This window comes from Mytilus trossulus, chromosome 3 (assembly GCF_036588685.1).
Source record: "Mytilus trossulus isolate FHL-02 chromosome 3, PNRI_Mtr1.1.1.hap1, whole genome shotgun sequence".
Lineage (NCBI taxonomy): Eukaryota > Metazoa > Mollusca > Bivalvia > Mytilida > Mytilidae > Mytilus > Mytilus trossulus.
This window is the reverse complement of record NC_086375.1, coordinates 3,962,397-4,208,290: the sequence shown is the minus strand read 5'-3', so window position 1 is coordinate 4,208,290 and position 245,894 is coordinate 3,962,397. Positions and strand designations below refer to the sequence as shown.

Genomic DNA, 245,894 nt, shown 5'->3' with positions numbered 1-245,894 from the left:
AAATAATAATAGATGACAGACGTCGGCAGATGAATGAAACTCAACGTCGAGACACTCAAGTGACGAGGACAGCTAGCTCACTTGATCTATTTCACAAGTGCTGGGACATGCAGTGCTGGAAATTCACAAAACTTATTTTCAATTACATCCCGTATTTTAGTCTGTACGTCCTCTAGTCAATCACATTTAATAAATAATACCCGTGGATAATTCCATTTTGGACGTTACATGTCTTTTGGTAGCTGAAAGTATTTTTGTCTTTCCGCTCATAGACATAATTTTGTCATGTAACCGTGACTCAGTAAATCAACGTCTTCAAGTTTTTCATGATTTACCTGTTTTTTTGGGGAGGGTCAACTTCTGTCCCGAGAAAGATGATGAAAGCGTCTGTGGTGTCCGCTTAAATTGTATATACTTTCAAGATTTTGATAGTGTCTCGATTTGAATATACTGACATGATTATTTAACAACAAAATGCAAATACGTTCATAAGTAGATTGGAAATTGCTCTATCAAAGTACTAACTGCCAAAAGCTCAGGAAATGCTATCAGTCAAACCAACTAGAAAAAATGGAAAACAACTGTCAAGTGTGCAATTCAAGATTAACGGGCAGAGAAATGGGAGATGGAAAAATCGGAAAAATCTACAATGCATTAACATTAAAGCAAGACAACTCCGAAATCCTCACCAAATATGGAAATTCGCCTAAAATAATACCTTAGAATTAAAAAAAAAGCAGAAATAAAAGCAAAGCTTATACATGTAACAAAGACTTATACACTCCATGTAGATAGAGCCAAGTTTAGTAGAAATGTGGAGCAGGATATGTGCCAATTATGTAATTCAGGTACAGAAGATACAGAACACTTTATGCTGGAATGCAATGCACTGAAAACCAAAAAAGATAAACATTTAACAACACTAAAATCATATGTGAAAAAAAAATATATGCAACAAGATATTCGAAAAAAATTGCGAATGAAGGACAAATGGTGCAGTTTATTCTGGACACGTCATCTGAAAAAATCAAGCAAATAGTTAACATCAAATATCAAAATATGAGAGACATTGAGAATATCACACGAACTTTATGCTATGGTATACATACAAAACGAACAACCCTGTTGAACAAGAGTTAAATTTGCCCAAATGAACTATATCAGTCTATCAAGTGAAAGTAGGAGTTTCTTGGTTTATGGTGTTAGTGTACAGGTATTATTACTTTAAAAGTTTAAATGTACATCAGCTAGTTCTCAAAAGCGCTCTAGTCAAGGAGTTTGTGTTACACCCCAGGGTACCGCGATTTTTTTTGATAGAATTCAACTTCATTATCTTATTGATAAAATACAAGGTGTTAGACTAAAAAAAAAGTGTCAAGGATTAAAAACGTCCCTTCCAATGGTCCCCTCATTTAGCAATCACGACTAAGTAATTTGTTATTATTTTTTTTAATATAAAGCGATTAAAAAAAAATAAAGTATAGGTTTTAACAACTAAAAGAGGTATCATATTAAATGTAACTCGGAAGATTTTTTGTTTAAAATGATTTTTTTTTTACATTACAAACAATCCGAATTTTTGGATTCAAATTAAGGCATAATTTCACCTTTCATAAAGAAATTCGTTATACAATTACCCGTTTTAGCTAATTAAACTTGAGAATTAATCATTATGCAATGTTTAAATCATTTGAAGTATCTATATATCGTCTAAAATATGAATTATTTAATAAAATATATGTACGTGCAATTAATACTCGTGAAATACCGGAAATCATCAAATTACCGTCTTTGATTCAGTATACAACATGTACAATGTATCACACATAAGCATTATCAATTTGCAAATGAAATCAAACATTTAATTGTCGATTTATGATGTTTTTGTGAGACAAATTATTTTATAAAGTGAATGTGTAACGAAATATTTATGAAAAAATACAAATTAAGGTGATTTTGTTTGCGTTCAGAAAAGGTGCACTCTATCGAACTCAATAAAAGAGGGACGAAAGATACCAAAGGGACAGTCAAACTCATAAATCTAAAACAAACTGACAACGCCATGGCTAAAAATGAAAAATACAAACAGAAAAACAATAGTACACATGACACAACATAGAAAACTAAAGAATAAACAACACGAACCCCATCAAAAACCAGGGGTGATCTCAGGTGCTCCGGAAGGGTAAGCAGATCCTGCACATGCGGCACCCGTCGTGTTGCTTATGTGATTACAAATCCGGTAAATAGTCTAATTCGGTAGGTCAAATTCATGAAAGGGAAGGGGATTGTAGTTACGACGTAAGGAACATATCCCATATCATTTGTCAAATGGTTATTCCATAACGGTCAACCAACTCGTGATGGCGTCCGTAAAATTTACGAAGGGATGATTTCAACTTCACCATTTGGAACTCTTGATTTAATAGCTTCCTTGTGAGCAGTAACCCTCTATCAAGAAAATCATGATAGGAAATGCAAGCACGGGAATATCGTATCAATTGAGAGATATATACCCCGTATGCAGGTGCTGCTGGAATGTTGCTACTTAGAAATGGAAAGTTCACAATTGGAAAGCTGAAATCATCTCTTTTGTCGTAAAGTTTTGTCTTCAATCGACCCTCATTGTCAATTTCTAGATGTAAGTCAAGATATGAAGCTGACTTAACTGTATCTGTAGTATCCTTTATCTCCAATTCGATGGGATAGATGCGTTCCACATAGTCACCAAATTTTGAATTTTAGCACATTGAATAATCCGCGAAGTTTTATGGTTCAATAAAATCAAAATAAATCATTGCCATTCATTATAAATAAATTTCTATCAAAAATAGGGCTCAAAGAACTTTTTATATTATTTATATTAACAATAACAAGCGTACACACATGTTGGCGTATGAATACTCAAAGTCAGAGTGGGCGTGTCGCCATCAAAATTGACAACATTGAAAATAAAACTAATAATTTTAACCAATCAGAAGACAGTAAAAACACCAAATTTATTTATTTTCTGTTGTAGCTATGAAGTGATTGACTTAAGATTGTTAAGTTATTCAATCGACAACGATTTGAACGAACGTCAAATAGTCAGTTGTGGGGTTTGGCAATACTTTTTACTGTCTAAGGTTTCTTAGAGATACAAAAAAAATTGGCTTTGTTGGTTTCGGTTAAAATGAAGATTCTGATAAACGTTGGTTGCTAAATGCACATGAAAGAGCTTCAATATCATTAAAATGTCGAGACTTGGTAGGGATGGTTAACACTGAAACATCCGCCCAAAAAGAACTCAGAAAAACTCGAATGAAGCGAGACGAATCTGATGTTTTGAAATTGTTTCAGACACTGCAGAGCTGGCCAATTCCATTATAACATCTGAGCAGTTAAATGGCTTGTTCTCGGGTTCTATTGCTTCTTCGGAATTAATGTGCGACCTTCTTAACGCGTATGAAAAGGGAAAATTTGCTTCAGAAATTTTCATTACGGAACGGCTTATTCAAAAGTCAACCGATATCTTCAAAACACTCAAAAGAAAATCAATGCTTACATTTTTAAAAAAGGAAATAAAAGGCAAGCAGTCAATGGCTGATAAGAACAACAAAACATTTAAAGCAAATGAAAAAAAATGTCGCCTGCTTGTCATAGCCCAGACAAGATAGTTGGTTATGCGATAGGTTCTCCAGTTTGATTTAAGTCCTCTTCCAATGTCTCTTGCAAACTTTGATTGTACACGTGTAATGAAAAATTAAAACCTGTTCAGAGATGTCTTTTAGAAAAGGCTCATTGATTAGGAAAGCATGTGGATATTTGATGACATGACAGTTTTTCAAACAATTACTAGGATACCAAGCACTTTTTTCGATTTGGCAATTGTTATTTTAAAAACCATCCATTTAGTTTCAAAAAGTGGTCCTGCATTGATTTTGTCACTGAGTAGTATCGCTCAATATTCATAACGAAATTAAAACGGCAGGTCTTGGGAGGGCAAATCATTACGATAAGTTCTAAACCATCAGTCACAATCGTGTTCTTGGGAATGGAAGAAATTTTTGTTAGTTGGGGGAAACAAAGTTGCTTTTCTTGAATTCTTTTGTTTTAAAAGAGTAAAAAATCCTATAGAATTACACTTGAATGTATTGGTTTATTTGTATCACATGGAAGTATGTGCGACAAAATATGAAATAGCGTAAAATGGTTTTAGCTTATAATCAGACAGGAAGAAGCCGATAAAAAAATGTTTCTTAATAAAATGCAAAAACATGCAGCTGACAAAGGTTACGACTTCATTGTTATTAAACCTTCTGACACTGTTGTGGAAGTATTGGCTTACTATTTTCACAGTTGCATATCGATTCTAACATTGTAAGTCTGACATATACATCCTCCAAATGCAGATTATTAAATGTGCAATCAATGTGTGCAAACTTGGTGAGAATTTTTGTAGAAAACTGCCAGGATTTCGCGCCAATACAGGTTGTGATTCAGTAAGTGTTTTGTCTGGTAAAGAAAAAAAGCAAAGCATACGGCTTTTTGACACGTTATGTCACGGGCAATCTTATTAAAATATTGATCTCTGATTACGTTATACTACATATGAAATTAGATTGTGTCACGGGAGTTTTCAGAAGGTCTATTCCATCTTGGTGAAACCTTGGAAGAGGTTGGGGAAGAGTTGTCAAAACACTCGAGAGGTTTTCATGTTCTATATATGGCTATGAAATTAAAAATATCGATAAATAAAGATCAGAACGTTTTGAAATGTAAAAAAAAGCTATGTTAAAGCAAATTAAACAAGCCAACTTTCAGATGAAGATTTGGAAATCTGCTCTTAAACACAACACTGGTCTGTTGCCAAACAACTATGATTGGATTGTTTAGAGCGCTATGATCAGTATCAATTTGCTAGACCAACCACCAGCGTTAGATGCTTTGGTAATTCTGATGTGCTGTTCGTGTAAAGCTGGTTGTGCCAAAAAAAAAGATGTTCATGTGTTCAACAAGGTTTATCCTGAACAGATAGCTGTATGTTAATGCTCGAAAGCTTGTAGATATAAGCATTATCAAATCGTTGATATTGCTACGATGACGACGAAGATGATGGAAAAGATGATAATTCGGTAAATGCAGGTGACCAAACTGATGATGATTCTATTGATTGACCTTCTGTGTGACCTTAAAATGTGGTGATGCGGTTGTTAAATTAAAACACAAAAAAAAAAAAAGAAACTTAGAAACCCTGACAGTTTTGTGTGTTTTAATATGGGAGTTAATTCATGAATGTGATGTACAAATTTGTGACAGAATAGTACATTTCTGGTTGCTTATGTTTGTGTTTGTCGTTGATTCTCGTTGTTTTTGTTTCTTATCTTTAATTTATTTTTCAACAGCCTTTATATACTTTATGCTGTATGTTTCAATGTGAAACAATATACCATTTTATCAAGAAAATTAGTACGTATGCTTCTTTTCATTCAAAATCATGACTTTTGGAAATTGACCCTTCCCCTTTTTTTCTTGGTCCTCTACGATTAAAAAAATAATTAAAATTTAGCCTGCGTTTTAATAAGATATGATGTGTTCCATTTAATAAAAAGTAAAGTACTGAATACTTGGTTATTTTTACATTTTTCTGTAATAGTGTGCAAAACAAAATTTTGGATATACCCTGAAATAAGTCCCCTTTTAACCCCTTTTGGACACCTTTTCAAAAGTCTAACACCTCTTAAAATATTCTTTAGATATTACTCTTTAAATTTATACAAAAAACTTGCGGTATATGGGGTGTAACACAGAACTGATGTTTTGCCCTACCAGCTGATGGACTAAACTGTAAACAATGTACATATTTAATACTGAAGGCTAAATAAATTCCATGGGGAATGACCCTTAGAAAGAACGAACCTACCAGACAGGTAACAGGTAACATCATGCTATTATTGAAGAAGGATATCTGTATCTGTTATCCAAAATATATAATATTTGTTCATTTTAGAGTTATTTAGGGGACGACCATTTGATATTCGGGGAGGGGGGGATGGGAGCATGATGATTTTTTTTTGATCGGTTATTTATTTTTGTAAACTAAGATGACAGATTATTTTCTGCATTATTGAGGCAAGATTTTTCATTTTCATTAAAGCTAGGGACTGATTATTCATTTTACAACTATATTTGTTTTTTTTTAAATAATACATATAGTATAGTCAAGTCATTATGTACTAGTTAATAAGATTAACCACCCCCCTCTGCAGAAATGAATCTCTTTTTAATTCCCAACTGCATATACATGTATTGCATACATTCAATCAATATGCATTAACATGATAAATATCAAATAAAATGATGAAAATATTTTTACATTTCAATATTCTTTTCCTCTTGTTTGATTTCAGTTCTTTGTATTACACAATTTGTGTCTGTATTTTCAGGACAATGATGCACAAATAATTAATTTTGCGAGCTTGTACGAAAAGAGTTTTAAAAATAAAATTATAAGATAAATAGTATTGTAGCGATTTTAGTTTGACAGTATATATATACATATATTTTTATTAATACATTAGGGTTAAATTACATTTCTATAGGGCTCTGTCCGGTATTTTATGTATTTGAACGGTGTCTTAAGAACCGTCCTGTATCCCATCTTTGGAACCGTCGGGGTACCGTCCGGTAACCCCATCAGATCTTTGAAACTGTCAGGGTACCGCCCGTTATAGCCAATCTTATGAACCGTTGAGGTACCGCCCGGTATCTACAGGACCGCCCGGTACTAAATATGTGGAAACGTCGGAGTACCGCCTGTAATTATGTATATATATTAAGGGAATACGAGAGAGATCAGAGTATGTAGAGATAGAATAGAGATAAAGAAGAGAATAGATAGATTGTTAGTTAGAAGTGTTGAGAGATATATTATGTTAGTGAAAAAGGATTATTGTTCAACTGCATGTTTTATTATATCAAACCAAGGAGGTTATATTAGATTTTCTCTAATTCTATGGAAATTTATCCCTTTTCGAACCCATTGTATAAAAAACTTTAATCAACGTGTGGTTGCTGGTGATCTCAGAAGATCATTGGATGATTTTAAGGGTCATGACCTTTTTGGCTGACTGGATGAACCAAAATATGATAACAGGTGTTAATGAAATTGACAACTTCGTGCAATGTGAAAGGCACTCGAAGGGGATTTTCGGTAAACAAAAAAGAAAATGTCTTTTTAATCATTAGAGAAACAGATTCTTACATAGTTACTCGTGGATTATCCGATTTATCCAATCTCGATAGTTAAATTATAAATTTTAAAGTACTCGCCGAGGCGGCTCGAACTTTAAAATTGATAATTTAACTATCTCGATTGGATAAATCCGATAATCCACTGGTATCAATGTAAGAATCTATATTTCTCTAATTCTATGGAAATTTATCCCTTTTCGAACCCATTGTATAAAAAAAATTAATCAACGTGTGGTTGCTGGTGATCTCAAAAGATCATTGGATGAATTTAAGGGTCATGACCTTTTTGGCTGACTGGATGAACCAAAATATGATAACAGGTGTTAATGAAATTAATGTGAAAGGCCCTCGAAGGGGATTTTCGGTAAACAAAAAAAAGAAAATGTCTTTTTAATCATTAGAGAAACAGATTCTTACATAGTTACTCGTGGATTATCGGATTTATCCTATCTCGATAGTTAAATTATGAATTTTAAAGTACTCGCCGAGGCGGCTCGAACTTTAAAATTGATAATTTAACTATCTCGATTGGATAAATCCGATAATCCACTGGTATCAATGTAAGAATCTATATTAATATAACTTCCTTGCATGGTCTAACTGATATACACTTAACAGATTACATACTTATTTGATTTGAAACTTTGTGTTGTGGATTGTTTTCTTTGTGCCATTTGAGTATGGATTTTACGTAATTTACGCTACCAAAATAACACATCGACAAGCACGAATCCATACAAAAACGACAACGCTACACTAGATATGTTCTAAAACACAAGGAAAAGTAATCTCATAATACAACAGGGTAAACGTAATACTGGCTGTTATACATAATAAATGATAAAATATTATGTAAATAAATGTTTCATTTTTTTCTATCAATATTAACTTTCTTGTCGCTAAAAAGTTTTCCTTTGCATATTCTTTTAATATTTATTGGAATAAGTAATTCTAATTAAAAAAAATATGTTTTTTTGTCGCTTAATTAAGGAGGCTCGCGGGTATAAAATTTTAAGAAAAAAATTAAAAACATTTATTTTTCATTACAAATTTTATTAACCCTTACCATGCGGAATTGTTTTTAGAAAATGTCTAATTTTCGTTTATTTGCAAAAATATGCAAATTATATGCAAATGAGCTTAGCCCTGTTGCTGTAGCATATTGAATTCTTTAAATCTAATATAGGTGATCACGGGGTGGGGTGGTCGGGGTCAGGAGGCGGAATTTTTTTGGCGGAAATTTGCCCCAAAGAGGGTCATCAGGTGCAAAAAACGTCAATTTTGCTGATTTTTCACCCCTTCTCTTGACCCAGAAGACCCAGGGTTGCTGGTTCATGTATCCAGCTGTAGCCTGCGTGTAGAGTAGACCCTAGTGAACAAATTGACCCCAACAGTTGTTAGATCGGAGTGAATCTGATCTTGATTCATCAGTCTACAGAAGGTCATTTGGACCCAAAATACCGAATTTCACGATTTTTGCCGATTTTTGACTTCGAATGGACCCAAAACCGGAAGTAGTTGTTTCCTATGCGTATTTCATTAATAATAATGATCAGTAGTTATATGGCCGTGGGTTTGCACTATCTTTGCCAGTTTTATGCCTCTGAACTTCCTGTGTAAGATACAGATGTGAAGCCTACCCCTCCAGAAAACCGAGTTTTAGCCAATTTCAATTTTCCAAGTCCGTATTTGTGCTCAAAATGCTACTTATACATGACAAACGTGAATATGGATAGCCTCAGGTTGACGGGACATACATAAATTTTAAAATAAGTATCATAAAGCGGACTTCTAAAAGTATTGAACGCCATTGGAGCCAAATAACGGTTATTAGGGTCCGCCCGTCAAAAGACGGTCACCGCATGGTAAGGGTTAATTACCTTTAGTAGTTGTTACTTGATCATATGGTACAAAAATCATTCCAAAAAATCAATTAGTGTTGATCCCTGGTGACTTTTAAAATGTAGATATCGTTGAAAAAGCTCCAAATTATCTCCCTTTGGTACAAAAATGCCATATTTTTGCATTAAAATTGAAATATCTTTTTTAAATCATCGGTGACCTATATTTATTGTTTTCGAATAAGCTGTACATTAACTAAATAATTGTAAAATTTAAGCGATTTCTGTAATTTAGTTCTTTTTTTTATATCGATATTACCGCTATTTCTCCTATCAGATCAACAGAAAAAAGGGACATTATCAAAAATGTATACCTCTTTTCAAGGCAGATTGTGAGCGTAAATGAACGGTGACCCCATTTTTTTTATTTCATTTTTCCATTAGGTATAAGATAAAGTTCATTTATAGAAAAATATAGCGAAATCCTATATTAAATAAAAAAAAATCATTTATACCCGCAAGCCCCCTTAATAGTTTCTTGTCGCTAAAATACATCTTCTTGTCGCTTCCTGTCGCTTCTTGTCGCTAAAATTCTTCTTGTCGCTAATTAGTGAGACCGTTAAATCCTTATTGGATGTGCTCCTCATTAGTAGGATGAAGTTACAGAAAAGAAGAAGAAGTCACTCAAAAAACGAAAGTAGAAGAGGAGTCGGCGAGTACTGAATGAATATTCATGTAACAACATATTCCAGTCAGTCAACATGTTCAAATGAATATATCTATTGGAAAAATTTATATGCAGGTAAAATACTCAACCACTAAAATCAAGGGATGAACTTGTCTTGTCTTGTCTCCGTATGAGCCTCCTATATTTAGGTGGCAAAACATTCCAGTCCGAAATTCAGTTTTTACTCTACTTTAACAGTTTTTGACAAGTCCAATACTATAAAATTTATAACGTCTTGCAAGGATATTTTATTTTTTTCTTGGACGCCAACATCTACATCTACATGGGTAATCCGTAAAGACACAGGCACTTGTTTCTATCCATTGGAAGAACCACTATCAACGTATACGTACTTGTTTCTATCCATTGGAAGAACCACTATCAACGTATACGTTGATAGTGGCGTTGATAGTGGTTCTTCCAAAGGATAGAAACCACAGGTGCTTGAGGACAGGATCCTGTATGAGCCCCATATAGTCCCTCCCCCCTTTTTTTATATTTTTTTTTTATCATAAATCTCAGATTTTTCAATATATATCACTTATTTGTACCATATATATACACTAATATACCATATTTATATTCTCGCTTCGCTCTATAGTCGAGATTCACGTTGATAGTAAACATGCATATTTAGAGTATACATATGGTATGTTAGTATATATATGGTACAAATAAGTGATATATATTGAAAAATCTGAGATTTTTGATAAAAAAAAAAAATATAAAAAAAAGGGGGGAGGGACTATATGGGGCTCATACAGGATCCTGTCCTCAAGCACCTGTGATAGAAACAAGTGCCTGTGCGTAAAGAGTCGGTCGACTCATCAGACGAATGTATTAAAATTAAAGTTGTGTCATCCAAAATGTGCTCTTTTAAAATCATATAAACAGTGCCAGTGCAGATACAAATTTGAGTGTGCTGATTTACGGATATCTGTGTGCTTACTGCTATGAGGTTGGTTTTGAATGCCTCAGTCATCAATGTCCAATAAGATAGGCAATAGTTCATTCAAGTTTGTGATGGTACTTACGAAGAAGCCTGAATCTATGTTTTCTTTGTGTTCAGAAGTTGATCCTAATCTGACAAATCATCATTGATGGAACTGATGCATCATTCTTGCTGGTGTCATCAAGTATTCTGGAATCGGAATAGCAATAAGTTGGTGGATTACTTTGTCAAACAGAAGTAAACGTGATGTTTTTCGTCTCTCCTGTAATTGTGGTAGTTTAAGGTCCTCTAATAAAGATGTTACTATGCCTGGGTCTCGGGAATACTCATGCCTGATGAATCTGGCTGCTCTCCTTTGGACCATTTCTAGCTGTTGTATGTGTTTTTGGAGATGCAGGTCCCAGACACTACTAGCATATTCTAGTGTTGGTCGTACAAGGGTTATGTATGCCTGACGCCTTCCTACTATAATAGGGTATCAGGATTGTTCGCCCTGATTACATCTTCACCCTAGGTTTTGTTCGCACTGAGTTTGTTTGCCCTGATAATTCAAACGAGAAAACTAACGGCCTTATTTTTATATAAAAAATGAATGAAAAACAAATATTTAACACGTAAACAAATGACAACCACTGAATTACAGGCTCATGACTTGGGACAGGCACAGAACATAAATAATGAGGCGGGGTTAAACTTGTTAGCGGCATCCCAACCCTCCCCCTAACCTGGGACAGTGGTATAACAGTACAACATAAGAACGAACTATAAAAATCAGTTGAAAAAGGCTTAACTCATCAGATGGTTACTATAATATCCAGTCTGTGCCAAACTGTGAAAGGATTTGTCTGACCAAAAAAGGAATTTGAATTTTTCTTCTATATTTTCAACTACCGGTAAAAGTTCTAAAAAATACTGTCTGTCTGAATAAATTTTGTTTGACATTTTGTCGGTCAGACAGAGTTTGGGATACACTGTATACCCCTTCTAATAAGAATTTTTAAAGCTTTGATTAGCTTCTCAAAACGTCTATTAGTAAATCTTGCCATTGGGTTGCTGTCTCTTTGACATATCCAACATCTCTTTTTATTTTATTCACATAATAATTGTGCTTTATAAGAACCAGGCAGTGTGCCATATACATGTGATACATGGGGGGTTTCATATTTGATCTATATTTGGCATAGTAGAAATAACAAATGAATCCTGCTCAGTAAATAATTTTGAGTGGCACAATATGAGTGGTTGCCATGGTAACGGACACACAATTTTTTGGTTGTTAAGCGTTGTAAAATCTTTCAAAAATCAGCTAAACACCACATTTCAGAGCCTGATTATGAATAGAATCATGCATTTTTCATTAATTTTCATATGTAACATTGATAGAACTTGGTTTAAGCTTCATTTTAGAGAAGATTGCATGCCAAACAAATTTGCAATTGTTTTGTAAAATTTTGTGAAAAAATGCATATTTTCAACTTTTCTGAAATTGGGATTTTTGCTGAATTACCACATTTTCTCCGGGGTTTTTCAGAAAAGTGCAAATGTAGTTATGAAGTTTGGATACTACTTTACCAAATTTAATAGAAAAATGTGTGGGATTTTTTTTAGTTTTATCACCATAGCAACCGACTTTTTCCTTGGAAACTTGAGTTTTCATTTGCAGAATATTGCAGTTTAAGAGCTTAAATGTCCTGAATTTTTTCATAACCGATAAGAACAATACATAAAAGCTAACACAAACTTTAAATTACAATCCCCAAGTGTTGTTGACTTCAATTGTTACCACGGTAAGACATATTATTCATAGCAACATCCACTAAAAAACTGCATAAATAGAAATTTATGTAAAAAGATATATAAATAAAGGGTTCAAATTGGAATATGCTTTCATTCTTTGCTTCACTAACAGTCTTGTCTGGAATTTTTTCTTCAGATTGTTCAATAAATGTAATATGTCATGAAACATAAGGGTGGGGCTTGGAAAAAGGGGGAAGGGGTAAGTTGATTTTTTTAAATGTTGCATTCAAGTAGATACTTGAAAAGGTAATTGCGTTTCGTTGTCCGAAGAAACATTGGTTTTCGCACTTTAACTTTAGTTATGAAATTTAAACACACGGTTATTTACCACAAAAAGAAGGTTGGGATTGATTTTGAGAGTTTTGGTCCCAATAGTTTAGGAATTAGGGGCCAAAAAAGGGCCCATTTAGACATTTTTTTTGGTTTTCGCACCATAACTTAAGTATAAGTAAATAGAAATCTATGAAATTTTAACACAAGGTTTATGACCATAAAGGAAGGCTTGGATTGATTTTGGGAGTTTTTGGTCCCAATAGTTAGGTAATTAGGGACCAAAAGGGTCAAAATTTAATTTTGTTTGATTTCATCAAAAATTGAATAATTGGGGTTCTTTAATATGCCAAATCTTAACTGTGAATGTAGATTCTTAATTTTTGGTCCTGTTTTCAAATTGGTCTACATTAAGGTCAAAAGGGTCCAAAATTAAACTTACTTTGATTTTAACAAAAAATGAATTCTTGGGATTCTTAGATATGCTGAATCTAACCATGTATTTAGATTTGGGATATTGGACCATAATAGGTAAGTTTAAGTTCTAGACCACATTCATTCTGTGTCAGAAAACTATGCAATAGCAATCCAAATTCAGAGCTGTATCAAGCTTGAATGTTGTGTCCATACTTGCTCCAACTGTTCAGGGTTCGAACTCTGCGGTTGTATAAAGCTGTGCCCTGTGGAGCATCTGGTTTAAGGTTGACAGATGATGAACTTCATGGGATTGCAATAGCCGAGCCAACCTGGCTTATGGAAAGGCAAGATATATATGGCCCTAACAAATGTAAAAAAAATCTTAATTTCTTATGGCACACATCCGTCTGAGATGTTATTCCACCAGCATAAATCACAAAATTGATCCGTAACATAATATTAACAAACCAATAATAGAATCATTTGGTCAAAGCATTTCTAAATTGAAACTGAAGTGTGATGGACGGGTGGATATAGACAGACAGGCAAATTGAACACATTTTAAGTTGGTGGTGATTTTAAAAATAATAATAGGCAATGGGTGATAGCTAATATCGGAAGTCCAGTATAATGGAATCCTCTTAATATATACATGTAGCTTTTAACATATCATAAATAACTGCTTTGTTGTACTACTATCCCGCAAATGAAATTCCGGATCTCCGAGATAGAACAATAGAATACATCTGCTAAGTTGGAATTGTGCTAATCCTGGTCAAATAATTACGGTATTACCGGCAAAACTATCAAATCAGAATTATCAAGCAATATAATTGTATCAATCATTCCTTACTATGCGTCGTTCTACATATATCTCACAAGTTCTAGATTCTAATAACATAATATCTTGTTGTGTGTGTGCATGTGTGTGTTGGGGAGGGGGATTCAGCTGAAGCACACTTCTTATCCTTCTGAAATCCCCCTCCTCTCCTTTAAGATAGTTAACCGGTAGATAGAGGTATCATTTTTTTATGATGAATCTTCAAAAAAAATGTTTTGCTATTCTCAACGTTTTTTTTAACCTTTACATAAATTACGCCCTTATTTTCTGTATCTGTCTCTGTAACCTTTACAAAAGACTGCATTAATCCCGAGATTTGGAATGGAACCACTAAGCTGGAAATGTCTGCATAAATACAAGATTAATAACAGTAATAATTTGAATACAAATTCCACACATTCAATTAACTGATTTTTTTCTTTTTTTTTTGTAATTATCAATGTTTTCTAGTCCCAACAAGTTGTAAACATTCATGAATACAAGACTTATGTGTCCCATGTGAAATAAAAAAAAGTAAACACTTTCGTGTCACATTTTTTTTATTTTTTGGGGGCGGGGGGGGGGGGGGGGGGGGGGGGGGGGGAGTTGTAGTAGGTTTAACCCATGTTCGTCAGTACATTGACATTAGTTGTCACAAAGTTGGTTTCTATTTTATAATTTGTGTTTGCCTCAATCATATCTTATGAAACATGTATACACAGAGATCAAGTTTGAATTTTATTGGTGTCACTGTTAACTGTATAATTTGCCTTATATGGTAATATAGTAGTGTATGTATGACGAAAAGATAGGCTCCAGAAAGGTTCTCCTAGGATCAAATGGTAACTTTTAGAAATTTCTTTTGTTAACCAGGCCATATAGGTTACATCCCATTACTCCGACAGCCCATTGGTCCGACATCCCATCAGTCCGAAAACGTATTGGTCCGACATCCCATCAGTCCGAAAACGTATTGGTCCGACAGCACATTAGTCCGACAGCAAGTTAGTCAGACATCCCTTAGTACAACAACCCAATAGTCCGACAATCCATTGCTCCGACAGCCCAATACTCCGACAATCCATAAGTCCAACACTTATCAAGTCAAGCAAGGGTAACAGGATAAAACAAATTGTCTGTCTGGTTTTTACGTTAAGATATAAAAACATGTTTTAAAGAAATAACTCTGTATATATAACATCAGGCTTAGGTAGTTCAAATCTGTTTATAGAATAAAACAGGACAGAAAATTTCATTTTTCTAAATTAAAGGGTCTATATATATTTCGTTGTTGAGTTTTGAATCTGAAAAAGCATCACACAGTATAGCTGACTAATATAAACCCCGAAACCATCTTTCAGAAATCATTGTATTTAATTGTAGTTCTTCAGAAAAATATGACGATTTTTTTTTAACTTGGCTGTCATGTGAAAAGTGTTCGGTAAACAGGAAGTGGTTGAGTGATGAATATGAAAACTTATCACATGATATAGCCGACTTCAATAAACCTTTCAGAAATCATTGTAATGTAGTACATGAAAAAAATCAACGAAAATATTCATGGGTCGGAGGGATGAACTGGGCGGTTGGAAAGACGGACAGACAGACAGAGGCAAAACAGTATACCCCACTTTTTTGAAGCGGCGGTATAATGATTGGAACAACATAAAGACTTTACAACAATAATAATATGATATAATTATCTTTATAGCACCATAAGCCTCAGTCACAATCGGAGCCAAAAAAAAAATAGAAAAAAAACCAACTATATTTATCAAATAACAGTCAGTATCAAGACATGTACTACATAATTCCAAATAACTTTTTCTTAACAATACAATCGTCAGTATCCCCCATAATAGTCAAGTTTTCTTGTGTTAACATCGAGATGTGCTAGAAATGTGCTGAAAGAGTTCCTCCCTCAAATTGTTATGAAGTGAGCATTCGATTAAAAAATGACACTCATCCTCAACTCTATCAGCTGTACATTACGATTTTTCAATTCTTAATGTAATGGGTGAGCACTGATTTTTAACTAACATATGCACTACCTTTAAAATCTACGGAAGCGTATTAGCGCCACACATTTTAAAATTTTGTCTTCCAATGTTTGTACTACAACACAAACCTTTGCGTAATAATGCAAACCTTTGTTTTATCTTATTTCTTATTTAAGATTCAAAGGAAACAGTTATCTTTAATAGAGGAGGCTGTATATATTAAAATGTATCACTATTGTAGTCATTGCAAAGTAAAATCCTTGAATTATTAGATCATATAATTGACTTCAACAATGAGCAGAATAATATAAGAAAATGTGGTATGAATGCCAATAAGAAAACTCTTTATCTAAGTCACTACTCCTAAAAGTAAACCATCATAGGCCAAAGTACGGTTTTCAACACGGAGCATTAGCCTACACTGCATGAACAACAAACTATAAATGCCCCCCAGAAACGATATCCCTGTTACTACTAGTATATATATATTACAAAGAAAATAGAGTAAATTGCGGTTATACGGAAAAACAAAAATCAACCCTTCTAATATAGCTTTAGTCGAATATAAATATACTACCAAAGTAAGCTCTCCTTTGTGTAAAGTAGGTTGGCAAGAAATATATCATGTATATATAGAATGAAGATGTTTTATTAATAAAATTATGTTCTCTCTATTTAAATTGCTATCCAAGCATCTTAAAAATACTTCATTATATCGAAATGAAAATTCAATGACTTTCTATCAAAGAATCTTGATCATATTCTGAGATTTAAAAAAAAAGTTTCCTTATTAAAAATTCATTTTTAGCAGAAAGATAAATTTGTCCATTTTACTTGGAGTTTCACAATTGTATGACATTATTTTGAGTCTTTTAATTTAGATATAAGTGAATATTGATGGGGGATTAATAAGGGAATCAAAAGAGTAAAAAAAATATACAGATCAATGTGCTTGATTTCGAGATATTAGCCATTGAAATTTTGGCGGGAAAATATTTTCTCTTGACTTCTCATAGCTATTTCATTGACAAGTTTACATTCTCAAAACTATCAAAGAATAATTTGAATTTTAAGACTTTTACAGATAGCTCATCATTATACATGTAAAAGATTTGTTAAAAGATAAATGGGGGTCAATGCCATTTTTTTGAGGCATTCAAATGAATAAAACCTGAGGTTTCCGAAATATGACTAAAAAAAATCGATCTTATATATATATAAAATGTCTGGAAAAAAAAATGATTCTATCTATAATCAGGCTCTCCGACCAAACATAATCCTTTCAAGAATCTACATGTATGATATCTTTAAAAAATTAACCTACCCCCCCCCCCCCCCCCCCCCCCCCTTTTCTAACCTTCCAACCATAATATATCATTATATAATACATTTGTTGAACCTAATGAAATAAACAGAATAGACTGTAAGTGAAGCAATGCAGTTATATTCTAATTAGAAAATAAACACCCTCTATTTATGTATTTTTTTACATAAATTTCTATTTATGCAATTTCAGAGTGGATTTTGCTAAGGATAATATGTGTTTTTGTAGTAACAATTGTAGTCAACAACACTTGACGATTGTAATTTAAAGTTTGCGTTAGCTTTTGTGTATTTTTACTATCGGTTATGAAAAAATCAGGACATTTAAGCTCTTAAACTGCAATATTCTGCAAATGAAAACTCCGTTTCCATGGAAAAAATCGGTTGCTATGGTGATAAAACTAAAAAAAAATCCCACACATTTTTCTATTAAATTTGGTAAAGTAGTATCCAAACTTCATAACTACAGTGCTAACTATTCTGTACACATTTGCACTTTTCTGAAAAACACTGGAGAAAATGTGGTAATTCAGCAAAAATCCCAATTTCAGAAAAGTTGAAAATATGCATTTTTTCACAAAATTTTACAAAAAAATTACAAATTTGGTTGACATGCAATCTTCACTAAAATAAAGCTTAAAACAAGTTCTATCAATGTAACATATGAAAATTAATGAAAAATGCACGATTTTATTCATAATTAGGCTCTGAATTGTGGTGATTTAGCTGATTTTTGAAAGATTTTACCATGCTTAACAACCAAAAAATAGAGTGTCCGTTACCATGGCAACCACTCATATTGTGCCACTCAAAATTATTTTTTGAGCAGTATTCATTTATTGCTTCTACTAGACCAATTATAGTAAAAATCTGAAACCTTCATGTATCACACTCTGCCTGGTTCTTACAAAGAGCTGTACTTAAATACAAAAGTTTTAAAGGTCAGTTAAAGGGGAACCACTCATCTCATTTCCATGGAGATTATTTGGCATCACCTCTCTTTATGTGTATTTAAAGTGCTTTATATCCTTCTTGTGTTTCACTTTGAGGCAAAGAGATAATCCTGATGAAAATGATGAAGGAAAATCAAGAAAAGTTATTTGGACTTTCATTTAATAGGATGTTTTTGCCCTTATGTTCAGGTTTTAACCAATTAAGCTTTAATCTAATCTTTGAAAATCATGAAACAAATGTATAGACATACTAGTATACCGGTATATACTGTGAACAGGAACAAGTTATAATCAATAAAAGATATATATATACAGTCAGGATTCTACTTCGTCAAAATTATCTCCCCATTACGCCAGTTAATTTTCAGTATCGTAGAAATGGAAGCCATTGTAAGGATGACGCACTGCCAATTTTGCTCATGGAAACTGATAAATTTATCCACATTCCACCATTACGATCCTTATATGTCAGTTATATCTTAAAAGACAAATGTATCAACTAGCTAACGAGCATCAGTTAATGATCTTGTCTGCATTGATTCAACTTAAAACTATTGTCTGATTGGTTGTCAGGTGGAATTTTCGAAAATTCATAAATATTTAAAAAAAATCTAATTAAATATTTCGTGGAAGGGCAGACTAAATTTTTTTAGTGGTTGAAGACTATAAACCATAGTTATCACACACAAAAAAATAGAATTTTTCGAAGATATGCATTTTCATCATCCAACGTGTAAGACTGTCGTCAAGTACTTTCAGTAAAATAATAGCTATTCGACCACACCTTCTCTGTTTTTGTGACTCATAAGTTAGGTATTTCACTTGACCCATATATTTCATCTTTTAGTACTGTTATTTTTTTGTGTTATAAAGTCAACCCGTAGCTTTAATATATAAAAATGATAGAATCTGAACCGAGACAATGTATGAAATATTCTTACTTTGTACGATATCAAGACAAAATACTCAACTCAAACACACCCTTACATAAAAAGGTGCACTCGATTTTTTCTTTTCGATACAATTGTTACCTATTTTTTGGATTTTTTTCTTCAGTCACCTAATGGAAGGGCAGACACGAAAATTACTGAACTAATAGATTGATATGTTTTCCGTCCGTGGTAATTTTTTCAAAAAAATCGGAGGTTATGCATTTTCTTCATCCAACTTGAAAGATACCCACATTGTGGACTTGATATCTAATTATTCTGTTTAACTATGTACTACATAAATTAAAAATTTATGCAAATGGTGTTTCTAAAATAAAATACCTCGTAATTTAGAAGAAAATTGCAATTTTGTTTGTTTTTATTAACTTTTAAAAAATGTATTACTATAGTAAACAATACAGTAAACATTTATCGCCTTCTCTAATAAAGAGCTTCGATTCTTTTGTTCTATTTCAACCTTGTTTCCGACTGTATAAATGCCAAACTGACCAAGATGACTGAAACAATAAACTATTGTTTATTATCTTGAATACCAATAAAAGATACAATGTTTATCTACCAATAATATATAAATGTAACTGAACCATCAGTTGGCTTCATATTTGGAGTTATTGCCATGTTATGATAATTATCATGAACTTCTAATGTGTTTTTGAAATTATCTAAATGCAAAAAGTCCTATAAAATAGAATAAAAGAAAGTGTCCCCAGTACACGGATGCTCCATCCGCACTATCATTTTCTATGTTCAGTGGACAGTGAAAATGGCAGAAAATCTCTTTGGCATTAAAATTAGAAAGATCATATCATAGGGAACATGTGTACTAAGTTTCAAGTAGTTGATTAAACATCAACTTCATCAAAAACTACCTCGACCAAAAACTTTAACATGAAGCGGGACAGATAAACGAATGAACGGACAGACAGACGAACAGACTGATGAAAGGACACACATACTAGAAAACATAATGCCCATAAATGGGGCATACAAAAAATACTAGAAATATCCAAAAGACGTGCATTTAAACTATACATTTAAGTTCCTGTTCAGACATTCATGACATTCAAAAGATTAATTTATTAATAAATGTCTTATTTTTCAGGCTATTTACCAGATAACATAGTGGTTTTCATAAAAGGGACGACAACCAAGATTTATACCAGTTTAAAAGTCATGAATTTTGCCACATCTGTTTGACTTTACACTGTCTATAACTTGCAAAGGATTAAAATTATTAAAAAAAATTAAAAAGATTTAAATATGGAGTTTATGTCGGCAGAGGAAGAAAACTATGTTCGAATGAATATGTTATTACTTGGAATTGCTCGACGTGCAGTAAGAACTTTCTTTGATCGTGAATTTGATCCAGCATGTTTAGATGCCTCACTGAAGAAAGAATATAACAAATTGCATGACTTGAAGAAGAAACACAGAATCACCCAATCAAAGTGGAACCTCCTCTTTCCAAGATTTCCTGGTAAGTGCTTAATTAAAAAAAAAATCATATGTTATTCGGGTACACGACAACTCGTACTTTCGGCAAGTCGTACTCAACCAACTCGCACCCTATTTTTACCAACTCGTAACCATGTTTTATTTGATATTATTTATCTAGTTTATATGCATAGTTATTGTAACTTTCTTTCGTATTCATTAGTATTCCTTAGAATTGATTGTTTGAAATTGTTTGGACGGCAATATATTTGATATGCACATTAAAATAATTATGAGTACACAAAATGCTAATCAGTGGTCATTAGTGGATAACATACCTACAAAAATAGATTGGATTTGTTAAAAGTAGAATAAACAGAGAGAAGTAAATGTTGTGGGACCAGTATAGAGACGGGGATTTAACCGCAAGTCAACTTGTCCGAATGTGTGGTTTGTTGAACGGTCCGTCGGCGGATTAAAAGACATTTCGTTTTCTGAATGAAAACCGCTCAGTGGTTAATTATGTGATTGAACAGTATTGAACATTTATTGAACATGTAAACATTTTGAGATGAACAGTTATATGAAATGAATTTGATTCAGATAAATCAAATTATTTAATGTATTGTTATTCTTATCTGTTATTGATTATAGTATCTAATAAAAAATATATAAATCTTTTGCAATTTGCTTTATACATGCATGTGCTTTATGGTTTCAAAACTATTAGAAATGCATTCATTATATATATATATACATAAAATATACGAAATAAGACATATAAAATAAGAGATCTTGTATGATTGCTTATGAGACAACTCTTCACAAGAGACCAAAAATGACACAGAAATGAACAACTATAGGTAATCGTACAGTCTTCAACCATGAGCAAAGCCCGCCCATACCACTTAGTCAGCTATAAAATGACCATGTAAAAGAATTCAAACTGACTGCCATAGATATAGGAAGATGTGGTGTGAGTGCCAATGAGACAACTCTCCATACTTACATTAAAAAAAAGAACAAAAAACAAAGTGTTAACACATCAACAAACAACGTGTTTATCGCAATATTCAGTAAAAAATCTCTTCAAATATTCTAAGGATTGAGCACACTTTGACACTTGAGGATTTTTGTTTAGATATAAATCCTATCAGCAGATAAATTAGTAGGTGAATAATAAAATATGAAGCATTATAATGTTAAAAATGTTCTCTACTAACACGAAAAAACTAAGACATGTTCAACGCAATGTTCACTAAAAAATATACCCTTTTCATATTCTATGGATCTACCTCAGGGTGCACTGGGATACTTCAGGGAGTTAAAATATCCATATCTACGGATATAAACGTAGAAAACTTATATTATAATGCTAAAAAAATGTTGGGTACGACTTAGTAGAAGTACGAGTTGGTAGAAGAACGAGTTGCCAAAAGTACGAGTTGGCTGAGTACGAGTTGCCGAAAGTACGAGTTGACATACATGTTATTCAGGTCGCAGACAGGGTATATAATGTCACATTATGTTATTGTACCCTGTCTGCAACCTGAATAATACATATATTACGGATTACCCTTTCATGCATTTTCAAGTAATGCTTTAATTTGTTGAATTACGGACATACAAGTTTGTGTACTCCTCTATGGTTCATTTTTATGCCCCACCTACGATAGTAGAGTAAAGATTTTGGTCAAGGTAGTTTTTGATGAAGTTGAAGTTCAATCAACTTGAAACTTCGTACACATGTTCCTTATGATATGATCATTCAAACTTTAAAGCCAAATTAAACTTTTGACCCCAATTTCACAGTCCACTGAACATAGAAAATAAAAGTGCTTGTTTCAGGTTAAAGTTTTTGGTCAAGGTAGTTTTTGATGAAGGTGCAGTCCAGTCAACTTGAAACTTAGTACACATGTTCCCTATGATATTATCTTTCTAATTTTAATGCCTAATTATATTTTTTTTCCAATTTCACGGTCCATTGAACATGGAAAATGATAGTGCGAGTGGGGCATCCGTGTACTTTAGACACATTCTTGTTAGTGTGTATCTCGATGAATAAATTTTTTAACGTCAAATATAGTGTTGAAAACAGTATTTTCCATACAGATTTACTGTGTGGGAACAAGAAGTTTTTCTTATGTACTAGTACAGTTATGTACTTTGACCACATGAAATATTGATAAACCCAACCTTATATATTTCCGTTTACGATATGTAAATACTTTTTTATGCCCCACTTACGATAGTAGAGGGGCATTATGTTTTCTGGTCTGTGCCTCCGTTCGTTCGTCCGTCTGTGCGTCCGTTCGCTTCAGGATAAAGTTTTTGGTCAAGGTAGTTTTTGATGAAGTTGAAGTCCAATCAACTTGAAACTTAGTACACATGTACCCCATGATACGATTTTTCTAATTTTAATGCGAAATTATAGTTTTGACCCCAATTTCATGGTCCACTGAACATAGTAAATGATAGTACGAAATTCAGGTTAAAGATTTGGTCTAGGTAGTTTTTGATGAAGTTAAAGTTACATCAACTTAAAACTTAGTACACATGTACCCTATGATATGATATTTCTAATTTTAATTCCAAATTAAAGTTTTGACATCAATTTCACGGTCCACTGAACATAGAAAATGATAGTGCAAGTGGGGCATCCGTGTACTATGGACACATTCTTGTTTGGTTAAAGTATACATTGTACTTGATAATAAAAATAAGATTCAGTCATATATTTGGTATTTGCTTTTCAAATAGCGTTATTTTGAATAAAAACCATATCATGGTAGAATACCCATCGTTGTATACCCTGTTGGAGCCTCTGAAATTACTTTACTGTGATGAAATTACGTCATGTGACATTGTGTATTGTGTAGTGTATTTGGAGAAAGGTGGAAAAAATTATAACATAGTGTATACATGTATTATCAACAACAAATTGTAAATGTAAATAGAAGCTTCTAAATGAAAGGAATAAACAGTTAATATTATCTATAACATCTGTAAAATCCCTTTAGAACCCAACATCAGAAAAGTTTTCCTGGCGCAAAAATTTAAGTATTGTTGATGGTAATGTTCAAGTTTGTTATTGTGCATCCCTAGATCCTTAAAGCTTGTAGAAAAGGTCTAGGATTGCTGACTGTAGTAAGTGCGTGATATTCACAGAACAAGTCATTGACGTTGACACCTTCAAGGTCTTGAATTATAGGGAAAGTTGTGGAAGTTGAAACAAGATCGTTTGAAGAAGTTGACACCGGCATAAGTGCTGCAGTTTTTGTAGCTGGCATAACTGAAAGGGAAGAAGGTTGTTGGCCACGAACAGAGTTTGTGATAATTTTACCCATTACTTGTTTCTCTCTGTTTGAAACACGTTGGTATACTGCAACAGAGGATGCGGATTTATGGCCTGTCACAGACATTATCTGTACCATTGAACAATTTCTTCCAATAATGGTTGCGCCTGTTGCTCTTATAGAGTGATTTGTGTATGTTGTGGACAGGCCTACTTTATTACTAAGTGTCGACAAGAAAGATGATAATGTGTCTTTTCCTATGGGACGTTTTGTGTACCAGCATTCATCACTAGAGTTGAAACTTTCTTTTGGATATTGCCAAAGTCTATCAGAATCTGGATGCAACTATGAAAGGTAGGTTTCAAAATGTTTCACATGACGATATTCAGGCATTTCAGGATCTTCAGGCATATGCCCAGACACTTTCTCATGATTGGATTCTCTCTGATTTTTTGTCATTTCATCTACCTTTTTAAGAATATACTTTCGGCCAGTATTTGCGTAAGTTTTGACAACGAACGTTTCCTTTGTCATGGATTCCATATTTTCATTTGCTCTGCGGCAAAAATATAAACAAATGTTTATTTGAACACGGTTTGCTAGGCCAAATGGTGTACTTGGGTCCAAATAAATGCTATTATATATAGCTTGGTAAGATCCTCAGATTCTATTCCAGGGTATTGAACAATTTACCCTTTCCCAAATGATTTTATTTCTGCTTTGGCTGTTTTGAAACACTCATTTGCATCTGTAACTCCATGTTTTTGATTAAATCAAATTTTTTCAAGAAGGGTGGACTTTCAGATATCGATTTAATGCATGCCTTGTATTAATCAAAGTGGTAGATATGTACATTTCCCCTTCTTTTGTGCGGACATCCATAAAAAAATGAGAAAAGTGTTTCAGCAAGTCTGTGAAGTTTGTGTCCATGATTTTTCCCGTAAATATCAGTGAAGTAAATTTTCTGCACCCTTATTTGCCCTGACTGTGTTTACAGAAACGAAATTCTGTTTTTTTGCAATAAATAACATCTTCTTCAGAATGAGAAGCAAACCGCTGCATGTTGCCTTGTTTGATCTTGTTTTGCCTTCTGTGTTTGTTTTCTTTTGCAGACGATATTATGAGTGCGCGTAAAGGGAAATGATTAGTTTTCAGGTTTTGTTATTCTTTTTAGAAATAATTTTAATATGATTTTTTTTTCTGAAGTAGCTGATGCATAGATATAACTTAAATTTATATTTATTACAATGTAATTGACATGTTTATCGCTGACCGTAAATTATCAGCCATCTTTTTTATATTTCTATTGAAAATGTATGGGGTGCCAATTGGGGCAAAACACGTCGTATATAACCTGGTGTCATATGGTATTTTGAACCCCATGGTAAAATGACCCTGGGGTCAAAATACCGCTATGGTAAATTAAACCCCCCCCCATGGTAAATTGACCCCCCCCCTGTATGGAAAATTGAACCCCATGGTAAATTGAACCCCCCTGTTTTTTTCATTCTAGATGATTAATAAAACATTTAACATTATATAAAAGCTAATTAAAAATTAGAAATCATTAATACAAGAAGGGGAGGTCAATTTTCAATGATTGGTTAAAAGAAAAATATTTGCTTGGTATAAGTGCTCTGAATTCTTAACCAACACAATTTCATTCAAAAAACTTCTTAAAGCATTATAACTAGACCATGTAGCTTGGACGCTTTAATTCTTTGAAATTTAAAATATTTATATAGAATGGTAGACTTCAGTTTTAATTCTCCATGGTAAAAAAGGGGGAGGGGGTCAAATTACCATGGCTCAGTTAATCTAAAAAGTAAAATTTTCAAAACATCTTTTCAAGTTAATAAAATAAATGCAAACTCCTTATTGGAGTAAAATAAATATGTAAAGGAGTTACAGTAGCAAGATATTTTAACATTAAAGGTCTTAGGATGTATAGTAGGGGGTTCAATATACCATGGTAGGTGGGTCAAAATGACATGGCTAAGTAAAATTTTCAAAATATATTTTCCAGAATGTTAAATACATACACACGACTTATTGGAGTATTGAAACTATGTAAAGGAGTTAGAAAAACTTGGATTTTTAAAATTCAAGGTCTATAGGAGGGGGTTCAATATACCATGGAAAAGGGGGGGGGTCAAAATACAATGTAATTTTTTCCTTTCTTCAAAATATCTTTTCAAACATGTTAAATGCATTCAAACTACAAATTGGAGTATAATAACTATGTTACGGAGTTAGAATAGCTAGAATTTTTGAAATTGAAGGTCTATGGTAGGGGGTTCAATATACCGCAGGGGGTCAAAATACCTTGGCTAAGTAAAATTATCAAAATATATTTTCCAGTATTTTAAATACATACAAACTACTTATTAGAGTATTATAACTATGTTAAGGAGTTAGATTAGCTTCAATTTTTGAAATTCTAGGTCTAAAGGAGGGGGTTTACTGTACCATAGGGGGGTCAAATACCATGGAAATTATTTTTTTTCCAAATATCTTTTACAGTATGTCAAATACATACAAACTACTAATTGAAGTATTATTACTTTGTTCAGGATAGATAATAGCTGGAATTTTTGAAATTGAAGGTCTATGGTAGGAGTTCAAAATACCGCAGGGGGTCAAAATACCATGGCTAAATAAAATTTTCAAAATATTTTTTCCAGAAAGTTAAATACATACACACAACTTATTGGAGTATTATAACTATGTTGAGGAGTTAGAATAGCAAGATTTAAAAAAAATTGAAGGTCTATAGTAGAGGGTTCAATATACCGCAGGGGGGTCAAAATACCATGGAAATCATTTTTTTTCTTATATCTTTTCCAGAATGTTAAACACATACAAACTACTTATTGGAGTATTATTACTATGTTAAGGAGTTAGAATAGCAAGAATTTTTTAAATTTAAGGTCTATGGTAGGGGGTTCAATATACAGCAGGGGGGTCAAGATACCATGGCTAAGTAAAATTTTCAAAATACCTTTTCCAGTATGTTGAATAAATACAAACTACGAATTGGAGTATTATTACTATGTAAACCATTAATTTATCAATTAACTTTTACCCCCAAAAAACAAAATAAAAAATTGAGTTGATTAATTATCAGACATATATATCCTAAATGGAAGCCTAAGAGTAAACTTAAATGGACAATGTAACACAAAAAGAGGAATATTCCATATTTAAGTTTTTAAAAGGCCTTAACTGGTAATGATTCAGATCAAATATTTTAGATTTTATAAAAGTTTTATGATTCCATATAATCAACCTCTATTTTAACTGTAGAACAACTAGTTAAATGGAAATAAACTGATATAAATTCTGCATATTATGTACAGTAACATAACAGTTAATTTTAATTTTAGTGGTTTAAATAGTAATGCTAAATCCCAGACCATTAATAGCAATCTATATTTTTTATCTTTTTATTTTTTTCTGTCAAGAAATAAATAAATAAACTATGTCCTTTTACCTCTCAACAGTAAATCTATTTCACTCCTTTTTAATCTGTGCGTTTTAAGATATTATGACTACATTATTATATGCTTAATGTACATAGAATAGTAGGTGTAAATATTTTTATGTTAGCTTTTACATTAATAAACGGTTTTAGGACAACGATAATCTTTTAAGGATTGTATATATTTTAACCTAGTCTGCTCCATATTTTTAAACAGTAATATAGAAATAAGGGATTTCTTTTTACCGTGTGACACGGGTGCTCCGTTGCGGAAGAATTTACTTAGAGAAGAAGAAGTAAAGGATTTAGAATAGCTGGAATTTTTAAAATTGAAGGTCTATAGTGGTTCAATATACCGCAGGGGGGTCAAAATACCATGGAAATTATTTTTTTTCTAATATCATTTCCAGAAAATTAAATACATACAAACTACTTATTGGAGTATTATTGCTATGTTAAGGAGTAAGAATAGCTTGTATTTTTGAAATTCAAGGTCTATAGTAGGGGGTTCAATATACCATGGAAGGGGGGGTCAAAATACCATGAAAATATTTTTTTCTTCAAAGTATCTTTTCAAGCATGTTAAATGCATACAAATTACTTATTGGAGTATTATAACTATGTTCAGGATTAAGAATAGCTAAAATTTTTGAAATTGAAGGTCTATGGTAGGGGGTTCAATATACCGCAGGGGGTCAAAATACCATGGCTAAGTAAAATTTTCAAAATATCATTTCCAGTATGTTAAATACATACAAACTACTTATTGAAGTATTATTACTATGTTAAGGAGTTAGAATAGCTTGGATTTTTGAAATACAAGGTCTTAAGTAGGGGTTCAATATACCATGGCAGGGGGTCAAAGTACTGTGAAAATATTGTTTTCTTCAAAATATCATTTCCAGTATGTTAAATACATACACACTACTAATTGGAGTATTATAACTATATTAAAGAGTTAGAAAAGCAAGATTTTTTTTAAATTGAAGGTCTATAGAAGGGGGTTTATATACCGCAGGGGGTCAAAATACCTTGGCTAAGTAAAATTATCAAAATATATTTTCCAGTATTTTAAATACATACAAACTTCTTATTAGAGTATTATAACTATGTTAAGGAGTTAGATAAGCTTCAATTTTTGAAATTCAAGGTCTAAAGTAGGGGGTTTACTATACCGCAGGGAGGTCAAAATTCCATGGAAATTTTCTTTTCTTCAAAATATCTTTTCCAGCATGTTTAATGCATACAAACTACTTATAGGAATATTATTACTATGTAAAGGATTAAGAAAAGCTGGATTTTTTTAAAATTGAAGGTCTATAGAGGGGGGTTCAATATACCATAGGGGGGTCAAAATACCATGGAAATTATTTTTTTTCCAAATATCTTTTACAGTATGTCAAATACATACAAACTACTAATTGAAGTATTATTACTTTGTTCAGGATAGATAATAGCTGGAATTTTTTAAATTGAAGGTCTATGGTAGGGGTTCAAAATACCGCAGGGGGTCAAAATACCATGGCTAAATAAAATTTTCAAAATATTTTTTCCAGAAAGTTAAATACATACACACGACTTATTGGAGTATTATAACTATGTTGAGGAGTTAGAATAGCAAGATTTAAAAAAAATTGAAGGTCTATAGTAGAGGGTTCAATATACCGCAGGGGGGTCAAAATACCATGGAAATCATTTTTTTTCTTATATCTTTTCCAGAATGTTAAATACATACAAACTATTTATTGGAGTATAATAACTATGTTGAGGAGTTTGAATAGCAAGATTTAAAAAAAATTGAAGGTCTATGGTAGAGGGTTCAATATACCGCAGGGGGGTCAAAATACCATGGAAATAATTTTTTTTCTTATATCTTTTCCAGAATGTTAAATACATACAAACTACTTATTGAAGTTACTATTACTATGTTAAGGAGTTTGAATAGCTAGAACTTTTGAAATTTAAGGTCTATAGTAGGGGTTCAATATACTGCAGGGGGGGGTCAAAATACCATGGAAATTATTTTTTTTTCAAAATATCTTTTCCAGCATGTTAAATGCATACAAACTACTTGTTGGAGTATTATTGCTATGTTAAGGAGTAAGAATAGCTAGAATTTTTGAAATTTAAGGTATATGGTAGGGGGTTCAAGATATACCGCAGGAGGGTCAAAATACCATGGCTAAGTAAAATTTTCAAAATATCTTTTCCAGCATGTTATATACATTCAAACTACTTGTTGGAGTATTATAACTATGTTAAGGAGTTAGAATAGGTTGAATTTTTGAAATTGAAGGTCTAAGGGAAGTGGTTCAATATACCGTAAGGGGAGGGGTCAAAATACCATGGCTAACTAAAATTTGCAAAATATCTTTTCCAGTATGTTAAATACATACAAACTACTTGTTGGAGTATTATAACTGTTATTCTAACTCCAAATCTTTATGGTATTTTGACCTCCCTGCGGTATATAGAACCCCCTACTATAGACCTTCAATTTAAAAAAAATCTTGCTTTTCTTACTCCTTAATATAGTTATAATACTCCAATTAGTAGTGTGTATGTATTTAACATACTGGAAATGATATTTTGAAGAAAACAATATTTTCACAGTACTTTGACCCCTGCCATGGTATATTGAACCCCCTACTAAAGACCTTGTATTTCAAAAATCCAAGCTATTCTAACTCCTTAACATAGTAATAATACTCCAATAAGTAGTTTGTATGTATTTAACATACTGAAAATGATATTTTGAAAATTTTACTTAGCCATGGTATTTTGACCCCCTGCGGTATATTGAAACCCCTACCATAGACCTTCAATTTCAAAAATTTTAGCTATTCTTAATCCTGAACATAGTAATAATACTCCAATAAGTAATTTGTATGCATTTAACATGCTTGAAAAGATACTTTGAAGAAAAAAAAATATTTTCATGGTATTTTGACCCCCCCTTCCATGGTATATTGAACCCCCTACTATAGACCTTGAATTTCAAAAATACAAGCTATTCCAACTCCTTAACATAGTAATAATACTCCAATAAGTAGTTTGTATGTATTTAATTTTCTGGAAAAGATATTAGAAAAAAATTAATTTCCATGGTATTTTGACCCCCCTGCAGTATATTGAACCCCTGCAGTATATAGAACCCCCTACTATAGACCTTCAATTAAAAAAATTCCAGCTATTCTAAATCCTTTACATAGTAATAATACTCCAATTCGTAGTTTGTATTTATTCAACATACTGGAAAAGGTATTTTGAAAATTTAACTTTTAAAGTCACTTATTTGGATTAAAACATTTTAATAGTTATCAAGCAAACCCTACAAGTAATTAATATGCTTTATGTTAATTGAATTAAAGTGGTGATCAATTTAAAATTTTCATATCTATTACTAAAAATTAAATTGGATAATATATTAACTGAGATGAGCAAATTCTCTCATTTTGTATAATCTCAGTAGCCTGTTAACTGAAATATGACTTAATAGTACATTTTATTTGTTTGTACATGCATTTATAAATTCTTTGTCTTTGTGTGACTGGTATTTTCTCATAAACTTTTTCAAATTCAAATTTTTCAAATTCTTTATTAACTTTGAGCCTTACGGCTCATCAGTATAATCAAGTACATATACAGTGTATACATATGGCATATTACAAACAATATAAACAATATGCATAATAAACAATAGATGAAGTCAGAAGTTTCATCAATACAAAATATCTTTTATTACAATAAACTGTTTCTTAATTTAAAAGAGAAATGTATATACTTTCCTAAGTTACAAAGCTGTTTTGTGTTTTCACCTGATAATAATTCTATTAATTTAAAAGTTGATGGCCTAGACCAGTAATATTTTTTTATATATTTTTTTCGCAAATCAGTATATCTTCTACATTGAAGAATAAAATGAAATTCATCCTCTATTACTCCTAAATCACAAAAAATACAATTTCTTTCATTTCTATTAGTACCAACATAACGTCCAGTTTCAATACAAAGATTATGTGAAGACAAACGAATTCTTGTTATACATTTACGAAAAAGTACAGGAATGCATGTCTGTAAATAAAATTGCAAAACTACATTTGTTACAACATACTTATATAATCTACACTTTGAAGAAGAATCTAATAAAAATTGTAACTCTTGGTTAGCTTGATCAAACAAACGCTGTCTTATCAAAGGCAAATATGAGCTGTCTACATTTAACAACCACTGATTATCCCACAAATTATTCATACCAAGACTATATATCAATCTTTTTACATATGTTGCCCAATTCATACATTTTGAACAATTCAACACAAGTTCTTTATAACAAGACCTTAATATACAATTGTCACTATTTAAAATTTTGAACCAAAACTTAAGCATTCTATAATTACGCTCATACTGCAGTGGAAATCTACCTAATTCAAAATAGACCATCACATTTGAGTTCGTTCTTTTGACACCCAATAACATTTTGCAGTAGTCCAAATGGACCTTTTCTATCATAAGAGATTTGTGTACTCCCCATATTTCACACCCATACATTAATATGCTACTAACATAAGTATCAAAAAGACTAAGCATTGTAAATACATTTAAACATAATGATGATGTAGTTCTTCTCATACTGAACATAGCTTTTCTACATTGTTCTGCACAATGTTTCTGTGTATTAAGAAATTTACAATTATACGGTATTAATACACCTAAATAACAAAATTGTTCCACAATATCCATTGTTTGACCGTTATAGACCCATGTCTCATTAGGCCGTACAATTACACCCTTCCTGAAAACAACAATTTTTTTTTGTATTAACAGACAAGCCCCATTTTTCTGTGTAAATTGACAAAGTATTCAACATTTCCTGTAAACCTTCTACTGTTTCAGACATCAAAATCATGTCATCAGCATACATTAACAAAAATAATGTTAGATCTTGAAACTCTCTAAGGCACAAATGCCATTAGCAATAAATTCATTTTCAAAATCATTCACATAGAAAGAAAATAAAATTGGAGAAAGAACTTCCCCTTGCATTAAACCAAGGTTGTTACAAAAGTAATCAGAATTTAGCCCATTGAATCTAATACAGGTTCTAACATTATTATACATAGATTTTAAAACAGTTAATAGTCTTCCCCGAATACCTAATCTGGAAATTTTGTACCATAAACATAAGCGATCAATTGAATCAAAAGCTTTCAAGTAGTCTACAAAGCAACAATATAATCTTTTATTTTTACAGAGTGTATTTTGAATAACAGAATATAAACAAAAAACAGCATCAACTGTACTATAACCGTTTCGAAAACCAAACTGTGCATCAGATAAAATATCATTAACAGTTGCCCAATTTAACAATCTTTTTTTAAGAATTGTGGTGAAAAGTTTACCTAGATTGCTGACAAGGCTTATGCCACGATAGTTTGCTGCATCATTAGCATCACCAGATTTGAAAATTGGTACCAGGATAGCATCTGACCATGATGACGGGAAATATCTACTATTCAATACGGCGTTAAAAATAGTACATAAATGCGGTATAATAAAATCCTTGTATTCAATAAAAAAAATCATTCAGCAAACAGTCTGGACCATGGCCTTTATAATCTCATCAGCTGTAATATCTGCATCTAGTTCATCAAAAACACATTCATTATTAATCACTTCAGGTCTCTTATTGTTATTCGGCGCACTTGATACAAGTTCTTTGAAATATTCAAAAAAGTCAGTAATGTTTAAATCACATTTCCTCTGATTTTTTTTCCTAAATAATGAATAAAATTTTCTTGGATTGTCTTTCTTAAGTTTACACAACATATAACCTTCCTGTCTTTTGTAACTACGTTTGAGCTTGCATTCATACTTCTTGTAAGCTTTTTTGGCACTGTTCAAATCTATATGACTATTTAATGTTTTTTTACCATTAAAAATATGTAATTTTTTACAATAATTGGCATATAGCTCTTTACACTTCTGGTCAAACCATGGTTTATCAGTATTTACTCTCTGATTTAGGGTTTTTCGCTTTAATTTTGCTTTTACTTTTGGCATTTGTTTGAAAAAAAGAGCTGTCACATTTGCTAAGCACTGAGTGAAGTTATTTATGCACAAGTCCATACCATCCTTAAACGCTATGTCCATATTAGCTATCGTTGAACTTAAATCATCAGCATTAACTAGTAGGGCATTATAGCACAAGTCTCTAAATTCTTTATTCCATTTAAAAAATTGAGATTCTTCACAATCCACTTATTTTGTATTTATATCATTGCACTGCATAGTAAAGTCAGTTTTAAATTGAACATGTATGGGAGCATGGTCACTGTATGTTGTAAAATTACTTGTGATAAATTTTAAAACTTTTTCAATGTTGGTTGGCTTAGCTAACAAGTAGAAAACAACTTAGAAATGACAATGGATATATAAATACTATTTGTGAAACAAATCCAAGTTTTATATTTATAAAATTCATGCTTAAAAAACAATGAAAAACAAAAATAATTCTGAATTGAAACAATGTCGTTCTCTGTTTAACAAGTAAAAACAGCAACACTGTTCATTTGTGTGGATGGTGTATAAAACAATAATCAAAGCGCTGTAAGCACTGTAGGCAGTTAACCAAAAACCAAGGCAAACATGAAAACTGTGGCAATGTTGCTTCAATTTTTTTTTAAAGATTTAAAAGAACAAACATTAAACATTCGTATATAATTTTACATTTTTGTTCATTTAATGAATTAATCATTAAGGCAAATAATTCATATTTTATCAAGGTTTTCAATAGCAACGCACATGACCACGAATGGTCATGAATCTTTCATGAGTCAGCAGTGGTACAAATTTGCAATGATTGCAGTTCTTCTAGTTGATCTTAATTGATCGTATCAGTTGACTGTTAGTAGTTCAAGTTGACTTCAGTACAAGCTTGTAAAAGTATGAATGGACTTGCTTCCCTGGAAAGAAAACTAAGTTTGTGTTGTACAGTACAAAAGTTATGAGACACAAATCAGACAAATGTTTACTACTACAGGGATCAACCGTGAGGTCTGACTGACCTGTCCATAGTAAATGTAAACGACTCCCACCTTAATCCTGAGTCCATAATGTCTAAGTTTGGAATAAAATGACAGGTGTTAGGGTTTATCAAAGTGATATGCATATGAGATTGACCTTGTTTGTCATTCAATCTTGTTTTAAATGACAAACAGGAATGAATATAGTTTCGGCGTTGGTATCTCAATCTTTTACAAGTTCTCAAAACACACACAAGAGGATGTGGGGTGACCCTAGGGACTACACCTATTTTTCTTTTGATTTTTTTATATTGTCCTATACATGAATATATATGGGTGGGGATCTCGACTGTTATCAAGTTTTCAAAAAGGAGGGGGTGGGGGCCCCAGTGACACCCCTCTATTTCATCTGATTTGTTATACATGTTATATTGTCCAATACATGAATATATATGGTTGAGGGGTGGGGATCTCATATGTTTCTAAGTTATAAAACAGGAGTGGTTAGGGTGATCCTAAGGACTCTCCCTATATTTCATTTGATTAGTTCTCATACATGAATATATATGGTTTAATTTAAAGGTGGGAGCTCGACAGTTTCCAATTTCTCAATCAGGAGGGGTAGGGTGACCATAGGGACCCCTTATAATTCATTTGATGTGTTATAATTTCCCATACATAAATATATATTGTTTAAGATTGTGGATCTAGACCATTATAAATTCTCCCACGACCTCCACCTATATTTCATATGATTTCTTGTATTGTCCCATACGTGAATATATATGGTTTAGGGTTGGGAATCTTGATCGTTACCAAGTTTTGGTCATTTTGGTTTCTTGTGGATAGTTGTCTCATTGGCAATCATACCACATCTTTTTTATATAAGAAACTTCCAGCTATTAACAGACCTATCAAAATTGAGAAGAAAAAAATACCCCTTGAAATTGCAAAAATATGTTTAACTTGAAAAGCATTTAAACATGCATTACTAACATTTATCACTGATAAAGAAATTTTATACTGTTACCAGGAACATATATATTGTTAGATAAACTGTTCCCAACTGTCACATTGTATTGGATTTTGACATTAAAATTGGTGTACAAAATATTTTCTGTTTTTTTCTTTCTATTAGTTTTCAAAACCCGGGATTACCCTTATCCGCTTCCGGAATCGGACCCGATATTGTATTGTGTTCTCGCGGCAGCGATTTTATTTTCAATGTTGTTTTTGACAGATAGTGAGATACGATTTTGCCCGGATTTACACATTACTCATCGGCGATTTTCTGTATAAAGCTAGCGGCTGAACAAATTGAACATCGCTGTCATGAATAGTAATGATGAAAATAAGTTAGAGATCGTTTATTAGTAAACTTTGGTAAAAATGTTTGCAAAGATATTTTTTTTTCTTCCAAGGTCCGTCGGGCATGTCGAGCGTAGCTAGTAACTTGGGCAAGTAGAAAGTCTGACTGCTTTATGGAAGGTCGCAGATATCGGACCACCTCTAATTTGAACCCCTGCGTCCAAATTGAAAACATACGAAAATTTCGTCTTCTAATTCAAAATTGCCGCCAACAGCGTAATCAGTTGAACTTATACTGACGTATATATACGTAGTTGACTACGTATTGACGACAAACAATATTCCTACAACTTTTGCAATTGGGGAAATCTAAACTACTTGTCTTTAGAGATTTTCGGCGATTAAATATTTCATACATTTGTTCTTTGACAGCTTAGCCAAAAGCTCAGGGGATAATAAACTACATAAGGATTCCTAATGTGCTCTACTTCCTATGTGCAACCAAGGATTTGTATCTGATGATAATGAGTGTGACGTGACAAGCTAATCATTGACGATGATGAATCTTAGTTTTTGGCGTTTTTCTTACTTAAAACTGTAAGTGTTCAAGGGAACAATGGTCATGTATAAAGACATTGTTAATGTCGCAATGCTCTTGTCGAAAAACAACAAGTTGATAAATCTTTGACCTCGGTGTAGCCAAAAAATAACCACTCCATAGCAAATTCTGCCAACGTCCGATTTAGGGCTATTGGTACTTTACGGAACGGAACGGAACGGAACGGAACGGAACGGAACAGATTTCATTTAGGGTATCCAAAGGGGGCATTTATCAAAATTTCGAAAAATCTTTAAAACAAAACAAACTTTAAAATTTCTGTGTTTTACGGTTTTCCATATACAAATAACACAAATGTATACTTAATTACATCTTCACAGGTGAAATGTGTAATAATGTATAACATCGGGAAATATTCTGTAGATGAATATGTCGGATTGTCCTGATAAATTATCATGAAATTAACGCATTTGCAAGTCATGCATTATGATATCTAGACTGACCTCACGTCGTCCTTTCCGACGATGATTAGAAACATTGGTTCTGATTTTAACTTTTTAAATTTATTATTCCGTTCCGTTCCGTTCCGCAAAGTACCAATTGCTCTGAGGAATTGGTATTTAACGGAATCGAACGGAAACAGACATCTTTAATGTAATTAAAGCAGTATGATAAAAAAAAAATTGTCTGACCCCTCTTTTTGCATGAGTGGTATGTGTTTTAGATAGCATTTTCGACTTGATCAATAATAAAAAATTTAACACAAAGGCAGGTTACACAAAAAGTCTTTCTCCTTCCATCGGTAATTATATTCTAAAAAAGAGGCCTTCAACAGCCCGTTCCGACGATGATTAGAGACAGTGATCAAGTTGAATCTGATTTAAACTTTTTAATTTATTATTCCGTTCCGTTCCGTTCCGCAAAGTACCAATTGCTCTGAGGAATTGGTATTTAACGGAATCGAACGGAAACAGACATTTATAATGTAATAAAAGCAGTATGATAAAAAAAAATGTGTCTGACACCCCTTTTTGCACGAGAACTAAGTGTTTTAGATAGCATTCCCGACCTGAAAAATAATTAAGAATTTAAAACAAAGGCAGCTTAGACAAAAAGTCTTACTCCTTCCATTGGTAATTATATTTTTTAAAAGAGGCCTTCCACCTCTCGTGCCGACGAGGATTAGAAACAGTAATCAAGTTGAATCTGATTTAAACTTTTTAAATATTATTCCGTTCCGTTCCGTTCCGCAAAGTACCAATTCCTCAGAGCAATTGGTATTTAACGGAATTGAACGGAACCAGACATTTATAATGTAATAAAAGCAGTATGATTAAAAAAATGTGTCTGACACCCCTTTTTGCAGAAGAAATAAGTGTTTTAGATAGCATTCCCGACCAGATAAATAATTAAGAATTTAACACAAAGGCCGGATAGACAAAAAGTCTTACTTCTTCCATTGGTAATTATATTTTTTAAAAGAGGCCTTCCACCTCGGGTTCCGACGAGGATTAGAAACAGTGATCAAGTTGAATCTGATTTAAACTTTTTAATTTATTTTTCCGTTCCGTTCCGTTCCGCAAAGTACCAATTGCTCTGAGGAATTGGTATTTAACGGAATTGAACGGAAACAGACATCTATAATGTAATAAAAGCAGTATGATAAAAAAATTGTCTGACACCTCTTTTTGCATGAGTGGTATGTGTTTTAGATAGCATTTTCGACTTGATCAATAATAAAAAATTTAACACAAAGGCAGGTTACACAAAAAGTCTTTCTCCTTCCATCGGTAATAATATTTTTTAAAAGAGGCCTTCCACCTCTCGTTCCGACGATGATTAGAAACAGTAATTAAGTTGAATCTGATTTAAACTTTTTAATTTATTATTCCGTTCCGTTCCGTTCCGCAAAGTACCAATTGCTCTGAGGAATTGGTATTTAACGGAATCGAACGGAAACAGACATTTATAATGTAATAAAAGCAGTATGATAAAAAAAAATGTGTCTGACACCTCTTTTTGCAGAAGAAATAAGTGTTTTAGATAGCATTCCCGACCAGATAAATAATTAAGAATTTAACACAAGGCCGGATAGACAAAAAGTCTTACTTCTTCCATTGGTAATTATATTTTTTAAAAAGGCCTCCCACCTCTCGTTCCGACGAGGATTAGAAACAGTGATCAAGTTGAATCTGATTTAAACTTTTTAATTTATTATTCCGTTCCGTTCCGTTCCGCAAAGTACCAATTGCTCTGAGGAATTGGTATTTAACGGAATCGAACGGAAACAGACATTTATAATGTAATAAAAGCAGTATGATAAAAAAAATGTGTCTGACACCTCTTTTTGCAGAAGAAATAAGTGTTTTAGATAGCATTCCCGACCAGATAAATAATTAAGAATTTAACACAAAGGCCGGATAGACAAAAAGTCTTACTTCTTCCATTGGTAATTATATTTTTTAAAAGAGGCCTCCCACCTCTCGTTCCGACGAGGATTAGAAACAGTGATCAAGTTGAATCTGATTTAAACTTTTTAATTTATTATTCCGTTCCGTTCCGTTCCGCAAAGTACCAATTGCTCTGAGGAATTGGTATTTAACGGAATCGAACGGAAACAGACAATTATAATGTAATAAAAGCAGTATGATAAAAAAAATGTGTCTGACACCTCTTTTTGCAGAAGAAATAAGTGTTTTAGATAGCATTCCCGACCAGATAAATAATTAAGAATTTAACACAAAGGCCGGATAGACAAAAAGTCTTACTTCTTCCATTGGTAATTATATTTTTTAAAAGAGGCCTCCCACCTCTCGTTCCGACGAGGATTAGAAACAGTGATCAAGTTGAATCTGATTTAAACTTTTTAATTTATTATTCCGTTCCGTTCCGTTCCGCAAAGTACCAATTGCTCTGAGGAATTGGTATTTAACGGAATCGAACGGAAACAGACATTTATAATGTAATAAAAGCAGTATGATAAAAAAAATGTGTCTGACACCTCTTTTTGCAGAAGAAATAAGTGTTTTAGATAGCATTCCCGACCAGATAAATAATTAAGAATTTAACACAAAGGCCGGATAGACAAAAAGTCTTACTTCTTCCATTGGTAATTATATTTTTTAAAAGAGGCCTCCCACCTCTCGTTCCGACGAGGATTAGAAACAGTGATCAAGTTGAATCTGATTTAAACTTTTTAATTTATTATTCCGTTCCGTTCCGTTCCGCAAAGTACCAATTGCTCTGAGGAATTGGTATTTAACGGAATCGAACGGAAACAGACATTTATAATGTAATAAAAGCAGTATGATAAAAAAAAATGTGTCTGACACCCCTTTTTGCACGAGAACTAAGTGTTTTAGATAGCATTCCCGACCTGAAAAATAATTAAGAATTTAAAACAAAGGCAGCTTAGACAAAAAGTCTTACTCCTTCCATTGGTAATTATATTTTTTAAAAGAGGCCTTCCACCTCTCGTGCCGACGAGGATTAGAAACAGTAATCAAGTTGAATCTGATTTAAACTTTTTAAATATTATTCCGTTCCGTTCCGTTCCGCAAAGTACCAATTCCTCAGAGCAATTGGTATTTAACGGAATTGAACGGAACCAGACATTTATAATGTAATAAAAGCAGTATGATAAAAAAAAATGTGTCTGACACCCCTTTTGCAGAAGAAATAAGTGTTTTAGATAGCATTCCCGACCAGATAAATAATTAAGAATTTAACACAAAGGCCGGATAGACAAAAAGTCTTACTTCTTCCATTGGTAATTATATTTTTTAAAAGAGGCCTTCCACCTCGGGTTCCGACGAGGATTAGAAACAGTGATCAAGTTGAATCTGATTTAAACTTTTTAATTTATTATTCCGTTCCGTTCCGTTCCGCAAAGTACCAATTGCTCTGAGGAATTGGTATTTAACGGAATTGAACGGAAACAGACATCTATAATGTAATAAAAGCAGTATGATAAAAAAATTGTCTGACACCTCTTTTTGCATGAGTGGTATGTGTTTTAGATAGCATTTTCGACTTGATCAATAATAAAAAATTTAACACAAAGGCAGGTTACACAAAAAGTCTTTCTCCTTCCATCGGTAATAATATTTTTTAAAAGAGGCCTTCCACCTCTCGTTCCGACGATGATTAGAAACAGTAATTAAGTTGAATCTGATTTAAACTTTTTAATTTATTATTCCGTTCCGTTCCGTTCCGCAAAGTACCAATTGCTCTGAGGAATTGGTATTTAACGGAATCGAACGGAAACAGACATTTATAATGTAATAAAAGCAGTATGATAAAAAAAAAATGTGTCTGACACCTCTTTTTGCAGAAGAAATAAGTGTTTTAGATAGCATTCCCGACCAGATAAATAATTAAGAATTTAACACAAGGCCGGATAGACAAAAAGTCTTACTTCTTCCATTGGTAATTATATTTTTTAAAAGAGGCCTCCCACCTCTCGTTCCGACGAGGATTAGAAACAGTGATCAAGTTGAATCTGATTTAAACTTTTTAATTTATTATTCCGTTCCGTTCCGTTCCGCAAAGTACCAATTGCTCTGAGGAATTGGTATTTAACGGAATCGAACGGAAACAGACATTTATAATGTAATAAAAGCAGTATGATAAAAAAAAATGTGTCTGACACCCCTTTTTGCACGAGAACTAAGTGTTTTAGATAGCATTCCCGACCTGAAAAATAATTAAGAATTTAAAACAAAGGCAGCTTAGACAAAAAGTCTTACTCCTTCCATTGGTAATTATATTTTTTAAAAGAGGCCTTCCACCTCTCGTGCCGACGAGGATTAGAAACAGTAATCAAGTTGAATCTGATTTAAACTTTTTAAATATTATTCCGTTCCGTTCCGTTCCGCAAAGTACCAATTCCTCAGAGCAATTGGTATTTAACGGAATTGAACGGAACCAGACATTTATAATGTAATAAAAGCAGTATGATAAAAAAAAATGTGTCTGACACCCCTTTTGCAGAAGAAATAAGTGTTTTAGATAGCATTCCCGACCAGATAAATAATTAAGAATTTAACACAAAGGCCGGATAGACAAAAAGTCTTACTTCTTCCATTGGTAATTATATTTTTTAAAAGAGGCCTTCCACCTCGGGTTCCGACGAGGATTAGAAACAGTGATCAAGTTGAATCTGATTTAAACTTTTTAATTTATTATTCCGTTCCGTTCCGTTCCGCAAAGTACCAATTGCTCTGAGGAATTGGTATTTAACGGAATTGAACGGAAACAGACATCTATAATGTAATAAAAGCAGTATGATAAAAAAATTGTCTGACACCTCTTTTTGCATGAGTGGTATGTGTTTTAGATAGCATTTTCGACTTGATCAATAATAAAAAATTTAACACAAAGGCAGGTTACACAAAAAGTCTTTCTCCTTCCATCGGTAATAATATTTTTTAAAAGAGGCCTTCCACCTCTCGTTCCGACGATGATTAGAAACAGTAATTAAGTTGAATCTGATTTAAACTTTTTAATTTATTATTCCGTTCCGTTCCGTTCCGCAAAGTACCAATTGCTCTGAGGAATTGGTATTTAACGGAATCGAACGGAAACAGACATTTATAATGTAATAAAAGCAGTATGATAAAAAAAAAATGTGTCTGACACCTCTTTTTGCAGAAGAAATAAGTGTTTTAGATAGCATTCCCGACCAGATAAATAATTAAGAATTTAACACAAGGCCGGATAGACAAAAAGTCTTACTTCTTCCATTGGTAATTATATTTTTTAAAAAGGCCTCCCACCTCTCGTTCCGACGAGGATTAGAAACAGTGATCAAGTTGAATCTGATTTAAACTTTTTAATTTATTATTCCGTTCCGTTCCGTTCCGCAAAGTACCAATTGCTCTGAGGAATTGGTATTTAACGGAATCGAACGGAAACAGACATTTATAATGTAATAAAAGCAGTATGATAAAAAAAATGTGTCTGACACCTCTTTTTGCAGAAGAAATAAGTGTTTTAGATAGCATTCCCGACCAGATAAATAATTAAGAATTTAACACAAAGGCCGGATAGACAAAAAGTCTTACTTCTTCCATTGGTAATTATATTTTTTAAAAGAGGCCTCCCACCTCTCGTTCCGACGAGGATTAGAAACAGTGATCAAGTTGAATCTGATTTAAACTTTTTAATTTATTATTCCGTTCCGTTCCGTTCCGCAAAGTACCAATTGCTCTGAGGAATTGGTATTTAACGGAATCGAACGGAAACAGACATTTATAATGTAATAAAAGCAGTATGATAAAAAAAATGTGTCTGACACCTCTTTTTGCAGAAGAAATAAGTGTTTTAGATAGCATTCCCGACCAGATAAATAATTAAGAATTTAACACAAAGGCCGGATAGACAAAAAGTCTTACTTCTTCCATTGGTAATTATATTTTTTAAAAGAGGCCTCCCACCTCTCGTTCCGACGAGGATTAGAAACAGTGATCAAGTTGAATCTGATTTAAACTTTTTAATTTATTATTCCGTTCCGTTCCGTTCCGCAAAGTACCAATTGCTCTGAGGAATTGGTATTTAACGGAATCGAACGGAAACAGACATTTATAATGTAATAAAAGCAGTATGATAAAAAAAATGTGTCTGACACCTCTTTTTGCAGAAGAAATAAGTGTTTTAGATAGCATTCCCGACCAGATAAATAATTAAGAATTTAACACAAAGGCCGGATAGACAAAAAGTCTTACTTCTTCCATTGGTAATTATATTTTTTAAAAGAGGCCTCCCACCTCTCGTTCCGACGAGGATTAGAAACAGTGATCAAGTTGAATCTGATTTAAACTTTTTAATTTATTATTCCGTTCCGTTCCGTTCCGCAAAGTACCAATTGCTCTGAGGAATTGGTATTTAACGGAATCGAACGGAAACAGACATTTATAATGTAATAAAAGCAGTATGATAAAAAAAAATGTGTCTGACACCTCTTTGTGCAGAAGAAATAAGTGTTTTAGATAGCATTCCCGACCAGATAAATAATTAAGAATTTAACACAAAGGCCGGATAGACAAAAAGTCTTACTTCTTCCATTGGTAATTATATTTTTTAAAAGAGGCCTCCCACCTGTCGTTCCGACGAGGATTAGAAACAGTGATCAAGTTGAATCTGATTTAAACTTTTTAATTTATTATTCCGTTCCGTTCGGTTCCGCAAAGTACCAATTGCTCTGAGGAATTGATATTTAACGGAATCGAACGGAAACAGACATCTATAATGTAATAAAAGCAGTATGATAAAAAAAAAAATGTCTGACACCTCTTTTTGCATGAGTGGTATGTGTTTTAGATAGCATTTTCGACTTGATCAATAATAAAAAATTTAACACAAAGGCAGGTTACACAAAAAGTCTTTCTCCTTCCATCGGTACTTATATTTTTTAAAAGAGGCCTTCCACCTCTCGTTCCGACGATGATTAGAAACAGTAATCAAGTTGAATCTGATTTAAACTTTTAATTTATTATTCCGTTCCGTTCCGCAAAGTACCAATTGCTCTGAGGAATTGGTATTTAACGGAATCGAACGGAAACAGACATCTATAATGTAATAAAAACCTGTTCTTTATATTCCTTATTAATTTTCTATTTGTAGACTGCCTACGGATTTATATTGCTCTTATGGGACCCGAGATTAAGGGGGCCAATGGGGGGGGGGGGGCCTGAACAAATATATATTTGTTTTTTATTTCAAGTCCATTACATTAAATTCCTGATAAAAAGCCATGCCTGCCGGCCATTTTTCACATTGCACGTTCCGCAAAGTACCAATTGGTCTGAGGAATTGGTATTTAACGGAATCGAACGGAAACAGACATCTACAAATGTAATAAAATCAGTGTGATAAAAAAAGGCTGACACTTCTTTTTTTGAATGAGTGGTAATTTTTTTGGATAGCATTCTCGACCTGATCATTAATAAATAATTTAACACAAATGCAGGTTACCCAAAATCCATCCATTCCTTACTATATTTTAAAATTTTCGGGAAAAAAAAATGATGAAATGGGCAAAAAAAAGTTGTCGTTAATTATTAAATTTCGGAATGAGTTGCTACATTTGTATGTCTAAAGTAATGTTGATCCTCTTGGAATTCATTTGAATGTACTTTTTAAATTGTGCTAATGAATATCATGCATGTGTATTTAAGTTAAAAAAAAAATTAAAAAAAATGTCTTGAATAAAAACAAAGCTCTCGTCAATTATACCCGGCGTCACTACAGTGGTTACAAATGAAAATATCAAAATCAACCTTTTATTAAATTAGAAGTCCGCAACTTTGACAATATACAGTGCGAATGACAAGCTTTTGATGTAGAAATACAAGTGTACTTAAACTATGACAGTGTCAATTTTTTAATTACTGTAACGGTTATTGGGTTCGGGATTGTGTACTTGTTTTTATGTTGTTCGTTCTATAAATAAAGTTTGAGTACTGCAAACGTCTCTTTGTCACAGCCAAGCTTTTTGTAGATCTCTGGTATTTGTGGTGCCAAATAGGACCCACGTTGCTTGAGAAGTGTTTCAGGCATCACATTACATTGTGTCAAACTTGCACGTCAATCTTTTGTCTGTCAAGTTTTGATCACTGTTTCTAATCATCTTCGGAAGGCCCCTTTTTTAATTTATAATTACCAATGGAAGTAGAAAGACCTTTTGTCTAACCTGTCTTTGTGTTATTTTTTATACGTCCGTCAATTTTGACGGGACGTATTATGGTATACAAATGTCCAGTGTCCGTCCGTCCGTCCGTCCGTCTGTGCGGTGTAAACAGGTCGCACCGTAACTTGAGAACGACTTATCCAAATTTCACGAAACTTAACATAGTTGTTTCTTATGATGGTCAAATGATCTGTATACTTTTTTGTGAAAATTAGATTACAACTTTATGAGTTACGGCACTTTGTAACTAAAACAGGGGTGTGTTTTTTTCACATGTCGCACCGTATCTCAAAAAGGATTCTTGATTATGGCTTAAAACTTTAAATACTTCTTATTTATATTAATCTTAATATCTGTATACTTTTTGGTGATGATTCAAAATTTAATTTTTGAGTTATTGAGTATTTTGTAAAAAAGGGGGAGGTTTTTTTTACATGTCGCACCATATCTCAAAAACGATTTATGATTATTACTTAAAACTTTACACATGTCTTTGTTATATTAATCTTAAGATCTGTATACGTTTTGGTGATGATTCAAAATTTCATTTTTGAGTTATTGAGTATTTTGTTAAAAAAAAAAGGGGGGGGGGTTTACATGTCGCACCATATCTCAATAACGATTTATGATTATTGCTTAAAACTTTACAAATGTCTTTGTTATATTAATCTTAAGATCTGTATACGTTTTGGTGATGATTCAAAATTTCATTTTTGAGTTATTGAGTATTTTGTAAAAAAAAGGGGGGGGGGGTTACATGTCGCACCATATCTCAAAAACGATTTATGATTATTGCTTAAAACTTTACACACTTCTTTGTAATATTAATCTAAAGATCTGTATACTTTTTGGTGATAATTCATTTTTATATTTTCGAGTTATTGAGTTTTTTGTAAAAAAAGAGGGTTTTTTTCACATGTTGCGCTGTATCTCTATTGCTTAAAACTTAACAGGCTAATGTTGCGTCGGGTTTCCAAATACATCTTGTACAATCTTCCTATTGAGCAGGAATAAGGAAGGAGTCCGGATATACTAAGCATGACATCCTGTACAACCCTGTGTTATTCAAAAAAGATTTATGTTTTTTCACAAGACGACGGGCGTATCATGCGCTCATGGCGCAGCTGTTTATTTAAATATTGATCAAGTCGAAATGCTATCTAAAACACTTACCACTCATTCCAAAAATAAGGGTCTGACTTGTTTTTATCATACTGCTTTTATTACATTATAGATGTTTAAATCAGATTCAACTTGATCACTGTTTCTAATCCTCGTCGGAACGAGAGGTGGGAGGCCTCTTTTAAAAAATATAATTACCAATGGAAGAAGTAAGACTTTTTGTCTATCCGGCCTTTGTGTTAAATTCTTAATTATTTATATGGTCGGGAATGCTATCTAAAACACTTATTTCTTCTGCAAAAAGGGGTGTCAGACACAATTTTTTTATCATACTGCTTTTATTACATTATAAATGTCTGGTTCCGTTCGATTCCGTTAAATACCAATTCCTCAGAGCAATTGGTACTTTGCGGAACGGAACGGAACGGAATAATAAATTAAAAAGTTTAAATCAGATTCAACTTGATTACTGTTTCTAATCCTCGTCGGCACGAGAGGTGGAAGGCCTTTTTTAAAAAATATAATTACCAATGGAAGGAGTAAGACTTTTTGTCTAAGCTGCCTTTGTTTTAAATTCTTAATTATTTATCAGGTCGGGAATGCTATCTAAAACACTTATTTCTCGTGCAAAAAGGGGTGTCAGACACATTTTTTTTTTTATCATACTGCTTTTATTACATTATAAATGTCTGTTTCCTTTCGATTCCGTTAAATAACAATTCCTCAGAGCAATTGGTACTTTGCGGAACGGAACGGAATAATAAATTAAAAAGTTTAAATCAGATTCAACTTGATCACTGTCTCTAATCATCGTCGGAACAGGCTGTTGAAGGCCTCTTTTTTAAAAGATAATTACCGATGGAAGGAGAAAGACTTTTTGTGTAACCTGCCTTTGTGTTAAATTTTTTATTATTGATCAAGTCGAAAATGCTATCTAAAACACATACCACTCATGCAAAAAGAGGTGTCAGACAATTTTTTTTTATCATACTGCTTTTATTACATTAAAGATGTCTGTTTCCGTTCGATTCCGTTAAATACCAATTCCTCAGAGCAATTGGTACTTTGCGGAACGGAACGGAACGGAATAATAAATTTAAAAAGTTAAAATCAGATTCAACTTGATCACTGTCTCTAATCATCGTCGGAACCGGCTGTTGAAGGGCTCTTTTTTAAAATATAATTACCGATGGAAGGAGAAAGACTTTTTGTGTAACCTGCCTTTGTGTTAAATTTTTTATTATTGATCAAGTCGAAAATGCTATCTAAAACACATACCACTCATGCAAAAAAAGGTGTCAGAATTTTTTTTTTATCATACTGCTTTAATTACATTAAAGATGTCTGTTTCCGTTCGATTCCGTTAAATACCAATTCCTCAGAGCAATTGGTACTTTGCGGAACGGAACGGAATAATAAATTTAAAAAGTTAAAATCAGAACCAATGTTTCTAATCATCGCCGGAAAGGACGACGTGAGGTCAGTCTAGATATCATAATGCATGACTTGCAAATGCGTTAATTTCATGATAATTTATCAGGACAATCCGACATATTCATCTACAGAATAGTTCCCGATGTTATACATTATTACACATTTCACCTGTGAAGATGAGATTAAGTATACATTTGTGTTATTTGTATATGGAAAACCGTAAAACACAGAAATTTTAAAGTTTGTTTTGTTTTAAAGATTTTTCGAAATTTTGATAAATGCCCCCTTTGGATACCTTAAATGAAATTCTGTTCCGTTCCGTTCCGTTCCGTAAAATACCAATAGCCCGATTTAGCCAATCAAAATTCGTATAGTTTCGAAAATGACGTAATAGATGAGATTTCAATGCAATCACCAAAACTCTTCAAAAATGATTTGAAATTGCATAAACCTATCCGCGTTGGGGGTTATGGCTCAAAATTTTTTATAATTAGTGGTAAAAAAGTGGAAAACTAGGTTTTTCTGGTCAATGGACAATTAAAAAGTTAAAGGCAGTGTAAGGGAGGTAAGTCTAAAACATTTAAAATTTAATTGGTATGTTTCGGATTTACCTCCCTTACACTACTTGTAAATTATGTATAAAAAAATGTCAGGTTTTGGACTAATTGCATGAAAAGTGAGTGGTAGATGTTTTCAATAAAAAAGAAAATCCAAATTTTCAAAAGATCTTGACAATTGTTTTGTTTCTGAAATAAAACAGCTTGACACAGCTCTGATTTTCGATTGGGATCCAATTTTTGACAAAATCAGAGCTGTGTCAAGCTTGATTATTCTGTTCATATTTTTGAGTTCGTATAAAGCTGCATGCTGCTGAGCACCTGGTTGACTGAAACTAAAGCAAGAGTATAACAGCTGCATTATTTCATCCGTCAATTGTACATAAAAATATCAGGTGAGCAACACAGCTCCTTGGAGCCTCTAGTTTGCTTTAACATGAAGGATATAGGAAATTAAGATATGGATGTCAGAATTTACCAAACGAAAGACTGACTGTAATGAGCTTTTCCTTTATGGTATCCTTATGTGTTATCTGGCCAATATACAGTCAGAATAGTTATTATTTAAAAAAAATGCACAAATTAATATCACATTTTACTGATTACAATTGTTCAATAACATAGGAGAATCTTTTCAAATGGGTTCATCCTGTCCCAAGTCATGATCAGGAGCTGAGTGAGTGGTTGCCATTTGTTTGCGATACAATTTTTTTTTCGTACCTTATTTTTTGTGTAGGCTGTTAGTTTTATTGTTTCTCATTTGAATTGTTAACATTTGTCATTTCACAGCCTCTTATAGCTGACAGTGCTGTATGGCCTTTGCTCATTGTTGAAAGCTGTGTGGTGACCTAGCTATGGTTGTTAATTTCTGTATCTTTGGTCTCTTAATCATACCACATTTTCTTGTTTACATGGGCGTATGACATTTGCTCCGATTTTGAAAATTTTCATTCTTTCATTTGCGCCGATTTCATTTTTAGCTCACCGGGACCGAAGTCCCGAGTGAGCTTTTCTCATCACTTGGCGTCCGTCGTCCGTCGTCCGTCGTCCGTCGTCCGTCGTCCGTCGTTAACTTTTACAAAAATCTTCTTCTCTGAAACTACTTGGCCAAATTAAACCAAACTTGGCAACAATCATCATTGATGTATCTAGTTTAAAATTTGTGTTTTTTTACTCGGCCAACCAATCAAGATGGCCGCCATGGTTAAAAATAGAACATAGGGGTAAAATGCAGTTTTTGGCTTATAATTCAAAAACCAAAGCAGATCTGACAAGGGGTAAAATTGTTTATCAGGTCAAGATCTATCTGCCCTACAATTTTCAGATGAATCAGACAACCCATTGTTGGGTTGCTGCCCCTAAATTGGTAATTTTAAGGAAATTTTACTGTTTTTGGTTATTATCTTGAATATTACTATAGATGGAGATAAACTGTAAACAGCAATAATGTTCAGCAAAGTAAGATTTATAAATAAGTCAACATGACTAAAATGGTCAGTTGACCCCTTAAGGAGTTATTGCCCTTTATAGTCAATTTTTAACCATTTTTCGTAAATCTTAGTTAACTTTTTCAAAAATCTTCTACTCTGAACATACTGGGCCAAATTTTACCAAACATAGCCAGAATCATTATTAGGCTATATAGTTTATAAAATGGTGTTTTGTGACCGGGCAAACCAACCAAGATGACTGCTATTGCTAAAAATAGAGCTTAGGGGTAAACTGCAGTTTTTGGCTCATAACTCAAAAACCAAAGCATTTAGAGCAAATCTGACATGGGGTAAAATTGTTTATCTGGTCAAGATCTATCTGCCCTGAAATTTTTAGATGTTTTGGGTTATTATCTTGAATATTATTATAGATAGAGATAAACTGTAAACAGCAATAATGTACAGCAATTTAAGACTCAAAAATAAGTCAAAATGACCAAAATGGTCAGTTGACCCCTTAAGGAGTTATTGCCCTTTATAGTCAATTTTTAACCATTTTTCGTAAATCTTAGTTAACTTTTCAAAAATCTTCTATTCTAAACATACTGGGCCAAATTTTACCAAGCATAGCCAGAATCATTATTAGGCTATCTAGTTTATAAAATGGTGTTTTGTGACCGGGCAAACCAACCAAGATGACTGCTATTGCTAAAAATAGAGCTTAGGGGTAAACTGCAGTTTTTGGCTCATAACTCAAAAACCAAAGCATTTAGAGCAAATCTGACATGGGGTAAAATTGTTTATCTGGTCAAGATCTATCTGCCCTGAAATTTTTAGATGTTTTGGGTTATTATCTTGAATATTATTATAGATAGAGATAAACTGTAAACAGCAATAATGTACAGCAATTTAAGACTCAAAAATAAGTCGAAATGACCAAAATAGTCAATTGACCCCCTAAGAAGTTATTGTCCTTTATAATCATGATAATCAATTTTTAACAATTTTTATAAAATTTGTAAATTTTTACTAAAATTTTCCACTGAAACTACACAGACAAGTTCATTATAGATAGAGATAATTGTAAGCAGCAAGGATGTTCAGTAAAGTAAGATGTACAAACACATCACAATCACCTAAACACAATTTTGTCATGAACTGTCTGCTTCCTTTGTTCACATATACCAAGATGAGCGACACAGGCTCTTTAGAGCCTCTAGTTTCATTTGCGCCGATTTTTCATTTGCTCCTAATTAGATTTACAGGTAAATTAATACTTGTACATGTACTGTACCATTGGTAAAATTTGGTTCTAAATGTTTTTCGTTTATGTTTAAGATAATTTTGATTCATATTAACTTCATTGTAACATGATAGACATATTGCACACTGAAACGAGCAGAGGAGACAATTCTTTAATCATCAAGGGCCATACATATCGGAAGATAAATGTCCTGAAATATAACAACATATCTTACTAATGTACTATAAAACTGAGTAAAGCCAGAGTCACCACGGATTTTATTGTCAAAAGACAGATCAAGCATAAATATGTGGCAGATGTCCTAAAGACAGAGGCTAAAGAACTACGGTTACGGTCAGGGAAAATGTCTGGAGATGTATCTTTTAGGCCTTCTTCCACCTCCCCACTGTGAGCAGGGGACAACAGTTATATACATGTTATGATTGACAATTCATAAATTAATACAAGTGGCTAATGGAAGAGGTCTATAATATTAAATGCAAAATAACATGACTTGGATGGAGAGTTCTCTCATTGGCACTCAAATAACATCTTATTATATCTATTTACCTGTAATTTACCTGTAAAAAAATCGGTGCAAATGAAAGAAAATATCGGCGCAAATGAAAGAAAAATTGGCGCAAATGATGAGCAGATCGGCGCAAATGCAAAACGCCGGTTTACATCAGTAATGACCAAACTCAATAGCTCAATTATATAATATGAAATTAAATTTGACGATGAAATGTGTATAATGTACATAAAATAAACCAAACAAAATAACAGATATCGTTGTTGATAGACATTTATATATAAGATGGTCACAACTCTAGTCTTATCTCCATCTCTAAGTCCATTTTACAGTGTCAATCAATTTAAAACTTGTACATTGATTAATTGTCAATTGTGTGTACCCTTATGACATTGAGTATCTGATTTATTTCCAGATGTTCCAGATTCTAGAACATTCGATGTGAATTTGATGATACTTTTACTAAGGCACTTGAATGTAATCACCCCTCCTCTTAGTGGATTTGACAGTCTTCCTTCAGCAAAAGACGTGACTCCAGCTGCAGATTTGGCAAGGATTAAACACTACAGAAATCAACAGTCTCATCTAGATGATGACAAAAGAGACACAGGGTTCTTCAATACTGCTTGGAATGATATAACTAATGTATGTATTTAGGTTCATTTAACTGATTTTAGGTGAAATTAGCAATTCATATTTTAAAACACAAAGACAGAAAATGTTGAAAGCAAAACTTCTCAATTTTAATTTTAATTGTGGTTAATATATATATTGTCTGCTCTTTGGTTATGTTGTTGTCTCGTTGATACATTCCCCATTTCCATTTTCAATTTTATGTTGTGTGCAACATATACAAGTTATCATTTCATACAAATTAAAATATATAAAAAAAAATGTTCAAATTATAATTTGTATTTTGATTCGACTTTACAAATTACAATTTGTACAAAATTTGATTAAAATTCACTTAAATGTACAATTAATAATTTTAGATACGGATTTTGTTATAAAAAAGCATTGATACGCTCTTGAGCAAAAACAAAAAAAAAGAAGAGAGAAACTAAAACATACTAAAAGATCAATAATACAAGATCAACACTCACACTGATGAATTGAAATAATGAATTACTACCTTCAACATTCTGATAATTTCCATTCTGTTTTTGTTGTTAGATTATATAATAATTTGGTTTTGATCTAGAGGACAGACAGCTTGCTTCCTTGTTGTGTGTTCCTGGCACTTATGATTGGTGTTTAAAATCAATACACTTAATCGCTATTTATTCCATTCCGGATAAGTTCTAAAATAACACAACTTTTTCATCCAGTTGAAGCTATCTGGAACCCTGTTTGAACAATTCACCATGCATGATACTTTTTAATGAGACCTGTTTAAACTACCGTAAATACTTCAAACAAAATATTTTCTTACTTCAATTTTATTTTCGAAAAAAGTGGATCATACTTTATCAAAGTTTCTTGATGATCACTTTCTAAAGTTTTACCTCCCTCAGCTCACTGCTGATGACCTCCATTTTTGGCCCGCGTGACCTAAACAATGGACTCAATAACGATAAGGTGTATTGATGTTCTCAATGTCACTGAGGTTAATTTCTAAATCACTATAAAAGTTGTCACTGAGGCCGATTTCTAATATATTCAGAATTGTACCTTGGGCCAATTTTTATTTACATAATAATGTGTTTAACATGGACCACGCGAAAATAGTAGCCAGGGTGAGAGACAATAGTGCACGACCCTGGCTACTATTTTCCATAGTCAATGTTAAACACAACATTATAATATTATTATATTGTTTGGCTTTATAAATGTTTTGATATGAGCGTCACTGATGAGTCTTGTGTAGACGAAACGCGCGTCTGGCGTACTAAATTATAATCCTGGTACTTTTGATTACTAATTATACTGACTTTTAACTATTTTGAATAGTGACAGTAGTGTATTTCAATGTAAAAAAATGTAACTCTGCATATACTTGTATTTATACTGCAACTAGTTGTGTTTTAATAAGTTCCTATTAAATATAGAAGCAAAGCTATATTTTGGATAATGTCAATTTCATCATGAAACACTTTTTCCACATTCAGAGGTCCAATAAGGGAAAAAAAGGTTTGACGTTTGTGTTACTATTAAAAAAGCTATCATTTTATTTATATAAGTTGCAGTATAGAACAATACTCATATAACTCAATTACTTACAAAAAAAACCAATGATATCGGATCATAACTATTTATGTGTAAACAAATGACTTCTAAAGTTTTCAAACAACGTTGGCTTCAACTACAGTAAGCAGAAGTACACAAAGAACAAAAAAAGTTCTAACAGAAACTACAGTATTTAAAAGTCTCTTAAAATGTTAGAAAAATTAAAATAAATATATGGAAAGCCTCAGCTGTCATATATTAGAGATTTACAAAACGTTATGCTGAAGCTTAAAATGTAAAGTTATGACAACGTGGTGTTGAACTGAGTCATCAAAATGCTAACTCTGAATTACAATATGCTCAGTTGAATTTGCGCAATGTTGACTTGCAATGAAAAGTGCTGTAGTCGTGATAGTATAATGCTAAGTCACGATGTTGTGATGATAAGCTGAACACACGTTACGTTGAGTTAAAAGTAAATGATGTGAAGTTGACGTTGCATGATGTTAGCTTACAGATTGATAATGCTCTGTCATCCACTTCGATTGCTATGATAACAAATAAATTGAACAGCTACAATGTATGGTGCTGACTTGTTATTAATAAATGTTTAGCTGAAATAGTATACATTATCATATACTTGTATAAAATATTACTAAAATTTTACAGTTCGATAACATTTGAAAATATCAAAAGGCTATAAAAGGATTGCTAGGTTTATTAACCAGATTCCTAAGAATTTCCATAGCGGGCTGATAAAGGTACCTTTATTGACTGCTTCCGGAATGTTATCGCATGCCTTTCCGTTAATTTCCGTGACGTTTATCACATGCAACTTCGTGCATTTCCGGAAATTGTTTGAAATCGACAACAGAACGCGGAAAACGGCAAGTGACTTTTCACAAAATTGTCGCGGAGCAAAAATGAATTTAGTTAAACATGTTTTGAAAGACATAATTGAGGTGGCAATATTATTGAAGAACATGATAGTTGTTGTGTCAAAACAAATTAAATGCTTACTATATTAATAAAACAATTAAAAAAAAAAGTAAAGAATTTGTTTTGGTTGTCTGTAAATATTTTCTGAAAGTGCAAAGACAAACAAAATTAAATTTTAATAGTTCTTGTCTGTATATCTTCTGCTGAAGTATATGATAAAAAGATAATTACATGTCATTTTTCATATCAGACCCTTTATCGGCCCTCGTTCATGATATCAGCCCTCGAGCCTGTGGCTCTTGGGCTGATATCACAACCTTGGGCCGATAAAGGGTTTGATATGAAAAATGCCATGTAATAATCTATACTTATCTCATTGTGATATTGCGATAGGTCTATCATGTAATCTGTTGAATACACCATGATGTACAGTTGAAAGTACATGATGTTAAGTTAAGATAAAACGATGCTACACCACTATATTGAAACGAAAGGCCCATCATACAATGTGTTGACTTAAAACAACGCGATGCAACGTTGAAAGTACATGATGTTAAGCTAAGATATCACGGTGGTTTATCAGTATAATGTCAAGATGGGCTTACAATACAATATGCTCACTCGAAACTACAAGACGTACAGTTGAAATTTTGTAATGTTAAGCTATGATACTGATAGCATGATGTTATATCAATTTAATGTCACGATGGGCTTACCATACAATATGCTCACTCGAAACTAAAAGACGTACAGTTGAAATTTTGTAATGTTTAGCTAAGATTGCATGCTATTATATCAATATAATGTCACGATAGGCTTACCACTGACACGATATGTTCACTTAAAACTACACAATGTTTAATTGAAAACATGGGTTGTTAAGCTATGATAGTATGTTATTATATTATTTGAATGCCACGATAGGCTTACCATACACTATGCTCATTTAAAACTACACAGCGTACAGTTAAAAGTATGTGATATTGAGCTATGATAGCACGATGTTATATCAGAATAGTGTCACGATGGGCTGGCCATACAATATGCTCATTTAAAACTTCACGACGTACAGTCGGAAGTACGTGTTGCTGAGCTAAGACAGCACGATGTTATATCATTATGACGTCAAGAGAGGCTTATCATAAAATGTGTTGACTTTGAACTACACGATGTAAATTTGAAGTAGTTTGGTCTTGACTTGGAACAGTAAAATGTTAAGTACGTGAAGTCGAAATAAAACAATGATAGGATGACATTTTTAGTGTTGACTTCGAATATAGTACAAATGTTAGATCGTTTTTATGTTAAATTGAAAGACAATAATGATGCGTAAAACATTACAGAATTATGTGAATTGAAACTGCAATTTTATGGAAAAGAATGAGCGACAAATCCCAGGATTTTTCTTCTTCACTTGCAAGTTGATGAATATTAATGAAATTTAACTCAAGAGGCAAAATGATATACAAAGAACGTTTTCAATAAATGTATAAGTACCCATCGCTTTATATTACACTTGGATACAGTTTTGCAGTATATTTTACATGTTTTCTTTGGATTTTTTTCATGATTTAAACCCAGAGTTTTTTTTATGAACAATATTTAACTTGAGAATATATTTATTTATGTTGTGTGTTAATATATACAACAAAGTTTTGTGGCTTTATATAAGACTTATGACTGTAAGGGTAAAATTTTTACTCATATAAAATCACATCTATGTAAAGCCTCGGTCACACCTTACTGGATACGACGAACGGACGCCTAACGGATGAAAATAAAAGTTGTCCGTTGACAAAATTGTTATCCGTTGTGAGTCTGTTGCTGTTCTGACCAACTAAAACTGAGACGTACCGGACAGAACGGATGCCGATGTACATCCAACGGACGAGTATTGCATAAAACGGACACCTAACGGAAGCGTACTGGATAAAACGGATAAACAAGATATAAGAAAAAATTAAAGGCGACAATATTAATACATGTAAACGCATTAATATTGAAAACGTTTTGTGTAACTGCATGGTTTTGGTTTGTTCTTCAAAATGCTGCTAAAGGGCAGTGTCTGGCCTGAATACATGTAACAGCTGCTTGATTGTGAAAATGTGCCCTTACTTTAAGATCGATTATGAATAATAAGAATTCACAAATCTTAAGAAATCTAATTGGCATTTCTGGTGAGAAATTTTCAATTGGCATTTATCCGTTTACCGTGCGTTTTATCCATTTTGTAGTCCGGTAGAAGTCCGTTTCACATTCGTTCAACATCCGTTTTATCCGTTAGAAGTCGGTTGGTGAATTTATCTGCCAGACCTCCAACGGATGTATAACGGACACGTAACGGATACAAAACGAACACGAAAAGGACAAGTACCGTACAAAACGTACATTTCATCCGTTGGACGTCCGTTCAAAGTTTTGAACATGCTCAAAGTTTTCCACCCGACAGAACGGACGTCGACGGATATGGACGGACGCATAACGGACATGAACGGATTAAAAAAAGCTATCCGTCAGGCGTCCGTTCAAGCTATCCGGTCAGATGTGACCAAGGCTTAAGAGTTATCAGAGCATTTGTTATTACCACTCCTCTTCCGCGAAATAAAATATAAGAATCTGGAGTCCTAATCTAAAAAAAACAAAGATCAACTGATATGACAAATAATACACTAAAACGAAGGACTGAGAGGGTCAGAGCTATATGAGAATGTGTCCCTCCCCCAGGCCTTGTTAGAGGTATCTGAATGTTTTTTTCCAAGAAATAAAACAAAAGAATCTGGACTTAATCAAAACAATTTCCATAAATCCGTAAAAGACGGTTTGTTGACTAGTGTGTTAAAAATTCGGCTTAGCAAGCAAAATATGTCTTGTACAGATCCAAGATTTATTCATATTCATATCACACTTACATTCTCTCGTCCTCATATGCATGTAATATTTGCCACTGTACATAACCACAAATACTTTATCATCTCTTTTTTTTTTATGAAAAGGAGCCTATTACTCCTATTTACTTTTATAAATTGTTATTTGGATGGAGAGATGTCTCATTGATCCCCATACTACATCTACCTATATCAACTTTGAGCACGTTTACAGATTTGACACCCTGTAATTCATGTTTTCTGGAGTTCCTTGAAAATTATAACACATTCCTTCTTTAGTTGCAAAATCGCCAAGTGACGGGTGCCACGTACAAAATAGGATCTGCTTACCCTTCTGGAGCACCTTAGATGACCCCTTTATTAGGGTTTACGGTGTTGCTTAGTCTTTGGTTTTCTATGTTGCGCCTAATATACTGTTGTTTGGTTTTTGATGTTTTTTTCTGTCGTTTATTTCGGCTGATGAGTTTTTGTCAGTTTGGGTAAGAGTTTTACTATCCCTTTTGTATCTTTCGCCTTCTTATATCCATTTTTGTGTATTTTGATTCATTTCATTTTCAATTCTTCTCTCCCCCTGAACAGTATAATAGATAGCTAATTGAAAACAGAAACCCTTTTCAACAAAGGAAATCTACAAGTAACTCGACGTGACCGAAATTGAGAGAAATTGCCCTTAGGGTAGATCGGGTGTCTTCCACCATCTTATATTCTTTATTTATAACTTATAAATATTAATATTTTTGCATTGGTGATGATTTTTTGTTGTTTTTTTTAAAAAATATATTGGCATTTTAAGGGGAGGTAACTCTAAAACAGTGCATTTTCTGAAGGACATGGAAGTTTCATATTTTGTTTTTTAGCCTGGAAAAACGTACGGTGACGCTATCTTTTCTTTTGATATTCTGAAAGCATTTTCCTTCAGTATTTAACAATTCTATCATTATGCTTAGTTTCTAATCCCAAAATGGTGTTTTTTCCTGTATAATCCATACAAAATGTGTCATTTTGTCATGTCCTGTAGCTTGAGAAAATGCGCGGTGACCTATCATTTTTATTATATTTTTCAACATTTATCAATAGATACTATACCATCTTATATTCTCATATAGCACAACAGTATCGATCTAGATCTAAAAAAAATATACAAATTTTGAGAGAGGAATCATGGTTACTCATATCTAGCACTTTTCATCGTGATGAACGGAAAATTATGTGATTTATCTTATTAAGGAGGTATGGGTGTCTTCCTCCATCTTGGATTGTAAAAAATAGAGAACCAAAGGTTCAGATTTTCTATTAAGTCAGCAAAATTTGATGCAGGAATGCAGATATTTAATGTGAATTTTCATTTAAAAGAACCAATTTATAAGACTATAACTTATAAATATTAATATACGTTTTGGCAAAGTATGAAAAAATTCTATAATTTTTATTTTAGCCTCCCATACCACCTTAAAACGACTATTTGTTGTTGAATACAGAACGTTTTTTGCATATTTTAAAACTTTTCCATATAAGGGGAGATAACTCGGATAACATTATGTTTTTGTCGGATTTTTTTTTTTTTTTTTGCCATGGCATTGTCACTCAGTCTATTTTCGACTTGTGAGTTTGAAATCCCTTTGGCTTATTTCGTCTCTAATGATGGAATGTGAACTAGGTTCATGTACTTTATCTATTTTGTTTTGTAAACAGAAAACAAGTCTCGTGATCCCAATTTTTATTTTTATAGTTAATACAAAATTTGACAATACATGTATAACCTGTAGCTTGCAAAACGCTCTGTGGCCCAAACTTTTTATTACGTTTTTCAAAAAAGAATAAACTACATTTTGGCATATGATTAAAAAATCTACTGATTTTGATTTAGACCACACTCATGAAAACTATAAGAGAAAGATAGAGAGAGAGAAACTGTTGACATAAAATCCACAAATTAATCAAAGCAATACCAAAATGATTCATATATAAAAAAAAGAAGATGTGATATAATTGCCAATGAGACAACTGTCCACAAGAGACCAAAATGACACAGACATTAACAACTATAGGTCACCGTACGGCCTTCAACAATGAGCAAAGCCCATACCGCATAGTCATGCACTTTATCAAATTTAACAGGTTTTCTTTCTTTTTCTTTGAAAACACATATAGATAGAGAGAAGCTGTAAAAAACCAAGAAAATCACTATAGTCAAAACAATAAGTGACGGAAATCATTAATTGTCTTCTTATTATAAGTTATAGAGGTCATTGTCCATTAATTATTTTACCAATTTAAAAAAAATAGATATTCCCCGAGTGGATATACAGATAAAACTGGGCACTATCTTACTTGGTGCTGGAAAATTTTTTGGCACTGCTTTAAATGATTTTTTTTTAGAAAGCTGACGATTTATACTGGAGGCTCTAGGTCAAATTTAATTAGGTTTCATAGACTGCATGTATGAGCGAAAGGTATACAACATAATCTACCATACTGTTTATGGTTGGGTTGGTCCCATACAGTAGCTAGATTCTCCCACCTATCAATTCATCCATAGTGATACATTAGAATTTCATAGATTATTATTCAACTAATAATTTCATTATATTGTTTGGTGGTGTTGTTGGTTTTTTTTTTTGGAGTGGGTGAGGTCACATTCTGTTTTACAGTTATATTCTTTAGCATATCATTTATCAGATCTGTTGGGTTTGATTTTATAAAATAAGTCCATATTAATTTCTTTTATTTTGGGGAAAAGGGGGTAGTATTAAATTAAAATTATCTGATAACTCTGACACGGATGTGGTGTTATAAGCTTTAACCTTAATAGATCATTTCTCAGAACATTTGAATTTTCTGAGAGGGCATAAGACTTTGTATTCCCTGTCAGTAGTATATATTTTTTATCGTGTAAAAGGAATTTATACGAGAAAAAAAAACCTAATCACATGAGGATTATTAAAAAAAGTCGTTTAGTCTTTACACTGAAAAATTAACAGTTAAAAAGCTTATTATGTAAACACTGTATGAATAAACGGGAATGTGGGTTATGCATAACTGGAACAGCAATCCAATGACGAAAAAATATCAAAACACAAAGTGAGGGTAACAAATTAAACAGATTTCTTCAAAAAATTGTTATTAAAATCGAATTCTTAAAAATAACGAAAAACATTAAGTTATGACAATTACCGACGAGGTTCCTGACGTGGAACAGATACACTGAAGTATGATTGCCACAATATTATGTTGTATATGTATATATATATATATTAACACACAGCAAAGATAAATATTTTCTTAAATATTGTTCATAAAAAAAAAGTCTGGGTAAAAATCATAAAAAAAAAAAATCCAAAGAAAACATGTAAAATATTTGGCAAAACTGTATTCAAGTGTAATATATAACGTAAGGGTACCCAAATTGCACCGAGTACCCACATTGCACCTATTTAGAAAAAAATAGCAACAAAAATCTTACAAGATTTCCTAGAGACTAAACAATTTGTATTTTTATGATTTGATACTATGCACATCTTTCAACATAGATAAACAAATTTAGATATACACAAAACGTTCATAGTTTTTATCAACAGATGGACTGTTTACTGAAAAAGCAAAATGTACGAAAACGTCACCATGCGACGTCATCAAAACGTCATCTTTTTAAAATTAGCAAATACAATATATTATAAGTATCCATTTCGTAAAATATGAAGAGTAAGCATGGACAAATATCCAATTGTTAAGAATATTTGAAGAAATTAAACAAAAGCCCGGTTATTAGACTTTTGACGATGTGAATCTAAGCATGGATGCAATTTGGGTACTCCTCATTACAGAATCATGGATAGTTTGGAGGTTGATTCAAACCCATTTTTCAATGACTCAATATGGATTAAAATTTAAATTGGTGTACCTATACAATCAAGAAGGATATGGCTACAAAATAAACACAGTATGGACATTTTTTTCTTGATCATAAAAAAACGTAGGTGAAAAAACTGTCAAAATAGGTGCAATTTGGGTACCGTCACGTTAGAGATGGGTAATTCTTTTGCTTTATGTATTTATGGAAAACTTTCTTTGTATATCATTTTGCCTCTTGAGTTAAATTTCATTAATATTCATCAACTTGCAAGTGAAAAAGCATTTTCGCTCATTCTTTTCCTTAGAATTGCACTTTCAATTCACATAATTCTGTAATGTTTTACGCATCATTATTGTCTTTCAATAAAACATAAAAACGATCTAACATTTGTACTATATTCGTAGTCAACACCAAAAATGTCATCCTATCATTGTTTTTTTTCGACTTCACGTACTTAACATTTTACTGTTCCAAGTCAAGACCAAACTACTTCAAATTTACATCGTGTAGTCCAAAGTCAACACATTTTATGATAAGCCTCTCGTGACGTCATAATGATATAACATAGCTATCTTAGCTCAACAACACGTACTTTCAACTGCACGTCGTGAAGTTTTGAATGAGCATATTGTATGGCCAGCCCATCATGCATTATTATAATATAACATCGTGATATCATAGATCAACATCACATACTCTCAACTGTACGTCATGTAGTTTTGAATGATCATATTGTATGGCAAGCCTATCGTGATATTATTATGATATGACATCCTGCTATCATAGCTCAACAACACATACGTTTAACTGTACGTTGTGTAGTTTTAAATGAGCATAGTGTATGGTAAGCTTATCACGAAATTCAAATGATATAATAACATGCTATCATAGCTTAACATCACATACTTTCAACTGTACGTTGTGTAGTTTTAAATGAGCATAGTGTATGGTAAGCCTATCATGAAATTCAAATGATATAACAAAATGCTATCATAGCTTAACATCACATACTTTCAACTGAACGTTGTGTAGTTTTAAATGAGCATATCGTGTGGTAAGCCAATCGTGACATTATATTGATATAACAGAATGCTATCTTAGCTTAACATTACAAAATTTCAATTGTACGTCTTGTAGTTTCGAGTGAGCATAGTGTATTGTTAGCCCATCGTGAAATTTTAATGATAAACCATCGTGATATCTTAGCTTAACATCATGTACTTTTAACGTTGCATCGTGTTGCTTTAATTAAACACATTGTATGGTGGGCCTTTCGTTTCAATATAGTGGTGTAGCATCGTGTTGTCTTAACTTAACATCATGTACTTTCAACTGAACATCATGGTGTTTTAAATCAACAGATTGCATGATAGACCTATCGCAATATCAAAATGAGATAACATCGTACTATTTCAGCTAAACATTTATTAATAACAAGTCAGCACCATACACTGTAGCAGTTCAATTTATTTGTTATCATAGCAATCGAAGTAAATGTCTGAGCATTATCCATCTGCAAGCTAACATCATTTACTTTAAACTCAACGTAAGGTGTGTTCTGCATATCATCACAACATCGTGACTTATCATTATACAATCACGACTACAGCCCTTGTCATTGCAAGTCAACATTGCACAGATTCAACTAAGCATATCATACTTCAGAGTTAGCATTTTGATGACTCGATTCAACATCACGCTGTCTTAACTTTACACTTTAAGCTTCAGCATAACGTTTCGTAAACGTCTAATATATGACAGCTGAGGCTTTCCATATACATATATAATCTATTTTCCCCTTATTGTTCAATTGTAATAGTTTATTAATTGTCTGGCTTATAAATCCAACCCACTTGTCTGTCAAAGCATTTAAGCTCCGCCTTTGCACATGAAATTGACAAATGCAATGATTGACATAAAAAAAAAACAATGGTCTGTTGCAACAGCAAGGCATACTATTTTCGCATATTGCAGTTTACGCTATATATTTCTTTAACAAACTATGCAAAAATAGAGCAACTTTACTATAGAAGAAAATTCTTACTGGGGCAAATTTCTAGTATGCTATCAGAAATAACTGGCATGCATGTGTGACTTATATATATTTCCTCTCTTCCTCTTAGTATTTTTGTATTTTGTAAATGAGGTTTGTTGTGTTAACAAAGAATAGAAATTCTATAGTGTGTATCGATGCTTTTTTTATAGCAATATCCATACTTCAAATTATTGTACAAGTTATAAGTGAAATTTTGTACAAGCACTTTTTGTACAAATTACAATTTGTACAAAGTCAAAATACAAATTATAATTTGTACATTTTTTTTGTACAAAATGATAACTTGTATACAGCATATACATACCCGTAGCCAAGGGGGTTCCGGGGGTTCGGACGAACCCCCCTTATTGTGACTGTTAAAGTCGAGTTCATGAGTCCAAATACTCCCCTTCCTTGGAAATATCTGGCTACGGGCTTGATATATATCATGTATGAAATGCTTATTATTAATATTAACAGGTAATAAATATGTACATAAACTCATCATAGATATCAGGACTAAATTTTGTTTATATGCCAGACGCATGTTTCGTCTACAAAAGACTCATCAGTGCCGCTCGAAACCAAAAAAGTTAAAAAGGCCAAATAAAGTACGAAGTTGAAGAGCATTGAGGACCAAAATTCCTAAAAGTTTTGCAAAATCCAGGTACGGTTATCTAAGCCTGAGGTAGGAAAGCCTTAGTATTTAAAAAATTCAAAATTTTGTAAACAGTTAATTTATAAATATAACACAGGACTCTACAGTGCGATAGTCTACTCTGAAGTGTAATGGTCATGCTAAAGTGTGATGCTGTCTCACGCTAAAGTGTGGTGATATTTTGTTGGCTAATGCACCATAGTGTATCATGCTAAAATGCAATGGACCAATAGTATAGGTTTGGGGGATTTAAACGTTAAAGTACATGGATTTAAAAAAAATAGTCTTTTTGCAATAGCTAGTATACATGGTATATACATATGCTAAGGTATAACATATGAAATAGGTTTAGTTATAATTTACCAATAGGCTTTAAAAGTGATTGTTTCTAAATTTAGAAGACCAACCATGTACTTATTGCTAAAAAATATTTTAGGTGTCTCAAAATACTGTATGTCCTGTCATATGGTTTTTTTTTCACAATTTGGGCGTATTAAATATTTGGATACTTAGTGTGACTTGTTTTTAACACAGTCTATCAATAATGTGAACACCCTCCTTACAGTCGTCACTGTAAGTTACAAATATCTTTATTTTACAGACATTAATTTTCAATAAAATCAACATTAATTTAATGGGACCCCTAAGTAGACTGCAACATAAACACAGATTATAATGTATCTATTCATTCCAATAGAAGCAGGATACAGGTAACCTATGTATATACTATTTTGTATCTATATAGGAATTTGGTCAACTGCAGGACACAAGTCCTTCTTTCAGCACCTGAAAAAATAAACACATTGGTTTCAGCAGGCAAAGCTTGTTTAGGTTTGAAATCAAGTCATGGATATATTGGTTTAAGAGTAGTTAATCAAATATTTCCAGACAATAACTTGTGTATAACTGTATGGATCTCTCTGACATTGTAAAAGCAAACATTTTTTTTTTAATATAAAAAAGAAGATGTGGTATGATTGCCAATGAGACAACTATCCACAAAAGATCAAAATGACACAGACATTAATAACTATAGGGCACTGTACGGCCTTCAACAATGAGCAAAGACCATACCGCATAGTCAGCTATAAAAGGCCCCGATAAGACAATGTAAAACAATAAAAACGAGAAAACTAACAGCCTAATTTATGTAAAAAAATGAACGAAAAACAAATATGTAACACATAAACAAACGACAACGACTAAATTTACAGGCTCCTGACTTGGGACAGGCACATACATAAATAATATGGCGGGGTTAAACATGTTAGCAGGATCCCAACTATCTCCCTATCCTGGGACAGTGGTATAACAGTACTACATAAGAACAAACTATAAAAATCAGTTGAAAAAGGCTTTACTCATCAGATGGACCATAATAGATATAGGAAGATGTGGTGTGAGTGCCAATGAGACAACTCTCCATCCAAGTAGCAATTTAAAAAGTAAACCATTATAGGTTAAAGTACGGCCTTCAACACAGAGCCTTGGCTCACACCGAACAACAAGCTATAAAGGGCCCCAAAATTACTAGTTTAAGACCATAAGACCATATTCATTCCGTGTCAGAAACCCATGCTCTGTCAATTTTTTAATCACAATCCAAATTCAGAGCTAAATCCAGCTTGGATCTTGTGTCCATACTTGCCCCAACTGTACAGGGTTCGACCTCTCGGGTCGTCAAAAGCTGCACCCTGCCGAGCATCTGGTTGGTTAATATAAACGACTGTAAGGGTAAACGTCATAATCCAACTATGTTTCTATGTCTATACTATTGCGGACCATCTTCAAAATACTAATACCTCTAAAGTAGGGTTGGGATTGATTTTGTGGGTTATGGTACCAACAGATTATCAATAAGGATCCAAAAGAGGCGCAAATAAGCATTTTTGTAGTTTCCAGACAATAACGTGTAAGTTAAGTATATGAAACACTCTGAAATTGTACTACTTTAGCGTTCTGGTATGTTATAGGCATCATACTTTAGTGTAGACCATCACAGTTTAGCGTGACTATCATAATATTTTAGAGTCATACTGTACAAATATATAACTTAGGGGTGTCAAATTATTATCCAGGATGAGCAATACTCCAGGAAATCGGTTCACAACAAACATAAGTACTGATATAAAAGAGGGACGAAAGATACCAAAGGGACAGTCAAACCCATATAAGAGTAGAACTGTACTGAACTAATATAATTAAAACCAAAGAAATAATTCTGTTAAATATTCAAATGAATGGTTTTCTCCTTTTTAGCTCACCTGGCCCAAAGGGCCAAGTGAGCTTTTCCCATCACTTGGCGTCCGGCGTCCGGCGTCTGGCGTCATCCGGCGTCGTTAGCTTTAACACAAATCTTCTCCACTGAAACTACTAGGCCAAATTGAACCAAACTATCTTGTTTAAAAATGTCCGATGGCCCTGTCAACCAACCAAGATGGCCGCCATGGCTAAAAATAGAACATAGGGGTAAAATACAGTTTTTGGCTTATAACTCAAAAACCAAAGCATTTAGGAGCAAATCTGACAGTGGATAAATTTGTTCATCAGGTCAACATCTATCTGCCCTGAAATTTTCAGATGAATTGGACAACCCGTTTTTGGGTTGCTGCCCCTGAATCGGTAATTTTAAGGAAATTTTGCTGTTTTAAGCTCACCTGGCCTAAAAGGCCATGTGACCTTTTCTCATCACTTGGCGTGCGTCGTCGTCTGTCGTCGTTAACAATTTTTCAAACATCTTCTCCTCTGAAGCTACTGAATGGATTTGAATGAAACTTAGCATGACTGTTCCTTAGATTATCTTGCACAAAGTGTGTGCTTCAATTTTTGATCCGTCAAAAACATGGCCGCCGTTACTTAAAATAGAACATAGGGGTCAAATGCAGTTTTTGGCTTATATCTCGAAAACGAAAGCATTTAGAGCAAATCTGACATGGGGTAAAAATTTTCATTAGGTCAAGATCTATCAGCCCTGTAATTTTCAGATGAATCAAACAAACCATTGTTGGGTTGCTTCCACTTAAATGGTAATTTTAAGGAAATTTTGAAGTTTTTGGTCATTATCTTGAATATAGTTATAGATAAAGATAAACTGTAAACAGCAAAAATGATCAGCAAAGTAAGATCTACAAATAAGTTAATTTGACCAAAATTGTCACTTGACCCCTTAAGGGGTTATTGTCCTTTAATGACAATTTTTCACAATTTGTTCATCATATTTGCTTACTTTAAAAAATCTTCTCCTCTAAAGCTACTCATCCAAATTCAACCAAACTTCAACTGAATGATCAGTACGGTGTATAAAATAAAGTTTGTGCTTTATTTTTTATTTCGTCAAAAAACATGGCCATTATGGCTAAAAATAGAACACAGGGTAAAATGCAGTTTTTGACTTATATCTCAAAAACTCCAGCATTTAGAGCAAATAAGACAAGAAGTTAAAGTATTTATTAGGTCAAAGTCTACCTGTCCTGAAATTTTCAGCCGAATTGGGTAACTGGTTTTTCAGGTATAATGCCCCTGAATTGATGTTTTAAAGAAATTTTGCAGTTTTTATCTTGAATATTATTATAGATACAGATATAAAACTGTTAATAGCAAAAATGCTAAGCAAAGTAAGATCTACAAATAAGTCAATTTAACCAAAATTGTCAATTGACCCCTTACGGAGTTATTGCCCTTTAAAGACTTTTTTCACAATTTGTTCATCATGTTGACTTACTTTAAAAAACTTCTCCTTGAAACTGCTGTATCAATTTCAGCCAAACTTAGGCGAAATGAGTTTCAGAGTATCTAGTATAAATTTTATGTTTCATTTCCTTGTATGTCAAGAAACATAGCTCCTATGGCTAAAATAGAACATAGGAGAAAATGATTTTTATTTGCTTTTGAAGAAAATAGGACGTTTCAAAGAACATTTAAATAAATTGAAAAGCCAAAATAATCATTGATGAGAGATTTAACCAAAAAAATTAGGGTGAGCGATTCAGGCTCTTGAGAGCCTCTTGTTTGTTATTATCTTGAATATAATTATAGATAGAGATAAACTGTAAACAGCAATAATGTTCAGCAAAGTAAGATTTACAAATAAGTCAACGTGACTGAAATGGTCAATTGACCTCCTATGGAGTTATTGTCCTTTATAGTCAATTTTTAACAATTTTCATAAAATTTGTAAATTTTTTCACTGAAACTATTGGGCCAATTTCATTATAGATAGAGATAATTTTAAGCAGCAAGAATGATCAGTAAAGTAAGATGTACAAACACATCACCATCACCTAAACACAATTTTGTCATGAATCCTTCTGCGTCCTTTGTTTAATATTCACATAGACCAAGGAGAGCGACACAGGCTCTTTAGAGCCTCTAGTTTGAATCAATAAGAACTACACAATAATAACTTCCTCTTAAAAAAAGAAAGCTATACATCATTGACTTAAAAAACACCTGGCCCAAAGGGGTAAATCTTAGTTATCTTTTACAAAAATCTTCTCTTCTGAAACTACTTGGCCAAATCAATCCAAACTTGGCCACAACCATCTTTGGGGTATGTAGTTTCAAAAATGTGTGCGGTGACCCGGCCATCCAATCAATATTATGGCTGCCATGGCTAAAAATAGAATATGGGGTAAAATGCAGTTTTTGGCTTATAACTCAAAAACCAAAGCATTTATAGTAAATCTGACAGGGGTCAAATTGTTTAACAGGTCAAGATCTACCTGCCCTGAAATTTTCTGATGAATCTGACAACTCAGTTTTGGGATGCCGCCCCAGAATTAGTAATTTTAACGAAATTTTGCTGTTTTTGGTTATTATCTTGAATATTATTATAGATAGAGATAAACTGTACACAGCAATAATGGTCAAGATCTACCTGCCCTGAAATTTTCTGATGAATCTGACAACCCAGTTTTGGGATGCCGCCCCAGAATTAGTAATTTTAACGAAATTTTGCTGTTTTTGGTTATTATCTTGAATAATATTATAGATAGAGATAAACTGTAAACAGCAATAATGTTCAGCAAAATAAGAGATACAAATAAGTCAAATGACCACAATGGTCAGTTGACCCGTTTAGGAGTTATTGCCCTTTATATATAGTCAATTTTTAACCATTTTTTCGTAAATCTTAGTAATTCTTTTACAAAAATCTTCTCCTCTAAAACTGCTTGGCCAAATCAATCCAAACTTGGCCACAACCATCTTTGGGGTATGTAGTTTCAAAAATGTGTGCGGTGACCCGGCCATCCAATCAATATTATGGCTGCCATGGCTAAAAATAGAATCTGGGGTAAAATGCAGTTTTTGGCTTATAACTCAAAATCAAAGCATTTATAGTAAATCTGACAAGGGTCAAATTGTTTATCAGGTCAAGATCTACCTGCCCTGAAATTTTCTGATGAATCTGACAACTCAGTTTTGGGATGCCGCCCCAGAATTAGTAATTTTAACGAAATTTTGCTGTTTTTTGGTTATTATCTTGAATATTATTATAGATAGAGATAAACTGTACACAGTAATAATGGTCACGATCTACCTGCCCTAAAATTTTCTGATGAATCTGACAACCCAGTTTTGGGATGCCGCCCCAGAATAAGTAATTATAACGAAATTTTGCTGTTTTTGGTTATTATCTTGAATATTATTATAGATAGAGATAAACTGTACACAGCAATAATGTTCAGCAAAATAAGATTTACAAATAAGCCAAATGACCACAATGGTCAGTTGACCCGTGTAGGAGTTATTGCCCTTTATAGTCAAAAATCTTCTCCTCTAAAACTGCTTGGCCAAATCAATCCAAACTTGGCCACAACCATCTTTGGGGTATGTAGTTTCAAAAATGTGTGCGGTGACCCGGCAACCAACCAAAATGGCCGCCATCGCTAAAATTGAACATAGGGGTAAAATGCAGTTTTTGGCTTAAAACATAAAAACCAAAGCATTTAGAGCAAATCTTGAGTAAAGGTGTTTATCAGGTCTAGATTTATCTGCTCTGAAATTTTGGGATGAATCGGACAACCCGTTGTTTGGTTGCTGCTCCTGTTCAGCAAAGTAAGATTTACAAATAAGTCAACGTTACTGAAATGGTCAATTGACCCCCTATGGAGTTACCGATGACATCAACTAACTGGAGCTGAATGGTAAGTATAACTTTTTATTTCACTGCAATCATTTCACTTTAACAACCTGTCACAGGAGCAATCTGTTAAAAATCTTTTACCAGTTGATCAGATTATGGCAGAGGAATAAAACTGCAATTTGGTTAAACTGTTTTAGACATAAACATGTACATTGTTATTGTGATACCGCAAAGTCAATCTACTTATATGGGGATGGATGTCTATATAGATAACAATTTTGTGAAATGTAAGATGGATGCCTGGATTGCTATGGATTGTTAGTTCTTTTTGATGCCAAGAGTAGGGCAGACTAAATTTGAACTTGTAAGTTTTATGTAAGTTATCAAGCATGGCAAAAAGTGTATACTTTAAAAGTGAGAGATATATAATTCTATATTTGCAGGCTGTTGATAGATTAGGTGGGCAACAGATGAAACAGGAGTGTGATCTTCTGAAAACCAAACCTTTTGATCAAATCAACCAAGAAATAATGATAGACATTAAACATTCCAATAATGAAAACTGGGAACTAAAAGAATCATTTGAAAGTTTTAAAAAATCTCATGCTGAAGTAGAAAAAACGTTGAGGGGTATGTTAATTTATTAAGAAGTCAGATTGTAGTTGATGTATTGAAATGTGATTTACCATCACTTTATTAATAATAACTTATCGACAAATTAATATCATGTGGTTAATTTGATTTGATAAATTTTGTATGGCTTTGACCATATTGACTTTTTATTCGACCGCAAATGTTTGTGTGTTCTTATACCATGGCTATATCAGCACCTATCAGTCGGAAACCAGGTTGGAATAGAACAAACCAATCGACGCTCTTTGTTAGAGAAGGCGATAAATGTTTACTGTATTGTTTACTATAGTGACAAAGGAGTAGGTTCGATAAGGACCGATTTTGGCCTCAAATTTCAGGTTCATCTAACAAAAGATTTTGACATCTTTTCAAACACTTAAGTGTCTATTTCATTTGAATCAATTAGTTTATGTGAAAGATTTGAACTGATTTAGTCATTAAAGACGATCTGATTCAAGCTCAAATATGAAAAATCATCAAAATATGCCGAAAAATGTCACTTTTCGGATGGTTTTTGTCAAAAATGAAAGTGGCCGCATCCGTGTTCATCCTCAACCTTTATATATGTTATGTATTATCATAAAATACAACTTCCATTTCAATATTAAGGATGAACACGAATGCGGCCACTTTTGTTTTACACGAAAACCGTCTAAAATTTAACTAAAATGCTAGAATTTTGTAGAATTCAGTAATTTAGCATGACTTTAAGGTACCAGTACCCGAAATATGTTCATTGTATAGTCAAAAATAGCCCATATTTATGAAGCAGAAGCACTCTACTGTTCAATAAATAACTAAAAGTTAACATTTTAACAATTTTGTAAAACTGCTATATTTTGAGGCCAAAAAGGGCTCTTACCGGACCTACTGCTTTTAAAAAGTTAATAGAAACAAACAAAATTGCAATTTTCTTCTAAATTACGGAGTGTTAAATTTAAAAACACCATTTGCATTTAAGTTTCCAATTTATCTACCTTCCCTAGATCTTCTATCAATTTCTTCATTTTCCATCAGCACTTGATGGACAATTGATGGAAATTTGATGGTACTTGATGGAATTCCATCCCAAACCAAAAAAAATCATGAAAGGATGATGGAAATTAGGAATATTTTTTCCATCAGCCTTCTTTTGATGGAAAATTTGATGGCATCTATAACCCCTGATGGAAAATTGGATGGCATTTTTACCATTTGATGGAAAATTGGATGGAATTTTTACCCCCTGATGGAAAATATGATGGCACTTATTCCATCTGATGTTAAATAGGATGGAAATGAAAAAAGTTTGATGGAAATTGGACTTAAACACTTTTTTTTTATGGAAAGAGGGATGGAATTTAGACTCTGTCATTTTTGTTGATGGAAAAAAACTTTGAAATTTTTCCATCACAGGTGTCAGTTGCCAATTTGTTTTTCTTTAACCTTTGTGTAAAGGATGTGACATCATTAATGAACACAGAGTTTGAGGTCCAATGAGAATAGCACATGTTTTTATGCATTTTTCTGCAATATCTCTAACTTATAACATAAAGATAAACTATAAACAATAAATAAATATTTTTTATATAATTTATAGCAATTATGCAAGATTTAGATAATTAAACAGTATATATAAGGGGCACATTTCAAAGGAATCAAATTGTCACAAGACCCTACATAACCTCAATAAATCAACAAATTCAAATTTGAACTTTTATGAACATGCAGACAAGAAGCAAAGATGTCTTCTGTCATTAACAAATTATGAATTTTACAATGGATTTAGATCAAAATATTCTTATTAATTGACTGGGATTGAAAAGTGCAGATGTATTCTTCTGATGACATTGTTTCTTGGATTAAGGAAGATTAGTGTGAACACATGTTCTGGATTAAATCTTTTGGTAAGTACAGTGTATTAGAATTTCCACCATTTTGAATATATGTGCATGCTATTTTAAATCAAAGTTAAGTGACATTTAAAATGTTTTATTAGCTTTTCAGAGTCAAGAGAAAAAACTAGACCAAAGATTTACAAAAATTTATTTATCAAGAAGATGTGGTATACATGGTATAATTGCCATTGAGACAACTATCAACAAGAGACCAAATGACACAAAAAATGTGCTTAACATATAAAATTGTGTACGACAGGAATCATATTTTGTATCATTTTAAAACAATATTTGTTTTATAAAATTATTTAGTACTTAATTCCAATGAAATAATTTTGCTATAAAATTAGAGATCTGTGGTATGACTGACAATTATACATTTAATATATCCACAGATGACAAGTAACTAATAACCTTACTTTATGTCTTTACAATGTTAACTTATTCTAATTTATCATGTTTATAATATGCTAGATTCTTTTACTTTTATTTTGCAGAATTTGCCATCAACTAATTCAACTTTAAGGACAGAGATTCCAATGGGACACTGAACAAAAAGATACACACATGTAACTGGACTACATATAGACAACAGAGAACAAATATTGTTTTATGACATCACAGAAAATGCCATATATATATGGAAAGATTTTCAAATTCAATCTGATGGTCAATTCTCCATCAAGTTTCCATGCACTTTACAAGTAATGGAAAATATTCCATCAATTATCCATCAGATGGCAAAAATACCATCAATTATCCATCAGATGGAAATTATGCCGTCAATTTTCCACCATTATGAACACAAATTCCATCAAAAAATTTCCATCAACCATTTTCCATCATTGATGGAAAGGTGTTCCAATACTCCATCAACATGATGGAATTTGATGGCATTTGTTCCATCACAAAAATCCATCATGTTTGATGGAAAGTCTAGTAGTACATAATTAAGCAGAACAATTAGATATCAAGTCGACGACATGGGTATCTTTCCAGTTGGATGAAAAAATACATAACCTCCGATTTTTTTGAAAAAAATTACCACGTACAAAAAACATATCAATCTATTAGTTCAGTAATTTTCGTGTCTGCCCTTCCATTATGTTGCTGAAGAAAAAATTCCAAAAAATGGGTAACAATTGTATCGAAAAGAGAAAATCGAGTGCACCCTTTTATGTTAGGGCGTGTTTGAGTTGAGTATTTTGTCTTGATATCGTACAAAGTAAGAATATTTTATCTCTTCAGATTCTATCATTTTTAACCAAGTGAGCTTTTCTTATCACTTGGCATCCGGCCTCTGTCGTCGTCGTCGTCGTCCGTCGTCGTTAACTTTTACAAAAATCTTCTCCTCTGAAACAACTGGGCCAAATTAAACCAAACTTGGCCACAATCATCATTGGGGTATCAAGTTTAAAAAATGTGTGGCGTGACCTACCAAACCAACCAAGATGGCCGCCATGGCTTAAAATAGAACATAGGGGTAAAATGCAGTTTTTGGCTTATAACTCAAAAACCAAAGCATTTAGAGCAAATCTGACACGGTTTTAATTGTTTATCAGGTCAAGATCTATCTGCCCTAAAATTTTCAGTAGAATCGGACAACCCCGTTGTTGGGTTGCTGCCCCTGAATTGGTAATTTTAGGAAAATTTTGCTGTTTTTATACGACCGCAAATTTTGAAAAAAATTTCGTCGTATATTGCTATCACGTTGGCGTCGTCGTCGTCGTCGTCGTCGTCGTCGTCGTCGTCGTCCTCGTCGTCCTCGTCGTCGTCGTCGTCGTCCGAATACTTTTAGTTTTCGCACTCTAACTTTAGTAAAAGTGAATATAAATCTATAAAATTTTATTACAAGTTTTATGACCACAAAAGGAAGGTTGGTATTGATTTTGGGAGTTTTGGTCCCAACATTTTAGGAATTAGGGGCCAAAAAGGGCCCAAATAAGCATTTTCTTGGTTTTCGCACTATAACTTTAGTTCAAGTTAATAGAAATCTATGAAATTTTGACACAAGGTTTATGACCACAAAAGAAAGGTTGGGATTGATTTTGGGAGTTTTGGTTTCAACAGTGTAGGAATTAGGGGCCAAAAAAGGGCCCAAATAAGCATTATTCTTGGTTTTCGCACAATAACTTTAGTTTAAGTAATTAGAAAATTATGAAATTTAAACACAATGTTTATGACCACAAAAGGAAGGTTGGTATTGATTTTGGGAGTTTAGGTCCAAACAGTTTAGGAATTAGGGGCCAAAAAGGGACCCAAATAAGCATTTTTCTTGGTTTTTCGCACCATAACTTTAGTATAAGTAAATAGAAATCTATGAAATTTAAACACAAGGTTTATGACCATAAAAGGAAGGTTGGTAATGATTTTGGGAGTTTTGGTCCCAACAGTTTAGGAATAAGGGGGCCAACGGGTCCAAAATTAAACTTTGTTTGATTTCATCAAAATTGAATAATTGGGGTTCTTTGATATGCCGAATCTAACTGTGTATGTAGATTTTTAACTTTTGGTCCCGTTTTCAAATTGGTCTACATTAAGGTCCAAAGGGTCCAAAATTAAACTTAGTTTGATTTTGACAAAAAATTAATCGGTTGGGTTCTTTGATATGCTGAATCTAAAAATGTACTTAGATTCTTGATTATTGGCCCAGTTTTCAAGTTGGTCCAAATCGGGGTCCAAAATTAAACTTTGTTTGATTTCATCAAAAATTGAATAAATGGGGTTCTTTGATATGCCAAATCTAACTGTGTATGTAGATTCCTCATTTTTGGTCTTGTTTTCAAATTGGTCTACATTAAAGTCCAAAGGGTCCAAAATTAAACTTAGTTTGATTTTAACAAAAATTGAAATCTTGGGGTTCTTTGATATGCTGAATCCAAACATGTACTTAGATTTTTGATTATGGGCCCAGTTTTCAAGTTGGTCCAAATATGGATCTCAAATTATTATATTAAGTTTTGTGCAATAGCAAGTCTTTTCAATTGCACAGTATTGCACAATGGCAAGAAATATCTTATTGCAAAATATTGTGAAATACAATTTTGTTTTTAATTAGAGTTATCTTTCTTTGTCCAGAAAAGTAAGCAAGAAATATTTAATTGTAAGAATTTTTTTTATTTGGAGTTATCTTTCTTTGTCCAGAATAGAAAGCAAGAAATATCTAATTGTAAGATTTTTTTTTATTTGGAGTTATCTTTCTTTGTCCAGAATCAACTTAAATCTTTGTTATATATACAATATACAATGTATATTCACTTTTTACTACCAACTGATAAATTAAAATAATCTTTACCATTCAGTGATAACAAGCAGTTTTTTTTACATCTTAATATTTTATGATGTATTTAAATGAGTAGTAATTGTTGCAAACTCCATTAGAAATTTTAATTGAGATTAGTTTTGGAATAAGGGAATGGGGGATGTGATTAAAAAAATTGGGTTCAATTTTCTCATTTGAAATTTCATAAATAAAAAGAAAATTTCTTCAAACCTTTTTTTGAGAGGAATAATATTCAACAGCATAGTGAATTGCTCTAAGAGAAAACAAAAATTTTAATTTCATTAGAACACATTCATTCTGTGTCAGAAACCTATGCTGTGTCAACTATTTAATCACAATCCAAATTTAGAGCTGAATCCAGCTTGAATGTTGTGTCCATACTTGCCCCAACCGTTCAGGGTTCAACCTCTGCGGTCGTATAAAGCTACGCCCTGCGGATCATCTGGTTGGTTATTATCTTGAATATTATTAAAGATAGAGATAAACTGTTGACAGCAATAATGTTCAGCAAAGTAAGATTTACAAATAAGTCAACATGACCAAAATGATTAGTCGACCCCTTTAGGAGTTATTGCCCTGTAAAGTCAATTTTTAATCATTTTTCGTAAATTTTATGTATCTTTTACAAAAATCTTCTCCTCTGAAACTGCTGGACCAAATTAATCCAAACTTGGCCACAATCATCTTTGGGGTATCTTGTTTAAAAAATGTGTGGCGTGACTCGCCAAACCAACCAAGATTGCTGCCATGGCTAAAAATAAAACATAGGGGTAAAACCCAGTTTTTGGCTTATAACTCAAAAACCAAAGCATTTAGAGAAAATCTGACAAGAGGTAAAATTGTTTATCAGGTCAAGATCTATCTGCCCTGAAATTTGCAGATGAATCAGAGAACCTGTTGTTGGGTTGCTGCCCTTGAATTGGTAATTTTAAGGAAATTTTGCTGTTTTTGGTTATTATCTTGAATACTATTATAGATAGGGATAAACTGTAAACAGCAATAATGTTCAGCAAAGTAAGATTTACAAATAAGTCAACATGACCAAAATGGTCAGTTGACCCCTTTAGGAGTTATTGCCCTTTAAAGTCAATTTTTAAGCATTTTTCGTAAATTTTATATATCTTTTACAAAAATCTCCTCTGAAACTGCTGGGCCAAATTAATCCAAACTTAGCCACGATCATATCTGGGGTATTTAGTTTTAAAAATGTGTGGCGTGACCCGCCAGACCAACCAAGATGGCCGCCATGGCTAAAAATAGAACATAGGGGTGAAATGCTGTTTTTGGCTTATAACTCAAAAACCAAAGCATTTAGAGCAAATCTAACATGGATAAAAAAAAATTATCAGGTCAAGATCTATCTGCCCTGAAATTTTCAGATGAATCAGAGAACCCTTTGTTGGGTTGCTGTCCCTGAATTGGTAATTTTAAGGAAATTTTGCTGTTTTTGGTTATTATCTTGAATACTATTATAGATAGAGATAAACTGTAAACAGCAATAATGTTCAGCAAAGTAAGATTTACAAATAAGTCAATATGACCAAAATGGTCAATTGCCCCCCATAGGAGTTATTGTCCTTTAATGTCAATTTCAAACAATTTTCATAAAATTTTTAATTTTTTACTACCGGTAACATTTTCCACAGAAACTACTGAGCCAAGTTCATTATAGATAGTGATAATTGTAAGCAGCAAGAATGTTCAGTAAAGTAAGATGTACAAACATCACCATCACCAAAACCCAATTTTGTCATGAATCCATCTGGTTCCTTTGTTTAATATTCACATAGACCAAGGTGAGCGACACAGGCTTTTTAGAGCCTCTAGTTATATATTAAAGCTACATGTTGACTTTATAACACAAAAAAATTCACAGTACTAAAAGATGAAATATATGGGTCAAGTTGGATGATGAAAATGTTCTAATCGAAAAATTCTGATTTTTTGTTTGTGGTAACTAGAGTTTATAGTTTTCATACACTAAAAAAATCTAGTCTGCCATTCCACTAAATATTTAATTAGAATTTTATTTTTTAACTGTTTATGAATTTTCGAAAATTCCACCTGACAACCGATCAGACAATAGTTTTAAGTTGAACCAATGCAGACAAGATTATTAACTGATGGACATTAACTAGTTGATACATTTGTCTTTAAAAATACAACTGACATATAAGGATCGTAATGGTGCAATATGGATAAATTTATCAGTTTCCATGATTAAAATGGGTAGCGCGTCATCCGTACAATGGATTCCGTTTCTACGATTGTGAAACTGAACTGGCGTAATGGGGAGATAATTTTGTTGAAGTAGAATCCTTACTGCTTTCTCTGCAGACATTTTGATTTACAGACAATAACTTAAGTATAAGTGTTTGGATCTCTATGAAAATTTACCACAAGGTTCTATACCTATAAAAGGAAAATGTTGTAATACTTTGTATAAATTGATTATTTCTTTAGGAAGTTTAATGGGGTTTATTTCAATGTTCTTTAATATGCTGAATCTAATTGATTATTAAGAATTTGGATTTTGGGTGCTTTTTTTAATTGATTTATATTATGGTCCAAAGGTCTCTAAAAATCAAATTATTGGTGTTCCTTCATATACTGAATCTAATTGTGTATTTAAATATTTTTATTTCTGGGCCATTATTGTCTTCAAATTGGCCCACAAAAAGGTCCAGAGGTTACAAAGTTAAAAAAAGATTAAAAAAAAGAGCAATGCTTTATATATAAGCATTAAAATTAAATTATATCTTAATTAGCAAAATTCTTAGTGACATTTAGAAATAAAAGGATAGCTTCTCATTTCCATAACATCTCAGAGATAAAAAATAAATCAAAAGCTAAAACTTTGTAAGTGACTTTATTCTGGTCAACCGTGGTTTGTGGCAGTGGTAATGAACCATGGGTGACCATGGTTAACCATGATTTATTGCAGTGGTAATTTTAAAATCATGATTGACCATTCAAACCTAGCGAATAAAATTGTGTCCTTATTTTACCCATAACCTGTTCAGGGTTGGACCTCTGCGGTCGTATACATCTGCCCACAGCGAAGTAAAGATTACCTTTCAAACAAAAGAATGATGTATTCTTGATTATTTTTACATTGGAATTATAAATTGACAAACTTTTTATCTTATACTATTTTATCAGTTAAACCTGGAATTCAAAACAATTAATTTATCATAAATATAATGTTTATGCGGACATGGATCACTGACACTGACAGGACAGTCAAATTTCTACCCCTTTTTTCTTCTGACATTTTCAGAAAACCATCAACATACTGATGTTTACATTCTGATGTGTTAAATTAAAGATAGCCATTTCAAATACCGTAATAATTTGGATATTTTTTAAGCAAATTATCAAACCAATTTCTGGTAAATAAACTTATCTGATGATAAAAATCTGCTTAAAGTGACAATTCTAGAGATCAATCTCTTCAGTTGAACTTTAAGCGCGAAATAACATTAGGTCACATCACGTGACGTTTGTTCCAAGTCATTTAAATATTTCACTCTGAGAGATTCCTAGTTAAGAGTTGGTGATAATAATTGACAGGGCATGCATCATGCTCTGAAAAAAAACCAACATACCATCAACATTATTAATCTGAAATGTTTTTAGGTTCTTAAATTATGCCGTAAAATTATAAAGATTGGCAGATTTAGGAACTTGGAGAGAGAGTAAGTAATTACATCTATGGAAGAAACAAAATATTTATGACAGTGTTCACGAGAATGAAAGTAAATCTGAATGACACGTACTTTGCTGCAGATCTAGACTGTCAAACAAATATATATGGATAGACATTCTGTTATCAAATGATTTCCAATTTGGTGGGATAATCATGTGTTAAATATAATAATCCATGGCACATTTGAGAACTTTTTAGCTCACCTTTCCAAAAAGGAAATGTGAGCTTTTCTCATCACTTAGCGTCCGTCGTCGTCGTCGTCTGTAGACATTAACAATTTTTCAAACATCTTCTCCTCTGAAACTACTGAATGGATTTGGATGAAACTTGGCATGATTGTTCCTTAGATTATCCTGCACAAAGATTGTTGTTCGATTTTTGATCCGTCAAAAAAAATGGCCGCCGTTACTTAAAATAGAACATAGGGGTCAAACAACATTTTTTGTCTTATATCTCAAAAACGAAAGCATTTAGAGCAAATCTGACATGGGGTATAAATGTTCGTTAGGTCAAGATCTATCAACCCTGTAATTTTCAGATAAATCAAACAACCCACTGGGTTGCTGCCACTTAATTGGTAATTTTAAGAAAATTTGTAGTTTTTGGTCATTATCTTGAATATTATTATAGATAAAGATAAACTGTAAACAGCACAAATGATCAGCAAAGTAAGATCTACAAATAAGTTAGTATGACCAAAATTGCCAATCGACCCCTTAAGGGGTTATTGTCCTTTAATGACAATTTTTCACAATTTGTTCATCATATTTGCTAACTTTAAAAAATCTTCTCCTCTAAAACTACTAATCCAAATTCAACCAAACTTCAACTTAATGATCAGTAGGGTGTATAAAATAAAGTTTGTGTTTTTTTTTTTATTTCGTCAAAAAACATGGCTGTCATGGCTAAAAAAAGAACACAGGGTAAAATGCAGTTTTTGGCTTATATCTCAAAAACTCCAGCATTTAGAGCAAATAAGACAAGAAGTTAAAGTATTTATTAGGTCAAGGTCTACCTCCCCTGAAATTTTCAGCCGAATTGGGTTACTGGTTTTTCAGGTATAATGCCCCTGAATTGTTGATTTTAAATTTTGCAGTTTTTGGTTATTATCTTGAATATTATTATAGATACAGATAAACTGTTAACAGCAAAAATGCTGAGCAAAGTAAGATCTACAAATAAGTCAATTTGACCAAAATTGTCAATTGACTCCTTAAGGAGTTATTGCCCTATAAAGACTTTTTTCACAATTTGTTCATCATGTTGACTTACTTTTAAAAATCTTCTCCTTTGAAACTGCTGTATCGGTTTCAGCCAAACTTAGGCTAAATGAGTTTAAGAGTATCTAGTAAAAAAAAAAAAATTTATGTCCTGGTATGTCAAGAAACATAGCTCCTATGGCTAATATAGAAGATAGGCGAAAATTATTTTTTTTGCTTTTGAAGAAAATAGGACGATCCAAAGAACATTTAAATAAATTGAAAAGCCAATTTTCTTCTAAAGCAAAAACAAATATCATTTTACATTAGGAATCCTTATGTAGTTATTTCACCCCTGAGCTTTTGGCTAAGATGTCAAAGAACAAATGTATGAAATATTTAATCGCCGAAAATCTCTAAAGACAAGTAGTTAAGATTTCCCAAATAGTCGATGAATATAAGTTCACCTGATCACGCTGTTGGCGGCAATTTTGAATTAAAAGACGAATTTTTCGTATCTTTTCAGTTTGGACGCAGGGGTTCAAATAAGCGGTGGTTCGAGGTCTGCGACCTTCCACTTATGCAGTCGGACTTTCTACTTGGTTACTAGCTACGGGCGACATGCCCAACGGACCTTGAAAGAAAAATAAAAAAGTAACTTTGCAAACATTTTTACCAAAGTTTCCTAATAAACGATCTCAAACTTATTTTCATCATTGCTATCCATGACAGCGATGTTAAATTTGTTAAATCGCTAGCTTTATACAGTAAATCCCGGACAAATGATGTGTAGATCCGAGTAAAATTGGAACTCACTATCTGTCAAAAACAACATTGAAAAAAAATGGCTGCCGCGATATCGGATCCTATTCCGGAAGCGGATAAGGGTAATCCCGGGTTTGGGATATTAATTAAAAAAATCCAGACAGGTGATAAAATACATCTATGCATCGTTAGAAAGAATTGAAAACCAAAAGATATATGTAAATGAAAGAAAAAGCAGAAAATATTTTGTACACCAATTTTAATGTGAGAAGCCATTACAATGTGACAGCTGGGAACAGTTTATCTAACAATATATATGTACCTGGTAACAGTATAAACTTTCTTTATCAGTGATAAATGTTGGGTATGCATGTTAAATGCTTTTCAAGTTAAACATATTACTGCAATTTCAAGGGGTATTATTTTCTTCTCAATTTTAATAGGTCAGTTAAAATAGCTTGAAAGTTTTTTATATTTAAAAAAAGATGTGGTATGATTGCCAATGAGACAACTATCCACAAGAGACCAAAATGAAACAGACATTAACAACAATAGGTCATTGTACACCCTTCAACAATGAGCAAAGCCCATACCGTATAGTCAGCTATAAAAGACCCCGATAAGACAATGTAAAACAATTCAAACGAGAAAATTAACGGCCCTATTTATATAGAAAAATTAACAAAAAACAAATATGTAACACAAAAAACAAACGACAACCACTGAATTACAGGCTCCTGACTAGGGACAGGAACAAATAGTGCAACTATATTATATGATACCTGAATGTAAGCAAATCATTTGATATATAGGTGGAGTCCATTGGGCCAATCTTCCTCCTCCTGTTTGATAACTTTGAAACCGTTGAGATCCAACCCCTCAACCATATACATTCATGTATGAGACTAAATAACTAATCAAATGAAAAATAGGGGAAGTCCCTAGGGTCACCCCACCCCCTCATTTTTTAGAACTTGATAATGGTCGAGATTCCCACCCCTAAACCAAATATCTTCATGTAAGGGACAATATAACAAATCAAATGTAATATGTAAGGGGAGTCCCTGGGGGATCACCCCACCCCTCATATTTGAGAACTTGGAAACGGTCGAGATCTCCACCCCTTAACCATATATATTCATGTATGGGACAATATAACAAATCATATGAAATATAGGTGGACTTCGTGGGGGCACTCTTCCCCCTTTAAGTTTGAGAATTTGAAAACGGTTGAGATCCCTAATCTTAAACCATATATATTCATGTATGGGACAATATTGCAAATCAAAGGAATAATAAGGGGGTCCCTAGGGTCACTCTAAACCCTCCTGTTTGAGAACTTGGAAACATTCGAGATCCACAACCCTAAACCATATTTATTCATGTATGGAACAATAAAACTAATCAAATGAAATATAGGGGGAGTCCCTGTGGGTCAACCCACCCCTCCTGTTTGCGAACTTGTTAACAGTCAAGATCTACACCCCTAAACCATATATATTCATGTGCGGGACAATATAACAAATCATAAGAAATATAGGTTCTTGGGGCCACTCTACCCCTTTCTGTTTCAGAATCACAATCTTAAACAATATATATTTATGTACGGGAAAATATTACAAATCAAATGAATTATAAGGGGTCCCTATGGTCACTGTACACCCTGTTTAAGAACTTTCGAGATCATCACCCCTTAACCATATATATATACTCATGTATAAGATTACATAACAAATCAAATGAAATATAGGGGAAGTCCCTGTGGTCACCCTACCCCTCGTGTTTAAGAACTTGGAAACAATTGGGATCCCCAACTCTAAATGGAATGAAGTATAGGGGGAGTCCCTGCAGTCAACCCACCCCTCCTGATTGAGAAATTGGAAACAGTCGAGATTCCCACCTTTAAATTAAACCATATATATTTATGTAATCAAATGAAATATAGGGAGAGTTCTTAAGTTCACCCTACCCACTCCTGTTTGATGAATTAGAAACAGATGAGATCCTCACCCCTCAACCATATATATTCATGTATTGGACAATATAACATCAAATGAAATATAGCGGAAGTCACTGGGGTCCCCAACCCCCTCCTGTTTGAAAACTTGATGACCGTCGAGATCCCCACCCATAAACCATCTATATTCATGTATGGGACAATATAAAAAATCAAATGAAAAATAGGGGTAGTCTCTAGGGACACCCCTCACCCTCTTGTGTGTGTTTTGAGAACCTGTAAAAGATTAAGATACCAACGTCTAAACCATATAGATTCATTCCTGTTTGTCATTTCAAAAAAGATTGAATGACATACAAGGTCAATCTCATAGGCGACACATATACATATCACTTTGCTAGACCCTAACACCTGTCATTTTATTCCAAACATAGACATCATGGACTTAGGGTGAAGGTGGGAGTCATTTACATTTACTATGAACAGGTCAGTCAGACGGTCTGACTCAGACCTCACCATTGATCCCTGTTGTAGTAAACATTTGTCTGATTTGTGTCTCATAAATGTTGTACTGTACAACACAAACTCAGTTTTCTTTCCAGCTGGAAGCAAGTCCATTCATACTTTTACAAGCTCTAAAGTCAACTTGAACTACTAACAGTGAACTAATATAAACAATTACAATCAACTAGAAGATCTGCAATCATTGCAAATTTGTACCACTGCTGACTCATGAAAGACTCATGACCATTTTTGGTCATGTGCATTGCTATTGAAAACCTTGATAACATATGAATTATTTGCCTTAATGATTAATTAATTAAATGACCATACATGTACAATTATGTATTAATGTTTGATGTTTGTTTTTTTAAATCTTTAAAAAAAATGTTGTAGCAATATTGTCACAGTTTTCATAATTATGTTTGCCTCGGTTTTTGGTTAACTGCCTACAGTGCTTACAGCGCTTTGATTCTTTAGAATGAGCAGCTTCATAAAGATCCTTATTGTCAAGTATACATCTTACTGAAATACCTCCTTCTGTAGTACATTTATTGAAAACCAGTTCATTATATAAAGTAGCTAGTGATGTAGCACAATCTATACCATAGGCTAAAGCTAAAGCTTCACTAGCCAGTGTACTTCGAACAACCCTTCTTATTTTCTTTGATTGCCATGTAATTGGATTGATTTTTCCATTTTCTCCTAGTAGCATAAAAACAAACCCTCCTTGACTTCCCCCATCAGGAAGATTACCAAAAGAAGCATCAGTATATAATAAAAGTTCTACATGTTCTCCAAGCTCCTTGAAATCATTTCTAACTATCCTTAAAAGCTTGTTCACTCTTTTGAAGTCTTCAATAGTACTTGTTTTTAACTTTGATGCTATCATAGCAATGTCAAAAGCAATATCAGGACGAGTTTGTTTTGTGATCCACAACAGTTGTCCAACTTTGGATCTAAGAACAGTTTGTTCGACTGATAAAAGTTGAGAATCATTTGGCCTTTTTCTATCAATTGAGACTGTCTTTAACACTTCGACATAATCTGTCTGACTCAATATTATTTTATCATCTGCATGACTTAGATAGTTATCAAAAGTACCAGGGTTATAATTTTATACGCCAGACGCGCGTTTCGTCTACATAAGACTCATCAGTGACGCTCAGATCGAAATAGTTAAAAAGCCAAACAAATACAAAGTTGAAGAGCATTGAGGATCCAAATTTCCAAAAAGTTGTGCCAAATACGGCTAACTAAAGGTAATCTATGCCTGGGGTAAGAAACTCCTTAGTTTTTTGAAAAATTCAAAGTTTTGTAAACAGAAAATTTATAAAAATGACCATATAATTGATATTCATGTCAACACCGAAGTGCTGACTACTGGGCTGGTGATACCCTCGGGGACGAAAAGTCCACCAGCAGTGGCATCGACCCAGTGGTGTAACCAGTCCTAAATATTTGAACGATTCTGAAGCTTCTTTTCCAACACTGAATTTCTCTCTTATTTTCGACATAATCTCAGTTTCAAAGAAATTGGTTCCTGCCCACAAGAAATCATCAGCATGAACTGCAAGAACACCAGCCAGACCATTTGAATTATACCAGTAAGATACTGCTGAATCAACTTTAGATTCAGTACCTCCACATTCATTTAGGGTTTTCTTAACCTTTTCATACTATTTCAAAGAAGCATTTGCAAGACCATACACACATATCCAGAGTTTTCCATTAGCATTGGCTTCTTTAGGTGGGCAAATACGAACTTTTTTTTGCATTTTCTCCCCTTGCAGAAAGGAAGTTTTAATGTCTATTGAATTGATGGACCATTTCTTTTGCATTATGATTGAAAGAATGAGTCTAAGAGATTGTTTGTCACATGTAGGAGAGTTCTTCTGTTTTTTATCCAAATAATCTTCTTCAAAACCTTTTGCAACGAGTCTTACTTTCCTGTGTATTTCATTATCAGCTTCTTCTATATTAGATACCCATCTATTGGATACATATGACTGACCATAGTCTTCAACTTCTTGATAAACATGATGTCTCTTCCAATTTTCAAGTTCAGGTTTACGAGCATCACAAAAGTCAATCTCATTGATTCTATGTCCATCCTCTGTATCCTGATCTGTGTCAGACTTTACAACTTGCAATTCATCAACTGTACTCAAGTCTATTGATAACTTGTTACCTTTAAGGCTGTCATGTTTCGTATATTCTACATTGTACCAATTCGTTTTACTTGATGATGCTTTACCAGCTCTACTCGTGGAGTATCATCACCTGGCATTTTAAAGTTCACTTTTTGATCCTTTTTTAATAGTAATGCTTACTGGCGTTTAGAACCAACACTTCTACTGTGTGCTACAGAAGTTGCTTGCTCATTACTCTGTTCTCTCACTGGAGTATCTTCATAAAGACCCAATTGTGGCAGGTAACTTCACAGACTGATAAGAATGTACTGTTTTACCATCACCAAATTTGAAAGGTGTATTACTTTCCTTTCATTTTAGTTCTTCATTAGCAGAGTCAAAAGTGTCTAAAAACTGATGTAACCATTTTGTCCCACAAACTGTTTTGGTACGTGCTCTATCTACAACTGCAGCATTAAATGCCTCGGCTACAAATATTTCTTGAGGTGTAATGTTTTGTTGAGAAGTTGTAATTAGAGTTATGTTTCCAGTTTCAGATGTGTCTGTTTGTTCCTCTGTAAGTTTAACATCATAAGTTTTATGTGGACAATCCCTGAACCAGTAATATTTTGAATCACAACAGCTGCAACGAAATGTGTTTCCATTTATAGTTGGATTAAGTCGGGATTGAGTATTTCTTTGATCAAATGATCGATTCATGCGATTGCGAGCACCAAATCTCCTTGAACTACGCCCTCTATCAAAACGATGTTCTCCTACAAATGCAGATTCTTCTTTCACAGTAACTATATCATTATCACTCTGTGATTTGGATGCATACTTCCTATTAAGGGCTGCCTTCATGATTTCAAAAATCAGAAAATGCAGTCAAAGTTAAATGTAAATCACTTTCACCAATCCTGCATTATCTAGGAGTTTAAATGCTAATATTGCATCAGGAAGTGGCATGTCATATTTCTTGCATTTGTTATACTTCTGCTCAAACTCAATTATATAGTCACACATTTTAATCGATGACTCCCTGTATATATGCTGCATAAGCTTGATCTGTCTTGTCCTTTCAAACAATTTATCTAATTCTATTATCAATTTGTCAATTCCTTCATCAACATTCAAATCATCTGGTGTTATTTCTAAAGCTTCTTCTCTTGGCCTCCCTTGTAACGATAGAGCAAGTGCTAGGTCGCTCTTCTTTTTGTCCAATTCTGTAACCAGTTACCACATCTTCACTTCATTCTTCCATTGCTGATATGATTTCTCCTTTGTCAAGCTTGGTGGGTTATTATAACTCAGAGCCGTCACCGTCTCCCTCAGTAAGGTCTAGATCACTCACCTGCTAATAGAGCACCTGCTGATATAGCACCATCAGCTGGCGATACGGCACCTTTTTGGGAAAATTTGATTTGCCTCCCTTTGCACAGTGTCTTAAGTTTTCAGAGAAAAACTCTTGATATAATTTAACTAATTGCCCAAAAAAAACATTGTGTTCTTCCACAACCATTTTTAAACTTAATAACATATATCCACAAATGTGTATTTTCACAAACAGATCTAATTTACAACTATTTTCTTCTCATTTTGTGATAATTTAATTATTTTGTCGGAATTTATTTGAATAAATACTTTGAAAATATAAGTATTTTTTTAATTAAGTATTTTTTTAATTGGCTTGTAGTATCTCCTTTAGATTTAAATAATATATAAACTATAAGCTAAAAGAATAAGATTTAATTTTCGTTCTTAATATTTTTCATATAACTCACCAATAACGATGCCTGACCTGTCATATATATGAATGAAGTTCTGGAAGGGATGTTTAATATATATTAGGGAATAATAGACAAAGACAACAGAATGGACACAAAAAAAAGGGAATAAAAACAAATAGGATAGCAATAGAGAATAATATATGTAAACAACAACTTTAAAAAGACTAAAATGTAAATCTCGTTCTTATTAGACAAACAATGATGCCTGTCATACACATGAATGAGGGTCTGGATGGGTTGTTGATATAACAGAAAATAATGGAAATAGAAGACAGAATGGACAAAAATGAATAGATAATAATATGGGGGGTAAAGAAGAGAATAATGGGATAAAATATAAGGAACTTATAGATAGAACAGGAGCATTTTTTTCTATTTGAATTTAAAACACAATGAAATAACTGCCTCGAAAGCTAGATTGTTCAACAAATACACACTTGGATATGCACAAATATTCTAATAAGAAGACAATCGAAAATAAATCAAGACCACTTAGAAAAAACACTTGGTTTTTTTTTCACGGTATCTTATACAATTTTACTAACTGGGTTAAAAGGTCTATTCAGGCAAAAACTACAGTTACCTTCCTCCGTTTGTCAACAGTTAAACTGTAGACGCATTTTTCGCGAATTTATAGTTTGTAAGGGTTAATGCAAACTTTGCAAACGTATTTTAGGAATAAAGAATATAAACGTGTGCTCGCTGAACCGTTTAATCGTTTTTGTTCGAAAGAAATGCACTCTAAATACGGAACAACTTCAGTTTTTTTGTGGGGTTCGTGTTGATCAGTCTTAAGTTTTATATGTGTGTGTTTTGTGTACTTTTATTTGTTGGTCATTTTTTCTTTTCTCCATGGTGTTGTCAGTTTATTTTCGACTTGTTAGTTTGAATTTCCCTATGATACCTTTTGCATCTGATTTGTTTTCAATTAAAGTAAAACAGCTTGCTGAATGAGTGACGATATTTTCAATTCTTTCTGTTATAAAAAAAAAAATAATCCACGACTAAAAGATTGAATTTTCAGAGAAGAATTAAGCGCGTTACATTCTAAACTCTGTGGACAAAGTTAATTTTGAGAAACCGTAGGACTTGACTACAGCTAGCCTAACTTGAAAAGAGCATTGTTCGAATCGTATATCCATATATGCTCCAGATTTTCCGCCAGTTTTATCACATCAACTTTGAATTTGTATTTATTATTATCAAAGTCTAGTAGAGCATATATAATAATGCTTTTCTTACGTTAATACCAACAATGTCCGTCAGGATTGTAATCAGACGAGAAAGACATTGTAAAGTGTGGGCTTTGGTCATTTTTACATAAAAATAAAGTGTATCCAAGTTTCTATGTACGGAAGCGTATTAGCGCCACACATTTTTTAAAGAAAATGTCTTCCTATGTTTGCGTTACAACGCAAACATTTATTTTATCTTATTTCTTATTTAAGATTCAAAAGAAACAGTAGTTAATATTTATAGTCATTGCAAAGTAAAATGCTTGAATAATTAGATCATATCAATGACTAATAATAAGCAGAATAATATAAGAATGTGTGGTATGAGTGCCAATAAGAAAACTCTCCATCTAAGTCACTATTCGTAAAAGAATTTGATATTATCTATTCATTTTTATTTTTGTCATTCTTTGACTAACATCTCAAATATCGTTTGTCATGTCTGGTTGATACATTAATTTAAAAAAAAATATACTGAATAGATTATCAGTTGGTGTTTCAACTATTTTGGATTTTTTCCATTTCTTTACAAAAAACGTTTTGTATGAATAAACGGTCATACTTCATTATTATTTTACTAACATCATATTAAAATAATACGCGCCTGGAATATTATTTATTTTTTTACCCTGATGTATGGATTGGATATAGACGTTTTATAAACAGTTATTCTATTAGAGGGAAAACTATTGGAGAATAGTCTTAACATGATGGGATAACGTTAACTTCACTGAGGGTTAATCTGTTAAGTTTCTCAATAATAAAGCAATCAAATGTAAATAAAATGCAATTTAATGTCCAATATTATACATATCAAGATGTAATAAAGATGTCATAGAAGTAATTAATAATGTCTTCATTAGCTGACAACTGTAACAGATGCTCAACTCTGACCACTATGATAAGCACCATGTATGTAACCGAATACAAAATAATCATACTTGTTTCCATTGCATATAATTGGGGTCTGATTTAAATTTTGTAGATTTTTTGGCTGTTATCAAAGAAGCTACGTGATTGTGCAACAGATATATATATAAAAAAAAGAAGTGATATGATTGCTAATAAGACAACTGTCCCCAAAGAGACCAAATGACATAGTGAAAAGACTATATAGATTTATAATTTTATATTTAAACTTTAAACGAGAACTCGTACAGTTATACCTACAAAGTTATATGGTAATGACGTGTGTTTAACCCGCTTTCAAATCCAAATTTAGGAATGCTTGTTGTCCTTTTACCGAATTTATGACACATGTCCTCCTGAAAAATACTGCATTTGAAATTTTGTAAATATATTCTTGGTTCCTCTCCAAAGCAACATACCGTATAGCGGGTTATTTACACGGATGTGAAATTTCTCGATTTCCATAAAGGTATACGAAATATTTCGGCGGATGTAAAACTTTTATCAATACCCTAGCATGTACACATTAAATTGGCGAAATTTATTTTGGCGATTTTGTTATATCCGCGTAAATAAGCGAAAATAACCCGCTATACGGTATACATGTATAGCTATTTGAATAAATTGGTGGAAAATTGCTGTATATTTCAATATTGTGAAAGATACGAGTATACTGTACATCATTTAAGATGAATATCAATTTAATTTTTTCTACAATAACCAGTCGATGGAAGAAGCGTATCGATAAAAACTTTTCTTATATCAATGAGCGATATTGTCTAATATCAATTGTAAATATGCAGACATTCAATGCGGAAAATGTTGTTTTCGGCAACGAAAAATTAAGAAAATACTAACTTTAAAACTTATTGTTCAAATATAAACAACAATTGAGTCTAAATATACATTCAGAAGTTAGTTAGAAGCTAAAGTTTATGTCCGTGTAAAATTTGAAGTGCTGTGTTTTTCTTATATACATAAATAAACAATGCGATGCTTTTAAAATATCATTGCGATACTTTTAAAATATCAATGCGATACTTTTAAAATATCAATTCGATACTTTTAAAATATCATAGCGGTGTTTTTGTAATATCGATATTAGTAATTATTAGTATTAATATTTGACTGCTGTATCCATATTTTGACCATTTTACCTATCATGTCTGTTTTGTTCATGCATCGTTGTAAATATGACAGAATTTGATGATACTGTCATGCACGTGACAGGTTTAGCGCAATATAACCAGGTTCAATCAACCATTTTCAAAATTTGAAAATGCCAGTACCGATGGGGTTTAATAAACAATGTCGTAATCAAATAGCTAAGTAACAAAATCATTGTTCACATATATATAACATTTAGCAAATTTATAATGAACGCACCGAAATAATATATATCAGATATGCTCGCAACATGGAAGACTTTCTTTTTTGAAAACAATGAAACTAACTTTTGACAAAGATGAATCATAATGTCCTCGTTCAGATTGATTCGACAAAATTTGGCCTGTGCATTTTTGAATCTCTTTTTTTATACAAATTAGACTGTTGGTTTTCCTGTTTGAGTGGTTTAACACTAGTAATTTTTTGGTTCCTATAGCGTGGTGTTCGCTGAGAGTCAAGGCTCCGTGTTTAAGGCCCTACTTTGATCTATACTGGTATACTTAAAACAAACTTTTACTTCTTAATATATCTATAATCTTATATCAGATAAACCTCTTATAAATAACTGCTTTCCTGTCCTTCAAAACGTCATTTGGGTGCTGAATCTTTTGTTAAGTGCAATATGAACAAACACACTTCTAAAGCTTTAAAGGTAATGACAGTTATGTTGTTACAAGAACGATTACGTCAATAAAAATACCAAATAAACAGTACTGAACGATCTAAATGTATAAATATAGAAAAAATATTTACACATTTCTAACGTCAACAGACATTTATTCATTTGTTTTCTAAACATTTTTTTGTTAGTATTCATTAAAGAAATGAATTATATACTTTGGTTACATCTTCTGACATCAGACTCGGACTTCTCTTGAACTGAATTTTAATGTGCGTATTGTTATGCGTTTACTTTTCTACATTGGTTAGAGGTATAGGGGGAAACCTAGTAAAGAGGGAGGGTTGAGATCTCACAAACATGTTTAACCCCGCCGCATTTTTGCGCCTGTCCCAAGTCAGGAGCCTCTGGCCTTTGTTAGTCTTGTATTATTTTAATTTTAGTTTCTTGTGTACAATTTGGAAATTAGTATGGCGTTCATTATCACTCAGTCGGAAACCAGGTTGAAATAGAACAAAAGAATCGAAGCTCTTTTTTAGAGAAGGCGATAAATGTTTACTGTATTGTTGACTATAATGACAAATTACCCCCTGCTCACATGGGAAGAGGGGCTATTGGTACTTTACGGAACGGAACGGAACGGAACGGAACGGAACGGAATTTCATTTAAGGTATCCAAAGGGGGCATTTATCAAAATTTTGAAAAATCTTTAAAACAAAACAAACTTTAAAATTTCTGTGTTTTACGGTTTTCCATATACAAATAACACAAATGTATACTTAATCTCATCTTCACAGGTGAAATGTGTAATAATGTATAACATCGGGAAATATTCTGTAGATGAATATGTCGGATTGTCCTGATAAATTATCATGAAATTACCGCATTTGCAAGTCATTCATTATGACATCTAGACTGACCTCATGTCGTCCTTGATTAGAGACAGTGATCAAGTTGAATCTGATTTAAACTTTTTAATTTATTTTTCCGTTCCGTTCCGTTCCGCAAAGTACCAATTGCTCTGAAGAATTGGTATTTAACGGAAAAAAACGGAAACAGACATCTTTAATGTAATTAAAGCAGTATGATAAAAAAAATTGTCTGACACCTCTTTTTGCATGAGTGGTGTGTGTTTTAGATAGCATTTTCGACTTGATCAGTAATAAAAAAAATTTAACACAAAGGCAGGTTACACAAAAAGTCTTTCTCCTTCCATCGGTAATTATATTTTAAAAAAGAGGCCTTCAACAGCCCGTTCCGACGATGATTAGAGACAGTGATCAAGTTGAATCTGATTTAAACTTTTTAATTTATTTTTCTGTTCCGTTCCGTTCCGCAAAGTACCAATTGCTCTGAGGAATTGGTATTTAACGGAAAAAACGGAAACAGACATCTTTAATGTAATTAAAGCAGTATGATAAAAAAAATTGTCTGACACCTCTTTTTGCATGAGTGGTATGTGTTTTTGATAGCATTTTCGACATGATCAATAATAAAAAAATTAACACAAAGGCAGGTTACACAAAAAGTCTTTCTCCTTCCATCGGTAATTATATTTTAAAAAAGAAGCCTTCAACAGCCCGTTCCAACGATGATAAGAGACAGTGATCAAGTTGAATCTGATTTAAACTTTTTAATTTATTTTTCCGTTCCGTTCCGTTCCGCAAAGTACCAATTGCTCTGAGGAATTGGTATTTAACGGAAAAAACGGAAACAGACATCTTTAATGTAATTAAAGCAGTATGATAAAAAAAATTGTCTGACACCTCTTTTTGCATGAGTGGTACTAGTATGTGTTTTAGATAGCATTTTCGACTTGATCAATAATAAAAAAATTAACACAAAGGCAGGTTACACAAAAAGTATTTCTCCTTCCATCGGTAATTATATTTTAAAAAAGAGGCCTTCAACAGCCCGTTCCGACGATGATTAGAGACAGTGATCAAGTTGAATCTGATTTAAACTTTTTAATTTATTTTTCCGTTCCGTTCCGTTCCGCAAAGTACCAATTGCTCTGAGGAATTGGTATTTAACGGAATCAACGGAAACAGACATCTATAATGTAATAAAAGCAGAAAGATAAAAACAAGTCAGACCCTTCTTTTTTGAATGAGTGGTAAGTGTTTTAGATAGCATTTCGACTTGATCAATATTTAAATAAACAGCTGCGCCATGAGCGCATGATACGCCCGTCGTCTTGTGAAAAAACATAAATCTTTTTTGAATAACACAGGGTTGTACAGGATGTCATGCTTAGTATAACCTGACTCGTTCCTTATTCCCGCTCAATAGGAAGATTGTACAAGATGTATTTGGAAACCCGACGCAACATTAGCCTGTTAAGTTTTAAGCAATAGAGATACAGCGCAACATGTGAAAAAAACCTCTGTTTTTACAAAAAACTCAATAACTCGAAAATATAAAAATGAATCATCACCAAAAAGTATACAGATCTTTAGATTAATATAACAAAGAAGTGTGTAAAGTTTTAAGCAATAATCATAAATCGTTTTTGAGATATGGTGTGACATATAAACCCCCCCCTTTTTTTTTTTACAAAATACTCAATAACTCAAAAATGAAATTTTGAATCATCACCAAAAAGTATACAGATATTAAGATTAATATAACTAAGAAGTATTTAAAGTTTTAAGCCATAATCAAGAATCGTTTTTGAGATACGGTGCGACATGTGAAAAAAACACACCCCTGTTTTAGTTACAAAGTGCCGTAACTCAAAAAGTTGTAATCTTATTTTCACAAAAAAGTATACAGATCATTTGACAATCATAAGAAACAACTATGTTAAGTTTCATGAAATTTGGATAAGTCGTTCTCAAGTTACGGTGCGACATGTTTACACCGGACAGACGGACAGACGGACGGACGGACGGACGGACACTGGACATTTGTATACCATGATACGTCCCGTCAAAATTGACGGACGTATAAAAAATAACACAAAGACAGGTTAGACAAAAGGTCTTTCTACTTCCATTGGTAATTATAAATTAAAAAAGGGGCCTTCCGAAGATGATTAGAAACAGTGATCCCCATTTCCATTCTCAATTTTATATTAGAAACAAGGTCTCATAAATATTAAAACATATGTTTAAAATATATCTTCATAAAAATATGAGCACTAAACACTGGTTTACACTATAATAAAAAAATGTTTGCAAATTGTTAAAACATTTTCGGATTTATCAAAGCACTATAAAAAATGGTAACTCCTTAAAAGTCATAAAACCACAATAATAACTGCTGTTAATCAAAGTATTTATTAAAACTAAAAGTCTGTTCTGTTACAAAACCTATAGGCAAAGGTCTTACTATAATATCAGCGGGAAATTTCGGTTCTAGGGGTGCATTCCGTATTTAATCTGTTTTTTTTCTCCTATCTCCTGACGACAGCTGGTGTGTCCGTAGATATTGTTTAAATTTTCTATATTTTCCCTTTTTAATTAGTTTACCTGCACAATGGCGCAGAAGCGATATTTATTTTTTGGCGCAAATGAAAAACTACAACTTTTAAGAATTGGCGCAAAAGCAATGCGTACTTAAATATCAATCAAACTTGACCGTGCCCACAGAATGATTGTTCAAATTACGAATAGTTTCAGCTTAAAATCCATGGCACTCTAAAATGCAGATTTTTTAAATCACATAAATTCTATATCGATATACGTATATTTGGATCTATGCAATATGTTTATCTGGACATCAGCATGCTAGCTTAGTTCCGTCATTTCAATACCATGGATGTTTTACACTAGTTATTTTGGGGCCCTTTATAGCTTGTTGTTCGGTGTGAGCCAAGGCTCCGTGTTGAAGGCCGTACTTTAACCTATAATGGTTTAATTTTTGAATTGTTGTTTGGATGGAGAGTTGTCTCATTGGCACTCACACCACATCTTCCTATATCTATGGCAATATGTTTGATTGATCTAACCATACGTTAACCAGTGTCCTTTGAATACAGTGATCATGCATGAAGTGAAATTTTTTTCTATAGACATAGGTAGAATTGATTAATCCAAGTAATATAGGTATAAAGCATACCGGTGTCCATGCAATTCATAATACAAAACAACAATATATAGAAATAAATTATGTTTTTTTTTATGAAATGTATGTGCTAATGCAACATTATCAAACTGCTGTAATGCATTAGTTATAAACTTTGAAAGAACCGATGACTTTTCATTCGTTTTTAAACTCAAAACTACTTAAATAGCACATTTTAAACCGTAAGAAATTGGTTTATCTCTCGAAAAAACCTGAACTGTTCTCGAAAAAAACCCGAACTGCTCTCGAAAAAACTTGGACAGATGGAAATGAATATACCCTTAAAATTGCCTTTTAATTCAATAACTAAAACTTTTGTTATAGCATATGTAAATGTAAGGATATAAAGACATCATGTGTGCATGCTCTTTGCAATTTGCATTGGTATGTGTATAGAAATTGCTTTTTTCTATATTTTGGCATAAAAGCATTATTAGGCCAAATCAAACTTTTTTAACTGCAAAGTATGTATGGTTGGCAACATCCTTTCATCACAAATACTTACTTAACTTGTTTGATCTTGTAAATTTAGTTTAAGCATTTATTTTACGTGTTAAAGGAAAACATGTCTGTTTGTATACATTTTTAGTCATAATCTCTCGAAAAACCTGGACGCTCTCGAAAAAAACCGATCAAATCACTCGAAAAAACACGATCTCAACCGGACACTATACCTACGGTGGTAATACTGATACGTATTATTACATATCAGTAAAAAAAATCTACAAACAGTATGTTAATAAAGAGTTATGAAGTAAAATGTACATGGGACAAAATCACAAAAAATACATAGAATAATACAAATTATCAATGAACAGGTGTTATATGTCAGTTTGGTATGGTCAAGACGTTTGGTAAAGATAACATCCTTTTAAGAGAGTTATAACATCAACTGCTGATATGACCCCTCGATAAAGACAACATAGAAAGTGTCTCAATTGATCCTTTTTTTACTTATAACATTACCTGCTGATATGACCCCTCGATATAAACAACATAGAAAGTGTTTCTATTGATCCTTTCTTTACTTATAACATCACCTACTGATATGACCCCTTCATAAAGACATCATAGAAAGTGTCTCTATTGATCCTTTCTTTACTTATAACATCACCTGCTGATATGACCCCTTCATAAAGACATCATATATAGTGTCTCTATTGATCCTTTCTTTACTTATACCATCACCTGCTGATATGACCCCTTCATATAGACACCATTGAAAGTGTCTCTATTGATTCTTTCTTTACTTATAACATCACCTGCTGATATGACCACTTCCTATAGACATCATATATAGTGTCTCTATTGATCCTTTCTTTACTTATAACATCACCTGCTGATATGACCCCTTCATAAAGACATCATATATAGTGTCTCTATTGATCCTTTCTTTACTTATAACATCACCTGCTGATATGACCCCTTCATATAGACACCATTGAAAGTGTCTCTATTGATTCTTTCTTTACTTATAACATCACCTGCTGATATGACCACTTCATAAAGAAATCATAGAAAGTGTCCCTATTGATTCTTTGTTTACTTATAACATCACCTGCTGATATGACCCCTTCATATAGACACCATAGAAAGTGTCTCTATTGATCCTTTATTTACTTATAACATCACCTGCTGATATGACCCCTTCATTAACTCACCATAGAAAGTGTCTCTATTGAGAAGATTCTTGAAATAGTTTACGACGACGACAACAGACGACGACGACGACAGACGACGACGGACGCCAACTGATGGCATAAGCTCACTTGGCTATGCCAGCTAATAGTGTCTATATGAAGGGTCATATCAGCAGATGATGTTATAAGTAAAAAAAGGATCAATAGGGACACTTTCTATGGTGTCTATAGGAAGGGGTCATATCAGCAGGTGATAATATAAGTAAAGAAAGGATCAATAGAGACACTTTCTATGATGTCTTTATGACGGGGTCATATCATCAGGTGATGTTATAAGTAAAGAAAGGATCAATAGAGACACTTTCTATGATGTCTTTATGAGGGGGTCATATCAGCAGGTGATGTTATAAGTAAAGAAAGGACCAATAGAGACACTTTCTATGGTGTCTTTATGAAGGGGTCATAACAGCAGGTGATGTTATAAGTACAGAAAGGATCAATAGAGACACTTTCTATGATGTCTATATGAAGGGATCATATCAGCAGGTGATATTATAAGTAAAGAAAGGATCAATAGAGACACTTTCTATGGTGAGTTAATGAAGGGGTCATATCAGCAGGTGTTGTTATAAGTAAAGAAAGGATAAATAGAGACACTTTCTATGATGTCTATATCGAGGGATCATATCAGCAGGTGATGTTATAAGTAAAGAAAGGATCAATAGAGACACTTTATATGGTGAGTTAATGAAGGGGTCATATCAGCAGGTGATGTTATAAGTAAAGAAAGGATCAATAGAGACACTTTCTATGATGTCTTTATGAAGGGTCATATCAGCAGGTGATGTTATAAGTAAAGAAAGGATCAATAGAGACACTTTCTATGATGTCTTTATGAAGGGGTCATATCAGCAGGTGATGTTATAAGTAAAGAAAGGATCAATAGAGACACTTTCTATGATGTCTTTATGAAGGGTCATATCAGCAGGTGATGTTATAAGTAAAGAAAGGATCAATAGAGACACTATATATGATGTCTTTATGAAGGGGTCATATCAGCAGGTGATGTTATAAGTAAAGAAAGGATCAATAGAGACACTTTCTATGATGTCTTTGTGAAGGGGTCATATCAGCAGGTGATGTTATAAGTAAAGAAAGGATCAATAGAGACACTATATATGATGTCTTTATGAAGGGGTCATATCAGCAGGTGATGTTATAAGTAAAGAACGGATCAATAGAGACACTATATATGATGTCTTTATGAAGTGGTCATATCAGCAGGTGATGTTATAAGTAAAGAAAGGATCAATAGAGACACTATATATGATGTCTATAGGAAAGGGTCATATCAGCAGGTGATGTTATAAGTAAAGAAAGGATCAATAGAGACACTATATATGATGTCTATAGGAAGGGGTCTTATCAGCAGGTGATGTTATAAGTAAAGAAAGGATCAATAGAGACACTTTCTATGGTGTCTTAATGAAGGGGTCATATCAGCAGGTGATGTTATAAGTAAAGAAAGAATCAATAGAGACACTTTCTATGGTGTCTATAGGAAGGGGTCTTATCAGCAGGTGATGTTATAAGTAAAGAAAGGATCAATAGAGACACTTTCTATGATGTCTTTATGAAGTGGTCATATCAGCAGGTGATGTTATAAGTAAAGAAAGAATCAATAGAGACACTTTCTATGGTGTCTATAGGAAGGGGTCTTATCAGCAGGTGATGTTATAAGTAAAGAAAGGATCAATAGGGACACTTTCTATGATGTCTATATCGAGGGATCATATCAGCAGGTGATGTTATAAGTAAAGAAAGGATCAATAGAGACACTTTCTATGATGTCTTTATGAAGGGGTCATATCAGCAGGTGATGTTATAAGTAAAGAAAGGATCAATAGAGACACTTTCTATGATGTCTTTATGAAGTGGTCATATCAGCAGGTGATGTTATAAGTAAAGAAAGGATCAATAGAGACACTTTATATGGTGAGTTAATGAAGGGGTCATATCAGCAGGTGATGTTATAAGTAAAGAAAGGATCAATAGAGACACTTTCTATGATGTCTTTATGAAGGGTCATATCAGCAGGTGATGTTATAAGTAAAGAAAGGATCAATAGAGACACTTTCTATGATGTCTTTATGAAGGGGTCATACCAGCAGGTGATGTTATAAGTAAAGAAAGGATCAATAGAGACACTTTCTATGATGTCTTTATGAAGGGTCATATCAGCAGGTGATGTTATAAGTAAAGAAAGGATCAATAGAGACACTATATATGATGTCTTTATGAAGGGGTCATATCAGCAGGTGATGTTATAAGTAAAGAAAGGATCAATAGAGACACTTTCTATGATGTCTTTGTGAAGGGGTCATATCAGCAGGTGATGTTATAAGTAAAGAAAGGATCAATAGAGACACTATATATGATGTCTTTATGAAGGGGTCATATCAGCAGGTGATGTTATAAGTAAAGAACGGATCAATAGAGACACTATATATGATGTCTATATGAAGTGGTCATATCAGCAGGTGATGTTATAAGTAAAGAAAGGATCAATAGAGACACTATATATGATGTCTATAGGAAGGGGTCATATCAGCAGGTGATGTTATAAGTAAAGAAAGGATCAATAGAGACACTATATATGATGTCTATAGGAAGGGGTCATATCATCAGGTGATGTTATAAGTAAAGAAAGGATCAATAGAGACACTTTCTATGGTGTCTATAGGAAGGGGTCATATCAGCAGGTGATGTTATAAGTAAAGAAAGGATCAATAGAGACACTATATATGATGTCTTTATGAAGGGGTCATATCAGCAGGTAATGTTATAAGTAAAGAAAGGATCAATAGAGACACTATATATGATGTCTTTATGAAGGGGTCATATCAGCAGGTGATGGTATAAGTAAAGAAAGGATCAATAGAGACACTATATATGATGTCTTTATGAAGGGGTCATATCAGCAGGTGATGTTATAAGTAAAGAAAGGATCAATAGAGACACTTTCTATGATGTCTTTATGAAGGGGTCATATCAGCAGGTGATGTTATAAGTAAAGAAACTTTAAGGATCAATAGAGACACTTTCTATGGTGTCTATATGAAGTGATCATATCAGCAGGTGGTGTTATAAGTAAAGAAAGAATCAATAGAGACACTTTATATGGTGTCTATATTAAGGGATCATATCAGCAGGTGGTGTTATAAGTAAAGAAAGGATCAATAGAGACACTTTCTATGGTGTCTATATGAAGTGATCATATCAGCAGGTGATGTTATAAGTACAGAAAGGATCAATAGAGACACTTTCTATGGTGTCTATATTAAGGGATCATATCAGCAGGTGGTGTTATAAGTATAGAGACACTTTCTACGGTGTCTATATAAAGGGATCATATCAACAGGTGATGTTATAAGTAAAGAAAGGATCAAAAGAGACACTTTCTATGGTGTCTACAGAAAGGGGTTTTATCAGCCTGGGATGTTTTAAGTAAAGAAAGGGTCAATAGGGACACTGTCTATAGTACCTATAAAAAGTTGTCATATCAGCAGGTGATGTTATAAGTACAGAAAGGATCAACAGAGACACTTTCTATAGTGTCTTTATGAATGGATCATGTCAGCAGGTGATGTTTTAGGTAAATAAAGGATCAATAGAGACACTGTCTTTGGTGTCTTCACGAAGAGATCATATGCAATATATTCTTATAAGTAAAGAAAGGGTTCACAGGGACACTTTTTATGGTGTCTATATGAAGGGGTCATATCAGCAGGTGATGTTATAAATAAAGAAAGGATCAATTGAGACACTTTCAGAATTGTTTATAGGAAGAAGTCGTATCAGCCGATGAGGTTAGAAGTAATTTAAAGAAAGGGCCAAAAGAGACACTTTATATATATATTATGGTTCATCTTTCACAAAAAAATATCGAAGAATTTAGTATAATTTTACAAAACATTCATCATGTCTTGTGCAGAAAATATTTAACCACATGTACATCATAGTGTCATCTTTTATCCCAATTTAATATTGTTACATGGGAATTAATGTTTAAGTGTAATGGCAACTTAAGGATGTCTGCTTGCCATGATTTGTATTTTTTGTAAGATTTTCAGAATCCTCTGGTTTTATCCATTTTAATGCCTTAAAAAAAATCCCCATGGACCCCCATTTTTCTTTTTATAAATCTTTTACATGTATAATAATAAGTCATTTGTGAAAGTCTTATAAAATTTTATTTATTTTTTAATAGTATTTGAGCACTTGAACTGGTCAATGATAAAGCTATGAAAAATCAAGAGAGAACATTTTCCCGCTAAAATTCCAATGGCTAATATCTCGAAAACAAGCGCATGTACCACTATATTTTTTTTGCTATTTTGATTCCTTAATTTATTCCCTATAAATACATACTAGTTTATGAAAAGTTATTTATTTTGAAACTGAGCAGCGAACATCCTTAAATTAAGGGGTATCCCTAACAATGGAAAAAGCTAGGAAAGCATGTTTTAAGATTAAGAAAACAATTTGATTGGATAATCCTTGTAAACTTTTAGAAAAATTATTTGATTCATTAGTAAGTCCGATATTGCTGTATTGAAGTGAGATTTGTGGTGTTTTTGATAATTCGGGAGACAATTCCATTTTGGAAAAAACCCATATGAAATCATAAAAGAAATTCTAGTTGTTCATTGCAAAGCGATTAATGCTGCTTTATTGTAGAGCCGAACTTTGCACGCTACCGTTGTGGTAAAACATCTCATTTTATTTATTAAGTTTTTTTAACATATGTTTAGGTCTGAAAACACACTTGTATCCAAATGTGTCTGGCAACTGAAAAGAAAGAACCCGTGCACAAATAAATGCATTCTATTACACAATCTAGAATTTTCAAACCTACCTGGTTGGGGGGGGGGGGGGACTTGACTATATTAAACAATGTTTAACAAGTATTAAACAACGATTATTTGATCAGTGCACACAGGATCAATCATCAAAAATGCACGATTCATCCAAATTAAAAAACTTTATCAACAATTTCATAATTCAAGTCAGCGTAGTTCTTATGCCAGTTGATGTTCTAAGTAATACATTAGAAAGGTAATCTCTGTGTAAAATGAGATTAAGTGCACACAATCTTGCTATTGAAAAGGGCGTCTTTTAGTTTACCCAGGCACCGATGAACGAGTTTGTAATGTATGTAAATCGGGTGAGGTAGAAGATGAAAATATAAACTTTAAAACTGTTATATTAAATATACTTCCGACATGTTGTTGTGAAAATCAGCTTAATATTAAAAGCTGCATTAATAGTAATTCTTTACAAGTCCTAAAAGTGACAAGTTCTTATCTACATAAATATCTGGTATATATAGAAATGTGAATTTGGCTTCTTTTAAAACTATAACATATTTAATTATGTTGTTTAATGGAACCTAAACGGTGACATCTCATTAGTCCGACAACCATTATTTCGACAGCCCATTATTCCGACAGCCCATTACTCCGACAGCCCAATATTCAGACAGCCCATTACTCCGACAGCCAATTATTCCGACAACCCATTATTCCGACAACCCATTATTCCGACAATGCGTTTTTCTAATGTGTAAATTTTCTCTAAAAGGACCAACTCCGTTCTCTATGATATGTGTGGTTGTCCGTCTTGATTATAATTATTCTTGCCATGCGGGATATTTTAAAGTATCAGTAAATTGGAGTTGATACACATGCCTATAACAACTGCTAAGTCCTTACCCTCTTCCAATATTCGTTTTACGTGTCAATGTACTTTATCTATCTTTATATTTAGTTGTCTGTGTGTCCAATATCGGTCTGTGCTGTTCTATTTCGCTATTTTCTGCATGTGTGTCTTGATCTTACCTTCTTTAAAAAAAGAAGATGTGGTATGATTGCCAATGACACAACTATCCACAAGAGACATACATCACACATACATTAACAACTATATATAGGTTACCGTACGGCCTTCATCAATGAGCAAAGCTAATACCGCATAGTCAGCTATAAAAGAAAACTTACGGCCTTATTTGTATAAATATATGAACGAAAATCAAATATGTAACACATAAACAATCGCCAACCATTTAATTACGGGCTCCAGACTTGGGACAGGCACATACATAAATAATATGGCGGGGTTTAACATGTTAGCGGGATCCCAACCCTCCTATAACCTGCGACAGTGGTATAACAGTACAAAATAAGAACGAACTATAAAAATCAGTTGAAAAATGCTTTAACAAAAATACAAGTGGACGTGGCCGGGTACTTGTACATCCCGTCAACAAAAAGACACTAGGAACAGATCTGAGAGTATTCGCAGTTATCTGAAAGCCAGTTCAAAGCCACTAACAACTAATTAAAAAATCATGCATCTAAGACTTAACTAGATCTTCGGTTCTCCCTTTTCGCGTATCAGGGGAGTGAGGTTTTCCCCTACTATTAACTACATAAATAAATTTATCGGAGTTGGATAACACTACCCACCCTCTTTGGTCGCAACACTTTCTCTCCTTGTATCACTCATCTGAGTTTTATTTAAATTAATTTTGTCGCAGAAATATACAGTCAACGCATTTTGACTGTTCACATAGAATGAGTGCAGTATGAAAGCCAAACTAGTAAAAAATATAAGACAATGTGTGACATTCTTGCCCTGCTTGTGCATGTCTTTGTCAAATTGTCTAATTTTAAAAACATGGTACATTAGGGGTTTTGTTTGAAACTTGACACTTATTTTTCATTTAAAGATTGTCTTCAAGAAGAAGAAAAATATTTAAATTTAATTGATTTTAAGAAAGGTGGTTCATTGAAAATGCTATAGATACTTAAAAAATCGTATTGTACAGCTGATAAAATTGAGGATGAGAGTCATTTTTCAATCGAATGCTCACTTCATAATAATTTGAGAGAGGAACTCTTTCACCATATTTCGAGCACATGTAAAAACTTTAAAAAATAAGACAAATTGGATAATTTTTCGATGTTAACACAATTTTTTTACTATTATGGGGGGGGGGGGGAATGATGATTACATTGTTAGTTCTTTTGAATTATGTAGTACATGTCTTGATACCGACTGTTATTTGATATCAATGTGTTAGGTTTTTTTTTTTTGTATTTTGTCTTGGTGACTGAGGCTTATAGGGCTTTAAAGATAATTATATCGTAATAGTATAATTGATAATGTCTTAATGGATATAGGAAGATGTGGTGTGAGTGCCAATGAGACAACTCTCCATCCAAATAACAATTTAAAAATTAAACCATTATAGGTTAAAGTACGGCCTTCAACACGGAGCCTTGGCTCACACCGAACAACAAGCTATAAAGGGCCCCAAAATTACTAGTGTAAAACCATTCAAACGGGAAAACCAACGGTCTAATCTATAATGGCATGAATGTTGACCCAATCATTAGACCGCCGCTTTAAAAAAAAAAAAGTTGGGGTATACTGTTTTATCTCTGTCTGTCCGTCCGTCTAACCGTCCATCCATCAGTTCGTCCGTCCGTCCCATAAATATTTTCTTTGCATCATTTTCATAAACTACATAACAAGGATTTCTGAAAGGTTTAGTGAAGTCGGCTATGTCGTGTGATGCGTTTTCAAATTTATTACTCATTACATGACAGCCAAGTGGAAAATTGTCGGCACATTTTTCCCAGGAACTACAATACAATGATTTCTCAAATTTGATTTCAAGATTTATAGAAGTCAGTTATACTGTGTGGTGCTTTTTTAGATTCATAACTCAAACGCTTCCTGTCTACCAAAATGTTTGGGCGTTATGTTATCATCAGTAGCTCGTACTATCAATGGTTGTTCTTGATTTATATGCTCTTTAAAGATCCTTTAATTTGGAAAATGACATATTCTTTTCTGTTATATTCTATATACAGATTTTGAATTGAGTATATAATGAGTATATAGAAAGTATTCGAACAACCTTAGCCTTATGTTATATATATACGGAGTTATTTCTTAAAATATGTTATTAACTTATTACATATCTAAACGTAATAATACAGACAGACACATTTTATTTTACCCTGATACCCTGGTACTTGACTTGATAAGTGTCGGACTTATGGGTTGTCGGAGTATTGGGCTGTCGGAGCAATGGGTTGTCGAACTATTGGGTTGTCGGACTAATGGGTTGTCGGTCCAATGGGATGTCGGACTAATGGGCTGTCGGAATAATGGCGTGTAACTTAATGTACAGAAATATGGGCCTTTGCCAATTATTGTAATTGTGTTTGTGCCAATAAAGTATTTGGTTTTGAATTTATTCTGATATAAGAGCAAAGTCCCGCAAGACCCCTTTTAATATTTCACAGAATGATGATTATATTTGTGTTAAACCCCAAAAATGACTCAGGAACTGCAGAAATATGATCACTTTTTTCTTTGAACCGACAGTAAAGTCACTGATGATGTTGGGCGTTCTTTGGATGAATAAATACGCACCCACGTCTAGTCAGAAAGGAGATTTTGCATCCTTTGTCTCGTGATGATATAAAGTGCCAGGCTCTCTGTACGTTAATAGCCCTTGCAAGAACTTCTCCTTGCAGGGTTTGGAGATGGCTGTTGTAAGGCTAAATTTCAATGTCTCTATCCAATATACCCTCATTTTCAAGTATAATTTCAAATTTTCGACATTGATTTCGATTAAAGACCTTCGGTTGTATTAATGATCATTGATTTGATATCATCATGGGCATGCATGAAATATTTGATGCTGAACGTAAAACAAACCACAATCAATTAATTTGATATAACTGTATCAGGGTAAATTAAATATACTTCTTCTGCTAGTGTTGTGGGAGTATACAATACAATAATATTTTATTAACGTCTCACCATCAATAAAATTGAGAATGGAATAATAATATAGTATACACAATTCACATTATAAAAGGAAACTTTAAAATTATTACTGCCATTCTAAAAAGAACTACTTTAACCTATAATGGTTTAATTTTTAAATTGTTATTTCAATTTTGGATGGAGAGTTGTCTCATTGGCACTCACACCACATCTTCCTATATCTATATATGAGAGACGGATTAAAAATGAATTATAGTATTTACATATTTCCAAAAAGCTATTATAAAACAAAAGTTAAATATTAAAACATATTTACATCAATTATAGGTATAAAAACCTGTCTCCTACGATCTTATAAGTTTGCAGGTTTTGACACATTTTTGTATCACATTAATATTTTCACTCGCTAAAATAAATGAAAGTTTCAAGGAATTCGGCAATAAACAAAAATTTTCGTTTTCAAAGTATAAAATCTTATACAGTACGTCTCTAAGATCGTCGTACAACGGACATACAGTCGATACATGCTCCTCCGTTTCAATTATATCGTCACAAACAAAACAATTTCTTTGATCTATTGGAAGACTCTCGTAGCGTCCTGTCTCCACCCGTATTGGGACAATCCCACAGCGAAACTGAGAGTCAGTTTTAATATGTTGAATAATTGAAAAGTGATTATCCAAATCTTGGAACACAAGAAAAAAAGATAAAGCAAATTAACGCTAGTGATATCAAGGTTCCTCTATAAAAATATATGTGAATAAAATGCATAATGATTGTATGTATTGATACAAATTATAAAATACGTTTACACCATGATTACATTGAAAGTGTAAAGATATCCTACATTTATCATGATAATCATGTTCATTGCGAACGAAGTCAAATTTTAGAATGACTATCCTCCCCCTTTTTACATCTTGTAAATTACTCAAATCATCGTTTTGCATTCATTATAAAATCATAGATAAAATTATATTAATTGTGTGGCAAACTTCTTTTAGTGGTGTTCAAACAATAAAATTTTAAGAAAAAACATAACCCATTTCCTCCTTTTACTTTAAATACTTTCATTTCACTTGTTGTATTTTTTATCGTTGCAAGATTAATACAATGTATTGTTTCCCAAATGATTTATCAATATTTTATGTACTGTAAAAAAGACAAAACTCTTAAAAGTAAATTCAAATTTAAACAAACCATTTAAATCATACTTTCCTGCAATCTAACATAACTAATGCTAGCTGTTATTTAACTTAATTAATAAAGTAACATGACATTAATTTTTAATTTACAACCCATTAGTGTACAAAGGGAAGCAACTTTAGTTGTTCTACGTAGGGGTAAAATTGGCAGGTTTATGGTGCAAAATCAGCAGGTGCCATATCAGCAGATGAGTGATCTAGACCCGTCTCGTCTCCCTGGATGTTGTGAGCTCTGCTACTACTGTTAATTGGCTATAGATGACTGAAGTGTTCTTTGTACAACTTTAATCTAAACCCACCAAGTCACTGTAAATACAAAGATACATACAAATAAAACTAAAGACTATATAGACTAAATTCAATAGTTAACAGATCAGGCTGCCGTTTCATAAAGCAATCGCTAATAACGACTAACGTAGATTTTAGCGTGTAACTAACGACTACATAACAATTACGTTTACGTGCGTTTCATAAAGCATACGTTGACGAATCGTTAGAGTTTTCGATCGCTATACAATCGCTATTTATTTTTAGAACGGGAATCCCAGGATTTCGCACTTTCTATCATTGGAGAAAAAAATGCTTGTAAACGACGGATAGTAAGTGTCTTAATCCAAGAAAGCCAGAGTAATAATTGTTTCTCCAAAAAGGTAGACTTACTGAAATTGTTTCTAATATAAGTAAAAGAATAATATCCATGCAAGTCCTATATAAAGTAGTAGATAAGTTGAAAGTCTATTGCATGTATTGTCACATCTCCGTTGAATGGTCTATTTTAAACAAACACACATTTTTGAAATAAATTCCCATTTAATTTTAGTACAACTTTTATCTTCAGTTATGTTATATCTTAGATGAATGAACAAATGTAACCTCCGTGGAATGTAATCACCGTTGACGTTTTGGTAAAGAGTGCTTTCTTTCACGTCCGCAATTTTATCGAGTATGGCATGCCAAATAAACATTTATAAGTTAATTATTATGAACGGCAAATATAAATAAATTACAGAAAAAAATACATAAATTGTAATTCAGGCGACGTAAGAAGACATCATGTAACAGTTTTTAAACTCCATAAAGGGTACTATTTGTCAATGTTGATAGCATCTGAAAAACTTAAACAGGGAAAACTATTTTACTTTCTTCGTTTTAATTTAAATATCACGGATAATGAAACAGAAGTTAAGATGGCATAAGGTATATTTGATCATATTTGATTTGTGATATGAGGTACTAGTACTGAGAAGCTGAACGTTCAGTTTTATAACAGAGATAGTCCTGTTGGTTAGACGACATAATACAAATATGATATCTGATAGAATGAAAATTCGATCACTAGAATTAGGTTGTATTCGCGAGTACCCAAATATTCTACGCTGAACGTAAATAGTGAAAATAATTCCAAATAAGCGGTTCATACGCATGAAATTTATCACTAGGCTTTTTTATCATTTTTTTCTCACTATTACTGTAACCAGAGACATATATACACAGAGATTGGCAACTCCGTGAAATCCCGTTAAAGTTCGCGGCCCAGAATGAGATTCTCGTCGATAAAATTTAGAACATGCAATCAAGTCGGGGATGAATAACCTCGATAGATAATCAAGAAAGGCAATGGGAAAATTATATCAGATCATATTATAATTTCTTTTCTAATAAAAAATACTTGAATGTTATATTTATCTTTCAGCATTTATTGAGAAAAATATTGTTATATGATATGCATTTCATAATTAAAATTTCAAATCTGGTAATGCTCAATTGTTACAGAGACATACATATGATATGTCTCTGGTCTGACCTCTGTCATGAATTGTTTTATCAGTGGTATAAAATGTTATCATTGCTGAATAATTAAAATACATGTATTATTCAGAAGAATCCGTTATTTTCTATTCTTTTTTTATTGCCATTTTTTTTTGGTACTTTTTTTTAGGGGGGGGGGGGGGAGGTAATTATTTTCTATTCTATAAACCATATGATATATCTTGGTTTGTTTCAAATAAATATCTGATATTCAAACAGAAAAGAATGGATAATATTAATAGTATAAGATCATCAACAAGGAGATTCTATTTAGTAAGTCGATTTTAGTGGTCTCCTTTAAAACTACAAAGTCGGTGAGATCAACATGCTACAACCAACCAAAAAAGAGGGTTGCCTAATATGAATAAAAAATCTATGGAAAATATTTTTATATTTGGTATAAATCTTTTTTGTTTTTTTTTGTTGTCGTCTCTCTCTCTCTCTCTCTCTTGTCCTGGTTTTGTTAACATGTATTTATTTTAGACTTTTGAAAATTCATTTCAACAACAAAGCATGCTGTCTATGCAGCATCAAAATTATTGTTTGAAAGTTATTCTCTCTGTCGTTATTCAGCATGAAATATTACCACTGAACATTCAGAAAACAACAAGCAATCAATCATAAAGCTAGGTTCACACTGCCGATCAGCCCAACTCGATCAAGACAAACTACGGGAAAGGATCGTGTAGAGATCGAGTTCAATCGGAATACAAAAGTTTTACCGGTCAGTACTCGATCATTTCGACCTTTGCTCGACTAATGTCCGATCATATCCAGATTAACTTGACCAATGCTCGATCGCTTCAAGATCACTGCGACTTCTATATTTATTTTATCCCAGACCAACTCGACCAATACCCGATCCCTTCGCGACCACATTCGACCACTCTTCGATCTCTACTTCACCGTACACGAGGACACATGACTGCTACACGATTCTCTAAAAGTGTGTGAATATCTGATTAACTTTCATAACTCTGCTTCTGCTAAAATATATTGGCAACATTTTTTTAACTGCACAAAAATTCCTCCATGTACAGTACGTGTCTTAACTTTTGCCAGTTGAGGTAACAGCTTGGTATAGTCGTGATGGAAGCGTAGTTGGTTCGTGGTGAAAACGAGATGGTCACAGTGAGGTCGTAGCGCAGTCTCTCCAAATAGAAACACGCTTTCGCTACGCTCTCGCTACGCTCTCGCTACGATGTTACAGCGACCTTTGCGATCCGTTACTAGGCTCTTACTACACTTCTACTACGACCTGATTTTATCACGACCGCACCACGATTGTTTTGAACATGTTTAAAGTTGGACACGCTCATCTCGATCTTGAAGACCTCACCACGACCGTGATACCACCTTACTATTACAAACTTCTCCGTGTAAAAAATTATAAGAAGTTAAAATTGACAGCACACTTAACTGGAGAAATCAGTTTGTGTTGCTGCCACTAAATTGGTAATTTTAAGGGAATGTTGTAGTTTTTATACGCTGCAAACAATTTTTTGCGTTGTATAATGCCTTCATGTTGTCATGGTTGTTGTCTGCGTCACCTTCTTAAGGAAGGTTGGGATTGATTTTTGGAGTTATGGTCCCAATAGTTTTGGAATTAGGGGCCAAAGAGGGGGCTCTAAATAAACAATTTGGTAGTTTTCAAATATTAACTTGTGTTTAAGTATATGAATCTCTCTGAAATTATACGACAAGTTTTCATATAATGAAGGGATAGTTAGTATTGGTTTTGGGGGTTATGGTCCCAATAGTTAGAAATGAGGGGCAAAAAAAAAGGGCCCAAAATAAGCATTTTTGTAGTTCTCAAACAATAACTTGTGTTTAAGTGTATGAATAAGTCTCTGAAAATGTACCACAAGTTTCCATACAATTAAGGGATACTTAGTACTGACTTTGGGGGGTTATGGCTCAAAAAAAGGGGGAAACTAGGTTTTTCTGGACAATTAAGACAATTTAAAGCAGTGTAAGGGAGGTAATTCAAAAAAAAATTAACATACAATGTTGTGTATGTTCATATTTAACTCCCTTATACTACTTGTAAATGATGTATAAAGAAATGTCAGGTTTTGGAGTAATTGTAAAAAAAAATGGGGGGATGTGTGGTAGTTTTCAAATTTTCCCCCCAATTTTTTTCAAATTTCAAATTTTTGAAAAGTTTGAAGAAGAAATCTTTAATTGCACAATATTGTGCAATAGATTTGTAAGATCTTGACATTTGTTTTGTGTTATAAACTCATATTATGTCAAAAAATTTATCACAATCCAATTCAGAACTGTATCAAGCTTGAATGTTTTGTCCATACTTGCCCCTACTGTTCAGGGTTCAACCTCTGTGGTCGTTAAAAGGTGAGCCCGGCGGAGCATCTGGTTGGTTATTATTTTGAATATTATTAATAATAGAGAACTGTAAACAACAAACATGTTCAGTATAGTTAGATCGACAAATAATTAAATTTATTCCACCGAAATTGTCAATTGACCCCCTAAGGAGTTATTGTGGTGAACCGTTCAATCTATCTGTTGTCAATATGTTGGACAATAACTGAAAAACACTTTTAACAAATTTGCATGAAACTTTGGTGAATTGTTTATATTTATTGACATGAGCTCCCTTTCAATTTTTTGTCCAGTTTTCTGACAATAACTCAATTTGCAAGAAACTTTGGTGAATTGTTTATATCTTTTGACTTGAGCTTTTGATTTTTATAAATTTAGATTTTTCGTTCCCTAGTTACAGGTTTTTTTTATTAAAATTTACAGCTGTGCCACGAGCGCATGATACGTCTTGTGTGTGAAGTTTTATGCAATAATCATCTGAGACACAGGGCAAAATGTGAAAATCCTTTTTTTTTTACCAAAAAATCAATAACTATCACCATACAGTGACCTATAGTAGTTAATGTTTGTGTCATTTTGGTCTTTTGTGGATAGTTGTCTCATTGGCAATCATACCACATCTTCTTTTTTATAATTAGAAGTGTGTTAAGTTTTAAGCAATAATCATAAATGGTTTTGAGATACAGTGCGACATGTGAAATCCCCCTTCCTTTTTAGCTCACCTGGCCCAAAGGGCAAAGTGAGCTTTTCTCATCACTTGGCGTCCGTCGTCCTTCGTCATCAGTCGTCCGGCGTTAACTTTTACAAATATCTTCTCCTCTGAAACTACTGGGTCAAAATAATCCAAACTTGGCCACAATCATCATTTGGGTATCTTGTTTTAAAAATATGTCCAGTGACCCGGTCAATTAACCAAGATGGCCGCCACAGCTAAAAATAGAACATAGGGGTAAAATGCAGTTTTTGGCTTATAACTCAAAAACCAAAGCCGTAAGCGCAAATCTGACAAGAGGGTAAATTGATCATCAGGTCAAGATCTATCTGCCCTGCAATTTTCAGATGAATCGGACAACCCGTTGTTGGGTTGCTGCCCCTGAATTGGTAATTTTATGGAAATTTTACTGTTTTTGTTTATTATCTTGAATATTATTATAGATAGAGATAAACTGTAAACAGCAATAATGTTCAGAAAAGTAAGATTTACAAATAAGGCAACATGATGGAAATGGTCATTTGACCCCCTTTGTCAATTTTTAACAATTATCATAAAATTTGTTAACTTTTACTAACATTTTCCTCTGAAAATACTGGGCCAAGTTCATTATAAATAGAGATAATTGTAAGCAGCAAGACTATTCAGTAAAGTAAGATGAACAAACACATCACAATCACCAAAACACAATTTTGTCATGAATCTATCTGCTTCTTGTGTTTAATATTCACATATACCTAGGTGAGCGACACAGGCTCTTAAGAGCCTCTAGTTTAGCTCACCTGACCCTAAAGGTTCCATATCACAAAGGGAAGGCTGGAATTGAGTTTGGGGCTATAATTACCCTAAATGTTTAGGAATATGGGGCCCAAAAGCATTTTTTTAGTTTCTAGACAATAACTTGTGCTCAAGCGTATGGATCTCTCTGAAATTTTACTACAAGGTACAATACCACAAATTGAAGGCTGGGATTTATTTTGGGGGTAATTGCCACAAAGTTTAGGAATAAGGGGCAAAAAGTGGGCAAAAGTCAAGCATTTTTTAGCTCAGCTGGCCCAAAGGGCCAAGTGAGCTTTTCTCATCACTTTGCGTCCGTCGTCGTCATCCTGCGTCTGTCGTCCGTTGTCGTCCTGCGTCCATCGTCGTTAACTTTTACAAAAATCTTCTTCTCTGAAACTACTGGGCCTAACAAAACCAAACTTGGCCAAAATCATCATTAGGGTATCGTGTTTAAAAAATGTGTGGCGTGACCCGGTCGACCAACCAAGATGGCCACCACGGCTAAAAATAGAACATAGCGGTAAAATGCTGTTTTTGGCTTATAACTCAAAAACCAAAACATTTAGAGCAAATCTGACATGGGGCAAAATTGTTTATCAGGTCAAGATCTATCTGCCCTGAAATTTTCAGATGAATCGGACAACCCATTGTTGGGTTGCTGCCCCTGAATTGGTAATTTTAAGAAAATTTTGCTGTTATTGGTTATTATCTTGAATATTATTATAGATAGAGATAAACTGTAAACAGCAATAATGTTTAGCAAAGTGAGATTTACAAATAAGTCAACATGACCGGAATGGTCAGTTGACCCCTTTAGAAGTTATTGCCCTTTGAAGTCAATCTTTAACCATTTTTCGTAAATCTTAGTAGTCTTTTACAAAAATCTTCTGCTCTGAAACTACCGGGCCAAATTAATCCAAACTTGACCACAATCATCTTAAGGGTATCTAGTTCAGAATATGTGTCCGGTGACCTGGCCATCAAATAAAAATGGCTGCCACGGCTAAAAATAGAACATAGGGGTAAAATGCAGTTTTTGGCTTATAACTTAAAACCCAAAGCATTTAGAGCAAATCTGACAGGGGTTAAAATTGTTAACAAGGTCAGGATATATCTGCCTTTAAATTTTCAGATGAATTAGACAACCACATATCTACAATTAAGTCAACAAGACCGAAATGGTCATTTGACCCCTTTAGAAGTTATTGCCAATTATAGTCAATTTTTAACCATTTTTCGTATATCTTAGAAGTCTTTTACAAACATTTTTTCCTCTGAAACTACTAAGCCAAATTAATTCAAACTTGGCCACAGTCATCTTTGAGGTATGTTATTTAAAAAATGTGTCCGATGACCCGCCCATCAAATCAAGATGGCTGCCACGGCTAAAAATAGAACATAGGGGTAAAATGCAGTTTTTGCTTATAACTTAAAAACTCAAGCATTTAGAGCAAATCTGATAGGGTTTAAATTTGTTTGTCAGTTTAAGATCTATCTGCCCTGAAATTAACAGATGAATCAGACAACCCGTTGTTGGGTTGCTGCCTCTGAATTGGTAATTTTAAGGAAATTTTGCTGTTTTTGGTTTTTATCTTGAATATTATTATAGATAAAAATAAACTGTAAATAGCAATAATGTACAGTAAGTAAAGTAAGACCTAAAAATATGTCAACATGACCCGAATGGTCAATTGACCCCCTTAGGAGTTATTGCCCTTTATAGTCTACTTTTACCAATTTCCATCAAATTTGTTAATTTTTACTAACATTTTTCACTGTAATTACTGGGCCAAGTTCATTATAGATAGAGAAAATTGTAAGAAGCAAGAATGTTCAGTAAAGTAATATCTCCAAACACATCACCATCACAAAACCACAATTTTGTCGTGAATCCATCGATGTCCTTAGTTGAATATTCACATTGACCAAGGTGAGTGACACAGGCTCATTAGAGCCTCTAGTTTTTTTGTTTTTTTTTTACAAAAACCCAATAACTCTTAAATAAAATTTTGAATCATCACCAAAAAATAAACAGATCTTTTGATTTATTTTGATTTATATAACTATGAAGTGTGTAAAGTTTTTAGCAATAATCATAAATGGTTTTTGAGATAAGCAGGCCTCTACAATAACTTTTTTTCCATCTTGTTCAGTAGGACAAGTACATACCAAAACTTACTTGTCTGAATGAAATTGTAACTTAATGTCCAAACAGATCACAACACAACATTAAAATGTAACACACACAGAAACAAGCTATAATATAACAATAGCCATTTCCTGACTGGGTACAGAACAAAATGGTGGATTGAACCTAGTTTTGTGGCTAGCCAAACCTCGCACTTTTATGGCAATATTACATATAACACTAAAATGACACTATTACATGACAGGAATGAAAAACGGGACTAGGGTTCTAGTTTTCATTAATGCAAAAGTCTCACCAGACTCTGCACATGAGGCACCGTCTGATAGGCCTGCCAATGTGCACTAATTGGATTTGTATCCGTTTTTATACGACTGCAAAATTTGAAAAAAATTTCGTCGTATATTGCTATCACGTTGGCGTCTTCGTCTTTGTCGTCGTCGTCCGAATACTTTTTGTTTTCGCACTCTAACTTTTAGGATTTTAGGAATTAGGGGCCAAAAAGGGCCAAAATAAGCATTTTCTTGTTTTTTGCACAGTAACTTAAGTTGAAGTATACAGAAATGTATGAAATTTGACACAAGGTTTATGACCACAAAAGGAAGGTTGGGACTGATTTTTGAAATTTTTGTTATAACAGTTAAGGAATTAGGGGCCAAAAAGGGGTCCAAATAAGCATTTTTCTTGGTTTTCGCATCATAACTTTAATATAAGTAAAAAGAAATCTATGAAATTTAAACACAATGTTTATGACCATAAAAGGAAGGTCAGTATTGATTTTGGGAGTTTTGGTCCTAACAGTTTAGGAATAAGGGGCCCAAAGGGTCCAAAATTGAACTTTGTTTAGTTTCATCAAAAACTGAATTATTGGGGTTCTTTGATATGCAGAATCTAACTGTGTATGTAGATTCTTAATTTTTGGTCCCGTTTTCAAATTGGTCTACATTAAAGTCCAAAGGGTCCAACATTAAACTTAGTTTAATTTTGACAAAAATTGAATCCTTGGGGTTCTGTGATATGCTGAATCTAAAAATGTACTTAGATTTTTGATTATTGGCCTAGTTTTCAAGTTGGTCCAAATCAGGGTTCCAAAATAAAACTTTGTTTGATTCATCAAAAACTGAATAAATGGGGTTCTTTGATATGCCAAACCTAACTGTGTATGTAGATTCTTAATTTTTGGTCCTGTGTTCAAATTGGTCGACATTAAAGTCCAAAGGGTCCAAAATTAAACTTAGTTTAATTTTAACAAACATTGAATTCTTGGGTTTCTTTGATATGCTGAATCCAAACATGTACTTAAATTTTTGATTATGGGCCCAGTTTTCACGTTGGTCCAAATCAGGATCTAAAATTATTATATTAAGAATTGTGCAATAGCAAGACATTGTCAATTGCACAGTACTCAGCAATAACAAGAAATCTTCAATTGCGCAGTATTGTGCAATTGCAAGAAATTTTCAATTGCACAGTATTGCGCAATAGCAAAAAATCTTCAATTGCACAGTATTGTGAAATAGCAAATATTTTCAATTGCACATAATTGCGCAATAGCAAGAAATATCTAATTGCAAATTTCAATTGGAGTTATCTTTATTTGTCCAGTATAGTAGTTGAATAAACTTAAATCATTGTTTAATACAATATACAATGTATATTCACTTTTACGTAACCAACTGATAAATTAAAACAATCTTTACCATTAAGTGATAACAATAAATATTTGATGATGTATTTAAATGAGTAATTATTGTTTCATTTCATTTGAAATTTCATAAATAAAAAGAAAATTTCTTCAAACATTATTTTGAGAGGATTAATATTCAACAGTATAGTGAATTGCTCAAAGGCAAAAAAAAAAGTTCATTAGACCAAATTCACACTGTGTCAGAAACATATGCTGTGTCAACTATTTAATCACAATCCAAGTTACTTTATCTACAAAGTGCATCGCTGATTCCGATCAGTAAGACTGGTTTCCAAGAATAGTATGCCTTTTACCTGTTACAAAGTACCTGACAATGAACCAGTTTTAAATTATTGATTGCAACTTGATATAGCATTTATTTGTCCAACCTTTTTTCCTCTGGTACCAGACAATCAGACACATTATTGTTAAGCCCTGGATAAGGCGCAACATGTAGACCCCTGTTTTAGTTAAATTTAAAAAAAATCTTCTCTTTTGAAACTGCTAAATTAATTTCGGCCAAACTTTGGCTGAATGAGTTTCAGAGTATCAAGTATATTTTTTTTATTTTAATTAAAAGAGAGCCACAATAGCTAAAATGGAACAGAGGGATGAAATGCATTTTTTTGTCTTTTGAAGACAATATGACAGCCACAAAGAATGCTTTAATCGGATTTTTGAGTCTCTCATAAATATATATAAAAAAGCAAAAATAATCATTGATCAAGATTTATGCAAAAAATGGAACAATTTGTTCCCAAGTTGAGATTTTTAATAATAGAGTTATACCTACCAGTGAAAATTGACATTTATTAAATAAGAATATAATTCGTGTTAAATAGTTCTCATCGCAAACATCTAGGTGATCTAGAAATAAAAACATCCCTAGGATGTCCGATTACCTTACCTGTGTAATACATCCCACTACAGGTAAATTAATATACAGGTATTCTCATCAGTTTTGATTTTTGTCATGTTCCTTCAATCTACACTTACATGTATCTCGAAATTCATCTTGGGGATGGTGGTGGCCCCTTCACTTGAGGTATAACTCTATTATTAAAAATCTCAACTTGGGAACAAATTGTTCCATTTTTAGCTCACCTGGCCCAAAGGGCCAAGTGAGCTTTTCCCATCACTTGGCGTCCGGCGTCGTTAGCTTTTAGAAAAATCTTCTCCTCTGAAACTACTGGGCCAAATTAATCCAAACTTGGCCACAACCATCATTGGGGTATCTAGTTTAAACAATGTGTGGCGTGACCCGGTCAACCAACCAAGATGGCCGCCACGGCTAAAAATAGAACATAAGGGTAAAATGCTGTTTTTGGCTAATAACTCAAAAACCAAAGCATTTAGAGCAAATCTGACATTGGGTAAAATTGTTTATAAGGTGAAGATCTATCTGTCCTGAAATTTTCAGACGAATCGAACAACCCGTTGTTGGGTTGCTGCCCCTGAATTTGTAATTTTAAGGAAATTTTGATGTTTTTGGTTATTATCTTGAATATTATTATAGATAGAGATAAACTGTAAACAGCAATAATGTTCAGCAAAGTAAGATTTACAAATAAGTCGACATGACCAAAATGGTCAGTTGCCTCCTTCAGGAGTTATTGCCCTTTATAGTCAATTTTTAACCATTTTTCGTAAATCTTAGTTATCTTAATGATCTTATACAAAAATCTTCTCCTATGAAACTACTTGGCCAAATTAATCTAAACTTGGCAACAATCATCTTTGGGTTATCTAGTTTATGAAATGTGTGGCGTGACCCAGTCAACCAACCAAGTTGGCCCCCGTGGCTTAAAATAAAACATAGGGGTAAAATGCAGTATTTGGCTTATAACTCAAAAACCAAAGCATTTAGAGCAAATCTGACAAAGGGTAAAAATCTTTATCAGATTAAGATCTATCTGCCCTGTAATTTTCAGACAAATCGGACAAATTGTTGTTGGGTTGCTGCCACTGAATTGGTAATCTTAAGGAAATTTTGCTGTTTTTGGTTATTTTGAATACTATTATCGATAAAGATAAACTGTAAACAGCAATAATGTTCAGCAAAGTAAGATTTACAAATACGCCAACATGACCGAAATGGTCAATTGACCCCCCATGGAGTTATTGTCCTTTATAGCCAATTTTTAAATTTTTATTAACATATTCCACTGAAACTACTGGGCCAAGTTCATTATAGATAGAGATAATTGTAAGCAGCAAGACTGTTAAGTAAAGTAAGATGTACAAACACATCACCATCACAAAACCACAATTTTGTCGTGAATCCATCGATGTCCTTAGTTGAATATTCACATTGACCAAGGTGAGTGACACAGGCTCATTAGAGCCTCTAGTTTTTTTTTTTTTTACAAAAACCCAATAACTCTTAAATAAAATTTTGAATCATCACCAAAAAATAAACAGATCTTTTGATTTATTTTGATTTATATAACTATGAAGTGTGTAAAGTTTTTAGCAATAATCATAAATGGTTTTTGAGATAAGCAGGCCTCTACAATAACTTTTTTTCCATCTTGTCCAGTAGGACAAGTACATACCAAAACTTACTTGTCTGAATGAAATTGTAACTTAATGTCCAAACAGATCACAACACAACATTAAAATGTAACACACACAGAAACAAGCTATAATATAACAATAGCCATTTCCTGACTGGGTACAGAACAAAATGGTGGATTGAACCTAGTTTTGTGGCTAGCCAAACCTCGCACTTTTATGGCAATATTACATATAACACTAAAATGACACTATTACATGACAGGAATGAAAAACGGGACTAGGGTTCTAGTTTTCATTAATGCAAAGGTCTCACCAGACTCTGCACATGAGGCACCGTCTGATAGGCCTGCCAATGTGCACTAATTGGATTTGTATCCGTTTTTATACGACTGCAAAATTTGAAAAAAATTTCGTCGTATATTGCTATCACGTTGGCGTCTTCGTCTTTGTCGTCGTCGTCCGAATACTTTTTGTTTTCGCACTCTAACTTTTAGGATTTTAGGAATTAGGGGCCAAAAAGGGCCAAAATAAGCATTTTCTTGTTTTTTGCACAGTAACTTAAGTTGAAGTATACAGAAATGTATGAAATTTGACACAAGGTTTATGACCACAAAAGGAAGGTTGGGACTGATTTTTGAAATTTTTGTTATAACAGTTAAGGAATTAGGGGCCAAAAAGGGGTCCAAATAAGCATTTTTCTTGGTTTTCGCATCATAACTTTAATATAAGTAAAAAGAAATCTATGAAATTTAAACACAAGGTTTATGACCACAAAAGGAAAGTTGGTATTGATTTTGGGAGTTTTGGTTCTAACAGTTTCGGAATTAGGGGCCAAAAAGGGGTCCAAATAAGCATTTTTCTTGGTTTTCGCACCATAACTTTAGTATAAGTAAAAAGAAATCTATGAAATTTAAACACAATGTTTATGACCATAAAAGGAAGGTCAGTATTGATTTTGGGAGTTTTGGTCCTAACAGTTTAGGAATAAGGGGCCCAAAGGGTCCAAAATTGAACTTTGTTTAATTTCATCAAAAACTGAATTATTGGGGTTCTTTGATATGCAGAATCTAACTGTGTATGTAGATTCTTAATTTTTGGTCCCGTTTTCAAATTGGTCTACATTAAAGTCCAAAGGGTCCAACATTAAACTTAGTTTAATTTTGACAAAAATTGAATCCTTGGGGTTCTGTGATATGCTGAATCTAAAAATGTACTTAGATTTTTGATTATTGGCCTAGTTTTCAAGTTGGTCCAAATCAGGGTTCCAAAATAAAACTTTGTTTGATTCATCAAAAACTGAAAAAATGGGGTTCTTTGATATGCCAAACCTAACTGTGTATGTAGATTCTTAATTGTTGGTCCTGTGTTCAAATTGGTCTACATTAAAGTCCAAAGGGTCCAAAATTAAACTTAGTTTAATTTTAACAAACATTGAATTCTTGGGTTTCTTTGATATGCTGAATCCAAACATGTACTTAAATTTTTGATAATGGGCCCAGTTTTCACGTTGGTCCAAATCAGGATCTAAAATTATTATATTAAGAATTGTGCAATAGCAAGACATTGTCAATTGCACAGTACTCAGCAATAACAAGAAATCTTCAATTGCGCAGTATTGTGCAATTGCAAGAAATTTTCAATTGCACAGTATTGCGCAATAGCAAAAAATCTTCAATTGCACAGTATTGTGAAATAGCAAATATTTTCAATTGCACATAATTGCGCAATAGCAAGAAATATCTAATTGCAAATTTCAATTGGAGTTATCTTTATTTGTCCAGTATAGTAGTTGAATAAACTTAAATCATTGTTTAATACAATATACAATGTATATTCACTTTTACGTAACCAACTGATAAATTAAAACAATCTTTACCATTAAGTGATAACAATAAATATTTGATGATGTATTTAAATGAGTAATTATTGTTTCATTTCATTTGAAATTTCATAAATAAAAAGAAAATTTCTTCAAACATTATTTTGAGAGGATTAATATTCAACAGTATAGTGAATTGCTCAAAGGCCAAAAAAAAAAGTTCATTAGACCAAATTCACACTGTGTCAGAAACATATGCTGTGTCAACTATTTAATCACAATCCAAGTTACTTTATCTACAAAGTGCATCGCTGATTCCGATCAGTAAGACTGGTTTCCAAGAATAGTATGCCTTTTACCTTTTACAAAGTACCTGACAATGAACCAGTTTTAAATTATTGATTGCAACTTGATATAGCATTTATTTGTCCAACCTTTTTTCCTCTGGTACCAGACAATTAGACACATTATTGTTAAGCCCTGGATAAGGCGCAACATGTAGACCCCTGTTTTAGTTAAATTTAAAAAAAATCTTCTCTTTTGAAACTGCTAAATTAATTTCGGCCAAACTTTGGCTGAATGAGTTTCAGAGTATCAAGTATATTTTTTTTATTTTAATTAAAAGAGAGCCACAATAGCTAAAATGGAACAGAGGGATGAAATGCATTTTTTGGCTTTTGAAGACAATATGACAGACACAAAGAATGCTTTAATCGGATTTTTGAGTCTCTCATAAATATATATAAAAAAGCAAAAATAATCATTGATCAAGATTTATGCAAAAAATGGAACAATTTGTTCCCAAGTTGAGATTTTTAATAATAGAGTTATACCTACCAGTGAAAATTGACATTTATTAAATAAGAATATAATTCGTGTTAAATAGTTCTCATCGCAAACATCTAGGTGATCTAGAAAAAAAAACATCCCTAGGATGTCCGATTACCTTACCTGTGTAATACATCCCACTACAGGTAAATTAATATACAGGTATTCTCATCAGTTTTGATTTTTGTCATGTTCCTTCAATCTACACTTACATGTATCTCGAAATTCATCTTGTGGATGGTGGTGGCCCCTTCACTTGAGGTATAACTCTATTATTAAAAATCTCAACTTGGGAACAAATTGTTCCATTTTTAGCTCACCTGGCCCAAAGGGCCAAGTGAGCTTTTCCCATCACTTGGCGTCCGGCGTCGTTAGCTTTTAGAAAAATCTTCTCCTCTGAAACTACTGGGCCAAATTAATCCAAACTTGGCCACAACCATCATTGGGGTATCTAGTTTAAACAATGTGTGGCGTGACCCGGTCAACCAACCAAGATGGCCGCCACGGCTAAAAATAGAACATAGGGGTAAAACGCTGTTTTTGGCTAATAACTCAAAAACCAAAGCATTTAGAGCAAATCTGACATGGGTAAAATTGTTTATAAGGTGAAGATCTATCTGTCCTGAAATTTTCAGACGAATCGAACAACCCGTTGTTGGGTTGCTGCCCCTGAATTTGTAATTTCAAGGAAATTTTGATGTTTTTGGTTATTATCTTGAATATTATTATAGATAGAGATAAACTGTAAACAGCAATAATGTTCAGCAAAGTAAGATTTACAAATAAGTCGACATGACCAAAATGGTCAGTTGCCTCCTTCAGGAGTTATTGCCCTTTATAGTCAATTTTTAACCATTTTTCGTAAATCTTAGTTATCTTAATGATCTTATACAAAAATCTTCTCCTATGAAACTACTTGGTCAAATTAATCTAAACTTGGCAACAATCATCTTTGGGTTATCTAGTTTATGAAATGTGTGGCGTGACCCAGTCAACCAACCAAGTTGGCCCCCATGGCTTAAAATAAAACATAGGGGTAAAATGCAGTTTTTGGCTTATAACTCAAAAACCAAAGCATTTAGAGCAAATCTGACAAAGGGTTAAAATCTTTATCAGATTAAGATCTATCTGCCCTGTAATTTTCAGACAAATCGGACAAATTTTTGTTGGGTTGCTGCCACTGAATTGGTAATTTTAAGGAAATTTTGCTGTTTTTGGTTATTTTGAATACTATTATCGATAAAGATAAACTGTAAACAGCAATAATGTTCAGCAAAGTAAGATTTACAAATACGTCAACATGACCGAAATGGTCAATTGACCCCCTATGGAGTTATTGTCCTTTATAGCCAATTTTTAAATTTTTATTAACATATTCCACTGAAACTACTGGGCCAAGTTCATTATAGATAGAGATAATTGTAAGCAGCAAGACTGTTAAGTAAAGTAAGATGTACAAACACATCGCCATCACCAAAACACAATTTTGTCATGAATCCATCTGCTTCCTTTGTTTAATATTCACATAGACCAAGGTGAGGGACACAGGCTCTTTAGAGCCTCTAGTTAATAATATTCATTATACCTACCAGTGAAAATTGACATTTATTAAATTAGAATACTCACTGATTCCAAAGCAGTGTTGAATTCATTCAACGGTGGTGGATGAATTTCCTTCTCTTCAAGAAAAATCCACAAACAAATATCTTTCCAACAGGATAAAATACTACCACCATAACAAAAAACCCACTATTTACATCTATATACAGCTACATGTTATACTGCAAATACAAATAAAATATCATACAAATAAATGAATTTGTATGCTTATATCCTATTCTAAAAACTTTAGTGGTATCAAAATCTCGCAAATAAAACTTTGCGAATGTTGATTCAACTGCCCAGTCGGCAGAATCTAGAATTGATTTCAAAGAAGCTCCCTTGTACAAAGCCCAACTTGGAGCTATATCACGTGTGGAATGTGCATTTACTTTCATATTGTCATCATTATAAGCTATTCTAATAGCCTGTACAATCCAACTTGAAATAGTTGCTGTTGATACCGGTTTGTGCGGTTCATTTATTCCCAGAAAAAGCTTAATTCTTTCTGATTCACTCAACTTTCCCCGAAAATTCTTAGTTTTATCCAAATAAACTGAAAGAGCTCTTTTTGGATCTATTAAAGTTTTCTCTGGAAAACTGGGAACAAATAATTTTTCTCCAAAATGTTTTTGTCTATCTTGCTTGGCTAAGCCATGTCTTACAAAAGTAATACCCTTACTTTGAACTCTCATTGACTTGTCATCAATACGGAGACTTTGCAAATCACTACGTCTTCTGAATGTAGTTATGGCAACTAAAAACACTGTTTTTAAAGTTACATGCTTTAAATCAACTTCTTGCATAGGCTCAAAAGGTTTCTTCTCAAGAGCCAGTAACAATAATTCTAAGTTCCATTCAGGCAGAATTTTAACCTTTGGAGGTCTAGAATTAAGAACACCTTTGATAATTCTAACTATGTTAGGGTGTTGGCCGACAGGAAAATTTTGCACTGGAGGTAACACTGCAGATAACATAGATCGATAACCTGCTATTGTCCTATATTGCAAACCAGAATGAAATAAATAAGGCAAAAAATCGGCAATCTGATTTAAATTTGCTGAATATGGATCAATTTGTCTCTCACCACACCAGCTATTAAACTTTTCGAATTTTGAGGAATAGTCCTTTTTTGTACCATCGCGCCATGAAGCTGAGAGCAATGTTCTTGCTGATTCAGAAAATCCCTGTTTTAAAACGTCTGTCGAAAGAAGCCATGCTGTCAGATTTAATATTTCTGGATTTGGATGAAACATTTTCATTTTGGACTGAGACAACAAATTGTCCATTACTGGTAGTCTTATTGGGCAAGCTATCAGTAACTGTAAAATCTCTGTGTACCAGTGTCTCCTTGGCCACTGGGGCGCAATCAAGATAATCTGACAGTGGAACTGCCTCATATATGGGCAGGAATTCGCTAATGCTACTTTAGTGTGACATTGTAAGCAAAAAAGAAAAATCATTATAAGCTTCTAAATTTTTTACAAATGATTGCTACAAATGGTGTCCTTCTATTTGTAACCAAAAAAATCATTTTTAAACTTGCGTCAGTTTGGAACCAAAGCAAATAATGAATTTGGAGCATGTAACATGGACACTTTTTCCAAATTGAAATTAATGATTCCTTAACTTATTCAACATTCAATATCATATATATTGATCACAAAACATTGTCTATCATCAAAACTCTAAAATGTATATTTTCATTTCTTTCAGAAAATTTGTGAAAACAAGTTTCCTCTACTTTTCTGTCAATGTTACATTCAATGTTTAAGAGATAAAAAAAAATTCTGAACATGTAAAGGCTCTTTTTCATTGTGTTACCCTCACATTAAAAAATTGTATTAATATTTTTGCAATTATCTCATTTCTGTCATAAAATAGTGACTTAAATGTTGCATGTAACGTGGACACAAAAAATATGAATAATGAACCATGCCAGAATTGACCTTTAAAGGTATAAAAAGCCTCCAAACAACCATCTGAATGTAAATTATACAATTATACTGCCACATTTCTCATATATGATATTATTTAAATAGTGGTTAATACCAAAACTATTCACCTAAATTTCAGACAGCAGACATATTTTTTAACTATACCAGTAGTTATGCTTGTTCATGGTGGTACACTATGGAAGGCTAAATTAAAAGATGTCAAAATAACCAGAAAAATAAAATTAAGACCAAAGATAGATCAATTGATGAAGGAGTCATCCAAAATTTCCACAACATGAAACATTTTTATATCAGTAGGTAAGCAACCGGTTTTTTTATGCACAGGGATGAGATTGATAAGAAGACAACCACACAACCATCAGCATCCACAATTTTCTCACTCAATAACTAATACTGTCAAAGTAAGGGTACAAAATGATTACATGTATCCCTCATTCATGTGACACAGCCAACTTAAAACTAATAGTATGAAAAACCAAGACAAAATATGGACAAATCTACGAGAGGTTGATACAGCTGCACTTATTGAGAATCTTATTTTCAATCATTTACATAACTTCTATAAAGAACAATTTGGGTTTCATCTTTGAGGTAGTTGTCTGATAGACATATTACCCCATATCTCGTTTTATTTCTGCTGGTTAATCTTACATTTATGATAACTTTTTAAGGTTTAAACAATAAATTTTATTTCAAACATTCAAAACAAGTTTCTTGTTTCTTGTTTTCTGTCTCCAACAACTTCAACTATCTATCTGAAAAAAAACCAAAAAAACAAAACAACAATTAATCTACCCTCAGTCAGAACCAAAATCCATGTATAGATTATAAAATTTACAATAATATAGAAACTCTCAAATATCTTGTTTCGATTTTTCAATGCCATTTCATCTTGAAAACTTGTTACCTAAACTACAGGAAGCCACAATTTAAAGGGCCCCATAATGACCAGTGTAAAACATTTCAGAAGAGAAAACCAACACCCACTAGACCATAGTCCTGTTTTCAACTTTATTTGGCCTTCTTTTACTTTTTTGTTTCATTAGCGTCACTGAAGAGTCTTTTGTAAACGAAAAGCGTTTCTGGCCTACAAAATTTCAATTCTGGTATCCATGATGAGTTTATTATTATTATTTTGAAATCAGAAGGAGCCTGAACCTCTTAAAATGCAAAAGATATTCAGGAATGTCAATTATTGGCATAACAATTAAAAAAAAATGTTACAAATTGAATTCCTCATGATTTCTAAAATGATCATCAGTAAATACACATGATACATGTGTTGACTGGTGATTGAAAAGAGAAAAATAAACAAGATTTTGAAATAACTATCTTCTACACTGCTGTAGAATGGTCAAATTGGAGATCACTAGTATGTTTGCATACACAGTCACCATCATCTGGTTTTCTAACACAGACAAACACTACTATCTGACTGGCTGAAAGGACCGTCACCACCTGACTCACTAATAGGGACCTTATCAGACTGGTTAACACAGACATCACAATCTGCCAGGCTGATAGGGTTATCACCATCTGACAGGCTGAAAGGGATATCACCATCTGACTGGCTGACAGGGACATCACCATCTGACTGGCTGACAGGGACATCACCATCTGACTGGCTGACAGGGACATCACCATCTGACTGACTGACAGGAACATCACCAACTGACTGACTAATATGAACATCACCATCTGCCAGGCTGACTAGGACATTACCATCTGTTGGCTGACAGGGACATTACCCTCTGAGTGGCTTACAAGAACATCACAGACTGACTGACTGACAGGAACATCACCAACTAACTGATTGACTGATATGTACATCACCATCTTCCAGGCTGACAGGGACATCACCGTCTGTCTGGCTGCCAGGGACATCACCATCTGACTGGTTGACAGGGACAGTATCTTTTTGCAGCATCTTCCTGAGAGTTTTCTTCATCACATTTATTGCTGATCATCTTTTTCTTTCTTAGGTTTATATTGCCTGTAGATTTTTTTTATTAAAAATTGCATGTAAATTTTCAAGACCGACACCAATTTTGTTGTCAATGAAGGAAATACACTTCTAAAAAGAATATCTATATTTAGAAATAAAGATGAAGTTTGATGGTGGTAAAACAAGTTAAATTATCAATAATCTCTTTATAGAGCAAAGGAGTTAGTAAATGTTATCAATTCTGTTCATGCGTGTAACATTGACAGAAAGTACATCACATCACCATCTGCCAGGAAAATATATACACAAAATATTGTTGTCAATGTTACTAACTAGTGTTAAAAGACAAATTAAACAGGAAAACATGAAAACGCTTTAATTTTGTAAAATAAAAATAAGATAATAGCTCCATATGGCAGTAAGTTTTGTTTACGCATGTAACACTGGCCTGAACATGTACAAGTCTAATTAATAAACTCTGTCAATGTTACATACACAATTTTTTGATGAAAAAAAAGTTTAATTTGGGTTTACTTTATACATTATTTTTTAAAATAAATATCATAATGATAACTTTGAATATTAAAAATTAGATTAACTGTTGATTTCAACACAGTAAAATCTTCTCATGTAACACAAAAATGACCTGATACAAAAATCGTAGTCCATGTTACATGTGTTACTCATAAAGTTATCATAGGAGCATCAAAGAAATTGTGTGATGACAATATTTCATATGTTAGTCATTTATAAACACAGATAAACTCATTTTAAAGCTCATAACAGAGGTTTGGAAATCAATGCTTTTAAACATTATAATTCTGGGTTATGTATGTAACATTGACAGGAACACCAACAAATGATGAGGAAAAGTTGCTAGTCAATCAGGAAAAAAATAAACACAAATAATTAAAACTCATTTATTTCTTTAATATCATTTTAATGAAGCAAATTTAAATTTCAACAAGATTTTATTGATTGAATAATTGTATGCACATTTATTAGGTTGTAGCATGTAACCTGGACGCAGAAGATGTGTCAATGTTACATGCCTTTAAACAATAAGAATAACAAATAAATATTGTAAAGTCTAGAAATCAAGAAAGATCAATAACTTCTCTGTTAAGAATTCAGCAAAAATTTATATTTGATTTAATATCATGCACTGGCCAACTATGCATTAAGTGTAATAAAGTAATATTGTTTTTATTCTGGTGTCAATGTTACATTTTATATTTTCAAATTAAGTGGCCAGTTATCTTTATAATGCTGAGAATGAATACAAGTACTAGTTAATCAAATTGGCAATTAATCTGTGGTATTTCATGTAATAAATAAATTGATAAGGCAAACCGTACAAAAAAAAGCTTTTGCATGTATCATAGACACCTTTCATTGGTAAATATTTTCATGTTAATGTTATGTACAGAAATCTCTCCAGCAATAAAATGAATATCGTAAGGGTCAAACCTGTTTAAATACAAGATAAACTTATATTTTTTGACAAAATTACAACTGTTATAAAAAGATGAGTATTATTGGACAGTATTGACACGAAAATGAAATAAATTTTCTTACCTTCTATATTTTTCAAACTTCAGTTGATTGATAAAAATCATGAAATCCAAATTGTACCCATTGTTGACACCTTTCAAAATTTGCCATGCTGGACCAATAACTTGTTTCCAAAGCTAATCAGCTAATGAAAAGGTGCATGGAACATTTGTTGACGGGAAAAGTTACATGCACTTGTCCATTTTCAAACGTATTTTATTTGCAGCAATAATCGGATTCTGTACAAAATGGAGTTTCTAAATGATAGACCGATCATTTTGCAGTTGATTTTCAACTATTATAGTAGAAAAATTCTTCAGGCATATTCTAAATATGGCTAGGGGTTTTGCCACTGCAGAAATGTCACACTTTTTGTCTACAGTTTTCAACTGCCAGCACATAACAAGTGCTGATTTTTTGTTGATTTTTTTAATTGGATCCATTTTTTTTGCATTTGGCAATAAAGACTAACCCACTTTGATATTTAAACAATGTTTATTCTCCATATTTGCATGATTCCTTTATTTTTTAATTGGATAAACACTTTTGACCCTTAAATTTCACTAGCGAATTCCTGCCCTATATTGCAATACAGTGGCGGATTTAGAAATTTTCATAAGTGGGGGCCCACTGACTGACCTAAGAAGGGGCCCGCTCCAGTCACGCATCAGTGATTCCCTGTATAAACAACCAAATTTTTTCCTGCCCCCCCCCTAAATCCGCCTCTACAATATCCTTGGAATCAGACAAATTGGGGGAAACACATACGCGTACATGTTCTCCCAAGGAATTGTCAGAGCATCCAAGGCCAAAGCATTGGGATGAGGAGTCCAAGTGCAAAAGATTTTTGTCTGGCGATTTTCCCATGACGCAAACAAATCTATCAAAGGAGTTCCCCATATCTGAAAAATCTGCTGCACTATTGACTTGTTCAGAGACCATTCTGTCGGACAAACCTTTTCCAGACTCAAATGATCTGCTAAAACATTCTTCCTGCCCATAATATGGGCTGCTTTCAATACTATGTTGTCTTGAATTGCTATCTGCCATAGCTCCCAAGTCGAGTAATATAAATTTGGTGACTTCGTCCCCCCTTGACAATTTATGTATTGCACTACGCTTGTGTTGTCGCTCCTTATCAGAACACATTTTCCCTTCAAAATTTTCAGAAAATGCTGAACTGTCAAAGTTACAGCTTTCATTTCCAAACAATTTATATGCCAAAGTTTCTGTTCTGAGTTCCAAACTCCCAGAAAAATCTGTTTTCCCATATGACCCCCATAACCTTTCATTGAAGCATCTGTCGTTATGGTCACATTGATTTTCGGCAATTGCAAATATCGGCCTTTCAGCGTGTTGGCTGAATTTTTCCACCATAAAAGATGGGATTTCAGATGTTGTGTCAATGGAACATGTGCCAACATATTTTTGCTGACTGGTCTCCAAAAACTTAACATATGAAGTTGGATGTGTCTCATAAAGAGACGAGCATTGGGAATCAATTCGATGCATGATGCCATCATCCCCAAAATTTTCAAAAAATCTAGAGCCAAATTTTGACCTGAAAGCATCTTTTCTAGTAATATCTGTAATTTTTCTATCCTTTCCATTGTTGGATAAACTAGGCCCTTGTCTAAATGAAAAAATCCCCCTAAGTAAGTTATCACTTGACTTGGAACTAGGCTCGATTTGTCTATGTTTATCATAAAGCCTAGTGAAACCAACAGATTGAGACATTTCAGACGATCCTGAACTAATTGCTGTTGGTTTTGATTGACTATCAACCAATCGTCTAAATATACTGACATTCTGATATTTTGAGTTCTCAGATATGCAGCTACTACTGACACCAGTTTTGTGAAACTTCGAGGAGCACATGTTGGTCCAAAGCACATTGCTTTCCATTGATTTGCTATGCAAAACCTCATGTACGGACGATGTTTCTGAAAAATTGGTACATGGAAATATGCATCGCTCAGATCTATTGAAATTGCCCAATCTTTTGGTTTCACTAGATTTATGACTTTGCTCATTGTGTGCATCTTGAAATGGACTTTCTTTAGATGTGCATTTAATGGTTTTAAATTTGTCACAGGTCTCATTTTCCCGTTTTTCTTTGGCACCAGAAATAGTGTACTGTAAAAACCTGTGAGAGATTCCGGAAAAAATACTTTTTCTATAGCATCTTTTTCTAATAAAGAATTTATTTCTGCCAAAAATATATCTGCGTTTTTGTGAGATAGTATTGTTTTCTTGATGCCTGTCCATGCAGGTCTTTGAAGAAATTCCAGTTTGTAACCTTCCTTTATTATAGAAAGTACCCACTGATCTGTTGTTATCATTTTCCAATTTTGAAGAAAATATTTTAGACACCCCCCTACCGGAATCTCTGTACACATCATTAAACATGAGCCTACCTTTGAGTCAACTGTTGTTCTTTCTGGGGGTCCGAAAAGACCCCCAGCTACTCTGACCAGTCTTGTTGGTCTTGTCCTTATTTGACTCTTTTGCAGGACCCTTATAGCCTTGATTGTCTCTTTGTGGCTGTCTCCCACTATTTGATGTCTTAGGCACATTGAACCTATTGTTATTTGAGCCTCTAGTCTTATTGGCATTAACATTTATGCTCAACATTGAACTTGGGAGTTTTATTTTGCCAATCTCGGTCAAAATCTGCCCTTCTCTTCCTACCCTGACCTAGTTCAGGTAATAAATCATTCAATTGATCTTTTTGTTCCTTGCGCTTTTCAAGGCATGTCTTAAGACCATTCCCCAAAACACCTTCTCCTGATAGAGGCAAATATTGAGTTTTGTCTTTTATATCAGACACATTCACAAGACCTGATTCATATGATGCAGTCTGACTAAATGAAAGAATGTACCAGTCCTACCCGACTGGTCCAAAGACTTAGTTGACATTGAGAACAAATCTTTCACAATTTGACAACATGATTCTTTCTCCTCATGCTCTAAAGACAGAGAATTTTCAAGCTTCCCAAGTAGAGTACCCATTGTCTGTTGCATATACATGCCTGAAATCACATTCATTCGAGACGCCATTTGTCCTTGATATGAAAGTTTTTCAATTTGTTTTAAAGGCTGTGTATATAATTGCCTATGGCCAGTATCCCATGACTTTACTGCCTTTGGCCCATGGTTCTTTCTCATCATTGGCTCTAGCAAGTCGTCCAGACTAGGAACTTGCAAGAACTCTACAGCACTATCATGCACAGGAAAACAACTCCTGTATTCCTCTCTATAAGCGGAAAGTTTCTCTGGGTGCTGACACCGCCAGGAGTTTTCCAAAATAGTGACTTGAGCCTGATCCATAATCAACCCAACACTACCTTTATCATTGTTTGAGGCAATATCCTCACTAAACAATTCTGACAAAACATTATGTCTAGTTATATTGTCTGAGCTTAACTCAACATCTTTGTTTACATCATTTGAATTAAACAGATTTTAATTGTACATGTTTCATAAACCTTTCACCTTTTCTAGCAACACTACCTGTTGACTGCTCAAATCTAATTTCGCTCTCATTTTCTGACTCATTGTCAGAGCGAATATCACCAAGTATATCCCTTTCTGTCGGATTAACATGAATAAAAATTTCCGACCTTGCGTCGAAATCTATATTCCTAGAAATTCTAGCAGAACCCAAATCCTCGTCTAGATTCGAAACTAGTGGAATAATGGGTCTAAGAGTGTCAGATCTGAGCAAACCTTGTGTTTCTCTATTCTGACCCCTTGAATCTGGATTAGTTTCAGATCTCGGCATACCTTGCGTATCCCTATTCTAAACTATACTATCGTTATTTGCCTCTCTAACATTGGCTAACGATTGCATCATGCTAAATAATGTATCAAATTTACTATCAAAATTATCTTGCAAACCTTTGATTTTCTTGTCATATTCCTGCTGCAATGCAGTTGACTTTGACGGCTTTTTCTTAGCCTTACCAGTGGTTTTGGTTCTGGACATATCTTTACTTGCCGGTAAAAATGATGGCGTATCTTTGTTTACCTCCTCCGAATCCTCGTGCACCTCGAGATCGGATTCCATACTCAAATATATTTAAATTTTCAATTTTAACGATATATTATTAAAACTTTGTTATTTAAAGAAGTCTTCAATGGAACAAAAACTAAATTTCTAATTTTGTTGAAAACTTTGCAGCGACGAGAACATCTGTTCGCTTGCTCGCAAAAATAAAAACTGATGAGAATACCTGTATATTTACATGTAGTGGGGTGTATTACACAGGTAAGGTGATCGGACATCCTGTTTTTATTTCTAGATCACCTAGATGTTTGCAATGAGAACTAGACAACACGTATTATATTCTAATTTAAAAAATGTCAATTTTCACTGGTAGGTATAATGAATATTATTAAAAATTACAGGTGAGCGATCCAAACTCTTGAGAGCCTCTTGTTGTGAATTTGTTATAACAGGCAAACATGACCAATAATTGTAAATCTGCATGAACCAACAAAAGGTTTAATCACTTGATTTATATACATGTATTAAAACTGTACATTTTCAAAATTTTTATGAAAAAAAATCAAATTTAAGCAAATCTTGATTTTGTTGGTAAATCTTAAAAAGAAGATGCCAGAATTTCCCGGTTTACTATAAATTAAATTGAATAATGGTGTATGAGAGAACAATTAAAAATTAATTTTTCCTCCAGAATTGTTAAAGTTAGATGTTTTTGAAACCAATAACAATAAATTGCTTCGCGCAGCTGGATACAACAGCAGAGGCCCAACCCTGAATAGTTAGGGCAAATATGGACACAATATTAACATTTGATACAGGTATGAATTTGGATTGTAATTTTAAAAATATTTGACTGATAATAGGTTTCTGACACAGAATAACTGTAGTCAAAGAACATAGAATTGGTTATTATACCCCCGCTTTAAAAAAGGGGGTATACTGTTTTACCTCTGTCTGTCAGTCCGTTCGTCCGTCTGTCCGTCCGTCCCATGAATATTTTTCGACGCATTTTTCTCAGGAACTACAATACAAGGATTTCTGAAATTTGGTTTCAGGGTCGTCTGGCGTACTTAATTATAATCCTGGTACCTTTGATAACTATTTATCTAAGTCAGCTATACCGTGTGATGTGTTTTCAGATTGATCACTTGACAACCCCCTGTTTACCGAACACTTGTATGATTTTACACATGATAGCCAAGTTGAAAATTTTCGTCACATTTTTCTCAGGAACTACAATACAAGGATTTCTGAAATTTGGTTTCAGGATTTATATAAGTCAGCTATACCGTGTGATGCGTTTTCAGATACATCACTCGACAACTTTCTGTTTACCGAACACTTGCATATTTTTACACTATTAATATTATCCACTTGCGGCGGGGGTATCATCAGTGAGCAGTAGCTCGCAGTTTCACTTGTTTGATTTGAATTTATATTAAATTTTTAGCTTTTGTGCAATATACTTTTGCTGTTGCAAATTGACCCCCCTCCCCCTTTTTTTACCCTACCCCTTTTCCCAAAAAAAATTCTTTCCCTTAAGGTATGGTCATAATCTCAATTCAAATTTCTAATGGAGTTTGATCCATAATTATACAACCACAAACATTCTTATTGATCATATAATGGTATGATGTCGTAGTTGTCTGCTTGAACGTCTGCGTCATAGTCTTAAGACACATTTGGTTTCCGGACAATAACTTTAGTTAAAGTGAAAAGATCTCTATGATTTTTTTGTCGAGCCTGCAACTTTTGTTGCAGAAAGCTGGACATAGGGATAGTGATCCGGCGGCGGTGTTAGCTCACTTCTTAAAAGCTTTATATTTTAGTAGGTGGAAGACCTGGATGCTTCATACTTTGTATATAGATGTCTCATGTTACGAAGTTTCCGTCAGTCACATGGCCAATGTCCTTGACCTCATTTTCATGGTTCAGTGACTACTTGAAAAAAAAGTTAAGAATTTTTGTAATGTTAAATTCTCTCTTATTAGTAGTAAAAGGATAATTATATTTGGTATGTGCGTACCTTGCAAGGTCCTCATGCCCGTCAGACAGTTTTCACTTGACCTCGACCTCATTTCATGGATCAGTGAACAAGGTTATGTGTTGGTGGTCAAGTCCATAACTCAGATACTATAAGCAATAGGTCTTGTATATTTGGTGTATGGAAGGACTGTATGGTGTACATGTCCAACTGGCAGGTGTCATCTGACCTTGACCTCATTTTCATGGTTCAGTGGTTATAGTTAAGTTTTTGTGTTTTCGTCTGTTTTTCTTATACTGTATGCAATAGGTCTACTATATTTGGTATATGGAATGATTGTAAGGTGTACATGTCCAACAGGCAGGTGTCATCTGACCTTGACCTCATTTTCATGGTTCAGTGGTCAAAGTTAATTTTTTCAGTTTTGGTCTTTTTATCAAATACTTTACGCCATAGGTACCCGGTCAACTATAAAAAGTGTATGGAAATATTTTATGATCTATATATTAGTCGCACAGGTTTTATTTGACCTTGACCTCATTTTCACAGTTCATTGCTCAGTGTTAAGTTTTTGTGATTTGGTCTATTTTTATTAAACTATAAGTATTAGGTCAACTATATTTGTTTTATGGAAGCATTGTTAGCTGTACATGTCAGCCTGGCATGGTTCATCTGACCTTGACACCATTTTCATGTTTCATTGGTCTTTGTTTAGTTATCTTGGTTAATGTAACGTTTATGTGACAGTTGTAATAAAGCTTTATACTTAGGACTATCAAAATAATATCAATGATTAGTAAAGAAGGCGAGACATTTCAGTGTGTGCACTCTTGTTTAAAGAAGGTTCAATACCACAAAAGGAAGGTTAGGATCGATTTTGGAGATGATCATCATGGTCCCAACCGTTTTGATATATAAGGGACTCAAAACAAGTATTTTTCTAGTTTCAGGATAATAACTTGAATGTGTATTAGTAGTTTGATTGCTCTGTTAAATACTACAAGTAGAATGTTGGGATTTATTTTAGTAATTAAGGGCCAAAAAGGGTTAAAAAGCAAGCATTTATGTAGTTTTCGGACAAATACTTGTGGTATAATTTCAGATAGATTCATACACTTAAAAATTAAACACAGTTAAATTATTGTATGAAACTAAAATGTACTAAGGTGCTTATTTGAGCCATTTTTTTTGGCCCCTAATTCTTAACTGTTGGGACCTCAACCCTAAAAATCAATCTCAACCTTTCTTTGAGGTTATAAATCTTGTGCATTAATTTCATGTATTTCTATTTACTTATACTAAAGTTATTGTCTGGAAACCAACTGTCTTCAGTCGATGCGGACAACAACGTGATACCAATATACGACCGCAAAAACTTTGCGGCCGTTTAAAAACTACAAAGTTTACTCAGTATTTTTAGAGTTGACACATATGTATTAATGAAAAAATATTTACAAATTTTTGCAGATAGGCATAGTCTTTTGGAAAGGATTAGCAGTCCAACTGAATTCAAGGCGCTGCTATCAAAGGGAACATATGCCTCATATGAAAACCGAGTTTATTTAGCAGGATCAGTTAAAACAGGCAAGAGCACTTTAGCCAGTGTATTGATAGGTGAACAAATTCCTACAGATTGGAAGTCCACGGATGGCCTTATTATACATTTTGGAAAAAATGGGATTGACATAAAGGAAAGGAAAATGATTCCATTAAAGAAAGGTATGTATAAAGTTTGTTTGGACTGAATAATAATTTGGTAAGAATTGTTTACAATCCTTGTATGCCCCTGCCATAGTGAAGGGGCATTAAATTTTACCCTTGTCAGTCTAGTCAGTGGTTGTCTTTTGTTTATGTGTTATATATTTGTTTTTCGTTCATATTTAGGCAGTTAAGCTGCCTTATGCGAGCAATTAAGATTTTTGTTCTACCCAATAAATGCCGAAATATGTGCCATTGTTATTATCTAGCTGGATGTTATTTTATTTTTAACTAATTGGACAGTTTTTTCATCATATAGTGTAATAATTCTTGATTTAAATATGATCAGAAAACCCTTAAATGATCGTCGATTTATCCAAAAGTTTTGAAGTTGCACATAGGAAGTAGGGCACATTAGGAATCTTTATGTAGTTTATTATCTCCTGAGATTTTGGCTAAGCTGTCAAAGAACAAATGTATGAAATGTTTAATCGCCGAAAATCTCTAAAGACAAGAAGTTTAAATTTCCCAAATGGCAAAAGTCGTAGGAATATTGTTTGTCGTCAATACTTAGTCAACTACGTCAGAAGTCTTACAATAAGTTTCACTGTTCATGCTGTTGGCGGCAATTTTAAATTATAAGACGAAATTTTTGTATCTTTTCAATTGGAAGTCAGCTAGGGGTTCAAATGAGCGGTTGTCCGAGGTCTGTGACCTTCCACCTTCGCAGTCGAACTTTCGACTTGGTTACTAGCTTAGTAACGCTCGACATGCCCGACTTGAGAGGAAATAAAAAAATAACTTTTGCAAACCTTTTTACCAAAGTCTCCTAACTTGTTTTTAGCATTATCATTCATAACAGCGATGTTCATTTTTTTCAACCGCTAGCTTTATACAGAAATCGCCGACAAATAATGTGTAAGTTCGAGTAAAATCGTATCTGACAAAAACAACATTGAAAACAAAATGGCTGACATGAGAATAAAATTACAATATCGGATACCGATGCCGGAAGCGGATATGGATTTGGCGATCTTTGATTATTTAAAAAAATCAGACAGATGACAAAATACATCTTTGCATGGTAAAATAAATATAAACACTAGAATTAAAAACCAAAAGATAAATGAAAAAGAATAAAAAAAATATATTTGAGGACAGTCGAGATCCCCACCCCTAAACCATGTATATCCATGTATGGGACAATATAATAAATCAAATGAAATATAGGGGAGTCCATGTTGGTCATCCCACCCCTCCTGTTTGAGAACTTGGAAACTGTTGAGATCCCCACCCATAAACCATATATATTCATGTATTGGACAATATAACAAATCAAATCGATTATAAGGGGAGTCCCTAGTGTCACTGCACCCACCTGTTTGAGAACTTGAAAACAGTCGAGATCCTCACCCCTTAACCATATACATGTATATTCATATATGGGACTAAATAACAAATCAAATAAAATAAAGGGGGAGTCTCTGCGGTGACCTAACCCCTCTTGTTGTTTGGGAACGAGATCCCCATTTTAAATTAAACCATATATTTTCATGTAGGGGACAAAAGAACTAATCAAATGAAATACAGGGAAAGTCCTAAGGGTCAACCTACCCAATCCTGTTTGATCCCCACCCCTCAACCATATATATTCATGTAATGGACAATATAACAAATCAAATGAAATATAGGGGAAGTCACTGGGGTCTGCACCCCCTCCTGTTTGAAAACTTGATAATGGTCGAGATCCCCACCCCTAAACCATATATATTCATGTATGGGACAATATATAAAAAAATCAAATAAAAAATAGTGGTAGTCACTAGGGTCACCCCTCACTCTCTTGTGTGTGTTTTGAGAACTTGTAAAAGATTGAGATACCAACTCCTAAACCATATCCATTCCTGTTTGTCATTTTAAAAAGATTGAATGACATACAAGGTCAATCTCATAGGCGTCACATATGTATATCACTTTGCTAGACCTAACACAGGTGTCATTTTATTCCAAACTTCATAATGGACTTGAGGTGAAGATGGGAGTCATTTACATTTACTATGGACAGGTCAATCGGACCTCACCATCGATCCCTGTAGTAGTAAACATTTTTCTGATTTGTGTCTCATAACTTTTGTACTGTAGAACACAAACTCAGTCTTCTTTCCAGGGAAGCAAGTCCATTCATACTTTTACAAGCTGGTACTAAAGTCAACTAATATGAACAATTACAATCAACTATACGAACTGCAAGCATTGCAAATTTGTACCACTGCTTACTCCAGCAGACTCATGACCATGAAAAAAAAATATACTTGATATATACGTTGCTTTTGAAAACCTTAATAAAATATGAATTATTTGCCGTAATGATTAAATGATTAATTCATTAAATGAACATAAATGTAATTATATGACTGTTTAATGTTTGTACTTTTAAATCTTTTTAAAAAAAAATGAAGCAACATTGCTACAGTTTTCATAATTATGTTTTTGGTTAACTGCCTACTGTGCTTACAGCGCTTCGATTTTATATAAATAAGGCCGTTAGTTTTCTTGTTTGAATTATATACAATATCATATCAGGGCCTTTTATTGCTGACTATGCAGTGTTGGCTTTGCTCATTGTTGAAGGCCGTATGGTGACCTATAGTTGTTAATTTCTATGTTTTTTTGGTTTCTTATGGACATTTGTCTCATTGGCAATCATACCACATCTTCTTTTTTATATATACATCCTGGTATTGGTTTCCATTCTTTAACTACAGTTTGCTTTATCCAAATGTTATAAATCTTATACGTAATGCTTACTACCACTAAACACAGATCAAGTTTGAAAAAAAATCAACACTTTTACCATTTTAGAGTGATTCCCCTTCACAAATGACAAAAAATACTGAATTTTGAAATAATTACAACCAAACTTCAAAACCAAATCTTTATATCTAGTGGGGGGGGGGGAGGGGAAACATGCATGTAATGGACTGTGAAACTCAGATCAGGATTTTTCTTATCGACATAAATTTTCTCGAATGTAACCGTATGATGTAGAAATTGTCTTTGAAAGTGTTTTTTTTTTCAATTTTCCATCAAAATGTAATATGTTTACAGTACCCGTGTTGTCTCTCTATTTGAATGAAATCACATATATAAAAAAAAATGGAAGAATCTGTTTCTTGATTTGATTTGTTTTGTTTTGTTTTGTTTTTGATAAATAGTTATCAAAGGTACCAGGATTATAATTTAGTAGCCAGATGCGCGTTTCGTCTACATACGACTCATCAGTGACGCTCAAATAAAAAATATTTATAAACCCAAACAAGTACAAAGTTGAAGAGCATTGAGGATCTAAAATTCCAAAAAAGTTGTGCCAAATACGGCTAAGGTAATCTATGCCTGGGATAAGAAAATCCTTAGTTTATAATTGTTCACTGCTTGCATATGAATTATAAATCATTATGACCTTTTCTTCGTGCATATATATGTATCCATGTCTCCATCTCCTTATCATTGGTAACAGTATAATCAAATAAGAAAGAAATATGCTATACATGTATATTTATAACATGATAGATAAATTAAAAAAATATCAAACAATAACAATACTATTGCATGGTTTTCAAATATTATGAAGGTCATATTTCCAGGAAACTTAACACTCTATATATATATAACATTGTAAAATGTTTTGCTATTTTATGTTATTCTTTAATCAGCCATCTATTGTACAAATGATAAGTTTACAAATTTTTGCTTTATTTGTACATGTACACATAAAGTCTCCAGTTATCCTGCTTCTATGTTTAGCACGGGGTTTTTGGGTCCCCTTAGCGGTCCAAGTTTAAACTGATTTCTTTGAAAAATTAGAGAAAATGATTTACATTTGACAACGATAGTTTCGAGTGTTGGGTGAAAATTTGTGTCCTGTTTTTAAAGTTCATACAATCAATTTTATTATATTTTCCGACAATTGAGATCCTCAAATAGGCGAGTGACTTATTTCAAAAAGACGCTTAGTTAACGACTTTAATGCACCCACCTAACACACGGCTGTATTATATATCATTCGAAAGCTGATAATTTGTACTTTCTGTTTTGCCCGGTCGTAAAAAAATCGTACGGTGCTTTTTCTGTTAAATCAAGGTCAAAGGTCATGAAAAAAAAAATATTTTGCGATTATTAAATAAAACGCTTTTTTCTAATTCTTGTTCCCTAATATTTTTCAAAAGATCATATGAACTTTATGGAACATGATACATAATTTCCAAATCAAATAAAAATAAAAAATTCGATGCGCAAAATTTCCCAAAAATTGAAATTTATCACAAATCCTAAAAAAATGGAAAAAAAAATTAAAAAGCTAAATGTAGCTTGGGTAATCGATGTTTGTATGCTAAAAAAATAGATAAATGTATATATTTTAGGTCAAGGAATATTTGTTTTGTAATTTTAAGATATTATTATTTATTTTTGTTCATGGAACAGCCTTTTATTTAAGTGTTTGCAGTTGCCCACAAATGTACCATCTTCAAATAGCGATCATTTTGTTAATTTATGTTAAAATAGCACATCGCTAATTGTGAATATCAGGGAGGAGAATGAGATTTCATAATAAAAGAAGGCATATTTAAAGTTAGAACATAATATATGCGTGGTAATTGAGGTTAAACTGTTTTTTACTAAGTCAAACTTTTTTACTTTTTGTAATTATGTTTAAATGCAAACATGACTTTGCAACTAAATCGTAGGCAACATTGAAATAAGTAACCTTGGTTAGAAACACTTGGTTGTCTAGAGCGGGATGTAAACGAACTAAATAAAATGCGGCTGTTTCTTATTTAGTTTAAAGTTGTGTTAAATTAAATCATATTAAATGTGTTTAGAAGTTTAATCGCTTTAATTATTTGAATAAAAGATGCTTCGAGAAATTTCTAAAGAAGCTTTTAAAATACAAAAGCATGTCATTGTGGATGTAAAACACTGTAAGCAGTGTATAATAACAAAATGACAAAGTTAAATACCCTTCTTTATTTTATAAGATCATTCGCTGTTTTAGGAGTGATCGTTTTCATTGTAAGCTGTGTTTTGTGGACTGTTGTTCGTCTCTTGGACTTTAATTTTATTTTGTTCATGGTTTTAATTAACTTTATTTGAATTCATGGTTTAGATGTTGATTGTCCCTTTCGTATTTTTTTTACTTTAAAGACATTAGGTTGCATTAATGAAAATCGGCCAAAATTCACCTCTTTATACCTATAACTTTCAGAACAATAGAAGTCTCCTTGAACACTGAAAAGTCTAATATACCATACCAATAAAACAGTAGATGTCTTCTAAAGCACATTAACAAGTTTCCTATACCCTACCACAAGGAACAATAGATGTCTCCTAATAAATGCTACTAATTCTTATATACCATACCACATACAAATGTAAATGTCTTTAAGTACATAAATAAGTCTCAAGAACCATACCACATAGAACAAGTAGAAATTTCCGCCTAAAACCTAACAAGTCTCATACATATATACCATACAACAAGAACAGTTGATGTGTCCTTATAGACAATAACTAGTCTCATGCATCATACCACATTTATCTATAGTTCTATAGATGCTTAGAGTAGAAAAGGAAATGTTCAACTAGGATGGAACATATATCTTGCCGTACTGGATACTGATATCATACGCAAAACTTTATAATAACTATTCTAATTTTATTAACAAACTAATATACTAAAACACTTTTGTATACACAGTATACTAAAATCATATTCACAATCATTTCTACATCTTTTATAGTAAATACATATGAAAATAATAATAAATGTATCATTTGGCTTTCTAGGGGGCTACTCGTTAAAACTTACAATAAGAATAAAAATAACCATATGAAAAACACTACCTACTCAAAACAATTTTTAAATTGATTAAAAAGTAAATTGTCTAAATTATGCAATTTAAGAACCTGCAGTAGAGCCCTGACAGGTGAAAAATTAATTTAAGAAACCTGACTGGTAGAGCCCAAACAGGTATAAATTTGAAAAATGAGAATGTCTGCGGTAGATCCAAGCAGTTACTTTTAGAACCTGAGTGGTAGAGCCCTAACAAGTATGAATTTTGAAAACTGCGAATTCCTGCGGTAGATCCCAACAGGTACTTTTATAACCTGAGTGGTAGAGCCCAGACAAGTATGAATTTTGAAAACTGAGAATTCCTGCGGTAGATCCCAACAGGTACTATTCGAACCTGACTGGTAGAGCCCAGACAAGTATAAATTTGAAAAATGAGAATTCCTGTGGTAGATTCCAACAGGTACAAAAAAATAACTTAATTATCACACTTAAATAAAACAAAGCCTAAATAAATAATAAAATGTATTAATGAATTGGGGGAAAATAATTTCCCTGAAATTAAGTAGGCCAAATTGAAACGAGTAGCATGAGTGAACGCCCCCAATGCAAGAAATGATACATATACATATAAAAAAAAAAAAATAAAAAAAAATATAATAATGACAATACAAAATTTTCCGTATACCATAAAGAGAATAGTACTTGAATGGAATTTATATATGAAAATGAAAACGCATAAAATAAAAAACCATACTATATAGATTTAACAAAATGTAGTTTTTATAACTCTTTGATATAGTACTGAACATGTATCAAAAATTTAGGAACAACACATTCTGCTTTGTGCGTTGCAAACAGTTTTTGGGTCAGTTCTAATGTAACGTATATAACAATCGGATGACCATCTTCCTAAAGTCTGAATAATATGGTCCTCGACCCCATGCCGCTGCAGCTGATGTAGCAGCACCAATTCGAAAAGAATGACCACACAATTTACTATCATTATACCCTAATCTGAACAGGGACTCTCGAAGCCGAGTTATAAATGTATCTCTAGACAAAGGAGCGTTATTATACTCATCGTTAACAAAAAAATAAGAATCTGGCCTAGCTCCATGATTTTTTCTTACTTGTATATATCTTCTCATCAAATCAACTGGGCTGAGAATATCATTTTCGAAAATAGTAATGTTAATACCTTCTCGAAATGGGTCACATTTGGAGGAATTCAGATGTACTGTGAAATTTTGAAAGTTTAAATCGAAATCAATGTTTTGAATTAAAAGTGTGTCCTGTCTGGCAATTTTACTACTATACGTAAATTCACCACATCGGAGAAATCCAAAAAAAGCTAGATTAAAAGAGCACTGTAACATTAAGTCGACGAATGGAGAAAAAACTCCTTGCTGTAACATACAACACAATTGTTTCAAAACTTGAGATGTAATAGGTAATCTCTTTTGTTTAACATTGTTCTGAGACTTTTTAATACCTCTTAATATACACTCTAAGCGTTGCACAATTTGACAAAGGGTCAGGATGTCCTATTCTTAAATAATTATGCCTCATTCCTGCTAAATACAATTTAATTGTAGCATGGGCTAGCTTAAGAGAATTCTTGCAATAGGTTACAAAATAAATTAAGCAATCTTCATCTATTATAGGCACACTATTTATATGATGCTGATTAGTCATAGCCATAAATGTTTTAAAACATAGAAATCCAGAATTATAAGTCTTTCTAGTACTTATACATAAGGATGCCTCCCATAGTTCTTCAACTTGTTTAATTATACCATCATCAAATGAGCTGGAGCTAGGCAAGGTGTGGGTATCTGATCTGCTTTTGGTGACAGCTTTCGAAATTTCTCCATCTGATAACGAGAAATTGAATCTGCTATTGAATTTTGTGTACCAGGAATATGTCGTACATGAACCACATAATTATGCATGGCGGAATGAAAAGTTAGCTTCCTCATTAACTTCATTATACTTGGAACCTTTGAACGACCTTTAGTAATAATTTCAACCACACTTAGATTATCACAATAGAAAAGAATACGTTTTCTAGGCCAATAATGCCCCCAAAGTACTCAAGCCATAACGATGGGGTAAAGTTCGAAAAATGCAATGGTATCAGGTCCGTTCGCGCCCAACACAATTTCGCACCCTACACGTTCGCACCTCGCACGTTCGCACCCAAGGTCCGTTCGCACTCTACACGTTTGCGCCTAATTTCAAATTCCAGTTGAATAATTGGAAGATTATGATTGTTGTTTTAAATTGATTTGGTGTAAATACTGAATGTATTTAGCTTGGTATGAGAAAAACATTGAAGATTTTAAATGAAAAAAAAAAATATTGCAATACATTATTAATGTATAACCAAAACATGATAAAATTAAATTATTCAGCACGTAGTCAGAATCTCACTTTATTTTGAAACAAGTCAATGAAACAAAGTTATAGCAATACACTAACCAAAACATGATTAAGAGTTATTCAACACAAAACAAAACGTTGACAGAATCCCACTTTATTTAATGGATAGAAGGTTTTTTTTAACAATACACTATCAAAAACATGATTAATATTTATTCTCACAAAAAAATGCTGTCTCACTATATTTTGAGACAATAACAACAAATATACTTATTGGAATACACTTGCCAAAACTTGATTACAAAATTATTAAACACAAAACAAGTTAAAATTTGGCGCGAATATGTAGGGTGCGAAGGTGAAAGGGGGCGAACATGAGTGGGTGCGAACGTGAAGGGGCGCGAACGGACCCGGATTCAAATGCAATAGAGGATTCTTCTGTTAAAATCAAATCTTCCGGAAAATTGCCTTGAAACCAATGATTTTGGTAGAATCCACCAAAAGAAGTTAATGTTGCATCTGTAAATAGTTGCATGTCTGCAGCCTTAACTATGTTGTCATTCAGAAAAAATGAAACTCCATTCCAATTATTCAGAAACTTTGACCACATAACTAGATCGGGTCTGCAAGCTTTGATATGCACGTGATGAGATAGTTTTTTTAACCCTAGTGGACAACTTAATCAGATGTGATACGAAAGACCTCCCAGGTACAATTACTCTGCAAGCAAAGTTCAAATGCCCTAAAAGGCTCAATAGTTTTCGTTTTGTGCATTTGTTTCGCCTACTAAAACTGTCAATTATCTCTTTAATTCTAACAATTTTCTCTCTAGGTAGACGAGCTTCCATTTTATTTGTGTCTAAGGATATACCCAAATACTCTAAGACTACGCAAGGACCTTCTGTTTTCTTAGCTGACAATGGTATACCCAATTCTTTGAACATATTTAACAATATGGTCATAGTTGCTTGTGCATTTGCTTCTAGAGGTTCAATAACCAGGAAATCATCTAGCAGATGTAGTATATTTTTTATACCATATTTATTTTGTGCAATCCAACATATAGCTGTAGAAAGTGTGTCGAATATTTTTGGACTAGATCTGAATCCAAAGACTAACCTTTTGAAAAAATAGAACTTATTATCCCACTGTATTCCATGAAAAGGCCACAAGTCCTTTTTTAGACGCATAATTTTCAATGCGTCAGTTATATCAGTTTTAATTAGCAATGACTTCAATCTAATTAAAAACCGATCTCTCATGCTCCCGTTTTCTGATATGTCGCGTGGGAGATCTAACGAAACCCGCTTTGGGGTCACATGTGAGTGAACTTAAGTTATGAATTTTTAATGATATGCAAATGAGTTGACGACCTATCAGTAAGCCAATCAAAAAAGTTTTCCTTTAGCGTGTTTGGATTGAATGGGAAAATGGCGGACGATATACTGGATTCGATGATTACAGAAGTTTGTGCATTATTTGGAGTAGAAATGTTAAAGTTTGAGCAAAGAGAAATAGTGTCATCACTTTTAGCGAGAAGAGACTGTATGGCTGAATTACCAACGGGATTTGGAAAGTCACTCCCGTACCAGATTTACCTTCCTTTGATACGGAGATTGAAAGCTGAGCCTGAACCAACTGAAGTGTTCACTCCTGAAACTGTCAATTATTTAGAGAAGCTTGACGTAGAAGAGAAAATAATTGTCTGTTGTCCACTTGTATCACTTATGAACGACCAAGTAAAGCGTCTAGAAACTGTACCTGGATTGAAGTCCGCCTTTAAAGGTATTATAACATAGGCTACATGTACATGTATCAAGTTTTTGAAATATTGAGGGGGGATAGGACCTTCATGGGGGTCTCATTGGGGGGTTCTGATCCCGGATCCCGCTTAGTGTTTTGTCAGATTCTCGTATCCCTCTTACACTATGTACGTAAGCAATTCTCATTATTTTGTCATTTCCCGGGTCCCGCAAGACCCCATTTCCCGTTTTCACGACACAATAATTTGACTTTCACGTTTCACGCTTACGAAAAATTGGCAATCCCGCATCACGCTTAGACCCCAATGAGACCCACCTTCATCAGAAGACAGAACTCCAGCATCGGGATTGACCCTTTCGGGATCCGGGAAATCTTTTTTCGGATTATGGGACGTTGTGATTTACTTTATTTAAATACGGGATTTCGTGTTATTAAGCCCGGGATTTCAAGATCATGACCCCTCCTATCCAGTGGCGGATCCAGAAATTTTCATAAGTGGGGGCCCACTGACTGACCTAAGAGGGGGCCCGCTCTAGTCACGCTTCACTGATTCCCTATATAAGCAACCAAATTTTTTCCCAAAAAGGGGGGGCCCGGGCCCCCCCCCCCCCCCTAAATCCGCCTCTGCTATCCCCCCTCAATATTAACTCACTGAAAAAGTTTTATCAATCAGATTCTAAATCAAGCGTCTCTTGTTTCTCCAAAAGCCTGGTTTATTTTCGCAATATATCAGTTTTACTTATAAGTTGTAAAATGTGGATTATGGCCAAAGCCGCCATGGCTTATAAATGAAACATCAGTAAATTTAACAGCGCCAATACTAAAAACCCAGAATTGGGAACTACAATGTAACCATACAGATACAGATATAGCTAGTACAGATAGTATAGACTAGCTATAGATGTTTATGTATAGACAAACCAGCAAACCGAAGATGTGGTATGATTGCCAATTGCCAATGAGACGTCTCCACAAGACTCTATCATGTCTATCAACAGACCAAATGACACAGAAATTATTGGTTATTGGTTACGGTTCAACTTACCATAGGGCCTTCAACCATGTCTATGAGCAAAGCCCATATATATATACCATTGTCAGCTATAATAGGCCGGAAATGGCAAGTTAAAAACAATTACAAACAGGAAAACTTACGACCTAATTTATGTACAAACATAACGAATAAATGAACAGAAACAACTATGTAATGATAATAATATTAGACATATAAGCCAGCTGATGTAAGTGGGATCCCAACCCAATGATCTGAGACTGAGAGTACTCGCAGTAACTGACAGTTCAAAGCCACTTTAAACTAAAGTTCATATAAGATGAGCTACATGTTATCATGTAGTATGATTGCCAAATCAGTGAGACAACTCTCCACCAAAAACCAAATGACATGCAAGTTAACAATGGTCGACAACACACCTTCATTAATGATCAAAACAAATAGGCAATACTACATTTCTGCGTGTAGCTTTAAAGTCCCTGAAATTAAATGTACATTTTAACAAGTGAAAAACAATTCAAATTTAGAAAAACTTATCATGTGATTACATGTACATTGTACAAAAGAAATAAACAAAAAACAATTGATTATATTCATCACACAATTGTTTAAATGATTACGCCATTTCATGCTCATGATGTTTAAATATATATTTCTTGTGTGGATTTTATATATTTCTTTTGTGGGAAATTAAAAAGAATTCAAAAATAGTTTTTCCTTTCTCAATTTTGCAGGCAACTCTGAAGAAGGTGATCAACAGATAAGAAACGGATCAATTGACGTCATATTTGCATCTCCTGAGACACTGGTTGGCGATCCTTATTGGAGGTCACAACTCCAACAACTTCCAGTAGGGTTGATAGTTCTAGATGAATTTCATACCATAACAACATGGTAATTGTTATATAGTCATTTGCTACAAAACCTTATTCTCAAACGGGGGTGGGGGGTTGGATTACTTCTGATATACTGCTGGAATAGGTAACCTTTCAAGCTTCAAAATAGGTCTAGGCAAATATTGGTAATATATATATGACTGGGTTAATAAAGTTCCCATATCTTCTTGGTCTGTCAATCTTAATTTTGTCTATCAATCTATTAAAAGTAAAAACCAATCTGTCATTGCTCCTGTTTTCTTCTGTCTTCTGTTGTTCCTCTTTTGACGCTTTCGTATTTACTCTTACATTGGATACCACATGCATTAAAACCAAACAATATGGGAAAAGTTAAAATTTACTTTTGCAACATATAAAAAGGTATTGTGGTCCTCCCCGCTTATTCTAGTATTGAGGTATATGATTATAAATGTCTGATAAATGATCCACAGGATGCCTACAATCTTCTGAGTGGAAGTACATTTGATGTATACTGAACATAAAAAATATAGTACAACTATAATTATTTAAAAAAAAATTATAGAATGAAGCATAATTATTTATCATGTTTATTGGGTGGTGATTTTTGTGCAAATTTTGTAAAACAACTTTTTTTTTGCAGGGGAGGTGATGAAGAGACAGATGAGCAGGAAGCATTTAGGAAGTGGTTCAGATATATAGGAGAGATGAGGGCCATGTTTCCGAATGCTACTGCATTAGCATTAAGCGCTACTTGTACCAACAAGATTAAGAAGCAGGTCATGAAAATCCTGAACTTTAAAACAGACACTACTATGTTTCTGAATGTGTCTCCAAACAAGAGCAATATTAAGCTTGTTGTTAAAAAGATTGAAAATTCTGTTGACACTGCCATGTTTTGGCTTATAGACTCTCTTGAACGTTTAGGAAAGGATTTTCCAAAAACATTGATATATGCCAACAGCATCAACGAAGTTTCCAAATTATATACATACACTACAACTGAGGTGCCAAGGTGTAAGTCTCTGGTAGAAATGTTTCATTCTGAAACATCTGACAAAAATAAAAAGAAAATAATAGAGGCTATGTGTCAAATATCTAGTGATATCAGAATTGTATTTGCAACCACTGCATTAGGAATGGGTATTGATGTTGTAGCTTGTCATAGCATCATACTTTACGGGTCACCCCGAAGTATTCTAGATTTAGTTCAGGAAATAGGAAGAGTGGGACGGGACAATTCCAACTCTGTTGCAATATTAATGCACAACTCCTATCATTTAAGAAGTGTCAACAAGGAAGTGAAGACAGTCTTCACAACAAATACATGCAGAAGACAAGTTCTGATGAGTAATTTCTTGCAAGATACTGAGTTGGAAGAACTTGCTAAAAAAGAATGTAACAAACACACTTGTTGCGATAATTGTGCCAAAAACTGTTCCTGTGGGGATTGTGAAATTCTTCAAATTGAATCTTTGATTGAAAATGTTGAAACTGTGCCACATGACAGTGATAGTGACACAATTGAGTATGAATACAATGCTGCAGCTGATGATGGAGTTGAATTGTTTAGTTCTGATGATGATTTTTTGGCAGAATTAGATGAAAATGTTTGAAAACAAATGTAATAAAAATGTGTAACTACTATTTTTTCTTGTGTTGTGTCAAGGTTAACTGGGATTGCGTTTTTAAATGTGATGGAAATTGTTTAATGTTTACTATTTATATATATCTTATCAGCATTTGAAATGAAATTTAGCATCAGGAAAGCTTTGAAATGAAAGTGCATTCCCAACTGGCTGCTACACTTTTTAGTCATTTAGAGTTCATTATTAAACTTTTCATATGTATAGTGATCATATTAACAGAAAGCAATCAAACTTGGAAAATATATTTTTATTGACCTGATTATTTTTTATATTCATGTACATAATTTTCAGTGAACAGAATAGTTGTAAGTTGTACAGAGTGTGACAGACTTCAATTGATCTCCGTTTTGTGGTCCATTGGTTTTGTGTTCGGCTTGTCTCTCAGAAACAATTTACATGTGCATTACAATCACACCACATCCCTTTTTTATACAACTCTTTTTCATGGTTACTGCAAACATATATTTGACATTTGTTCATTAAATTTATCTGTAACTTAAAATCCAGTATATATATATTTGCACAGTGACAGCTTTATAACTTTTTGAGAATGTAATTGATCTTTAATATATTTGGCCCATTTAGTGATTCATAAGCCTATGGAGGCTGGCTGATATTTGTATTGTAAATTTTACAACTGTTATATATGTATATAATCAAGTTGCACTATATTAAACATGTATAATAAACAAATATATATATATGATCATTTATTAAATTTATGTGTTGTTGTCTCAGATACTTGTCACAGGTCAACTTTATTCAAAAAATGAATCTAAGTGATTGTGAGGTGCACAAATAAATAAAAATAAATACATGTGGTATAACTGCAAATGAGACATCAATCAACCACAGACTGAAAGACAAGGAAGAAAACAGTGGCAATTCACGTAAAAAAAAAGTTAATTCCGTTTCAGAAACTAAACCCTCCCTCCATCTAACATTGGAAATCCTGACTTGCAACAGGCACACTGAAATTTTTTAGTGGATTACCATATTTTACAAAATTCCCAACATAATCAGTCAATTTATGGTTTAAGATTAACCATTAAATTTGAGTGTTTAATCAATGTACCTAGAAAATAAATGAATCAACAGCAATGAGGGAAACATAAATAATCTATACATGTTTTAGGAATATTAAATATCCCCAACAACTAATTTGCAATTGGATACAAGGACAAGGAAAAGTACCAAAATTATTCAAAAGGTGCATGTGGGACATAATTTATACATGCTAGTATATATAGCTGATAATGCCTTTTCATTTTTTGCTCATTGATGAAGGTCATACAATGACATTGTTGTTTTAACCTCTATGTTATTTGGTATAATGGCGAGTTTTCATTGGCAATCATACAAATCTTTTAATTTTTATATATTCTTAAAATTGAGAATGGAAATGGGGAATGTGTCAAAGAATCAACAACCCAACCAAGTAAAAAAAAACAACAGCAGAAGGTCACCAACAGGTCTTCAATGTAGCGAGAAATTCCCGCACCCGGAGGCGTCCTTCAGCTGGCCCCTTTTACATGGGTTAGGAAAATAGTACATGTATGCAATCCAGCTGATGCAATCAGGTATTTAGCTTTAATATCAACAATTATCCTCAGGTTGCAAAGAAGAAAATATCATCAAGTTTTTAACCATCCTTAAAAATGTCTCATCACTTCTGCAATGTCAGAAGAAGAACTAAAATTAGCATTCTATGCTAGGTGTGAATAGCAGGTTAAGAGTCTTGTTTCATAAACAACAAAAAAATATTTTGAAATGGAAATTAAACTAGGTTAGAACTTTACACCATGGACTACTAACAGTTGGACATAAAAAAAAGCGTCGAGACACCAAATGGACATACAAGTGTAGAACTTTTTTAAAGACATTTAAATATGTTTACATAATAAATCAGATAATAATATAAGTATTAACTTGAAAAAGAAGTTAATTCATGAACAATGATGAATACAGATCACAATTATCATTTAATGCAGGCAACTGTCCTATTGATGTTTGTCTCTTAAACGGCTAAAAGGTTCTTTTGGTTTGTGTCTGTTTATCATGGTTGATAAGCCTCTGTAGGAATTAATGAATGGATTTCTTTCGGTGGACAAGTCTTTACACACAAATTTTCGTTTTGGTGTATGTTCAAAAGCCCTTATCTCTATCAGTTCTTTTGCTACCTTCATTACGTCTGCTTTATATTGTGGTAATTTGTGGAATCCTTTTCGTTGTCGGATTTCTGATATTATATCAAAGTGTTTGATGTAGTTTATCAAATGTGGATATTGTTTTGAGTGTGCAATAATGCTTTCCTTTGTTTGGTGACCTGTAACTATGTCCTTACTATCTCTGTTCAGCATTTCAACATATTCGTCCAGAGCAAGGTTATTGTTCTTTCCCCCTTGAAGGTTAACTGTTCTGTTTAATATCAGTCTATCTCTTTGTTCTGGTGATAGAGTTTCTTCTGAAAGAGCAGTTAAATGAATGCAACCAATGACATATTTTAATTTATTTGTTGTATTGAAAATTGGAAGTTCATATTTTGCTGACCTCACAGATCTTCTTCCATCTGCCATATCAATAGCGGTATCTAAATTTTTGAGAAGTCCAGTTAATTTAAATAACAGAATAATGTAGTTAAATAGCTGATCATCATTTGCCGAAGTCTTTGCTTTCTTTTTCTTTTCAATTTTTGGTCCATTGTGCTGATGACAAATTCGTTCATGTGTTTTTAGACTTCCAACATGAGAGTAAGTTTTTATACAATAATGACAGGGAAATCTTCCCTCTTCATTCAGAACCCAATAATTCTCTGGGTGATCAGGATCCTCCAAAATTTCTCTGAGCTCCTGAAACATATCAGTATTTTCAAAAAACCACTCCTCAACAATACTGGAACATACATTCAATAACCACTGGACCTTTTGTTCACTGTTCCTTTCTTTGAAGTCAGATGGCATTTCTATAACTCCCTCTAAGTCATGTGTATTGAATTGTTTCATGAATAAAATACAACAGCAGGCATCAAATATTGTATAGTACAACAGTTTATATGCTCGAAAAGCATTTTTAACCTCAGCTTTGACGTTCCTAAGATTCAGAAAATTTCTAAAATAACAGGCTGTACCTCTATCCATCGTTGATTGGGCGTATGTGAGTTTACATATTGCCTGAAAATAAAAGATACATGAATAAACAGAGTCCTAAAAATAAAATAAAAATATTTTTAACATGTTACCAAATGAAATTGAGTAAATATATGTAAAAAATTACATTGATGGTTGTTTCTATTCCTTCTAAAAAGTACAATTAAACTGCCATAGATATAGGAAGATGTGGTATGAGTGCCAATGAGACAACTCTCCATCCAAATAACAATGAATAAAAATCAAACTATATAGGCCATGGTATGGCCTTCAACACAGAGTCTTGGCTCACACTGAATAACAAGCAATAAAGGGCCCACAAAAAATACTAGTGTAAAACCAACAGACTAATCTATATAAGAAACTAGAAAAACGTATAGATTACATAAAAAGTGACAACTACTGTACATCAGATTCCTGACTAAGGAACAGTTAAGAACAGCTTAACAGTTAAAGCACAAATCAATGAATTACCTGTCATTAAATTGATTGATTAATAATTGTTTAACCCTACTACTATTGGCAGTCAGTTTTTATTGGTGAAAGAAACCAGAGTACCTGGAGATAGTCGAAAGAATTTGCCTCTTGTTGGATTCAAAATCAGTTTTTGCTAGAGATACTATACTTAAACAATTTCAGCCCCCACACCTCTCCCTATAATGAAACATAAAATGCCCAACTTATTAAGTTGCTACTTAGGTTGTATACCTCCAAAAAATTCATCATTCTATGCCAGTCTTCAATTTTGGAAATGAAACCTTGCAGTTTCTCTTTTGGAGTATCACCATTTGACATGGCTTGCTGAGCTGACTGGATTCTTTCGTCTGTTAATCTGTCTCCTGAAAATGATTAAGTTTTTTACAAACAGTTTTCCTTCATATCACATATGCTTCAGTCCTACAAGAAATAAATATTAACAAAAATGAACCATTATGCATAGGAACATATTTTTTTTTAATCACAAAATTGAACATTTTTAGCTATTCCAACTATAATAATGCTGGTATCCGAAAATATTTCATCCATTTCTGACGTTTAAATCATCCACATTGTCACTTTGCATAATAATGTAAATTTCCTAATTATTGCAATGTTTTTTTATCATTGCGAAAAATGAGACAGGGTTATCATCGCAATAATTAATAATAGCATTTTGAAATTATTTCTTTGAATCAAACATAATTTTTCTGAATATTGCAAAAAATAAAATCATATTTTAGTCTAAAATGACAAATTCTCTTTAAAAGCAAGCAATTTTCTGAATTTACAGTAACATGAATAAAGTGGCTTTCTTATTTGAATTGTTTTACATTTTTTTCATATATTTCTGTCTTCCTATGCAGTTTGGGTTCATCTGTTTTGATCATTGTTGAAGGCTTTATTATGAGTAATACTATAGTTGTTAACTTGTACCTCCTTTGCTGTCAGTTAAGACTTTCTCATTGACAATCATGGCACATCTTTCCATTTTTCTATAGATCTGTGGATCAAAGTAAATTGTTGTTTGAACAGAATATATTAGTGTAAAATTACCTCCAAAGAAAACTTCATCAATCACTTCTCCATTGTCTTTTAGTGGCACATACTTTTCAGTCAACTGCTTAAGAAGTCTGATCACCTGTTGGGTCTTGTTTTCATTGCAGTCAAATAAGCCCAAAGGAAACTGAAAAGAATACATACCATTAAATATTTTATAATTTTCCTACACTTAACTTAAAACAACACGATCCTGTATATAAAAAAGAAGATGTGGTATGATTGCCAATGAGACAACTATCCACAAAAGACCAAAATGATACAAACATTAACAACTATAGGTCACCGTATGGCCTTCAACAATGAGCAAATCCCATACCGCATAGTCAGCTATAAAAGGCTGTATGTCTGTTCAATATGCTATATATTCATGTATATGTATACCATTGAAGATCAGTTAAGAAACATAGAGTGAAACTCCATTGTGCTAATAAGGATGATTATGACAAATCTCATCATACATATGCATGGCCATGTTAACTTGAACTATGATAAAAAAAAAAATCAGTATGATTTTTACCCTTCTGATACTTTATAATAAATACCAAGCTCTATCCTTTTAGTTACAATAATATGTTTATGATCTGACTTACAATACTTTTAAACCTGTTTCATAACTCAATTTTAACAAACATATTTTCCAAACTATTAAAAGAAGTAATCATACCTGTTTTGTTTTGATTCCAGATGAATCACTGTAATCATGCTCTAAGTGTGATGGGAAAATAGATTCAAACTTAGTTTTCATTTGATCAATATTTTGAATTACTGATGTTGCTACGAGAAAGGAGAGCTCTTTCTTCAATTGCTCTTGTTCTGATATTGATGGTATAAAATCAGCATGATTCAGTTGTACCTCTTCTTCAACAACGGTTTTATTTTCTGGAACAATTCTATCTACAACTGCAATAACTTGAAACAGGTGCAGAGATAGCGTTTTATCTTGGGAAGTCCTGTAAGATGGTAAAATATTCTTGTCCCAATTGTCACCAATCATTTGGTACTTGACACCAACACCTTCTTTCCACTCCTCTTTTAACTGAACCAAATCTGTGTCTAAAAAATCTTCCCAAGATGATAGCTTATTTTGAACAGATCTGGGGTTTACAGTTAAGCCCAACTTTGCCAAGCGTTCAATGTCCTATAAAAAACAAAAGCATGGTTAAAATCAAGAATATTTAAGATACGGTTTCTATTTATGACATGAAATCAGTACATGTACAACAAGAAACACAACAAGTAAAGGAACAGCCTTTTATTGCTGTTCTCCATCTCAAATTAATAGTGAGGCCTTTAACACAGAGCTTTATTACCACCCGTGTCACCTGTATCAAAGTCCTGACACTGTGATTCTATGATAAAATTTATATATACATTGTATTAATGAACTTTGACACCTTTTTGTTCAAATCTAAATAAAAAGTAATTTTTACATGTATGCAATACTTCAAAATTATTGACCAATGTCAGACAGAGGGAGAAATTCCGTATGATCTCCATGAAAATGAGATATTTAAATCCTAAATCAACTACACATGAAACATTTGTTTGTGCCTACAGTATATCACTAATTTATAATGTAAATATTCAATTTATTAGACTGACTCACAAACTTCAGCATATATATATAAATATATACAGCTGATGCTGCAAGTTGCATCATGCAGTCTTGTTTGGCAAATTAACTTAGCAAAGACAAAATTTATGTATGTAGCATCTTAGTTTTAAAAAAAAAAGAAACAGATCTTTCAGGCATATTTCAATAACCATAACAAGCTATGTATTCATGCAAAAGCTTAACAGTGAGGGCTTGTGGGGGAGTGTGTTGGAACATTTTTTTTCCTAATGAGCAATGCATTTGAATAGGCACATATAGCATGTATAGTTGGAACTCCCCCCCTTTCTTCACCTTTATTTTATAAAAATGGATTCACCCCTGATTTCATTAACTTTTTTTCATAATTAAAAATTTAGTCATATAGCATTCAATGAGTTTATATAATTACCCTTTGTTTGCAGGCACCATGTGTCAGAATGAATCCAATTTGATAATGAATAGAGGACATCTCTTGGTTCCTTCCATGCAGTGCCATTGAAATAATGTGCATTAGTGTTGTATACTTTTTCTCTCCTGGTGCTATTGGTATATTGTTTAAAGCTGAAGATATTACTTTCAATGTCTGTGGTGCTTTAAGTTGTATTTCATCATGAAATTTATCCCAATGAAAGTTAAATATTCCAGAGTAGGATCTATCTTGTAAAATAGAACCAGATCCCCGTTTGCAAATGGCTTCACATTCAGCGGAAATAATATTGGATGTAGCAGAGGTCAAAGTTTCTGGATGGGATTTACTTATCATGTCTATAATACATTTTTCAACATTTTGTCCTCTATGAATAGCCCTGCAAATATTTCTGTGTCTAATTTCTGGTACAAAAGCGGTCCTTTTCCCACTGGGGTAATACACTGTCATCTATAAAATAAAAAGGGACCTTTAGAGACTTGGGGTGATTGATAAAACATTATTATGATTAATTGATTTTTTCTTTATTGAAATAAGACGAGATATCATATCTATTGGTTTTGAAGAAACTATATAAATTATAAAAAATTGATCACATTATACATGTTATATTCCATTGAGAAATATTCAGCACTACTTGAAGAAACTGAAGTGATCTTTCAACTTGTTCAATGAGGGTTAAATAGAATGCAAAATATTATCATTTAACACAATATGTATTGCTTTTAATTCATTAACGATCGATATCTAAACAGATTTAATCATGATACAGTTACTGATCATTCCATATACATTTTTTCAGTAACCATGGTAACAGTGCCAAATCAAATTTCTTATTAAGTATGAGGCACAACTCCATTTTCAGCTGCAATATGAGTTCTTCCATTTTCCTTTAACTTATTGGAATCAAAATTCATATCTTTTTTAATAATTAACTGTCTTGACATTTATTGATCTTGAGAAAAAAATAACAACTTTACCTGTTTTCTGCAATAAGATTTACTGCAGTCAAATGAAAAGTCATGTAAATCCAACCACATTTCAAAGTGTAATGTTCATTTATGTTAAAAACAAGTTCTGTACATGTATGTAGACCTGCAATAAAAACTAAAGATGCAAACTGCAATTGAGATGCAAAATTTAACAATTTGACCACAAAAAAATAACTGTGTGCAGTGTAGTTAAATAGATCTTTTGAAAATCAAAGCTTATGACTACAACACTAAATACAAAATGTATCACCATGTTATCCATGTCTGTCCATCTGTGAAAAAGAGTTTTCTGTACCTTTTTTTAGGCTTATTATATTTTCTCTTTTTTTCTTCTGTAAATATAAACAGGATGTTTTTAAAGTTCCCATGAAAAAATGTAAGCACTTTTTTTGCATTCAAAGGATTGCAGACAGACTGAAGTCCTCTTACTTTCCCAAACTTTGATAAAATTAAAATTAATCCAGTTTCCATACTATACATGTACATACAAATGTATATATATAGTCTTTTTAAAATTTGACACAACTATATTATCAGTTGATGCTTTTGTGGTCATTGGTAACAAACAATTAATATAAACAACAAGCAAATTCAATTGAACTTATATAACATGTTAAAGTAAGCTGAAAAAAAAATGACAGCAACAGTTTACCTTTTAGCACATAGGCAAAAAGTGTACTTGGACGGAACAAAAAAATGAGCAAAATAAATGTATGACTCATGAAATTTCAATCCTTTAATCATGTTCATGATGTTAGTGAAATACAAATGATTCAACTCAAATCAAGTTTGTTGCTGTCATTTTTATCAAATTAGTACAAAATTAAAATTATCTAAAAACTACAAACTTTAGGAGACAATCATTTGATACTGATGTGGGTGTTCCGTGATGGCTATGAGAGTTGAAACAAATACATTTGTATTTATAATTTATGGATCATTGATTTTTTTTACATGCTGAAAACCATTAAAAAAGAAATAATGCTGATAAAATCATCACCCTCTGGCAGTATCAAATGGTTATACCTTTTTAACATTTGGCAACACAGCCTTTATTATCTATGAACTAAATGATAGAAAACATCTATCTGATCCAACTATAGTTTAATTTGTAATATTTAACTCATGTAATTTTAATATTTGAAATAAGAAATTATGAACATATGTTTCAAGATGAATATAAAATTAACATGTACATTTGTACCTCAACTTCTCCCACAAGACTGCTTTGCTCATGTTTCTGTTCCTCCTGTGATGCAGTAGTCTTTGGCGGACTAGTAAATGACAGCGATCTTCTTGTTTTTTTTGGTGTTGGAACTATTTCAGCCACTGTATGGTCCGTCTGTCTTCCACTGAGAATCTGAGGAAAGGTTGGCAGTGTCATCATTGTAACCACTGACACAGCAGTTGGAAAGTCTGTCCTTTGTTGTTTACTTGGCTGTTGTGACAGTGGTGACCTCAATAGTCGTTTTTCATAACTTTGTCTTTTACTTTCCGACTTTGTTTTTGAACACGTCAAGTTGTAGGTCATGCGTACACCACTTCTAGTGTCATTTAAGTCTTTCTGCAACGAACCCAACTCTTCCTGCAGTTTGAGCACTTTCTCAATATGTCTATAACATTTTTTACATACACCATTTACTTGTTCATGTTCATGTTCAAATACCTCAATAACCTTCTTAATATTGTCTACCCTTTCTCTTGTCAATTTGAGTTTATGGTTTGTTAGCTTTTTCTCAACTTTGTGGCCAGATGGGGTAATGTCAGTCTGGATAAATGAAAAACCACAAATTACACATATATTTGAGAGGTAATAAACTCTTCTGGGGGTGGCAGGACTCTTCAAATCCATAGCGATAGTTTTATACTACACACATGTGCAATGACAATGTATTTGACACTAAATAGTCTCCAACCTCCATAAACATGTGGTTTTGATAACAGAAGTTGCATACAAGGTAAAAATTTACAATTGAGATCTTGGTGACTACTCATACATCATAGCAAGACCATTTAAAACGTTATCAGAATTGTTAAAAATATACGACGCTAAAAACTGAAGTAAACAAATCCTTTCGTAATTTCGGGTGTGATCTAATAATTAAAGAAAACCCGAATGAATTGTTTTGACTGACGATTTCTTCGTAAAAAAATGAGTTACATCCCTTTACCCCAGGATAAACTTCCATTATCGTGGAAGACTTATTTTCATTGGTCGAAAAAGACACACCTACGAGGTCACTCACATGTGACCCCAAAGCGGGTTTCGTTAGATCTCCCACGCGACATATCAGAAAACGGGAGCATGAGAGATCGGTTTTTAATTAGATTGCAATGACTTAGAACCTAATTTCTTAATTAAGAGCCTGTCCATGAGAAAACCATGCAAAATAGTCCGGAATTAATATTTGCCAATCTTTATGAAATATTGTTTGTAGGTAAACCTGACCATAACTACTGTAAATAAATATAATGATTTGATCTGATTTATATATCTTGGCCGTAGGGGGCGCCACCTATAATTTGGAAATTTTCGTATGAAAACCAATAGAAAATACACAAAATAAGCATAATTTGAAACAATATTTAATATACTTATAAACAAATCATCAACAAAAGTGGCATCAATTGTAAAACATAATACAAAGACCTTTTCATAGCCATATCTGCCATTTAAAAAAATTGAAGTTACCCAAGGGCAGATAACTCTGTAAATTTTGCAATTTTCCAAATTTCCTATTTTCTAAAAAATGCCAAAGTTCATAGGGTCGTATATACTAAGATAACACTTTTATTTCTTTCTTTTTGCTTTTTTTACAATAATTCAAGTCTTACTTGCTACCATATAACAGGTTTTGCTTTGCATTTGAATATTAAAAAAAATATTCCCAATCTACTATCCCCCCTTTTTAGCTCACCTGGCCCAAAGGGCCAAGTGAGCTTTTCCCATCACTTTGCGTCCGGCGTCGTTGTTAACTTTAACAAAAATCTTCTCCTCTGAAACTACTGGGCCAAATTGAACCAAACTTGGCAACAATCATCATTGGGGTATCTAGTTTAAAAAATGTGTGGCGTGACCCGGTCAACCAACCAAGATGGCCACCACGGCTAAAAATAGAACATAGGGGTAAAATGCAGTTTTTGGCTTATAACTCAAAAACCAAAGCATTTAGAGGAAATCTGACAAGGTAAAAATGTTTATCAGGTCAAGATCTATCTGCTCTAAAATTTTCAGATGAATCGGTCAACCCGTTGTTGGGTTGCTGCCTTCGAATTGGTAATTTTGTGGAAATTTTGCAGTTTTTGGTTATTATCTTGAATATTATTATAGATAGAGATAATCTGTAAACAGCAATAATGTTCAGCAAAGTCAGATTTACAAATAAGTCATCATGACCGAAATGGTCAGTTGACCCGTTAAGGAGTTATTGTCCTTTATAGTCAATTTTTAACCATTTTTCTTAAATTAAAGTAATCTTTTACAAAAATCTTCTCCTCTGAACCTACTGGGCCAAATTCAATCAAACTTGGCCACAATTGTTATTGGGGTATGTAGTTTAAAAGATGTGTCCGGTGACCTGGTCCACCAACCAAAATGGCCGCCACGGCCAAAAATAGAACATAGGGGTAAAATACAGTTTTTGGCTTATAACTCAAAAATCAAAGCATTTAGAGCTAATTTGACATAGGGTACAATTGTTTATCAGATCAAGATCTATCTGCCCTGAAATTTCCATACGAATAAGGCAACCCTGTGTTGGGTTGCTGCCCCTGAATTGGTAATTTTAAGGAAATTTTGCTGTTTTTGGTTATTATCTTGAATATTATTATAGATAGAGATAAACTGTAAACAGCAATAATGTTTAGCAAAGTAGGATTACAAATAAGTCAACATGACCGAAATGGTCAGTTGACCCCTTTAGGAGTTATTGCCCTTTATAGTCAATTTTTAACCATTTTTCGTAAATCTTAGTTATCTTTTACAAAAATCTTCTCCTCTGAAACTACTGGGCCAAATTAATCCAGACTTGGCAACAATCATCTTTGGGGTATCTTGTTTTAAAAATGTGTCCGGTGACCCGACTTTAAAATCAAGATGGCCGCCACAGCTAAAAATAGAACATAGGGGTAAAATGCAGTTTTTGGCTTATAACTCAAAAACCAAATCATTTAGAGCAAATCCAACTGGAGTAAAATTGTTTATCAGATCAAGATCTAACTGCCCTATAATTTTCAGATTAATCTGACAACCCATTGTTGGGTTGCTGCCCCTGAATCGGTAATTTTAAGGAAATTTTGCTGTTTTTGGTTATTATCTTGAATATTATTACAGAAAGAGATAAACTGTAAACAGCAATTATGTTCAGCAAAGTAAGATTTACAAATAAGTCAACATGACCGAAATGGTCAATTGACCCCCTAAGGAGTTATTGTCCTTTATAGTCAATTTTTAACAATTTTCATAAAATTTGTAAATTTTTATTAACATTTTCCACTGAAACTACTGGGCCAAGTTCATTACAGATAGAGATAAATGTAAGCAGAAAGACTGTTTAGTAAAGTGAGATTTACAAACACCTCACCATCACCAAAACACAATTTTGTCATGAATCCATCTGCTTCCTTTGTTTAATATTCACATAGACCAAGGTGAGCGACACAGGCTCTTTGGAGCCTCTAGTTTTTGTAAACCTGAAAAATTGATCAAATTCCAGATTCAGTAAAGTAAACCGTGACTTTTTAAAAATGGACACTGGAAGTGGGGTTTTACTCCGATTATACAAGAGATTAAATAAAATAAAATAATTCTTTTAAAATATCTTGGTGGGTATGGACAATTAAAAATCATGGTATTGGTTGGCAACAAATTTGAGCAAAGGCAAAATAAATAAATGACACACTTTTTGCAAAATAATAATTCTACCAGATATTAAAATTTGGACTACATGAAAATTAACAAAAAGCAGACTACATAGAAATAATAAACTCACAGTTTTTAGAAAATGAAGTTTGGTTGCTTAAAGCTGGTAGGGGAGGGGGTGGCTAAACACCATTTTTTGCCTGTTAAAAACAAATTATTTTCTGCAAAAGTACTTTATCAAATATTGCTTAATTTTAAATAGAACATAAAAAGGTTGATATGATAAGATTCTAATACAAATCTATTGTGATAATGTATTTACAGATTTTAGAACAGTTCTATCAAAAAGGGAAATAACTTATCATATGGAGGTTAGATAGAACAAATAAACAAGTTTCAGAAATAAAGTAACACCTTTGTTTCAACATATTTTGAAAAAAAATCATGAATAGTTAGTTTTTCCTTGCTTAAATTTATAGCTAACTTGTTTTTACTAAAGCAGAAAAAGCTGTTTTCTATAAAAAAAAAATAACATTCATCTATCTGATATCACTGGCCCCTCTTCTACAGAAAGTATGATTTTTTTTAACGTGAAAAACATAAGTGACCCCAAAATTTTATTACGAGTTTTTGTTTTTCCCTTAATGAAGCATTGGCCCATTAACAGGTTAAATATTATACTCCCCAGTGCCTTTATGTAAAACTGTTTTCAGTTTACAATGCTAAGGTCTTGGATCCATAACCAACAGCCTGATGGTAAGTGGGGCAAGAAATAAATTCAATGAAATGCATTACTCTTGGCATGCTCAATCTGAAACGGTAGACCTTTGGTGGATTTATTAATTGTCCTGGAAATGTTAGTGTTGCATGTCTTTGGGCGGCATCAATTTTAAAAACACTTTGTCCTGGTACCAGTTCCATTAATCTTTCCTTTGTATGTTTATTTGCAAATAGGGATAAAATTTGCATCTGACTTAATCTGTTGTTCAGCTGTTGAAAGGATGCAACCAATGCCTCAGTCATTGTGTCAGGTTTGTCTTCTTTTAATGATATCCACTTCTTGCACACATCCTTCAAAAGATTATTTTTTTGACCTGGTGCAACATACTGTGCAATCAGCTGGATAGCTTCTGTAATAATTTTGGTATACTATGAGGATGAACTTTTTGAGAGGCTAGTCCATGGCAACTGTAGCTGTGAATTTGGTGCTGGAAAATTTCTGGAAAGCATTTTTATTCAGTGCAGCATTGAAAATATCTCTTGGGGCCATGTTTTCTTCTTCCCAATCAGAGGTTGTGGTCTGGGAAAATGTCTGAGTGGAAAGTCACATTCTGAATCTGAAAAAAAATAAAAATATAATGTTTTATTAGAATTTTGGTACACTTTGAAATCTTTGGACCCTTTGGACCATTATGTAGACCAAATTATTTGAAAACGAGACCCAAAATTAAAAATCTAAATACACAGTAAGATTCGGCATATCAAAGAAATCCCATAATTTAATTTTTGATGAATTCAAACAAAATTTGTTGTTGGACCCTTTTGACCTCAATGTGGACCAATTTGATAAAGGGCCAAAAATCTAAATACATGGTTCGATTCAGTATATCAAAGCATTCAAGAATAAAACCCCATTGAAATTGGCCAAGAATAAGCAATTTATATAAAGCATTATAAAGGTATTGTTTTTCATCTTTTTGGCCCCTTTTTAGCCACTATTTCCTAAACAGTTTGGACCATAATACCCAGAAATCAATCCCAACCTTCCTTTTTTGCTATGGAACTTTGTGGTAAAATTTCTTTAAATCCATTCACTTACACAAAAGTTGTTGTCTGGATAACTAGAAAAATTATTATTTGGACCCCTTTTTATCCCCTTAAGTTAATTCCTAAAACTGTTAGAACTATATAGAAAAATTATTATTTGGACCCCTTTTTATCCCTTTAAGTTAATTCCTAAAACTGTTAGAACTATATATGTAACCCCCAAAATCAATACCAACCATCCTTTCACTAAAACTAAGGTTATTGTCCAGAAACTAAGTGTCTGCAATCGTGATACCATTTAATATACGAATTAAAATTTTGTTAACTGTCTATATGCATTCAGGTATCGCAAATCAAATTTATTCGTTCATAGTGTTTTAATTTACTTTTTTTGATTGAGGTAAGCCCTCCAATTGATATTTAATCGTGGGGCTTTCTTTGTTGTGATGTTATTGTTTCAGAAAAAGGGAGAAGGTTTGGTATAATTAAAAAGTTTAATCTCGCTGCAAATGTTTGCACCTGTCCTACTGTCCTGAGCCAGGAATCTGTCGTACAGTAGTTGTCGTTTGTTTATATAATTTATAAGTGTTTCTCGTTTCTCCGTTTTTTATATAGATTAGACCATTGGTTTTCCCGTTTGAATGGTTTTACACTAGTAATTTTGGGACCCATTATAGCTTTTTGTTCGGTGTGAAGGATTCTTGCCTTAAAATGAGACAATCAATGTTACCCCCATTGCACATTGTCCCAGGTCAATAACTAAAAAAATATTGTTTTTCTTTTAATATTTTATAAATTGATATCTTCGCAAAATGAATATTGTTTTTCTTTTTATATTTTATAAATTGATATCTTAGCAAAATGGAGGCCAATTCTTTTTTACTGTTTAAAATTTTACAGCCGACTATACTCTTTTAGTTCTTTTTTTTATTGATAAAGCCACTTCACTTAGCGAGCTACCATTTGATTTTTAGGGGGGGGGGGGGGGTGAGCTAGGATGAAAAATTGTGTCCTGCCTTTTTTTTTAAATTTGTAATCTCTGTCCTGCCCTTTTTTTTTCAGTCTATTCGTTCCTGCCTTCTTTTTTTTCTTAGCTTATCCTGACTTTTTTACAACAATTGTCATCCTGCCTTTTTTTATTGCCAAGGTACTCATCCTGCCTTTTTTTTTACTCAAAATCCTGTCCTGCCTTTTATTTCAAATTTCATCCTAGCCCCCCCCCCCCCCCCCCCCCCCTAAAAATCAAATGGTAGCTCCCTTAAATGTACTGGTAGTGGATAATTGTCTCTTTGGCAATCAAACCACATATCCTCATTCTTTTTATATATTCATATATCATCTATGTATATATGAAATAAATAAATAAGGCAATTAGTTTTCTCGTTAGCCAACTATGCAGTATGGGCTTTGCTCATTGTTGAAGGCTGTACAGTGACTATAGTTGTTAATTTCTGTGTTATTTTGGTCTCTTGTGGAGAGTTGTCTCATTGGCAATCATACCACATATTCTTTTTTATATGTATACACCCAAAGGCTTTTGTCAATGTTTATTTTTCAATACTGGATAAGGAACTGTAAATTCCGAATTAATTGCATGCATTTATTATTGCAATTTTGTCATTTTAGACTAAAATGGGATTTTACGTTTTTGATATTGAGAAAAATCCTGTTAAATTCGAACAAAAATTTGAAAATTTGAGTTTGAGTTCCTGCGATTATATCCCTGTCACCTTTTTTGTAGTAACAAAAACAGTGCAATAATTTCTGAATTGACAGTAATTTACGTTTATGATAAGGAATGGTACTGCAAGCACTTACTGGTGAAAACTAAATTATCAGATTCTTTTGCATTTGAAATTCCTGTTTATTTCTGTTAAAATTCGATATATCTTAAAGTGCCCTGTGGAAGTCAAATCATACTAAATGTGCGTAACATTTTGTAAACATCTTTGTGATTCTTGACCAAATTATGACAGACAAATTTTGATTCAGTTGGCAAATTTTTTTATCAATATTATTTGATGGCTTATAATTCATCAATTCACAGTTGTTGTGAGTCAGTAACTGTTTTCAAATGATTCTGCTCTAACCAGTGCTCGGGCTATCTAATACACATTCAGTGAGGTGATAGTTTCTGTTGATCTGTGTTGATAGCATAAACAATGACTATATATAAGATTAATAAAAGCACTGTTCCTTTACATTTTGATTTCTTTTCCATGCATACAGTGTATATACTGATTTTTTTCTGCCAGACCAATAGAAGCTTAACTGTTCATGTGCATAGTAAATATAGCAATCCCCCCCCCCCCCCCAAAAAAAAAAGTTAAATAAATAATACCACCACCACCCCAAAAAAAATGTCTCAGAATATCTCCCAAATATTTTTTTATGACTGACATTTAATGTTTTGTAAGAATTTAATTAAATTGTGTATTTCACATGAAGTGCATTTACATTTACATTGTATAACCCCACCCTCCCCCTTTTCCATACAAAGTTTTATCTAAAGAAATTTTATCACACTTTTAAATCATACTAGAAATTTGTACCTGAACCAACTGACAGTGATATTCTCTTTGTCATCCATAGCTCTTTGCATACTGATGCTGGAATGCCTCTGCTTGGGTTTGCAACACCCTGTATGTGTAGGTGACTGGCACATCCTTGTTTGACCTGTTGACGCCTCCAATAAATTCAAAAATCATCCCTGTGTTTCGGGCATATGTTAATGTCACATGACGAACAGTCTATTGAAAATATCCCACTTCTGTACAGTATCAAAGGCCCTTTTGGTAGTTCATAGTCCGTGGAGTTACACCCGGCCAAGACTACGTAAATGGGTACTTGTGGGTTTGTCCATTTGGTTATAGGGATACACAGGACATTTGAAGCATAATGCAATGATTGTCCACATTCAGCTTTATAAGCAAATGTACATTGCATTTCATTCTTTTTCTCATACTGCATTGTTTTGCATTAATTACATAATTACAGATTGTCCATTAAATAATACAGCAGAAGATGTGGTTCCATTTTGTCTCCAATGTAAACATTAAAGAGTACAATCAGGGGAGGTAACTCAATCTTTTACTTTGGGCACCATGAAGCCAGGTTTTTTTCTTAATTTTTCTGTACAGCCAGAAATTTAAGGTTAAGTTTGAAATTATTAAATCAAATATATAAATACCAAATAAATATTAAAAATTAGAACTGTTATGTCCTGATGAAAACTAGCATATGAATATTGGATTAAGATAGGACAAATATTTCGATAATTTAATTTATCTAAAACCTTTGAATTTCTCAATTTTGATGTAAAAAAAATAATATTGTGTTCTAAATTTTCCTCTTTAATTATTTTTTTTATACTAGTAACTTTTAGTTAAAATTGAGGAGCTTGTTTAAAATTAAATAGTATATTCTGCTTGAAATTCTTCTTTTTTTCATTAAAATTTTAGATTTTTTGACATGCTCAAAATGTCATTAAAAATTATTTGCAAAGCAAAAGCTTATAGATTCTGAAGATATCAACCTTATGAAACATAAAAAGCACAACAGAAACAAAATTCAGGTGTTATCTTGCAAATTGATAACTTTTAAAAACAGTAAGCAGCACCAACCTCTCTGTACCAATCATTTTTGGAAAATGACGCAGTCATTGTTCCATAACTGCCGACCTGATTTCTCTGTCTACCGCGCTTGGTTTCGTATTTACTAATTTCAATACAAACTGGAATGTGCTTGTGTTATCATTATGTATGCATGAGCATTGTGTAGTAATCAGCCAGGAACCAGTTTACAAACTAACTGGTTTCTGTTTGTTTTCCACTACAGTCGAACAAAGTGTTGTAGTTTGACAGGAACCAGTCCAGAATTTTGTAAACTACAAAACGTAATCGGTTATTATCATTCCGTTTTGGTGTTTCATACCGACTTATATGGTTTGAATAAGTTTAAGACCCTTCAAACATTAATGTGATAGGTATATTTAAGACTGTTTTACAAAAGGATGAAACTGTTTTGCTTTAAAAGTCGTACTATAGTGATATATGTTATGTACGGATTTCCACTCTCACCGTTTAATTTCTTCTTTTACACGTGCTTTTGAAACTTCCTGTTTAAACATCGCAAGTTTTAAAATTGTTTTTTGAGTGAATTAAACTTATTTTAACAATCACGAAGCGTTCGGGAATCATTTCAAGCAGTTTCTTCTTCTCTTTGATGATGGAAAATAGGTTGTCTCAAGAAAATACCGCAAACGATCGCAGAGGAATTGAAACGTACAAGTCAAGTCGGCACCTGGTTAAATTGGCATCTAGTCAAATCGGCACCTATTTGACGTCAATTCGGCTTCCAATAATATTTATTATAATATTTTCTATTCAATTAATTAATAACTGTTACCAAGTACATAGTGAATATTAGGTAAACAACGAAACCAAAGTGAATATGTTGTTGTGTATAAAAGTAAACAACGAAGCTATTGTTTTAACCATTAGACAATTATAAAATTAAATGGAAAACTATGAGTCCCTTTCAATAAATCAAACTTTCATGCCAAATAATTAGCAAATTTAAGGTGTTTTTTTTTCAGTAATGTTTAAACAGCATTAAACAAACAATCCTGTAAAAGACTCAACTGGTTAAATAATGCATAAAAATATCCAATATCTCATGTATTAGTCCAAATAATAATGACGTCTAACAAGGCTATTTTATTTTTTTCTGGGACGCCTTCCTAAGACGTTCATAGGTAGGCTTCCTAAGAAGGCGTCCCAGAAAAAAATTAACATAGCCTTGTGGTCATAGGAAGGTGTCCCAGAATAAAATTTAAAAAGCCTTGCCAGACGTAATAATTATTTGGACTACTCATATATATCATTAAAAATACACCAAAAAATTCATGTAGTTGAGAAAAATAAATACATACAAAATGTACATGAACATCCAAAAAAAGTCAAAGTTAGTATTAACTCTTTTTGCTTTAAAAATTTACAACTGCATTTAAGTATTGATTGCTTTTTTTTTGTAAATTCATTGAGGTGTAAAAGCGTTGACCGAAGTACTTTTTGTATGAAGCGCGTAAGCGTAAGCGCTTCATTCTAAAAATGTGCACACGGTCAACGCTTTTGCAACCCTATGAGGTTACAAAAAGAAACATTCAATACTTATAATTACTTTTTTTAGCTAGGATCATGAAAACACGAATTTTATAACTTTTTTATTCAATTCATCTGTGCACTTTATTGTGGGACCACGTGTTATCATGAATGAAAAGTTTTATTGAGTGATGCAATTGCTTGAGGAATAACATGTGATGTGCAGTTAGCCTATCAGAATAAAGTATTATAATGAAACATATATCAAATGTAATTATAACAAAATACATTATGTTGTAAGAGTTATCTCCCCAAACACTGTTTTTCTTGTGGCCACCTCTCCTTCGTAACCGTAAAAGATTTTATTTTACCAAATTGCTCGTTACATATTTAGAATAAGAATATTCGTTTGAACCATAGCTCTATGGGGACTCCATATGAGAGTTATTCCCCCTTTTTCATTTGATTCAAGCGATATGCATTTTCAACTGGTAAACCATAACTGATAGAGACCTAAGGTCTTCATGAGGTCATTGGTACTAAAAATGAAAATGAGGTCAATGTCAAAGGTCAAGGTCATATTATAAATTTTGATTTTGGCTTATTTTCACATCTTTTCAAATACTGTATGACATTTTGACAAATAATTTTTCATAAATTATTAGTTTCGACATGTCCTTACTTGTATATTTTGGTTGAAAGGCTGCGCATACAATAAAAGGGAGTTTTTGTCCATCTTACATTTAAAATTACGCGTCAAGTGGTAGTACTCATTAACCAAACATATTAAAGACCTAGGATATTTTGATTCAAGGTCCATGGTTTGTGACCTTGAAATTGAGGTCAAGGTCATAGGTTAATAGGACGTCATAAAGCCATAGGAACTAACATATTAAACTGATTTTTCATATTTCAATATAAAAATAGATCTTTTCTAGTGGAAAGACTTCAATTGTTCTCTGAACAATTTGTTTTTAATTTACTTCATATTTTGTTGGAGAAGGGGTTTCAGACTATGTGGTATCAGGTCTGTTTGCGCCCAATACACTTTCGCACCTCGCACGTTCACACCCAAGGTTCGTTCGCACTCTACTCATTCGCGCCCAATTTCAATTCAAATTCAAGTTGAATAATTGGAAAATCATGATTGTTGTTTTAAATTGCTTTGGTGTAAATACTGAATGTATTTATAGCTTGGTATGAGTAAAACATTGAAGATTTTAAAGGAAAAACACAAAAGATAATTGTTTTTAAGCCCTTTGATCTGAAACAACGAAACAATAAAATATAGGAACCAAAATATAGCAATCCACTATTATAACCAAAACATGATAAAATTTATTCAACACACAGAAAAAAAATTAGTCAGAATCTCACTTCATTATGAAAGAGGTCAATGAAACAAAGTATAGCAATACACTAACCAAAACATGATTAAGAGTTATTCAACGCTAAATAAAACGTTTACAAAATACCACTTTATTTAGAAAGGATTATTATTATCTTTAACAATACGCTATCCAAAACATGATTAAGATTTATTCAACACAAAAAAAAAAATGCTGTCTCACTTTATTTTGAAACGACAACAATTATACTTATAAGAAAACACTTGCTTACAGAGTTATTAAACACAAAACCAATTAAGATTAGTTGCGAACATGTAGGGTGTGAAAGTGAAAGGGGGCGAACATGAGTTGGCGCAAACGTGAATGGGCGCGAATGGACCCGGATTCAGCCTATGTACCAGTGAGAAATATAGAAGCCTTTCCACAGGATTTATTTGTACAATTCAGGTAGTCTTGACCTATTCATTTGTCTTAAAAAAAACCAGCCAGTTGGCACCTTCACTTCACACACATACATATACGAATATCAATTATATGCTTACGAGACATGTTGCATTGTTAAACAAATTACGGTATGTGAAAATCAAGACTTGCATAAAAACTATCCCAATATTAGAGACAGTGGCGTCATTTTTCTTCAGAGCTTTCAGCTCTTTGATTCAAAAGTTGGGATGGTGCCAATTCATAACATTTGACGGTAAAAACCGTTTTATGTAGTCGAAAACATGTTTAACTTGCATTCTGTTGAAGAAAATTACTACATTTGCTATAAAAATGACAAAAAAAACAATTACAAAACTGGCCATTTTTTCCATAAGAAAATGCTTGTGCCATTGCTTGGATGTGTTCTAAAAATAGAATTGCTTATTTCTAAAAACAGAATCAAATATTTGCACTTTTGATGGTTTACACAGAGTTCCTACATGGTACCCTTCCATATACATGTCACATAACATTATATTTCGAATCTAGCTTCCGGACGATTTTTGGCATATTGCATGGTTTTCTCATGGACAAGCTCTTAAATGTATTGCATCATCAATAGTAACGTATTGTAAAGAGAGTTCTTCTTTGTCGATTAACTCATTTAAACTAGGGTGATCTGCATTTTCATGTGGTGCTGACAAATCAACTATCAAACGCTTCTTTTTACTGTATTTGTGTTCGGCAAGTCCAATAGGATTGATACGAAAGTTTGTGTATGGAATACTATCAAAAGGTCCAAGCAAATACCCCTTAGATACCTCAGATTGTAATAATTCGGATACACATGATGGGTTTGATAAAGCTGATTTCAGATTTTTACAAATAATCGAGCTAGAAGGTAGAGTCATCAATCCTGTATGAAAACTGAACTTAATCCGTCAATTTAGATACTGCTTAAAATCAGGATCAGGATGATCAATCAAATGTTTGGATAAAATGTTAATTCTAATAGGTGTAGATACTGAAAAGTCGATGTTGATTTGGGGATCTAAAATTTCTTTTGGTTGTTGGACCCGATCCTCTGAGGCCCATTGTTTCCGTTTTTTGACTGAATACACATTTTTTTTGGATGCTCCCCTTGACAGTTCAAACAAACATGCTTATTGCGACACCTTATAACTGAACATCCTTTAATGCCATTGAAATTATTACAAATTTCTCGACCTAAATGATATGATCTGTTTCTTCCATAGGAGTCTACAGATTCATCATTCCTTACTCTGCTACTCTGACTGGTTTGGTTACAAAAACCAGAAGTGTGGAACGTGCTACCGCAAAGGTTGCAACTGTTCGGACGTGTATTTGCAAAAATGTTACAAAATAGAGTATTATTTCTAATAGACCAATCCACAGCTATGTTGTTAAAATGCATATGAGCTGCGGCATCTAACGAAAATCTCCTGTGGTACATGTATTCGTAAAAACCTTTACCTGGGTAGCGAGAGGCCATATCGACTATATCCCTCTCATAAATATCGAGTTCACTTCTCCTGTGGGGGAAGGCAGAGCACATTACACTTTTATATATACTAAACGCCTGGATGAACTCTCCAATGAAAAGAGATCTAGTTAGCCTTGGGTCAGTTTTGTAATTCTTATCATCCCCATCAAACATTTCACTAGTCCCCGACCCCACGTAATACGGAATAAGGAGGGATGCAAGGTTAATGTCCAAACCTGATATTATGTTCTTTCTCAGCTGGGGAGAAATAGTCTCCACGAATGGCAGAGTTTCCGCTGAATATCCCCTAGACGTTCTCACACTTCTCGCTTCCTGGTTTGCACTTCCAGCTGCCGCTGCTGGTATTGTGGTTCTATTTAAAGATGCATATGCCGACTCCAAGTTATGGGAATTCCCCGAGTTGTTTAAAGGCAGTGTCTGCGCGTACCCGCATGCGGGTACGAATAGTCAAATTGCCGTTCTAGGCTGCGCGTACCCACATCCGGTTTTCTAATAAAATGCCATCGGATCGGGTTTAAAACATGAAATATCTACGGAAAATATCGATTATATGGGGATATCGTGTAGAACGAGTGAAGAGTATGAAAAATAATATTTTCAAATTGTATTTATTAAATAATGATACATAATAAACATTGCAAAATTAAATGCACAATCATTATTTATAATGGAAAATGAAACTGTACAGTCCTTGTAAAAGAAAAACATGATAGAAATTTTAAAATACTATTATAAAATTTCAAGTAATGCAAATTTAAAGAATAAAATTTTTATAAATTAAAAATATACCCATATGATATTTTAAAATAATCTTTTAGTAAAATGTAAAACAGAAACTAAAATTTTAAAATATATAAAACTACTAAAATTAAAGCTTGAGTTTATAAAAATTAAAATTTAAAGAAGCAAGTAATAATAAATAATGAAACATGAACGTAGGCTGGCAACATTGGAAATGTGCAGCCGGGTTAAAATCTGTGCCAAAACAATCATATTTGATATGTAAAATTTGTTCCAAATCTTAATTAGTTAAATGAATCTTTTATATATAATTTGTTTAAATTGATATTATTACTTGCTTCTTTAAATTTTGATTTTTATATACTCAAGCTTTAATTTTAGTAGTTTTATATATTTTAAAATTTTATTATTTTTTCAAATTCTTCACTCGTTCTACACGAAATCCCCATATTATCGATAATTTTCGTATATATTTCACGTTTCATTCCCGATTCGATGGCATTTTATTAAAAAAACCGGATGTGGGTACGCGCAGCCTAGAACGGCAATTTGACTATTCGTACCCGCATGCGGGTACGCGCAGACACTACCTTGTTTATATCTTCACTATGCCCACTTCCGGTTGAAGTGAAAGTAGGGACAGCTACTTCTTCCTGACGAGTATTAGGTTGTACCACTAAAAGAGAGTTCACCTTCCCGTTTAAAGCCGACACATTTTGCTGTAGAGACTGTACGGCCGACGATAGTCTCGAAACTAAGTTTATAAGAGTTCTTCCTTCATTTGATGAAGTGGTAGTTGGAGCCACGTGATCCTCTTGAATCCTAACTGGTGCATTATGGGATCGCGCACCACCATATATCGTATTTGCTTCATCTGCCATGTCTGATATATCCACTGTTTCTGTTGTATTGTCACTATGCGAAGAGTCTTCAATACTATTAAGAATTCTCACTAAGGTCAACCTTTTGGCGTTTTTTGGCACTTTAAGTTTTAATCTAGTTACTTCTTGGCGAAGTCTTAATAGAGTCCAATTTTCTTTCAATACCGGGTCGTATTGTGGTTGTCCCGAAGGTCTGCGACTGACCGGACCCATTACGACAAAAAAAAAATTCAAAACTATCACTAGGATAGGTTGATCAATGAAGTCGTTATTAACGAAACTTAAAAACAAGTACAAAAATTATTATCCATGGTACGAACGCACTCCTATATGAATATGTTTCCAGATGACAAGTCCAATGAAAAAACGTATTAATCCACTAAAATATAATGTCCAGTTTTGATTCACAATTAATATACTGTACACTTAAAGAGAACAAAAAGTAAAATTGTATGAATAAATTATCCACAAGTAAAAATATGACTGCTAACAGTGCAATGCTCAAACGACAACTGACCATCCTATCAAAATTATATACACCTATGCTGTCATCAAGCTGTTTCACATCTATGATATAATACCTATCCCTTAATCTCTAATTAAAACAGAACTGACAAGCTGACAAGCTAACAAGCTGACCGTAACATTAATGAAAACAAACCAGCGGAAGTTTAATCATGGGAATTTATCAAAATATGTATAAACTATAATTTAATTTTATTTAAATTACCAAAAGTAAAGTGAAAAAGACAAAAATCCTCGAAAAATACTAAGTAACTTAATTTGCTCGCGGTGATATATACATAGAACCAAATCGTTATCATGATACATTTAGCTACACTGATCTATCATTTTAAAACCTTTTACTACTTGAATCGTGACGAAATATACTATAGGGACATCAAACTCATAATTAAAAACGAACTGACAAAGCCGGGCAACAAACGAACAAGACAAGCAACAGTATACAAAACACAACATATAAAGCTACAGATTGAGTAACACAATCTCACCAAAATTTTTTGAGTGAACTCAGGGGCTCCCAAATGGTAGGCAGATTATGTTCCACATGTGACAACCGTCTTAGTTAAAACGTATTTATTTATAGTGGATTGGGAAACAAGTTTTGCAACTTAATAAATTTATATCTTTCCACTTTGCATGAGCAATTGCTGCCTTGTAGCGGCATTAGTCTGCTCTTTTTCGAAATCTACAAACGTGGGTTTAACGTGCAAGAGATAAGGCTCTCTCATTACACGGGTCAGCCATTTATCGTCCCCTTCCGACGGACTTCATTGTTTCTTTAAGACCATACTCACAAATGGTGTCTAGTAGAGCCGAAAATTCAGTCCCTGAAATTTTCATCACGGAACGGGAATCGAACCAGGAATCTTTGTGTTAGTAGTTCGATGCACTAAACAGTTCACCACTGCTCTCTTTTACTCGTATTGTGGCTTATGTATTTCCTAACTCGGTGCCACGCCTTATTCGGTTGGTGTCATTCACAGCAGAGATGATGGCGATTTGGTTACGTCGATGGAACTTATCAGTCGTCATCTGGCGAAACAGATATCTCATAATTGTCAACCAACTCGTAGTGGCGTCCATGAAATTTTCAAAGGGCTGATTTCAACTTTGCATTTGAACTCTGGTTTAGAACCATGTTCAAACCACAATTTTTCTTCAAATATTCTGTACCAAGTCAGGCATATGACAGTTGGTATCGAATATTCTGTTTCTTTGTATGTTGGCGTGTGTTTTTTGTAGCAGTTTAGTGTTTCTTTAATATCGTTGTGTTCCTCTTATAGTTGATGCGTTTCCCTAGTTTTTGCTTTGTGACCCAGATTTATTTCAGTTACTAGTAAATCAATTGATCACTATTGAATAGCGGTATACTATAGTTGCCTTTGTTTCAAAGGAGTTGCGGCTCAATAAAATCGGTCTCCTCCTTTAGTAGTATAGATATGCAGGCGTTGCTATAATGTTGTTTGAAGGAAATTAGAAGTTTATAATTTTGTAGTAAGGGGTGGTTTTGTGGGTTATTTTATGCACATTTCTCTTGTCGTAAAACTTTTTCTCAACCAACCCTCAAAATCGATTTCAAGATACGTGATGGAGTAAACTATATCTGTTGAGTTTTTTTATTTCCAATTTCAATGGAAAATACGAGTCCAACATATACAAGACCAGAGGATACTACTATATAGTTCAGTGATAATGAACGCCATACTAATTTCCAAATTGTACAAAAGAAACTAAAATTAAAATAATACAAGACTAACAAAGACCAGAGGATAGTGACTGTTTTCAAAAAGATATGGTTTCTATACATTTGTTTTCTAAATAAAGGAGATTAAATTACTTTCGGTTTAAAATATGTCATTTCTGGTATTCTTTGATAGTTTATTGATACTGATTCCAAAAGTATATGATTCAATATACTTTACATTAAATAAGTACAAAAAAAAATACTTCTGGTTTACACCACATCACTTCATGTTGGCTTTTACATGGTCAAGTAGCTTGCATTGCAATGCAAAAAGTCCCATGGCTTTATCGTGTATACATATGAGGTAAAAACAAAGTTCAAAATCTACAATGTAAAATTTACCTTTGACCTTGAGTTCATTTTCAAGGGCATAAAACAAGGGCTTTAAATCAAGAAATCATAGATCTTAATTATATATGGTTAATGAATTATATCACTTTATGCCTGGGGAAAAAAACTCAAATTTAATTTAAGCATACTCTTTCAACCAAAATGTATGTGTTACATGTCACAATTTACATTTTAGTAAAAATATATTGTTGATATCTTACAAAGTTTTTGAAAAGAATTAAAAATAAGCCAAATTTAATATGACAACTAGTTATTATAAATGCCCAACCCATGCTTAAATGAAAACAAATCTACGGGAACAAAAGTACCTGTACAAATTATAATTTGTACAAACTTATATCTTACACACAACATATACATAATAATCATATTACAATTTAAAAACATTCAACAAATAGATTTGACACTGAAGTTTATGCTTAAAAGTGACTGATCTTCTGACAATGTTTTCTTGTTCAATTTTTTCTGTGTTTAACCCCTCGATAACTTTGCATCTAGCTTCCTGGCAATTGTGAATAACTGGACTCTTGGATAATATTTGGAGGGTAGGCACATATTCTTTAAGATTTGAAAGATTCAAAACCGGACACTGAAGAACCTTATCACCAGTAATGGTACATTTCAATACCACAGCTATTAATTTCACAGATCCTCTTTTAGGACAGATCTTCAGAGCTTCTTTGAAATTTCCATAGCAGATCTGAAAAATACATTTAAATAATAGTAATCTAATAACAATTCTTATTTAATTTGCATACCAACAATGCTTGAATGTGATTGATTCATTAGAATTTATTTTTCTTTGTTTACTATAGGATTAAAACAGTGTGTTCCTCTTTACATAATGAAATTGATTTTTTTATTTATGATATGACGCAATACATCACAGAGTAGCAATAACAACATGCTTATCCCACACGTTTCCAAACTGTGTGTAATTATCTCTCTATACTTAGTAGTCAATAAAAGAATCTTTTTTCGCATTTTGAACTTATATATTTTATTTTAAATTTCAATATATCTATATATCTTAACAGCATATTGAAAAGAGTAGTATCTCTGAAAAACTAAATAAGATAACTGTGCACTTAGACACTGTGTAACTAAATGTAAATATATATATTAATAATTTGACTTACATTACTATTTATATTTCTGTATTTCACCCAGTCACCAGCATGTATTAGATCACCATTCTGAGCACATACACCCGTACCTCTTTCAATGGTGTAATTATCATTTTCAACTATTGATTCCATTTGAAGTGTAATGCGTAACAACGCATCTTGCGTTTCACGCTCAACAATGGGATGTCCATTTCCATCTCTTTTTAAGAGAGAAACTCTTCCTGGTATTTTGCTTTTTTCTGGTGCTATACCAAGAAATTTCAAAATTGACCCCTTTTCACCACATTTTAGTACTTTGGAAGATGCTTGTGTCCTGAAAATTATCAAAATAAATGATAACCTCTTATATTAAAAAATGTACTTGCCACTTTAGTTAACTATGCTTAAGAATGACTATTACTTTTAGCAAACAGTGACCTTGCATCACTGACCCCCTTCTTCCCCCTTTTAATGAAACAGAAGTCAACATGCTGAAACCTTCTTCAAACAATAGATATTACTGTATACATACAAACATATGTAAAAATGAGAATTGAAATGATTATTTGTTTTAAAAAACAAAATAAATACCTTGCTATATCAGCCAAGCTTCATCAAACATATGTTACATGCTTGAGTATCAAACTGAACATGTCAAAAGAGTTTTAAATATTTTATTTTTCTTTTGTCCAGTAAAATCACTGCTCCAAATGAGTTGAAGGGTTAAAATCCTGCAAAGGCTGTACTGTCACCTATACTTCCTTACTTTTACTACTTTAAACATGGATTGAGGCTTGTCTTATTGGTAATTATAACACATCTTATTGTTCATATCTAATTTTTTTGGAAATGATAGTGTTAAATCAGTGATATTGTTGGCTTTTTTTTCAAAACTACCTCTACCCCTTTTTTATTTGGAAAATGTGTCATTTTTATCAAATTTGGAAATCTATAATACTATGAATTTGACTGGAGTACTTCAATTTGCAGACCCCATTTCAAGAAGTAAACGCTTATTTGAAATAAGACCCCTTGTTGTCAGTGAATGTACATAAATAGACCATCAAATCTGCACATATAGTCATTTTAGGAATGAAAAATATTTAAATGAATTTTTTTCAGTTTGTATTCATCCTCAATTACTACTAACAGACTAAGACTGCACTGGTTGGGAAAAAAGTTTTCTTTTTGGGATAATTTTAAGCCATTTTTTATTCAAATTGGGATTTTTTTCCAGGGGAAAAAGCCTGTATTCTCCAGTAATTTAAGCCAAACAATATCACTGTAAATGAACCTCACTTGATGTAGTTTAACAATGCAACATACCATATTCTACTTCTTTCAAAGTATCCTCCTGTAAGCACATGGAAACACAAAAAGTTTTGTGCAAATTTGAAGGCAGTGTCTCTGCTCCTGGCCTTTTGGTTCTGTTGAAAGATAAGGTTTCTTATATTTCCATGTTTTTTTTCAAAACCATCCTCAAGAAAACCACTAGGAGGGCCATGTCTTTCAATATCATCGACCTGAAATTTAAAAAAAAACTTAATTTTAACAATCAAGTTTCAATCATTTTTTACATCCTTTTTTTTACAGGGAATACCATTACAAATGATATATTTTGAAAATGACTTGTTTTCTCTCTCTAGTTTGAGACTACCATAGTCATTGAGGTAATGTTGCTCACTCTTTTTCTCTTAAGCTTATGATGTTGTATTTAATATGTGTGTGTGTTTTAGGTCATGGTATCAAAATTATAATTACACCTTATGTAAGAATCCTTAATTTTGATTGGTTGATAGCCAGTGTATTTTTAACCAATTTACTGTTATCAAATGAATATCATTTATTTTTTTAAACCACCAGGGTATTTGCAAAAAGGATATGCCTTTTTTACCCTCTCTGCCGTGGTATTAGCCAAAAAATACATTCGGTGTAATTAAACAGAAATAGCATGTTCTTGAGGGGTATTTGCGAAAAGTACCAGTCTTGAGAATGAATTTCCCTCGCCTTACCGCTCACAAAATTTAACATTCTCTCGACTGGTATTTTTCGCAAATAACCCTTCGTAACATGATATATTTGTTTAAAATTCAACAATAAGACAGTCAATGCCTAATTCAAATATAATGAATATGCTGTGTATCAGGTACTCAGTTCCTTGTTAAAGGGACTACTACTGCATCACAAATTTTCTTAAACTAGCATTAAAAATGCATCCTTGAAATAATTTGTAACATTTACAACCTTTTCAAAACCAAAATAAGTATTTAACACAATAGTAACAACATCCCATGATCATCTTACCAAGTGTAGCAAAAGATGTGCTTTTACTTTTCTGGTTAATTCTGGGGCATATTGGTATATTAGTTGCTGATACTCTCTAATATCCTCTCTTATTTGGTCCAAATCTTCTGAACGAAAAGATGTTTCATTTAACTTCTTCTGGATCTTTAAAAATAAAATTAAACAAATTCAAAACAGAATAAGCTTTGATTTATGATAAATTCAGTTTGAAAACCATAAAATGTCAAAATATACATTGTATCTAAAATCTTTTATCTAGTTCAGCTTCTATAAATTTATAGATTTAACATTGTTAAACTGATATTTATAGAAATGATTAAACCGAGTAAATGATATATAAGGCATGAAGATGGAATATTATCTATTACATAGAATCTGCAGACAAAATTTTTGGATAAAAATATATATATATATAATTTGATTTTGGATGTAACGCTTCTTCTGACTGGCTGACATCGCTTTGTTTATCATAACATGGACACATATTTGTCTTGGGACCATGGCGTCATCAACATTTTTTCACCGGTTTAAAATGGAATTTAGAATTAAATTATAAGAAATTACTGTAATATTTTGTCATTCACTATTCGAAATAACATAAACAATAATGTGTCTAAAGTACATGGAGGCCCCACTGGCGTTATCATTTCCACGTTCAACTGATCGTGAAATTGGGTAAAAAATCTAATATGGCCTGAAAAGTAAAGAAAACAACAAAAAGGGAACATGTGTACGAAGTTTCAAGTTGATTGGACTTTAACTTCATCGAAAACTACTGACTACCTTGACCAAAAACTTAAAATAAGAAAGATCATATCAAAAGGAACATGTTTACTAAGTTTCAAATTGATTGGACTTCAGCTTCATAAAAAACGACCAAAAACTTTAACCTGAAGTGCGAGGAACAGACAGAAAGACAAACAGACAGACAGACGGAAGGACACACAGACTAGATTAAACTAGACAAACATAATTCCCTCTACTATTGTAGGTGGGGCATAAGTGGGGCATAAAAATGTGTTTCACACTGTTAAATATGTTTAGTGTGCACCACATATTTTATGATATTTTCATCGACAGAAAAAATATTACAATCATTCCTTAAATATATTTAATTACAAACTATATCAACAAACTTGATTAGCAAAATAAAATTAAACACTTGAAAGTTTAAGGCAGGGAAGGTCAACCGTTATAAAAACATAGTACATTTAAATGTGCACCTCGTATTCAACAAGGACACTGCAATCACTTCCAATACAAAGTACAATGGAAATAAATTCATTTGTTACTAAGTTAATTATGTCTTACATACCAGAGCCAAACTAGTCGCCATCTTAATATATCTTCTTGGAACACCAGCATACAACATATTAATTGGTGCTATTTGCAACTTAAAAAAAAAAAATAGCATTCAAAAACTATGGGAAATTTTTAAAATATTAAAAAAAAAATGATTATCATTTGTTCCATATCTTTAAAAAGTAGGCTGTAATATATAAGCATAATTATAAAATAAATACTGAATAGTGGAATGGAAAAAATACATACGACCATTTGCAAGTGGTAACTGTCATTCCAGATACTATTAAATATTAAAATGCTGATTATTAAAACACTGTAGGTAGAAATGGTTGTACTTCTAGTAGTGACTTTTATGCGCCATTTAAGGTCATTATTAATCCTGGTTTGTGCGTCCGTTCATTAGTTTGTCTGGATCGTCTGTCCCGCTTCAGTTAAAAGTTTGCGGTCAAGGCAGCTTTGGTGAAGTTGCAGTCCAATCAACTAGAAACTTAGTACACATGTTCCTTATGATATGATCTTTCTAATCTTTAGACTGAACAGAGAAACACAGACCATGATAGTGCAGATGGGGCATCTGTTTACTAAGGACACATTCCTGTTTCTGTAGGTTATACATTGATAAAAAGATTATCAGAAATTAGTCTTCTTATGTCTCCTTTATTGCACATATTTCATCTGTCATAGGTTATTATAGACCTAGGGCATAACTCTTCTTAAATAATTCAATCAGCACTCATTTTCAAACAAAATTTATACTCATGACAGGTCTTACAACAAATTTCCGTAAGCACTCACATATACCCTGCTTCTCCAAATGGGGTCTCCCATTTAAAAGATTTCGGTTATTTGGGGGATATGTCATGCTTGCTTGAGTCTCCAAATTAGAATATTAATAAATTTACTCACATATTCTTTAAAATCCTTCCCTTGTCTACTGCCTAAGTGTTTATCAAAATCATGAAACTGAGCTCCAGGTTTAATGGACAGCAAATGCTGCATAAGCTTTGTCTTAACATTTTCTCCAATGTTGTTGAATATGTATTGGATTAAATGTTTAATTAATCCTAATGGTAATAAGTGGAGAAGGCCAACTGGAATATCTCTATAAAAAAGAGGTATGAATTAGAGCTTTTATTACATATATATATATGTATACCTTACATATATTTTAAACAATTCTATTGGGTAAAATGTTATCACGTGACATGGAATAATTCAGTTGTTTTTCATTCAATTACAAGGAAGGATGAATAACCCTAAAAATTTCCACCAGGCGAATAACCTTTTGAGTTTGTTGATTTGAACTTGAGTTATCTCCTATGAAAATGACACCATAGACATAAATAAACAAAATGGCAGCGTTTACATTACACTGGAAGCCCACCGAGAGACGAGGAAATTAGGCATTAGACATGAATAGAGTGCCACCAGCTGATGATATCTCTTATTAAGTAACGGTCCTTTTCAGGGCCATCAATATTTTTCAAAAAGATACTACCTTTGTTGTCATTTTAGAAATTCTAGAACACAAATGTATGTTCAAACGTCAACTTGTCTTTGTTATTGTTATGTAAATAATATAGAAAGTGTTCGAAATGCCTTTCCACTGTTAGTTCGGTATAATAAAACAATTGTGGCCCCGTAGAATCGATGAATATCCACCTTTTCAACGTGCCATAATTGTATAATATATTCCCATGACTTATTGGTCTTATCCTATTTTTTCAATTATTCTTTAGGGTTTCTTTTTTTGTTGTAATGTAAGTGTAAAGGTTGGGGTCTGTAAAAATGTTTAAACCCGCTGAATTTCTATCAACTTCCATTTTCTTGTTTTGTATTCAAATTAGTCTGTTTTACTGTTTAAATTGTTCCATACTAGTAATTTTGGGGTATTTTATATAGCTTGCTATTTGGGATGAGTCAAGGCTCTGTGTTAAAGGTTGTACTGTAACCTAAAATTGTTTATTTTAACTACATTGTCTCTTGGATAGAGAGTTGTATAAATGACACTCACACCACTTCTTCTTATTCATATCAATATTGAACAGATACTGATTGATTTATGTTTACCTGTGTGGATCCAATACATCCCACATAACATTGTCATGCTCTTTCACACCTTTTTTTTTCCTAAATTTCTTTTTATCCTTTTCAAGAGATCTTAAATCAAGTCTGCTTAACTGTAGCTTAGTATCTGCAGGTGTCCTTTTCTTGCAAAGCGACATAAAGTGATCTGCATCTGCCTAAAAATATAAAACAAAATGAAGGACATGTATATGAAAGACATTTTTTTTTTTTGCAATGTTAATATCTCTCTTATTATATAGTTATATGATTTCCAGGGGCAGATGGGCAGAAGGAGGTTACAGGGTTGGTTCCAAACATATGTCCTGACACAAATCCATTGTTTGTATCAAAAAGGGATGGTTTAATATGTCTCCTTTATTGCACATATTTCATCTGTCAAAGGTTATTATAGACCTAGGGCATAAATCTTCTTATAAAGTCAATCAACACTAAATTTCAAAGAAGAATTGGACCTATGAGAGGACTTACAATGCTAATTTCCTTAAAATTAATATGTTCCAACCCACCCCCTTGATCAGCCACTGATTTTTTATAAGGTATGTGCATACCTTCTACTGTACTAATGCCTGTCAGACAGTTTTTAATTGACCTGAACCTCATTTCATAGATCAGTTGTATGGAACGATTGTTAAGTGTACATTTGCCACCGACAGTGGCATGTGATTTTGACCTTAATTTCATAGTTCATTTGTCAAAGTTTAGTTTTCATTTATTTCTGGGAAACTTTAAGCATCCACTCAATTATATTTAGTGTATGGAATGTAATGTGTCTCATAAGTCAAATTTATGGCTGGGTGATGATTGCTTTCATGTTTATCTATATGATCGTAAAAATTAAAAAAAAAGTTTGGTTGTATATTAGTATGACATAAGTCATTCAGTGTAGTAGGAAGACAGATGGTTACCAGATAATTATTTTAGTAAACAGACATCCATAAAACCATAACACTATAACACAATGTTGATAACCACAAAAGGAAGGTCTGGATTGATTTTGGAGGTTATTGTCCCATTGGTTTAGAAATTAGAGGCCCAAAGGTGACAAAAACAAAGATTTATCTAGTGTCAGGACATGAAGTTGTGTAGAAGTATTTCAATTGCTCTGAAATTGTACCACAATGTTTAATATCAAAACTAGAAAGTTGGGATTTATTTTAAGGGTTATTGGGCAAACAGTCTATAAAGGCCAATAAGGCACCAAAAACATGCATTTTTCTTGTTTCAGGACAATAACTTGTGTGTAACTGTATAAATCTCTCTGACATTGTACGTGTGTACCACAAAGTTCCATATAACAAAGGGAAGGCTGGGATTGAGTTAACAGTTCATGCAGGTTCATTGGTTCATTTGTCAAAGTTTCAATTTCTTTCAAGATGTAAATCATTTAAAAATTATATTCATTTAAAGTGTAGTCATACATACATAACATTTTGGACAATACTTCTGAGCTGTTGCTCCCAGATGATTACAACAGAATGACATCATGTTAAAATCAGCAACAACACAATCAACTATCCCTTTCACAAAACATTTCTTCTTATTGGCTGCATCAAACGTCTCAATTCCATTTCTAAATTAAATATTTAAACTAAGGAATGTGAATCACTTAATTTGATGTGTATTTCTCATAATTATCAATTCTTAAAATACTAATTCATAGCAATTAGTAACTTGTTAAAAGCAGCAGGCTCCATTTTTTGTATTTCCTTTATCTTTCAAACACAGTTACAATAAAAAATATGTACTGTATCATTTATATATGATCGAAGGAGGCAATTTGTTTTATGTCTTTTATATCATTATATTTGCTTTTTTAAATTAACATCTGGAATTTAGGATAAACTGCAAAAATTACCAAAATAGCTTCAACATATATTGGTAACAGTGGATGATATTTTGCTAAGCATCTTTAAGTTAATCTTACAAACAGTTGCCCATTTTATGTCTTCACATTTATTTATTTAATTCATACTGTACATGTACCTATTGCTTTTGATATCGTCTATAATTATCTTTGCAACATCCATAATGTCAGCTTTTTCTGTTGCTCCCAAGAACTGAATTGTTTCTTGTTTCTGCCTCATATCTATAGGAATCCCTAATATAACAAATATATAATTCTTTAACAATATTATGATACAGAAAGGAGTTGGTTTAGAAATGTGTGGAAATTATATTTTTTACTTTTTGGTTGCCAGATTTATTAACAAAATCATATCTATCTTACATAGATTTGTCAAAACATTTTATTATATATTTGCACATGTTCTTTTCATTTATAATGTGATTTTCAGCTCATGTACTAATTGATGTAAGGCATCTTGAATCTTCTAATTAGCTGATGTTGTTTAGTTTATCAGCTCATACACATAATTTTGTCATGTGACCGTGACGTCATGATTTTTTTTCATGGAATCTGGTTTAAAATGGAATTGAAAACAAAATTATAAGTTCTCTAATCTCTTTATTCAAAATAACATACACAGGTTATTCAGTGTGCACCATATTTTTTATATTACTTCTTCATAGACAGAAAAAAATATTACAGTGAGTCGTTACTTAAATATTATTTTATAAATTACCAAACCTAAACAAAAATACCTGAGAGTTGCATCTGAATGCAATGTAGTGGCATCCAGCGTCTACTTTTATGAGTGGATGTATCATCAAGAAACATATTGAATGGGATTGTTATTAGAGATTGTCCATCTGGGGTTTTGGAGTTGAAATTCAAATCTTCAATCCATTTTTTTCCATTGGCAGGATGCGTAATAATATCACTTATGTCGGCATTTCTACAAAATATCATATACATGTTACATTGATTTTTTTTTAATTTGCGAAAGATTGTTATATGACTGTGTTTCACAAAAATGTTGTAACATGTTTAACCCGGCCACATTATGTATGGCGTGTCTGTGCCAAGTCAGGAGCATGCAATTTTGCCGTCGTTTGTTGCTGTGTTAGATATTTGTTTTTCATTCATTTATTTGTACATTAATTAGGCCTCTAGTTTGAACTGATCTGCTTTGCCATTTCAGGGCCTTTATAACTTACTATTCTGTATGGGTGTTGCTCATTGGTTAGGACTGTACAGCAGTTGTTAATTGTTAATTTCTGTGATCAACATTAATATCAATTTTTCTAAATTAAGTAAATGTTCTAAGAATTAATTTTACCTTTTGAGTGACTTTGATATCTTAGGATGTGCCATATTGAGCTTTAAGATCTGTGATGGTTTCATTGACCAAACAGGGATGCCATCTTTACTTGTAGACTACAAAAAAATTGTTCAGTATAACAGTTAATTAACATGTATAATAAATCAAATTCAGTGGTGGATCTAGAAATTTTCATAAGAGGGGACCCACTGACTGTTTATAACCCACAAATTTTTTTTTGGAAAAGGGGGGTCAGGACATTTTCCTCTGACGTTTTAGTGTACAAAGCACTATGAATGCCTTTCATGTATAACAAAAGTGCAGTAATGTGATGTTAGTATAATTAAGCTTAATGTAGACTACACGAACATTGAGATATTAAAGGAGGTGTGGTAAGGGCCTATTTTGGCCTCAAATTTCAAGTTCATCTGCCGAAAGATCTTAGACAAATTTTAATAACACTTAAGTGTCTATTTTAGTTGAGTCAATAATTGTATGTATAAGATTTTAACTAATTTACTCATTAAAACCACCTTGATTCTACTTTTTTCTATATACTGATATACATGTTCATAAAATCCTTTATTTTATACTATCATGTATTTTGTTTCAAGTTTTATGAGAAAAAATAATTTGTTTTTGACCCTAAGAAAAAAAAATTGTTTGTTTCACCCTCAGCTGCCACTATATGTATTTGCTAAAATTGAAAGATTGTCTTTCGCTAAAGGTGAAAAAAAAGTTTGTCTTGGAAAAAATCCATAGCACCCCCCCACCCCCCACCCCCTGAAAATCAAGAAGTTCTAACAAACCTGTAAATTCCCAAAAACCTCCTGCTGAGTCACTAAAGTCGAGCACTAAAGTCGAGCGCATCCTAAAAGGTGTACTTGATTTTGTCGATTTTTTTTTTTTAACCAATAACTATATTAATAAACTGGTTGTAAGGAAATCAATGCTAGCACTGCATGCAATAATTCTATATCTATCAGTAATAAAATTGCCAAATATGAGAGTACACGGATAAAGAGGGTGGTGAAGGGTTATTTTTCCTGCAACGTGATCGCCGTTTTTTATTTGCACATTCAACATGTTTCTACTATTTTATTTGACCTTCAGTCTTGCAAGACAGGTTCCTCGATCAACGTGTTTTGCTTACTTAATTTTACGTGCATCGTGATTTCAAATGAGTATTTTACGTGCTCTATATTTTTCAAATAAAGTTCAAACACTAGGCAGGGATCGTCAAGAAAAAAGATTGATTGAATTTTGTTTTTGTGATAAGGCGGAAAGGCATACCATGTTGTTCCTTTATTTGCATTTTAAAAGTTAAGAAGATTGTTAAATACTTTTTAAAAAGGCCGTAAATTGTTTATATCATAAATATGTATACTAAATAGGGAATATTATGTAAAACAGAGAGTTTATATATACAGAGGACAGTGACTCAGTCACAAAAGATTCAAATCAAGGTGGGTTTTTTTTTGTGCAACATTGACATGACAAAAATTATTTCACGTTCAACATGAAATTATGTCTTATTTCACGTTTTTTCCGTGCAAGCATCCCCTCTTTATCACCCTCCATAAATGCTGTGGATTTTCTATAAAATTTCTATATGTTAAGCATTGAATCAATATACAATCATTTGACAATGGTACATAATCCTTAATAAAGCCCTCACTTTTGTAACAAAATCTTTCCAGCTGAAGTCTCCAATCTTTTTATTTTTCAAACTCTGCAGAGTTGGGACATCTGTCACATTCAGTTCTCCCATCATAAAAATGATAAACTTCACTATTTCATCACTCTGAAAATTGAATAATGGTTTTATTTTTTTCAATGCCTATTAATTAAAATTATGTGAAATATTTAGGAACCTTGTCAAATAAAACAAATATGACGAACTAATTGTTAAAAATTGTTATTAAACAAAGTTAAGCCTTTTTCAACTGATTTTTATAGTTTGTTCTTATATGTTGTACTGTTATACCACTGTCCCAGGTTAGGGGAGGCTTGAGATCCTGCTAACATGTTCATGATGTTTAACCCCGCCACATTATTTATGTATGTGCCTGTCCCAAGTCAGGAGCCTGTAATTCAGTGGTCGTCGTTTGTTTATGTGTTACATATTTGTTTTTTGTTCATTTTTTACATAAATGAGGTCGTTCGTTTTCTTGTTTGAATTGTTTTACATTGTCTAATCGGGGCCTTTTATAGCTAACTATGCTGTATGGGCTTTGCTCATTGTTGAAGGCCGTACAGTGACCTATAGTTGTTAGTGTTTGTGTCATTTTGGTCTTTTGTGGATAGTTGTCTCACTGCCATTGGCAATCATACCATATCTTCTTTTTTATAAAGAACAATAATTTCTTAAGCATGATAAGGAGTCAAATTTGATAATTATGGTCATATAATTCACTCATTTGTATATCTGACTTTGCTGAAAACTTTTGCTGTTTATAATTTCTCTTTATGATATATCTTATTGCAAGTAAATATATAAAACACTTACAACTGGGTGAGTTGTGGAGTTCATTAACACATACATCAACAACTCTGCTTTTGACTTAAATGGAAACCATTGTGGCTCTGTTTTTGAAGTGGCCTGCTCACCGACATCTTCTGATAAATCATCATCTGAAATCGCTTCCGAATATTCCTGGTGTGCGTCAATTTGAACCGGCGACGATACGTTAGAAGACCCATTATCACTTGACGGAGGTTGGACTATCAGAGGCGAAGATATAGACTGTGTTGGCGAATGATCTTGAGATACGGGACTTTCATGTGATGTTAAGAAGTGTAGCTGTGCATGTCTTGTTGACTGAAGATGTCTTTGGTATTGGTAAGTTCGTCTTGTTGTGAAGTTGCAAGGAGAACACTCGTATGTTGACATTTTGGGTTATAATTTCAAATATTTTTTTTTTTTTCAAATATTTTATTGGACAAAGCACATATGATACAATGCGTATTCCAAGATATAAACACATTAAACATGACAATTTATGCAAATACAACATAAAGAAAACATTTGAAGTACCAATTATATATATAATATCACAGTATTACATAGTATTATACTTATGGTAGACCAACTGACATTAGATTATTATTACGAGCTTCAAAAGCTTGACTTAAATAACTACATATTTGTCTGGTGTTAACTAGATTTACTGGATTAAGTAAATAGATCGTTGATTGAATATCATCATCATTATTAAGGTTTTTGAAAATATCAAACTTCTCTCGAAGGTCTTTATATAGAGGACAATGTAAAAGAAAATGAACTTCATCTTCCACTTTATCTTTACAAAGTTTGCAGTATCTTTCACTTGCTAAAATTTTTGGTTTGCTATACCTCCCAGTTTCAATTGCAAGTGAATGTGCACTTATTCTAATTTTTGTAAGCAGTGACCTATCATATTTTTTAATATCAAATCTTAAGTAAGCTTTCAAGTCAAATGATGAGCACATTTTACTATAAAATCTTAGTTTACCTGTGTTATTAGATTTAATATTCTCAAGTTGACCCAAAATCTTGCATTTATAAAAGTTTTTCAGTGAGTCCTCAAACATATTATGTGATATTTGAAGTGAATCAAAGTTGATTAACTTTTTTAATTTATGTAAGGACTGTACCCAGCAAGCGCTCTTTAGTGTATACAATTTTTTATCTTCAATGAATGCAGATTTTAATAGATCAAATTTTGGGTTGTTTCCAACTTCAATGTCAGTTAATCTAGCATAGTATTTAAACATTAGTTTATATGATATAAAACACACTGGATATAGCTCAAGTTCTGTACGTAAAGCTAAATTGGAAGCCTTACCATGAACACCAAGAACATTTTTCATAATCATATTCTGAACCTTTTCAAATGGTAGTTTATCAGCAGTGTCAAGATTTATATTAAAATCTGAGATCCAAATTTCAGATCCATAAGTCATAATTGGTGAAATTAATGAGTTGAAAAGTCTTACCCATTTTTCCACTGCAATACAATTAGAATATGGTAATTTTGATTTCAAGGCGAAATATGCCTTACGTGCTTTATCAGCAAGATTTTCAGCTGCTATATTAAGTTTACCTCTATTGTTGAAGACTATACCTAAGTATTTATATTCCGTAGCAGATTCTAATGGTTGGGGACCAAAATAAAAATAATGTTTATCTAATAAAGATCTATTTTTACTATTTGATAAAATCATAGTTTGTGTTTTCTTGGTGTTCACATTTAGGCCCCAATCAATACAAAAGGATTGTAAGGCATCCACACAGTGTTGCAAGCCATTAGGTGTTTCTGAAATTAAGATTAAATCATCTGCATAAAGAAGATGGCTAAAGTTATTCTGATTTAAATTAACTGGATCAGACAAAACAGGGTTGAAATAGGAATCTATGTCATCGACAAAAATATTAAAAAGGGTGGGGCTAAGACTGTCCCCCTGTTTCACCCCTAAATTAGCATGGAATGATTCACTAATAAATCCATCTGTTTTACAACAATATAATGTATTACTATACATATATTTTAACAAGTCATAAAATTTCCCACCTATTCCCTTTTTGAGCAATTTATGTAGTAATGCCTTTCTTACAACACTGTCGAATGCCTTTTTAAAGTCCACAAAACAAATGTAAAGATTTTTCTTACACTTATTTAGATATTTATTAATTAAAGTTTTCATTATGAATATATGGTCACTTGTTCTATATCCTTCACGAAAGCCACCCTGATTGGCACTCAACAAGTCTTTAGACTCTATGAACACAGTTAATCTGTTTTGCAGTAATGAAGTAAATAATTTACCTAAACAGCTAGAGACACATATACCTCTATAGTTATTGCAGTCACTAGGATCACCTGATTTAAAAATTGAAGAAATATATGACAGATTCCATGATTTTGGAAATTTTCCACATTGAAGTATTTTATTAAAAAGTTTTACCATAACAAGTACCATGGATGAGGCACTACATTTAATAAACTCATTCAATATCAAATCAGGACCACCAGACTTACCAGATTTAAGTCTAGTGATACCCTTTTTAACTTCATTACAAGTAAATGGGTAATCCAGAGAGCAATGATTGTCCTTTGATGTCTCAAGATCATCAGGAAAATTAAGTTCTGAATCAGAGTTTAATAAGGATTTGTAATGTTCTACCCATTCCTGCTTTGATAATGGACTGGGTGCCTGTTGGTGGTTATTTTTTAGATCGTTAATAGATTTCCAAAAGGACTTAGAGTCTTTGTGTTCTAGGCTATTCAATTTACTAATAAATGTCCTATAAAACTCCGCTTTTAAACTCTTTTTTTGTTTATTATAATGTTTTACACAATTAGAATATGTTTGGCGAAGGTTAGCATTATTTTTATCCTTTTGGAGTCTTTTACCAAGAGACCTTACTTCTTTCCTCAACAAAAGACAATCATTGGACATCCATGCTTTTTTGGGTTTAGCTCTTTTTCTCTTATTAGATGGACGAGAACTTTTCTTTTTTAATACTAAAGTTTGTGATGCTGCATTAACATAAATTTTATTAACTGATGAGACAAGAAAATCAATATCATCACAGTTTTCATCATCAATATTGTTCATTAGATCTAATATATCATTTACAGACTCTTTATGCAATAAAGCATCATGATAATTGTCTGACATGGAATGTTCCCATTGAAATTTACCAACATCAGAATGAGACTCAAGAGTTGTCTCTCTTTGAGTACATGACTTGAAGCATACAGATAATAAACAGTGGTCAGACAATTCCACTGGAGATCTAACAATAAAATGCTGTACACAATAGAATAAATTAGGTGTTGTTAACATATAATCAACTGTGCTTTGGCCATTAGAATTATAAAAAGTAAAAAATCCTATAATGCGATGTTCTCTAGTCTTATGTGTTAACAGGTGCTTACCCGAACATACCGAAATCCAATCATTAGCTTTGCTAAAACAGGGAACTTTTTTATAACCTTTTGTTATTATTATTATTGAAATTGTTGAAATAAAGATTAAATATCAAGTAGATAAAATGAAAACATTTATATTTCGTAAAACAATAATACTGTACTTAGTAAAAATTTTACCACAACATAAAATAATATAATAATACGGGACTGCGTTCAGGTATATAGTTACTCTCTCTCTTACGTCATAAAGCAGACGACGCCTTCAGTGCTTTTGAATGACATTGTGTTTAAACTAGCGACATTACTGTCAAAAGTGTAAATTATAAGCGACATTACTGTCAAAAGTGTGAATATTTATTACAGAAATGTCAAAAAGGCAGTCAAGTGTCTTTGATGTAAGTTAGGGCTGCTTAGTGTTATCAATAGAGTGGGGCGCAAATATTCGCTAGGGACACAAATTATTTCACCGTTTTCTAATTTTCATGTGTAAAATCTTCAAAGAATGGCTGAACCGAAAAAAAAATAGTTTTACAACTAACATATATTTCTTTTAATTGAAACTTATAACAATATTTCGGCACTAACCGCAAAAGACCGAAAGCGGACAACGATTATCGGCTAATTTCCTGCATGAAAACACGATTTCAAATTATTACTTTAATTTACTCTTTATTAGTAAATCATTACTGATAATCCTAAACCATATGCATTCTTGCATGGTATGATAAAACAAATCAAAGCAAAAACAGAGGGACCCACATCCTTCTGTTTGAAATCTTGTAAACAAGCATCCCCACCTCTAAACCTAATATATTCTTGTATGGGATAATAAAACAAATCTAATAAAATATGGGACCATGGGAATGGCTTATTATGGGAGCTTTGGTTGGGAAACTTCATAACAGCATCCTGTTACAATTACTTCTAGTTGATAATGGGGACCAGTTTTCAAGTTGGTCCAAATTGGGGTCCAATATCAAACTTTCTTTGATTTCAACAAAAATTGAATGTATGGGGTTCAAGGATATGCTATATCTAACCATGTATTTAGATTTTTGATTTTTGGGCCGTGTTAACAATTTGGTAATGTTGAGGTCGAAAGAGTCCAAAATAAAACTTTGATTTAAACAAAAATCGAATCATTACACGGCCTTCAACACGGAACCTTGGCTCACACTGAACAACAAGATGTAAAGGGCCCCCTAAATTACTAGTGTAAAATCATTCAAACGGGAAAGCTGGTCCATGCAGACATCTTGTTATATTTAGTTTTCAAACTAATAGATGAAAAACTTTTTGGGAAAGACTACATTTGTACATGGGTGAAGTAAGAAGATAATTTTATATATTTATTTTGCACAGGATTCACAGGAGGAGGGGGATTTGAGCCAAAGGGATTTATTTGCAGAGGCTTTGTCATCTGAACAAGACCCGGGACATTATGCACAAGGAATTCCACAAAATGTTGGAAATGAAATATGTAAGTTTGACTCTTGATAAGGATATTTAATGAATGGCTATCATAAATTATTAACACTCATTTTAATTAAATTACTTAAAAACATCGAATCCGGGTCCGTTCGCGCCCATTCACGTTCGCACCCACTCATGTTCGCCCCCTTCCATTTTTTGCACCCCAAGTCCGTTCGCACCCTACATGTTCGCGCCCAATTTTAATTGGTTTTGTGTTTAATAACTTTGTAATCAAGTTTTGGCAAGTAGTATTCTTAAAAGTATAATTGATTTCATTGTCTCAAAACAAATCGAGACAGCATTTTTTATGTGTTGAATAAATCTTAATCATGTTTTTGAGAGTGTATTGTTAAAGAAAATAAATTATTCCTTTCTAATTAAAGTGGGATTCTGTCAACGTTTTATTTTGTGTTGAATAACACTTAATCATGTTTTGTTTAGTGTATTACCTATAACTTTCAAAATGAAGTGATATTCTGACTACGTTTTTTTTGTGTGCGTTGAATGATCGAATTTTATTATGTTTTGGTTTATATTATAGTGTATTGCCAGAGACATATATACACATATATGTGTATATATGACTCTGGTATTGCTATATTTTATTATTTAATTGTTTCAGATCAAAGGGACCAAGCTGTTAAAAACAATTATCTTTTGTGTTTTTCATTTAAAATATTTAATATTTTACTCATACCAAGCTATAAATACATTCAGTATTTACATCAAAGCAATTAAAACAAAAATCATGATTTTTCAATTATTAAACTGGAATTTGAATTAAAATTGGGCGCGAACATGTAGAGTGCGAACGGACCTTGGGTGCGAACGTGCGAGGTGAGAACGTGTAGGGTGCGAAAGTATATTGGGCGCGAACGGACCTGATACCAAAAACATCAGGCTCAGAGATTTTTTTTTGTATTATTGATATTATTTATATTCCACTGTAACAATAACAATGTACACACATGTTGGCATATGAATACACAAGGCAGACAGTGGGTGTGTCACCATAAAAATTGACAACATTGCTAATAAAAGTTAAGTATTACTTTTAACCAATCAAAAGACATTAAATACACCAAATTTATTTATTATATAATAATTACTTTTTTGCAAAAAGTAAAACATAAACAACAGGTTAAAATGCAAACATTAGTGACTGACAAGAAACATACATATATGAAAAAAAGTGTTAAGCAATTCAATTAAGTTAATATTGATAATGCATGTATAAATATATATTGAGATCTAAAATTATTTTTAAGTTTAAGAGTTTTTATAAAGTCAAGCTGGTTAAGAATAGGAGAATTTTATTTTGGTGTGAGTTCAACACACTATATAAAGCTCCATGTTGAAAGCTGTACTTTGACCTGTAATTGTTAACTTTTTATACATTATATATAATTGTGACTTGGATTATGGAGATTTTAGTTTCATTGGCACTGCATATACTACATTTTATTGACATTAATTGTACTTATGAGATGATTTCTAATATTACTGTTTTACCAATAAAGGAAAAAGTTTTCCTTGCCATCTAGATTTTACAAATTTTACACACTATGTGTTACCTTTGAGATGAAGATGAAAATGTGTATGAGGCAAACTTAAGTTAGAGTATTAAAATATATAATAAACAGAAGGGCAGTCAATGGTTACATTAATGCCCCCTTACCTTATAAATTAAAAGAGGGGAATATTAATTAATTGGAACCTTTAAGAAATTCACAGTTTAGATTTATTTTAAACATTTATAATTGTTTCTGAAATATGATTAGAACACATAGGAAGTTTACAAAGGACAAAATGGTATAAACATGTGTTGTAATCACATTATTTTAGTATTGTGTTTATTTTTAAATAAAAATATCTTTTAGTAAAAACACTAATGAAATTAGAAAAAAACTTGGAAGGTGTGATGAAAGATGTGGCAGCACTAAAGAGGCAACAAAATGATGGAGCTTTTTCCATGGAAACCTGTACATTTAAGGTAATATATTTTGTTTGACATTAAATGTACCAACCATTTATTATTTAGCATTTTTTTCATGTATTTGCCATTTCAATATGAGGCACCAACATTCACACCCATTAAGTTGTAGACCTTAAGGTTCATGTGGACCCTATGGCTAAAATGGCCGTATTTCCACCTCAAAATTTTCTCTGAGTACAGGCAAACATGTGCATCTGGAAAAGTTTTAAGGCATAGCATGCCCTAGATAAATAGAATTCAAATGCATTGTATGATTTAGAAAATTCATAACTTAACCGGATTTTGCCGTACACTTTTTTTTCGTCTCTGCAGAAGATGATAAAATGAACAAACAGTTGAGTTTACCTTGATATGGTCCACTCAGGTACACAGTTTACATAACCAATTATTGTCAGGTATCTATTGTCCATCTAATGTCCATGTCAATTGAAAATGCTCACTTTAATTTTTACCTGTGGGGAAGTTCTCAAACCTGTTTCCCAACTTAGTTTATTTTGGCATCTTCTGGAGGAATGAAAAAAAGTGCACGGCAAAATCCTGGTAAATTTTTATTTTTCTAAAACATAAAACATATTTAAAATTCAATTATCTATGGCATGCTATGCTTGAACTTTTTTTACAGATGCCCAGGTTTGTCTGTACTCAGAGTCAATTTTGAGGTGAAAATACGGCCATTTAGCCATAGGGTCCACATGAACCTTAAATATATCTCAATCACCTGCTTTAATTCATCATAAATGCCACAACAGAACCAAATATTGTTATGCATGACAATTGACATGATTTTATTTAGTGTTTACCTTTAGTCATTTGCAAGTCATTGTACTAATATTTTTCAACCATTAAAAAAATGGTATAAATTTATTCTCAAACTATATGCTCTGCAAGGCACAGCTTTATACGAGCGCAGAGGTTGGGCAATGAACAGTATTGGCAAGTATGGCACAACATACAGGCTTTATACAACTCATCAAATGTTTTTTTACTTTTGTTTCAGAAAAGACTTAATGTTTTCCTCAAGGAAAAATTCAGCAGATGTCCTTGGCTGAAGACTCAATCTGACTTGGAGTTTAAAGTAAGTAAATCTGTTTATCATAATAGATAGAAGAACCATCAGTTAATTATTCTTAAATGATTTGTAGTCCAGTCAATTAAAGAGAAGTAAAAAATATATATTTTATACTTTTTGAATACATTAAAAATACAGGTTTTTATTAAACTGCATGAAATGTGTAATCAGATTTTTTTTTCATTTTTTATTACAGAATGAAGTTAGAAAATGTCTAAAGCAAGACAATTTTCAGACCAATACTTTGGCATACAGGTCAGTGAACCAGTGGGCAACTACCAGGTTCACTGAATATCGTAACCAATTGAGAAGAAAAGTAAGATTTTATATTTTGTAGTTACTGTAGTAGTGTTTTTGTAAAAAATACAATAACAAACAGAACCGAAGCGTAAAAATAAAAAAAAAATTAATAAATTAGAAACAACACAAACTCTATCAAAACAGGGAATATAATCAGGTGCTCCAATAGGTTACGCATTTCCTGCACTGTATATGGCACCCTTCATGTTATCTCTTTGTTAAGAGGAAGAATATTAGATATGACTTTTGACACACTTTTGTCATAATATCCAATCAGCTTTGGACTTTAATTTAACCTTGAAAGTTCCCTTTGTGTTTATCTGTAAGTCATTCAATTCAGATTAATGCAATATTTAGTGATAGAAAACCCCCTTTTAGCCCTCTCTGCAAGTCGCAGGGGACATACATATTACCCTTACCTTAATTATAGAGATATGCCCCCTTATAAGTTTTTTTGTTTGTTTACGTACTCCAACATTAAGTTTGGCTCATTGAAAGTTTATAAAACTCATGCACCATACTGCAAACTAAAACATCCAGATAGAGTTTGAATATTGGCCCCCTTTATAAGTTGAAAAATTCAATTTATTTTTGTTTTCACCATTTTATTTAGTTTAGAACATCCACAAATTTTTTTTTTTCCACCCTTTAATTTAGTTTGACTCATCCACAAATTATTTTTGTTTCCACCCTTTAATTTAGTTTGGAACATCCACAAATTATTTTTGTTTCCACCCTTTCATTCAGTTTGGCTCGTCCACAAATTATTTTTGTTTCCACCCTTTCATTCAGTTTGGCTCGTCCACAAATTATTTATGAAACTCATACTTAGAACCAAAACAATCAGACAGAGTTCAAATTTTGGCAGTAAGTTGTTTACCGTCGTAGAAATATGCTTCTTTATAACTTTGAAAACTCAACAGGTGCAAATTTTATTGTTTCTGCACTTTTAAACTTGCTTCGTCCAAATTTAATGAGAACTCATACACAATGCTTACAACCAAAATGCAGATGAAGTTTGAGTTTCGGCAGAAGCCATTTACTGTTCTAGAGTTATGCACCTTTTTGTATAGTTTGGCGGGGGCAATCATGTCAGCAGACACAATCTTATTTTAAAGAATGTTAAAAGGAAATTTTTATATCAACTTTCATAAATTTGGAAATTTTCATTTTTGCAGTCACTTCTTGCATACAGTTTATGATTGCTTGGGTTTTTTTTAAGTTGATGTCAGACATTAAGAATGGCAAAGATGTTCAGGCCATGCCATTACAAGAGTTTTGTAAAACCTATCTGGAGAGTTATGCCAGTTCTGCCAGTGTAGATGTTGGTGATTCTCCAGAGAGAATTCAGGTTTCTTTGGTTTTGGTAAGTACATTTAAAATTCAATATGACAACAATATATTTTGAAAGAGTCACTTTCAAAAAAGTGGTTTAAACACATTCTCTAAAATTAATTTGGCTTGTTAAATTTTCATAAAACTCAAATTGACAAAATGTTAACTGAACCTTTGACAAAAATATAAAAATTTCAAATACATTTTCAATTTGAACAAACCAGTTTATCATAAAAAAAATACCCTGGTTATATCTGTACATAGCAATTTGGAAAACAAATGTTACTTATACATGATATACATGAGTGATCTTTCTTTCCTGGATTTCATCGGTCACATTGCCTATGTAATTACATCACAGAGGGTGATAAAGGGTTATATTTGTGCAACATGTTTAGCCATTTTGATTTCACTGTGATTCGTGAAATGGGTTTAAGACGACATGCATGACATTTTTCATTGTTCTTTCATCATAAAACAGCAATTTTATTTCTTGTGAAGATACCCCCCTTCACGTCACAGTAATAACTCATTGAGTCATTTACGCCGATAAGTTAACCAGTGTATTTCATTCTTTTAAAAAAAAATGAAAGCTGTGTTTGTACACAATTGTTATAATCACAAAAAAAACATAAAGTTTCAATTTAAATTTCTGAGTTTTTAATAATAAATGCCTTTTATAAAGGGAAATTATGTCCTGTTACAACATGACATGCATGCCTGGCAACCAAATATTCTTTCTTATTTAATCAAATTTTTTCTTGTAGAGGTCATTTACGCATTCCCAGAAATTGAATGTTGAAGGGAGTGATGAGTTGGAGTTCTTTACTGACTTTTGGGCAAAAGTTATGGAATATTACGATGAAGTTACTAAGAAAGATGATGAAAGAAAATGGGACAAATTGAAGATGCTTGATAACAGAAGGATGACTCAAAGGCAAGCAGCACAGCAACCAGGTATATCTTAATTATGGTTTGAATTCCTAACTGACATTTCTTATAAAAATATAATGTGTATATGTGTAATTTTATATAGTGTATTAAGAAAAGCTATTAATCTTTGAATGTTTTGTTGATTTTTGTCTGTCAAACTAGATTCTCATGACATACCTGTACAGGTGATGTGATTATTTGTATTCACATTAAAATATAAAAAAAGATGGGGTAGGAGTTGGAGGATTGTTGATGAGACTGCTGTCCATAAATCACAAAATGTCATTGATATTAGCAGCTGAAGATAAATTAAAAAATTCTTCAAGGTAGAACAAAAGCCATTATCACATTAATTCAAAGCTGACACCCAATTTTACATAACCAAATACAGTGGTGTTAAAGCATGACATATAAATATTGGTTAAAAATCAGTTATTAAATGATTAGTTTGGTAGATTATTACACATCAAATAATAAGCGTAGAATAAACTTAACTCGTTTAATGTTTTGAATTTATTGAACCATAATATTAATATAAAATTCTTCACATTGAATAGTCTGCAAAGCGTATTATGTGAAATGTGAAGAGTCAAAAATTAATTTTATGTTTCAATAGATTTAAAATGAATTATTGCCATTCAATATATAAATATCCATTAAAAAAAAGGCTTAAAGAACTTTTTGTATTATTTATATTAACAATAAAAAATTACACACATGTTAACATATGAATACACAATGGCAGAGTGGGGTGTGTCGCCATAAAATTTGACAATATTGAAAATGAAACTAGTCAGGAGACAGTAAATACACCTAATTTATTTATTAATTAATAGTTATAAGGAAAGTTTTTGCAGTTTCCAAAAAATAAACAGACTTTTTCATTCATTTTATTAAACATGTTAAAAGCATTCACATAAGTATATTTTTTTACATTTTCTATTATAGGTAATGAGATGTAGTAAAGAAGAAACAATGAGATGGAGTTAAGGAATGAATTATAAAGAATGAACATGATGAAAGAAGGAACATAGCCAAAAAGATACTGAAATAAAAATAAATACATTTGTTAATACATAAATTTGTAGGTTTTTAATTAGCACAGATTAACCAATATGACATTTGATAGTGATATAAGATATTCACATTTAGGACATATAAGAAGATGTGCTATGAGTGCCAATGAGACAACTCTCCATCCAAGTCACAATATAGTTCAAGATACAGTCCTCAATACGAAGTGTAGAGTTTTATAAGATAACTGGTACAGATGATTGCCAATGATACAACTCAAGTGATTATTAGTAATTCTATGGCCTTGAAATGGGAGTAAAAACCAATTTATTAGCAAGCTATGATGGACCAGTTTATAGAATTTATAATTTCTTTCAACCTTATTAATCGTTTTGTTATTCGACTTACAAGTTCAAGGTACATAGACAGCTAGATGTATTTCTTGCATGCTTGATTATAATTCTGTTGATAATGATTTTGTGAGAAATTTTGCTTCTCAAAAGTTGCTTGGACATGGCTATGAGTAAGTCAAATGAAAGTCAGCTTTCAAGAAATTTCAAGGTGACCATAATGTCTGACAGTTAAAATGATTGTCAGTGCTTTAGAAATTATATCTCATATTTTCCATGTGTTGTTCAAGTACATGGCATGCTATATACAGTGTCTAAAACTTAACTTGTACTTTAAAGGTATGCTTTCTATTGAATAGATATGTAATTTCATATTTACTCTCACATGAAATTCATATTTATATCATTATGAGTATCAAATTAGAAAAAAAAACATATGAAAAACATATGTTGAGATCCTCATATGAAATCATATGATTTGATGGCATGAAAAACATATGTTTAACATATGTTTATCATATGATTTTTTAAAAACATGTGTTTATCATATGTAGTAAAAACATATGTTTTTCATGAGTGGTTCTGAACATACGTTTGACATATGTTTTTGAACATATGAAAAATACATGAAAAACATATGAAAACATATGTTGCAATTTTTCATGTGTACAAATCAAACAATTAGAAAAGTCAAAATATGTTTATTTCAGACTGGTAGTTACAATGCAGATTGCAATCTCTTAGTTTCACCCCCTTTATTTCAAGCAACTTAATAAGATGATTCGCGCACATATTTTTTTACTCTAAATTTTTCAGATTCTTAAGAATTTGTTTATTAAATCTTATATTGACCACATACAATGTTTAAATAGGAAGAAATTCTTAAAAGAAGTGTTTTGCAGATGGCGGTATTTTGGGCAACTGTATGAGTTGTTATGATTTGCTGTTTGATTATAAGTAAGCATACTTTTAGGAAATTTTATGATGTCAAAAACTTCTTTGATAGTCATTACAGGGTATTACTTAGTTTAAAGTGATTAGCAGTTGCACCAGAAAGAAAAATTTGGGTTTTCACACATTTTGTTAACTTTTACTCGAATTTCAGGAAACATGTGCTCTCTGTCAAAAACACGCTTTAAATATTAAAAAATGCATTTGAATAATGACTGTTAATAGCTCTGCTAAAAGTTTAAATTGTTTGCATATGTGAATTAAGTACATAAAAGTCATATAATGCAATCAGACTGAAATCTTCAAAAATATGCATTTATTCGTCCTTGGCCTTTGATCTCGATTTGACGGAAATTGCACCGTACGATTTTTTTACGACCGGGCAAAACAGATAGTACAGATGTGTAGTACAATGATATATAATTTAGCCGTGTGTTAGGTAGGTGCATTAAAAGTTTAATTTTATGGCTAAAGTCACTCGCCTAAAACCCTTAACAATACATATTTCTGTTCTTCATATCACGAAGATTTGAATAATCTATGTATTGTCAATGCCCTTGGTTTCTACCCAACCCCATCTTTCTTATATCTTGTTAAAGGTCCAGATATCCACCCCTAAACCAAATATATTGCTGTTACTCATATCATGAAGTTTTGAATGATATGTTTTATAGGGTCAACCCACCACCCTCTGTCATTGGAGAAAGTTTGAAGTGGTGAAACTAAGTAATATTGATAGTAAATTACTTAATGGTTTATTGCAGGTGGTGAAGGTCATGATGTTTTTGCTAAACTTCTTCTTGGAAATGTGGAGCTAAAATATTCAGGTACACAAACTGAGTTACCTGGTCAAAAATCAGGTAACACTGAAACAGAAGAAATGGATATAGAGGAGACATCAGTTGTGGGAACAGCAAATTTGGAATTGTCAATAAAGGAAGATATGCGGGAAGAAATATTACAAGGAAATTACAAGATGAAAATTGCTCCATCAGACCTTGTTGATTTTGGAGGTCAAAAGTCATATGATATGACCCATCAGTTATTTATTCAATGCAAAGGAACCTTTGTGTTGATGTTTGATGGCAGATATGGTTTATACGATGCTCTCGAGGAATACAAACCTCACGAGATAACAACAATTTGTACGTAAAGATTTAATTCTGATACAAGTATTGCTATATTTTTTGCTCACTGTTTTGAAGGAGCTTTAATGCCTTCACTTCGCAACCGTCATCTGTCGTCACCCTTTGCGCAATATCATGTTTTTGTCAGACAGTTTATGATGTCTTAAAGGAAGTCCTCATTGCTAAAAGGCCTTTAGTGCTCCTTTATCAGGCAATTCATGAAATATAATTTATGACCAACAATAATGTTGTTAGTAGCATTTTGTCGATACATCCACGTAACAGCCTTAAATTGTATGGAAGGACTGTATAGGATCCTCTGCAAGGCTAGCTGGTTTGCTTGACATAATCCTGTACTGAATCTATTAGTATTTTAAAGCTGTGTTGCAAACCCACATGCTTAAGATGTTTATAAGACATTTATCCTCTCTTTCATATTAGCATTAGGACCTGAAACTCCTTACTATCATTTGATGAAAAACTAATTTTTAGCTCACCAAAAAGGCAAAGTTAACCTTTCTTTTGACTTGGAATCCATCATCGTTGTCTGTTAACTTCTTAAACGACTCTTAATCTGCAGGGCTTTATTTATCATTGGGGTATCTTGTTAAGAAATGTTTCCGATGACCCTGCAGGCCAACCAAGATGGCCAACATGGCTTAAAAAACATATTGGTACTAGTAACATCCAAATTGTGCCTATTATCTTTAAAACCCTTATGAATAGAGAAAATCTGACAAAGTAAGAATGTTTATTTATGATAATACTGTCAGATGACTTTTTAGCTCACCTGGCCCAGAGGGCCAAGTGAGCTTTTCTCATCACTTGTAGTCCGTCGTCCGTCGTCTTCGTGGTTAACTTTTACAAAAATCTTCTCCTCTGAAACTACTGGGCCAAATTAAGCCAAACTGGCCACAATAATCATTGGGGTATCTAGTTTAAAAATGTGTGGCGTGACCCGCCAAACCAACCAAGATGGCTGCCATGGCTAAGAATAGAACATAGGGGTAAAATGCAGTTTTTGGCTTATAACTCAAAAACTAAAGCATATAGAGCAAATCTGACAGGAGTAAAATTGTTTATCAGGTCAAAATCTATCTTCCCTGAAATTTTCAGATGAATCGGACAACCCGTTGTTGGGTTGCTGCCCCTGAATTGGTAATTTTAAGGAAATTTTGCTGTTTCTGGTTATTATCTTAAATACTATTATAGATAAAGATAAATTGTAAACAGCATTAATGTTCAGCAAAGTAAGATTTACAAATAAGTCAACATGACCAAAATGGTCAGTTGACCCCTTTAGGAGTTATTGCCCTTTAAAGTCAATTTTTAACAATTTTTCGTAAATTTTATAGATCTTTTACAAAAATCTTCTCCTCTAAAACTGCTGGGCCAAATTAATCCAAACTTGGCCACAATCATCTTTGGGTATCAGGTTTAAAAAATGTGTGGCGTGATCTGCCAAACCAACTAAGATGGCCGCAATGGATAAAAATAGAACAAATGGGGTAAAACGCAGTTTTTGTTTATAACAAAAAAAACAAAGCATTTAGAGCAAATCTGACAGGATTAAATTGTTTGTCAGGTCAAAATCTATCTACCCTGAAATATTCAGATGAATCATAGAACCCGTTGTTGGGTTGCTACCCCTGAATTTGGTATTTTAAGGAAATTTTGCTGTTTTTGGTAATTATCTTTAGTATTATTATAGATAAAGATAAACTGTAAACAGCAATAATGTTCAGCAAAGTAAGATTTACAAATAAGTCACCTAATTGACCCCCTAAGGAGTTATCGTCCTTTATTATCAATTTTAAACAATTGTCATAAAATTTGAAAATTTTTACTAATATTTTCACTGAAACTACTGGGCCAAGTTCATTATAGATAGTGATAATTGTAAGCAGCAAGAATGTTCAGTGAAGTAAGATGTACAAACACATCACCATCACCAAAACAAAATTTTGTCATGAAACCATCTGCTTCCTTTGTTTAATATTCACATAGACCAAGGTGAGCGACATAGGCTCTTTACAGCCTCTAGTTGTAGGAGGTATCACCCTGAGATGATGCATTTTACCGTTTTTAATCTTTGCCTATTTTCTCAAAAAATATAACTTTGATGGAATAAGAAAAATCTGTTTTACTGCTATTCTATTGTAGTCTTTAGTTTAAGCTGCATCATGTCATCAGGCAATTATATTATGTTGTTTTTTAAATTGAAATTATTTTAATAGAGTTCAAATGGTATATATATATAGAAAAAAAGATAAACAAAAAATGATAAACAAAATATGCTTTTAATTTTCATTCAATATATCCGATTTACATATATTTTTTTCACGGCGACCTGCAGTCAGATTCTACTGTGACGTCGACAATGGATGGTCGATTATTGTTTAATTGTTTAATGTCGCGTCATTGACAATAGTGAAGAGCATTTTTTGAAGGTTTAGTTTCCTCAATATTAATTATAAGAGTGATTGTCCCTTAATGACGTACAATTTTACATTTTTTTTATGTTTTTGCCTTATATCTTTAAAATTGTATAAGCACAAATGAATTCAAAACAAGATCCAAAAATAAGTTATAATGACTTTAAAATCTTCAGTCCACATATTATTGGAATTATACTGTATAGTGGGTTATTTTTGCGGATGTAAAATTTCACAGTTACAGGGCAACCAAGTATACAAAAAAAATGTGGTTTTTATTTTTGGTGGATTCTCAAATCCCACTTGAATATTTTGGCCGATACTGAAATTGTTGCATATAAAATATTGAAAAATGGAGAAGCAAGATAATTGATAACTGTGCAAGATATTTGATTTGTTTGCCTAAAAGACATCTTATTCAATGATATTGACCGAAACGTTGATGAATTACTATTTGGGTTATAAAATTCTCAAGACTAATCTACAACTCTTATTTAATTTGACACTAACTAATAAGGATAATTACCTGATAGAGCACCCTACTCTCATAATGAATTTGACACTAATTGATAAGGATATGCACACTTTACAGTCATGTTATAAAATACATGTATGTTCAATGTACTTTTTGTTTATGTTGTTAAAACTCATCTATAACGTTATTGACCTACCGACCGACACTCTTGCTATTAGAAAGTAACAAAAGTATGCATTAATTTTTCACGGATTTATTTTTGTGATTCTTATTCATCCGCCAAAAAAAAAAGGGAAAATAAAACCCCATGAAAATAACCTGCTTAACTTTATTAGTTTAAAAGGCTTGAATGATACTTTTTTAATTTTTTTTTTTTGGCAATTTCAGCAGCAAAATAAATGCTTTTATTGTATATTTAGAAGTATGTGTTGTATATGCTTCAGAGACGATAGGAACAGACTGATCTTTAAGAAATGACAATTTTTTGATTGGAACGATTTATAATCAGGGATATTGGTGCCATCATAACCTTTGTGTGCAAAGGAGAGGTTAAGAAAAAAAAATGTGTCCCTAAGAATGGTATCAATGCCGTCCTGAAAAGTCTGGTATGGGCAATTTATCACACCTGATAGTTGTAATAGTGTATGGGAAAACTGAAATGGAACAGTGGTTTCAAAAGCATAAGTTGTGCAGAAAATACAGTTATGAAGGGGGTAGTGAATAATGCACCATGCTTAAATTTAATAATAGTATAGTTATTTAAATTTTTTACTGAAATATTTTCACAGCAATTCTGGTCCATTGGATTGACTCTATTTTGACCTACTGTGTAGACGAATCAATCGAAGAACATAAACTACCAAAAATTGTGTTTGCAGCAACTCATGGTGATTTCTACACTCAAGTAAGTAAAACTATTCTAGAACATCAATGCATAACTATAATAAATGGAACATAAGCCCAGCATAGGCATTATATATTGGTATCACGTTGGCGTCGTCGTCGTTGTCATCGTCGTCCCAAGACATTTAGTTTTCCCACTCTTAACTTAAGTATAAGGAAATAGAAATCTATGAAATTTTAACACAAGGTTAATGACTACAAAAGGAAGGTTGGGATTGATTTTGGAAGTTTTGTTCACAACAGTTTAGGAATAAGGGGCCAACAAGGGCCTAAATAAGCATTTTCTTGGTTTTCGCACTAAAACTTTAGTTTGGGTAAATAGAAATCTATAAAATTTTGACACAAGGTCAGTGACCACATAAGGAATGTTTGGATTGGTTTTGGGAGTTTGGGTTCCAACAGTTTAGGAATTAGGGGCCAAAAAAGGGCACAAATAAGCATTATTCTTGTTTTTTGCACAATTACTTTAGTATAAGTAAATGATAATCAATGAAATTTAAACACAAGGTTTATGACCACAAAAGGAAGGTTTGGATAGATTTTGGGAGTTGAGGTCTAAATAGTTTAGGAAGTAAAGACCAAAAAGGGGCCCAAATAAGCATTTTTCTTGGTTGAATAATTAGGGTTCTTTGATATGCCAACTCTAACTATGTATGAAGATGCTTAATTTTTGGTCCCGTTTTCAAATTGGTCTACATTAACGTTTAAAGAGTCCAAAATTGAACTAAGTTTGATCTTAACAAAAATTGAATTCTTGGGCTTCTTTGATATGCTTTATCTAAACATGTACTTAGATTTTTGATTATGGGCCCAGTTTTCAAGTTGGGCCAAATCAGGATCCAAAATTATTATATTAAGTATTGTGCAATAGCAAGAGATTTTCAATTGCACAGTATTCAGCAATAGCAAGAAATCTACAATTGCACAGTATTGCAATAGCAAGAAATTTTCTTCAATTGCACAGTATTGTGCAATAGCAAGAAATCTTCAATTGCACAGTATTGTGCAACAGCAAGTATTTTCAATTGCACAGTATTGCGCAATAGCAAGAAATATGTAATTGCTCAATATTGTGCAATAGCAAGAAATTTTTAATTGGAGTTATCTATTTTTGTCCAGAATAGTAGTTGAATCAACTTAAATCATTGTTTTATACAATATACAATGTATATTCATTTTTACTACCAACTGATAAATACTAACTATCTTCCATTCAGTGATAACAAGCACTTTTTTTTTACATTTTAGATGTCATTAATAAAAAGTAAATTTCGTCAAACATTTTTTTCAGAGGATTTATATTCAACAGTATAGTGAATTGCTCAAAGGCAAATTGTTTTTAAGTTCATTAAACAACATTCATTCTGTGTCAGAAACCTATGCTGTGTCAACTATTTAATCCAAATTTAGAGCTGAATCAAGCTTGAATGTTGTGTCCATACTTACCCCAACTGTTCAGGGTTCAACCCCTGCGGTCGTATAAAGCTGCGCCCTGTGGAGTATCTGGTTTATTATTTATTTAAATGAGTAGTTATTATTGCAAACTCCATTAGAAGTTTGAATTGAGAATATTTTTGGAATACATGAAAGGGGGTACAATTTTTCTTATTTTAGATTTCAGAAATTAAAAAGAAAATTTCTTCAGGCAATACTGCTGTTGAACATTTTTTGAGGGGGTTAATATTCAACAGCAGTATTGCTCAAAAGCAAACAATATTTTAAAAGTCTACTAGAACAAATTTTTCTGTGTCAGAAACCTATGCTGTGTCAACCATTTAATCACAATCCAAATTCAGAGCTGTATCCAGCTCTGAAAGTTGTGACCATAACTGTCCCAACTGTTCAGGGTTCGACCTCTGTGGTTGTATAAAGCTGTGCCCTGCCGAACATCTGGTTATCATTATGGAAAGTTATATTTAATGTATGTTTTTACCTATACTTAATGCAGTTAATCTGTGTCATTACAGGACGAGCTCAATAAGAGAAAAGCAATGTTTATTGATGAATTGACAAAGACGTTTTCTTCAAATGATCTTCATGAGCATATAATCTACCAAACCGTCTTTTTCTTTGATGCAAGAAACGAACATGACTCTGAATTACAAAAGCTAACCAAGCATTTGGTGGACATAGCATTTGCCCAACCATCCTGGGGTCAGCAAATGCCAGTAGCATGGGTTCCTTTGGAGTTGCAGATATCAAAAATGAAAACAGCTAGGATGAACTTTGTTAGAAAATCAGAACTACAGAAAATCAATACACAGAATGGTGATTTGGCTCTTTCTAATTCTCAGTTTGATCATTTTCTCAAAGTTCAACATTCCCTTGGAAAACTGATGTATTTCGGTGATCATGGTATTGATAACTTCATAGTTATTCAGCCATCAGCATTTGTTAATGTATTGAGATCCTTTGTAACTGATGAAATGTTTTGGCCGAAAGACGAAGAAGTTATTAATATCTTGCCAATCTTGAGTAAGACAGGGGTGCTTCAAAGAAATGGTCTATACAAGTTATGGGAGCAAAAGCATTTCGAACAACTTGTACCAACTGATGACCTAAAAAAGTATATCATTGATGTTTTAATTCATCTTGACATACTTGTTGAACCAAAACGTTACAGAGGAGCAGAAAAATCAGCTGAATTCTTTTTAGTCCCATGCATGATTAAAGAAAAAGCCCCAACCGCCTTTCTCAATTTGGAGGAAATGGCAGACAAAATGATATGTATGTCATATCGCCTTAAAAGGTCTTCAGTACCAGCTGCCCTTATATTCAAGCTTATAGGTTCAGCATTGAATGTACTGCCAATAAAAGAGACCGATGGACGTCCATGTCTATACTACCAAGCAGCTACGTTTTCGATTGATGATAACAACGAGTGTAGAATACACATGAAAGGCAGTAGAATAGTGGTAAATCTTTTAAATAAGGTTTCAAGATTAGAAATATCACCAGACATAGCAGCAAGTATCCAAGAATGTCTGACATTGACCCTAACAAATGTTCTGCACTTCTACTATGCATGTATGGGAAATGATATTAAAAAAGTTGACATTTCGAAATTTTTTGAATCTGAAGTTGGTGTCCTTTGTGGCAAGGAACTTTGCTTTATACCTGTGGATGAAGCAATGAAAAGGAAAACATGGACTTGTGAAAAAGAGAAAATCCATGAGACACAGCTGCACTGGATATTAGATGAGGTTTGTAGATTTAGATTTTTCTTTATTGAATTTTTGCTGTCCAATTATTTGAATCAATATTTACCCTATATATACGAAGTGTATATTTCTCAAGAAAAATGACCCAATATTTATATGTTTAAGTTATACAGCTGCTACTATGAAATTGTTTGAGGATTTTTTTCTTGTTAACCTTTTGGGAACAGTCCTTTTTCCCGCATATTTCAATAAAATTGAGAATGGAAATGTTGAATGTGTCAAAGACAAAAAACCTGAACAAAGAGCAGGTAAGGGGACGACCATTTGATATTCTGGGGGGGGGGGGGGGGGCAGGAGGATTTTGAAAATAAATAACTCAGCCTTGATAATCACAAAAATAAATGGTTTGTAGTTTGAAAATAAATAACCTGACTTGCAATGTATTGAAAAAAAATAACTTAGCAGGTCTATAGCTTCTTGGGCCTTCAGCGGTATCAAAACCCTTCAAAATTTTTTGGCCTCGCTCCGCTCGGCAAAATATCTTAACAATACTTTTGAAGAAGGCTAGTTAAACCAAACTAAATTAACTTTAATACTATGTATTTATGTTGTATGCAATACATGTATATTGCTTGGGAATATAAATGATTCATTTCGTCAAGAAAATTATAAAATACTTAATCTAATTATACCAATTGTCTTTTATAATATACTTATTACTTTGTATTTGTGTTTCGTTAGTCCTGTCTCGCTATGTATTATCTTAGTATATGTGTATATGTTCCGGACCATATGAGTATTTGGACCATATGCGTATGGTCATGACCATATGCGTATACTCATATGGTCCGACCATACGCGTATGGTCGGACCATATGAGTATAATACTAGTTTGGTTATTAACGGGCCGGACCATATGAGTATTGGGACCATATAGGTATTTTTGTTAAAATTACATTATTCAAGTTTCAATAATACCATAACTTTATCTAATAAAAACAATGATGGTTAGATGGCAAGGTACTATTTTTATAATTTGAATACTACGTTAAAATAAAATATTGATGTAATAGTTAGTTTTCATCGCTAATTACATTCTTGCATATAGGCTTGGGTGACATTTACTTCAATACGGTATCAAAGCTTTTTTTGCATTTGCAAGACTTGTTTGTGCACGATCCTTTTCATTTACACCTTTTGTTTGCGAGTGAAAAACTAAACTTATTGTAGCTTCGTACCTTGAAACCGAGGTCTTGGGCCATCCCGATATGTCTACGGTGTTTTTTTTTATAAAGCTCTAGATCTCAAATATCGTAGCATGACTGCAATACACCATACTCACAAGATAACTTAAATAAACTATTTTACTTTCCAGTGACTTCCTCGGGTAACAGTTCATTAAGAAATTTTTGGAATTATTTTTTTTAAGTCGACATATTGCCATTCACTCGTAATAACAAATCGGTAATGACCATCGGTATAAAATGTGCTTATTATAGTTTTGACAAGTAAGTAAAATTAACTGTTTTGAAACTTCTAATTCTTATTCAGTTAATCGTTTTATTATGATATTATAATAAAATTACCTATTAAATATATGATAGCGTCTTTTTAATGAACGAGTTTAGAAGTATTGAAAGTAAACTGTAACAGAGTGTTAATTACCCCGACCATACGCGTACGGTCGGACCATACGCGTATGGTCGGACCATATGAGTATATACCCATATGGTCATGACCATACGCGTATGGTCCAAATACTCTTATGGTCCGGAACATATATATATTGTCCACTTGTACACAAGTCATGCACGTATGTGTCTGAGGTTATGAAATAAATCTTGAATCTTAAAATTTCTGCAGGGGATACTGATCTTTTCTGATTAAATGGTACATAATGACTTGACTATACATGTATTATTCATAATTAACAAATATTTTAAAAAATGTATGTTTTCGACTATCATAAATATAGTTGTGAAAATGAATAATTAGTCCCTTGCTTTAATGAAAATGAAAAATCTTGCTTCAATAGTGCAGAAAATGAATAAGCTGTCCTCTCAGTTTACAAAAATAAATAACCGATCAAAAATAAATCCTCCTGCCCCCCCCCCCCACCCCCAAAATATCAAATGGTCGTCCCCTAACAGCCAAAGGCCACCAATAGGTATCCAAGGCAGCCAGAAAATTCCACACCCTGAGTTGGGCCTCAGCTGGCCCCTTAATAAAAATGAGTACTAGTTCAGGAAAAATGGACGTCATACAAAAACTGCAAAACATATAAATGAACGTAATTAAAAAATAAACAAGACAAACAAAGGCCAGAGGCTCCTGACTTGGGACAGGCACTAAGCAAAATTACAATGATACATAAATAAACAAAGGACAACTATCAGTTGTTGACAAAAAAAATTGACAACTCGATACCTAAATTAAACTGATTGAAAGATTATGTCTTCATAATAGAAAAATCCTTTCCATTAGGGGTTAATATCATACCATCACAAATATATGTGAAGAACATTACCCGTATCATGTCAACAACTGGTTTTAGAATAAATATGTTTATTTCCAATACATAGACCCTATGAGTGAATGAATATTAATACTAACAATATCGTAACTGTGTCCCTTCTGAAAAAGTCTGTTTATAGGTTTGGTTAGCTTTTGAGACGAATGCCCACATTTTTTTTGCATTTTGAAGAATATTACCATTAAAAATTGGATGTTAAAAAAACATGAAGTGGTTATGCTGCATCTTGATTTATATTTATGGAGGATGTCCTTGTACTGATGGTGAAATTTAGTAAATTTTTTGACTAGTTTGTGGTATCGAAAGAAGTGGTATTATTATTTTTCAGTAATATAGAGATTTCTTTCGTTAAAAACAAATACGTTGTTTACATACCAGATTGAATCGAAGAAGTTCAGATATATACAAAAGGAAAAGTTTCCTTCTAAAAAAGAATTATTGAATTTAGGAATGGTCTTAAATTTCCTTCTAAAAAAGAATTATTGAATATAGGAATGGTCTTAAGTTTCCTTCTAAAAAAGAATTATTGAATATAGGAATGGTCTTAAGTTTCCCATTAAAGATATATAGATATCCAGATCCAGGAAACGGCAGTGATCATTGTTAGTTTAAACTTTATGTAAAGCCAGTTTGTCAGGATATATGTCTTTAAGGTACATACTGAACTCCGGATTATTGAGAACCAATACATATCATCCAGATATCTGAAAGTGTTATTAAATTTTTGAATCAGATGTTGTTTTTATGGGTAATTGCTGATTTTAGTCATTAATTGTAACCCATAACATTATACAGAAACAGGTCCATAATAAGAAGTGAACAGTTATTCCTCATTGAAATCTCAATAGCAAACAAAAACGTTATCCAGTAAACATACAAGGGCAGTTATAGTATCAAAGCATAGTTCTTTTGTTTGTTGTAACTAAAAAATGACCTAAAAGGGTTTGAACATATAAGTTTGCATAGTAACTTTTTAAATGCCAATTTAATGAGATGTGAGATAACTTTTAATAAAGATTATGAGCAAAATGGTATAGAGGGTAGAAAAATAAAAACTTAGAACACATTTAACTTTACCAATATAAGCATGCAATTTATCAATTACTTCCAACAATTTTTTTACACTCCAAAAGTAATTAATTCCTTATTTGAACAATACATGTACAAGTAAATAGAATAGATAGTTTAGTATTGGAACTTAATTTATCAAGACTTGAGAATTTCCAAAACAAATAGAATTTCCAAAACAAATCTAGTCTTTTGTCAATAAAACTTATAATAGAGGATACAACTGTTGTGTAATCTCAGTGAATGCCTACAGTTCTCCTAGGCACATAGCGATCCTTCAATTTTTAAAGGCAGATTGCACACAAGTTGAAGTTTGGCAACTGCTATTACAGAATACCTTGATGATTTCTCATTAATCACATCTTCTCAACCAAATTTGATTAAGAGAGTTTTTAGTAATTAATTTTTGCTATTTTCGAACCTAGATCCATGAGATTTCTCTGGGAGATTGTACAAATTTTCAAGCTATGCAGCTACTATTATGAAATGGTTTTATGCATCAGAACATCAGTCATAGGCTTTACGCATTGTTGAAACTGACCTATAGTTGTTAATGTCTGTGTCATTTTGGTCTTTTGGGGATAGTTGTCTCATTGGCAATCATACTATATCTTCTTTTTTATATCTTTAATTGTTTTGTGTTTTGTTTATAGAATATTGGACAAGATGAATGCCGACCTGGATGTGACGGTAAGTATATTTAGAATTAGGTTACATGTAAGATTTTGGATGACAATGAAAAGAAGATACAATACTTGAATTTTATATTTATACAGGGGGATTGTGCGTTAATAAATGTAACATATCTGTAAGGTAAATTAACAAGGATTGAAATGATGTAGGATTTTAATATATACTTGAAAATATTGAGGGGAACTTTAATTCCAAAAGTATATGAATTCTAAGCAAGTCCAAAACAAGATTTAGATATCGAGCGTTCAGAATCATCTGGTACTACCTTTCTGCATATCAATATGTTAATACTTTTGGTCAATTGCTTATTGATTTTTTTATTATTCTACAAGGCCGTCTAATTTATCCATTTGATCAAAGTGATCTGAAATCACTGGTGGAACCAAGTGTTGTTACTTTGTAGCCGATCCATCATCCCAGATGGGCGCTAGCGGGGGACATAGTTTAACATAGGACCCTATGTGAAATGCATACAAATGACTTCTTTTAGAGAACCACTGAATGGAATGAAACCAAACTTAGCATGCATGTTCCTTATGAGGTACGTGCTGACCGAGTGTTGTTACTTTGTAGCCGATCCATCATCCAAAATAGCCGCCAAAGGGGGACATAGTTTAACATAGGACCCTACGGAAAATGCATACAAATGACTTCTTTTAGAGAACCACTGAACGGAATACAGCCAAACATAGCATGAATGTTCTAATGAGGTGCTGACCTAGTGTTGTTACTTTGTAGCCTATCCATCATCTAAGATGGCCGCCAGCGGGGGACTTAGTTTAACATAGGACCCTATGGGAAATGCATACAAATGACTTCTTTTAGAGATCAACTGAATGGGATGAAACCAAACATAACATGAATGTTCCTCTCCTTATTGCATGGTATGAGGTACTGACCAAGTATTGTTACTTTGTAGCCAAATTTAATCTGTTTTTATATGATTTCAAAAACCAAAATAGAGTCAGCTGAGCGATACAGGCTCTTGAGAGCCTCTGGTTTCTTTACATTTCTGCAGATTATTTGGAAAATTAAGAAATTTTATGTGCATCAAATAGATAAGTAGAGGTCAATGTAGGTTTGTAATTAATTTGCATAATAACTTCATTAAATAAAATTAACAGAACCAATTTTCCTGCACCAGATGTACATTTCGTCATAACATGTCTCTTCGGTGATGCTCGTGGCCAAAATATTTGAAATCCAAATATTATATAAAAGACGAAGAGCTATAATACAAAAGGTTCAAAAAGTATAGCCAAATCCTTGACAGGAATCAGAGCTTTGAATGAGTTAATTGCAACATATATTGATCTTTTTTGAAAAAGGAGAAATTGTTGAATAAAAAAATAAATGGGTAGCAGTAGAACCCATGACATCCTCTTAGTTTTGTCCACCCTCTTGCATTGTCAACATCCAATGGTGAACATTTATTGGGGTATTCAATCTTGAGACGTTGGCCATATATTGAGGGTTGAAGTTTTCACCTGGTATGTTTCATTAATATTTACCTGTACAGGTAACTCAGGTTTCCTTTAAAATTGGCATTTCAACTTTTTTTGAAAATGTAGAATAAAATATTGTTTTAGTTTATTTTTTTTGTCTTTAATTTAATATAATTTTTTTATTTTTCGAATTTTTTATTTTTTTCATTTTTGTAGGTTTTTTTTATTTCTTTTTTGTTTCTTATTCTTTTAATTTCTTCTGGGTAAGAATCTTGAGTAGAAATGGCAAAACGTGAAAGAAATAAAAGTTTAATTGTCTAGCATTTGAAATACACAGACTTTTAATAATTGTTTTTTAGTAAAAGGTTAATGTACATGATGTACATTGTATTCAATTGTTTGTTTGCATTATTAAATGCATTATTGCTATAAATAATAACTAATAATCATGGAAATGTTTTTTTTTTTCAAATGAAAGCAATTAAACAAGTCAGTTTCTTAAAAAAACTACGATGATCAATCGCAATCCTTTTACAATAAATTTTGATAACATCTTATATTATTCAGGAAAACTACAAGTATCATCATATGGTTTAGGAAAAATCTAATTTTGTTTATCTAAATATTTTTAAATCACAAAACAAGAGTTGTGCACAAAAAATCACTAAATTTAGACTTATTTTCCAAATGCCCATCATCATCAAATTTAGATAGACAATGATAGATGTTCATTAAAAATGCTAATCACAATGAAAATGGTCTTATATCTGAATAAAGTGAATCTTATGAAAAGAAATTATTTAAAGAAATCTTCTTATAAGTTCTTGAAAATTATTAAATATGTTATCTTCAGTTTGGTTCATTTCTGTCAGAATCTGTCTCCAGAAAAAAATAAGTGCACTAAAGTTGGTGACACTTTTATGGTCTATTAATTAAATCATAATTTTGTTCTATGTATTATATTGTCGAAAGTGCTGGACTGACATGATACATATGCCATATTCTTGGTATACATTTGAAAAGAATATCTCACTCAACATAGGCCATTTAGATGAAGTTAATAATTGCAGGGACTTGAATGAATTTAGACTTTTAAAGTCCTGAATAAAAAATTATTTAAAAAATCTAAGAATAAAAATTTATAATAAAAACTGTAAACTCACTCTATTGTGTCAATAGGTAGAAAATTGTTGGTCATAATTTAGAAATGGAAAATAGTGGACAATATATAATTCCTAGAAAGGATAGAAAATGTAAACTGTACCACTTGTTGGTCAATGTAGTCCTTCCTTGATTGTAAAATTAACAAACCAATTTTAGGATGGCCGCCATGGCTAAAAATAGTACATAGGGGTAAAATGTAGGTTTTGGCTTATGACTCTAAAACCAAAGCATTTAGAGCAAATCTGACATGGGGATAAAATAAATTATTAGGTTAAGATCTATCAACCCTGAAATTTTCAGACAAATCAGACAACCCGTTGTTGGGTTGCTGCCACTGAATTAGTAATTTTAAGGAAATTTTGCAGTTTTTGCTTATTATCTTGAATATAATAATAGATAGAGATAAACTGTAAACAGCAAAAATGTTCAACAAAGTAAGATCTACAAATAAGTCTGCATGACCAAAATTGTCAGTTGACCCATTAAGGAGTTATTGTCCTTTTTAGTCAATTTTTAACAATTTTTCTTAAATTTTATTATTCTTTTTAAATATCTTCTCCTCTGAAACTACTGGGCAAAATTTAACCAAACTTGGCCACAATCATTATTTGGGTATCTAGTTTTTAAAAATGTGTGGCGTGACCCTGCCAACCAACCAAGATGGCCGCCATGGCTAAAAATAGTACAAAGGGGCGAAATGTAGATTTTGGCTTATATCTCTGAAACCAAAGCATTAAGGGCAAATCTGACAGGGGATAAATTGTTTATCAGGTCAAGATCTATCTGCCCTGAAATTTTCAGACAAAACAGACAATCGGTTGTTGGTTTGCTGCCCGATAATTGGCCATTTTAAACGAAATTTTGCTGTTTTTGGTTATTATCCTGAATATTATAATAGATAGAGATAAACTGTAAACAGCAAAAATGTTCAGCAAAGTAAGATCTACAAATAGTCAACATGACCAAAATTGTCAGTTTACCCCTGAAGGAATTATTGCCCTTTATAGTAAATTTTTAACAATTTTCATAAATTTTTACAAATTTTTAGAATATAATTTCCACTGTAATTACTGGACCAAGTTCATTATAGATAGAGATAATTGTAGCAACAAGAATTTACAGTAAAGTAAGATCTACAAACACAACACGATCACCAAAACACAATTTCGTCATGAATTTATCTGTGTCCATTGCACCAAGTTGAGCGAAACAGGCTTTTGAGAGCCTCTAGTTTACAGTTCATTTCATGTACACATACACAATCAAGTACATTTGGAGCTATATGTCAGTGTGTACATATATTTAGTTACTGAGAAAGTAGATAATATGCCTTCTTTCTGTTTTGGAGTCTTGCGGCTTAGGAAAAATCTTTCCTTAAAAACGACCACTAACAAAGGTTTCAGAATGTTGTAAATGCCAATTATCCTGTTAGATATGTAAACTTGCCCTTTTTTATTTAAAAATCTATCAATGATTGTAGGAATATCCGCTAAAGATTTATGTCGAAGTCCAAATGATAAGCATCTGGTGGGACTAGCTTCAGAATTAAATATAAAAAATTTCCATGAGTTCATCCTGCATCTTGGACTGAAGACCAAAGACTGGGATCAAATTGGGTACAACTGGGGTCGGGCAGAGGATGCTAAGGTTGTGGCTTTATTGCAATGGAAGGAAAGAAATGAGATTGTGACATTTGAGAAATTGTTAGATGCCCAAGCGTGCATTGGTGACAATCAGCATCATTTGTGCAAGGTAGGCTACCTTATTATACCTTATAATTCTTTATCTTTTAAAATATTAATACCTTTCCTAAAAGGATTTGAAGAAAGTGATACAGTCAATACAATACTTTTTTCAACATTATTTGAACATGTATCAACAACAAGGTTCAGTGAGTATATAGTTATAACGCTCTTGATGTTCAATTTGGTTCTGCATGCCAGAGTCGGCCTCAAACAAAATAATATAATATAAAAAGCAAGTACAAATTATTGTAATAGCAAAATGTCAGAATTATTTGAGTTTAACCTGGTACCTTTTGTTGGCTTTTATTTGGTTGTTTCTCTGCTCTATATTTTCTCCCATTTATTTGTATTGTAGTCCTGTCATGTAATGTTGTCATTTTAATGTTATAATTAACATTGCCATTAAAGCGGGAGGTTTGGCATGCCATAAATTCAGGTTCAACCAACCATATTTTTCTTTAAATGCCCTGTACCAAGTCAGAAAATGGCCATTGTCATATTATAGTTCGTTTCTGTGTGTGTTACATTTTAATGTTGTGTTTCTGTTGTGTCTTAGTTCTCTTATATTTGATACATTTCCCTCAGTTCTAATTTGTAACCCGGATTTGTTTTTTCTCTATCGAATTATGAAATTCGATAAATAATCCTAGCTGTTTTCAATTTCTTCTTTTCCTTTTCTATTCAAACATATACATGATATAACACTGATTTAAGACTGTGGATACTTTCATTCAGTTTTAAAAATAGCAATAATTTGTTCATATTATGTGTTAGTTGATGCCTTAAATAAAGGCAACAGTAGTATACCGCTGTTCAAAACTTATAAATCGATGAACAAAAAACAAAATCGGGGTAACAAACTAAAACTGAGGGAAACGCATTAAATATAACAACGACACACCATTTAAATGTAGAACACACAGAAACGGACTAAGCATTAGACAAAATCCTATGAGAATAACAAATATAATATCAAAACCAATTAAATACATGAATTTGGGATGAATAAGTACCGTAACACTTAACCTATTTTTGCTTGAAAAATGTGTCTTCATTTTTGTCGAGCCGGTGACTTTTGTCACAGAAAGCTCGACATATGGATAGTGATCCGGTGGCGGCCTTAGCTAACTTCTTAAAAACTATATTTAAGAACGTGGAAGACCTGGATGCTTCATACTTTTCATATAGATGCCTCATGTTACGAAGTTTCCGTCAGTCATATGTTCAAAGTCCTTGACCTCGTTTTCATGGTTCAGTGATAACTTGAAAAAAAAATATTTTTGTAATGTAAAATTCTCTCTTATTATAAGTAATAGAATAACAATATTTGGTATGTGCGTACCTTGCAAGGTCTCATATAAAAAGAAGATGTGGTATTATTGCCAATGAGACAACTCTCCAAAAGAGATCAAAATGACACAGAAATTAACAACTATAGGTCATTGTACAGCCTTCAAAAATGAGCAAAGCCCAAACCGCATAGTCAGCTATAAAAGGCCCCCAAACGACAAGGTAAAACAATTCTAACGAGAAAACTAACGGCCTTATTTATTTTAAAAAAATAAATAAACGAAAAACAAATATGTAACACATAAACAAACGACAACCACTGAGTTACAGGATCCTGACTTGGGACAGACACATACAACATAATGTCCCGGATTTAAACATGTCAATTGACCTCGACCTTGTTTCATGGATTAGTCGACAAGGTTTACTTGTTAAGTTTTGGTGGTCAAGTCCATATCTCAGATACTATAAGCAATAGGTCTATGTAGGTGTATGGAAGGACTGTAAGATGTACATGTCCAACTGGCAGGTGTCAACTGACCTTAACCTCATTTTCATGGATCAGTGGTTATAGTTCAGTTTTTGTGTTTTGGTCTGTTTTTCTTACACTGTATGCAATGGGTCTACTATATTTGGTGCATGGAATGATTGTAAGGTGTACATAATATAAAAAAGGAGATGTGGTATGATTGCCAATGAGACAACTATCCACAAAAAAAAACAAAAAAGCTGGCAGGTGTCATCTGACCTTGACCTCATTTTCATGGTTCAGTTGTTTAAATTAATTTGTGAGTTTTGGTCCTTTTTTCTAATACTATATGCAAAAGGTCAACTATTTTTGGTGTATGGAAATGTTTTATGATCTATATGTCAGTTGCACAGATTTAATTTGTCCTTGACCTCATTTGCACGGTTCATTGCTCAGTGTTAAGTTTTTGTGTTTTGGTCTGTTTTTCTTAATTAGCTTTAAGCAATAGGTCAACTATATTTGTTGTATGGAAGAATTGTCAGCTTAACATGCCTGCCTGGCATGGTTCATCTGACCTTGACTTCATTTTCATGGTTCATTGGTCAATGTTATGTTTATGTGACTGTTGAAATATAGCTTTATATTTAGGACTATCAACATAATATCAATGATTAGTAAGAAGGCGAGACATTTCAGCGTGTGCATTATTGTTTTCAAAGGTACAAAATTTGAACAGCAGATAAAATTGAAAACGACAATAAGCTAAACAAGGAATTGTATTTTCTTACAGTTATCGAACTACTGATCAGATACTGGGCTGATTATACCGTATATCGGGTTATTTTCCCGTGGTGTAAATTTTCACTTATTTTGGTGGATAGAACAAAATCGCCAAAATAAATTCCGATAATTTAGTGTACATTCAAAGGTATTGATGAAAGTTTTAAATCCGCCAAAATAATAACCACCAAAATATTTCGTATACCTTAAATTATTCAAGGTATCAATTTTAGAAAATTCTAAATCGGAAATATATTAGAAAAGAACAAAAAGTAAAGACAAAGCCAGAAAAGGAATTTGAATCTATACTTATATGAAGAAATGTCACTTTATAGTTTTGGCGAGGAATTTATGATTGGCAAGCCAGGTCTGACTTTAAGTTTTAAGGATTTCTGAGAAGAAAAAAAACTAGATTTTACAGACCCGCCATTATTTTGGCCGTATTAAACTTCCTTGTCTTCCTGTAACACCTATGCTCATACCTACAGCTCATACCATTAAAGTGACATAGTGGCCATCAAATGAATCCCAACCCGCCTGATTTTGCCTACTTATCAGATTTCACTGATTTTGAACTGTAAGAATGGCATTAAAGTTGTCATATTTGCATATGCCATGTAGAGCGTTGAAAGGTTAAAAGCACATCTGGCCAGACCTATTGACCATGAATTGTATGGTTGAAATCCCTGCTGTTTCAACAGTTCAACTGGGGCAGTTCTTAAAAAAGTGTGGAGTGTCATACAGGCCATGAAAGACTTGCAGTTGCTATCACAACAACAGTCAGGATTAGGGACAAAGGGGTAAAATATGTATTTATTTGAGTGCAATACTCATCAGTATGTATCTTTAAGAGTGGCAAGTAAAGTTTATGTTTAATTTCGAAAATTTCGAACACAACTGTTAGTTGGTTATTCAATGGATTTAATTTCGAAGCCAAAACTTGCCGACATGATTTTATAATCTGATAAAGTAGACTTAAGGTGGTCACAAAGATAGCTGCTAGAGTTGCTTCTTATATGACTGCAAAAAAAATTCTGGACAATAAGTTTACTAAATGTAAATAAAAATGTATACACAATTAATTTAAGGTTTAAAACCACAAAAGGAAGGTTGAGATTGATTTTAGGGGTTATGCTCCCAACAATTTAGGAATATGGGGTCAAAGAAGGGCCCAAATAAGCATTATTAAGTTTCAAGACAATAACTTGTGGAATGGTCTATGGATCTTTCTGAAATTATACCACAAATGGATGGTTATGATAGGCTTTGTGGGGTTATGTTTTTATTACCTCCCTTACACTGCTTTTAAATTATGTATAAAGAAAGGTTGTAATGTCTTGAGGTTATTAGCTGTCTATTAACTGTTAGCTCACCTGGCCTAAAAGGCCAAGTGAGCTTTTCTCATCACTTGGCCTCCGTCGTCTGTCGTTGTCGTTTACTTTTACAAAAATCTTCTCCTCTGAAACTACTGGGCCAAATTTAACCAAAATTAGCCATAATCATCGTAAGGGTATCTATTTTTAAAAATGTGAACGGTGACCCCGCCAACCAACCAAGAGGGCCAGCATGGCTTAAAATAGAACAAAGGTGTTAAATGTAGATTTTGGCTTATAACTCTGAAACCAAAGCATTTAGAGCAAATTGGACACGGGGTTAAATTGTTTATAAAGTCAACATATATCATTTTTTCATGAAATTTTCAGACAAATCGGACAACTGGTTGTTGGGTTGCTGTCCCTGAATTGGTCATTTTTAAGGAAATTATGCGGTTTTTAGCTCACCTGGCCAAAAGGCCATGTGAGTTTTTCTCATCACTTGGCGTCCGGTGTCCGTCGTTCGTTGTCGTCCTGCGTCCGTCGTCGTTAACTTTTACAAAAATCTTCTCCTCTGAAACCACTGGGCCAAATTTAACCAAATATGGCCACAATCATCATTGATGTATCTAGTTTATTATTTGTGTTTTTTTACCCGGCCAACCAACCAAGATACAGCAAAAATGTTCAGCAAAGTAAGATTTACAAATAAGTCAACATGACCAAAATGGTCAGTTGACCCCTTTCGGAGTTATTGCTCTTTATCAATTTTTAACCATTGTTCGTAAATCTCCATGATCTTTTACAAAAATCAACTTCTACCGGGACAAATTAATCCAAACTTGGCCACAATCATCATTGATGTATCTAGTTTAAAAATTGTGTTTTTTTACCCGACAAACCAACCAAGATGGCCGCCACGGCTAAAAATAGAACATGGAGGTTAAATGCAGTTTTTGGTTATAACTCAAAAACCAAAGCATTTAGAGCAAATCTGACAATGGGTAAAATTGTTTATCTGGTCAAGATCTATCTGCCCTGACATTTTTAGATGAATCGGCCAACTCGTTGTTAGGTTGCTGTCCCTAAATTAGTAATTATAAGGAAATTTGGCTGTTTTGGGTTATTATCTTGAATATTATTATAGATAGAGATAAAATGTAAACAGCAATAATGTACAGCAATTTAAGACTAAAAAATAAGTTAAAATGACCAAAATGGTCAATTGACCCCCTAAGAAGTTATTGTCCTTTATAATCAATTTTTAACAATTTTCAACAAACGACAACTACTGTACATCAGATTCCTGACTTAGGACAGGTGCAAACATTTGCAGCGGGATTAAACGTTTTAATGGATCCAAACCTTCTCCCTTTTTCTGAAACAATAGCATAACATCACAACATAGAAAAACATACAATAAAATATCAATTGGCAGACTTAACTCAATCAAAAAACGTATGATTCTACAATGAACGAATAAATTTGATCTGCGATATCTGAATACAAATGCACAGTAAATTAAATATTAGAGACAAACATTCATGACCAAAAAGCTAACAAACAAATTCAAACACACTGAGAAATATTTAACCAATCAATGTTCACTTTAGAAAAAAACCGTTTTTTTATAATCTTGAAGTTTATACAAATGTTGTAAGAATAAGTGAAAAATTTAAGATATTACAAGTAATCAAAGCTGGTGTACAGACAAGATCCATATAAATAAAAAATAACAAAAAAGCATTATAAACAGTATCAACAGGTCGAATTAACAAGAAAATACGATTTGAGAGTACTCGCAGTTACTGACAGCTAGTTAAAAGCCAAAACCAATTAAAAGTAAATAAAAATTTGTAAGGGTTCCGCGGAACCCAGTGTCTCGCCTACTTTTGCTGTAAATCGCAGGCTCAACAAAAATAAGGAAAAAAATCAATAAAAATATCCTCTTGATACTATCTTTTGATTGTAAGAAGCTTCTGTCCAAGTTTGGTAAAAATCTAGGAAAGTTAATGAATCTAATAAATGTTTTGAAAACTTTCGCTGCAGACTGTATCATGTGTATGTAATATTAACTGGAAGAAAATCTAAGTCCATTTAAAAGTAAAATACAGAAAAAATGGAGTTATAATTACAAAATTTACTTCTGATACTATCTTATGATCATAACTAAGCTTCTGTCCAAGTTTGGTACAAACCAAGGATAGTTTAAGAAAGTTATTAAAATTTTAAAAACTTTAACCACAGAGTGAATATTTGTTGACGCCGCCGACGACGCCGACGACGACGGAAAGTAGGATCACTTAGTCTCGCTTTTTCGACTAAAGTCGAAGGCTCGACAAAAATCATGCATCAGAGACTAAAATCGACTAAAACACATCACAGGGATTTAGTATTTTAACGTCATTAATAGTCAAAGAAGACATGACGTGTGCAATGCCAAAATTAAATGTATCGACAGGTAGTAGTATAGTGAAGAGCGATTTCTATAGAAATAAAAGTTAATGTGTCTGTGTCTCTATACATCTCGCCTCAAAAGATAATGAAATTTAGTTATGTTTTAATTTGCTAATGACAAAATCAATATTAGTGCCAATGTGAACTATATTCAGAGATCTAATTACAATATTGGTACGATAACCCTTACTTATAAGTTTGTTTAAAGGTTCGATGAGTTTACAAGGTTCACATAGTGATTTCCTCGCTTTAAGTACAATATTACCATAAAATTTAGGATGTGAAATACCATTTTTAATAAGCTTTCTACAGGTATAGCCAAAATTACTTATCAAATCTTTGTATCTATGAAAGAATTTAGTAAAAGTTTTAAGTAATTTATGGTATCGAAATCCCTGACACAACAATTTACCAGTGATGCATTGATTACGTTCGTTAAAATCTTTGACATCAGAACACACACGGGCAAACCGAACGAGTTGTGATATATAAACACCGTATGATGGAGCCAACAGCACATCGCCGTCTAAAAAAGGAAAATTAACAATAGGAAATGAAAAATCATCTCTTTTGTCGTAAATTTTAGTGTGAAGTTTCCCGTTTGAAATTGAAATGTCTAAATCTAGAAAATGACAACTAATGCTGTTTATGTTAGATTTAGTTAAAGTAAGTTCGTTTGGGTAAATTTCTGAAGTATATATAGAGAACTCTGGATTATTCAACGAAAAAATATCATTCAGATAACGGTAGGTATTTTTGAATGTATCAACCAAATGTAACAATGATGGGTCTTTACTGAGTTTGGTCATAAACTGAGATTCATACGATATAGAAATAAATCTGCTATTAAAGGGGCACAGTTGGTGCCCATAGGAATACCTACTACCTGACGATACACTTTATCGCCGAAACGTACATAAATCTCATTGGCACTCACACCACATCTTCCTATATCTATATAAATGTTATCAAGCAGAAAGTTTAAAGCTTCAATCATATCCTCACATTTCCAGTAAGTGTATCTAGCATACTTTCCTTTTTCGTTACAGAAAAAGGCCTTAAACGAGTTACAGCAAATAAAATTACAATGAGATTTTTCGAAAGACCATTTTATCAAATACGAAAACTTTTTCTTTATAAGATTGTGTGGAAGTGTAGTGTACAGAGTAGAAAAATCATAACTGTCAACAGAATTGTAAGGACCATTGACAGCATGTATTTTATCTAAAACATCTAAAGAATTTTTAACACTCCAAAAATAATTAATACCATTATTTTCATAAGCTTTATTACCAAAGTTAATAACCAGTTCTTTGATAGTAGTAAGGGAGGTGGTTAGAAGCACTGATAGATTAGTAGTAGAACACTTACTCGAAGCGGAGATGAAACGGAATTTAAATGTTTTTTTGTGTAATTTCGGTAACCAGTACATGGTAGGGACTTTCAAATGTTCGGAAGAATCTTTAAGCTGGGCAGTGGCAGTGGTATGATTGTTAACGATTTGACTCTCTGTGGTGCGCACTAATTCACATATACCAAGGTGAGCGACACAGGCTCTTGAGAGCCTCTAGTTTTATTTGGATTCGTTCCGCGTTTTGGAATTTCAGCGATTTTTTCACAGATTCTGAACTAGATATTAGATTTAAATTCTTTCATGATTGGGTACTAGAGCTTTCACGATCGTCTGTCAATACTTGACCACCGTAAGATATTCTTTCACGATCATTTCTCTCGTTAAAATGAATGACACCCGTGGAACTGCTATTTAACTGATATACACATATTAAAATGGTATATAGTGACAAACCAGATTATACTGATAACAAACGATTATATCAATACACTATAATAATTATTACGGTGAGGTTAATTCCCTCTTATTTATTCATCATCCACACAGGAACTTGTCTCAGAAAAAAATGTATATATGTACCTTAACCTTACATTCAGGAATAGAGATATGATTTTTTTCCTAAACCATCCACCAGAACATGCGGTCATCCGATGTACAGTTCTAAAGTTCTTTTATTTTTAAAATTTACCAGTTAATATGTATCCGTGAAAACAGAAAACTGAGATTTTTCAATTTGGTCAACTGTTTATAAAAATAGTTCTAATGATGATATATCTTCAAATGAGTCACCATCATCGGCTTCACGCACACCTAATAGGTAACACATTGGATTTATTTCTAATTCGCTTATGCTGAGTAAAACAAATTTCGTCCAAAGAACGTTTTAAAGATTAGATCTAGTGAAGTCGACACATTTCTTGAAAATTGTCAGAACACGATGTTTTTTTCTTTTGTTTACCTCAAAACATGTTGAACACATCAACTTATGCTGCTATTGCCCTTATATAAAGATTTTAGTCTGTTTTGCGCTTTTGGTTAGCTTTTATCTTTAGAATTAAAATAGATAGTGTAAATATTATTCACATAGAAATCATCAACAAGACATAGTCTGAAAAATTTCAAGATAATATTTAATGTTGATCGACCACATATGGGAGTTAGCGCTCATAAATAACAAATGCCATATGTACACAAAATAATACCTTATTACTCCAAAGATTAAAAGTGAAATAACAAAAATACCAATTTCCGAGGAAAATTTATAACTACATCCGTTATTCTTTTACCTACACTGCATTAAAGATTTGAAAGGACAAGAACATATTTGAGATTTTACCCTGATGGATGTCTCAATAGCAATTCTTCATTGTTCCCCAACATCTCTATATGCATAGGAATGTTTTAACCTGAGACCTTAGTATTGTTAAAAAAAATAAAAGACTTTGTAGCCAAAGATCTAGAATTTGGTATGTGGAAGCGAAAAGAGCGACAATAACATTCATGTACAATCGATAACTATAATGTACTAATGAGTATCAGGACTCCAGGATTTCTACTCATCCGAAGAATCCTGAGGTTGTGGATGATAAATCCTATCCTTAAAACCAATAAGTTGTTTCAATGGAAAATCCTAAACATTGCTTTATTGTGTGCAGATTCATCATTTTGATTGGATAATACAAGATCTTTGAACTCTATACTAATCTTGTATTCACTTTTGCTCACATATATAATTTATGAAAGAGCTGATTACGAATATCACTAATTCTCCAGTCTCCCCTTTGGTATTAATATATATAAATCATAATTATATTAAGTGTTTGAAAGATTATTGCCACTGTTTCTAAAGGTTTAATTGACTTTGAATGCTTTGCATAGATTATCAGTTCGAATATTGCCTTTTGGATTCAACATTTGCATTATACTATCAAAATAACAGAAAAAACATATCTCTGTGTTAGAGTGTACTTATTTTAGATCTTTTGCCGAAAAGAAACTAATGTAAAAGATACAAATGACATTGAAGTGCTTTTTTTTTTTTTAGGTATTCAAGGGACAGACAGGATTACTTGGTGAGACATTTATCTAACATATGATTTATATTCAATTAATTGCAATCATAAAAAGAACATTAAAATTGTCATCATATCTTTAACCATATTACATAATGTATAACAGAAAACAAGATGCATATTAAATTCATTCTTTGCCCAAACTTCCCATTTGGAAGGAGATTATATTATTTGAGCTACTGGTAGCCCCCTGAAATTCCAAAGTTAAGCTAATTGTCTCAAGCAAGATGCCTTTCGGGGAGCATAGAAACATCGAGTATCAACAAATTTTGGCCACATTTTTAGCTCACCTGGCCTAAAAGGCCAAGTGAGCTTTTCTCATCACTTGGCGTCCGTCGTTCGTCGTCCGGCGTCATTAACTTTTACAAAAATCTTCTCCTCTGAAACTACTGGGCCAAATTTAACCAAATATGGCCACAATCATCATTGATGTATCTAATGCTCCAAAGCATTTAGAGCAAATCTGACAAGGAGTACAATTGTTTATCTGGTCACGATCTATCTGCCCTACAATTTTCAGATCAATCAGACAACCCATTGTTGGGTTGCTGTCTATAAATTGGTAATTTTAAGGAAATTTTACTGTTTTGGGTTATTATCTTGAATATTATAATAGATGGAGATAAACTGTAAACAGCAATAATGTTCAGCAAAGTAAGATTTACAAATAAGTCAACATGACCAAAATGGTCAGTTGACCCCTTTAGGAGTTATTGCCCTTTATAGTCAATTTTTAACCATTCTCTGTAAATATCCATGATCTTTTACACAAATCTTCTTCTCTGAAACTACCAGGCTAAATTAATCCAAACTTGGCCACAATCATCATTGATGTATCTAGTTTAAAAGTTGTGTTTTTTTACCCGGCCAACCAACCAGGATGGCCGCCATGGCTAAAAGAACATGGATGTTAAATGCAGTTTTTGGTTATTACTCAAAAACCAAAGCATTTAGAGCAAATCTGACAAGGAGTAAAATTGTTTATCTGGTCAAGATCTATCTGCCTTGAAATTTTTAGATGAATCGGACAACTCGTTGTTAGGTTGCTGCCCCTTAATTGGTAATTTTAAGGAAATTTGGCTGTTTTGGGTTATTATCTTGAATATTATTATAGATAGAAATAAACTGTAAACAGCAATAATGTTCAGCAATTTAAGACTCAAAAAGAAGTCAAATGACCAAAATGGTCAATTGACCCCCTAAGAAGTTATTGTCCTTTATAATCAATTTTTAACAATTTTCATAAAATTTGTAAATGTTTACTAACATTTCTACTGAAACTACACGGACAAGTTCATTATAGATAGAGGTAATTGTAAGCAGCAAGAATGGTCAGTAAAGTAAGATGTACAAACACATCACAATCACCTAAACACAATTTTGTCATGAACTGTCTGCTTCCTTTGTTTAATTCACATATACCAGGGTGAGCGACACAGGCTCTTTAGAGCCTCTAGTTATTAAATGGATTTCGAAGGTTTATATCAGCTATGTCTTGGACTTTTTTCAAAAATTTGTCCCGATGAGTTTATGTCTTTCAAGATTTTCAAACTTGTACAAGGCATTGTTGATGTAAACTTTTGATATGAATATGATAAAGATCTGGCAAGAATTGTAATATTTCCAAGGGACATAATTCTTTTTGTACAAGTTTGAAAATTAGGGTTGATCATTTATTCTTCAAAGAACTATTTAATCGAATGTAAAACAACATGTTTTTCTGTAAATGTAGTGTTTATAAAATGTTTAATTATTCTAAATGCGTAGGATTTTCCACCCACAGACGTTGATTTTCTTTAATTAGTTGTTATCAATTGGTTTGATGTGTTTAAGCCTCTTTTTTTGCGTTTTGATTAGGGACTGTCTTCCTTTTTGAATTATTTCAGAGGTTAGGCTGATTTTTTGATTTAAAATTTTGATATGCACTGCTATTTTATTCAAAGGTCAAAACATAGGGTTGTGCGCCATATTTTCAACATTTACATGCCCTGAACTTCTAAGAGTTTAAACTTATATACTAAAATCCATAATTACCCCATCTTCCACTTTTGAACCTCCTTAGAATTAAATTTTAGGCGCTACCATGTTTTCTATACTGGTAATATTCCCAAATCATTTCTCTATGTGATGAAATACGTATCAAGATCATATCTTGGATCCAGTACATTAACTTATTAATATTTCTAATAATATTATAATATCTCCCGAAAAGAGGCCTGGCTTGTGAAACAGCTGTATTTACAAAGTAAAACCTGTCGTGAAACCAGGAGTTGGAATCTGAGCTTTGCGATGAATGAAACAATCAGTCGGATAAAATGATTTTTACAGAACAAATTGCCTTATGACAATATCAAAACATCAGAACGTTATACTAATTACTGTGATATACGAATTTATTTATGATAGAAAAGTAAATTGACAGTTTTCATTTGACTCGAATCATTATGCCCCATCGGTAGATTTCTTTATTCACGAATATACAACATATTTGTTGCCTTGGATAGTTTTTGGCTTTTCTTTGGATTCTTTTAGGCGTTTGGTAAAGCACATTAGCAATTATGAAATACAAGAATATACGAGTGTAAAAAATAATTTAAGAAATCCGTGCTTAGGTTATAACATGATTTATAAAATCCCTTTCTAAATTTTTCTTATGTTATACATAAAGAAATGACCAAGAATCCTGGGTTACAATTCCCTCCATCAAAATTGACCTTAGAGTAGGCTATTATTTGAAGGTACCTTTTGTAATTAATGTTAAATATATTTCGATATTTATACATTAATGGCTTTAATTTTTATGGCTCATATAGTTTTACCTTTGTCCGTTATTCTGACATTCAGTCATTCCCTCATTCTGTCATTCAGCAACAAAGCATTATACAGAGTTTTTTTCTAAACGCCTTCAGATACTGGACTGATTTTTGGTATGTAAATTAACCATGATGAGTTACAGATCAAGTTTAAGTTTTGTTCTGCTCCAGTAATTTTTGCCGAAATTCGAGGCTCTGGACTTTGATAAACTGTTGAAAATCACAGTTATACAGACTTTTTTCTAAACGCTTTCAGATATTGGGTTGAATTTTTTATTTGTGAGTTGACCATGTTGAGTTACAGATCAAGTTTAAGTTTCGTTCCTCTCTGCTCATTTTTGTCGAATTTACACGCTTTGGACCCTGATATATTGTTGAAAAACACAGTTATATGGACTTTGTTTCTTAACGCTTCCAACTGATATTTGATAAGTGAGACTACCATCATGTTTGTGTCCATGTGAATTATAAAAATTGCAGATTTTTCAACTTTTTGAGACGGGGCCATTCGTGTCATTTAAACATCTCTAGTGTGCTTAAAACTTCCCTGATAAAGTTTAATTGGTAAAGTTTTCAAAGGATAACATTGCTAGTTACTTTTTGTTCGATAATCAATTAAGTTTGTTTAAGTATTTACAAAACACTTAAAGTATGCTTTAAATATTCTTCTTTCCAGAAAATACTAGCTTCAAGTATCTAGATACTCCTGAAGACATATTTCTCTCTACATTATCAAGGAAGTTAGGGAATTGTGTGATTCAGCTAGGCATTGAACTTGGTTTAACATTTTCTGACATAGAGGCTGTTTTTGTTAGACATCCAAATGATTTGTTCTCGCAGATGTATGAGGTCCTGAAGATATGGAAACAGAAGACCCAAGAGAATACATATCACAATTTGATGATTGCAATTCAGCGTGTTAAAGGAAAACAATTTATCAAACGAAATTTCTGTTGTAATATGTGAAAATTGTTGCATCACTGTATAGCTTAATTAGCTAGTGTAAAATGACTTTGCCAACAGAAAGCTTTGTATAGTGAAAAAAATAATTAAGTATTTACAAACACAAAAATGTCAAATAGATTTTAAAAGAAAATAAGTCACTTTTCAAAACATTATAGAACCTGTTATGATAAATTTTATTTATCTATTCAATGATCATGTATAACAACTGTATGACAAAACTAAACAACATAAAAAAATATAACACATAGCTATTCTGCAGTTTGTTTACATGATGTCATGTAATACAATGGCGGATCAAGGGGGAGAGGGGTTCTGGGGGTTGGAATCCCCTTCTTTTGGCCGATCAATGCATTTGACATGGGATATATAGCTGGAAACTTCCCCCTAATCCTGAGTTGGGACACACCCCTTTTCAAATGGCTGGATCTGCCCCTGTAATAATATATTATTATTTATGTATTTCTCTGTGTTCAGTGGTCTCTCATTAGTTTTTACTGTGTACCTGTGAAATAGTTAAATGTATTTCGTTTAAAAATTGCCAGATGAGCAGGATGTTTGGCTAGCAAAAAAACAAGGTTCAGTAAACTATTTTTGTCTCGCTTGTCTGAGTCAAAAAGCGAGACATAGGTATATGGCTTCAAAAATTTTAAAGTTTGTGATAAGGTCTCCTTTGCGATGAACTACCAGTGGTATGTCAAACATATTGGTATGCTTCATGGAGATTATTTGGCCCTGCCCCCTTAGTTATGGTCTATTGACTTTGAAATTTTGCTTATTTTGTATGTATTAGTTTATGATAATGTCAGTTTATGGAGAACCACTTGTAGTAAGTTAATGATAATGGGTATGCAGTTGTATAAGCATGGACATGCCTTATTTTGATGGAGATAATTTGACCAACCCCATCAGTCATGGTCTTTTGACTTTGAAAATTTTGCTTAGTTTTCACGTATTAAATTGTGATTAGTTTGATTTATGGGGAATCACTGGTGGTAGATCAGTTATATTTGGTATGCAGTTGTGTTAGCATTGATACATCTTATTTCCATACAGATTATTTGACCCAACCTTCAGTTATTGTTTTTATTTACTTTCAAATTTTGCTTTGTTTACATGTATTAGTTTGTATTAAGTTTGTTTGAAGAAAACTACTTATGATGAGTCAATGGTATTTGATATGTAGTTGTATAAGCATTGGAAAATATCATTTCCATGTAGATTAATAAGCCATGTTTTTTCAGTCTTAATTCATTCAATTTGAATATTTGCAAAACTTACATGTTAAAGTGTTGCTATTTTAATTTCAGCATTTGCATTACTAGAATTTTAAAAAAGCAACACATAGCTCTGTGATAACAGTTTATTTACTTAAAGTCTTGCAGCAAGTCAGGAATATGGCAGTAGTTATCAAAAAGTCTGTTTCTATGTATCTTGGCGTTCGCTTTTGTTGCAGTTAAGTGTTTCTGTTGTTTTCCTTTTATAGTTGATGTGTTTTATGTACTACAGTATTGTGAAATGGACCAAGGTATAAATACTTAAAATAAATATTTGATATCTTAGTTTCAGAAACTGATTCGTTCAAGAAACATACAATTCTTACAAGACATCTTTTTTTATGCCCTATTTATGTTCATTATGTTTTCTAGTCTGTTCGTCCGGTCGTCCGTCTATCCTGTTTTAGGTTAAAGTTTTTGGTCGAGGTAGTTTTTGGTGAAGTTGAAGTCCGATCAATTAGAAACTTAGTAAACTTGGAATTTTATCCCAGGTTCATGGCCTACTGAACATATGAAATGTCGTAGTGCTGATGGGGCATCCGTAAAATTAGGACACATCCTTGTTATTGGTGTATGTTACAAACGTTTATTTGCTATCATTTCTTATTAATACATAAATATAGCCAACCGTAGATTACCAATGTTACATGTCACAACCATTGTATCTTAAATCTATTATGTAATTGGATATATTGCCTTCAACTGAATAAATATTTTTATCATTGTTAACTCTCATTAATTAATTTAAGAAGGAAAAAATCAACAACATAGAAAATGAAGGATATATGTTTGTATCAATCCACAACGACGATTTTCGTCATCTCAGAATTTTAGATACAGAATTCATTGTTTGATTTGTACAAGAACATATACATAGATAGATTGTTCCTATATTTGTAAGTATATCAACCAATTTGTCATGGTGACATCAACACGTAGTAAAATTGATTACTGTGATTTACCGCAGGATTTGATTCATGAGCGCATCCCTGTAAATTAAGTATGTGTGGTATGGAAACACGAGAAGTGTATCCTACTGATTGTGAAATGCTAAGGTCAAATGATAAGATATGTTGCTTCTGACAAATGGTAACTTGAAAATTTGAAACTTTAAATCATTAAGTTTATAAATTTTAGTTTTGAAGGTGTTCATCTGTTTCAATATAGATCAAAAGAAAAATAGATGTGATGCAAAGCTTTAATTTCTATTTGAGAAAACCTGGAAAGGTATCAACATATGTGTTGCTTATTCTTCAGTTTTCTATGTTGTGTCATGATAACTATTGTTTGTGTTTGTCTTTTTCAGTTTTAGCCATGGCCTTGTCAGTTTATTTTCGATTATAGTGTTTGACTGTCCCTGTGGTATCTTTCGTCCCTCTTTTATTTTCTTATAATTAAATACTTGAACATAACTAATGATTCAATATGAAATAAGTGCATATATATTGTAAATATCTTGAAGTTGTTACACAAGGGCCAAGTGAGCTTTTCTCATCAATTGGCGTCCGTCGTCCGTCGTCGTCGTCGTCCGTCGTCTGTCGTCGTTAACTTTAACAAAAATCTTCTCCTCTGAAACTACTGGGCCAAATTTAACCAAACTTGGCCACAATCATCATTCGGGTATCTAGTTTATAAAATGTGTCCGACGACCCGGCCAACCATCCAAGATGGCCGCCATGGCTAAAAATAGAACATAGGGGTAAAATGCAGTTTTTGGCTTATAACTCAAAAACCAAAGCATTTAGAGCGAATCTGACATGAGGTAAAATTGTTATTCAGGTCAAATTCTATCTGCCCTGAAATTTTCCAGATGAATCGGACAACCCATTGTTTGGTCGCTGCCCCTGAATTGGTAATTTTAAGGAAGTTTTGCTGTTTTTGGTTAATATCTTGAATATTATTATAGATAGAGATAAACTGTAAACAGCAATAATGTTCAGCAAAGTAAGATTTACAAATAAGTCAACATGACCGAAATGGTCAGTTGACCCCTGCAGGAGTTATTGCCCTTTATAGTCAATTTTTAAACATTTTTCGTAGATCTTACTAAACTTTTAGAAAAATCTTCTCCTCTGAAACTACTGGGCCAAATTTAACCAAACTTAGCCACAATCATTATTGGGGTATCTAGTTTAAAAAATGTGTCCGATGACCTGGCCAATCATCCAAAATGGCCGCCATAGCTAAAAATAAAACATAAGGTAAAATGCAGTTTTGGCTTATAACTCAAAAACCAAAGCATTTAGAGCAATCTGACATGGGTTAAAATTGTTATTCAGGTCAAATTCTATCTGCCCTGAAATTTTCCAGATGAATCGGACAACCCATTGTTAGGTTGCTGCCCTTGAATTCGTAATTTTAAGGAAATTTTGCTGTTTTTGGTTAATATCTTGAATATTAATTATAGATAGTGGTTAATATCTTGAATATTAATTATAGATAGAGATAAACTGTAAACAGCAATATTGTTCAGCTGAGTAAGATTTACAATTAAGTCAATATTACCAAAATGGTCAATTGACCTCCTAAGGAGTTATTGCCCTTTATAGTCAATTCTTAACAATTTTCTTAAAATTTGTAAATTTTCACTATAATTTTCCACTGAAACTAACTGGACGTAGTTCATTACAGATACAGATAATTGGAAGCAGCAAAAATGTTTAGTAAAGTAAGATCTACAAACACATCACTATCACCAAAACACAATTTTGTCACAAATCCATCTGTGTCCTTTGTTAAATATTCACATATACCAAGGTGAGCGACACATGCTCTTTAGAGCCTCTAGTTTTAGTTTGATTTTTGTTTTGCCCCGCAACGAAGTTTTCATTGCCATATAGTTTTACCCTTGTCTGTTATTCTGTCATTCCGCAAAAAAAACATTTTTTTCTAAATGCCTTCAAATATTTGGTTGATTTTTGGTATATGAGTTAACCACGATGAGATACAGATCAAGTTTTAGTTTCGTTCCGCTCTGCTAATATTTGCTGACATTATGGACCTTGAACTTTGATAAATCGTTGAAAATCACAGTTATACGCAATTTTTTTCTTTACACCTTGAGATATTAGGCTGATTTTTTGGTATGTCAGTTAAGCATGATGAGTTACAGAGTTGAAGAGTTTATGACCTGAAAATTGTTGAAAATCTCAATCATAAAGGGGTTTTTTCTATACATCTTCAGATGTGAGCTGAATTTGGATATATGAGACTAACATCATATTTGTTGAAATTGCAGATCTTTCAACGCTTATGAGATAGGTCCATTCGTGTCGTTTTTTGTCCTCCATGCTCATCAATTTTGTACTTGTTTGGCTTTATAACTATTTTGATTTGATCGTCACTGATGTGTCTAATGTAGAAGAAACGCACGTTTGGCGCATTAAATTATAATCTGACACATCTAGTTAAACTTAAAAACAGACATTTTGTCAATCGAAATTGAATAATAATAAAAAAACAAACTATACCTTCTGAGAGATTTTGGTCAAGAAAACACCAGATTTTTCAAATGGTAATAATTTTTTAGTCCACTACATCAGGAATAAACAAAAAATGAATGCAAAATAAGGTATTTTTTTGTGAAATTTTGCATGTAGTTTTCTTCGGAAAAACATATTTTGAAATATTATTTTAAATACTAATATGTAATATTGTAAAAGCAAAAGGAAAAGTTCCAATATATGTTTCAATTTTGTTACAATAGTAGAAGGAACAAAATTTCATTGAGCAGATGTGACGTTTTGCATAGTTTTGATAGAAAGGTCTATTATTTAATGATAAAGTTATTTATCATTAATTTATGCGTTTCTGTGTTAGTCTTAGCATTATGAATTCGGGTTTAGTTTTCTGTAATTAGTTAATATAACATTATGTCTATCTGTTTTATATTCATTTGATTAAATTTACTGTTTGCAATAGCTTTAATTGTTCCAAATAATAAGACTTTTGATCTTCAGTGCTGTACAACTTTGTGCCCTTTTTTTCACTTTCGATCTTTTTATATCTGGGCGTCTTGTGTGGACGAGGCGCGTTTTTGGCGTATTGAATTTTAAACCTGATGCTTTTTGTTATCTATTAATCATGTCTTTCTTTGTCTTATATGTTCTCCTATTTATTTGTATTGTAGTCCTATTATATTATGTTGTAATTTCAATGTTATATTTAACATTGCCATTTAAGTGCGAGGTTTGGCATGCCACAAAACCAGGTTCAACCCACCATTTTTTCCCCAATTAAAAATGTCCTGTACCAAGTCAGGAAGATGGCCATTGTTATATTATTGTTCGTTTCTGTGTGTGTTACATTTAAACGTTGCGTCGTTGGTTTTCTCTTATTTTTTAGTGGAAATTCACATTGCGTTAAGACGTGTCACTGTACTTGTCTATCCCAAATTCATGTATTTGGTTTTGATGTTATATTTGTTATTCTCGTGGGATTTTGTCTGATGCTTGGTCTATTCCTGTGTGTGTTACACTTCAGTGGTGTGCCGTTGTTCTCCTCTTATATATTTTAATGCGTTTCCCTCGGTTTAAGTTCGTTACCCCGATTTTGTTTTTTGTCCATCGATTTACGAGTTTTGAACAGCGGTATACTACTGTTTCCTTTATTTACCCCATTTTCCTCTATTCTTTATATTTGTCGCCTTTTCTTTATCTTTTCTGTATTTGTATGTTTTTGTCTGAATTGTTTTTTATTTTTATTTCCTATTTTTGTGGCCTTTTTCCACATGTGGAGAAGGATTTGCTTACCCTTCCGTAGCACCTGCGATCACGCCCAGTTTTTTGTGGGGTTCGTGTTGCTCAGTCTTTAGTTGTCGATGTTATTTCTTGTGTACTATTATTTGTCTGCTTTTTACTTCTTCATTTTAAGCCATTGCATTGTCAGTTTATTTTCGATTTATGAGTTACCGGTTATCTGTTCAGTCGGAAACCAGGTTGAAATATAACAGAAGAATCGAAGCTCTTTGTTAGAGAAGGCGATAAATGTTTACTGTATTGTTTACTATAGAAACAGAATTTTTTAAAGTTAATAGAAACAGACAAAATTGCAATTTTCTTCTCAATTACGAGGTGTTTCCTTTTAAAAACACCATTCGCTTAAGTTTTCAATTTATCTAGTACATAGTAAAGCAGAACAATTAGATATCAAGTCGACGACATGGGTATCTTTCAAGTTGGATGACGAAAATGCATAACCTCAAATTGTTTTGAAAAAAATACCACTGACGGAAAACATATTAGTTGAGTAATTTTCTTGTCTGCCCTTCCATTATGTGATTGAAAAAAAAAAATTCTAAAAAATAAGTAACAATTGTTTCGAAAAGAGAAAATCGAGTGCACCTTTTTATGTAAGGGCGTGTTTGAGTATTTTGTCTTGATATCGTACAAAGTAAGAATATTTCATACATCGTCTCGCTTCATATTCTTTCATTTTGATATCTGAAAGCTACAGGTTGACTTAATAACACACAAAAAATAACAGTACTAAAAGATGAAATATATGGGTCAAGTGAAATACCTATCTAATGAGTCACAAAAACAGAGAAGGTGTGTTCGAATAGCTATTTTTTTACTGAAAGTTCTTGACGACAGTCTTACAAGTTGGATGATAAAAATGCATATCTTCGAAAAATTATAATTTTTTTTGTGTGATAACTAGGATTTATAGTCTTCATACACTAAAAAAATCTAGTCTGCCCTTCCACGAAATATTTAATTAAATTTTTTTTAAATGTTGATGAATTTTCGAAAATTCCACCTGACAACCGATCAGACAATAGTTTATAGTTGAATCAATGCAGACAAGATCATTAACGGAAGTTCATTAGCTAGATGATACATTTGTCTTTTAAAATGTAACTGACATATAAGGATCATAATGGTGCAATGTGGATACATTTATCGGTTTCCAAGAGCAAATTTGGTAGCGCGTCATCCCTACAATGGCTTCCATTTCTACGATTGTGAAAATGAACTGGCGTAATGGGGAGATAATTTTGACGAAGTAGACTCCTGACTGTGTTACCTAGTCTTTATCTTCCTCCTCTAGCAGGAGCTTCGCTTCTATAGCGTACTTCTTATTTACACCTTTATTTGCACCCTCACCCTTACACACGGGGCATTCATAAAACCAGGTATACGTAGTTATTATAACAGTAACATATATACAGCATGCGGACTAATTGGATACGATTTTGAGTTCAAACACTCCACATCTTAATATTGCAGAATAAGAATCACTATATAAATCCTGACACAATCCAGTAAAATGCGGAACAAACGCATATATACATATATCGAAATGTTATCTAATATGTATTATACTTTGGTTTTTCTTTATACCGCCTATACTTATAATAAATGGTTTACTTTGTAACACATACCTCTAGTTACTGTCTCTATACGAACCTGTTCCTTATAGGTTGGAAAATGGTATGATGTACAGTCTATAATTAGATGTAAAAGATTCTCTTCGTCATCGAATAGTTCATGTATTAGCAAATATGGCTTATAACAATCCACGAGAAAAGATTTCATCTCTTGGATAAAGCGATATCTTATGCTTGACAGCTTTTCACATTTTAAGTAAAAAGTGAGTCATAACTTCTGGTTCAATGTTACATAATGGACAGTTTGGTGAGATGCAGCTTTTTAAAAATCTAGACCTCTGATACTGAAGAATCATTATTCCAGTGGCAATTTTAACATTAATAGCGGCCATATTTACGGAGTACGGGTCAGTCCCACTGCTTTTCCAAATATTATGCACATTTTTATGTTGGAATCGTGAAAATTATTATATTTCAAGGATGACTTTTCTTTAGCTTTTGTAAAAAATTATTATTTATACCGTTATTCACATGTCTATTCCAGCTTATTTTTTTATGGTGGATTCTCAATGATTTCATAAGGCGATGGCAATCCATAAATCACAGTCAAATTGTGTAGTTTTGTAAACCAAATTCCAGATGGGGTTTGACTGTTTCCCTGGTATCTTTTGCCCCTCTTCTATAATAGACTGTGAGGCTCTCATAGATCGATATACATCTTTTTACTGCTTCAGTGGTGTATATTATATGAAAAAAATCCAAACTCTAATAAAATTGTTAAAAAGCTGTTAAACAAAGGTAAAGTCAAATCCGGACGAAGAACAAGAGTTATGTATTATTCCATAAAATTTAGATCAGGGATTTAAACTTATCTATTGATGAGTTGGTTTATTGATAATATCGATAACATCAACGGTATCAATTTTACTGAAAATTTGCACATTTCTTCAAATAATGTGTCTTCAGTGGTGAAAAGTACTATCCGGACAAAAAGACAGAGATCCGTATTATGCACGAGAATTTAGATACGGAATTGGTATACACATTTGTGCATGTTTTTTGTAAAACTTTCTAAAACATTTTCTTTCTAGTCAGATTCTACTGTGATTCATTCCCTCCTTCTACATCAAATTTCCTAATTCAAATTCAAACCAACTGTAAAATTATTTTAACTGTGATATCGTTTTCAAGATTAGAAAAATACCTCCAACTCAAAAAGTAGTCGGGTGACCATTTGGGCCATGTGAGCTTATGCCATCACTTGGCGTCCGTCGTCGTCCGTCGTCTGTCGTCGTAAACTATTTCAAGAATCTTCTCCTCTGAAACTACTAGGCCAAATACTTACAAACTTAAACTGATTGTTCCTTAGGGTATCTAGTTTATAAATTGTATCCGAGGTTTTGATCTATCAACAAACATGGTCGCCATTGCTAAATAGAACATAGGGGTCAAATGCAGTTTTTGGCTTATATCTCAAAAACGAAAGCATTTAGAGCAAATCTGACATGGGGTCAAATTGTTCATTAGGTCAAGATCTATCAATCCTGAAATCTTCAGATGAATCAAACAACCCATTGTTGGGTTGCTGTCACTTAATTGGTAATTTTAAGGAAATAAATTTTGCAGTTTTTGGTCATTATCTTGAATATTATTATAGATAAAGATAAACTGTGAACAGCAAAAATGATCAGCAAAGTAAAATCTACAAATAAGTGAATATGACCAAAATTTTCAGTTGACCCCTTAAGGGGTTATTGTCCTTTAATGACAATTTTTCACAATTTGTTCATCATATTTGCTAACTTTAAAAAATCTTCTCCTCTAAAACTACTAAACCAAATTCAACCAAACTTCAACTGAATGATCAGTAGGGTGTATAAAATAAAGTTTGTGTTTTATTTTCTATTTCGTAAAAAAACATGGCCGTCATGGCTAAAAATAGAACACAGGGTAAAATGCAGTTTTTGGCTTATAAAAATTCCAGCATTTAGAGCAAATAAGACAAGAAGTTAAAGTATGTATTAGGTAAAGGTCTACCTGTCCTGAAATTTTCAGCCGAATTGGGTAACTGGTTTTTCAGGAATAATGCCCCTGAATTAATGATTTTAAAAAAATTGTGCAGTTTTTGGTTATTATCTTGAATATTATTATAGATACAGATAAATTGTTAATAGCAAAAATGTTAAGCAAAGTAAGATCTACAAATATGTCAATTTGACCCCTTAAGGAGTTATTGCCCTTTATAGACTTTTTTCACAATTTGTTCATCATGTTGACTTACTTCTCCTTTGAAACTGCTGTATCAATTTCAGCCAAACTTAGGCTAAATGAGTTTCAGAGTATCTAGTATAAATTTTATATTTTATTTTCTTGTACGTCAAGAAACATAGCTCCTATGGCTAAAATAGAACATAGGAGAAAATGATTTTTTTTTGTGCTTTTGAAGAAAATAGGATGATTTAAAGAACATTTAAAAAAATTGAAAAGCCAAAATAATCATTGATGAGAGATTTAATCAAAAAAATTAAGGTGAGCGATTCAGGCTCTTGAGATAGTTGTCAAAGGTACCAGGATTATAATTTAGTACTCCAGACGTGCGTTTCGTCTACCTTTGACTCATCAGTGACGCTCATATCAAAATAGTTATAAATCCAAACAAGTACAAAGTTGAAGAGCATTGATGATCCAAATTTCAAAAAAAAATGTGCCAAATACGGCCAAGGTAGATATCATTAATTCATGAATTTAGATAAATAAAAAAGAAGACGGATAAAGAGATATAAGATATATAAAGGCCCCATCTAATGACACGCAACACATTCAAGAGACAATATAGGTAAAAACAAACATTTTTTGGATCATGATATTCTAAATATGTCTGCCCCTGTCAGATAAGTTTTCCAATAACGGTTTCTCGACCCTAGATGAGATTGTCTTTTATGTCCCTATTGATCACATAGCTCATCATCTGATAAGGTCCCATCCATCATTTGCTTCAAAATGTTCCCGTTGAAGGTGAATCCAGAAAAGCACATCGGACGAACGAATCAAATTGAATGTTGTTATCACTGAAAAATAACGACAACAATTGAATTTGACAAGTTAAAGTCAGTCCTAGCCTTGATGCCCATTACTGGTTGGCATGTGGAATAATCGGTCATATTTTAAAAACACATCTTTCTAAAGAATGGTTTTGTGCTAATCGACGACCCTATCAATTCATTGGAGAACACAGTTTTTATCAATTCGTTTGATGTGTTTTAGCTTTTTATTTTGCTATTTCATTACATACATTCCGATTGAATTTTCCTCGGAATTCGGTATTTTTGTTATAATACTTTTTTGGTGAAATTATGACGGATGACAGACGTTGGCAGATGAATGATATTCATATCTTATACATTTGATAAATGATACCCGTGGATAATTGATTATTTGTTACATATCTTCCGATTGAATTAAAGTGTTTTGTCTTTCCCCTAATATACATAACTTTGTCATGTAAATAAAGGCAACAGTAGTATACCGCTGTTCCAAACTCATAAATCCATGGACAAAAAACAAACTCGGGTAACAAACTAACACTGAGGGGAACGCATTAAATATAAGAGGAGAACGACGACACAACATTTCAATGTAACACACACAGGAACGGACTAAGCATTATACAAAATCCTATGAGAATACAAAATATAACATCAAAACCAAATACATGCATTTGGGATAGATAAGTACCGTGACACGTCTTATAGTAATGTAAATTCACATTAAAAAAATAGAGAAACCAAACGACACAACGGAAACACAACATTAAAATGTAACACACACAAAAACTATAATATAACGATGGTCATATTCTTGACTTGGTACAGGACATTTTTAAAGGAAAATATGGTGGGTTGAACCCGGTTTTGTGGCATGCCAAACCTCCCTCTTTTATGGCCATGTGAAATATAACATTAAAATGACAACACAACATTACAGGACTACAATATAGATAAATAGGAGAACACAATTGACAATGAAACACACGACTAATAGCTAACCAAAGGCAACAAGTTTAAAGTTTTAATATGTCAGAAGTCCACGTTGTCCACACAATACTTACTGTCCGGAGAACACAGTTATTTCGTAGTGCATTTCAATTAGACAATATTTTCAATTAAAAAAAAAATCACACCTGCTCTTTCTCAAAAAGATTTTTACAGTGTAGTGTACTACCAGTGAGACAAATAATATCAAAATTATAGGAACTTCTACCAGCTCTAACTCAAAATATTGACAATTCTGTGTTAAGGGGGTGTAAAATTCAGTTTGACAGATTCAGACGTGATCAAATTTGACATTTTTGAACTGGACCAAATCACTACTTTACATAAAGATTCAGCACCAAAATTTGTTTAATATGCAATCACATCCTCCTACTTATTATTTCACGCATTTAATATCAAGAAATAAATTGGGAAAGTGTATCAAATAAAACATTCAAGTTATACACTTTTAACACTAGGGACGTGCTATATTCGTAGACAACGAAAACCAAAGGGCGATTACTGTGTCCTTAGACATACTACTGACGCTCAGATACAAAAGTTTGAAAGCCCAAACAAGTACAAAGTTGAACAGCATCGAGGACCAAAAGTTCAAAAAAGTTGGGCCAAAAACGGCCAGGTACCAGAACATCCCTATTATTAAGAGTAATCGTGACTTGATCAACGTTTTTTTCGTGGTTTATATGTTTTTTGGGGGAGGGTAAACTTCTGTCTCTTGAAATATGATGAAATATGAAAATATTTTTTAAAGTAAGCAGAAATATATTCTTAATTACTTAGTAATGATTTTGTATTCAACATCTCAATAGGTAAAATATATGACCTAATGAAACATATGCAATTGAACATAGTCATCACGACAGAAGATGCAAAAAATCTAATATCTGTAATGCAATATTCAGTCATGAGATAAAAAGTTATAATCTAAGGTAAAAAAAATAAAAGGGATGATTCCCATAAACTCGTCAAGCGAATCCATACTCAGTCAAAATTCCACTATCGGGAATAGGATACAATCTGTAAAGCTACAGATCAAATTTCTTTTTTAGTTTCTAAAGATGTAAAAGCACGAAAGCATATCAAATATGGTTTGAGACACAGATGCACTTTAAAATGTAGTGTCGATTTCAGTCGCTCCATTTTATAATAAAATTGAGTAAGAAATTAGAGATTGGGTCATAGAAACAACAACTCCACCAAAGTGGAAAGAACAGCCGAATGCCACAAAT

The 245,894-nt window shown here is 32.8% G+C and overlaps 5 protein-coding genes and 1 pseudogene across 5 annotated transcripts; 3 read left to right on the top strand and 3 right to left on the bottom strand.

Moving 5' to 3' along the window:
• The first annotated feature begins 20,538 nt into the window (after nt 1-20,538).
• On the top strand, nt 20,539-235,006 carry LOC134709890 (uncharacterized). The gene is made up of 11 exons (XM_063570018.1): nt 20,539-20,760; nt 51,809-52,038; nt 70,458-70,644; nt 136,733-136,984; nt 203,510-203,890; nt 207,571-207,686; nt 209,653-210,888; nt 215,101-215,137; nt 219,230-219,501; nt 229,202-229,229; nt 232,719-235,006. The coding sequence occupies exons 1-11, from the start codon at nt 20,544-20,546 to the stop codon at nt 233,006-233,008; spliced, it is 3,246 nt and encodes a 1,081-aa protein (XP_063426088.1). The 5' UTR covers nt 20,539-20,543; the 3' UTR covers nt 233,009-235,006.
• Nucleotides 143,687-175,035, bottom strand: LOC134709299 (uncharacterized; annotated as a pseudogene).
• LOC134710008 (bifunctional 3'-5' exonuclease/ATP-dependent helicase WRN-like) lies at nt 146,437-151,176 on the top strand. The gene is made up of 3 exons (XM_063570144.1): nt 146,437-146,981; nt 148,707-148,866; nt 149,470-151,176. The coding sequence occupies exons 1-3, from the start codon at nt 146,627-146,629 to the stop codon at nt 150,440-150,442; spliced, it is 1,488 nt and encodes a 495-aa protein (XP_063426214.1). The 5' UTR covers nt 146,437-146,626; the 3' UTR covers nt 150,443-151,176.
• LOC134710007 (uncharacterized) lies at nt 151,130-160,273 on the bottom strand. The gene is made up of 7 exons (XM_063570143.1): nt 159,378-160,273; nt 158,162-158,276; nt 157,164-157,631; nt 155,825-156,298; nt 155,155-155,284; nt 154,330-154,460; nt 151,130-153,645 (listed from the first exon to the last, which is right to left on the bottom strand). The coding sequence occupies exons 2-7, from the start codon at nt 158,219-158,221 to the stop codon at nt 152,476-152,478; spliced, it is 2,433 nt and encodes an 810-aa protein (XP_063426213.1). The 5' UTR covers nt 158,222-158,276; nt 159,378-160,273; the 3' UTR covers nt 151,130-152,475.
• Nucleotides 177,813-190,109, bottom strand: LOC134709284 (uncharacterized). Its single transcript, XM_063569451.1, has 14 exons — nt 190,106-190,109; nt 189,916-190,040; nt 189,085-189,210; nt 187,425-187,522; nt 186,847-187,040; nt 186,229-186,343; nt 185,668-185,815; nt 184,228-184,400; nt 183,064-183,259; nt 182,168-182,245; nt 180,853-180,996; nt 179,875-180,071; nt 178,582-178,882; nt 177,813-178,142 (listed from the first exon to the last, which is right to left on the bottom strand). The coding sequence occupies exons 1-14, from the start codon at nt 190,107-190,109 to the stop codon at nt 177,813-177,815; spliced, it is 2,229 nt and encodes a 742-aa protein (XP_063425521.1).
• LOC134709277 (uncharacterized) lies at nt 190,174-201,392 on the top strand. Its single transcript, XM_063569445.1, has 8 exons — nt 190,174-190,248; nt 194,687-194,804; nt 196,678-196,790; nt 197,791-197,868; nt 198,059-198,178; nt 199,385-199,528; nt 200,265-200,454; nt 201,379-201,392. Exons 1-8 carry the CDS (start codon nt 190,234-190,236, stop codon nt 201,390-201,392), a joined length of 792 nt encoding a protein of 263 aa, XP_063425515.1. The 5' UTR covers nt 190,174-190,233.
• Nucleotides 235,007-245,894: the final 10,888 nt, after the last annotated feature.

Bases quoted from the DNA above. Each gene is read 5' to 3' on its own strand.
- LOC134709890 (XM_063570018.1), top strand. From the start codon at position 20,544: ATGGAGTTTATGTCGGCAGAGGAAGAAAACTATGTTCGAATGAATATG. The intron at 70,645-136,732 runs GTATGTTAATTT...AAATTTTTGCAG, and splicing joins AGTAGAAAAAACGTTGAGGG to ATAGGCATAGTCTTTTGGAA. The intron at 210,889-215,100 runs GTTTGTAGATTT...TTTTGTTTATAG, and splicing joins TGCACTGGATATTAGATGAG to AATATTGGACAAGATGAATG.
- LOC134710008 (XM_063570144.1), top strand. From the start codon at position 146,627: ATGGCGGACGATATACTGGATTCGATGATTACAGAAGTTTGTGCATTA. The intron at 146,982-148,706 runs GTATTATAACAT...TCAATTTTGCAG, and splicing joins ATTGAAGTCCGCCTTTAAAG to GCAACTCTGAAGAAGGTGAT. The intron at 148,867-149,469 runs GTAATTGTTATA...TTTTTTTTGCAG, and splicing joins TTTCATACCATAACAACATG to GGGAGGTGATGAAGAGACAG.
- LOC134710007 (XM_063570143.1), bottom strand. From the start codon at position 158,221: ATGTGGTTGGATTTACATGACTTTTCATTTGACTGCAGTAAATCTTAT. The intron at 157,632-158,161 runs GTAAAGTTGTTA...TTTATTTTATAG, and splicing joins AATCTTATTGCAGAAAACAG to ATGACAGTGTATTACCCCAG. The intron at 156,299-157,163 runs GTAATTATATAA...TGTTTTTTATAG, and splicing joins ATGGTGCCTGCAAACAAAGG to GACATTGAACGCTTGGCAAA.
- LOC134709284 (XM_063569451.1), bottom strand. The intron at 184,401-185,667 runs GTATGTATGACT...TTATATTTTTAG, and splicing joins AGTATTGTCCAAAATGTTAT to GCAGATGCAGATCACTTTAT. The intron at 178,143-178,581 runs GTAAGTCAAATT...TGTATTTTTCAG, and splicing joins ACAGAAATATAAATAGTAAT to ATCTGCTATGGAAATTTCAA.
- LOC134709277 (XM_063569445.1), top strand. The intron at 196,791-197,790 runs GTAATATATTTT...CTTTTGTTTCAG, and splicing joins TGGAAACCTGTACATTTAAG to AAAAGACTTAATGTTTTCCT. The intron at 199,529-200,264 runs GTAAGTACATTT...TTTTTCTTGTAG, and splicing joins TTCAGGTTTCTTTGGTTTTG to AGGTCATTTACGCATTCCCA.